General features: G+C 45.2%; 3 protein-coding genes, 1 long non-coding RNA gene and 1 other non-coding gene across 8 annotated transcripts; 2 read left to right on the top strand and 3 right to left on the bottom strand.

The window, feature by feature from the left end:
- Positions 1–17301: 17301 nt before the first annotated feature.
- HRK (harakiri, BCL2 interacting protein) lies at positions 17302–17577 on the bottom strand. Its single transcript, XM_036874224.1, has one exon. It carries the CDS (start codon positions 17575–17577, stop codon positions 17302–17304), a length of 276 nt encoding a protein of 91 aa, XP_036730119.1.
- Positions 17578–38059: 20482 nt separating this feature from the next.
- Positions 38060–168612, top strand: FBXW8 (F-box and WD repeat domain containing 8). The gene is made up of 11 exons (XM_036824077.1): positions 38060–38478; positions 53088–53192; positions 66704–66868; positions 70587–70675; positions 86634–86791; positions 108353–108549; positions 111493–111699; positions 148383–148510; positions 162008–162181; positions 164751–164861; positions 165600–168612. The coding sequence occupies exons 1-11, from the start codon at positions 38158–38160 to the stop codon at positions 165742–165744; spliced, it is 1800 nt and encodes a 599-aa protein (XP_036679972.1). The 5' UTR covers positions 38060–38157; the 3' UTR covers positions 165745–168612.
- On the bottom strand, positions 47839–47943 carry LOC118880431. The gene has a single exon (XR_005016302.1). It is a non-coding gene; the product is annotated as a U6 spliceosomal RNA (small nuclear RNA).
- A 4752-nt stretch (positions 168613–173364) lies between the features above and the next one.
- TESC (tescalcin) lies at positions 173365–237802 on the bottom strand. 3 transcript variants are annotated; one of them, XM_036824079.1, is made up of 8 exons: positions 237603–237802; positions 210456–210525; positions 187693–187773; positions 181724–181863; positions 180000–180061; positions 179781–179902; positions 175905–175952; positions 173365–173612 (listed from the first exon to the last, which is right to left on the bottom strand). In XM_036824079.1, the coding sequence occupies exons 1-7, from the start codon at positions 237658–237660 to the stop codon at positions 175907–175909; spliced, it is 579 nt and encodes a 192-aa protein (XP_036679974.1). In that variant the 5' UTR covers positions 237661–237802; the 3' UTR covers positions 173365–173612; positions 175905–175906. The 3 variants fall into 3 exon arrangements, with proteins under 3 accessions (XP_036679974.1, XP_036679973.1, XP_036679975.1); XM_036824078.1 differs by having other exon boundaries at positions 179795–179902; XM_036824080.1 differs by lacking the exons at positions 210456–210525; positions 237603–237802 and adding an exon at positions 189037–189074 and having other exon boundaries at positions 179795–179902.
- Positions 181887–186738, top strand: LOC118880386. 2 transcript variants are annotated; one of them, XR_005016270.1, is made up of 5 exons: positions 181887–182214; positions 183334–183406; positions 185098–185236; positions 186384–186465; positions 186680–186738. It is a non-coding gene; the product is annotated as an uncharacterized LOC118880386 (long non-coding RNA). The 2 variants fall into 2 exon arrangements; XR_005016269.1 differs by lacking the exon at positions 181887–182214 and having other exon boundaries at positions 182846–183406.
- Positions 237803–247888: the final 10086 nt, after the last annotated feature.

Here is a 247888-nt window from a genome sequence, read left to right as displayed (position 1 = left end):
CAAAAATCGGGGCATTTGAGAAATGCACTCAAATTAATGATGTGCAAGAAAAAGCTGGGGTTAGATAAATACACAGTTTCTAATAATATAAGAGAATATGTACAAGGGACTTGGCTGTAAAGCTCCATGAGGAGGGTCCTGGGTGCCCAGTTCTGTCAAGCGATGTGGCTTCATTGAAATCAAAATTGCCTGAAACCCCAGCATTTGGAGTTTGGATCCTCCAGCGGGAATGTCATAAGCTAGTCAGGGTCGAAAAAAGGATCCTCTGACCTTTAACCTGTGTCTAGGTGGTCAGCACATCCCCACCGTGGTCTTGAAGGTGCAGCCTTAAAAGCAGCAGAGAGCTATGATCGCGTACAACTACAGTAATGAAAACCCCCTCCCCAGAAAATGGGGTCAGCTGGAAAGTCTAGCGTCTGGCTAGGAAAGTGACTAAATAAAAGCAGAGACTGTATTTCGTATCATTCTAATGAATTTGCCTTCTCTGAGTTCACGGCTTGGCGGGGATGTCACCTGCTGCTCCCTGACGACCTTGCCTACACATTCATCCCCTGTAAACATAACTGCAGGAAGGGCTCCAGCCATGAAGGGAAACAAATTCTTTATAAACTAGCTTCCCTTTTGGCTTTGCCGAGTTCCAAGCTGTCGGGGGGGGGGGTGGCTGGGGGGAGGGGGTGGGTGGGAAGCTGCCCTCACATTCAGCAGTTCTGGGTTGCATTTTTCTTTAAAGGGCTATTTAGGAAAACATAAGGCATGGATTTTTTTTTCTTTTTAAACAAAGAGACAGCTCTCAGCTTGCAGCAGCCCTGAAAGCTCCTGCATTCTAAAGGACCTGGTAATTTTCAGCAACGCCCATGGGAAAGAATTGCCGTTTCAGAGCCATGTCAACCTGAAAACAGCTGGTCCCTCTGCTGATTTCTTAGAACTGGAAGAGTGTCTGCAAACCAGCCCAGCAGACCCCCTCTCCACAGGTACCGCGTGGTGACCTGCAAATCCAGCCTTGTAGAATGACTGTCTGAACCTGCAGCCTCGTGCCTCACCATCTCAGCTTTGAAAACGGCAGTGTGAGCCCTGCACAGAGGAATAATACCTGTTGTTGGATATTTTTTTAATGAAAGCAAAAAATAATCATCACTCCCTGAAGAGTCTTTGCAGCCAAGTCTCAGTCCAGCACACATCTTTTTTTAGCCCTTCTAGAAACTTCTGAAAATAGTAGCTTATCCTGGGGGGGAAAAAAAAAATCAGACCCTCAGAAAGTGAGATGCTGGTGCATTTCATTGAAATGACCCTCTCCCTCCCCCAACGTCCCTGGCTTATAAATCACCCTTGACCAGAAGGTAGCCATTTCTTGGCTCTTCAATCCTTAAAACCTAAGCCCTGAAATGCCCTTGGGGAGTCAGGGAGGCTGTGGTCTGAACTCGAAGGGTACTTGCGGGCGGAGGAGGCAGCAAACAAGTCACACGTGAGGTCAGTTTTCCACCCCGTAACCAGCAAGCCACTCAGTGCCATCACCCCCCCCTTCCTCCCTCCCAAAGCCCAAGGTTTGCTCCAAAACACCTCCGTATATTCATCCCCGTGTAGAGAAAGAGAAAAGACTCTCAAGTGGCACTTTTGTGACTGATTCCTTTAAAATAAGAATCTGAAACAGCAAAATAGAAACCTCTCTCGTCCCCTGGCCTTGCAGGTCTGGCAACAGCATACCATGACAGCACCAGCAAGAACACACTTAGCACCAGCAAAATTTAAGCGAAGCACCAGAGACACCAGATTGGTAGGGGGGGAAAAATGCCATTTGTCTTGATGACAGTGGGACTAGCCGTCTATCTAGGTAGGCAGAGAGAGAGAGGCTAGGACTTGTCAAGACTTAGAAATGGAGGTATCCCAGATTGCCCCTACAAAATTGGCCCCGAGTCCTCACTCTTTTTTCCTATTTTGCTTTTTGCACTTTCACCTCCTCCTCCACCGGCATCCCTTCCCAGGCAGTTGGTCGCCTCTGAGGCTAATTCCCACCGGTCTTTGCAAAATTTCTAGGTACACAGTAAGCATCTCTCTTCCAGTGCCCCAGACATGAAAGAGCATCAAAGTTCACATCGGAAGGTGCAGAAAAGGGAGGGGACCACGTCCTCGACAAGGCATGCACTGAAGAGTAATAATCATATTTTCTTTTTCTATATATATAGAGCTGTATGTAAATAGCGTTGGGGTGTCTGTTTCTGCAGCTGGATATCAAAGAGGGCTTCCCCAGTCCCATTCCGCGTTGCTACTATTGCCCCAGGCGCCGTCTTTATTCTCCACTTCCTTCTCGAAGTGCCGACTGCGGCCTTTCAAGCTCTGGGCTCCCCCCTCAGGAAAATGGGAACCGGCTTTCTCCAAGGACACAGGGTTTTCACCAACCTGCAGAAATAAAGATTTGTATTTCAGTCAGTAGGCACGTGCAGACAGCCACTGGGGATGACGTCAGCGCCTTGGGCCGCTGCACAGCCAGCTCCACTTGTCGGGAGGGGGAGGGGGATAGGCGAGAGCTGCTAGATACCAAAGCTCTGATTTGGAAGGAAAGGTTCCCCCAAAGCTAGTCTTGGTGCTGCCCCTCCCCCCCAAAGCTCTGTCCACATAGCAGCCTTCCTTAAACATATATGTGCACGTGCATAGGCATCTTCTGTGATTTAAAAAGACGACGTAGAGACACACTACTTTTTTGCTCCTCCATGTCAGGAACGGGACCATCATCTATTCATTTCATAGATCCATATTCAAGGCAGACTTGTAGGACAGTCTCTGCTGTCATCCATCCACCCACCCATCCATCCATTCACTCATTCATTGACGAACATGCCAAGCACCATACTAGGTGTTACAGATCCAATGACACAGTTCTTACCCTTAAGGGGCTCACAAGACAACAAAGGGAGATGAGATGAAATCAATAATGACAGTGTCATGGGAAGAGCCTGCAATCTGGGTAGACATGGGCTATGGGAGCCCACAGGAGAGGCAGCTCATGAGGGAGGAGGGGAAGTCAGAGAAAGAGGAAGACCCCTGCTGAGTACTGAAAGATGCCAGTGAATTAGCCAGGATAAGGTGAGGTATTCCGGGCAGAGCAGAGAAAAACAGTGCATACCCAAGAGAATGGAAACTATATATCCATGCAAAAGCTTGTACACAAATGTTCAGAGCAGCATTATCTATAATGGCCCCAAAGTGGAAACAACCCAAATGCCCATCACCTGATGAATGCATAAATAAGTAGGGTATTTCCATACAATGGAATATTATTTGGCCATAAAAAGGAATGAATCACTGACACATGCTACAACACGGATGAACCTTGAAGACATGCTGCTAAATGAAAAAAGCCAGACACGAAAGGGACAAATGTATGATTCCATTTACAGGAAATGTCTAGAAGAAGCAAATCTATAAAGAAAGCAAGCAGATTTGTGGTTGCCCAGGGCTGGGGAGGAATGTAAGCAATTGGGGACTAAATGCTAATGGGTACGAGGCTTCTGTTGGGGGACTGAAAATGCTCTAAAATTGATTGCGGGGATGGCTGCACAACTCTGGAAATATAATAAATACCATTGACTTGTGTGCTTTAAAAGGATGTGAAGTATATCAGGAGGAGGAGAGGAAGAGGGAGAGGAGGAGAGGGAGGGAGTACAGGAAGGGGATGAAGAGAGGAGGGGAGGAAGGGAGAAGAAACAGGACACAGAGGAAGGACATACCATGACTAGGTCAGGGAGCTCGATGAGCCTCAAGCAAAGAGGTTGGAGAGTCAGCAGAGGAGATAAACACAATTCGTACATTACTCTAAAGCAGGTGGTGGGAAAACTGCCGTGTGCGTGATACAAGCCACGTGGTGTAGGAGAGAGATGACTTTATGACCTTCAAGTGGACAAAAGTCCGGGATATTGACTTGTATGAACTGCACCAACAGACTCCCTTGGCCTCTGGCCTCCTCCGGGGTCTAGTTCACAGAAGGCAGCAATGGCATGGTGAGACAGGGCCACAGGTCGGCCGGAGTACCTGCCAGGAAGCTCTCTGGCGCAGCTCCGGGCCCCTCTCCAGGCTCTGGGTCCTGTCCCCTCGCCTCGCCTTTAGGCCAGGGGGGCTGCCAGCCTGGGGGGCGCTGCAGGATCCCTCACTGATTTCCTAAACCCTGCCCACACTTTGCCATCGAACCTTTACTAAATTCTCCTCTGATTACTGTTTGGGGGTGCTCTCTGCCTCTTACTGGGACCCTGACCAATACATACAACTGCGTCCATAATCACATGGACCCCACAATCTACATTAGCTGCTGGTCACAAGGATCTGAATCAGCAACTTCAAACCTTTTGCTTTTGACCTGCTCAGGTGGAGGGAGAAGACCCCTGCAGCCCACCAACCACCACCCCCCACCCCGTTCCCCTCCTGTCCCATCAGGGCACAAGCGCAGAAGGCATTCTGCTTTACTGTGTAGCTGCTGTATGTTTTCATGGAATACTGACTCAGAGTCACTGTCAACTCAACTGAGAAGCACACTCAATTTAGTTCATGGAAACCAGCTTCTGTAGCCCCTAAAAATCTCACTTCGTTGGTGTCTAGTCATACTGACCTATAGAGTGAAAGTCAGTGGAACCCTGCAGCATTAGCCTGAGGTGATTATGCTGCCTTAAGCATGGGTACAAAAAAGGAACGATGGAGGGAGAGAAAGGAACCACGTTTATTAAGCACCTACTGTGTGTTATGGAGTGTGCTGACTTCGTGCTAAGCATTGTTCTCTGCACAAGATAAAGCTCAGCGCCTGCCCTCAATTGGCCTCCAGTCTTACTGGGGAAGACATGAAATGCCAGAGGCCAGGACTATAAAAGACCATTGTCTGCAGACAATGTGTGTGCAGACACATTGGTCTGGGTGTGTTTAGAGCCCAGAAGTCGGGATGCGGTTACACTCACCAGGAAAGCTTCAGAGAGGAAGCAAGATTTGAACAGGGCCTTGAAGATACACAGACAATGTTTTTGCCATATTTGGAAGAAGGCAGGATCGTTTAGGTGGGGAAAGGGCCTAAGCAAGGCGCAAGAGCAGTGACAAGTATGGCTCAAACAGGGGACCCTGACAAGCAGGGAACTGCACCTGAAAGTTGTGACAGTTGAGGCTGTGTCGATACCTGAGTTGAACGGAGATGATGAAGGGAAAATAACAGTGGCATCAGGCGAGAAACTGTATTGTTTCCTTGCAAAACTAGGACTAGCAACTGATTTTCACTTTTCCTACCTGTAAATCATTGAGCCTCTAATGAGTCTTTCTAAGGGTTTCCCAGGGCTGCTAAATGGACAAATTCCTGTGCCCGTTTGTGTACTGATTACCGGTTGGCGTCCACAGTGAAGGATGAACATTAGAAGCACACCTCTGCACGGCATCAACCAGCCAGTGGACACACGTTCCACAATCAGAGGGTGGGCCCATGTATACACTTCTGGAGGATTTTGTTTGTTTGTTTTTTAGTTAGCATTTTTTTCACTTCAGGATATGTTATGTCAGTAAGTATAACTCTTTTTTTTTGTTTGTTTCTTCTGGGGGACTTTAAATTGGACACCCTCCACTAGCCCACAGAAGCAGTCAGATAAATGTGCTCAAGAATGTTCCCTCCAGCTTTATTTGTAATAAATTTGGAGTTATTACAAATCTGGAGTTTGGAAACAACCCATGTGTTTATTGATAGGAGACTGGATTAACAAATTAAGCCACCTGCCTATTAGAAAGAGGTAAATCTAAATGTACTGAGACAGAAGGATGGCTATGATTTTTAATTGAAAAGAGCAAATGCCCCAGATCTTTTTTTCCTTTAATGAATATGTGTGTGTGTGCATACACAGAGAGCTATATCTATCTATATATCCATATAAAAAGTATGGCAGAGAGGCAAAATAGTATAATGGTTAAGAGCCCAGACTCTGGAGCTTGACACCTGAGTTGGAATCCTGATTCAGACACTTAAAAGCTGTGTGACCTTGGGCCAGTTATTAACCTCTCTGGGTCTCAGTTTCCTTATATGGAAAAGGTGGGGGAGTATATCGAATTTTACCGTGTTGATGTAAGGACTGAAAGTATTAACATATGTGAGGACTTAGAAGTCCAGCACATAGTAAGGTCTGCATTTGTTGTTATTATTATTGTTATCGTTGTTATATACTCCAGACTGAAAGTTACCCCAGGGGATGGCTTTGGGGGTGGAGTAAAAGAACAATTACAGCGTTCTACTTTATCTACTTTACTTCTGTATTGTTTATGTTATTTTTTTCTTTTCTTTTTTTGAAAGGAGTAAGGAGTCATTGTACAATTTTAAACTAGTTTAAAAACATAAAGTCCACAGCTCCCTATGAATCACTTGAACTGCCCCTGGGATGTTTTTCCTCAAACTTGGCTCATAAAGCACTTTCTCAAATGCTGACTCACAACCAAAGCTCACAACTGAAGAGATTCATGAAACGCCTGTTCTTAAATGTCCCTATTTCCACTTTGCACCCACAGAGTGGAGGGGCGGAGGACAGAGGGGGAGAAAAGGAAGCCTCGAGAGACCGGCTGCCTGGGCTGGGGCGCTGCAGGTGGAGAGCTGTGAGCTGTGTGTGAATCCCGCTGCAGCGTTACAGCAGGAGCCTTACCCCCTCTTCCCTACATCTGAGAAGAGTTAGGACTCTTGGGTTCCCTCCTAAGAGGCCCCAATTTTTAATTTAAAAAAATACCTTTTTTGCTCTTGCCATTTGCACATGTGATAAGTTAGAAGTTCAAATAGCAGAGAAGGATATAGAAATAAAAGGAAAGCCGCCTTCACTCCACCCCTAAGCCTCCCAGAATACTTTCTGTGCATTTACACACACCTTGTCTCTCCCCTTGACCCACCATTTCATCCTCAGGGCTCAGCACCATGCCCTGCACAGAGCAGGTGTTCAATTCAACCTGTTGAGTGACAGTGGCTAAGTGAGCACCTGAATAATGGTGGTAACTTCCCCACTCTTCCATCTTTGTTTTTTTTTAATTAATTTTTATTGGAGTATAGTTGATTTACAATGCTGTGTTAGCTTCTGCTGTACAGCAAAGTGAATCAGTTACACATATACATATATCCACTCTTTTTTATTCTATTCCCATATAGGTCATTACAGAGTATTGAGTAGAGTTTCCTGTGCTATACAGTAGGTTCTTATTACCCACTCTTCCATCTTTGGTTTCAGCGGGTTGATTTTGACCATGGAGTTCAAATGGTACCAGTGGTCGGTCCTGATGTCTAAGAATCATGGGTACAAAGCTCTCCATGTGGAACCCTCCTAGAGGGAAGGTGCTCTGGGCCATGTTGTCATTTAAATCTCTGCCCATGTAGCTCATGCTGGCCAGTTAGGACACTGGGCTCTGAGGAGACGGTGGCTGAGGGGACTAAAAGAGCAGAAGACTAGGTGTGGGGTGTACGAGAAAGGAAGAGGCCATTTGGCAGCTCCTGGAAGATGTGTTTCCTTCTCTCTGCCTATCTATCTATTGCCCCTGTTATCTGTGAATAGTTATCAATGCTATCAGTGAAGTTATTGATTATATGAAGTCTGTGGAGAGAGCCCAGAGACCTCAAAGCTCTGCCCACTATGAAGTTCTGGCAGGTGGGCCTTGAATGCCAAACTAACTTGATGTCCAAAAGAATAAGCACTGAGAAGTTGGGGGTAGCACAGCACAGAATCGACACCAAACCAAACGGACAGACCCTTCTTAAAGCAACCTCGCCTTATGCATCACATGTTACAACACACACATTCTTTCACCCAACAAGTTCACCTCTAGGAACTTCAGTTTTTTGTGTTTTGATTTCAAAGTTGTCCAAACAAGAATGTTCACTAAACCTCACTTACGAACTGTCAGAAAATGGGGAACAGCGTAAATATCCCTGGGGATGTGACCAAATAAGGAAATCGTGGTCCATCCAAGCAACGGAACACCATGCAGCCATAAAAAAAGATGATGAAAACCTCTGTTGACATGGGAACATCTCAGCAACCTATTTTTATTGGGGAAAAAACAGATTACAAAACAGCATGAACAGTATGATCTCATTTCTTTAAAATAGGATACATGTGTGGGTGTGTCTACGCATCAAGGGAAGTCTGGCAGGGTGGTCTCCGAAACCAGAGATCATAAATTTAAATGCATTGGCCCCAGTAACGTGTGCCCAGGAGGGGCCAGGGTCACTGGAGAGTTTGTGTCCCATCTAAAGAGGTTTCTGACACTCATCTCCAGCCTTTTGCTGCCACATGGGACTTGGTTTTGTCAGATCTTTCCGTTTTTTCAATAAAAACTGGAAACCTGGGCTTCAATATGAAAGTGCCTGATTTTTAAGCGTGTGGGGGAAGACATGCAAGTCAAATAAAGCTAAATGGCAGGCCAATTACAGCCAGGAAACCACCAGGTTTCGACCTCTGCCTAGACGCTAAGACATTCTTCGACAGAGACAGCTGGCATGTAAGCCCACCTCATTTTCACCTTCAGAAGCCATCTCTGTGCCTTGGTTTCCCCATCTATAAGGTGAGGGAGTTACGTTAGGTGGTTTCTAAAGTCCTGTCTATTTCTGGCTGTGTTTCTAGAATGGTGATCTCTTTGGGTCACAGATCTTTTGAGATCAAAGCCATGATTTCTCTCTGAAGTTGGGGGGCGGGGGCGGCGAACAGAGGAGTATGAAGTCAGCCAATTTTATGTCTCATTTCTGGGGGGGTCCCCAATTCCCTGAGCCTCTCCCAAATTCATTCATTCATTTACTCATTCATCCATCCATTCATTCAGTAGTTAGTGAATGCCCATTCTGCACTGGTCACCATGCCAGGTGCTGGGATACAGTGATGGACAAAAAGCCAGGACTGGGGCCCTCACGGGACCTGGAGGCTAGTGTCCCCCAGGTTGGGGAGTCCTGTCCTGGAGGTTCCCCCAGCCCCGGTGCAGTGGCTTAAGAAGGCTGTTGCTGATCCGCAGAGCTGGGGGCGGGGGCAGGATGAGCAACTGCTTTGTGCAAAAAGCTCAGAAAATTCCCCTAAGAGTTCCCACCACACTCTGAATATGGGCCCGTGGACTGAAATTTACACTAAATAAGAACAACACATATCCTGCACTATCATTTACCCTTTTCTGAACATCAGTGATATGCCTTATACTGCTCAGAAGGTAGAGGGACATGCCTAAGGTCCCATAACTGGGAAATGGCAGATCAGGACCGGATCTGAAAGTCAGCCTGACTCCAAAGTTCATGTCACTTTCCATCAAGCTGTCCTACCTCGGCATAAAATCTGGGTGAATTAGATAAACAGTTACCAGCAGTTAAATTTTGTGAATCAAGAATGAGGCCCCGGGCTTCCCTGGTGGCGCAGTGGTTGAGAATCTGCCTGCCAATGCAGGGGACACGGGTTCGAGCCCTGGTCTGGGAAGATCCCACATGCCGCAGAGCGGCTGGGCCCGTGAGCCACAACTACTGAGCCTGCGCGTCTGGAGCCTGTGCTCTGCAGCAAGAGAGGCCCGCGCACCGCAATGAAGAGTGGCCCCCGCTTGCCACAACTAGAGAAAGCCCTCGCACAGAAACGAAGACCCAAGACAGCCATAAATAAATAAATAAATAATGTTAGCTGTTAAAAAAAAAAAAAAAAGATTTCAAAAAAAAAAAAAAAGAATGAGGCCCCATGGTGTGCCAACAGGCTGAAACATTATAAATCTAGACTGTCTTTGAAAATGCTACCTCTTCTTAAATCTATCCCATGGCCCTTGACACATTCCCACCCTCTGAAGACCCCTCCAAAATCACTTTGTCTAAGTTTCCCCACCATCAATATGTTAGCATCCTACAGTATTTATTAAGTACCATGCGCCAGAGATCCAAGTACAGCCAGGAAGGCAGAGAAGCTCTTCAAACTCTTAGTGACACTGCTATGACTTGCAGCCTTTCCCTGAAGTTGGAATGGGCATGTCAGCAGTCATCTCACTCATGCACTCCAACAATGGCTAGAGATGCGGTCCATGAAGAATATGCCATAAAAAGGTAACACAGATTTAGCTGGGGATGGTAACAGCCTGCTCCAGAGCCAAGCCGATAACCACATTATGGATAGTGGCCAGTGACGTAAACGAGAAAAGGGAACAAGTGGCAGAGTTCATCTAGAGGCTACAAGATTTTATACTCTTTTAGACAACCTTTATAATAAAAGAATGTTTACCTACACTTTTGATATCAAAGTTCCACTTGTGGGCATTCTTAAGAAAATCACCTGTGATGTACGCAAAGAGTTACACCCAAGGATGTTCTGCGTCACACTGGAAACTGTCTAAATGTCCAATAATAGCTGCATGAGAAGGTAAATGGTGGAAGAGCCAAACAGAGAAATACTAAGCAACCTCTAAGAAGCGTGTCGTAGAAAATACTATAAAGCATGGAGAAATGTCCATGATATAATGACAAAGTCAGATTACAGAGAATGTATTTAGAGGGATTCTATTTGTTAAAGTACCTCTCAGTGCATTTTTCTTAAAATGGAAAGAAACCTCTCAAAATGTTAACAACGGATAGTGAGATAAAAACAATCGATTAAATTTTTCTTTTATTCAGTATCTTCCAAGTATTTGATAACGTGCTTGTAATATTTTTTGTAATCAAGAAAAAGCTATTTTTTCTTAAAAAAAGGAATATTACATAAAGTTTCCCAAAACAATTTAATTCCATCTTGCCCAAGTCCATGGCCTGTGGAGCAAAAGTTCAAAGATGGCAACACTCTGTGGGGCAGCCAATTTTCTCTCCACAGGGCAGGGAAAGGAGCTTTCTCTTTTCCTGGGTATCCAGCAGTACTAAAAGGACACATCTCACTGATGTGGCCTAAAACAGAGATCCCTCACCCAACTGCAGGGGCACCAGTTTAAAGCAGGAAGGAGGGAGGGGAGACAATACGGAATTGAACGGAAATCCAGCCAGTATCCACAACCTTCTGAGGGCACTGAGGGTTGGGCATCAGTGAGCTGGCACAGGGACCAGAATCTCTCAGACCTTGGTGGGAGGTCTCCTCCAGGGACAGGAGGCTGGGGTGGGGGTCAGAGCCGGGGTCTCCTGCCCCTGAGGTCTAGGAGAATCTGAGGCCAGGTTCTGGGACTTACTACTCATCTCTGCATCCCTACGTCCTGGTGCCTAGCCCTGAGCTGGTGCTCAATTCATATCTGCAAATGCATGAGGATGAGTAGTTTATTGCATCACATCTAATTCTCGTCTTATAAAGAACCTCTTCATGTACTGTCAGCACTTGTGAATCCCTTGACAACAAAACTCAACCTCCCTACCATGGCCTGATCTAGCCCCTGCCTGCCCTCTGACTTCCTCTCCCCCCAAGTTCATGTGGTCTTAGCCCACTGCTCGTTTTCCTCTTCCTCAAACACACGGTGCAAAGTCTCACCTCCCCAGAACACCTTTCTTCCAGGTACTCACGTGGTTGGCTCCTTTTCGTCACTCATGTCATTGGTTCCTTGGTTCCTCCTCAAAGTGGCCATCTCCAACCACTGCAGGTTAGGAGTTACCCAGGCTCTCGCTATGAAAGGCATACCTCAGAGATATTTGCATTTTTTACAAATTGAAGGTTTGTGGCAACCCTGTGTCGAGCAAGTCTATTGATGCCATTTTTCCAACAGCATTTGCTCACTTCGTGTCTCTGTGTCACATTTGGATAATTCTCGCAATATTTCAAATCTTTCATCATTATTATATTTGTTATGGTGACCTGTGATCTGTGATCTTTGATGTGATAATTGCAAAAAGATTATGACTTATGGAAGGTTTAGATGATGGTTAGCATTTTTTAGCAATAAAGTATTTTTTAATTGAGGTGTGTACATTGTTTTTAAAGACATAATACTAGTGCACACTTAATAGACTACAGTATAATGTAAACATAACTTTTATATGCACTGGGAAACCAAAAAATTTGTGACTTGCCTTATTGCAGTGGTCTGGAAGCAAACCCACAATGTCTCTGAGGTATGCCTGTATGTTATCTTCGTGTGTTACCTTCAGAGCCCTGAACACTTTCTGAAATTCTGTGTTAGACCACATAATCCAAAGATGGCCACAATAATATCTTCTCTCCCATTTGCTATTCTAGAACCTTGCCACTCCCCCATGGGGTAGTGTCTAATTTCACTCCCCTTAAATCTGGGCTGGCTTGTGATTTGCTTTTAACCAAAGTGATTTCTGAAGCTGGGTCAAAAAAGGCAAAGCAGCTTCCATTTGACCCTCTGAGACATTTGCCTTTGGAGCTCTAAGATACCAGGTCAGAATCCATCTACCGTGAGGCTGCCATGTTGTGGGGAAGCCCAAGCCACAAGAGGAGACTGAGTGTAGATGCTCTGATTGGCAGTCCCAGCTGGCACCCAGCATCAACAGCCAGGCCTATAAATGAAGATCCCATCACCATGACTCCAGCCCCCAGTCAGCCTGGAACTGAGACAAGTCACCCCTGCTATGCTTTGTCTGAATTTCTAACCCACAGAATGTATGAGCCTAATTGAATAGTTGTTTTAAGCCACTAAGTTTTGGAGTAATTGGTTACAATTACAATTGTTGTAACCAGAACAATCTTTACTGATTTATCATCTGTCTCTTCCCACTAAAATGTAGGCTCCATGAGAGCAGGGGCTTCTATGTCTTGGTCCTTCCTGTGTCCACCATGCCCTGCACACAGTAGGAACTCAATAATTAATAGGTGAAAAAGTGAAAGAAGCCGAATTTAGGAAACACTAATGCTCATCGTGCACAGTTTCTGAATGATTCATGTATTCATCATAGTTATTTTGTATCTACTATGTGACAAGCAAGTTGCCATGGGCTAGGGACAGTGTGGGGCAGCTCACTGTTACCATGAAATCCTGTCACACACAGTGATGACCAGAAGGGAGACAGAAGCCCCCACTCCACTCCTCCCCACCCCCAATGTAGGTCTGAAAAGCTGACTTTTCAAAAACCAGAGGTGCGGTTGCCAAATCCACCCAGCCCGCATCTGGGGGTGTATTTAATTATTCCCGGGTGCGGCTGTTTTTACATCCACAGCTCAGTCACTTGTGTCCTGGCCTCTCAATAGGCAAGAGAGTGACTCCAGACAGCGACCATGTGGCAGGAAGGCTGCCACCGTCCTGCACATCTGGCCCCTTCCCCGGGGTGGGGCGGGGGTTTCCTCCCCATCAGCTGTCTCCTTCTCCTCCACTCACTCCTTTCCTTCCTTGCCTAGGCTTTCAAGCTCTAAAAGTAATCCTGGCAGGGGTGCAGCAGTCTGGGAGGGAGGCCTGAGGGATGGCCTCCAGGTTTAACCACTTAATCCCCAAAATACCTGCCAAGAACCAGTTAGCATGTCTGGGGGGCAGGCCAGACCATCATTAATTCATTAAAGCAGGCTCCTGCTGGCCCATTATCATCCTTGATGCTGACCAGTCGCCTCTTGGGTGCGCAGAGTCCCCCTTTCAACCCTCTCCTTCGTCCTAAGGCAAGGTTCTGCCCACCCCAGCCCAAATCCTCCTCCTTCTCTTTCCCTCTCCCCCACCCAAAGGCAAGTGACATTTCTCCTCCCTCCCACGCTTCCACCAACCAGCGCTCACCATAAAGCATCTTTTGTTCCCTCTCTTGTATCTCAGAGCAGTGACTGGTTAAATCACACCCATTCTCCTCCCGGCCTCCCCAGCCTCCAAGGAGCTTCCCCCGAGGCTCCCTCAGAAAGCGAATCTCTCTAGTGCAGGAATTCGAGGCTCACCACCCCTTCTGCTTGCCGCCCTGGTATCTTCTCCTCCCCTGCCTCCCTCAAGTCATCTGACGGGCTGCGTGCTGCAGGCCCTCAAAGGCAGAAACTCCAATGCCAGTTCTGACTTTGCCATTGATCGATCCTTTGGGACGACTCAGGTGGACTCTCTCTGCCTCAGTTTCCCCTTTGAAACAATAAGGATGGCACTAACCATCTCATAGCATCCTCTGACAACTGAACTAAGTGCCAGGCACTGCACGGGGCACTTGAAATAGATGCTCTCCTATCAACCTCCCAACAATCCTGATAGAGATACAGCTCCGGTTTACAGATAAAGGCTCAGAGAGGTTACGGTTCTTACCCAAGGTCACACTGCCAGAAAGTTCTTGGGCTGGGACTTAAATCCAGTTTCATCTGATCCCTAAACCCATGCTCTTAACCCCTATACTATCCTGGCCCATGTGGCCTTGATTCCCCCAAATGGCAAGTAAGAATAGTGTGGAATCACCAGCAATGACAATAGCAAAGTGTTGTCTACTTTCGGAAGGAAAGATATTAAATGCACAATCATAGTCATGATGGCTCACATTTATATTCACTTCTTATGTGCCAGGCACTGTTCTAGAGCTCTCTGTAAATGACTTCATTTTACCCTCTTGACAACAACCTGTGCATTTAAGTACTACTATTGTCCCCATTTTACATATGGGAAAACTGAGTCTCAGAGGGGAGGTTGGATTTTTGTTTGTTTGTTTAATGATGACTTCTGAGAAAACTATTGCTGGCTCACAGTAGAGGCTCAAAACAAGTTTGTTGAAACTGCCGTCGTGCATATAGCTAAGCTCACCTTTCACCTAAGAGAATGGTCTGCCCTAGATGGCTGATTCAGGCCTCCCTGAAACCAATAAGGCACCCTGTGAGCATTCCCATTTCTCTTCTGGGGTAGGAAATGTGGAGAGGACCACACACAGAACTCAACAAACTGTCTTTCTCCAGGGGATTTCCTTTCACGTCTTGCTAACTTACCGAAGGCTGGGGAAAGATGGGTTTCCCCCGGTTAAGCCAAAAGCACAAGAAAGGCCCGAGTTGGAGGTAGCAGCGAGAGAAGCCAAGTCCTTGTGATAGGGGCCGAGCCTGGGAGACCCAGCAAGGCGAACCCCGGGATGGTAGTGGTATACCTTCTGTTCAATACCATTCTACTGGCGATCCGAGGGAGTGAGGTGCAGCGCGGCAGGAAAGCCGTGCCGGGCATCCTGGGGTCCGGGCACCCGAGGCGGGAGGACCCTAGAGGGTGTGGCTGCTGGGGACGCCCGGACGGGACACAGCAGGATGGAGGAGAAGCCAGGGGTATGCTGAGGAGGTGGCCTGGAGTCGGGACGTAGCACGGGGCCCTGGGGCAGAAGCAGAGTCAGGAAGGGGAAATAAACTCTGCGACGACAATTATCCGCTGACGCCGCGGATAATTCCGAAAACTCCTCCCCGTCCCCCTTCCTTGTCGCGTGGGTCCTTCCCCGCGCCCGAGCTCAGAGAGGCGCGCTGCGTTCGCCCCGCGCGCCCTCGCGGAGGTTTCGGGCCACCTCCAGGGCGGCAGCCTCCTCCTGAGGGCCCCGGGAGCACCCCCGGCCCCGACGCGCGCCAGTCGGGCTCTGGCTGGGCGCTCTCCGCCCCCTGGGTGGGACGCCCAGCATCCTGCACCGTCTAGTCTTGAGAAGGCAGCGCTTCCCCAGCCTCGCCTGGTCTCCAAGACTGCAGGAAGCGGTGTCCTAGCCCTCCTCCCCATTTCTACTGGATTCCTCTCGCTTCCCATCTTTCTAATCCACGTTCCCACTATCTTGTTCTCCAAGAACTCTCTCTCTTTTTCTCCAGCTCCCCCGCCTTTCTTTCCTCGTCTCGCCGCCCGTTTTTTCTTTGCCTCCTTTCCTACCTTCATTCCGCCTTTCCCTAAATTACACACTTTGGGCTTCGCGTCTCTTGCTTGGCTCCCTTTTTCTGCCCCACATCCCCGTGCCCCATCCAAAATTTTGTTCCTGCCTCTAGGATCCGGCGGCCCCAGCCTGGGCTTCTGCGGCCGAGGGCAGCCCCGGGCCTCTCTTCCGGGAGGAGGAGAATCGGATGGGACCTCCGAGCTGGGCAGAGAGCGTCCCGAAGCGCGCACCTCTCTTCGCCAGCGCCCGGGCTGCACCGGCCCACGAGACATCTGTCGCCCGCGCTCCCGGCTCACACCCCGCGCACCCCCGCATCTCCCCGGGCGCTGCCACCCCCCACGCTCCGGCTGCCGCCTCTCCCTGCGGGCGCCGCGCCAGCTTCCCAGGGTGTTGGCGCACCGCGGGGCTCAGCCGCGACCCGAGCGCTCGGTTTCTGTGGGCCATGGCATCCCGGGGCTGGCTTTCTCACCTTCGACCTTCACCTTCCGGCCCTAGACCCACCTTTGGTGGGCTCAGCCTGACTCTCTCCACCGCCACTCACTGCAGCTCTCCTCTCTATTCCAGAATCTGAAAAGACGGTCCTTACACGTTTGCTCCCCTAAAGCGCCTAGCACAGTGCCAGGCGCACAGCTGGTGCTCAGTAATTCCCCAATCCCAAGGGCCTAGCGCACAGTAGGTGCTCAGTACCTTTCTCCTACTGGTACCAGACACACTAAGCGCTCCATACTCACCCCCCACCCCCGCCGCGCAGTGCCTAGCATACTGCAGGCTCTCAAACATCTCCTTCAACAAGGCCTAGCACCCAGAAAGAGCTCAATTGATGCTGTTTCATTAAGGCTTCCCCTTGGAGTTTCCCTGAGAGCCTCCGACCCCAGCTCACTTGGGGCATCTCCTTCATCTCAGTTTGGTGAAGAGGAGGCCAAGCTCCTCAAACGGGACACCTCGCTGGAGGGGAGAAGTTGCCAGAGCGGAGGAAAACTGCAAAGTTTTAGGTAGGGAGAAAGACGGAGCCGGCCAGAAACCAGGAGGTGGAGGAAGTCGCGAGAAGTGCTCGGGGCGCCGGGAGACGGGCAACAGAAACTGGAGAAGGGACACTTAAGGAGAAGGGGGTTTGGAGCGGCGGTGATGGAAACGGTGGCGACTCAGGAGTGGCAGGCGGCTGAAAGAGGACTCGTCTTGAAACCGCGATAGATTATATCTTTGGCTTGGCCTATAACTGTTCCCAGAGCAAGCCCAGTTTTCACTTGCACTGTGTGTTTGCTTGAGCGGCTGGTGGGGCTTACGGAGGCTGAAGTCCTCCCAAAGCCACCCCGATGGGGAGAGTGGCAAGATGCGCTTAAGGACTCGGAGAGAAGGGGCAGAAACGGTGGACCCGGTACTTGGAGGGAGAGCTGGGGACTGCCAGGAGGGGGACCGAGATCCTTGCGAGAGAAAGGAGCAGAGGAAGAAGGAGATGGGAAGAGAAGAACGCCAAACTTGAGGCTCTCCCGCTCCCAAGCCAGCCGCAAGTCTCCAGTCCCCAGACACCGCGCGCTGGCGCTCGCTCGCTTTCTCGCGTACCTGTTGCTCGCTCCGGCTGGGTCTCGGCTTCGGCCCCACCAAGAAGCCCCGCGTTCCTACAAGTTCCGCCTGCCGAGCAGCCAAGCCGCCAGCGCCGCCACCTGCGCGGCCGCGCACAGCCAGGGCCAGTAGGTGGGGAGCGCGCTGGGCGCCGGCGCCCTCCGGCTCCGCGCGCGGCGCCGCCACATGGTGCGCTGGTGCAGCTCGTCGCCGAGCGCCTTGAGCCGGGCGGCCGTGAGCTGCGCGGCGGACGAGCGCAGACCCAGGCGGCCCGCGCTGCAGGCGCACACCGCCGGCGGGCCGCGGCCGCGGTGCAGGGGGCACGGGCACATGACCGCTCGCCTCGCTCCCTCCCCGCGTCGGGCCGCCCCTCGCCTCCTCTGCCTCGGCCTCTGCGCCTGCCTCCGCCGCGCTCCAGTCGCCGGGGGCCTCCCCTGGACACCAAGTTTCTCCTTGTGTTGTGCGTTTGTTGTGCTGACGGCGCTATTATTAATTAAAGTGTCACATGGTGGAGGGGGCGGGGAGGGCGCGGGGAGGGGGGTTACATCATCCGGCCCCGGGGGGGGGTGCTGCAGGCAGAAGAAACCGAGAGGTAACTTTTAACCCTAGTGGCGCCGGCAGTGAGGGGGCGCGCGGGTTGGGAGAAGGGGAGCGTGGGGCGCTGGGACGCCTGAAGGCGACCGGCCGCTTGGGCCTCTGGCTTCAGGGGTCGCAGGAGACCCTCGCGGAGGCGTGGAGCGCCGGGGGAGGTTTTCTCCTTCTCTTTTTCCTGAATTCAGTTCCAATTCCGATTTGGCGAGGGGGGTCAGGCTTGTTTGCCGTTTTGGATGAAGCCGATATCGAATTCGGCTGCATTATTCAAAAAATGTTCCGAAGCTATTGTTTGGTATGGGGGAGGTGGGTCGATTCAAATTCTAATGAGAGGGCCGGATTCAACCCAACTTGCCTACTTTCAGGTCTGACTCCGCACCTGTAGGCTGCGAATAGGAGCACACCCGACGCACAACCCCACCCCCATCTGAGATAGGCCGCCAGACCCTTAAGCGCCCGCAGCGCCGCTAGAAACCTTGATGGAGGCGGGGAGAGGGTTAGGGGGTCGGCCCTTAGTCTCGGCTGTTCCCGGCACACCGCGCCTCCGCCCGAAAGACCCTCACAAGGGGTTTTCCAGAAGGAAACTTATTTTTGTCTGCTTCCTTTGTCACTATTACTTTCCTGCAGGGGTTAGTTTGTAGCAGTGATCCCGATTTAACGCGCAATGGCGACTCTAAGGGGTCGGCGGGGTCGGGGATGGGGGCCGCCGGCAGGGAATTTTAGCTCCTTTTTTTTTTTTTCCAATCCGAGAACTGCCCCTATGACCCTCCAGACTAGAAAATCTGGAACTGCCCATGCTGGTGAAGGTACAGATGGGTGAAGGGACTCTCAGGATTCTTTGGAGGAGAATGAGACCTTCACCCATCTTGAATCCATGGGGATTCAGAAAACAGGGGGAGCCTGGAGGTGGCTCCAAGCCAGCCTTCCAGGTCCTGATGAGGCAGCTCTGATCCTCTTCTTCCCACGGGCGGGGTGTTGCCAAGGCCTGAGGAGTCCTTTGGTCACTTGGAAAAGATTCTTCAAGACTATGAACTTAGTTTGGGTCTGGATTTATCATAGAGAGATTTCCCCTTGACCTGCAGCATGGTCAGGGCTCAGATCCCAGCTGTGCTCTGTGATCTTGGTGGCTCTCTAGATCCACCCAGCCCCAATTCTCCTATTTAATAATGGTCAACACTTACTGAGTGCCTTCTGTGTAGGTTACTGGGCTAAGGCCCCTGTCTACACTGCCTAAAGTGAGTTTCCACGTTCTAGGGTGGTGAGAGTGTGCTGTTACTATCCTGTTTTACAGATGAGGAAACTGAGGCACAGGGAGGTAAGGTCTCTTGCCGGGAGATCACAGAGTTAATGAGGAATAAACCTGGATCTAAATTAGGGCAGTCTGCCGCAGGCTTTAAACTCTTAACCATGGTTTTATACTGCCCCCTGTAATCTGGGAATACTAATACCTCCCTCCTAGGATCGGGGCAGAGATTAAATGAGAGAAATGTGTGCCAAGCACCTGGCAAGCAGCGAGCCCTGGATAAACCTTGGTTCCCTTTGCTTCTGGCCAGAACCACTTCCCCATTCTCCTGGGACTCACCTCCTTAATCCCCCCTAGTCTTTGCAGAGGGGACCTGATCCATTGCCCAGTATAGTGTTCCAAGAATGAAGATACAGTGTCTATTTAAAAAGCCCTTTGGATTTAAAATGAACAATTCCCTCACCCCCCCCCCCCCCTTTTAATCTGCACGCTTTTAACGGCTCACTTCATGGACATTAATTTTAATGGGACGATTATTACCCTGTTTGGAAGCCTGCCCCTCAAAATGCTGGGCTCGTGAGGTGCCGCTGGGTCGAGTCCCGGCAGCTTGGACGTTTTCTGTAGCAGAGAGAGCGCAGCCTTGGCCGTGGGGACTGGGGACGTGTCATTCAGCAGAGGGAGAGGAGGGGGTGATGGAAAAGTGGGGGAGAAGAGAAGACCTCCTTCTCTCCCCCCAACACTGCAGGTGACAGTCAGTCCCTAAATTGGCTCACCTTAGAGTGGGCCCACCAAGTTCCCCATTCACTAACTGGGGAACTTGGCCTTGAGATGAGGCTTTTTGGAGCCTCCATTTCCTCGACTGTAAATTGGGAATAATAGTACCTACTTCAATAGTACCTACCTCATAAATAAGATCATACCAGGAAGCCCTGAGCACGGTGCCCAGCACACCGTGAGCATTTAATAAACGTTGGCTACTGTTACTATTTTATAGTAGATCATGCACTCGCTAAACAGTGTGCTCTGAAGAATGTTGGAAGGCCCGCACCCTCAAATATATATGGTTCCCCTATTGTGAACTGGCGATTCTGTCACTGATGTTGAGTATTGTCTAGAAAAAGCAAATTCTTTGGGAGAGTGACATGTAACACTCTCCTAACACTTTAGTAAAAATTCATTTTTGATTTTCACGTTTAATAAACACTCAGTTGTGCTTACCCTGTGCCAGGCACTGTTCTAAGTGCCTTAGGTGTATCAACTCATTTAACAACCCTATGTAATAGGACAGGTATGATTATTAGTCCTTTATTTTGGATGAGCAAACTGAGGCAGAGCATTTCAATAATTTGACCAAGGTCATACAGCTGTCTGGCCCCGGAGTTAATGCTCTTTAGCATTATGTCACCACTGGGGACTTAGGAAGAGGGGGGGAGGGAGGCTGTTATGGGCTGAACTGTGTCCCCCTAAAATTCCTGTGCGGAAGTCCTAAGCCCCAGGACCTCAGAATGTGACTGTATTTGGAGACAAGGCCTTTAAGGAGGTAATTAAGTTAAAATTAGGTCATTAGAGCTGGGCCCAAATCCAATATGTCTGGTCTTAGAAGAAGAGGGAGAGACACCATGGGTACATGGCCATCTGCAAGCCAAGAAGAGAGGCCTCAGATAAAACCCACCCTGCTGACACCTTGATCTTGGACTTCTGGCCTCCAGAACTGTGAGAAAATAACTTTCTGATGTTTAGGTCCCCCAGTCTGTAGTGCTTTGTTATGGCAGCCCTAATACAGAGGGAGTGAGAGGGAAAAAAATGCCCTAAAAGGGAAGCTAGAAGCAGATATTCACCAGACTATGGCCACTTTTTTTTTTTTCTTTTCTTTTTCCTCCCCATCCCCCATTATTTTTTCTCTTTTAGCTTGCTTTATTTGCTTTTAGGCCTTACTGATTCTGAAACTGTGCACCTCAGATTGGGACTTGAACCCACGTGCCAGGACTCAAACCCGGCCAAAACCCACGGTTTTCCAACTGGGATCACACACCTGGTTTCAGGACTTAATGAAGCTCATGTTCTTGATGTCTCATCGCAGAAAGAATTCAGTGAGAAACAAAGTGATAGGTAAGAAGTGGATTTATTTAGAGAGAAACACGCTCCCCAGACAGAGTGTGGGCCATCTCAGAAGGTGAGAAAGGCCTATGGCCACTTTTACTGCCGAGCACGTGCCTGGATATTTTTCTAGGACTGTTCATCTGTTTCCCTTCCTCCTCCTTCATGTTCTGTTGGAGATCTTTAAGGGAGGAGGAGTTTAAGGGGATTATTTTGAGAAATAGTTCATGAAATCCAGTTGATACATTTATTCAGAGAAAACTTTCCATACCAATTGCAAGGATGTGCAGCCTCTCTCTTATAAAGAAATAAAATAGATTTTTCTAGTCCATGAAGACTTCCTATGGTACCCCAGTGCTTAAAACTGGGCTTAGCACATGGCAAGTGTTCGGTAAATATTTGTCAAAAGGAAGAAAGAAAGAAAGCAAGGAAGAAAGGAAGGGAGGAAGAAAGGAAGAAAGAAAGAGAGAGGGAAGGAAAGAAGGAAAGACTGAGTGAATGGTAAGCATCCTGATTTGTCTTTCCCACTTTCAGACATGCATGGTGATGTACATAGAATTGTTATCAATAACATTAAAAAAATTTTGCCGCAAATCATTCCTTTAGCTTCTACAGAAATCAAAACTCAAGTGTTTCTAGCAGGAAGTGTATGTGTATTGGGGGTGGATGGGTGGTATTTCTCTTCTTTAATTAAATCAATAATAACCTATCCTGGTGTTGGAGACCAACTGAGCCTTACCTTACGGTGTTTTAATTCGTGTGGCTTGGTGAAGTGATAAATGAATGAACAGCTGTTGCCTCCTCCAAACAGCTGTGTTTCCTGAAGCCATGTATTAATGCCAGGGCCAGATTTGATGCCAGGAGTTGGCCTGGTGAACAACAGAGTTCTTGAATCTAAATCAGAGTTATAGCACAGTGGTTTGACACCCTGTGCCAGAGAAACCTGGGTTGGAACTCTAGCCCCATCATGCAATGTTGGGCCCTGTCTTGGGCATAATTTTCATCTCTCTGAGCCCCCACTTTCCCATCTGTAAAATGGGAATAATAATCAAAACACCTACCTCATTGGGTTGTTGTGAGGATTAAAAGAAAGAATGTTGGGCTTCCCTGGTGGCGCAGTGGTTAAGAATCTGCCTGCCAGTGCAGGGGACATGGGTTCGAGCCCTGGTCTGGGAAGATCCCACATGCCACGGAGCAACTAAGCCCGTGAGCCACAACTACTGAGCCTGCACGTCTGGAGCCTGTGCTCCGCAACGGGAGAGGCCGCAACAGTAAGAGGCCCGCGCACCGCAATGAAGAGTGGCCCCCGCTCGCCGCAAGTGGAGAAAGCCGTCACACAGAAACGAAGACCCAACACAGCCAAAAATAAATAAATTAATTAATTTTAAAAAAAAAAAAGAAAGAATGTATCAAGCGTTCAGCAAAGTGCTTGGCACTCAATAAATATTTGTTATGGCCCTTGTTGATGTATCAGGATTATTAAGCATCCACTTAAGAAACAGAACAGGGACCATGACCCAAACCCACTGGGAAAACAAGAGGATTAATATTTCAGTGAGTCCAATATTCAATTACATCACAGTTATTCCTAGGAAAGTCCCTTGCATTCAATAGAGCCAGAGTAGCACGGTGCTCATCTCTCACATTTATCCTATTTAACCCTCTGATACCTGGAAAGACGGGGTAATTCCTCCAGGGCTCTCCTAATTATTTATTTGCTACTTCTCCCTTAAGGATATTTTTGTTGTAAGTAAAGAGAAAACAGCAGAGGAATGTCCACAGCAGGAGAGAAAAGATTAACCAGCCCATAATTATAGTCTCATCAATACTTTAAGTGTAAAGGGTAAAGCTCACTTAAATAAAACCTAATTCCTTGATTACTGGAGTCACAGGAGATAGGGCTGATTAAACGTGTACTCCCATGGGGCTTCCCTGGTGGCGCAGTAGTTAAGAATCTGCCTGCCAATGCAGGGGACACGGGTTCGAGCCCTGGTCCAGGAAGATCCCACATGCGGCGGAGCAGCTAAGCCCGTGCACCACAACCGCTGAGCCTGCGCTCTAGAACCCACGAGCCGCAACTGTTGAGCCTGCGGGCTACAGCTACTGAAGCCCACATGCCTAGAACCCATGCTCCGCAATAAAGAGAAGCCACCGCAATGAGAAGCCCGCGCACCGCAACGAAGAGTAGGCCCCGCTCGCCGCAACTAGAGAAAGCCCACGCGCAGCAACGAAGACCCAACGCAGGCAAAAAATAAATAAAATAAATAAATTTAAACTTGTACTCCTGCTGTGAAAATTCAGACATATTGTCCTTTGCTCAGGCAATAATCACTTTATTGTAGGCAACTGAGCTTAGTTTAAACAAGTGAATCACTAGACTTGAAATTATACTGATAAGAGGATATATACTAGAGAACAATTTGGCAGACCTGGAAAAATTGGAAATTCACATGCCCTATGACCTGGTGATTACATTTCTAGCTATTTACTCTAGATCAGTGGTTCTCAACTAAGGACAGTTTTGCTCCCCAGGAGATATTTGGCAAAGTCTGGAGATGTTTTCTGGTTGTCAAAACTGAAGGGTGCTACTAGCATCTAATGGGTAGAAGCTTGGGATGCCACTTAACAGTCTACAATGCACAGACAGCAAAGAATTATCTAGCCCAAAATGTCAATAGTGCCAAGTGTGGGAAACCCTGTCCTAGATATAGCAGGTGGTATACATTTGGTAGAGACTTAAATCATAAGAGTTTTTATTATTTACTTGACAATGAGTCCAGAGCAGAAATTGGCAAACTATGGTATGTGAGCCAGTCGGTCTGCTGCCTGTTTTTGTAATAATTTTATTGGAACACAGTCATGCTCATTCATTTACATATTATTTCTGGCTGCATTTCTGTTGCAACAGCAGAGTTGAATAGTTGCAACAGAAATCATATGGCCTGCAAATGGTAAAATATTACTATCTTGCCCTTTACAGAAAAAGTATGTCAACCCCTGGTCTGGAGGAAGACAAACTCAGGGTTGGGTTTGTGGTACAGTTATTTCATTAAGAATCAGGTCATGTCTTTGCTTCTGCTCCACAGTCCTCAGTATTTTGGTTTTGGTCCTCAGGCTTATTGCCTCATGGCTGCAAGATGGCTGCCACAGCTCCAGATATCACATGTGTACTGGGTTGAATAGTGTCCTCCAAAGTTTGTCTCCATCTGGAAGCTGTGAATGTGACCTTATTTGAAGATAGAGTCTTTGCACATGTAAACAAGTTAAGACAAGGTCACACAGGATTAGGGTGTGTCCAAATCCAATGACTGCTGTCCTCATAAGAGGAGGAAAATTTGGACACAGACATAAACAGAGGGAAAATGACTAAGGTACAGAGCTGTCTGTCATGGGGACCACATCATAGTTCAACTTCTCCCTGTGCACAGTCCTGCTTCTTTCTCCTCCCTTCCCTAGGTGGCAATCCCAAGGGTGTCCCTAACAAACCCCTGTATGCTAATCTCCATCTCAGATTGGCTTCCTGGGAAACCCTACAATAACCATGTTAAATCTTCCACCTTTGTTGAAATGAAAGTCCTGACACATAGTAAAGACAACTATACTATGGATGGCTGAATGGGTAAACAAAATGTGGTCTATCCATACAAGGAAATATCATTCAGCCTTGAAGAAGAAGGAAATTCTGATACACGCTACAAAGTGAATGAGTCTTGAAAACATGCTAAGTGAAATAAACCATACACAAAAGGACAAATACAGTATGATTCCACTTATATGAGGTTTCTAGAGTAGTCAAACCCACAGAGACAGACAGTAGAATGGTGGTTGCCAGGGGCTGGGGGGAGGGGAGGTGGGTGTTTAGTGTTTCATGGATACAGAGTTTCATTTGGGGGTTGATGAAAAAGTTGGTGGTCATGGTTACAACAGTGTGAATGTACTTAATGCCACTAAATTGTACACTTAAAAATGGTTAAGATGGGGGAATTCCCTAGCGGTCCAGTGGTTAGGACTCGGCACTCTCACTGCTGGGGCCTGGGGTCCCTGGTCAGGGAATTAAGGTCCCGCAAGCCACGTGGCTCAGCCAAAAAAAAATGGTTAAGATGGTAAATTTTATGTTATTTATATATATATATAAATATATATATATATTTATATATATAAATAAATATATAAATATATATATATATAATATAAATATATATATATATATATTTTTTTTTTTTGGCTGCTTTGGGTCTTTGTTGCTGCGCGCAGGCTTTATCTACTTGCCGCGAGCTGGGGCTATTCTTCATTGCGGTGCGTGGGCTTCTCATTGCGGTGGCTTCTCTTGTTGTGGAGCATGGGCTCTAGGCGCACAGACTTCAGTAGTTGCAGCATTCAGGCTCAGTAGTTGTGGCGCCCAGGCTTAGATGTTCCTCGGCATGTGGGATCTTCCCGGACCAGGGATCGAACCCGTGTCCCCTGCATTGGCAGGCGGATTCTTAACCACTGCACCACCAGGGAAGTCCCAATGTTATATATATTTTAGCACAGTAAAAAAAAAAATCAAATCAACAGCAACAAAACACCCTCATACAATCATGATTCCAAATCTAAAAACCTTTTATCGTTCTTAATCTTTTCCTTTGCTTATCCCCACAGCTTTTAGATCCATAGACTCTCAGATTTGAAAAGTCCCCAGAAATCATCTCAAAGTGTGTGTCCCTGGCCCAGCAGCAATAGGATCGTCTGAAAATTTATTGGCAGTGCAAATTCTCCAGCTTTAACCAGACCAGTCAGTCAGGCACTGTGGCGTAGGGTCCCACCCACTGTGTTTCTGATGCTCGTTAAAGTGTGAAAACTGATGGCCTGGGTTATTTTTTATATTTTGCTGATGAGGAAAGTGGGAATGATAGAGGTCAAGTGACTTGCCCAAGATCACAGAGCTAGCTCCTGGATGTGTTAGAACAGCAGCCAAAGTCTTTGGGCTTCCTCTTTCCTCAACACTCTGCCTACCAGTTGTCCCCAGATTCTGTACTAGATGGAGTGAGGGATTGTAGTACATGTGTTAAGTTAATTCTCTTTCCTTTATGCCACCTAATGTTCCAGGAATGCTTATCCCCAACTGCAGTAGAAGAAAGTGAGGCCAACAGAGAAAAAGAGGAGAGAGAAGGAGGAAGAGAGAGAGAGAAGGAGGAGGAGGAGGAGGAGGAGGAGGAGGAAGAGAGAGAGAGAAGGAGGAAGGCGGGGGAGAACCAACAGTAAGAGAGATCTGAAGCCTGAGTTTACTTTACCCTTGAACTTCCCAGAGCAAAAATAGATTCTCTTTTTACCTAAAGTCATTTTAAGTTGGGTTTCTGTTTCTGTCAACCTAAGAATCTTCCAGTATGATGAAAAGGAGTGGTAAGAGGGGATATCTTTTCCTTATTCCTAATCTTAGTTGGAAAGCTTCTAGTTTCTCACCATTAAGTATGATGTTAGCTATAGGGTTTTTTGGTAGATATTCTTTATCAACTTGAGGAAGTTCCCCTCTTTTCTTATTTTACTGAGAGGTTTTATCATGAATGGGTGCTAGATTTTGTCAAATGCTTTTTCTGCATCTATTGACATAATCATTAGATTTTTCTTTTTTAGCCTGCTGATGTGATGAATTGCCTTAATTGATTTTTGAGTATTGAACCAGCTTTGCATAGCTGGGATAAATCCTACTTGGTCATTCTTTTGGGTTCCTGGATCCAGTTCTAACATTGGTGGGTAGGGTTCCCCCCACCAACAAGTAATTATCCAGACACCAGCAGGGTGTCCTGCGATTCAAGTCAACTCTGATGCTCTCTACCTGGAGAGAGCATCGGAGTCTACAGGTTAAGGGTTCAGTCCTACAAGACTGCCCCCCACCTTAGTTCAGATGCCAGTCGAAAGCCTGGGTTGTTACCTGTACTTCTGACCCACTGGGCTTTAAATCAGAGGTTCCCACGACCTCCTCCTCAGGTTTGATTAATTTGCTAGAGTGGCTCACAGAACTCAGAAACGTGTTACTGGTTTATTACGAAAGGATATAACTCAGGACCAGCCAGATGGAAGAGATGCATAGGGCAAGGTATGAGGGGAGAGAGTGTGCCCTCTCCAGGCTCATCACTCTCCCCACATCTCCACATGTTCACCAATCCAGAAGCTCTCCAAACCCCATCCTTTTCGATTTTTATGGAGGCTTGATTGCATAGTCATGATTGGTGAAATCATTGGCCATTGGTGATAGAATCAAATCTCCAGACCGTCTCCCTAACCTAGAGGTCAGGGGGGTAGGACTGAAAGTTCCAACCCTCTAATCACATGGTTGGTTCTATGGGCAACCAGCCCATCCTTAGGTGCTTTCCAAAAGTCACCTCATTAGCATAACAAAAGATAACTTGACCATTCTCAAAACTTAGGAAATTCCAAAGGTTTTGGGAGCTGTGAGCCACGAACCAAAGAGAAAAACCAAATACGTGTGAGAAATATATTTGGTCATCCGAATGACCAATTATATTGATATGTCTTTCTTAAAAGTCACAATATCACAGTCATGGTATATAATTCTTTTTATTCATTGGTGGATTTGATTTGCTAATATTTTGCTGAGACTATTTGCATCTATGTTCATCTATCTTCATGAGCGATATTAGTCTGTAGTTTTCTGATAATGTCTTTGTTAGGGTATTAGGGTAATGCAGGCCTCATAGAATGAGTTAGGAAGTATTCCCTCTGCTTCTATCCTCTGAAATAGATTGTGGAGAAGTGTATAATTTATTCCTTAAATGCTTGATAGAAGTCACTAGTGAACCCATCTGGGCCTGGTGCTTTCCGTTTTAGAAGGTTATTAACTACTGATTCAATTTCTTCAGTAGATGTAAGCCTATTCAGATCATCTATTTCTTCTTGTGTGGGTTCTCATCCAAGTTATCAAATTTGTGGGCATAGAGTTGTTTATAATATTCTTTTATTATCCTTTTAATGTCCATGGGATCTGTAGTGCTATCCCCTCTTTCATTTCTGATATTAGTAATTTACATCCTTTCTCTTTTTTTTCCCTTCTCCCATGTGGAGGCTGGAGCTGACTGGATTTGGACATTTCCCTTCCTCCAAGTCAGTTAGGTTCTGAAAATACCCTAGCAGGTTACCCTCTGGTTAACTAGTTTCTCCTAAGGGCAGGCCTGGTTAAGAAGAACAGAATACTCTGGTATATTTCAAAATGGTTCATTTCCTGTCTCCCTGCTGGAACTATGAGGGGACTTTTCTCTGATATTTACTGTGAGAACTTGGTGGAGCTTCTGGAGGAAAACCTCAGAAAAGTGTGGAGCCCCACTGTGACTGGGTCCCCTGGAGCTTTTAACTCTCAGACTTGTGCACACTGAACCTCAGGCAATTCATCAACTACAGCTCCGATTTTCCTACCCCAGCACTGTTCTGCTTGTGAGCCTCTGCTTCAGTAAGCTGGACTCCCTGTATTCACCTGTTCCACCAATCTTGGGGGCAGTGGTTTGCTCCATCTTCACTTCTCTTATGGATCCGAGAAGAGTTGATGATTTTTCAGTCTGTTCAGCTTTTCACTTGTTGTTAGGACAGAGTGGAGACTTCAAAGCTTTTTACCTGCAGAATCAGAAGTCAACCTAAGAATCTTAACTAATACAGAATCTAACGCAGCCTGGAGAAGGAAAAGGGAAAGGAAGGTTTCTTGGAGGAGGTGACCTCTAAAATGAAACCTGGTAGGAGTTAGGCAGATGCAGGTGAGAGGGGATAGGAGCATGATGGGGCGCAAAGCTCTAAGAGATTGAGATGATTAGAGCTTAGAGACTGGGGGACAGTGTGGAGAAATCAGACTACAGAGGTGAGCTAGAGTCAGACTTCAGAAAGTCTTACGTGGCATTGACCTTGGAGAAATATTGTGAAAATGGACATTAAGATTCATAGCACTGACATGTCACCAAGGAACTCAGGCACATTTTAGACATTCTCGACTTCATTCTCACGACAGCTCCTGTGATGTCCATCTGCAAAGTGCTTTGAGGAAATTCTGAGTGGCTTAGGGCATTTTGCTGCTATTAAGTGCCCATATAAATTGCAACTTATTGGCTCAATTGTTTGATTTCCTATTTTTCTTTCCATTTGTGTGTCACCTGTAATTAGAGTTCCAAAGTGCTCAGAGTGATTTTTCTATAAAACAGAAAGGAGAGGAGATGCATGTCTTCAGCAGATTGCAAAGTGGAACAGACCAAGCAACCCTTTCTATCTCCTATATGAGCACTCGTGTTGAGATTTATGACTTTCAATGACATCCCTCACTTCTTTCTTAAAGGAGTGAATTCATCTTTCTCTTACGTTTTGTGTGTGTGTGTGTGTGTGCGTGTAGTTGTGCATATCTTTATTACTTGCAGCCTCATCAGTAACACAAATATTTATTGGGCATCTACTATGTGTGGTCACAAACCTCAGAAACACCTTCTGCCTTCTCTTAGCTTCATCACCCATGGATTCCTTCGTTTGGTCGTTCGTTCATTCATTCATTCATCCAACCAAACAACCAACCAACTAACTAACAATTATCTAGCACATCCTAGGAACCAAGCTGAGAACACAAGGATGAACAAGATAGAGATGGTCCCACCCTCAGGGAGGCTACATTCTAATGGGGGAGACACAGAAACAAGTAAATAATAATGAAAACAAGTTAACTGTTAAGGTAAGGGTCAGTTTCAGTGATGGAGAAAATTGTGTGTGGATGCATTACTTAGATGAGGCACTTAGGGATGGCTTGTCTGAGGAGGTCCCACGTAAGCTGAGAACTAAAGGGTGGATGGGGTCAGCTGCACTGAGGAGTGACGTAGGAAGAGTATTTTAGGACAACAGAAGTGTGTGCAAAGGCCCCCCAAGGTAGAAAACGGCTTGCTTCTTCAGACCACAGATAGGTTTGAATGGGAAGGTGTAAAAAATACATTGAACCCTCATACACTGCTGGTGGGGATGTAAAGTGACACAGCCAATTTGAAAAAATCGTGTGGCAGTTCCTCAAATGATTCAGCATGATTAAAAATGATGTAATCCAGCAATTCCACTCTTCAGTATATACCCCAGAGAAATAAAAGCACAACTACATAAAAACCTGTACATGAATGTTCATAACAGTGTTATTTGTAAGAGCCAAAAGGTGGAAACAACCCAGATGCCCATCAGTGGATGAATGGATAATCAAAATGTGTTCCATTCATACAATGGAATGTTATTCAGCCATAAAAACGAATGAGTACTGACACATGCTACAACATGAATGAACCTTGAAAACACTATGCTAAGTGAAAGAAGCCAGTCACATAAGACCATATATCATATGATTCCATTTCTATGAACTGTGCAGAATAGAGAAATCTATACAGAAAATAGAATTGTGGTTGCCCAGGAGAGGATTAGGGGTGATGGTTAAAGGGAGTGGGGTATTTTTTTTGGGTGGTGTTGTTCTAAAATGTGGTGATGGTTACGTGTATCTGTGAATATTCTAAAAGCCATTGAATTGTGCACTTTATTTTATTTTATTATTATTTTTTGGCCGTGCTGCTCAGCTTGTGGGATCTTAGTTCCCTGATCAGAGACTGAACATGGGCCCCATCAGTGAAAGCACCGAGTCCTAACCATTGGACCGCCAGGGAATTCCCGAATTGTGCATTTTAAATGGGTGAATTGTACAGTATGTGAATTTTATCTCAATAAAGCTGTTTTTAAAAATGTATTTGTTATTTCAAGAACAGGTGAGGCACCTTGAGGTGTTTTCAACAGGGGAGTGTGCTGATCTGATTCACTTTTTCTTTTTCGTTTTTTTTTTTGGCCTCGCTGCAGGGCATGGGGGATCTTAGTTCTCCAACCAGGTATCGAACCCACGCCCCCTGCATTGGAAGTACGGAGTCTTAAGCACTGGACCGCCAGGGAAGTCCATGATTCACCTTTTCAAAAGCTCTCTGTCGGTTTTTATTCATTGCCAGGAGCCAGAGTGGAGATAGAGAGACCAGTGAGGAGATACTCCAGGTGTGATGATGGTGCCTTGGACTTTGGGCTGTCAGATTTAACAAATAAAAACAAAGGGCACCTAGTTAAATTGGAATTTCAGATAAGCAAATAATTTTTTTTTAAATATAAGTATGTCCCACAGATTGCATAGGACATATTTATACTAAAAAGTTATTCTTTGCTTATCTGAAATTCAAATTTTGCATAGGCATACTTATACTAAAAAAAAAAATAAATCATTGTCTATCTGAAATTCCAGTTTAACTGGGCATCAGTAATTTTGGACCAGGATGGTGGCAGGGGAGGTGGAGAGAAGCAGTCAGACTCAAGATATATTGTGAAGGTAGAACTGTCAGGACTTGCTGATGTGAGAGGAGGGGGAGAGGGACAACCAGCTTCTTGGCTGCAGCGTCAGGGTAGTGGCGTCATTTGCTGAGATCGGAAACACTTGGTCGGGGTTGCAGAGAAACAAGTTGGGAGGGAGGATTCAGAATTGAAGAAACGATGTCAGCGTTCTTGTCTTAACGGAGTCAGGGTCAAAGTCATGCTAACAAGAATCTGTTCCTGTGAACCCAGACTGGAACGGCTCCAGGAAAAACCCAAGCTTGCCTTGGTGTGTTGCTTCTTAAGTAGGCAGGCAAGGAAATCAGCTCTTGGAGTCTCAGAGTCTAAGCTGGAGTGAGAGCCCCAAAACCATGGCCACCTCCGTTAACAGAGCGTCTCTGATGAGCCTCAGGTGGGGCTGAATTTTCAAGACAAATAAAAGGGACCCAGGAATAGAACCCTGGGGAGAGTAACACCTACGGAGGGAGGGGCTTTGGAACCGGGCTGGGGAGATGAAAGGGGTGAGGGCTTCAATAAAAACAAGAGGAGACTGAGGAGAGAGAAACAGATACGGGGACTGGTGTCCATATGGGACAACCTCCTTTTAAGTGATTAAGTCTGTAACTGGCAGCTGACACTGAATTCCGTCTGTGCAACATTTTAAAAATGGAATTATTGATGGGAGAATTCTCAAGAACAAGCAAATTGTTTCTGCTATAGATAGTTTTTCTTTAAGACCACAGTTGTTCCCAAGGAATTTTATATTTTGCTATTTATGAAGGCAATAAAACAGCAACAAAGGGCAATAATGCCTATAGCGATGAATATACCATATTCGTTGATATGCAAAATGGCTGCTTGTAAAATTCTGATGTTTTTGTTAATGTTTCTAAACACTATACTTTGTAGCACTTTTTTTTTTTTTTAATTTATTTATTTATGGCTGTGTTGGGTCTTCGTTTCTGTGCGAGGGCTTTCTCTAGTTCCGGCAAGTGGGGGCCACTCTTCATCGCGGTGCGCGGGCCTCTCACTATCGCGGCCTCTCTCTTTGCGGAGCACAGGCTCCAGACGCGCAGGCTCAGTAATTGTGGCTCACGGGCCCAGTTGCTCCGCGGCATGTGGGATCTTCCCAGACCAGGGCTGGAACCTGTGTCCCCTGCATTGGCAGACAGATTCCCAACCACTGCGCCACCAGGGAAGCCCTAAACACTATACCTTGAAGTCACAATTATTTCTATTAGTTTCATGTGAGTCTCCTGGTGTTCTTCACTCATTAGTGGCCCCAAATGAGGTGTCATTCCTCAAGCTGCTCACAAGAGCTAAAGAGGTATCTTAATGGTAAGTGGAAGGGAGCTTTGTCCTAATTGATGGATTGCTCAAGAATGAACTACCGTTGGGGTTTGGAGGCTACTGAATGCAATTTACACTTTTAATAAAAATCTTTATTCTTTAAAAATCAGAATTTGTTGCTAGTCATTAAAAATCAAGATACTGGGTTTTAGAAGATTTGGATTAAGATCCAACGGTGTCTAGAGCAGAGTTTCGGTTTCCCCTCTAGATGGGCGTCCACACTCCATTTGCCGCTGTCCATACCTGCTCTACTTGCCTCATTTTGATTTCATGGAGTCACCTGAAGGCATTTGAGTCTATGGTCACTGAAGGCCTTCTGTGGTAGGCTGAACAATGGCCCCCAAAGATAGCCAGGTCCTAATCTCTGGCACCTTGGAATGCTACCTTAGATGGCAAAAAGGTTTTTACTGATATGACTAAATTAAGGATCTTGAGGGACTTCCCTGGCGGGCCAATGGTTAAGACTCTTCGCTTCCACTGCAGGGGGCACAGGTTCCATCCCTGGTTGGGGAACTAAGATCCTGCATGCTGCGCAGTGGCCAAAAAAAAAAAAAAAAAAGAGTAAATTAAGGATCTTGAGATGGGGAGAGGAGCCTGGATTCCCCAGGTGGGCCTTATGTAATCACAGGAATCCTTACAAGAGGGAGGCAGAGGGAGATCTGAACACAGAGGCGGAAGGCAGTGCGACGGCGGAAGGAAGACGCTACCCTGCTGGCTTTGAAGATGGAGGAAGAAGCCACGAGCCAAGGAACGCAAGGAGTGCACGTTCTAGAAGCTGGAAAAGGTAAGAAAACAGATTCTCCTCTCAAGCCTCTGAGAAAGCAGGGCCCTGCCAGCACCTTGATTTCAGCCCCGTGCAATGGATCTTGGACGTCTGGCTTCTAGAACTGTAAAAGAATAATTGCGTGTTGTTTTTAAGTCACTTAGTTTGTTTGTGTGTTATTAATTTGTTACAGCAGCCATGGGAACTGATAAAACCTCTTACCTTGTACATGAGAGCAAGTTAATGATCTTTGCGCCTGTCCCCCACTGTAACTACTTTTTTGAGACCTCCCTGACTCTGCAGTGAAGAAGTTCTTGAACCCCTGTAGTCCAGCATATGAGTGGTCTGAGGAGGAGCAGTGAGGCAGGAGGTACTTGGGGAAGGGTGATGGCCATTTTTCAGCCATCTTTCTGGGGCTCCGGCAGAGCTGGGGTTTGGAGGGGAGCGTACAACATCTCGACCATGGGCAGAGGAGGTGTGCAGGCATGGGAAGCATTAAGACTGACTTCCCAGAGCCTCCTTCCTATGACAGCCTTGCAGATGTTTTAGCCGGGTCCAGTATCCCTTCCCCCTTCTGCTGTTTTGGGGAACTCTGCTGCCTCACTTCATACGGTCCTGGAAATCCAGCCCACTGTAGTCCCCGCTCCTTAGTCAGGGCCTGGAATGTGACCCAAACTAGGCCACTCCAGTGATCCTCTGGGATGGCGGTTCTCAAACTGGATTGTGCATCAGAGTCACCTGGAGGGACTGTTAAAGCACAGGTTGCTAGGGTTGCATCAGAGTATCTTATTCAGTAGTCTGGCCTGAGGGTTTGCATTCCTAAGGAGTCCCCAGGTGATGCTGGTCCAAGGGCCACACTCTGAGAGCTCCTGCTCTGGGATTTTGAATCCCAGAACACGGAAGACAGGTGGTGAGTGCAACCAAAACGGATGGTTCAGGATTTCCTATAATGACATCTCTGAATCTGATCTGGTTCTGGGCATTCCAAGGGTCTAGTCATTCCTCTTTTCCTTTATTTCTCCGAGTTCGATTACTTTACGCTTGAGGTATCAAGATTTGATATCTGTTGCTTGCAACCAAAGATCTCTAATGGATTGGACTTGCAAGGAACACTCTTGATAGGGGAAAAGGTGGGGCTCATAGAACACTAGACGTACAGAGGATAGGTTAGACATAACCTCTAACTGCCAAGACCATGTTAACGTGGATCATAACGCTCATTCATAGAATGCCTGCTATGTGCCTTACGGATGCTAGCATATGGCTCATCTCATGGCATCTTACCAGCCTTACTCTAAAGGGGAGATATCTTTACCTTTAGTTTTTAAATAAATTTATTTATTTTATTTATTTTTGGCTGCGTTGGGTCTTCGTTGCTGCGCGTGGGCTTTCTCTACTTGCGGCAAGCAGGGGCTACTCTTCGTTGCGGTGCGTGGGCTTCTCATTGTGGTGGATTCTCTTGTTGCGGAGCACGGGCTCTAGGCACGTGGGCTTCAGTAGTTGTGGCACGCGGGTTCAGTAGTTGTGGGTCGCGGGCTCTAGAGCGCAGGCTCAGTAGTTGTGGCGCACGGGCTTAGTTGCTCCGCGGCATGTGGGATCTTCCCGGACCAGGGCTCGAACCCGTGTCCCCTGCATTGGCAGGCGGATTCTTAACCACTGCACCACCAGGGAAGCCCTTTACCTTTATTTTTCATTTGAGGATACGGAGGCCCAGGAATTTCCTATTTTATTGGGAAGATATAAAATCAACATAATATTCTTAGTGAATGGTAGGCAATACTGAGAAAAGGACAGTATTTGCCTTCCTCTTAGCATTTTTCTCCCCTCTTTTTTCATTTTCCCTGGGTGACTAATGGCCCCATTAGCCTGCCCCCTCTGCCCCTTAAATTCTTTTAAGGGGCAAGAGGAAACTGACTTTTTGACCATCAAAATTAGGCATTTAAAACTTTTTCTAGTTTGCTTTTCAAGTATTAGATGCTCCATAAGTCCTAGAGATATAAAAAGAGCCTTATATGCCTTCTGACCCACAAGCAGATAAATAAAAACAAGTTTGATCTTTGGAATTCATATGGAAAGCATCTAGAATGAAGTAGGATGTTAGCTGAGTGTTTGGGGGGAAAATAGTTCATTTTATCTTTATAACTAAAAATACTTACTGGGCACTTCTAATGCCCTACACTACATCCTCTTGATTTGCAATTTACTTTAGCCCTGGCTGTAGCGACTGACTTGTGCCTGACAGTCCCTCCTGTTAGTTGTGTAGAGTATCTCTTGCTTTTTGCCCCAGCGTCTCTTCACTGCCTTGGTGTGGGACATCCATGGGAATCTGTTTACTTATCTTCAACCTGGAAGTGAAAGATTATGAAAAAACCCATTGTTCAACTTTCTCTAACGGAGGATGAGCCAATGGATAAATGTTCCCTTCCAGCTCTTATTTCTTGGGAGGACAATCTTCGAGGCTCCTTAGAAGGTCCCAGTGAGATTGAGTGTAAGTTGCCCAGAACGGGACCAACTCAAGAATGCTCTTTGGATTAGCTGTTCCTCCTTCCCTGTTTCAGTTTTCTCGGTCCCCCACGCTTCTTCTCTGGAATCACTCCTACAAATAACTAGCTGCCTGCAAGCCTAGGTCTCAGGCTCTGCTTTCTGGAGGAACTCAGGCTGGGACAACATTTATTGTAGCAAATTATAATATACAGATAAAGATAAAGAACACTAAATCACCCATAATTCTGTTCTCTCTAGAGATCTCTTTTGGTAAGATTTGGGTGTATATTCTTCTTAATGCATATACTCTCTTTAAGAGACATCACTGGGATCATGCCATACATACAGTTATGTATCCTGACTTTGCTATATTGTGAATAATTTTCACATAGTTAAGTTTTCTTCTCCAATGTAATTTAATAGCTGCACAGTTTTTCATTTACTCATTCATTATTTGTAGTACTATGTGCCAGACACTGTTTTGAGCACTGAAGACATAGCAAAGAACAAACAGATCAGGTCTCTGCTCTCATGAAGCTGACAAGCCAGTTAGGATCTTTCTTACATTCTAATGGAGCATAACTTAGTTAACCAATGCCCTATTGTCAACTACTTAGATTGCTTCTGATATTTAGCACTATAAACAATGCTTCAGTGAACCTCCTTGAAGGTATTCTTTGAACTCCTCAATTTTCTTCTCTTGGATAAATTCCTAGAAGCGGAATTGCTGGAAGAAAGAGGATGTGAGTAAATGAAGGTGCTGGGATTCCCACCTAGATCCAACTCTGGCACCCAGGCTGTCAACAACCATGCTGGTGATACCACTGAATTTGAAAACAGACACACACACACACGCACACACACACACACACACACACACACACACACTAACCAGAGGTGCCGCCAAATGGTTCCTAGCTGGTTTAGATGTGTGGGCTCTATGAAAGAGGATTGGAATCCTGGGTCTGCAAATTACCAGCTGTGTGATTTGTGGCTATTTATCGGTAAAGTGGAGACAGTAGTTCTCACTTTAAGGGTTGTTATTAAGTAAATATTTATTGAGCTCCTATTAATCACTGGCCTCCAAGCTAAAAACTGACAGTCCAGTAGGGAAGGGAGATGTTAGTAAGACATCACACAGATATAAAATTACAAATTGTGTTCTGTGCTATAAGTATGGGATGCAGTTAAGAATGAATAGCAGGGAGACCTGATTTGCGGGGGTGGGGTTTGGGAGGAGAACTGAGATATGAAAGATGTGTAAGAGTTAACCAGGTCAAGGTGGGGATAAAAGTCCCTGAGGAGCGAACAACAGATACAAAGCCCTTAGAAGTTGGTATGCTATTGTATGCCTCTTTCTTTCCAATCTCATAGCCCTCTCACTTGCAGTTCCTTCTGGAAAGATCTCTTCTGAGATCTGATCTTCCCATGGCTGGTTTCTCTCCTCATTTAGCTTTTAGTTCACATGACACATCATACAGTCCATTCTCTGACCATCCTTCTAAAAGTAATCCGCCCATCCCCATCCGTCGCCTTGTTTTATTACCTTATCTTGTTTTAGCTTCTTCATAACGCCTCCCACGGATTCAAACGTTCATATTCGTTTGTTGAACGCCTCCTCCTTCCCAACCCCTCACTTGAATGCAAACCCCAAGAGGAAAGAGATTATTTTTGTTGCTGCAGATTCAAATACTGAATTCTCAGCGCCTGACATAGTAGTTGCTCAATGCATGTTTGAATGAAAAAACAGGGCTTGGCGCACAGTCTGCGCTTGGCAAAAGCCACAAGCGGAAAGTTGAGAAGCTGGGGGCGGGGGCAGGGCACAGACCCCGGCCTGGGTTGCCGCAAGCCACAGTGCCAGGGACAGCCGGAGGGACGCACTGGGGTCGGGGCGGGGCGGGGCGGGGCGGGGCGGGGCGGGGCAGCCCACCCGGAACCAGAGCGCGGCAGCGGCGGCGGTTTCCGGCGGCGGCGGACACTTCCCGCGGAGGGACCGTCCCGTGGCACCTGGTGGGCCGAGGGGGACGCGGCGGGCCGGGAGCGGCGGCGATGGACGACCACAGTCTGGACGAGTTCCGCCGGCGCTGGCAGGAGGAGCTGGCGCAGGCCCAGGCGCTGAGGAAGCGGCGGCGGCCCGAGGCTACCGAGCGGCGGCCGCGGCGGCCCGAGGTGGTCCCTGGGCGCGGCGAGCAGCAGGCCTCGGGGTACCTGGCGCTGGCCCAGGGCCTTTTGGAGGGCGCAGGGCGGCCCCCGGCGGCGCGGGCGACCCGGGCCGAGAGGCAGGAGGCGGCGAGCCGTTCCCGCTCCCCTCCGGCCCGCGAGGCTGCCGGCGGCGGGGAGCAGCTGGTGGACCAGCTCATCCGGGACCTGGTGAGTGGCCGTCGCCTCCCGCCGAGGCACGGGCTGGCCGTCGCCCCGGTACAGACCGCCTAATGAGTTGGAAAGTAACTGTGTGCCGCCAGTGTGGGGGTGGGGAAATGAGTAGAGGTACACACCCCTGTGTGTGTGTGTGCATTGAGTATCTCTGGAAGGTGTGGTTCCCAGCTGGGGGCGATTTTGTCCCCCGTTTTGCCAGTGTCTGCAGACATTTTTGGATGCCACAATTGGGGCGGAGGTGTGTTCGCTGCAAGCGTCTAGTGGTTAGAGGCCAGGAATGCTCATGAACATTCTACAATGCACAGGACAGCACCCACAAAAAATTATTTGGCCTAAAATGTCAGCAAGTATGAGACCGAGAAATCCTGATCCAGAAGGGTTCCTAAACTTTTAACAAGGTTGCCTTTGGGGAGGAGAACTCACGACGTGGTTAGGAAGGAATTTTAACTTTTCTCTATATAGTGTTTGTACAATTCAAGTTTTTCTAACTGTTCATGTATTACTTCAGTTAAAGCAGAAAAAAAACTTTTGATAAGAACCTCCATGCTAATCATAGTGCCCATTTTGTGGGGTATGAATCCCTTCCAGAATCTGGAGGAAGCCAGGAACCCTCTCTCTTTAAAAAAAAAAAAAAAAAAAAAAGCCTCTTTCACAAAGTTGGCACAATCAAGATCACCTGAAACACATTCATGTTTAAGAGTTGGAAAAAGGCAGCAGGTTTTAATGACTTAAGTTGGGCTCAAAGGCAGCGTCTATGGCTTCTCAATTGGGAGTAATTCTGTAATTGCTAAGCTGTTTCCAGAAGAAATGGCTTATTCAACATAATATGTAGTTATATTCAAATAACATTAGTAGCTATAAGATTTCACAAAGTTTCTGGTTCTGTGCTCTGCCTATCTCTAAGGTTAGATATAACCTTTTTTTGTGTGTGTATGTGTGTGTTATAAGCATTCTCATTTAATGTGTTAATTCTTATATATGAAAATTCATATTGGCGTCATGCGTGCTTCTGTAAGAAGCGGGTCATCACTGAAGAAGTCTGACATGTAAAAATTAAATTTTTCAATGCCTTGGGAAGGTGACTTAGCACCTGATAAGCTGTTCAGGCCAGTCCAGATCTACACAGAAGTTATCCCCACAAAAGTAAACTTGTAGGCTGAGGCAAGACCAGCTCTGGGGGTAAAGAGAAACAGGAATGTGGATTATTAGGACAAAGGCACATTTGGGGCCTCGCACATCCTCCCCAGTGAAAGTGGCATTGTATTCAGGAGTCACAACAATCCTGGGAGGTAGGTATTATCAGTCTCATTTTACAAAGGAGGAAATGCAGGTTTTCTGTAATTTGCCCAGGGTTACCCAGCTGCAAGTTCTTGGGATTGAATTTGGATTCAGATCTGTTGGACTTTAAATTTCACCAGGTAGGAGTTCCCTAAACTTGACTTGCTGTAACAATCACATTAAGCCTTATTAAAATCTAGGTTCTGGCCCTTCCCAGCCCTGCTGCATCAGTTTCTAGAGGAGGGGCCCAGAAACCTGGTGATTGGGATGATCAGGTGAGTTTGAGACATTGTTCTCAGCTGTACAGCTTATTTTGGTTTGAGGTCTTGATTCCCTAGTCTTTCTTGTCCTAACATTCCTGAGGCACAGGCATTGATAACAAAAATAGTGGAGCCCTAACTGAAGTATCCTAAAAATGGAAACGGCCTGCCTGCTGGAGGATCCAAGGGACTTCAGAATCTGTTTCATTTATAGTTAGAAAAAACCTGCCCTGGAGTATATGCCCTTGATCCCTTCTGCTCCCTTTGGAATCAGCACATTCGGTTCTGCTAGGCTCTAAACTACCGTGAGGAGCATCCAAACTTTGGGGCACCGCTAGTGGTTTTGTTTTTTTGTTTGTTTTTTGTACTTAGCAACCATCAGTGACACTGCTATAAATAAAAAATAAAGTAATAATAATTCATTGCATGCTTACTTGTTTGTCTCCTTGGTATTGTCTTGTCAGGGTTTAGAGACGTTGTCTTCTTCAGTTCTCCCAATGACCCTCTGCAGTGGACAGCATTAGCCCCATATGACAGCTGAGGTTTAGGAAAGTAATTGTTTTAAGGGACCCACCCAGTATCTTCAGTCTGAGAAATGATGGCAGCCTTTATAGAAAAGGTATTTCAGGGGTTGTAAGTCCCAAAGCCCACAGAGGGCAGGGAGGAAATGCAAATGAGTGAAGCAGGCTACATGTCACTCATTTGATCCTTTTTTTCTTAGTTCATCAGGTGTTGTGTCTTCAGATTCCAGCCATACTTTTGTAATAATTTGTTTCATAACAGCTACCGTTCTTTTTGTCACATTTAGTAGTAAACATAATGGTGTAGATATTGTCTTCACAATACCCCTAAAGAAAAATACTTAACCATTTTTTCTTGAAGCACAGCCCTCCTCTTGGTCTTGTTTCCCCACTTTTTAAAAATTAAAAAAAAAAGGCAACCTCTCTATTGAAGTGTACCAACCATAAATGTACATCTTGATGTATTTCCAAGAGTGTACACATCAATGTAAACAGCACCCAGGTTACAGAACAGCATTACCAGCTTTTCAGAACCCCTATGTGTGCCATTCCACCCAAGGGTAACCACTCACCTGACTTCTAACATCTTATTTTAATTTTATCTGATTTTGAACTATATAAGTAGAATCATACAGCACATACTTTTGGGTTCTTGTGCATAGCATTATGTATGAGATTTATCCCTATGAATATGCCACATCTTACTAATTCTACTGTTGATAGGCATTGTTGATAACTAGTTTGTTGATAGCCAGTTTGGGGCTGTCAGGAATAGTGCTGCTGTGAACATTTTGTACATCTTTTGGAACGTATGTACACACTCTTCTTGGGTATTTGCTTAGGAGTGGAATTGCTGGGTTACAAGATATGTGTATGTTCAGCCTTAGTAGATAATGACCGTTTTCCAAAGTGGTTGTACTGGTTTTTTCTCTTTTCATAGTAACTGGAGTATGTGGAATATAGTATTTCACTTTCTTCTTTGCCATAAATATACCACCACCCAACTGAGACTACATATGGCAACTGAATGTGACCCTAGCATGGATGAGATGATAGTGATGAATTGGAAAATGTAAGCTGTGGCTGGGCTAAAAGCGAGAGCCTCTGCCCAGTTCAGCTGCTTGTTGCCGTGTAGGAATGTGGTCCTGGTGTTGCAGAGTCTTTAGGGTTTTTTCCCCCCAAATTGCAATTATGTATTTTTATGTGGGCTCTATCAGTTTTTGCTACAAAAAACCCCCAAAACTTTGGCTTAAGACAACCAAGATTTATTTAGCTCACCATCTTGCAGAGTGGCAGTTGGGCTGGGCATGAGTGGGCTCATGTACCTGTCTGAGGTTAACTCCTGTCAGCGAGGCAGCTCCGCTTCTGGTTGTGTGTGTGTGTCTGGATTATGTGTCTCATCTTCCAGCACGTTAGCCCTGGGTGGACCTTACCAGAGTTATGAGAGCAGCAAAAAGGCAAGTCCCAGCCCCCAAGGGCTTTTGAAGTCTCTGCCTAGGTCATGTTTGTTATTGTCTCATTGACCAAAGCAATTCATATGGCCACACCCAGAGTCAGATACCCAAATGCTTGAACACAGAGAGGCATAAACAAATTAGGGGACTAGTTAATATAACAATCTACCACAAAAACTCTTCCCACTTCTAGTTTTTGTTAATAGAAAACACCGCCTCTCCTTCGACTAGATTTGCCTTGGGCCATGAGTTTGTGGTCTTTGCCTTATGTCTTCCCAAGAACCCTTTGATCTGTGGGTGACTCCTGAGAAGGAAAATTTAGTTCCATTTGGGGCTCCCCAGAAACTCTGACAGGCTCATCCAGTTGACATGAAAGGGAAATAAAAAGCCGGTACCACCTCCTAACAACCCCTCTCCCCTTTTTCCCCACCTTTGGAGCACTCTGCTATACCAGCACATCCTGTTGTATTTTTGGTGCAGTCTCTCTCACTTCAGTTTTCAGTATCATCACTAGAGCAAGAACAACTAGTACGTTAGCAGTCAGGAGTGAAATTGCCTCTTGATGGGTACGTGAACAGCATCGCCTTGTAGTGTCACATGGCCGGGTACAGGCAAGACCTTTGATGGACAAGCCCAGCTGAAATGAAAACTTAGAAATGACGCCCATTGAGCCTCGTCTTCTCTTGTGAAGCTTTTAGTAATAGTGCTTAGAAACCATCTGTTTTAGGTGGTGAGTTAGGGACACCTAAATTGTCTTCTTGGTATATGGTTGAGTTAGTGAAAGAAATGATACAGCCCTGCATGGAATTTTAGAGGCAGTAGGCACTTTGTCCTTTTTGTTTTTTTTCCCTTTCTCAGTAAACTCAGGCTTCTCACAGTTAGTGAAGTATAATTGCAAGTATGCTGCTGCTTTCTTCACTGTGGTGGTTATGAAATCCAGTTGCTCGGTCCCGTCTCTATTTAGGTGATGTGTCAGGACTCTGGGCTGCAAGCAGTCAGCACCCAACTCAGACTGGCTTAAAAAAAACCAAACTGGAATCTGTTGATTCCTGTAACTGAAAATTCCAGGTGTGGTCCTTGTTCTGGGTGGTTTTATGATGTAACTAGAAGTCTCTCCATCTCTTTTTGTCCTCCCCCCACCCCAGTTTTACTGAGATATAATTGACATAGAACACTGACAGGTACAGCACGGTGACTTGACATATGTATATGTTACAAAATGATTACCACAGTAAGTTTAGTTAACATCAGTTACCTCAATAGTTACAAAATTTTTTTTCTCTGTAGAAATCTCTCCATCTCTCAGTCCTGCTTTCCTTTTGTTGGCTTTATTCATAGCCTTGGCTTTATTCATAGAATTGGCTTTATCCCAATTTGGGATAAAATGGCTGCCAGCAACTCCAGTCTTATATTCTGTCAGCTTAGCAACCCAGGGGAAAGAGAGCATCTGTTTTATGCAGCAGAAGTCATGAACTTAAATTCCCATTGATCCAGACTGGGTCATGGAGCCATCCTCAAACCAGTCACTGACGCAGATTGGCCAGGCCCATATCCACTGCCCACTCATGTTGACTAAGAGTGGGGTCAGCCCCACCTAAGCCATGTTGACTAAGAGTAGGGTGGTTTCCTAAAAGAAAAGCGGGGATGGAGGTTGGGCAGAAACAACAGATGACCACTTTAAGTGGGTAACTGTTTGAAGCAGCACTAACTGTAGCAATGTAAGTGGTTTCTGTTCATCCAACATATTTGTGGGTCAGCTGGGTGCCAGGGAATCAGTAGTAAGCAGAATGGACCCAGTCCCTGAGCTCAGAAGCCTAGTCTCGCTTCTTTTAACTGAAAGGGTAGCATTAATGGAACAGGATGGCTCTGGTTACAAGTCCAGGCTTGGAATCGGGCGGACCGGAGTTCAGATGCGGTCTCTGCCGCTGACTGGTTGTCTGACCTTGGGCAGGTCACTTAGCCTGCCTTACTTATCAAATGAGGACCAGGTTAGTATGATCTTGTGTAGAGGCTGGGACATTCTTAGCACCAAGCTGGCTTACAATAAGTAGACAGTAAATTAAAGCTGGTGCTATTATTATCATTAGTATTGCAGAAGAGTTCATTATACTGTCTCACTTCCTCTTTGCTAAAGCTTATCCCTGGTGAGCCTCTTGCTTCAAGCCGCCCCCTGGAATCCCTGGAGGGCAGGGTCTCTTGTCTTCCTCTTGTAACCCCACCTATGGTACTCAGTGCAGTGAGGGCCCCGTCGGCATGTGTGGAATTGAAATAACATGGGCAGAGCTGCTGCTTCCAACAGCAGCCTTATAAGGAGGCTCTATGATGGTTAGAACCCCTGTGAACATTCAGAGAGGTACGATTTGGGTTTTCAGGCCTGATGAAAGGTTTAATACTGTTGGCCAATATTTATTGCTCACTTTGTCAATATTTAATTTGTCAGAGCCTACATCTATGTTGTCAACAAGGTCAATTTGATGACTTGACTTTCCTCTTTTTTTAAAGTTAGAAACAAGTAAGGAAACTGACTAATACAAGATGAGAAGGCAACCGAGTCAAATGTGAACTCATGCATTGGCTTACCTGGAGTGACTTTCCTTCCTCTTTCTGTCCTTTGCCTTCCTTTTAAGGCTTAACTTGATTCTTGTTCCTATGTTAACTCTCCCCTGATCCCTCCAGCCCAAGGTTCTCTGCCTTTTCCTTTACTCCAACTAAAACGTTCTCTTGTCAGTGCCGTGCATTTTTTTCCTGTTATGAGTGAGCACATGTCTACTTGGGCACGTTTTGAAATGGTCTCTGTGTACACTAGAACAGCTTGTAACTTAGGACGTCTGTTTGTTGAAAGGTTCTGCTGCTTGAAGCAGCCTGGGCTCCATTCATTCACTCCTCAAGTACTCATTAGGTGGCTTCCTGGTACCAGGTACTCTTCTAGGCACTGAGGCTACAGCAGTGAACAAGTGAGAAAAAATTCATGCTCTTATAAAGCCCACATTCCAGGCAAGAGGGAGATGGACAATGACCAAATAATTGTCAGGTAATAGATGCCCTGGAGAAGAATAAAGCAGGTGGAAGGGTAGTGTGTATGTGTTGGGGATGGTGCTATCCAAGAGGGCCTTCCTGGGAAGGTCATGCTTATGGAAGAGGTGAGGGAGCAAGTGTGCAGAGATTTGGGGGAGGGCATTCTAGGCAGAGAATGGCAAGTGCAAAGGTTCTGTGGTGGCCAGGGCCAGCTGGCCTCATGGGCCCATGTGACCTGTGTGGTCACATGGGGCCCCAGGCTTAGAAGCACCCTGTGCTTGGTTTAATGCTCTGTTGTTGCCATCTTGACATTCTTAATATTAAACAAGGGGCCCCTCATTTCCGTTTTCCACTGGGCTCTACAAATTATATAGCCAATTCTGATGGTATGAATGTGCTTGGAGTATTTGGGACCCTTGATGTGAAAATCTTTCCACAAACAAACCATACCCACACAGGCCCTTCTGGGACCGGAAGCTTTTGATAAGGGAGCTCTCCCTCCCCCTCCTGACTTCTTTCTGGAGAGAAAAACTGTATCCCAGTTTAGACTAAAAGGGGGCTTTGAAAGCAGAGGTCGTGCCTCCTCTGCCTCCCTAGCTTTCTCCACTGCCCGGCTTCCTGGGGTCGCCGCAGCCCTCGCTGCCCAATCGTTTAGATTGCTCTCTTGTGTCCACCCCTTGCCAGAGTGCCCAGGGGAATTATACCAGTAGGTGGTGAATGATAATTGCTCTTGAAGTGGGAAAGCCCATTACAAAAAATCAAATCCCATGGACGATTAATGTGCATCTACTGTATGCAGTGCGATGTACCTGTTAGATATTGTAGTGTTAAAGTTCAGTTATATCATCCACGTATGCTGTCAACAAAAATTTATTGAATACCTTTTGCTCTTTCTCATAGCGAGGCAGGGGATTAGGTTAAATGTTAAAAGATAAGTTGGCTTTTTGTGGGCTGCTTGGGAGCTTAACCACTCTTTACAGCATTGTTGCTTCGGAGAAATGATTTCCAGGTTCTAAATAGCTGGCTTCCTGATGAACTTGGGAATACCTTGGGGGCCTATCTCTATTGCCTTTTGTAGACTCCAGTTTTTATTCCATTTTACGTGACAGTGATTTAGCTCTATAAAAGATTTTAGCTCTTTGAGTGTTGATATCATTTCTTATACATTTGCTAACAGTACCTCCCTCCGCCCAGCACCTGGCATGGACCTGAATTCAGATGGTGTTTTGAACATAAAACACCTTATCTTAAAAATGTATTGTTTTTCTTTGTGAAACTATCACATGGTTATTGTAAAAATATTGAGGAAATTCAGAAGAATAGAAAGACGAAAACAAAAATCTCTTGTAATGTCATTGCTCAGTGGCTACAGCTGTTAACATTTTGGTGGACTTCTGTCATTTTTTTTCTTTTGTATAAATAAGAACGTGTTTTGAGACACATTTGGGAATGTAAATGAATGGCTGTTTATCTTGACAGTGTTTCAGACCTTTTTTTCCCCTAATCAACTAATTTTATTTTTCTTAAAGAAAATGTGGGTGAAACTGGAACTCATCTATTCCTTCTGATTGAGATTGTGTGCGTCTACTCCTTAGCAGTATGTAGAAAGTTGAGATAAATTCATGTAGAAAACAGTCTCCTTTCAGTGACAGATTTAGCAGAAATGCTTTGTATCTATTGTTTGAACTCAGGTGCTTTTCTTAGTTTCTTAAAACACCATCTAGAGAGATCTTTCGTGTTGTTTGCCCTGGAGATTACACTGGGAACAAACTTTAAGTCAGTTTCTTCACTTTTTACTGATTTGGCTCTTAGTAATTATCCCTTCTTCTACTAAACAAGAGAAGACAGATTAAATTTCTAACAGTAAGGCACAAAACCAGTCCATTTACAGAATTAGTCTTACATTAGCACATAAGAGTACAAATCAGCCTCCCTGGGGATGGATCTATTTGCAATTTCTCTTAGCGTTTTTGGAGTAAGTCCAGTAGACTTTGGGAAAATCTAGTATTCACTGACTTTGAATTAACAAAGTAACATGACCTCTTTGTGGTGGGTTTTTTTTTTTTTTTTTTTTTTTGGCTTGATTGGGAAAGGATTGATTCTTACATCTTTTGGTAAGTTAGGGTTGTGGTTCTCAACTTTTGGTTTGTATGGGGATTCCTGAGGAAGAGTTGCTTGAGCCCCATCCCTGGGAATTTGGGACATTAGGTCTGAGTGAGACCCTGGGCTTTTGGTTTAAAAAGCACACACACACACACACGCACACGCGCGCGTGCACACACACACACACACACACACACACACACACACACCTCCACAGATGATTTTGATGTATAATACAGGACAAGAGTCACCAATACTGGAGAGAGAATCAATATCTCAACCATTAAAAAAAAAATTAAAACCCAAGTTGTATGTTGTCCAAAGGGTGTCCTTCTTTAAATTTGAAGGAATGTTAATACTTTAAATTTACTGGTCTTCTGTATGGTCTTCTGTAGCATAAATTTGTCCATTCTAAATTATTCTCTAAACATTGTAGTCATACTGACATGTTTATAGTATGACCAAGTTTCCTATATTTCAAGTGTCTCTTTTCTTCTTGGGATATCTTAGTTTCTGAACTGCCAACTTGTCCATTTCCATATTTAAGTTAGTATAGATATAGTTGGTTAATGTGGCCCATAACTTTTAGGGTGGCTGTATGCTTCAAAATAGCCTAGATGGAAGTCTGATAGCACCTTTAATTTTTTTTATTTTTAATTTTTTTTTCTATTTAGAGACTGCAGTTAAATTCTTTTTTAACATCTTTATTGGAGTATAATTGCTAAAAATAGGGGACGCTTCATGAATTTGCGTCATCCTTGCACAGGGGCCATGCTAATCTTCTCTGTATCGTTCCAATTTTAGTATATGTGCTGCCGAAGCAAGCGCTAATAGCACCTTTTAGATGGCAGGGTATTTCTCTGCACACTAGTAGCAAGTAGTAGTTTTTGGTTTTTTTTTTTACTTTGTGAACCAGGGTAGTACCAAATGAGAGTGCTTAGGACCTTCTTGCTGCTGCTATTAAGGTATATGTGGTTACTGGGCTGCAGCCTCTGTCCAGGATGTGGCTCCACATCCTTGTCAAATTATGCTGTACCTATAAAAGAATTAGATATTTAACCACAGGATCAAGCATGCTCGTAACTCTCAATCTTTTGTAAGGTGTTCCCCAAGTGATATGTTACTAATAATAAGAGAGAGAAGTTTATGAGTGATTTACTTAACCTTGAAGCTGCTCTAGTTTTTTCTTTTTTGGTATAATAACATCACTCTAACTTACCTGCATTCCACTGTTACCTCCTTAGTAGAAAGGGAAGTAGGTTACCTAGACTAATGTCTCTGGAGTTGTGCATAAGAGCCCTTGTGAATGTGCTGAACACAAGACTATTTGGGAATAAAGATTAGATTTTCCGTGAAACAGACTCTGAGATAGAGATTTGCATGCAGGTGGTTTCGTGGGTTGGCCTTTCTGAGGGGTCCCACATAGAGGTCTTTATAGTCAGCTGTTGAGTAGTCATTGGGTGCACACTGCCCTCGAGGAGGGAGTGTAACCTGGAATGAGGCAGCTTTTTGGCCAAGGGCAGTGCCTGGGAAGGGACACAACTATGAGCCAGTGGCAGGCAGCATTCTGGGCATCTGGGGGGAAAGTGTCATGGATCCAGAGGGGGAATCTGAGTGACCCACCACAGCCTCCACTACAAGAGCCAATGATAGAATGTCTTGCCAGAAAGATTCTAAGGGTGCAACATGAAACTTCAGCATTTGGTCTCTTGACCTTGTGGGTCTACATATTTCTTTTTTTTTTTTTAATAAATTTATTTATTTGTTTGTTTGTTTTTTTAATTTTTGGCTGTGTTGGGTCGTCATTGCTGTGGGCAGGCTTTCTCTCGTTGCGGTGAGCGGGGGTTACTCTTTGTTGCAGTGCGTGGGCTTCTCATTGCGGTGGCTTCTCTTGTTGTGGAGCACAGGCTCTAGGCACGCAGGCTTCAGTAGTTGTGGCACGTGGGCTCAGTAGTTGTGGCTTGCGGGCTCCTGAGCGCAGGCTCAGTAGTTGTGGTGCACGGGCTTAGTTGCTCCACGGCATGTGGGATCTTCCCAGGCCAGGTTTCGAACCCGTGTCCCTTGCATTGGCAGGCGGATTCTTAACCACTGCGCCACCAGGGAAGCCCCTACATATTTCTTAAGATGTGGAGATGTGGACCTTCCTTTAGTATGTTGGTTTCTTTTTTTTTTTTCCTGCCATTCCCAGCCAGTGGTAGCAACAGGGAAGGTCATTTACATAAGAGTTTGGGACTTGATCTGTTAGGGATTGACCATCATTTTGGAGTTTAGATGCAATTCTAAGAGCACAGTGATTTTTTTTCCCCACTCTTCACACCTTTTATTTTATTATTATTATTTTTAACGTATTTATTGGAGTATAATTGCTTTACATTGTTGTGTTAGTTGCTGCTGTATAACAAAGTGAATCACCTATATGTATACATATATCCCCATATCCCCTCCCTTTTGTGTCTCCCTCCCACCCTCCCTATCCCACCCCTCTAGGTGGTCACAAAGCACTGAGCTGATCTCCCTGTGCTATGCGGCTGCTTCCCACTAGCTAGCTATTTTACATTTGGTAGTGTATATATGTCCATGCCACTCTCTCACTTCGTCCCAGCTTACCCTTCCGCCTCCCCGTGTCCTTAAGTCCACTCTCTACGTCTGCGTCTTTATTCCTGTCCTGCCCCTAAGTTCTTCAGAACCTGTTTTTTTTTTTTTTTTTTTTTTTTAGATTCCATATATATGTGTTAGCATACGGTATTTGTTTTTCTCTTTCTCTTACTTCACTCTGTATGACAGATTCTAGGTCCATCCACCTCACTACAAATAACTCAATTTCGTTTCTTTTTATGGCTGAGTAATATTCCATTGTATATATGTGCCACATCTTCTTTATCCATTCATCTGTCGATGGACATTTAGGTTGCTTCCATGTCCTGGCTGTTGTAAATAGTGCTGCAATGAACATTGTGGTACATGACTCTTTTTGAATTATGGTTTTCTCAGGGTGTATGCCCAGTAGTGGGATTGCTGGGTCATATGGTAGTTCTATTTTTAGTTTTTTAAGGAACCTCCATACTGTTCTCCATAGTGGCTGTATCAATTTACATTCCCACCAACAGTGTAGGAGAGTTCCCTTTTCTAAGAGCACAGTGATTTAAAAAAAAGTTTGGCTTTGTGATGTTGGTGTTTACATAATTATAATTCAGTGCTTTGAAGCAGTTGTTGCTCTCCAGAACTTATAAATGATCAAGAACAATCACACCGTGTGTTAACAGTGAGACCAGCATGGCGTCTCTGACTTTGTTGGTGTGGGAGCCCTAATACCCCGGACTGGTCATTCACACCCTGCTGTCTACCTCCTTTTCATCCTCTGTGCACTAGAGCAGATCCGTCTGTAGTTATTACTGTGGTATAACCTTTTTAAATTGATGATTCTTTTTTAAAAGCCCTCTTGGAAAAGCCCTTGTTGTGTGGATACTTTCAGTATTCATATTTCTGAATGACAGCTTCTGCTGTACCATCCCCGTTCCACTGTCATCGACTGTCATGTGCTTATCTCGTGACAAAGGGAGACAACTTTCTGTGTAAACAACAAGCTGACGTGGGGGCTACGTGGAATGTGGACCTAATCAAAAGTATGTGTTGAAGGAAAAAAAGGGACCTGGAATGCCACTCAAGGAAAGAAAATAGTACTATTAACAATCAATTATTGCATGCTTTAGCCTGTATACTTGTGCCAGGCCCTTTCCATGTATTATTTCATTTTATTCTCATAACTACCCTATGAATAACACAATAGGTGTGTTAGTATCTGTTTCATAGATGAGGAAGCTAAGAATCAGATGCATTTAGCCTGGTCTCGTGGCTAGTCAGGTGGCAGAACTAGGATGATCAGTTGGAATCTGTGCTCTAAACCTCCATGCTCTGCTGCATCCCAGAGGCCATGGGGGCTGGGATGAAGGAGGATGGTGGCAGAGTTTGGAGTATGCTAAGGCAGAGGCGTTATTTTCTAGGATGAGAATAGAGAACTGGCCAACGAACAGGCAAAAGGGAGAAGGCACCTGCCACCAGAATTGTGACTTTTCTGCACCAGCAAAACTAAAAACAGACATGATTTCTCATGCTTCATCGCAGTAGTGTCAAGTACAGACATCAGTTTATAGGGAGTCCCGAAGGGACCGACTGAAGAAAGCAATGCTTCTGGCAGCGGGGAGGAAAAAAAAAAGCTAATTATGAGTTCAGTTTGCATGAGTGCAGACTTTTCTTTGCCTTTATTCTGCTTGTATGAGGACAGGGAACATTCTTCTCTTGTTTCTTTACTGAGTGGATAAGGTAGGCTTCTCCACCTCACCATAGTCAAAAAATCCAAAAGAGTAAGCAGAAGGAAGTCCAGGGCTGTGAATGATAGTCTTGTACTGTGTGCAGCTTTCCTCGATTCCCTCCATAGTTAAGATAAGGAGTCTCAAGTTGGATCTGGGCATAGAGAAAGTGATGCCTCTCTTTCTTGGTGAGTAAAGCTGATTAGCTGTAGGAGGGGACCTAGCATGACATTAGACAAATGACTTTCCATTATTTTTTTAGGCAAGGACCCCTTTGTCTTCCAGTTACACTTGCAGATTTTTTTCTGTTGTTTTCTGTACAGCCAACACTTCTGTCCTGATTTAACATTCCGTTCCTTCTTTACCCACCGAGAACTGTCAACTCTTCCTCTTTTTTCCTCTAGAGATCCTTCTTGGCCTTCATGCTTAGCCTTGCACTGTTTTTGCAATTGAATACATTACCTCCTTATGCCCTGGATTATCTTTTAGCCCTGAGACTCCTAGATGAATGGAAACATGATTCCAGAAAAATCTTCACCCTGAATCGTGGTAGGGTTTAAGTCAGTGCTCACACTCCCTTAAAAATGCTGATTCTTTTCATGCAGCCTTGCAATATACAACTGTTGTATTTGAGTGGTGAATTAATAATTTGCTTGCAACCAGTAAGTCACTGATGTCAGCCAAAGCTTATTAAAAATGAATTTTATTAAGCACGTTTTGTTGGGTTGAAGAGCGCTGCTTTCCCCAGCTTTACAGGAGCATACACCAAAGTGAGCTTTGGCAGGTGGATTCGGGAACAGGCAGAGGGATACATGTGCACACTTGGCCTTTTTTCTGTTTCACCCTCGTATTTCTTTGTGCTACCAGGATCGTCATGACAGCCTTATCTCTCAAATAAAGCCTGTTACCTCATCCCTAATTGCTTATCCAAAGGCAGGCGAGCTCTAATTTCTCCACATTAATAAATGACACCAAAGAAGAACTGCTCTGTTTGCACTGGCTCACTCAGGTTAAGCAGCACAAGCCCCCGGGTGCATTAGGAAACCTTGTGCTTCTCCTGTGGCCACGGGGAGCCGGACTCACCTTGCTCAAGAGCAGCACTTCATTTGTTTACTCTTTGCTCACATTCACAGGCCCGTCCCCCTCTTCCTGATGAAAACACTGCAGTGACCTAGGTCAGCCTTTCTTCGCTGTGGGCACTCACCCCCCTCCAAGTTGGGGGCTAGTAGCAGTTGTCCTGGAAGGACCAGTGGCCTCCCTGTTTCCAAGGCTCTTTCTTGACTGCCTACCACTCACCTTTCCTTAGAAGCTGAGAGGTTTTCCACAAACCTTTGCATTGATTCCTGTGGCACACCCCAGGTTGTGAGATGGCACCCCTGCTTCTCCTTTTTGAAGCATACGGGAAATGGTCTTGTGGAGCTTATAAGTGAATGTAAGGAGGGTGAGCTTGTGGGGGCCGGAGAATTGAGAGTAGCTGTCAGGCTCTGAATGAGTTCTGTGACTGTGCTCTGCGGAATAGTGAGAACGCTTTGCTCCTCCTGGGAATCAGCATTGTCCCTCTTGTCACCACTTAAGGCTATTGCTGGTCATTTAAAGGACCTGTAAATTTGAACATTTTCATATCTCAGAATCTTAAGCTTATTTCTTTTCTTTTTTCCTCCTCAGAATGAAATGGATGACGTGCCCTTCTTTGATATCCAACTGCCTTACGAGTTGGCAATCAATATATTTCAGTATCTGGACAGAAAAGAACTAGGAAGGTGCGCGCAGGTAAGCTGTCATTAACGGATGGTCAGGATTTACCTACATGTGTAATTCAAGTATGGGAAGCTCCTCCATAGCAGAAATTTACTTTACAGAATGACAAACTTTAAAGAATTTATGAGTTGGATAGCAGCTTTACTTGAAGGAAAGCAACCTTGAACTTAAACGATTATGTTCCACATCACCATGTCGTGTTTATCTTTTTGTGACCGTCTGTCCCAGAGCTGTGTTCCTCCTGCAGTCTGAGTTATGGCTGACCTGTGGCAGCGTGCTCAAGGCTGACAAGGTTGTACTTGCCTTTACTGAGATTGCCAGACCTGTTAATGTCCTCACCGTTTCTAATGCAAAGATGCAAGGCCTCGGTTCAGTCAAGCCAGTCGTTAGGTTGGGAGCTGAGGGTCAGCCTGGGGACAAAACAGTGAAGTCATGTTCCACTGTATAATCCAAATTACCCTTCAAACACCAGAATTCCACTCAGTGAGGTGAGAGGCATGTGAGAGCTGAGATCCACCGAGGGAGCTGCAGATCGGCGTCACCCATCTCATGCCTACTCTGGGGCACGTGCCCATGGCGTGGAATGGTGGGAGATACAGTCTAGGCTGGACTTTATTGTGTGCATGCATCGCAGGGGATCTTGATAAAATGCTAATTCGGATTCAGGAGGTCTGGGGTGTGGCCCAATGATCTGCATTTCTGCCAGGTGATGCCAGTGTGGCTTTGGCCATGCTTTAAGAGGCAAGCATTTATATCGTTAAAGTTAGTCTGTTATCCTCTTCCTTTTGGTAAAGAATGTCTAATTTCTCATAAGTTTAATGTGTATGTGATCGCTGACCATTTGGCTTTTCATGGACAACTGTGTTCCCCAGAAGGCACTGGGGTATCCGTTGCCAAAGAAGTAATTTGTTTAGTGGTTACTGTTTCCCATCCCTGGATCCTGTAATGCATTTGATACAAGTTGCTGTAACTTCAGGAGAAAGAGTTTGGTGAAATTGAGTGGTAGGAGAACTATACAATAAAAATCCGAAACACCACCATGAATATGAAGTTAAAAATATTAAGGCAGTTTGAGGGTGGTGAAAACTGTAGACAAACTTAGACTCTAGAGCTGTTTAACTCCATGGCAGTTCAGTGAAATGACACAAAATACAGGACAATTTAGAGAGTTTCTGGTTTTACTCTATTCCCCTGTTATGGTTTTACCCTATTATGAAGCATTTTGCTTAATCAAAATTATTTTTCTACTTAAATATGAATTTGAGAAAGTGTTCAGTATTTTTGATTGCCACAGCATCAGTTAAGGGGGGGGGGGTATTGGCAAATATTTTTTGATGCAGGGTGTGGAAATCTTTCGGAAGAAACTATTCAGAGGCTAAAATTTACAAAATAAAAATGTTTGAAGTGTAAACCATGCTCAGAGCCTACTGACTGCATTAAGTAAGAGTACCTACATTGTCTTCTTCTTTGCCTTGGAAATTGGATTTGTTATATTCTAACTTTACACATTGGCCCTGTTCCCAAGAGTTGAAAACAAGGGTGTAGCTAAACGAGTCTAGCTCCTGGATTTCAGCCTGATGCTGTTAGCCAAAGTCTTGGAATAGGGTCTAATAGCTAGCTTTCCACAAAGTCAGCCTGAGATGATAAAATCTTCATTCTTGATAGGGAGCTGCTGTTTAAGGAATCATTTCTTTTTACATTGCTTTTGCTCTCCTGCTTTGTAGAGGGCCATGTGGCTTTCACATCTGCTGCTGGTTTTCTCATCCAGAGAGTTTATCAGTGAAAGATAGGATCTGGTGGAAGAAGAAATCCCCCTTTTGGTACAGTGGGGCTGCATTCCAGGGTAGATTGGTTATGCTGGTGAGATTATTCTGCAGGTGTGAACAGTTTAATTTGCAACACAGTAGTCCAATTGTGCACCAGAATTCTTCCCTCTTGGGCCGGTTGGATTTGGGTTTTTGTGGTTGAACCTAATTTTTAGAGCACATGTATAAGAATAGAAAATATCCTTAAACAGAACCCCTGAGGTGGCTCTGATCTTCTAAGCCAGGATTTTTTTCGTAGAGCTTTTGCACAAAGATGACGATGGATGGCCAGTAGTTTGTGACTTGGCTTTGTTTTTCTCAAGCATTAAAAGAAAACCACAGAGTAATAAAAATAAGTAGCATTTTCATTTGTTTCTCATGGTGTTTTTATTTTTGAAACAGGAAAAGGGCCTTCTGTTGAATGGAATGTCCTGCTGCTTTATGATTTTATTTTAGAGGGGGCTTGCTCTCTCCGTCTCGCTCTTTCTCTCTGGTTCTCTTTTAATCTAGCCGCCTTGGGATTTCAGTGAAATTGGTTGGGCCAGTTATGTGGAATTGGCACCATAAACTATATGTGTGCCCTTGGAGAAAACCTGTTTGCTTAGATCCTTATGCCAAATTGGTAACTGACTAACAGTAAGGAACCCTGATTGGGGCGGACTTCTGAGATTTCATTATGCCACAGACTATACTGGAGAATTGATTTGGCTCTGACTTTGTCTCCTTTCTGCATCCCCTCTCTTTTCTGCTTTGTGAGGCTTTATGCTTCAAAACTAAAGTCCCCTTACGTTAGTTTGTGGTCCTGTGTACCCTGAATGCTGACCTTCCTAGCTCCTTGGTATCCACACTTGTCCCTTGAGGGATTTAGTATCTCTGTGGGAGAGTATCATGCTGGGATGTCTCAAAACAGTGTGGCTTTTAGTAAGCAGTTATGCTTGGGGCAGTTCATTGAGCAGTTTATCATTTTGCTACTTATAATTTTTTGTTCTTTTGTGTGTGTGTGTGTGTGTGTGTCCACAGGATTTCCGAACACTTTAATGGGTAATATTTTAAAATGGACAACAATGACAAAATTGTCGATTTCGAAATTACAAAATTGTTTGGTTTTTATGAGAAAAGTGAGTGTGCTGTTATATTACAACATGAGTAATTCTAAGGAGTAAAGGTTTTTAAGTATTTACCAATGTTCATTTAAAAAACTTTAAAAGTAATTATAAATTCATAAGAAGTCGCAAAAAATAGTGCAGAGAAGCTCTGTGTACCCTTCCCCCAGTTTCCTCCATTCGTAATGTCTTGCAGACTGTAGCCCAATATCAAAACCAGGAATTGACATTTGCAAAGTCCATGGAGCTTATTCAGATTTCACCAGTTTAATACACACTTATTTGTGTGTATTTAAGTCTACGCAGTTTTATCACGTGTGGAGATTTGAGTGACCACACAGTCAATATATAGAATTGTCATCACAAGAATCCTGCTACTCTTTTATAGCCATGCCCTTCCCTAACCCCTGGCAACCTCGAATTTGTTCTCCATCTCTATAACTTTATTTTTTCATTTTCAGTTTTAGCATATATTTTAGTCATGTGTATTTCACAATGTGTAATTTTAGAAATAGAGCTGCAAAGGCAACAGGGCCATGAGTTTCAAGTCAAAGGTAGAAAAATGTCCTTGAAGAATGTAATAAAGAACAAGAAGGAAGCTGGAGAGGTTAAAAACTTAAGATTTATGTTAAAGTTGGCAAGCAAGAAGTAGGTGTTACCAAAATAAGTAAGTAGTTCTGGAACTAAAGCCCAGTGTATTAGATTATGATATTTAAAGTTTCAAGGCAAATGTGATCTTATGATCTTCCCAGATGTCCAAATAGGAGAAACTAAAATTTGAGTTTTTCTAGCTACAGATCTTAATGACATTTTTAAAGGTTGGGAATTTAGAGCCAAGCGTGCCTGGTTGATTTTCAGAGGAGAAATTATTCTGAGGACCTGTAGCTGCTGGCAGGGTTCCCTTAATTCTTGATTTCCACCTTTGCCCCCAGACTTCTCTCAGGGAGATATGTGCATGCATGCCTGACACCCAAGCATCCGCAGGAGTTTCCTTTTAATTCCCCAGGTTGCAGTGGCTGCTCCCTCTAAAAGGGGTTAGGGAGAAGCAGAGCACCTCCGGAAAAAAGACGGGGAACTAGGTGAAACGAGAATGGCAGAATATTGATAATCATTTGAACAGAGTGGGGGTGACTTGGGGGTTTTTTACGCTGTTCACTTTACTTTTGTGTGGTTGAAATTTTTCATATTAAAATTTAAAAGAGAAAAAAATCAGAAAGCAAGAGATTATATTTGAATAAGAAAGTCAGAGCCTTCTGAGGGCAGCACATGCCAGGAGCTGACCTTTGAAAATAAAAACAATCCAGTTTTTTTTTTTTCGTAAGTTTTGAATTTTATTTTATTTATTTTTTACACAGCAGGTTCTTATTAGTTATCTATTTTATACATATTAGTGTATACATGTCAATCCCAATCTCCCAATTCATCACACCACCACCACCCCCCGCCACCGCTTTCCCCACTTGGTGTCCATACGTTTGTTCTCTACATCTGTGTCTCAGTTTCTGCCCTGCAGACCTGTTCATCTGTACCATTTTTCTAGGTTCCACATGTATGAGTTAATATGCGATATTTGTTTTTCTCTTTCTGACTTACTTCACTCTGTACGACAGTCTCTAGATCCATCCGTGTCTCTACAAATGATCCAATTTCGTTCCTTTTTATGGCTGAGTAATATTCCATTGTATATATTTACCACATCTTCTTTATCCATTTGTCTGTCGATGGGCATTTAGGTTGCGTCCATGACCTGGCTATTGTAAATAGTGCTGCAATGAACATTGGGGTGCATGTGTCTTTTTGAATTATGGTTTTCTCTGGGTATATGCCCAGCAATCCAGTTTTTTTAGGTGTTGAACTTAAAAAAAAAAAGTTGGACTTATTCTTCTCATTCAGTTATTTACAGAGGGCCTACTACATGCCGTGTACCATTCTAGACAGTGAACAAAACATAAAAACCCCTGCCTTTTGGAAAGCTTTACATTATGTGCAGTAAATATATCATTAAATATAGAATATATCTGATGGTGGTAAGTGCTATGGAGAAAAATGAGACAGCAGAGATGATGTTGGGGGTTGCATCATCTGGGGTGGCCAGGGAAGACTTCATAGAGAAGGTGACCTTTCAGCAGAGACCTGAAGGAGGGAAGAAGGAAGCTGGGCAGGTCTCTGGCAGAGGGGAATAGCAGGTGCAGAGGCCTTGAGGTGAGTGTGCCTGTTGTGTGAGGAACAGCAGGAAGGTCAGAGTGGCTAGGATGTGGCACCTGAGTAATGGCCTCCCTGAGATGTTCATGCCCTAATCCGCCTGAGGGCCTGTGACTACGTTATCTTTTATGGTAAAAAGACCTTTGCAGATGTAAGTTAAGGATCTTCACATGGAGTGATCTTGGATTATCCAGGTGGGTTCATTGTGACTACAGAGCTCCTTAGAGGGAGGCAGGAGGTCAGAGGGGAGAGGAGATGCTATGTTGCTGGCTTTGAAAATGGAGGAAGGGGCTGCAAGCCAAGGAATGTACGTGGCTCCTCAAAGCTGGAAAAGATAAAGAAACAGATCGTCCCCTGAAGCCTCCAGGAGGAATGCAGCCCTGCTGCCAACACCTTGATTTTATTTTATTTTATTTTATTTTTTGGCCACGCTGTGCGGCTTATGGGATCTTAGTTCCCCGACCTGGGATTGAACCTGTGCCTCCTGCAATGGGAACGTGGACCGCCAGGGAGTTCCCCCAACACCTTGATTTTAGACTTCTGGCCCCCAGAACTGTAAGAATAAATGTGTGTCATTTAAAGCCGTAAGTTTGTGATAAGTTGTTAGACTATCAATAGGAAACTAACACAGGGATGTAGTGAGCAGACAGGGCTAAGAGAAGGAGAGATGGTCCAAATTCAAAAGGCACTTAATCTGTTAACAGAACTTGAACTTTTATTCTGAATGAGATGGGAAGCCATTGAAGTGTTTTAATCAGAGGAGTGACAAGGTCTGACTAATATGTTAAAAGGGATCATTTTTGCTGCTATGTGAAAAATATGCCGGGGGACAAGGCCGGCAGCAAGGAGACCAGTTTGAAGGCTACATGGTGGTTTGGACCAGGACTGTGCTGGTAGAAGTGGGTGGAGTCAGGGTTGCTGATGGGTTGGGTGTGGGGAGAGGAGGAAGAGTCAACAGGACTCCAGGGTGTTTGGCCTGAGCAACTGGGTGGATGAGGTTGCCATTACTAATGAGGGGAAAATAGTGGGAGGAGCAAGTCTGGGGGGAAGATCAGTACTTGAATGTGAGGCTGCAGATGAGTTCTGGGTTGAACTCAGGGTTGAAGATGTAAATTTGGAAGCAGTCAGCACATGGATGGTATTTAAAGCCAGGAAACTGAACGAGATCATCAGGAAAGTGAGTGTAGATAGAGGAGGAGATTAGGGGTTGGGCCCTGGCACAGACAGTGAGTAGACGATAAGCAGACTGAGAAGGCGGTACCTGTGAGCTGGGAAGAAACCTAGCGAGCACAGTCCTCTGAACCAAGGGAGAGCAGTTTTCAAGGAGGTGAAGGTGATCAAAGGTAAGCGGTCAAGTGAGAGGAGGACTGAGAAGAGACTGCTGGGTTTAGCAATGGGAGGTCAGTGGTGTGTCCTCCCCAGGTAGACTTCATTATGTCATTGTGTGACTGGAACAGTGACACTTTTTCCCCTGTTGTGGGCCTCACTGGTAACCTTAATCCAGGCAGAGTTAATAAAGCTAGTTTTTGAGACAAGGGTTTTTTTTTTTTTCTTCTTCTTTTAATGCTGCAATTCATAGTGGTGCTATAAAGCAAAATGCTGGAGACACTTTTATTAGCAAATTCTTGCAGCTGAGGCTCACTCAGTGGGGCTTTTACTGGGCAGGGCCAGTCCAATCCTGGTGTATTAAAGAGAGACCATTAGGCCTTTGGAAAATTCACGCTTGTAAACTTTCTAGATTTAATGTAATTTAAGAAATCAAAACAATTAGATTTCCTTTTTTTTTTTTTTGTTGTTGTTGCAAATTTAACATTTATTTTAATATATTTTAAGATGTGGTAGGTAGGGTTGGTCCTCTCCATAATTCTTCTTTTTTAGAATTTTCTTGCCTTAGTATCATAAACTTTTAAGTTAGCATTTCTATTTCCAGAAAAAAAATAAAAACAACCCCAAAACCCATGTTTTCCTTTTTATATGGACCAAATTAAACTTAGAGTTTAGGGAAAACTGTCACCTTTACGACACTGAGAGGTCTTCCTATCCAAGACCAGATCCAGTTATTCAAGTCTTCTTTACATTCCTCGGTAGTTTAAACGTTTTCTTCAGATAGGCAACCTATATTTCTTGGAATGTATTCTTAAGCTTTTTTTTTGGCTATTGTAAAAGGGACCTTCAAATATTTGTTCTAATTGGTTGTTATTTATATATAGAAAGCTATTTTTTTTTTTTGAACTTTTTTTTTTTTTTATTCACACACACACACACTGTATTTTATTTTTACAAGACATAAATAGACTGACACCAAGCATTGTACATGGATGACCACAACAAAAGCAACAATGATTGCAATTACCAAACATGAAACACACTCATACTATGTCATAATATTGACATTCAGTCCAGTAATCCTCCACTGTAACAGCTCCTTTACTTTGCAGTGAAAATTGATTTGTATATTCTTTGCCTCTGAGTCCTTGTGGGATTTTTTTTTTTTTTTTAAATTCAGACAGAAAGTCACAAAAATTATACTCATCCTCATCAGTTCACTCAGTCCCATGTAATTAATTTTTTTTTTCATCTTGATCTTTTGTTAGCACTTTTATGAGTTCATCAGTTTTTCATTAGAGTTCTGAAAATGCTTATTCATTCAGTTCAGCAGTACAGTCAGTTACCAGAAACCTGTACTTGTCAGAGTCTTTTCCATGAATTTCTTGAAGATGAAACCCTTTTATAGGAACATATTTGCAAAATCATCAGAGTACACCCAGAACTGTCTGTAAATGACAAAAGACTTAAAAATGACCACGGTTAAAGATTTGATGAAAGTTCATAATAATGCAGTTGACAAGAAAATTAGTTATTTCTGAGATATACATTTTAAAGTAATAACTAGGATTATTACTTATAACATTATACCAGAACATATAAGATTTTTAGAAATTTCATGTAATGTCTGAAACATTTATATTAACATATTTCCATACATATTTCCATACAAATACAAATATAAGATTTTTAGAAATTTCATGTAATGTCTGAAACATTTATATTAACATATTTCCATACAAATAACCCAATGAAAGTTTAGTATTAGTTGTTTTGTTTGTTTTTTTATACTGCAGGTTCTTATTAGGCATCAGTTTTATACACATCAGTGTATACATGTCAATCCCAATTGCCCAATTCAGCACACCACCATCCCCACCTCACCGCAGTTTTCCCCCCTTGGTGTCCATATGACCATTCTCTACATTTGTGTCTCAACTTCTGCCCTGCAAACTGGCTCATCTGTACCATTTTTCTAGGTTCCGCATACATGCATTAATATACGATATTTGTTTTTCTCTTTCTGACTTACTTCACTCTGTATGACAGTCTCTAGATCCATCCATGTCTCAACAAATGACTCAATTTCGTTCCTTTTTATGGCTGAGTAATATTCCATTGTATATATGTACCACATCTTCTTTATCCATTCGTCTGTTGATGGGCATTTAGGTTGCTTCCATGACCTGGCTATTGTAAATAGTGCTGCAGTAGATTTCCTTTTGATGAGACTCTTTAAAATTTACTTGTGAAAGTTTAACTAGGTGTTTTTCTTGTTGATTTTTTTCCCCCTTCAGGATTAAAAGAAATTCTTAAAGCCTATCATTTTTGTTCTCCTTTAAAAGAAGAATAAAAAGGCAACCCTCTCTTTATCATTTGCTAAAGAAATTGTTGGCACGTTTCTGTGTTCAATACCTAATCGTAGATACAATCCTGATCCCTTTTTGGAAGTAATTCTCACCTCTAGCTTTTATAAATCCCTCAAAGAGCTTTATTGTTTGTTTTCCAGGATTAAACTTTATCCTGAATATTATTTTCTGCAGAAGAGGCCCTGTGGTCTAGGGGTTAGTGGTGGGGATGATGCACCGAAACATCAACTTTTTGTTCTCAGGTTTTTATCCCATAACCCTGTTGTACAAATTTCAGATTGTGTTATTTACGACAATTTGACATTTTCTTCGAAGCTGATATAAAAAAATGTTTTCGGCTTCCAAGATTTTTAAGGTCTGACATATATTTGAGAGTTCTTGGAAGTCTCTGAAAAGTTTCTCCGTTTTAAAGTGGCTGGAATTTGTACAGTTTAGTACTCATTAAAACTCATCCAGAATGTTTAATTGGGATATTCTAGTTTGTAGTCACTGAGCACTGAATTTGGATTCTCCTGAAATGATGACTCACTGGCTTCATCTAACAAAGTGCAGCCTTGTAGCTAATTTTTGGACTGCAGAATTACAAAGATGACCCACTGTTGGGGGCCAGTCTTGTGATCCAACTCGGCTGTAAGGGCAGAGACCACAACTTTTCCCTCTAGCTTCCCCAGCCATGGGCAGGCGGCCCCAATCTGGTCATGTCCGTGGGGTGTCACCCACCTGCAAAAGGTGTCAGTTTGGCAGGTTGAGGTGGAAAGTGGATAAGAATTGCTGGCCTTAGTGCCCGCATACAGTTGGTGCCCAACGTATGTTTTAATTGACTGACTGATACCCATATCAATGTTCTGTAAGGTGTCTTCTGGAGGACACTGGGCTTTTGAGACACTCCTTGTAAGAAGAGTTCAGGAGCCAGATAAGTTCGAGGAATGCAGCCTCTTATATTTCCTTCTTAGAGATATGCAACACGTGTCAGTCTGTTAAAAGCTCTGAGAAGTTCTGCAGTGAAGAGTCCTGCTTAGTTTTGTCTAAACCAGTGTTCTCCAAACTCATGTGACCATGGAATCCTTCTTTAAAGTAACTTAATACCCTAAGGAGCTGCTATTCTATTGAATATGCTTTGGGAAGTGCTGGTCTGTGTAGTGAAATAATGAGTCTGGGTCTTTCATCTAGTAGTTACATTTCATAAATTCTACAAAATTTTACATTTTATAATTTTTACAGAAAAGGGCTGATGTATCCCAGGGATCAGAGTAAACTGCCGTGTGGTTAGCTAGCACTTTGTGCCTTTGAGAACCCGTGAGGGTGTCTGTGTGTTCACCCTTATACTTTATTTAACCCTGAATTGCAGGGGCCTGTGGGAGAAATACTCTGCTCTGGGGCTATTTGAGCTGTAGCCTGGCTCTGTCACAGATTATGTTGGTCTGTCCCTATCTGTGCTTCATGATTGCCTAGTGCTGAGACTCACTTTGGCACAGACAGATGGACAGACACCACCCAGTGTCATGGACAGGCTCAGCTGTGGACCAAACATGCCAAAAATAAAACCATGGTGTTCTGTCTAGTCGAAACTGGAACTCCAGTGTTACTGAGCCATTATCCCATTCTTTATTGCCTGACCACTTGTGATCAGATGAGGGTTTGTTTCCCCGATGCCCTTATGGCTAAGATGGAGAAGTGTGGGATGACAGTGTGGTTAAGTGGATTTGTAACTGATGCTGTGGCCGTGCCTGGGGTGGGCTGCTTAATGGACCCATGTCAGCCTGGGGGGAGGGCTCTAGTGGTTTGACACGGGCTCCGTCCTCAGCCCCATCCTGGTTAATTTTTTTTTTTTTTTTTTTTTTTTTTTCTGGTTAATTTTTTAAAATAATTAAGACATGAAGCCCCACAGACTGTATTTTGCAGATGACTTATGTAAAGGAAAAGTAGCATACATACGATGGATGACAGAATTGAGATGCAAAGATATTAAATGCTGGGGGTGGGTATGTGCGATGATATGGGATTTAAAATGGATAGAAAGTTTAGAAAGTTAAGAATTTAAGTTTAAAACATAATAGTGTGAGAGTAAAAAATGGGGACTTTTTTTTCTTTAATTGCAACTTGTATTTAAAAAGACTCTGAAGATTGATAAATACCAAACTGAGGTTACTGTTGGCGAGAAAAGGATGTGGACACTGAGAGATGCATAGGAGTTTTAAACTTATTGGTAATACTTCTTAAGCAGGGTGCTGTATCCGTGGGTGTTTGTAATATATACCTTTTTGCCTTAAATATTTAATAAAATAAACGGACTCCAGAAGCTCTGGACCATACGTTCTGTAACCATGAGGATGTATCTTCAAGTGAAGTAGCAATTAGTATCTGATAAAAATCCTTCTGTTCATGGCACTTGACAGTCTATATCTGGGGTATTGTTTAGTCCTGAGTGTCACTTTTGAAGAGGGATACCAGAGATGCATAAATACTAGGGTACATTTCAGAGATAATGGGTAGGGGAGCTAGTCCTATGACAATTAATTGGAGAAAATGGGTGTGTTTAGACCAGTGAAGAAGTGACTAAGGGGAAATGTGATGACTGCCTTCAGACATTTAAGGAGCTGTCAGTATGTCTTTTTTGTTCCTCTTTTCCTATATTACTATCTTTTTTTTTTTTTAAAGAAATTTATTTATTTAAGTGTGTTGGGTCTTCGTTGCTGCACGTGGGCTTTCTCTAGTTGTGGCGGGCGGGGGCTACTCTTTGTCGTGGTGCACGGGCCTCTCATTGCGGTGGCTTCTCTTGTTGCGGAGCACGGGCTCTAGGCGTGCAGGCTTCAGTATTTGTGGCTCGCGGGCTCTAGAGCGCAGGCTCAGTAGTTGTGGCGCACGGGCTTAGTTGCTCCGTGGCGTGTAGGATTGTCCTGGACCAGGGCTCGAACCCGTGTCCCCTGCATTGGCAGGTGGATTCTTAACCACTGTGCCACCAGTGTTTGATTCTTTTTAAAAAAATAAAATATTGTCTCTTTGTCAATATTCTCTACTTCGTGAGACATTGTGCTCATAAGTTTATTTCTTTAGATATGCTTTCCTTTAGTATTTTGAATATATTTATAATGGGGTATCCCACTCCCCAGGTTTTCCTTTGAAGGCTTTCGATTAGCCTCCTTTTAGCCCTACTTGGTAGTGCCACGTCAGGCAACTGCACTGTTAAACAGTTGTCCCTTATTTTTTTCTGACAAATGCCCTGGATATAGGACAGAGTTAGATCTAAGTCAGATCAGATAAAGACAAGCCTCGAGAACAGAGCTTTCTAGCAAGCTGCCAGACAGGCCAAATAGTGACGGTTCTCTGGGGATGGTAATTTTGGAGAGCTATAAACCCATTTGGCCTCTCTGGGAGCTGCTAGACTGCTGGTTTTTACAGCTGCTATAGTTGGAGGCTGTTGGTTTTCAAGGCTACTGTGGAGCTAGAGGATGAGGATGGGATTAATGCAAGTGAAAACAATACAAAGGTTGCTATTCTTACCAAGATTCAGCCATTTTTCTTGAATAAATGCTTCTCAGAATGTTGCAAGCCTTTAGTTAATTTCTAGAGTTCTGAAAAAGTTGATTTTGACAATTTTTGGCAGTATTCTTGTTGGTTTTGTGGAGGAGCAGATTTTCGGAGATCTTCAACTCTGTAGTCCCGGAAGCTAACTCCCTATCGGTATTTCTCAAATGAGGCACCCTTGTGTCATGAGAGTCTGTCATGCACATGCTGTGTGCTCTCTCTTTGTCTCATGTTCTCTCTTCTTGTCTGAGTATTTGATGTCTTGGAGTGGCCCCAAGGGAGTGTTAAGGAGCACAAGTTACCATGAACCGCTGGTCGTGACTCTTAACTTTATTAGAAGTGAGGCTCAGCCTTTGGGTGGACGGCAAAGCAGCATGTGTTGCAGACCCCAGAGCATGTTGATCTGCTGGGTCAGTTTCTCATTTTGCGAGCATAGTCCATCTTTTGCAGTCTGCCCAGCTTTGTACATTATCCCATGATGAAGTGAATCCATCATTCCCCAAAGTTAGGGTTGGAAGACAAAGCACTAATAGCTAAAATGGCCATTTCCTCTGGATACTGTTGGGATTTGAAATTCAGTCCAGTCATAACATTAATTTCTCTATATCAGATCTTACCATCCTAGATAATTGCTTGAGTTTTCTGTTAAATAATTTTTTTAATCTACACATTTAAAATCTAAGTTTTTGCACATAGTATATAAATCTGCATTTCTCATATGACCAGAAGTTTTGGGTTATGGATATTTTATTACAGCTCTTTACTTCAGAGGTCATTGGTCTCTAGCTCTGTAAGATGGAAATACAAGTGCTTATTGGTAAAAAGTAAAGAGATTCTGTTCTGAAAAGCTGTGTATGATTTTATATCTATTAACGTGTTACAGTGTGTATTTTATGCCTTTAAGTATTTGTGTATTTTTTTCTCTTTATATTTTATACATATATATGTATAAAATAATTTAACCAAGTAGTTTAAAATGTGATATTAGGTGGTAGTACAACAATTTTGAAATCTTGAAAGATAAAACAGGAAACATTTGCTTGTATTTTTTTTCGCCTCAGAGTGTTTTGTTAATGAGACATTTTATACTGCCATAAACCCAGGGCAGTAATAAAGGTGTTGATTGATTTTTGGATGACAAGGGACTTCTCTAATTGCAGAATTTGACATTTGTGTCACTTCTGCTGTTTTAGGTGAGCAAGACGTGGAAGGTGATTGCAGAAGATGAAGTACTCTGGTACAGGCTGTGCCAGCAGGAAGGGCACCTTCCCGAGAGCAGCATCTCCGATTATTCTTGCTGGAAGCTCATCTTCCAAGAGTGCCGAGCCAAGGAACACATGTTAAGAACCAACTGGAAGGTAGGCAGTGGCCAATATCATTACCTGTAGGGGAATAGCCTGCAAGGACACAGGAATCCAAGCCTGGGATTAAACACCAAGTCCTTCCAATTTCATCCTGAGATTAACTGCCAAAAACAAAGAGAGGAGGAGTATGGTGAGCGTCCCTTTAGCTGTTGGTGACTTGTTGCCCAATAGAGTATCTGCCCTTGTCTTCAAGCACACTCTTTGGGAGCATCCCGTTGTCCTCTAGGAGAGGAGGGGCGAGACTGAGGAGCCAGTCGCCTCACCTCTGATGGTCGGGGTCTTTGCGGTAGTGCTCAGTGCAGCCCCTGTTCACTGTCACCATCTCCCTGGATGGACCAAGAAAGCACCACCTGAATACAAAAGAGGGGCTGAAAATGCTATTTCCAGTAAATGTAAGAGGGAGATTATTAAGCGTCTCTAAGTACTGTCTTCTCTTCCCTCACATAACCTATTGGCTTGCTTCCATAATATTTATCACTTCAAAATTTCTACAGAAATATTAGATCACAGCTATGAATTTGCACAGAACAGTGTTTCTGTAGAAAATAACTGTCAAGAACAGTGTTACATAAAGCTGTTTAAGGCGTGACGAGACAGCAGTGTGGTGCCCCTTTCTTCCCACCTGGGTAGCTGGATATTCAGTTGGAAGGAAGGGACAGAACTGTATTCTTTCCCCTCCTGTAAAGGTCAATCCTAATAGACTTTGAGATTAACAAGCTTTTGCTCATGACTGATAGTGACATATTGCCTATGTGCATGTCTGTCCCCAGTCACCTCATAACCTGATTAGTGACCGATACTCTTGATCTGGGCAGCATCACAGTTCCTAGCAAAGTTAATAAGAGTAGTGTTCCTCTAACTCGGGTTTCTCAACCCCAGCACTAGTACCATCTGGGACCGATACTTTGCGGTGAGGGCTGTCCTGGGCATTGCAGGATCTTCCGCAGCATGTCCAGCCTCTCCCCAGTATATGCCAGAAGCATTCTCTTCCTCCCCGCAGCTCTGACAACCAAAAAGTCTTCAGACCAGTCCGATGTCCCCTGAGGGCAAAATCAGCCCTGGTTGAGAACCATCCTTCTAAAGAGGATTAGCATAGCCATCCTTAGGCCATGAAGACCCACCACTAGGTACAAATCCCGCTGGCCCCGCTCTGTGTATCCACTCCAGGTAATAAACTCGCGTGGAGGGCCCCCCTCGCCCTCTTGCCCATTTGCTTGGTTATGTCTGTGTGAAGGACATAAGTGAGAGCAGGCATTGGGTTTGCCAAAGCTGCTTAGACAGGCTGGGGGCCGGAAAGCAGAGGGTCTGACCCTGGCAGGAGGGGCCATAATTTAAGGAAAGCTTGAGAGTGAGGCATTTGCTAGGGCCTTTCTGTCCAGGAAGGAGGGATACTTTTGAGATTTGTGAGCATGAGAGCTGGAGATACTCCATGTACCCTGGCTCGAATTCATAAATGTCAGATTCTAAGAGAGAAAGCAGCAGCTGAGTTCTTTGTTTCCTCTTTGGTATTAGAAAGCTAGGGAGGGAAGCAGGTACGCCCGCCTCATCCAGGCTGGAGGGGGCAGAAGTGAAGGTGTTTAGAGACCCGCCTCATAGCATCTGGCGCTTAATGCCAGTGTACAGATTACATACAATTCAACTGAACGTCTGTTTTGTTGTTTTTCTCCAACAAGCCCAAAGCCATGTGTTTGATAAGTGCTCAATAAGAGGTCGTTGCTTGAATGAACTGGAGTCAAACTGCAGGGAGACTGGAGGGAGGCTTCTCTTTGGAGTGTCTCGGGCCCATTTCCTGCACTGTTACCTATGAGGACTACAGAAGTAAAATGTCAAATGACACTCTTGCATTAACTGTAGTGATGGGATTCTCGTGATTCTAGAATGAATGGAATTCTTACAAAAACATGAAAGGTAGTGCAGAGCAAGATGCTTTCCCTTTGTGTGCCTCTGCTTTCTCATCTCTAATGTGGAGCTGAGAGTAGCTGCGCTCTTTGCGCCATCGTGAGGATGACTGTCTAATGATATATCTAACACTCCTCCCACAGGGCGTGGCCTGTGTCTGCTGCTCAGTTAGCACTGGCCTTGGCACGCAGATGCTGTGGTTTGGTGCTATTCATGGTCAACCTCAGGATGGGTTGGGAAGGTGATTTGGTTTGGCATCTCCTAGGTTGGTGTTTGAGGAAGCTGAGAAGGGACCCCAGGGTTCTCAGTACTTCCACACAGGGGATGACCTGTGAATGCAGGAACTTACCTGGACCTGCAGTTCAGAGCCAGCGTGCAAATGATGTTCCTTTCCCTGGTGTTTGCATACACTCATTTCACTGTGGCATTCTAGGATCTCTCTAATCCAGAATACCAGTGTGGGATTGGAGCCCTTGATGGGGAGGAAGCCACATGACGAAACTTAGTGGAGGACGTGAGCACACAGGCCCTCTCCTTTTCTTTCAATAGCTTGTCCCTCGAAAGAGCTTTGCTGTTCTTGTCATTTTGGCTGTGGCCCTCGAACAGATGATTCTCTAGTCCTTCCCTTCCATCCCCATGTCTCCACTAGCAGGACAGCCCCACTTGGATGTGTCCAGTTGTGTCCCTCAGCCTTGGACTTGGTCCTCGAGTTCAGTGAGATCACCATGCAGATCGTCTTGCAGAGTGCCTGGAGTACAGCTGCTTAATAAACGTTGGTTTTAATGGAACGGATGTCATCATCTGTCTCCTAATAATATAAATAGTAATAGTAACTACCATTTATTGAAAACCTGCTGTGTGCTAAGAACTGTGCTTGCCACTTACACACACTATTTCTAATCCTTGTGCTGGTACAGCAAAGTTGAAATTATGGATGGCTTGGTATTTTTTTTTAATTGAAGTATATAGTTGACTTACAATATTGTTTCAGGTGTACAGCAAAGGAATTCAGTTATGTGTATATATTTTTTGATGGCTTGGTATTCTTGAATACCTTTATTCATGCTTGCTTTTTGGCTTAACTGTCCTGCCCTGCCCTTCCCAACATCCCACATGTAAATACTTTCTATTCTTCAAGATTCCCTTTATTTTAAAAATAATTATTTTATTTATATATATTTTGAATCAATAAATAAACAGTCGTGATGCAGTAAATCAAAAGTCATAAAAGGGCACATACTGGAAAATACATCTCCCTCGCACCTCTCTCCACCTACCACCTAGTTCCCTCCTCAGGAGCAACTGTGTTACGGGTTTTAGGGTTTCCTTTAAATAACCGTTTCCATGAACCTCTGACCTCTCAATCAGAAACAATGTCTTTTCTGTTCCCCATCCTGATTTTTATCTTGTTGTATATACTTTTTCATTTTATTCTGAGAGCATTTATAAGGGGTGTTAACAGGTAAAATACCATTAGCTGCTTTCTCTCCTCTGAACTGAACTTTTTAAATACACTTTATGCATTTCTTCCCTAGCAGCCCACTGCGGAGTGGAGTGGTTACCATCCTGTACTCCCCTCGAGGACGGGGGCAGCGTCTCGCACCTCCCGTGCCCAGTAGTTTCATTCAGTGTGTTTGTAACTCATAAATACATAGCTTAACATGTTAGTTGTCTTTGTCCTTTCCAATGTCTTGATAACTATGGACACAGTCCATACCGTAAAAAAACTGCCATGAATGTAGTTGAGAGTGAAATGCTTTGTCTTCAGGCTATGCAGAGAATAGTATAAACTGCAGCCCCTTTTCTTATGCAGAATCGCAAAGGCGCCGTGAGTGAGCTGGAACACATTCCTGACGCAGTTTTATGTGATGTGCATTCTCACGATGGTGTTGTCATTGCTGGGTAAGCGAAAACAGTTTTTCAGTTAATATTCTTCATCCTAAGGTCTTTCACTTTTCATGGACCACCCTCTGCGTCCCAGCCACCTTATTCTCCCTTGGGAGTGCGTGCCTTCCCACTTACAGCCCTCGTGGAGATGGGTGGTCTCCATGACTCTATCCTCCAGTAGTTGAGAGCTCTGAAGCTAGTGGTGAGAAGCGAGTGGTGTGGAACGGCTCTGTAATCCGTTTGTGTCAATATATCTTTTGAGCTTTTAAATCACTCTTATGGCATGTTCTGTTAGATTTTCATTAAGGCAAACAGTTTGTATTTTATGAAGACATAAAAAAGTGAAGCAAGAATAATAAGTGTTGGCAGAAACAGGTGCTGTTCTTGATCTCTTGTTCTGAAGCCTTTATTATGAGGAAGGGCTGTGGCCACAGGTAATCTTCCTTCCCCACCACACAGTTTGTATTTGCAGTTAACTTGTCCTGAAATAGGCTTTTTGTTTGTCTCCATTGCCGAGAAATTTAATTTTAACTTCTGTAAATTCCTTTGGCTTCTGTTCCAAAAACCACTTCCATGAATTCTTCATATTTTATTACATTAGAGATGTTTTTATGTGTTTCTTTAAGGTATAATAAGACGATTACTTTCTTCTTGGATTAACAAGATGTCTTGAACTAGAGTCTCACATTGTGTACTTAATGCCATAGAGACCAGGACACTTAAACTTCTGAGTCTGGATTGACTTCGGAGTGAGACACCCAAAAGAGGTTTCTACCTGGAGGAGCAAACAAAAACAAACCTTGGACTTAACAGCTTAGTAGTAGGAGAGCCTTTTTCTTTAAAGAAAACTCTTTCCTTCAGAACCAGTCCTTAATTGAAATTTCCAAGAGTCAGATTATTTTAATATTTTGTGGTCCGTAGTGCCTGTGTAAAAGTATTTTGCTTCAAACAAGGTAAGCCTTAGGAGGAACACTTTCCATTAGCTTGTGTTTTACTGGCCATGATTTCGAGGCCAGTAAATACCCTTCTTGGGAGTGCTATAGAACTATTACTTGTAGAAAAGTTAATGGAACAGAAATCTAGAATTTTGTCCATTCAGTTATCAGTGTGGCTCTAGGCTTCTGCCCCTCATTTCTCAAGTATGGGCCTGAGAGCTTATGCTAGGTAAGATCCTTTTCACCTGCTAATTCTGAGATTCCTCAATAACTCCCAAAGGGACTGGGGTCATTCTAGCTTAAAGAGGTCTCCTGGTGTGTCAGAGGCCTTTGAGGACAGACTGTTGAGATGGAACTGAAAGAGTCATAAAAGGAACTAGAAATAAGGGAGACGATTCTGGAAAGCCAATTATGAATTTCTAATCTGGACGTGGACCTCGCAAAAGGCAGCCTGGCCACTAGTCCAGATGCCAGTCCTTCTTCTCCTGCCTCTCCGTCCCCTCGAGGCCTGCTCAGCGTTACCGATTATGCCAGCACGAAGCAAAGCGATGGCAGAGTTTAGTGGATCGATAAGATGAAACTTGATCTGTGGGTCAGAGAGGCTCCTCATGGCCCCTCTTTCTAAGAGAACCTTATGTTTATGGCCTAGCATCAGATACTTCAATCTTGCTTGTATATAGAGCATTTTGTGTTTATCATTAAAATTTTATCTGGTGGTTACGATGCTTGTTTTCTGGGTCAGGTCTTGAATCCCTTTTCATTTGAGACAGCGGTGTTTGTGGTTACCTCATTCCCAATCAATGTTGTATTCACCAGGCTCTCTGCAGTTATATATCTCCAAGGAACTTCTTAAAGAGACAGTGGCCATCTCACCATTTCCTTCTCTTTTACTTCTCTTGCATTTCTCCTATTTTCCTTCTTCCCTTCCTTTTTCTCTATTTTTTTTACACAAGTAGAATCTGTTCAGATGCTTAGTTTTTTTATATCTGCAGCTAACCGATGTGACATTTTTGCATTTAAACCTGTTAAATGTGTTTTATATAATTGATGAAGATTATGTTGCAGAATCTTGCCCCAGCTTCTTCTCAGCTTTTCAGTCCCTTTGTGTAAATGTTCCTGGTTTGGAGCTGCATTGCTTAGGCTTAGACTAATTTGTGTCACACTTAACCTTAGCGCGAACCCAATCTTGGTTCTGCCTTACTCTTCTGCGCATAGAACCAGGGCACCCTTCAAGTGCTCATTCACTCGGAAACTCTGAGACACTCGAGTCCCCGTCCAGTGAAAGGACCTGGACGCCTCTTACCTGAGGCTTGTTTTTCCAGCAGAGGAAACAGACATTATTCTCAAAGCTTTTGATCTTTCACTCTTGTCCATGAGTGTTTGCTTCCTTTCCTATCTTATGGGTGATAGTTTTCCAATTACCTTTTCCTGATGTTTGGAGCCTTTGAAATTTGTTTCCAACCTCCCTTTTTCCTCATTACTCTTCCCAGGGCACCTTTGGTTTTCCCCCCCCACGCTGTCCTAGTTACCTCTGACCATGTCTTTTTTTAACTTGAGATGCAATTTCCATACCATAAAATCCACCCTTTTAGATTGTGTAGGTCAGTGATTTTTAGTATATTCACAAGATTGTGTAACTGCCCACCATTATCTAATTCTAGAACGTTTTCATTACCCCCAAAAGAAACCCAGTCCCCGTTTTTTCACGCCGAGCTCAAGCCTTGCCTCCTCCCACAGGTTCCATGGGGCGCTAGCCTACTAACCCTCAAGGCCGCTCCGCCCCAGCATCTAGCCTCCTCACGCCTCCCGGAGGAGCGATTATCTGCAGCTTGTAGGGCAGCTAATCACGCGGCCTTGAGGCTTCACCTAAACATTTTTGTCTTAACTTTACAGCCATGTATTTTTTTTCAGTCAATTTGTAAGCATCTTTTAAAACTAGAGGTGATATATAATATTTCATTAAATGCTCTGTAGTACTAATACATTTTTTTTAGTCTGAAAAAAAGCATTAACATTTGATAGACTCCCTTCCCCCCACCTGTATACTACATGTTACTTGGGAAGCTGGAGGAATTCCTAATTTCTTTTGTCTGTTCTCCGATTTCTTAGTTTTTTTCAGCTTAGAATCATACAACTTGAAACCCGGAAGGAACTTAGAGATTCTCTTCAGAAACGCTCATTCTGGGTGAGGTAGCTGAGGCTCAGCAAGGTCTGGGGAGTGGGGCTGGCACCCGTGCCCTGCCTACCCCGCTGTGCTTCTGCAGGGGGCGTGCATAGAGCCGGTCCCCAGCGCTGCCTTCTCCAGCCCTTGCTCGCTACTCTGACGGCTTGGCTACTATAGCATCACTTTGGTTTCTTTTATGGCCTGTATGGACCTTTCCTTTCTGTTAAAAATGAAAACAGTAGTAAAACCACATTGTCTTTGCAAAACTATTAGAAAGTGGAGAAGAGAAATCCACCTAAATCCCAGCATGCTACCACAATTCCCGTTGTGGTTTTTGGTGTGTACTGTTTATTCTTCTGCCTGTTTTTTAATACATATTTTAATTACTGGATTTAGGCGGATGGATTTTTATTTTTTCCGGATTAAGAAATTATTTTAGGGACTTCCCTGGCAGTCCAGTGGTTAAGACTCTGCGCTTCCACTGCAGGGGGCACGGGTTCGATCCATGGGTGGGGAACTAGGATCCTGAATGCCGTGTGGCACAGCCAAAAAATTTTAAAAAAGAAATTATTTTAAAATGCCTTCATAATCCTCAACTTCTTTCCCATTGAACTTTTGCCTTGAAGTCTCTAAACCATCCCTCAAACCCAGTCTCCTGAGTGCACCTTCCTTTTTTTCGGTCAGTGCCACAAATAAAGATCAAGATCAAGAGTTTGATCTTGTTGACTGTAGTGTCTTAAAGTGGTGGGGGCCATGTATTAAGCATGTTTGTAACCTCAGAGCCTAACACCAGTCCCAGCACCGAGGAAACTTTGGGGAAGGTATGCATAGAAGGAAAACTCATTGCACTGCTGAGCCCCTGCACTCTCTGAGCCTCCTTACCGCATCTTTGACTTACCAAACTCTTACTCTGGCCCTTCCTCGTGCCTCTCTGTGGTGTCATGTGGCCACTTAGCAGTGACATGCAGCATCCCAGAAAATACCAGAAACAGTTGTTTTCTTTGCTGGTCAGGTAAGTGGAAGTTCCTTCAACGGTGACTAAGTATGTAATTCAAATACAACCTTTACTTTGATTTTCTCTGGCTAAAATTTCCCATTTCTTTAACCTGAGAATAACTTGTGCTGAGAAGCCACCAATCTCTGCGATAAGCCACCTGTCTCTTTCTCTCAGAGCTCAGCCTCTGTCTGTGTTTTCTTTGTGATCTGGTAGCGTTCCTGAAATGCGGTGAGGTTTAGTGTGTGCCTTCCTTGGATTTAGAAGAAGAGATGTTATCTAGAAAGTTGGTTGATAATAAGTGATTAGGAAGCATGGTGTTTGTTTCTTTGTTTTTGTTTGTGGTGAGAGCTCCGAGAATTTTAGAATGTCTCTCAAATTATACGTTTATCATTGAGGGAAAAGACTAGAAGGGACGAGGCTATGACGGTATCCCCGTCCTGTTTTGTGAGGCCTTGACTGTCCTCTTTCTCCACAGTTGCACTCTGGGAGTTAAGGGTGTTGAAAACAGATGACATCATGAGTTCAGAAGGTCACATTATAACCTGAGATGTAGGTCTAGGTATAATTTGCCAGGAATATATTCGCTTTACTGCCATCTAGTGAAGGAGAGCATCTCGGGGAAAACTTGCGGGAGAAAGTCAAGCGGGGGGCTCATTGGGAGCCTTGTGCCAGCTCTGCTAACCATTAAGCTATTAGCTCACGAGAAGCTTTTATCAGATGCCCAGGAGTATGGTGGTGCTTTGCAATAAAGTCCCTCCTCACTGTTACTTAAGATTCATAAGTCTGAAGCGTTTCAGTTTGCCTAAGAAAGCACACTATTCACATTAGAGGACCATTCCCCGCCCCCGCCCCCCACCCCCCGTTTTGGTTTTAAAAAACATCAAGCCCCCTCTTTGTGTCAAGGTTTTTTCAGCACTCCTAAATGCCTCTCCTTCCGTTTTCTACTGTGGTGATCTGCCTTTTTAGGGTGCAGCTCCTGCCTTGACTGGAAGGAACAGTGACTGTGTATCCATGTTTCTTCTCTGTCAAGTGTGGTTGGAGGGAAAACTGGATCGTCTAATGTCACCAAGTGCTAGCTGTCTTCCTTCCCTGAAAAGTACTCAGTTGTCCTACTTGGTCTCCTGCATTTCCTCCATCACCATTCCCTCTGAGGCAAGTGACACCAAGCAAAACCGCCCACACGTCTCTAGCAGCCAAGTGACCTCTGGCTGTTGTTCTGGCTTTTATCCTTACTAGAGCTCTGTCTGTCACAACCTGGACAGAGTCGAGAGGGTTGCCAGTCTTATGTAGACATGAAGCAAAATTTTGAGCTTCCAGTTTATATATGTAAAATTTGGTGTCTGAATCTCTGGTTGGTTCACTTTGCCTATTGACGCTTTATTGGAATGTTATCATTGTTTATAATTAAGAACTGTTGGAAAATAATAGTTCAGACATAGGCATGTGTCTAAGCTAACTTGAAATATCTTGCTTTTAGCCATTTTTTCTCCACTTTTCCCAGTAATTAAAAATGTGCCTTTGGGAGAAGACTCAAATCAATAGAATTAGAAATGAAAAAGGAGAAGTAACAACTGACACTGCAGAAATACAAACGATCATGAGAAATTACTACAAGCAACTCTATGCCAATAAAATGGACAACCTGGAAGAAATGGACAAATTCTTAGAAATGCACAACCTGCCGAGACTGAACCAGGAAGAAATAGAAAATATGAACAGACCAATCACAAACACTGAAATTGAAACTGTGATTAAAAATCTTCCAACAAACAAAAGCCCAGGACCGGATGGCTTCACAGGCGAATTCTATCAAACATTTAGAGAAGAGCTAACACCTATCCTTCTCAAACTCTTCCAAAATATTGCAGAGGGAGGAACACTCCCCAACTCATTCTACGAGGCCACCATCACCCTGATACCAAAACTAGACAAAGATGTCACAAAGAAAGAAAACTACAGGCCAATATCACTGATGAACATAGATGCAAAAATCCTCAACAAAATACTAGCAAACAGAATCCAACAGCACATTAAAAGGATCATACACCACGATCAAGTGGGGTTTATTCCAGGAATGCAAGGATTCTTCAATATACGCAAATCAATCAACATGATACACCATATTAACAAACTGAAGGAGAAAAACCATATGATCATCTCAGTAGATGCAGAGAAAGTTTCTGACAAAATTCAACACCCATTTATGATAAAAGCCCTGCAGAAAGCAGGCATAGAGGGAACTTTCCTCAACATAATAAAGGCCATATATGACAAACCCACAGCCAACATTGTCTTCAGTGGTAAAAAACTGAAACCATTTCCACTAAGATCAGGAACAAGACAAGGTTGCCCACTCTCACCACTGTTATTCAACATAGTTTTGGAAGTGTTAGCCACAGCAATCAGAGAAGAAAAAGAAATAAAAGGAATCCAAATCGGAAAAGAAGAAGTAAAGCTGTCACTGTTTGCAGATGACATGATACTATACATAGAGAATCCTAAAGATGCTACCAGAAAACTACTAGAGCTAATCAATGAATTTGGTAAAGTAGCAGGATACAAAATTAATGCACAGAAATCTCTTGCATTCCTATACACTAATGATGAAAAATCTGAAAGTGAAATTAAGAAAACACTCCCGTTTACCATTGCAACAAAAAGAATAAAATATCTAGGAATAAACCTACCTAAGGAGACAAAAGACCTGTATGCAGAAAATTATAAGACACTGATGAAAGAAACTAAAGATGATACAAATAGATGGAGAGATATACCATGTTCCTGGATTGGAAGAATCAACATTGTGAAAATGACTCTACTACCCAAAGCAATCTACAGATTCAATGCAATCCCTATCAAACTACCACTGGCATTTTTCACAGAACTAGAACAAAAAATTTCACAATTTGTATGGAAACACAAAAGACCCCGAATAGCCAAAGCAATCTTGAGAACGAAAAATGGAGCTGGAGGAATTAGGCTCCCTGACTTCAGACTATACTACAAAGCTACAGTAATCAAGACAGTTTGGTACTGGCACAGAAACAGAAACATAGATCAATGGAACAGGATAGAAAGCCCAGCGATAAACCCATGCACATATGGTCACCTTATCTTTGATAAAGGAGGCAAGCATATACAGTGGAGAAAAGACAGCCTCTTCAATAAGTGGTGCTGGGAAAACTGGACAGGTACATGTAAAAGTATGAAATTAGAACCCTCCCTAACACCATACACAAAAATAAACTCAAAATGGATTAAAGACCTAAGTGTAAGGCCAGACACTATCAAACTCTTAGAGGAAAACATAGGCAGAACACTCTATGACATAAATCACAGCAAGATCCTTTTTGACCCAGCTCCTAGAGAAATGGAAATAAAAACACAAATAAACAAATGGGACCTAATGAAAGTTAAAAGCTTTTGCACAGCAAAGGAAACCATAAACAAGACCAAAAGACAACCCTCAGAATGGGAGAAAATATTTGCAAATGAAGCAACTGACAAAGGATTAATCTCCAAGATTTACAAGCAGCTCATGCAGCTCAATAACAAAAAAACAAACAACCCAATCCAAAAATGGGCAGGAGACCTAAATAGACATTTCTCCACAGAAGATATACAGATTGCCAACAAACACATGAAAGAATGCTCAACATCATTAATCATTAGAGAAATGCAAATCAAAACTACAATGAGATATCATTTCACACCAGTCAGAATGGCCATCATCAAAAAATCTAGAAACAGTAAATGCTGGAGAGGGTGTGGAGAAAAGGGAACCCTCTTGCACTGTTGGTAGGAATGTAAATGGATACAGCCACTATGGAGGACAGTATGGAGGTTCCTTAAAAAACTAAGACTAGAACTACCATACAACCCAGCAATCCCACTACTGGGCATATACCCTGAGAAAACCGTAATTCAAAAAGAGACATGTACCACAATGTTCACTGCAGCACTATTTACAATAGCCAGGACATGGAAGCAACCTAAGTGCCCATCGACAGATGAATGTATAAAGAAGATGTGGCACATATATACAATGGAATATTACTCAGCCATAAAAAGAAACGAAATTGAGTTATTTGTAGTGAGGTGGATGGAGTTAGAGTCTGTCATACAGAGTGAAGTAAGTCAGAAAGAGAAAAACAAATACAGTATGCTAACACATATATATATATATATATGGAATCTAAGGGAAAAAAAAAAAAGGTCATGAAGAACCTAGGGGCAGGACAGGAATAAAGACACAGACCTACTAGAGAATGGACTTGAGGATATGGGGAGGGGGAAGGGTAAGATGTGACAAAGAGAGAGAGTGGCATGGACATATATACACTACCAAACGTAAAATAGATAGCTAGTGGGAAGCAACTGCATAGCACAGGGAGATCAGCTCTGCTTTGTGACCACCTAGAGGTGTGGGATAGGGAGGGCGGGAGGGAGGGAGATGCAAGAGGGAAGAGATATGGGAACGTATGTATATGTATAACTGATTTACTTTCTTATAAAGCAGAAACTAACACACCATTGTAAAGCAATTATACTCCAATAAAGATGTTTAAAAAAAAAAAATGTGCCTTTGTATTGACCATGTACCATGCCAAAATATGGCTTTGATCTGAAATAGTGTGTATTTGCCCTGAATTTTACAACACTTGCTATTCAGGAGCTAAGGACCTCAAGGATGGTGTTTATAATACTCTGCTAGCTTCATGTGAATGTATAAAAATGGATAATACCTAGGATTACTTTGAGGCTCTTGAGATGATAACAGATGCTTTGTAAATACAGATTGGTGATAAAAATTGCATTAGATAAATGTCACCCCATATTTATACTTACTAAGGACTTGCTTTCTGTCTTTCTCCTTTTTAAAAAACTTTTTCTCTTGGCAGTTCCTTTCAACCTTGCGTTATATAGATTTTGTGCTGCTGCTTATTATGACATTGGATTGTTTCCCATAAGGAATTCGATCATTACCCGTTAGGGACCTCTTTTTATAAATACTTTTATTTATTTATTTTCTGCTATGAGGTATACATGCTTTTCTGGTAAATAAGTCTGAGGTAAGATATTGATAAGAGACCAGAGGAGAGCTTTACATTTATTATATCCTTAATGAAGGAGCTCAGAATATCCTTAATAAATACTGGTGAACTCATGACTGCATTTATCCATCTCTGGTTCTCCAAGGAATAATGGGAAGGGCCACAGCTACAGTAACTCTGCATAATCATCATTGACTCTGACTCTATTGATTGTGATTAACCAAGATGTATGGAAAACAGTTTTAAGTGTGTAGTGCATGGATCTCGTAAGGTCCATTAAGATGTTCATTATTTTTCAATTGATGCATCTTAAGCTGCACTTGATGTTTGTAGTAGTGCATTTCCACAGAAAGACTGCACCGTGGGATTGAGTTCATTTTGTTAATTGCATAATACAACACAGTCATGTTTCACAGAAAACAGTAAATACTCTTGCTTTCATTGATTTGTAATCTTTGATATTACTAAAGAAAGTATGGAGTATGTGTGACTAGCTCCTAAAACCTCTGCATGTTAAGGGCATAAACGTTTCTTGAAATGTGGGCACTGCACTTCTAGGGGCCTCTGCCTAATTGCTTTGTAGGCTTTAAACCACTTCCATCTTCTGAGTTTAAGTCAGAATCGTTCATTCAGTATGTACTAAGCACAGATGAATACTGCAGACACAATCCTTGCTGAGGGGAGGGGTACACATCCCTTGCTCATAGGCCAAAGGGATACAGTTACAGGTGTTTACAGGACAGTGTGAGAGAGGTTAGGGTAGGGGAAGAGCAGGCAGCATAACACACTGACTGGGGAGAGGCACCTAGTGTAGACTCCAAGTCAGGCAGGGTTTCTCCTGAGAAGTGACTTCTCAGTTGGGTCTGGAAGGGATGATTAGGAGTTGGCCAGGCAGAGTTTTTATTTATTTATTTATTTATTTGGCTGCACCAGGTCTTAGTTGCGGCACGCAGGCTCCTTTAGTTGTGGCATTAGGGATCTAGTTCCCCGACCAGGGATCGAACCCGGGCCCCCTGCGTTGGGAGCATGGAGTCTTAACCACTGGACCACCAGGGAAGTCCCCAGGCAGAGTTTTGTATGGAGTAAGGATGCAAGTGACTTGCATAGATTCTGTGGCTCCTCACTCCCAAACCAACGATGGGCATGAAAAGTCCGTTCCAGCATTTATTTTTCTGGTGAGTTGGATGGAATACAGCTTCAGAATCCTTCTCAACACAGGGCGGTAGGCAGCCACTACTGATTTATTGGATTTGACACACAAAGGAAACCATTTGCTGTTCCTGGCCTGAGGCCTCATTAACAAGGCTCCTTTTGGCTGCTGTGAGTACTTGATCAGAATAGACTTGTGACTTTGGGGATGGCTGAGGATGGTATGAGGATGGTCCTGTAGAGGGTGAAGTTTTACCATCCATCCCGTATGTGCTCCCACATCTCCTGTGAAGCATGTGTAGGCGGCACCTTTGCATCTGCCCAGTCCCACGCCCCTTGCCAGCATACTGAGCTTTTATGTTGTTGGCTTCTTGCCTTCCAGTTGAGCTATAGTGGTAGAATTGATGAGTTAGGGTCAGGGGCTATGTCCCACAAGCCTGAGTCACAGTATTGAAAACAGTAAATTCCTTATATTGCACTTAAATGGGGATGGTTCTTAAAAGCCGTATGTGTTTAAAGACACTGATCGGAAGAGGCAGAGTGACTTGTTGGCTAAAGCAGCAGTTAGAGAAAAGCCTGGGGATCCGGTTTGACCCCAGCTGTGCCACTAAAATGTTTCTTGTGACCTTGGGTAAGTCACTTAACCTTACTTCCAGATTCTTAAAACAGTGCCCCAGGTTGTTGTGAAGAGCCTTGAAAAAAATTTTTTTAGCAAATCACTGGCAGCTGGAAGCAAAATGGAACCATCCCCCCACAGCTCCCACCTGCTTGGCTCCTTAGACGAGAAAGGTTCAGGGTTGTTTGCAGCTATACAACATTTCTTCCATTTTCTTCAGGTCTCCTAGTCCAAATAAGTAGTCTGCTTATTGGAAATGTACTAGTTAATGAAAGCTCTTCAGTGGTAAATCATTTTAAATTGGCAGTTGCTCTGGTGTGCCGAGCTTGAAAGAGGCTCTATTCCCATTCTTTCAACAAAAAATCAGCTGTGGTCTCTGACCTATTTATTTGGAGGTAAACTCAACCTTGCCAAGCATAAAAAATGACTGGGGAAAGCATACGCTTCACTGGTCCGTGCCGTGGGCCGGGGCATCCTTACTCCTCTGGAGAAGGCTTCTTTCTTCCTCAGTTTTTCTTTAGTGTTCTTACATCAGCTAATATATTAGTCGCAGTTGTACTTTGCACAGACACTAATTAGAGAGCCATCAACATTGGGGTCCAAAAGGCTCACTGACAATGCAACTGTCATACTGGTGTCTTAATTGGTTGAGTGTAATTGTCATTAGGCAGCCATAAAGACATCTGGAGCTCTGGAGAAAAATCAGCCCTTTTCCCTACCTCCCTTTCCTATCTGTTCTTGCTTCTCCTGGCCAACGTTATTAAGCGCTTTTAGATCACATTTAGAGTTTGGTCCAGGTCCCTCTGCCCCAACCAATGTTTTACCCTCATGAAAATGTCTGTTTCTTTAGCACGAGTTCATTAACACAGTCTGAGCACCACTGCTATGGTTGCTTTCATGTGTTAGATTTTAGAGCCTATTGCTGAGTCATCATGTAGTACCTGCTGAAATAGGATATTTATTCTCTTTTCCCATCATAAAGGAGACACCGAGTCTTTTATATTTGTCTCGTGAGTTGTTTTGCAGCATTTATGCTATTATCATGCTCTCTGGCCATGAAGAATGGAGTTGATTTAAACGGATATATATGGAAAATTTCATGTTTACCAAAATAATTTAGCTTATTCCGTGTTTTATAGAGAGGTTTTAATCACTTTGGAAGTAAATGCAAGAAGTCTGACGCATCTCGACGTGTGCGTTCCGGGTGTTTCACTGATCATTAGCACTAGAAGGTGGGCAGCAGAAAGAAAAGGAGATGCCACTCAAACCAGCTGGGGACCCCCTTCTTTCAGTTGTGTGTAAGGCACTGTGATGGAGGCTGTGGCATTGAGGTAGGGCGTTCACGAGGACTTCACGGTCAGGGTGAGGAGACGTGGGATGTAGCAGTGAACGCCATTTCTTCAGGTCCAAGGGCACAGTAGTTGAGTCAGAGAGGCTTCATGGAGGTGGAGGGCCTGGGCTAGGCCTTGAGATGTTGGTGGGCTTGAGTGAGGTAGGTGGTTCTCAATCTTGGTGGCACTTTGGGAAACACTGTTGTCTGGTTCCACCCCCAGAGAGTCAGATTTCATTGATCTGGTGTGCCCTTGGGTATTGGGAGTTTTAAAAGCATCCCAGGTGACTCTAATGGGTAGCCAAGGTTGACCCACCCAGCTGGGTCATGGGGAGGGAAGGGGCCCCAGAAAGGTGGAGCCAAGGTGCAGAGGCACCTGTGGTGTGGAAGCCAGTGAATGGCAGGCCTGGCTAGAGGCCAGCTCATGCTAAGGAAGAGGAGAAAACGAGGCTGGAAGATGGGTGGAGGCCAGGTTACGGAGAGTTCTCAGTGCCTGGCCGGTGGTTAAAGCTTCATTCAAGTGTGGTGTTGAGGCCTCAAGATTTACAGAGGGCTTCCTAGGTGTCAAGTACTACTCTGGTTCTACTGTTCTGGTCACTGGATCAACATCAGTGAGCAAGACCCAACCCCTGACCTTAGAAGCTTGTGAGTTCGTAGGGGAGATGAACAGTCAGATGAATACACATGTACACACACAACTTGCCACGAGAGGAAAGTCTAGGCCGCTGTCACGGTAGATGATAAGGCTCGGGGTCTAGTGTGGAGGGCGAGGGAGGAAGGGAGAGAGATCCACGTAGTCAGGTATTTTTGAGGGCTGGCTGCAGGTGGGCGAGGCTCAGGAGTGAGGAGGCTGCCGTGGGGCGGCTGGGAGGTGATGAGGGAGCTGCAGCCGGTGGCAGCCTGGGAACGAGAAGAGCAGGAAGGGCGTGGTGGCTGCATGTGTAGCAGTGTGGGTGGCGGGGGAAGGAGGTATTGGGGAGCCCCCCGGTTCTGTACCAGTGACCTGGGATGGATGCTGTCACTGACAGAATCAGGAACTTGCAACAGGCCAGTCTGGTTGTGGGCTGAGGCTTTTTGAGGAGAGCACGTGTTTAATTTTAGGTGGGTGGAATTGCAGTGGGAAGGGGACAACCTCATGGAAGAAAAGGCTGGTCGGGAGCCTTTTAGATGTTAAAAGATGCTCCTCTCTGTGTGACCTCTGCCCTCCGTCTCTCCTCTTCCCCCAAAAGAGAGAGACAAATTGTATTTCATAGCTCACGGTTGTGTGGTTCAGCAGTTTTTCAAGTTTTGGTTTGGTTGTTGTTGCTTTACTTTGGAACTCCTTGTGTAAAGGGAGCTTGCGGATGGTGGAGCTCAGGCCACCCAAATCCTGTCCTCTCTACCCACTAAGGGGGCACCTCAAAGGACCACGTGAAGATGGCTGGTGTGGTCCCATATACAGGTCATAAGAAATGGAATGACCAAGACTGATGGAAAGGAAATACATTTTCCTGGTTTGTGTACTTCTTTCTCTCAAAGTTCCTGAGTCCTCTGATCTCCTGAGTTCCCTCTGTCTTTCACTTACCTTCTCTGTATTTCTGAAAGATGTTGCCATCCTTCTTACCCTTCTTTTCTGAATTGGCTGGTTCCTTTCACATAGAATTTAACCTTAAGAATCTAATAATCATACACAGCCTAGAAATTCAACCATGTTATCTTTGTTGAGTGTCTCTGTTGCTAAGCATGTGGCCTTATTGCAGGGAATGCTCGAGTCATTTTTAGGGTGTCAGGGTGAGCCTGGTAGTTTTGGTGCAGTGCAGTGTGTGTTCTTATGGAGGTTTCCTCATTGAAGGTGATCTGGAGCACTGCCTGGAGGGTCTGGGAGCCAGCGGCCGTGCTTTGGCCATGGCGATATCAATATCTGCCTTTGCTTGTGCATCGCCAGGTGTAATGACACTCATGGAGTGAGCGTTTCTATTTACTGGAGGATCAGTGGTCACACAGAGGCCCATCAGTCCAGTTTTAGAAAGCACGTCTCTCCTATTTGCCTCTTTACACTACGCATACCTCTCCAGGCACTGTCCTACAGGGAGAGTCCAGTGCTCCCACCTAGAGAATGTGTGTGACAGAATGGCCTTTGAATTCATAATGTATGTATTTGCTGTCAACTAATAGTTTGAGGGAAACACTGCTACATTTAGTAAATGAAGCATTCCTGAATCAGAATATTCCCAGTTTCTTTATTAAGGAACCTCACATGAGAAATTCATCTATAACTACTTCATAGGTGCATCATGTCATAGACTTCAGTAATTAAATAAATCTTGGAGTTATCTTGTTCGATTCTACGCTTGTAATGTGAGATCAAAGAAGGAACTATGGCTTGGCCTCAGGAAGACTGAACACCTTTACAGTTGTCTGCCTGTCTCTGTGTTTGTGTGGGTTCATCATGAGCCTCTTACCCCGTTTCTTTTTTTTTTTTTTTTTAATCTTTATTGGAGTATAATTGCTTCACAATGCTCTGTTAGTTTCTGTTGTACAACAAAGTGAATCAGCCATATGCATACATATATCCCCATATCCCCTCCCTCCTGAGCCTCCCTCTAGGTCGTCACAAAGCACCGAGCTGATCTCCCTGTACTCAGCCATAAAAAGAAACGAAATTGAGTTATTTGTAGTGAGGTGGGTAGACCTAGAGTCTGTCATGCAGAGTGAAGTAAGAGAAAGAGAAAAACAAATACCGTATGCTAACGCATATATATGGAATCTTAAAAAAAAAAAAAAAAGGTACTGATGAACCTAGTGGCAGGGCGGGAATAAAGACGTAGACATAGAGAATGGACTTGAGGACACGGGGCCAGAGGGGAGAGGTGGAAGCTGGGGTGAAGTGAGAGTAGCATCGATATACATACGTTACCCTGTTTCTAACATGCTTTCCCACAGTTGCTTTACATGTTGAATCAAACCCCCTGTAGCAGATGTGAGGAACTTAGCATAGATACCTCAATGGCAGCCAGCGCACCACCTCATCATCTGGCCATTCCATTATCGTCGGGGCCTGGTGTCTGAGCAGGTTCTGGCCCTGCCTTGGCTTTGATGGAGTGAGGCATTTGCTGGAGTGGCAGGAGTAATCGGAGAGAGTGAGTGCTTCTGTCCTCTAAGCGGGCAAAACCGGGGGGTGTCATACGTTTCGGCAGGAGCTTTTTATGAGAAGGCAGCGCTGTCTGGCTGCTAAACGCAAGATTTAATTGTTTCAGCAAATCAATTAGTCTTTAGGGACTTTCATCAGTCAAATCTGATGCATGGATGAAGTATTAGAAAGCTTGTGCCTGGAAGACCATTAGTCCTTAGCAGTTCCCTCTGTCTTGCGTGTGTGCATCTGTGTGTAAATAGTGTGGCTTCTACACATTTCTGCTAGTGATCCCTTTACTGAGAGGACTTGAGGTAGCAGATTGGTTATAATAGTCAAAAAGGAAAAACAAGGAGATCTTGCTACCCAATTTTTTATTACAGTATTCTCATTTGAAATTGCCCCCATTGTGTTATGAGAACAGGAAACGTGCTCTCGGCCTTTCTGTTACGGAGTTGCCATTTCCTCTTGTTGGAGTGACTCATGTAAACAGTGTTGCCACAGTGGCTCCACACCGTCCAGATCTGACTCCTGTGTCATTTTAAGGCTCCCCCATTCTCTCCACGGTGGCCCTGCTCTTCACTCCCCATTTGGAACCAGGCGTGTCCTTCTTTTCCAGATATACATCAGGGGACGTGAGGGTGTGGGACACCCGCACCTGGGACTACACAGCCCCCTTCCTGGAATCGGACTATGAGGAGGATGAGCCTGGAATGCAGCCATATGTCTCCTTTGTGAGGATAAACAGCTCGCTGGCGGTAGCAGCTTATGAGGATGGTAAGTAACCACAACCCTCCTCCCTGTTAAGAGAAAAAAAAAAAAAAGCTTGACAAAAATTAAGCAGCTGTGGCCGGCTCCACCCATAATCCCTCCATACATACATGTGGGCACACACATGTTCACACACACACCTTTATTCTTGCCTTTATGTGAAGAAGTTGGCCAACAACCCTCAATGCATTAGTAGGCACTGGAACACAGCGCCCTTTCAAACTGGTGTTTAATTCCTACTGGAACTGTAGGGCTGGGTTTTAGAGCCAGACACAAGGCTGGCCAAGCCATCTTAAGCAAATAACTTGTTTGGTGTTAAATATACTTGGCCTACTTTTCCTTTAGTCTCTGCTTGATCCAGAGCGAACAGTGAGAAGAGGATAGACATAGATAATCTGTTGACAAATATGGAAATAGAAAAATAAAAGCAGGGCCGACCCTACCTTTTCCTGGCACTTACATACCATACGAGATAATTGATGGTAATATGTTGTCTCTCTGGGACCAACAGAATTCTTTTTGTGTGTGGGCAACTGTGGATTTACAGAACTAGGTAAGAAGAGTGTAATAATTTTGATGGCCGTGATATTGTATACTACCTCTCATGCTCCTAACTTCCATTACGTTGTAAAGTTTGAGTCTCCAAAAGCTTTGTCTCCCCACTTGCCTGAAAGTTGGATCACATGATATTTCAGAATGTTAGCGTTCCTGTCATGGCATGGTTGCAGATCTTCAGAGGTAGCTCAGAGGGACAAAACTGTAGTAAAGGAGCTGACAGGGAATTTTATATCCATATGCCATTTAAGAAATAAAAATTAGAGCTGAAATATTAAATATTTCCATTTTATTACTTTAACAACATGAACTCTGTTTTTTTGGTTTGACATTAGTCGGGCACCATTGATGGATTTTCCTTTCAGCCTCTAGAAATTCAGCTAAGCTGTCTCTGGGGTATGTCATAGTTCGTGTATGTTTGTTAACATCCTGGATAGATAACATAAGAGCAGCTTGAGTGTGATTCCTGTGTGCCAAATTATCAATGAGGTTTTTTTCAAACAACTCTGCAGAGGTTGTAATACGTTTAAGTTAGAATCATATACAGTTTTAGAACCATCCAGTAGCCTCTTCCTGCCACACACACATTCTTCTTCAGATCGGGAAACTGAGGTCCAAAGAAGCCGACTAAGTTATTTCATTGAGGTTGAATCATTCATCAGTAGCTAATCCAGAACTTTGGTTGTGTCTTCTAGGCCGTGCCAGGGATGTAGTGCTGTTTATGTAATAACTCCACAGAGACACTTATAAAGAGGTGCGTCTCATATTTTTGCACCCTCACATCTCATATCTTGTGAGCTTGAAAATACAGCTTTTGGTGATGTGCAAGTGTGCTGCTGGTTTTAGTTTGTTGGTTAGAATTGTAGTTGTCACCCTTATCCCTGTCGTTGCACAGAAATATTAGGAAACCTTGTAGATAGGCTAGGGAAACTTCTTTTTTTCAGTAAATACTTGGCAAATAATTGTCATAACGTATTTTAAATACTTGGTTTAAAAAAATTTCGTAGTTAAAATTCAAACAAAGCACAAAAGGATAATATATAAAAGAAAACGTGTACAAAAGAAGTTGAAGTGTTCCCTCCTGTTCCCCTACTCCTAGTTCCTCTCACGTTTCACACATGTGTCCCACTCTTTGTACTCTTCTGCATGTTGCTTTTTCACCTAATGACACATCTTGGGATCTTTCCATATTAGCACTTATAGGTAAACCCTGTTCTTTTTCAGCTTGTATAGTATTGCATTATGTGGCTGTACTATAATTTATTTATTAGGGCCCTTAGCGATGCACATTTGGATTGGTTTTTGTTGTTGTTGTTGTTATTAAAAGCAGTGCTGCAAAACAATATCCTTGAACAAGTATCATGATGGACTTGTGCAAGTATAGTCACAGGGTAAATTACCAGTAATTACCGGATTGGAGGCTACAGATGCTTTACATTTTCATAAATACTGCCAGATTGCCCTCCAAAAAGGTTTCACTAGTTTATAGTCTCACTAAAAGTATATGAGAATGACTGCTTCCTCATGCTTGTCTGATAGGTGGACATGGTATTTCACTGTTGTTTTTGTTTACCTTTCTTTATATAAGTATATATATGAACTTCTTTTCATTGTGTTTTTAGGTGTTTGTATTTCTTTCTCTGCAAATTGTTTCCCCATTTTCTTTGGGTTGTTATCTTCTGCAGTTGAAAATAAAGGGCTAAGGAAATAACCCTTGTCATTGATTTTATATATTTTTTCAGTTTGTCACTTATTCTGCAATGGACTTTGTTTATGGTTTATTTTTCTAGACAGTAGTTATGTGTGTATGTGTATATGTGATTTTAATTTTTTAATCCATAAATGAGTGGGTTTTATTTTGTAATTTAATGCATTTGACTAAGTAATACATTTTAAGGGATGTAAGGTCAAGCTAATATATAAAGTTATGCATTGCGAAGTCTTGCTTCTACCCATTTTTGTCCACTCCATTCTAAAGCAACCATATTTTTTAGTTTGTTTTTTATCCTTCCAGTATTTCCTTATTGTAAATACAAGTAAGTATTAGTATCTATTCATATTCTCTCCTCACCCCCCTTTTTAAACAAAAGATAGCATACTACTTTATATCATTTCATACCTTGGTTTTTTTCATTTAATGGCTTATTTTTTTTTTTTTTTTTTTTTTTTTTTTTTTTTTTTTTTTTTTTTTTTTTTTAAGAAGGCAGCACTTCATTTTTTTTTTTTTTTAGAAGGAGGGAGCTAGTATTTTTTTTTTTTAATAATGTCTCTTTATTCTTTTTTTTAAAATTAATTAATTAATTAATTTATGGCTGTGTTGGGTCTTCGTTTCTGTGCGAGGGCTTCCTCCAGTTGTGGCAAGTGGGGTCCACTCTTCATCGCGGTGCGCGGGCCTCTCACCATCGCGGCCTCTCTTGTTGCGGAGCACAGGCTCCAGACGCGCAGGCTCAGCAATCGTGGCTCACGGGCCCAGTCGCTCCACGGCATGTGGGATCTTCCCAGACCAGGGCTCGAACCCATGTCCCCCGCATTGGCAGGCAGATTCCCAACCACTGCGCCACCAGGGAAGCCCGTATCTTTTTTTTAATTGGATAAATTTGACATGTAACATTGTGTAAGTTTAAGATGTATAGTGTGTTACTTTGATACATTTATATACTGTAATATGACTGCCATTATAGTGATATTATCACATTACATAATTATAGTACAATATTGTTATCTGTATTCATTATACTATACATTAGAACCCTGTGGTTTATTCACCACTTGTCACAAGTTTGTACCTTGAAACACCATCAATCTTATCCCGCCTACCCCCCCACCCCCTGGTAACCACCGTTTTACTCCGTTTTTTTTTTTTTTTTAAACAGGTTTGACTTTTTTAGATTTCACATGTAGGTGATACCATACAGTACTTGTCTTTCTCTGTCTGACTTATCTCACTTAGCATAATAAGCTCAACGTCCATCCACCTTGTTGAAAATGGCAGGATTTCCTTCTTTCTCATGGCTGAATAATATTTTATTGTGTATGTATATCACGTCTTTTTAATCCATTCATCCATTGATGGGCATTTGGCTTGTATCCATACCTTGGCTATTGTAAATAATGCTGTAATAAACCTGGGAATGCTTACATCTCGTTAATGACATAGCTTGAAACGTTGTCCACGTCAGTGTATGGAGAAGATGCTCCTTTTTCATGGTATTCCATTGTGTACAAGCACTGTGGTTTATTTACACAGTCCTTTATTGAGGAACAGTTGTGTTATGCTTTTGCTATTACAGTGTGGTAGTGAAAAGCCTCGTACATATGACATTTCATGTGAATGCAGGAAGGATTATTTCCTACAAAAATGTCTGGGTCAAAAGGTGGATGCAAATGGGCTTATATTATTTTGCACTCGAACCAGCAGGGTATGAAGTTGTGCCCATTTTCTCAGCAAAGTATGTTTCAGACTGTTCAGTATTTGTCACTTTGATAGATAAGAAATGGTTTCCAAATGTTTCAACTTACATTTCTCTTAGTGTGAGAGAGGTTGAATTTTTTCACATGTGTACCTGCTACTTGTAATTCTTTTTTCTTCTGTTACTGTTAGGGCTTAAAAAATTTTTTTTTATTGAGATGATACTATATAAATTTCAGGTGTACAACATAGTGATTCACAATTTTTAAAGGTTGTACTCCATTTATAGTTATTATAAAATATTGACTATATTCCCTATGCTGTACAATATATCCTGGTAGCTTATTTATTTTATACGTAGTAGTTTGTCCCTCTTAAACCCCTATCCCATCTTGCCCCAGCTGTCCCTCCCCCTTTCCCTCTCCCAGTAGTAACCACTAGTTTATTCTCTGTATCTGTGAGTCTGTTTCCTTTTTGTTGTATTTGCTAGTTTGTTTTATTTTTAAGATTCCACATATAAGTGAGATCATACAGTATCTGTCTTTCTCTGTCTGACTTATTTCACTTAGCATAATGCCCTCTAAGTCCATCCATGTTGTTGCAAATGGCAAAATTCCATTCTTTTTTTATGGCTGAGTAGTATTCCATTGTGTGTGTGTGTGTGTGTGTGTGTGTGTGTGTGTGTACACACCACATCTTTACCCATTCATCTATTGATGGACAATTAGGTTGCTTCCATATCTTGGCTATTGTAAATAATGCTGCTGTGAAGATTGGGGTGCATGTATCTTTTCAAATTAATATTTTCATTTTTTTCAAATATATACCCGGGAGTGGAATTGCTTAGTCATATGGTAGTTATATTTTTAGTTTTTTGAGGAACCTCCATACTGTTTTCCACAGTGGCTGCACCAATTTACATTCCCACCAGCAGTGTATAAGGGTTCCCTTTTCTCCACATCCTCGCCAACATTTGTTACTTGTGTTCTTTTGGATGATAGTGTTATGGCTTATCTTTATATTTGAATCTTGACCAGTATAGAGTTCATCCTAGAATAGTATATGAATCTGATTATATCTTTCCAGCATCTCTTATTAGAAAGCCCATCTCTCCCTCACTGGTTTGAGGTGCTGCCTTTACAAGTTGCATATGAAACTTTTAGTATTTCCGTCTGTTTCTGGATGTTACATTCTGTTCAGTTGATCTGTCTAGTTGTTTACACTTACATCATCACGTTTGTCTGTCTTATTATTTTGGGTTTCATTTTACCCTTCTGTGGGTAAAATCTATAGTACTTCCTTGGCTGCATCGTTTACATTGAAATCTTTGCTTTGTCTTGAATTCCTTTTGGTATTAGGATTGTTTCTTTGATAAAAGCTCTTGTGTTTTCTTGCTCCTCTCTCACTCAGCTTGTTTTGCCAGTCTGATGGGAATTGTTACTTTCTGAGATAAGCAACAACTTCTCATTCCCCCCTCCAACCTCACCCCAGACCTCAGGTGGCATTGTCTTTGGTCTTACTTCAGTTTAACAGATTGTCACTATGGTATTTGTACCAACATACTCCTGAGTAACTACTGGGCAAAGACAGGTTGAAATAATCAAACACACATTTTGTATTGTTGCTTTCTAGGAGCAGGGAACATGCGCTTCTTAGGCAGTGCCATAGCACAAAGGAAATTCACCTCGTGAGGTCTGAAATTCGTGACTGTGCCCCACAGAAAAGAAGAATAAGATAATAAAATGAGTCAGTGAACTTCAGCTCCCTGTTTGTGCCAAAGGGAAGCTCTGTAGCCATTGAGACCCCCTTGATGGTCTGTCTGTACACATATTCTCCGCAGAAGGAGTCAGGTCCAGAGGGAGAGATGGAAACTGCTTTGGGAAAAAGTTAGTCATCCCCACGTCCTTTTTAGCCTCCTGGCCCTGCAGGAACACTGTACACCCACCTGGGGTGTTGAGATTTGGCAAGATGATCCACAGTTGTGATTTTTTGAATTCCAACCCACTGGCCTCATATTTCTTCTGCCTTGTTTCCGATTGTCAGCACTGGCCGTCCTCCAGTTTGATTTTACCACTAATTGTGTTGCACGTTACCGTACCGAAATGAATCAAATCAAAATGCTTTTCCTGGAGCATTAGATAAAGCAGGCGAAGGTTCTGAGTAATGAGCAGATGCTACTAATGCAGGGACAGTGCAGACCTTGCCAGGACTCCATCTGCTCCATGCTTGCCTGCCTTTGGCCTCGAGCCACAGCATTAGGGAATGGCAGAATACTCGAAACCCGCTCCCTGTTCAGAGTTTGTCACGAAAACTCACTCTTTGGTGAGAAATGAGATTACACAGTTCTTAGGTGCAAAGAAGTTCTTATTTGTCCCCGTCAGTGGAGAGAGGAGAGACAAGACCCAGTGCACATTAGCATGTGGAAGCCTAGATAGGACAGCCAACAGTCGTCTTTCTGTGGTGCCATCAAGCAAGGCAAAGTGGCTTATCCACTCCTGCAGCACTCCTAGTGCAATTGTCTGAATACACGCATGCTCCATTGTCCAGGGCTGTGCCTGACCTGGGCCGAAGTGACTATGATTTCTCATTTACTGTTGTACACACAATGGATGGGAGTGGGTCTCTCCAAGCTTCTTTTTAGCAGTGAACAGTAGGACCATATTTTAGACGGCTATAGAGACTAGGTGCTTCTAAAGTTTTATTTGTAATTTTATGTTTAATAAAAAATCAGTTCTTCAGTAGTTTTGTTTGTCTCTCGTTTGTATGTTGATGATGACATTTCAATTTAATAACATAACCTTTTAATGTAATATTCAATCTCCTCCTCTCCCCTGGTGTTTCAGAAGTGGATTATTAACATACTAATGCATTGCTTGGGAGATGGCTAGGACACCTGACTGGATTGTGGAGAATTTTGTGTTTTTTCAAGGCCTGCCTTTTCTGGACATTTTTCTCTTAAAAGTTTCAATAAGTAATTCTTGCCTGAAACCTTTGCCTACCTTTAGGTCTTAGGAGTCTTATTCAGACACTCGGTGGACAAAACAATATGAAACAACTTTCTGATAAAAACCAAAAAAATACCAGATGGAGTCCTTTTTTCTTAACAGTAAGAGTGCTCACATTTTAAAGATATTCAGAGTGGATTTAAAAATTGAAATGCAGAGTTTTGAACTGAGGTGGTTCTTTCAGTACTGAGGAAGTATTTCTTAGGGCATTGAACTTTAAAATTGACTGCCACCTGGAATGGTCCAGGGTGTTAGATTTTGTTTCATAGACAAGCCATATAGACTATGTTTATGTGATGGAGGAAGTTGCTGAATAAAAATGCTTTTTTAAAGTTTTTCTATTCTTCAGTGAGGGGAGTTTGAAGTTATATTTGTTTTACACTTGCTTATATGTGCTTTGGACTGAATATGCATTGTAACTAAATAATAGTTCGGAGTTCCTTAAGTAGCGTTCCACAGATAAAATCGTGGGTGGGAGTTGTGAGATCTCTAGGAAATTTTTAAAAATCTGTGTATTTTTATGGTAATTTTAAAAAGGAATCTGGATCTTTTGACCTTGTAACTAAACTATACTGTGAGATCTCATTATTTGAATTTGCATTTTGTAGTCACAGGCTGTTGGCACCAAGTGATCACCTGTGTGCCTTGTAATGCTTTGTTTTTCACACTGATTCATAGATGAATTCTTAGAGGTCTGCAAGCTCTCAAATTTAAGAAACACTGGAGAGGGAAGTTCTCATGCTTTAGGCACACATTAACAGATGACCAATTTCTAGGATAACTACAAAATTTTGAAGTTACTAGTGAAAATAATTTGAAATAGTTTTATCATGCAGAAAACAGTGGCCATTGCATTTATGATACAAGGTTTGGTGTTAATCCTTTGGTTAATCGGGGGGTGGTTTTACTGAACACTGATTTTTTTTTTTAATACATCTTTATTGGAGTATGATCGCTTTACAATGTTGTGTTAGTTTCTGCTGTACAAGAAAGTGAATCAGCTGTATGCATACATATATCCCCATATCCCCTCCCTCTTGAGCCTCCCTCCCACCCGCCCTATCCCACCCCTCTAGGTCATCACAAAGCACCGAGCTGATCTCCCTGTGCTATGCAGCAGCTTCCCACTAGCTATCTATTTTACATTTGGTAGTGTATATATGTCAGTGCTACTCTCTCACTGTGTCCCAGCCTCCCCTTCCCCCACTGTATCCTCAAGTCTGTTCTCAGCGTCTGTATCTTTATTCCTGCCCTACCACTAGGTTCATCAGTACCAGTTTTCTAAATTCCATATATATGCGTTAGCATATGGTATTTGTTTTTCTCTTCCTGACTTAATTCACTCTGTATGACAGACTCTAGGTCCATCCACCTCACTAAAAATAACTCATTTTCGTTCCTTTTTATGGCTAATATTCCATAGTGTATATTGAATGCTGATTTTTTTTTTTAACATCTTTACTGGAGTATAATCACTTTACAATGTTGTGTTAGTTTCTGCGGTATAACAAAGTGAATCAGCTATATGTATACATATATCCCCATATCCCCTCCCTCTTGCATCTCCCTCCCACCCTCCTTATCCTACCCCTCTTGGTGGTCACAGAGCACCGAGCTGATCTCCCTGTATGATGCAGCTGCTTCCCACTAGCTATATATTTTACATTTGGTAGTATATATATATGTCAGTGCTACTCTCTCACTTCGTCCCAGCTTACCCTTCCCCCTTCGTATCCTCAAGTCCATTCTCTACGTCTGCATCTTTATTACTGTCCTGCCCCTAGGTTCATTAGAACCATTTTTTTAGATTCCGTATATATTGAGCACTGATTTTTTTTTTTTTTTTTAAATTTGTGTCATGCTTTATTTATTTATTTATTTATTTATTTATGGTTGTGTTGGGTCTTTGTTTCTGTGCGAGGGCTTTCTCCAGTTGTGGCAAGTGGGGGCCACTCTTCATCGCGGTGCGCGGGCCTCTCACTATCGCGGCCTCCCCTGTTGCGGAGCACAGGCTCCAGACGCGCAGGCTCAGCAATTGTGGCTCAAGGGCCCAGCTGCTCCGCGGTACGTGGGATCTTCCCAGACCAGGGCTCGAACCCGTGTCCCCTGCATTGGCAGGCAGACTCCCAACCACTGCGCCACCAGGGAAGCCCCTGAGCACTGATTTTTAATAAATTTTTAAACATAGCATGATGCATAAATTTTGAACTGAATGAAAATTAGAAACAGTATATCAGTATATGGGATGTAGCTAAGGCAATGCTTAGAGGGAAATTTATAGCATTAAGTGCTTATACTAGAAAAGAGAAAGTCTCAAATCAACAGTATAGCTTTTCACCTTAAACTAGAAAAAGAAGAGAAAGTTAAACAAAATAAGCAGAAGGAATAAAGTAATAAAGATAAGGGCAGAAATCAATGAAGTAGAATAGAGAAAAAAACAATAGAGGAAAATCAATGAAATGGACAACTGTTCCTTTGAAAATTTTGATCGAATTGACAAACCCTAACCAGATTAATCAGGAAAAAAAAGAGAAAAGAAATGAATTACCCACATCAGGAAGGTAAGAGGGGACATCACTACAGATCCTATAGATATTAAAAAGTTACAGTGGACTATTATGAACAACTTTATGCCAATAAATTCAACCAGTTAGATAAAATGGATAAATTGATTTTTTGAAAAACAAACTACCTAAGTTCACTTAATAAGAACTGTAAAACATGAATAGCTGTATTTCCATTAAAGAAATTGAATTTGTAATTTAAAAGTTTCCACAAAGAAGACTGCAAGCCAAATGGCTTTACTGGTGAATTCTACCAGACACTTAAGGAAGAAATAATACCAATTCTACACACTTCCATAAAATAGACTAAGAGGAACACTTCTCAACTCAGCTTGTGAGGCCAGCATTACCTATCAAGACTAAAGAAGAAAAAATAATAACTAATATATGATAACAAGTATACTACAGATTGATAGTCCTCATGAACATAGATGTAAAAATCCTCTAGTGTTATCATTAGAACTTTCATTGTAAATCCATCCTAATTGAGAAGTCACTTAGTTTTCAGGGCAGCTACTGAAAACATTTGTAAGATACAAGTTAAAATGTTTTTACTTTTGTTAGGGATAGCCTTTCAAATTATTTTTTAAAACCATTTTATTATGGAAAATTCAAAATATGCAGAAGTGGAGAGAATAGTATGATGAGCCCCCATATCTTTGTCCCTCAGCTTCAGTAGTTACCAGCATTGCTTTTAAATTACGCAGGTTTCTAAATATTATACAGTTATATCACTCAACATATGAGTGGAGCTATTTTTGAAGACAGACATATTTTCCTGTTAGCAGTAAACAGTAGTTTTAAAAAGAAAAAGAACAAGGAGGCTAAGACTTACTGAATGCCAGTCCTGGCCCAGGCCCTGTGCCAGCCTGATCCAGGAGAAGTGGTGGTGATGTTACCGATTGGATTCCTTTGGAGTTTTGTTTTTTTTTTTTAATTTATTTTATTTATTCATTTTTGGCTGCATTGGGTCTTCCCTGCTGCGCGCAGGTTCCCTTTAGTTGCGGCGAGCAGGGGCCACTCCTTGCAGCGGTGTGTGGGCTTCTCATTGTGGTGGCCTCTCCTGTTGCGGAACACGGGCTCTAGGCACGCGGGCTTCAGTAGTTGTGGCATGCGGGCTCAGCAGTTGTGGCTCGCGGGCTCTAGAGAGCAGGCTCAGTAGTTGTGGCGCACGGGCCTAGATGCTCTGTGGCATGTGGAATCTTCCAGGACCAGGGCTCGAACCTATGTCCCCTGCATTGGCAGGCGGACTCCTAACCACTGTGCCACAAGGGAAGCCCTTTCCTTTGGAGTTTAATTCACTTTAACCCATCAATGAATCGGAAGTAGAATTTGAGTTTTTAATTTAATTTTGTATATCCGTGTTAAATATTAATTATAAAATTATGTGGATTGTGATTGGGAAAAATAATAAAGATTTCTCATCACTGATAAAATTAATATTTATAAAGATATGTGTGCAAATTATAACAAATTGTTTGATGTAGTATTACATGTAGAAAAAACATGTAGTAAAAAAGTGTTCTTTCTCTCCCTACCACTACCAGGTCCTGGTTCCCCCCAGTCACCCCCTCTCTTCTCTAGAGACGTTGACCACTCCCAGCGTCTGATATAGTTTTCCAGATATACTCTATATTGTTTACATCACTTAGTACTTATAGTGCAGGAGAAAATTGGCTGGAGTTAGTGGCTGTGTGCACAATGATGTCTTCCTTGCACTATCTGCCTTCTCTGCACTTCCCCTTATAGAAGAGCTGGTCCAAATTCTTCCCCATCGATCTGTTTTTCCTTTGACTTTGCTAACTGTAAATGCTTCTATTTAGTCACATTGTCGTATTCCTACACTATATCAGTTGCCTCCTTTTCAATTTACTGTCTCTTTGTTTTTGATTTTCCTTTTTAGAATGTTCTTTCTTTCTGCTTTGAACTTGAGACTACTAAATATATTCATCTTTCCTCCTTCTTGACTCAGTTTCGGCTTTGGTGATCTTATGTCTGGTCGTTCCTTTGCTTATGCACTAACCAGTCACTTCATTGGTCCACAAGCCCATTCACATTCCCTTGTCAGTCTGGAACGCAGCTTCCAGAATACTTCATATGTATTGTTTTTCTGCCATAAGCAACAGAGTTCAGCTTTAGAGCTCTGTTCAGCTGGGATGTTGAGGTTGACATGCACAGTGGATGCAGCATCTAGGTGAGAGATAAATTTCATTTAGTTTCTTCTTTTTCAAGACCCTCCATGATTTAGCCCTTCTTTTTATGTCCCTTGTTTATGCTGATTTTAATGTCCTACTGGCCTCTTCTCCCATGAAAGCAGAACTTGTTTTGTCCTCTCAGACTTTACGCCGCTTACATCTCTGGCTTACATTTCATAGTGATGTTGTGTAGACTTAATGAGTGAAGAGGTACACGTTTAGTGAGAGCTATGGGTATATTTATTTATTTATTTATTTTTTTCTAAACGCCCGATTTAATACATGAATCAGACATGAAGAAGCCCAAAGAAATAACCCTTGAAGCATCCTTGAAAATCTCTTAACAATTGGTTTCTTCAGCACACGTCTCTTTAACACACAGATTCTTTAACACGTGCCCGTGATGCAGATATTTTACGCAACTGGTTACAAGGAGCGCCTTACGCTTAGACATGAGACATGCAAGAGGGAAAGCAGTCATTCAGCTGTGGGTTTATGAGAAGCTTCTATATCAGTGAACCCCAGTCCCACCAAAAATGTTACTACTGGGACTTGCGCTTGGCTGCCTCCTGACTCTCCCCTCTCCCAGCTCTTCCCACTTTCCCAGCCTGGTCCAAGCTTCGTCAAAGCTGTTTTTGGTTACTGCATCACACACACACACACACACCCCAGGCCCCCCACAGTCATCACTCCCATGGCTGCCGTGGGCCAAGGAGAAACTCAGCAGGCGAACCTCTAAATATTTGGGCTGAGAGCAGTGCCTGAAGGGCAAATATCAGGGCCCCTGGACTGGGTGGGGCCCAAGTCCCTCCTCACCCCGTCCTGGGTCAGAAGCATCCCCCCCACCCCACACACACAGATGCACTTGGCCAGCCTCCTCAGGGCTGGGAGGTGGCCTGCCCTGGGCCCCTGTTTGCCCCAGGTTTACACTGTAGTAAAAATATGCCTATTTTCTGTCGGCCAGAGATCTGCAGGATTGGCTTTCTTGCATGGCTCCTCCTGTGACATACAGGGAAGAGCAGGGAACACTTACTGATCACCTACGACCTGTATGGGTGTATTTTAAATTTCTGTTAAGATGCTTTTTCTCATGGTAGAATTTCCTTTGACTCCTCGTTAATTTCTTATAGGCAAGTGTTTATTTACATGGTGGACACTGAGATTGCCAGCTGTCTTTATGAATAGTCAGCTTCACTCAGTGTCTCTGAACTGCAGTTAGTTGATCCTGTCTACTTAATTATTATGAAGCTGAGACCAAGCCTCAGGTGTTTATTGTGCGAGCTCAAGTGAACAGGAGCTCATGGCTAAAATAAGTTCTTTTTTTTTTTTTATAATTTTTTTTAATAGCTACATTATTTATTTATTTATTTATTTATTTATTTTAGCTGTGTTGGGTCTTCGTTTCGTGTGAGGGCTTTCTCTAGTTGCGGCAAGCGGGGGCCACTCTTCATCGTGGTGCAGGGACCACTCTTCATCGCGGTGCGCGGGCCTCTCACTATCGCGGCCCCTCCCGTTGCGGGGCACAGGCTCCAGACGCGCAGGCTCAGCAGTTGTGGCTCACGGGCCCAGTTGCTCCGCGGCATGTGGGATCTTCCCAGACCAGGGCTCGAACCCGTGTCCCCTGCATTAGCAGGCAGATTCTCAACCACTGCGCCACCAGGGAAGCCCTAAAATAAGTTCTGATCAAGAAAGCGCGATGGGACTTCCCTGGTTGGGCAGTGGTTAAGAATCTGCCTGCCAATGCAGGGGACATGGGTTCGAGCCCTGGTCTGGGAAGATCCCACATGCTGCAGAGCAACTAAGCCCGTGTGCCACAACTACTGAAGCCCATGCAAATAGAGCCCGAGCTCCGCAACAAGAGAAGCCACCTCAATGAGAAGCCTGCGCACCGCAAGAAAGAGTAGCCCCCGCTCGCCACAACTAGGGAAAGCCTGCGCGCAGCAGGGAAGACCCAACTCAGCCAAAAATAAATAAATTAATTAATTAAAAAAAAAAAAAGTGCGAAAGACCACAAGACAAACTCTGCAGTTCAATAAGTGACCAGTCTATGACTTTCTAAACTGTTGACCTGTTTTAAATTTAATGGTGCATGAAAAAGATCAGAGGGGAGGGATAATACCAATTGTCTTTTTCCAAAACCAGTTCAGCAGTTATTTACCTTTCAAGCAATTAACATAATTACCATTATGCTAAAAAGCAATTTTGGGAAGTTCTGCCCTGAGCTCTTATGATTCCACTGGGACAGTTTTAGTTGGGACTTATCTTTTTGATGGAAGCCTAATTGCAGTTTTGGCTTTGTGCATGCAAACAGAAGCAGCTAATTGTTTAGGCAAATAGCAGATTAATTTAAATATGCATCCCTAATAAAACAAAAATGGTATCCATTGTGGTCCTTGTTCCTATGACGAGGAATATAAATATTCTGTGCAAGTACCATTAGGTGGAGGTCTTAAGGATTGTCGACATTATTTCACAGTGGTAGCACTTTCCTGATATTGAATAATCTTTACAATAGCTAACATAAATCAGTTTAAACTCATTTAGATCCCATTTCCACTATGTGCAGTTTCATTACCACACTCTGGCTGGCCTCCTTTGGGAGGTGGAAGGGGCATGCTGCAAACTGGCATGGGTGCCCATCCACAGCTGCTGAGCAGACTTTATGTCTCCTCCAAAGACTGGCCATCGTTACTCATCTCCCCCTTAATGACTGTTCCTAGGCTAGAGTGAACTCAGAGTTCCTGCAGCCCTGGTGCTGCTTGTCAAGGTGGAGGGCCCTGAGCCCAGAGAGCAGTGGGACTGCCAAGCCCTACTCCTGTCTACTTTATTGGGCCGATGGCCCTCACTCATTGTGGTCTTCCGCCTTTTTTGAGAGACCCTTTTTTTTTTGCCTGTGTCCTTTTCATTTTTCTCATGAATGGAACAGTATTGTGATCCCAGCACTAGCTCAGAGATAAACATCTTTTATGCAGCCATTGAGGTTTTGTCATGGAGAAAGACAGACATCTGGTTTCCTTTCAGCTTTCCCGGTGTGGGCATCAGCTGAGGGTTATTTATGCCTGGTTCAGGGAATGATGGCAATGACCTGTTTACTAAGTCACTACTGAGGAACCACACAGAAGCTCCCTTTGCATTTGCTGAGAAGTTTTCTCTTGTTTCTCCTTGGCCTAGCATACAGGATAAAGGTGGTAGACACCTTTTGGGGTGTCTCCTTGCTCTGAAGCCCCTCTAGAAGTGGACATATTCATAGAATTTGAGTTGGTCTTTTGACATCAGCTGAGTAGACAAGGATGGGGACCTCAGGCCTGGGGGCAGCTGATTCATGTTCTTGGCTGAACCATTTGGGCTGCAGACTTTCAGTCTCAATTGTGTGCTTGGAGTAGAAGACCTTGTGAAGTGGGGAATAGAGAAAGCTGCTTTGTGTAGAGAGAGAGGGACGCACAGTTACAGAGAGAAGCAGAGGCAAGATGTATGGTGCAGCAAGAGATGTACTACCTTGAGCTGAATGTTTTCCTACTTCCGGTTCTGATCCCTTTTACTGTCCAGCTATATTTCCTGCCCTTGGGTTCCATGAAATAACCTTGTTCCTTTTCAGTCTGTTTCCTTTTGTATTTAAACCAGTTTCAGTGGATTTGTTTCTTACAACCAAATGTTCCATTGCTAAAACATAAGACAAACATTCAGCAAACCTTTATTGATGTTCAGCCACTTTCAGTACTGTGAAGTCACTCTGTAGGAAATGTAGCAGAAAAAGGACACAATCCTGCCACTTCAGAAATCCACCCAGTACTAGGAGCCAAATCCGTATTAGTGCTGTGTCTGCAATATGATAAAACTTGGCCTTTCAAATGAATTTACATCAAATTTTTAAAATCATCACCTGTTTAGGAAGGAAATTTATTTGGCTCTGATAGGTATTGACTAATATTGTGCAATGTATGTGAACCCAGTTCAACTTGAAATGTCTGCATAAGTTAGCTGCTCCTTTTTGGGAATCTTAAAATAGTTTGACAATAGGACTTATCCATTGTTAAGCTTAGCCATTGTCCCATTGCAGTTTGTATATATACCTTTTATATTTTTGTTATATTTTCATGACTATAACATGTCTTTCTGCAGTGAGAATTTTGTGAGAACAGAGGTCATATCCCTCCTGTATGCCCGCAAACAGGATGCCACTAGAATGTCAGCTCCATGCGGTCAGGGACTTTTTTGTTTTATTTTGTTTTATTCACTGCAGTTTCCCCAGTGCTTAGAAAGGCAGGGGCTCAAATACCTGTTAAATGTATTGTTGAATAACTTTTTGGCTAAATATTGGTTAACATGGATAATAATCCACTACAATATTATAAAATATTCTTATAATTCAAGTATTCACTGTTCAAGCCCCTGCAGTTCTGAGGTTGTAAAAGTAACATGATATAACTATATTAAATAATAAAATGACCTTTTATAAAATTAGCTTTCACTCAAGCATCTGTCCTGTTAGCTGCTGTGTCTGTTCCTGCTCACCTTGCTCATGTGTCTTGGGGTCAAATATCCAGCAACACAGTTGCAAAGTGAAATTGCACATCTTGCAAAAGCTGCAGGATTTAATAATGTTAAAAGTGGTAAGCGGAAGAGCAGTAGAAGTGGTAATTACATGGGTAAATATAAATGGCTTTTTTTGTTATTTCTCTTTAAAAGACAATTGCCTGCTTATGCAAAAATAATAACAATGTATGTGGGGTTTATAACATACAGTAGAAATAAAAAGTGTGGCAACAATAGCAGAGAGGCTGGGAGGGAGGAAATGGAAGTACGCTGCTTCACTGTATGTGAAGTGGTGTAATATCGCTTGAAGGTAGACTGGTAGTTACAGATGGTTGCTAAAAACCTAAAGCAACAACTAAAATAAACACAAAGAGTTTTGGCTAATAAACCAACAAAGGAATTAAAATGAAATAAACACATAATTAATCCAAATACTCAGTCCAAAAGAAGGCAGAAAAAGAGGGGGAAAGGGAGCAAAGAACAAATGGGACAAATAGAAAACAAGCAGCAAAATGGTAGATTAAACCCATCCTTACCAAGAATCACATTAAAGGTAAGTAGTCTAAATACCCCAGTTAAAAGCAAGATCAGTTAAATGCCGTCTACAAGAAACCCACTTTAGATATAAAGACACAACGCAAAGTGAAAGGACAGAAAAACACATAGCATGCTAACACTAACCAAAAGAAAGTTGGAGTGACTATATCAATATCAAAGTGGATTTCAGAGCAAAGAACATAACACAAAGAGGGACATTTCATGTAATACAGGGTCACTTCATCAAGAGGACACAACAATCCTAAATGTTAATGCACCTAAAAGTGATCTTGGAGGACTGTGCAAACGATAGTGGCACTGATGACAAGTGGGGATCTGGCCGAGTTATACACTTAATAGCTGCAGTAGAGAAGACGGACAAAGATGATGACACAACAGGCATTCAGAAGAGAAGGATGTGACCATTAAATGGATGGCACCTAGAAGATATTTTCTAAAAAGACCCTTCTTAGAATAGCTCTGCAACCTTGTGGTAAAGGGTATTTTGTTGCATACAATTCTGTTGGGGAAACGATGCCAACAAAACTAGTGCTTGATTAGTAATGAAAAATGTGTTTATAGATAAACTCCATGTGTGCTTCGAGTGAGCTGTGGTTGAATAACTTCCACACTTGGCAGAACACAGGTTAAGTTTATGTCGATTACTCATGGAGCTCATGGTTACTTTATGCACTTGTAAATGCAGCCGCTCATCCTGCACTTCCTAGCTAACTTCCAGCCCAGCCGCCTCACGTACCAAGTGGCTTTGGACCAGTTGTTGAACCACTCAGAGCTTCTGTTTCTTCTGTTTTGTCAAACGAAGATAATGATGCTCTTCCCAAGATGGAAGTTAGCGCTGAAGGAGAGGAGACAAGTGATTGAACACTCAGAGGCTTCATGCAATAGTGGTTGCTTTACTGTTTTATTGTAATGTCTGCAAACAAATGCAGTGCAGGCCTATTTGGAAGAGGCACATCCTGGAATGTGCCGGTCTCCTATTTAATGTGTAGAGTCATTGGCATTTTTTGCAGTGTATCTGCTTCTTCTGAGTCGAAATGGAAAGAATTAGCTAAAATATTTGCCAGAGGAATGTGTTGTGGAGCCTTTTGCAATCTGCTTATCCCCCAAGTTTATCATAATTCTTAGAAGAGTGCACTGTGTTTTACATCTGAAGCAACATTTAACTTGAAGAAAGCTCTGCTTTTGTTTGTAATCACCTACTTAGTCTACTGACAGTTTGAAAGGCTTGCAAAGCAACCCACAAGTATTGTTTTCTTCTGACTCGCTGTATTTATTTAGTGATGAATGATACCTTATAGTAAGATCCTAAGTTCAAAGCATTTACTGTTAAGGACAAAGTACAAGACAAGAAAAATGGGAAGAGGGATTGCAAAAAGATGAGAAGTGAAAGCTTTATTTTAGAAAGTTATAGGAAATAGGACTGGATTTATGGATGGGCAATAGAGAGGAAATTAGTGTTATTAATAGATTAAATATGCTCTATAACATGGCAGGCACTATAGAATACATAAAAATATAGAAATGCTTGGTCTGTCTCCAATAGTTTGTGTGGTTTATCTCCTTTAATCTGCCCAACAGTCCTGTGTAATGGGTAATGTTCCCTTCAGTTTTACAGATGAAAAAACAGGCTCTCAGCTTTAAGTAACTTGCCCAAGGCCTTCAGCTAGCAAGCAGCGGAGCTGAATTTGAACTCAAACAACCACAGACTGTGTTATCTGCACACAATTATTTTCAGTGATTTTTGAAAATAAAATCAGTTGGAATTGGAACAGGACATTATCCCGCATGATGCAGAAAGTCATTATTTTCTTGAATAAATCTTTGTGGGTAAAAAGGTAGCTTAGTGGATGGGAGTGGTAAAAAGAAATTATTTGGCAAGAAAAGAATAAGTGGCCTTCCAAATACAGAAAAGTTTATATTTCTGATAGAAAAGTGTAAGTTCCTGCAGACAACTGGTTCTCAAACTTGGGCATGCATCCCAGAGTTTGCTGCCCGAGAACCTGCGTTTCTAATAAGCCCCCAGGTGTGGCTGATGCTGCTTGTCCGGGGGCTGCACTTGGATATCATTGCTGTAGACAGTTTGAGAAGGGTGGAGACACAGCCAGTGTGTGTGAGAGGAATTCATCTGGGGAGCGGCATTCAAGGGGCTGGGGAGAAGGGTGTATAGTATATGGGTAAATCGTGGTGTTTTTTTTGTTTTTTTTTTAAACATCTTTATTGAAGTATAATTGCTTTACAATGGTGTGTTAGTTTCTGCTTTATAACAAAGTGAATCAGTTATACATATACATATGTTCCCATATCTCTTCCCTCTTGCGTCTCCCTCCCTCCCACCCTCCCTATCCCACCCCTCTAGGTGGTCACAAAGCACCGAGCTGATCTCCCTGTGCTATGCGGCTGCTTCCCACTAGCTATCTATTTTACATTTGGTAGGGTATATATGTCCATGACACTCTCTCACCCTGTCACATCTCACCCCTCCCCCGTGGTGGTTTTGTTTTTTGTTTTTTGTTTTTGGCTGCTCCATCCATGCATCTTGCAGGATCTTAGTTACTCCCCGACCAGGGATTGAACCCGGGCCCCCGGCAATGGAAGCGTGGAGTCCTAACTACTGGACTGCCAGGGAATTCCCTAAATCGTGGTTTTTTAACAAGTCTGGGATAGTCAAGCTCGTGTTTTAGACTATGCAAAATAAAACACCTCTGCTAACTGTGGCTGAAAGAAGGTGGTGGTGAGGAGGGATGTAAAATACTTATAAGAACCTCTTAGAATGTAGGTTAATGGCTGTTTTCAGATGTTGCTAGTGACTAGGTCAGTGCCTGGCATATAAAAAGTGCTCAATAATAATTTCTTGCATGTTACTTCACCTCTTAGAATGGCTATCATCAAAGACAAGAGATAGCAAATGGTGAGGATGTGGAGAAAATGGAACCCTCATGCAGTGTTAGTGGGCATGTAAATTGGTGCAGCCACTATGGAAAACAGTATGGAGTTTCCTCAAAAAATTAACAATAGAACTACCATGTGATCCAGCAATTTGACTTCTGGGTATATATCTGAAAGAAATGAAATCACTATGTTGAAGAGATATCTGCACCCTCGTGTTCACTCACAATAGCCAAGACATGGAAACAGCCTAAGTGTCCATTGACAGATGAGTGGATAAAGAAGATGTGGTGTATGTATACAGTGGAACACTACTCAGCCACAACAAAGGAGGAAATCCTGCTATTTGCAACAACATAGATGGATCTTGAGGGCATTATGCTCAGTGAGATAAGAGAAAAAAAACAAATGCTGTATGATCTCACTTATATGTGGAATCTTAAAAAAAAGAAAAACCTCATAGAAACAGAGATCAAATTTGTGGTTGCCAGGGGTAGAGGAATTGGTTGAAGGTGTTCAAAAGGTACAAACTTCCAGTTATAAAATAAATAAGTTCTGGGGATGTAATGTACAGCATGACAACTATAGTTAATAATACTGTATTGTATATTTGAAAGTTGCTGAGAGAATAGATCTTAAAAGTTCTCATAAGGAAAAGGACATTTGTAACTATGTGAGGTGATGTTAACTAAACTTATTATGGTAATCATTTCACAGTATATACATATATCAAATCATTCTGTTGTACACCTTAAGCTTATATAATGTTCTGTGTCAATTATATTTTAACAAAACTAGAAAAAATTATTTGTTGCATAAGTGGACAAATAAGAGAATGAATTAAGAACTCCATATGTTAAAACTACTCAGCAATTATGTCCTCCCATTCTTCTTAGATCTCTCTCATAAAAGCATTTTTTAAAAATTTATCTTTTTGGCAAGGATAATTTTGGGGAAATTTTTCAGAATATACAAGGGGATGTTACAGTAAATTTCTTTCCTACTCTTGTCCCTTTTCCCTGGTTTCTTTCCTTAGAGGCCTTAACAATTCTTAACAATTTCTTTTTCATTGTTAAGTTTCTTAAGTATCCTTCCAGGATAGTCTGTGTATACATTTGTGTGTATGTGTGTGTGTACATTTTTTAAAATGCAAAAGTAACATAGCATACTATACCACTATTCTGTCCTTCCTTTTTTCATTTAACAGTATATTTTATTGATCATTTTATATAGCTCATGTGTAAGGCTGACTCTTTTAATTGCTCATTTTATTTAAATTCCAAACTATGGAGATACCATTATTTAAGTATTTCTCTATTGGTGGACATTTAGATAGCTTCCAATCTTTTGACATAGTTAAAAACGTAGTAACTATCCTATATACATTTGTGATTTGGTAGATATTATCAAATTGCCTCCAGAGTTAGGTGAAATAGTTCACACTCCTATGAACAATTTAAGAGAAAGCCTGTTTCCCCATATCCTCAAAAACAAAATGTTTATGAAATTTTTTGTCTTTGTCAATTTGGTGAAAAATAGTATCCTATTTTAGTTTTTATTTGTATTTTTCTAATTGTGAGTGAATTTTTGTATTTTTTAAATGTTTATATGTCAACTGCGTTTCTTTTTCTGTGAACACCATAGCATGCTCATGTCCTTTGCTCACTTTTCAGTTGCTTTTTTCTTATTGAATCTTAGAAGCTCTTTATATATTAAGGAAATAGGCTCTTTGTTGTATGTGATGCAGAATTTTACCAATTTATTATTTATCTTTTAAATTTTCTTTATGTTGCATGATTATTTTATAATTATGCATACTAAATGAATTTAAAATTGTTACCTGAATTTTTTTTTCTACATAGGATTTCTTAATATTTGGGATCTAAGGACTGGAAGGTATCCTATTCATCGTTTTGAGCATGATGCAAGAATACAAGCACTAGCCCTCAGCCAGGAAGATGCAACTGTTGCCACAGCTTCTGCTTTTGATGTCGTAATGTTATGCCCCAATGAGGAGGGATATTGGCAAATAGCTGCAGAATTTGAAGTTCAGAAACTGGTGAGCTTTTAGTCTGGTCATTTTATTTTTCATTCTTAGAATCTCTGGGTCTGATATAAACAGATAGTAATGATGTTGGCAGTGCCCATTCACTCAGGGCTTTCTGTGGGCCTTATGTCCATAAATCTCACAACAGCCTTGCAAAATAAGTAGTTTTATTTTCCTCATTTACCAAGAAGCCAATAAAGTCTTGGAGCAGTGAATTGACTTGCCCCTGATAAGAAGTTGTGATTCTGACCTCAAGGCTGACATCGGGGCTGCAGTTTCTCATCACTGTGGTCCTCAGCCTCCTTCACATTAACAGGACGTTCACCCCTGGAAATCTGAGATCAGGATCTGGCCTGATAACGTAAGTGCAGATGAGCTCAGTGGTACCATCGCAGGCTATGTGGGAAAGAAAGTTTCCATCCTACACTTTCTCCATCCGAAGATTTTCTCACTTGGCATTAAGGGTAACTCTTGAGTGAGTATAGATTCAAGTCAGTGTTAATCGGGTAGCCGTGTTCCATGACATCATGTGTGAAGCTCAGTTAACCTTACTAGTTCATTAAATAGAGCCTGTTTCTGAGTTCACTTGTACATGAGCCTCAACATTTGCACGGTGGGAGATGATTTGGTGGTAAGAAGGAAGAGCTGAAATCTGTCTGTGCTGAATTTGGATTTAATTTAAAGCAAACTTGATTTTGGCACTGGTGGGGGAGTGAACAGAAAAGCCAACGCTGAATAATGAATTGATGGCCTGACCTGGAACAAATCCTGTTCCTCTCCCTTTTCCCCTGGTGAAAATCTTGTTAGACATGAATAACTAAAAAGCCATGGCATCACCGCTTCACCTCTGTAAGCTGCTTGTCCCTTTAATGCTCAGCCTCTGCGGTTCTAGTGTAGTGTTCTCAAAACTGCCTGATGCTGTCTTCTTCTCTTGGGGTTTTATTAGAAAAATGTGAAAGTACCATATTCCTGTCTGTTCTCAAAGCTACATAGTGCTTGTTATTTGGTTTCTGCCTAAAGAACACTGTAGATCAACAATAGCTTTATGAACTCAGACAATTACTTGAGACGTGAGTCCCTTCAGAAAGTGCAAATCCGGCCTTGGCAATAAGGTGGCATCCTGGCACCGACCAGAAGCTTTCTGAAGTAGTTTACAGTTCCCAGAAAATGGCACAACCGCAGTCAGTCTGAGCCTCTTGGTCTATCACACATCCAGCATGAAGGTGAATTAAATGGCTAGACTGAGGATGTTGATTTTAGGAAAGCAAGAAGTGATTTTTAGGATGGGGAGAGAGGAATGAAGCAGCCGTTGCTGGAGGCCTGTGTTATGGCGCCCTTTATGTATTATTTCTCACCCTGGGGGAGGGCTGGCCACAGAAAGTACTCTCTGGAAAAGGCAGCTCCTGGCCTGGGTAGCTGGGCCATCTTTGTCTTCCTCAGACAGGCTCCCTGAATCACAGCGGCAGTGTTCCCAGGTTTGTAATACTGGCCTGGAACAGCCGTCCTTCGCGATGGGCCCTCGGCTGGGGATGTGGGACCACCACTCACACTGTGGGTCCTTAGGGTTAGCAGAGCCACCCAGATGTTTACTGTCTCAAGCGCTTCTGGACAGTTCTCAGGATTCAGGCCTTTGAACTCGTTTGGCTTCTTGTCAGGAACCATGGATTTTCATAATTACATAGGTGGCTTGCCTTCTGCTTTTGTACTCTCAGAATTTACTCAGGGAGGTGAAAACCCGATGTAAACTGCACTCGGGGGAAGCATGCCACTTACGAACGTAGGAAAGCAAATTATTCTTAAAGGCAGCTCCTCATACCCATGCAGATTAGAGAAAGTAGTAGCAGTAATGGAGCCGGAGGACTGTGGCATAAAAATGCTTGCAGTGCCCTTCCTACCCTAGGATGGCATTGAAAGCAGGAGAAAGTAGGTAACTCGGGTGCTTTTAACCTTTTAGCAACACATTTTTGCTATTTGCACAAATGTTAAAATGTGATTTTGGCTAATTTGGAACTGAGTGAGTTTTATTTATTCAGTTTCTTGTGAAAAAAAGAAAAACTAACTTTTATTTTTGAATAGTTATTCTAGCCTCGTGGTTCAGAATTTAAAAGACACAATAAGGTTTACAGTGAGAATCTCCCTTCCACTCTGTCCCACAACTCATTTCCCTCCCTGAAGGCAGCCGTTGTTAGTTAGATTTGTGCACGTACAAGACAAGCGTGTCACAGGCTTCCTCTGCCCCACCTTTACACGCAGTAGCACGCTGTGAATCCTGTTACCTTGCTTTTTTCCCCCAAATTTATCTTAGAGGTGACTCCGTTTGTTTGAGTTTATAAAGGATGTCTTCCTGCTTTTTTCTGTGACCACATGGTATTCCAATACATGGATGTACTGTAAGTTATTTAATTAGTCCCTTAGTAAGGCATGTTTAGGGTTTTCTAGTTTTTAGCTATGACCAAATAGTGCTACAGCAAATAACGTTGTACACAGTCGTTTTGCATAAATGTGAGTTTATTTGTAAATAAATTCCTAGAAGTGACTTGCTGTGTCAGAGCATATGCACATCTGACATTGTGTTAAGTGTTCCCAGATTTTGGACCAGATTACATCCCACCAACCTTAATGGGATCCATAAATGTGGTTGTCCCCCCTCCACTTCCAGCCCAATGTCTTATCAGACTAATTGATCTTTACTGATATGACAGATGAAAATGCTATCTTGGTGAATTTTCACCTTTTCTCTTGTTAGGAGTGTGTTGTGTTTCTTTTACGATGAGCATCTTTTCATTTGTGTAGCAACTGTGTTTCACTTCCTGTGAACTGGCCCTTGGCCCGTCTTTTTCTCTTGGGTTGCTGGTCTTCTCATTGATGTGTAGGAGGAATTGTGTATTTTTGAGCAAGTCAGGATGAATTGTAGGCGAGACCTGAAGGACTAAAATGACTCTTACTCTTTAACAGGTTGACTACCTTGAAATAGTTCCAGATACTGGAAGGTATCCTGTGGCAGTAGCCACTGCTGGAGATCTGGTATACCTGCTAAAAGCCGAAGACTCTGCCAGAACCCTCCATTATGTCTACGGGCAGCCTGTCACATGTCTGGATGTCTCCGCCAACCAGGCTGCTTTTGGTGTGAAGAGTCTGGGATGGGTGTACGAAGGAAACAAGGTACAAAAATAGCAAGATGTGCAATTAACGAAAAAGAACATGGATTTTATTTTTTAAAAGGCAATTTAAAAATTAAAGATCTCTAATATATTTTTAAAAGATGTGTTCAGGCAATATATATCAGCCTGGTTAAAAAAAATTCAGGTATTTCTAAATGATATAATACGATAAGTAATTGTTTTCTTTCTCTTCCCTTCCCCCAGCCCTATTCCACAGAAGAAACTATTAACACTTTTTAGGTATCCATCTAGAAAATTTTAATGCATATATAGGTACATTTATATACTAAAAAACATACCTTTGTTGAAATGAGATCATAGTATACATACTGCTCTGTGCCCAACGTTTTTATTCAGTAATGTACCCTGGGGAGCATTCCATGTGAGCTCCCTCTCCCTAGAATTCCAGCGATGCTTACAACCCGTAGTCTGCTTAACCAGTCTCCTCACTAGTGGGCATTTAGGTTGCTTTCTCTGTTTGGGCTGTTATAGACAGTGCTGCAGTGCATGTTGCAACTTGTAAATCTCTAGGATAAATTGCTAGCAATTATGTTGCTTGGTCAGAGGGTTGATGGACATTGCCAAGTTGCCGTCTAAAAAGGTTGCATCAAAATTTACATTCATTCTTATCCACAGTTTGTAAAAGTGCCTCTGATACTCTCTGAGCCAGAAACAGGGAGACAAGTTTTTAATCGAAATTCTTTGCATGATGACTCAATTTTATCACTACTTAGTATTTTACCATCCTGACTGCAGGCCAAGTACTTAGTCTTAAAGCTGACTTACAGAACTCTTTCTCTTCCCGTGGAATCGGGGGAGAGGGATAAAGGTTTGTTTTGTTTTGCTTTTCCTCCAATTTGCTGGGTCTTGACCTTGCTGGCAGTGGTTGTAATCCCGGGAAGGAACTTCTCTGAGCCAGCAGCTCCTCTGACGACGTCCTTCTCCTAAGGAAGGGGGCCCTTTTCAGGTAGCAGAGTTGTGACCTGGAAAAGAGCCAGTCTCTGGATGCACACCGTCTGTGTTCCAGCTCCAGCCCTACCACCTGCTACCCTGTGTGACCTTAAACAGGTTGCTTAACCCTCATTATGCCTCAGTTCCCTCATTTGTAAAAGGGAGTTCATAATGGTACCTACTTCATAGAATTGTAGGATTAAATGAAAACATACGTGTAAAGCTTTAAGCATAGTACCTGGCATTGGAGAGTTAGCGATCACTGTGTGCTTCCTGTTCTTTCTAGCACTCATAGTTTGAGTCTAGCCTCTGGTTGTGATTTTTACATCTTGTTTCTCCTATGTAGTCACCTGTAAGATCAAATCTCACCTATCTAGGTGTTCACTGGCTTTGCAACATGGATTCCAATTATATATTCTTCAACCAGGAAGATACATAAAGCTGTAGAAAATACATGTGGCTTAGTTTAGTCTCACTGTGAGAAGGGATCCCTTTGTGCTCAAGTTGGCCTGCTTTGCTGGAGTATATTCAGCATATCTTAGCTGGAAAGTCTGTGATGATATAATTCCTGTGTTTTGTCTTCCCAGGAAGTGGGGGGAAAGGGACAGCAATTGGTTTCCTAAGGCAGTTTCCTTTCTTAGCCTTTGAAAACACTTTCTTTTCTGATCCCTGGTGAGCTCATTTGATGAGAGGAGAGAGACTGTTTGCTTTCTAATTTTTCATCCATCATGCTTTCAAGTTTCAGTTATCTCACTTATTTCTCGAGTTCTCAGTGTAGTGAGGTGATAGTTTATTTAATCCTAGCCTGGTTTAAATTTTTCATATTTTTAATAAACTTTTCATCTAACAGGTCCTATTTCTCTTTGACTTACCTGAGTGGATCTATTTCTGTAGTGATACAATTGCAGTGGATATATTTGAGAAACCAGTTAAAGGGATAGCTCAGCACAAAATTAGACTGGGAGCATCCTTTAGGTGTTGATGTAAGTAGGCACTTTTTTGGATGCCTCTCAATATTTCCAACCCAATTAAAAAGCATTAATTATAATAATTAGCTGATTCTTATGTTAATTTGATGAAAATTCATTTTTAAAAGTTTATAGTCCCTCTAATAACTTGTTAACGGGTAGTTTTCATTGGTGTTTTAAAATTAAGAGTGGAAGTAAATTTGCTACAAGAATGTGTTTAAGTGCCTCTTTGAAATCTGACAGTAGCATTTAGTCATCCAAATATTTTGTGAGTACACCACCAAACCTTCAAACACTTGTGTGGGTGGGTGGGTTGTTGTTAGTAGTGCTGGTGATAACTCTGCATTGAGATGCTTTTCCAGCATGAACGCCACCCTCTTGAACGTGAGGGAAGCCAAGCTTTAACTGTGAAACTTCCCTTATTTTTGCAGAGGTAGGACTTTCTATCTGATTACGTTTAATGGATTTTCTGCTTCCTCAGAAAAACCAGCATTTCTGTGTGAATTAAGCCATGTAATGGGTGGCTCTGTGAGATTTTAGTAGCATCCTGCCATCCCATAATGTACTGTCATAATTCTTAAGTCTCATGTGCAGGCTCTGTGTCACCTTGCTTGTGAGCTCCACGCTTTGGTCCTGTCAGTCTCCGTCCGGCCTGGCAGCACGTTTTACTAGGTTGGTATGAGACTGAGAGCAGTAGAGTTTGCCTGGAGCTGTGTCCACGTGAGGGTTTGTGTCTGTGCCTCTGGGCCTGTATGTTTAGGGTTCAGATGAAGGCTTAATGAGAACAGAGAGTCTGGTTTATCTTCTTTTGTACCTGATACAGAACTGGGGGTTAGCTAGAGTCCACTGTTGATTAACTGTGATAAAAGCAGACATGGGGACTTCCCTGGTGGCGCAGTGGTTAAGAGTCCGCCTGCCAATGCAGGGGACACAGGTTCGAGCCCTGGTCAGGGAACTAGATCCCACATACATGCCACAAGCCACAACTAAGGAACCCTCGAGCCACAACTAAGGAGTCCGCCTGCCGCAACTGAGACCTGGTGCAACCAAATAAATAAATATTAAAAAAAAAAAAAAAAAAAAGCAGACATGAAGTTCAAATGTTGGTAATAGAATTTTAGTCAGGAACTGAAATTTCCCTGACCTGTAGGAGTATTTCAGCAGTGTTACTTTTGTTTACTTGGAGAATGTCTTTACACCATATGATGATCACATTAGCATTTTATAGGCACCACAGCTGTCTGAGCATCAGTAATAATGGTTCAGACTCATCCATTCACATATCTACTAGTCAACCTGTCATGTATTTATCACAGAGAGTTACAGAGCACCAGTCGTGTCCTGGCATCGGAACATTAAAACAACATTGTGCACAGATTTCAGCAGATGGGTATTTGTCAAGTAACTTAGCTCTGTTAGTAAACATACATAGTTTTCTAAGGAAATGAAACCAAGTAACTTAGCAGAAATTTATCCATTTAATCTTAAGAAAAAGCTTGTGAATACAGCTGGTTCAGTCATTTCCAGCTCTGGTAGGAAGGCTCAGAGAAAGTGTTAGTGCTCGGGTACATTAGGGGCCATGCTTGGGTTTGCCAGCATGTTCTTTGGCCAAGTAAAGTTGTAGGCAAAAAAAAAGCTATTATCTGTTTGCACTCTTTCTTAAAAGAGCAGATCTTTAAACATCTTAAAAAAAAAAAAAAAAAAAGAAAGTATTTTTTGACTAGGTAATGCATTCACCTGCTTCAGAAATCAAAAGACGTGAAAGGGAGGGTGTGCAGTGGGATGACTCCTTCCCACTCTTTTCAACCCGCCACCCAGTTTCTCTTCCCAGAGCAGCTAAATCAGTGTTGCCAGTGTCTTGCACATCCTTCCAGAGATGTTTTATGCATATGTAAGCAAATTGTCCATACATGCCCTCAATCCCCTCTTTCTAAAAAATAGAAATAGTAAAATTTTTAGTAATATTTTTGTCCTGCATCTTGCTTTTTTGTGCAACAGAATCTCTTGGAGATCATTTCATCATTTCTTATAACATAATAAAGAACTTCCTGATAGGTTTTTTTATTTTTTGCGATTTTGTGATATTGCACCTTGTAGTTGTACCTTAAGTAATTCTGTGACCCTACCCCCTATTGATGGATGTTAGCTTGCTCCCAGTCTTTTGCTATTGTGAACAACACTTGGTCCACATGAACGTATTTGTAGGATTAGTTCCTCAAAGTAAAGACTTGCTGGGTCAGAGGGGGCTGTGCCTTCATGATTTTGATAGCTGTTGCCCTCTATAGTAGGTGTTCCTTGGAAAGTGGAGGATGGCAGTGCATCCCATTCTCCTAGCAGTTCCTTAACATCTTTCCTCTCACAGGCTTTACAGAAGGGTCACAACAAAATGAGGCCAGAAGGAATAAACAGAGCTCTGTTTGGTCCTGCCTTCATTTATTTTGTAGCTCTCTGCTTTGAGGATGAATGACCTCATCTAGAATCCCATGCTTCATCTAGAATCCCATGCTTCACCTAGAATCAGTGCAGTGGGACTGACAGCCTTATCAGACCACCATTAGGGTGGACAGAGCTACAACACACACTGATATGTGCCCCTTCTCAGCTTGTTTGCTACCATTTGAGGGAGAGCCCATGGTTCTTTAAAGACAGTAGGCTCACCTGCCTCTTTTTTGTAAAATGAGGAGGGTTGGACATGTGACTTTTGGTCTCCTGTCCAGCACCCACGTTCCTTGATTCTTTAAGCAGTTAGGTGGTTTAAGCTTTTTCCTTTACCTGTGGAGTCGTGTTGAGCTGGTCTATCCTTGGAGGCTACTGGGGAGCTGAGAGTTTCTGAAATGGGTTGAGGAACCCATTGCTCTCCTGTTACTTCTCTAATGGGATCTCCTAAGGGCCATGCTTATTGCTGGCAGGAATGATTGGGCAGGAAGTTGTTTGGTACTTTTTCATCAATTCCTGTGTCTTTGTGGGCAAGGGGTATGTGGTGAGAAGGGCTGCTTGAAGGTCTTTTAGATGAAAATGGACTCTTAAGTGTTGACGTTGCATTCTTGGGTTCTCATACTTCAGTGGCATAAATGATCTTAAAGGTAGTCATTGCTAAGTGGCATATGATTGTAAAAGAAAACAAATGGAACAGCAGTTGCTCTGGCCTCATCTCTTCATCATGTTGCAGGGCAAAGATCAGTGTCAACTCTGTTAATATGGCCCTTTGTGCCCAAATAGCCCTTTAAAATTTGTTTTTAGTCTCATACTTCCTGAATCTGTCAAAAATACTTCCACCCATGAAAACGTTTTTATGATGCTAATCATCTTTATTCTTTCTTTTGCTGCCTGAATTAAATTTTGCTCTCAGAGGTGGAGGGTTAGGAGATAGAATTGCCTCATTTAAGAGCATTATGTTGACGATGAGTCTCATGCCTCATAAAGGAAGAGAGAGACCCACTTACAGCTCTCAGCATCATTCTGTGTATTTGGACATATTTCCTAATTTAGTTCTGAAGTGCTTGGCATTCGGTGGCAGATTGTATTTAGCAGCACACGGCGCGCATCCTAATCAGGGTGACGTGAGTGAAGTAATCCAGGAGGCTGGGGTGTGTTTGACAAGGACACTGGCTTGGCGCTGCTGCCTCAGCTTACATCACACTGGAAAATAATTGCTAACGTCTCCTAGGATAATCATTCCCTGTTCGCGGACGTGAAAAGACTCTGGATTGGTTATTGCACTCATCACAAGTTGAAATACCTATCTGGAAGAGCCTTTGGGATCAAAGGCTCGTGGATTCTGGCACCATTCTCCATACCTACACCAGAATATGAAATCCATCTTTCCTTTTGTTCAAGGTTCCATTCCAGAGGAGAACTAAAAACTGTATTTTACAAGCAGGATGAATAATTTGAAGTTGAAAGTTCACAAAGTAAATAAGTGTCTCATTTCCTCTTCACTTTCACCTTAAACCTTTAACATTTTTCATATTTATTTACTTTCTGCTTGGAAAAGTTTCAGAAAATAGCTCTTGGAGACCAGTTTTCTGGGTTGTTGAGTGATGTTGACTACCAAAGGGTCCACTTTTGTTGCTAACGTTGCTGTCATTGTGAACGACTGCTCACTGAACACACACTATTTGCTGGATATCTGACCGTGCTGCAAACAGGGATGTCTCAAACGTGACATCCACGTCAGGGCTTACCTCCTCGTGGGCTTTAACAGCAGCTTAGTGATACAGAGGTGGTTTTCTCCATGTTGAGATGGACATGAGGTCGTAGGGAGACCTTCACGGTTAATTTGCTGAATTCCAAAGTACTGAAAAGTTATACAGGTAAATACGTAGATGAGGATTGAATATTCATGTGCACTTTGTACATGTTTTAATATTAAAATGTATCAGTGGTAAGAGATTGGTTCAAGGTGGCGTAGTAGAAGGACATGCGCTTACTCCCTCTTGCGAGAGCACCGGAATCACAACTAACTGCTGAAGAGTCATCGACAGGAAGACACTGGAACTCACCAAAAAGATACCCCACATCCAAAGACAAAGGAGAAGCTGCAGTGAGAAGGTAGGAGGGGCGCAATCACAATAAAATCAAGTCCCATAACTGCTAGGTGAGTGACTCACAAACTGGAGAACACTTATACCACAGAAGCCCACCCACTGGAGTGAAGGTTCTGAGGCCCACGTCAGGCTTCCCAACCTGGGGGTCCAGCAACGGGAGGAGGAATTCCCAGAGAATCAGACTTTGAAGGCTAGCAGGATTTGATTGCAGGACTTCGACATGACTGGAGGAAAAAGAGACTGCACTCTTGGAGAGCACACACAAAATAGCATGTGTGTCAGGACCCAGGGGGAAGGAGCAGTGACCCCCATAGGAGACTGAACCAGACGCACCTGCTGGTGTTGGAGGGTCTCCTGCAGAGGTGGGGGGCGGCTGTGGCTCACCATGGGGACAAGGACACTGGCAGCAGAAGTTCTGGGAAGTACTCCTTGGCATGAGCCCTCCTGGAGTCTGCCATTAACCCCACCAAAGAGCCTGTAGGCTCCAGTGCTGGGTCATCTCAGGCCAAACAACCAGCAGGGAGGGAACTCAGCCCCACCCATCCGCAAACAATCAGATTAAAGTTTTACTGAGAGCTCTGCCCACCAGAGCAACACCCAGCTCTACCCACCACCACTCCCCCCCATCAGGAAGCTTGCACAAGGTCTTAGATGGCCTCATCCACCAGACGGCAGACAGCAGGAGCAAGAAGAACTACAATCCTGCAGCCTGTGGAACGAAAACTGCATTCACAGAAAGACAGACAAAATGAAAAGGCAGATGACTATGTATCAGATGAAGGAACAAGATAAAACCCCAGAAAAACAACTAAATGAAGTGGAGATAGGCAACCTTCCAGAAAAAGAAGTGAGGATAATGATAGTGAAGATGATCCAGGACCTCGGGAAAAGAATGGAGGCAAAGATCAACAAGATGCAAGAAATGTTTAACAAAGACCTAGAAGAATTAAAGAACAAACAGAGATGACCAATACAATAACTGAAATGAAAACTACACTAGAAGGAATCAATAGCAGAATAACTGAGGCAGAAGAACGGATAAGTGACCTGGAAGACAGAATGGTGGAATTCACTGCTGCGGAACAGACTAAAGAAAAAAGAATGAAAAGAAATGAAGACAGCTTAAGAGACCTCTGGGACAACATTAAACGCAACAACATTCGCATTATAGGGGTCCCAGAAGGAGAAGAGAGAGAGAAAGGACCCGAGAAAATATTTGAAGAGATTATAGTTGAAAACTTCCCTAACATGGGAAAGGAAATAGCCACCCAAGTCCAGGAAGCGCAGAGAGTCCCATACAGGATAAACCCAAGGAGAAACACGCCGAGACACATAGTAATCAAAGTGGCAAAAATTAAAGACAAAGAAAAATTATTGAAAGCAGCAAGGGAAAAACGACAAATAACATACAAGGGAACTCCCATAAGGTTAACAGCTGATTTCTCAGCAGAAACTCTGCAAGCCAGAAGGGAGTGGCATGATATACTTAAAGTGATGAAAGGGAAGAACCTACAACCAAGATTACTCTACCCAGCAAGGATCTCATTTAGATTTGATGGAGAAATCAAAAGCTTTACAGACAAGCAAAAGCTAAGAGAATTCAGCACCACCAAACCAGCTCTACAACAAATGCTAAAGGAACTTCTCTAAGTGGGAAACACAAGAGAAGTAAAGGACCTACAAAAACAAACCCAAAACAATTAAGAAAATGGTCATAGGAACATACATATCGATAATTACCTTAAACGTGAATGGATTAAATGCCCCAACCAAAAGACATAGACTGGCTGAATGGATACAAAAACAAGACCTGTATATATGCTGTCTACAAGAGACCCACTTTAGACCTAGGGACACATACAGACTGAAAGTGAGGGGATGGAAAAAGATATTCCATGCAAATGGAAATCAAAAGAAAGCTGGAGTAGCTATACTCATATCAGATAAAATAGACTTTAAAATAAAGAATGTTACAAGAGACAAGGAAGGACACTACATAATGATCAAGGGATCAATCCAAGAAGAAGATATAACAATTATAAATATATATGCACCCAACATAGGAGCACCTCAATACATAAGGCAACTGCTAACAGCTATAAAAGAGGAAATCGACAGTAACACAATCATAGTGGGGGACTTTAACACCTCACTTACACCAATGGACAGATCATCCAAAATGAAAATAAATAAGGAAACAGAAGCTTTAAATGACACAATAGACCAGATAGATTTAATTGATATATATAGGACATTCCATCCAAAAACAGCAGATTACACGTTCTTCTCAAGTGCGTACGGAACATTCTCCAGGATAGATCACATCTTGGGTCACAAATCAAGCCTCAGTAAATTTAAGAAAATTGAAATCATATCAGGCATCTTTTCTGACCACAACGCTATGAGATTAGAAATGAATTACAGGGAAAAAAACGTAAAAAAGACAAACACATGGAGGCTAAACAATACGTTACTAAATAACCAAGAGATCACTGAAGAAATCAAAGAGGAAATAACAAAATACCTAGAGACAAATGACAATGAAAACACGACGACCCAAAACCTATGGGATGCAGCGAAAGCAGTTCTAAGAGGGAAGTTTATAGCTATACAAGCCTACCTAAAGAAACGAGAAAAATCTCAAGTAAACAATCTAACCTTACACCTAAAGAAACTAGAGAAAGAAGAACAAACAAAACCCAAAGTTAGTAGAAGGAAAGAAATCATAAAGATCAGAGCAGAAATAAATGAAATAGAAACAAAGAAAACAATAGCAAAGATCAATAAAACTAAAAGTTGGTTCTTTGAGAAGATAAACAAAATTGATAAGCCATTAGCCAGACTCATCAAGAAAAAGAGGGAGAGGACTCAAATCAATGAAATCAGAAATGAAAAAGGAGAAGTTACAACAGACACTGCAGAAATACAAAGCATCCTAAGAGACTACTACAAGCAACTTTATGCCAATAAAATGGACAACCTGGAAGAAATGGACAAATTTTTAGAAAGGTATAACCTTCCAAGACTGAACCAGGAAGAAACAGAAAATATGAACAGACCAATCACAAGTAATGAAATTGAAACTGTGATTAAAAATCTTCCAACAAACAAAAGTCCAGGACCAGATGGCTTCACAGGTGAATTCTATCAAACATTTAGAGAAGAGCTAACACCTATCCTTCTCAAACTCTTCCAAAAAGTTGCAGAGGAAGGAACACTCCCAAACTCATTCTATGAGGCCACCATCACCCTGATACCAAAACCAGACAAAGACACTACAAAAAAAAAAAATTACAGACCAATATCACTGATGAATATAGATGCAAAAATCCTCAACAAAATACTAGCAAACAGAATCCAACAACACATCAAAAGGATCATACACCACGATCAAGTGGGATTTATCCCAGGGATGCAAGGATTCTTCAATATACGCAAATCAATCAATGTGATACACCATATTAACAAATTGAAGAAGAAAAACCATATGAACATCTCAATAGATGCAGAAAAAGCTTTCGACAAAATTCAACACCCATTTCTGATAAAAACTCTCCAGAAAGTGGGCATAGAGGGAACCTACCTCAACATAATAAAGGCCATATATGACAAACCCACAGCAAACATCATTCTCAATGGTGAAAAACTGAAAGCATTTCCTCTAAGATCAGGAACGAGACAAGGATGTCCACTCTCACCACTATTATTCAACATAGTTCTGGAAGTCCTAGCCACGGCAATCAGAGAAGAAAAAGAAATAAAAAGAATACAAATTGGAAAAGAAGAAGTAAAACTGTCACTGTTTGTGGATGACATGATACTATACATAGAGAATCCTAAAACTGCCACCAGAAAACTGCTAGAGCTAATCAATGAATATGGTAAAGTTACAGGATACAAAATTAATGCACAGAAATCTCTTGCATTCCTATACACTAATGATGAAAAATCTGAAAGAGAAATTATGGAAACATTCCCATTTACCATTGCAACAAAAAGAATAAAATACCTAGGAATAAACCTACCTAGGGAGACAAAAGACCTGTATGCAGAAAACTATAAGACAGTGATGAAAGAAATTAAAGATGATGCCAACAGATGGAGAGATATACCATGTTCTTGGATTGGAAGAATCAACATGGTGAAAATGAGTATACTACCCAAAGCAATCTACAGATTCAATGCAATCCCTATCAAATTACCAATGGCATTTTTTACGGAGCTAGAACAAATCATCTTAAAATTTGTATGGAGACACAAAAGACCCCGAATAGCCAAAGCAGTCTTGAGGGAAAAAAATGGAGCTGGAGGAATCAGACTCCCTGACTTAAGACTCTACTACAAAGCTACAGTAATCAAGACAATATGGTACTGGCACAAAAACAGAAACATAGATCAATGGAACAAGATAGAAAGCCCAGAGATTAACCCACGCACCTATGGTCAACTAACCTATGACAAAGGAGGCAAAGATATACAATGGAGAAAAGACAGTCTCTTCAATAAGTGGTGCTGGGAAAACTGGATAGCTACATGTAAAAGGATGAAATTAGAATACTCTCTAACAGCATACACAAAAATAAACTCAAAATGGATTAGAGACCTAAATATAAGACTGGACACTATAAAACTCTTAGAGGAAAACATAGGAAGAACACTCTTTGACATAAATCACAGCAAGATCTTTTTTGATCCACCTCCTAGAGTAATGGAAATAAAAACAAAAATAAACAAATGGGACCTAATGAAACTTCAAAGCTTTTGCACAGCAAAGGAAACCATAAACAAGACGAAAAGACAACCCTCAGAATGGGAGAAAATATTTGCAAACGAATCAACGGACAAAGGATTAATCTCCAAAATATATAAACAGCTCATTCAGCTCAATATTAAAGAAACAAACACCCCAATCCAAAAATGGGCAGAAGACCTAAATAGACATTTCTCCAAAGAAGACATACAGGCGGCCACGAAGCACATGAAGAGATGCTCAACATCACTAATTATCAGAGAAATGCAAATCAAAACTACAATGAGGTATCACCTCCCTCCTGTTAGAATGGGCATCATCAGAAAATCAACAAACAACAAATGCTGGAGAGGGTGTGGAGAAAAGGGAACCCTCTTGCACTGTTGGTGGGAATGTAAATTGATACAGCCACTATGGAGAACAATATGGAGGTTCCTTAAAAAACTAAAAATAGAATTACCATATGACCCAGCAATCCCACTACTGGGCATATACCCAGAGAAAACCGTAATTCAAAAAGACACATGCACCCGAATGTTCATTGCAGCACTATTTACAATAGCCAGGTCATGGAAGCAACCTAAATGCCCATCAACAGACGAATGGATAAAGAAGTTGTGGTACATATATACAATGGAATATTACTCAGCCATAAAAAGGAACGAAATTGAGTCATTTGTTGAGACGTGGATGGATCTAGAGACTGTCATACAGAGTGAAGTAAGTCAGAAAGAGAAAAACAAATATCGTATATTAATGCATGTATGTGGAACCTAGAAAAATGGTACAGATGAGCCAGTTTGCAGGGCAGAAGTTGAGACACAGATGTAGAGAATGGACATATGGACACCAAGGGGGGAAAACTGCGGTGGGGTGGGGATGGTGGTGTGCTGAATTGGGCGATTGGGATTGACATGTATACACTGATGTGTATAAAATTGATGCCTAATAAGAACCTGCAGTATAAAACAACAAACAAAACAACTAATACTAAACTTTCATTGGGTTATTTGTATGGAAATATGTTAATATAAATGTTTCAGACATTACATGAAATTTCTAAAAATCTTATATTTGTATTTGTATGGAGATATGTATGGAAATATGTTAATATAAAGGTTTCAGACATTATATGAAATTTCTAAAAATCTTAAAAAAAAAATACACTGGAAGGAATCAGTAGCAGAATAACTGAGGCAGAAGAATGGATAAGTGATCTGGAAGACAGAATGGTGAAATTCACTGCCGTGAAACAGAATAAAGAGAAAAGAATGAAAAGACAGCCTAAGAGGCCTCTGGGACAAAATAAAATACACCAACATTCGCATTATAGGGGTTCCAGAAGGAGAAGAGAGAGAGAAAGGACTCAAGAAAGTATTTGAAGAGATTATAGTTGAAAACTTCCCTAACATGGGAAAGGAAATAGCCACCCAAGTCCAGGAAGCAAAACCCAAGGAGAAACACACCAAGACACATAGTAATCAAATTGACAAAAATTAAAGCCAAAGAAAAATTATTAAAAGCAACAAGGGAAAAACGACAAGTAACATACAAGGGAACTCCCATAAGGTTAATAGCTGATTTCTCAGCAGAAACTCTACAAGCCAGAAGGGAGTTGCATGACATATTTAAAGTGATGAAAGGGAAGAACCTACAACCAAGATTACTCTACCCGGCAAGGATCTCATTCAGATTCGACGGAGAAATCAAAAGCTTTACAGACAAGCAAAAGCTAAGAGAATTCAGCACCACCGAACCAGCTCTACAGCAAATGCTAAAGGAACTTCTCTAAGTGGGAAACACAAGAGAAGAAAAAGACCTACAAAAACAAACCCAAAACAATTAAGAAAATGGTCATGGGAACATACATATCGATAATTACCTTAAACGTGAATGGATTAAATGCTCCAACCAAAAGACACAGGCTTGCTGAATGGATACAAAAACAAGACCCATATATATGCTGTCTACAAGAGACCCACTTCAGACCTAGGGACACATACATACTGAAAGTGAGGGGATGGAAAAACATATTCCATGCAAATGGAAATCAAAAGAAAGCTGGAGTAGCTATACTCATATCAGATAAAATAGACTTTAAAATAAAGAATGTTACAAGAGACAAGGCAGAACACTACATAATGATGAAGGGATCAATCCAAGAAGAAGATATAACAATTATAAATATATATGCACCCAATATAGGTGCACCTCAATGCATAAGGCAATTGCTAACAGCTATAAAAGAGGAAATTGACAGTAACACAATCATAGTGGGGGACTTTAACACCTCACACCAATGGACAGTTCATCCAAACAGAAAATTAATAAGGAAACACAAGCTTTAAATGACACAATAGACCAGATAGATTTAATTGGTATTTATAGGACATTCCATCCGAAAACAGCAGATTACACTTTCTTCTCAAGTGCACACGGAACATTCTGCAGGATAGGTCACATCTTGGGTCACAAATCAAGCCTTGGTAAACTTAGGAAGATTTAAATCATATCAAGCATCTTTTCTAACTACAATGCTATGAGATTAAAAATCAATTACGGGGGAAAAAAAACGTAAAAAACACAAACACATGGAGGCTAAACAATATGTTACTAAATAACCAAGAGATCACTGAAGAAATCAAAGAGGAAATCAAAAAATACCTAGAGGCAAATGACAACAAAAACACAACGATCCAAAACCTATGGGATGCAGCAAAAGCAGTTCTAAGAGGGAAGTTTATAGCAATACAATCCAACCTCAAGAAAGAAGAAAAATCTCTAACAATCTCCACTTACACCTAAAGGAACTAGAGATAGAAGAACACACAAAACCCAAAGTTAGTAGGAGGAAAGAAGTCATAAAGATCAGAGCAGAAATAAATGAAATAGAAACAAAGAAAACAGTAGCAAAGATCAATAAAACTAAAAGCTGGTTCTTTGAGAAGATAAACAAAATTGATAAAGCATTAGCCAGACTCATCAAGAAAAAGAGGGAGAGGACTCAAATCAATAAAATTAGAAATGAAAAAGAAGTTACAACAGACACCGCAGAAATACAAAGCATCCTAAGAGACTACTACAAGCAACTCTATGACAATAAAATGGACAACCTGGAAGAAATGGACAAATTCTTAGAAAGGTATAACCTTCCAAGACTGAACCAGGAAGAAACAGAAAATATGAACAGACCAATCACAAGTAATGAAATTGAAACTGTGATTAAAAATCTTCCAGCAAACAAAAGTCCAGGACCAGCTGGCTTCACAGGTGAATTCTATCAAACATTTAGAGAAGAGCTAACACCCATCCTTCTCAAACTCTTCCAAAAAATTGCAGAGGAAGGAACACTCCCAAACTCATTCTATGAGGCCACCATCACCCTGATACCAAAACCAGACAGAGATACTACAAAAAGAGATAATTACAGACCAATATCACTGATGAATATAGATGCAAAAATCCTCAACAAAATCCTAGCAAACAGAATCCAACAACACATTAAGAGGATCATACACCATGATTAAGTGGGATTTATCCCAGGGTTGCAAGGATTCTTCAATATACACAAATCAATGTGATACACCATATAAACAAATTGAAGAAGAAAAACCATATGAACATCTCAGTAGATGCAGAAAAAGCTTTTGACAAAATTCAACACCCATTTATGATAAAAACTCTACAGAAAGTGGGTGTAGAGGGAACCTACCTCAACATAATAAAGGCCATATATGACAAACCCACAGCAGACATCCTTCTCAATGGTGAAAAACTGAAAGCATTTCCTCTAAGATGAGGAATAAGACAAGGATGTGCACTCTGGCCACTGTTATTCAACATAGTTTTGGAAGTCCTAGCCACGGCAATCAGAGAAGAAGAAGAAATAAGAGGAATACAAATTGGAAAAGAAGAAGTAAAACTGTCACTGTTTGCAGATGACATGATACTATACATAGAGAATCCTAAAGATGCCACCAGAAAACTACTAGAGCTAATCAATGAATTTGGTAAAATAACAGGATACAAAATAAATCCACAGAAATCTCTTGCATTCCTATATACTAACAACGAAAGATCAGAAAGAGAAATTAAGGAAACAATCCCATTCACCATTGCAACAAAAAGAATAAAATACCTAGGAATAAACCCACCTAAGGAGGTAAAAGACCTGTACTCAGAAAACCATAAGACACTGATGAAGGAAATCAAAGATGACACAAACAGATGGAGAGATGTACCATGTTCTTGGATTGGAAGAATCAACATTGTGAAAATGACTATACTACCCAAAGCAATCTACAGATTCAATGCAATCCCTATCAAATTACCAATGGCACTTTTTACAGAACTAGAACAAAAAAATCTTAAAATTTGTATGGAGATACAAGACCCCAAATAGCCAAAGCAGTATTGAGGGAAAAAAACGGAGCTGGAGGAATCAGACTCCCTTACTTCAGACTACACTACAAAGCTACAGTAATCAAGACAATATGGCCCTGGCACAAAAACAGAAATATAGATCAGTGGAACAGGATAGAAAGCCCAGAGATAAACCTACACACCTATAGTCAACAAATCTATGACACAAAGGAGGCAAGGATATACAATGGAGAAAAGACAGTGTCTTCAATAAGTGGTGCTGGGAAAACTGGACAGCTACATGTAAAAGAATTAAATTAGAACACTCCCTAACACCATACACAAAAATAAACTCAGAATGTTTTAAAGACCTAAATGTAAGGCCAGACACTATCAAACTCTTATAGGAAAACATAGGCAGAACACTTTATGACATAAATCACAGCAAGATCCTTTTTGACCCACCTCCTAGAGAAATGGAAATAAAAACAAAAATAAACAAATGGGACCTAATGAAACTTAAAAGCTTTTGCACAGCAAAGGAAACTATAAACAAGATGAAAAGAGAACCCTCAGAATGGGAGAAAATGTTTGCAAGCGAATCAATGGACAAAGGACTAATCTCCAAAATATACAAACAGCTCATGCAGCTCAATAGTAAAAAAAGAAACAACCCAATGAGAAAATGGGCAGAAGACCTAAATAGACATTTCTCCAAAGAAGACATACAGATGGCCAAGAGGCACATTGAAAGCTGCTCAACATCACTAACTATTAGAGAAATGCAAATCAAAACTACAATGAAGTATCACCTCACACCAGTTAGAATGGGCATCATCAGAAAATCTACAAACAAATGCTGGAGAGGGTGTGGAGAAAGGGAACCCTCTTGCACTGTTAGTCGGAATGTAAATCGATAACAGCCACTATGGAGAACAGTATGGAGGTTCCTTAAAAAAGTAAAAATAGAAGTACCATATGACCCAGCAGTCTCACTACTGGGCACATACCCAGAGAAAACCATAATTCAAAAAGACACATGCACCCCAATGTTCACTGCTGCACTATTTACAATAGCTAGGTCATGGAAGCAACCTAAATGCCCATTAACAGACAAATGGATAAAGAAGATGTGGTACATATATACAATGCAATATTACTCAGCCATTAAAAGGAACGAAATTGGGTCATTTGTAGAGACATGGATGGACCTAGAGACTGTCATACAGACTGAACTAAGTCAGAAAGAGAAACACACATATCGTATGTTAACGCGTATATGTGGAATCTGGAAAAATGGTACAGATGAACCAGTTTGCAGGGCAGAAATAGAGACACAGATGTAGAGAACAAACGTACGGACACCAAGGGGGGAAAGTGGAGGGGTGGTGGTGGTGGGATGATTTGGGAAATTGGGATTGACATGTATACACTGATGTGTATAAAATGGATGACTAATAAGAACCTGCTGTATAAAAAAAATAAATAGAATGTATCAATAATTGATATAATTGTTAGTATATTGTTGATAATAGTTTTCACATGTTGTGAAAACCCTGAAATGCCTCCATAGAGCCCCAAGGGCTTCTCAAGACAACGTCTCTGACTTAGAGACCTTTGAGGACCTGACCACCTCTGATATTCTCTACAACCATGATGGGTGATTCTGCAAAAACTATTTCTTAGAACGCTGCCACTTCTTGTAGAAGCTAAGAGTGCTTCAGGATCTCCAGCGATCCTGAGCTACTCCTGGGAGGGAGTGATGGAAGTTATAGAAAGTGAATATAGGGAAAAGTATTTTAAGCTAAGTCGGGTAGTGGTATAACCATTGGGGACTTGGAGTCAGATAATCCTTAGGCAAGTTGCTTACATGCCTTAGGCTTCCCGTTTGGAAATGGGAGAATACCTGGGGAAAGGAGGTAATGTGCTTATGGCTGGTGCTCAGGACTTGTTAGGTGCCTCCTTCACCTCCCCATCCCCACCAGCTTTGGAGTCAGGTCAGAGTTCATCAGGAAAGCCTGGGCAAGGGGGCAGTCCAGGCAGAGGCACCAGGCCTGGAGGAGGGTTTCTGGGGGGCCAGGAAGCAGTGCTGGGGTGGTCCAGGCGGGCTGGAGCATAGGTGCCGTGGGCTGGTGTGGGAGCTGTGCTAAAGCCATACCTGCTAGGATTCATTTTCCTGAGAGTTGTTTTACAAGAATGCATTTAGAACAGGAAGGGCTGGGGGAATTCAACTTCTTGCAGGATGAATGCAGTTAAGTTAATGTGAATGCTGAGTCACTTTGTGTATGGTCACTTTGAGATGTGGAGCCTCATTGGAGAGGGCTGGCACTGTGTCTTAAGTATCTTTTGTCTTGGCTCACACTGGCGTAGTTTTTGTATATCATGACACTCGTATCATTTTCTAATTTCTAAAAACATTGATCAGAATTCTAGAAGCACTGAGCAAGTTTTTACAAGACCATTACATTGACATATATGATGATCATTTCCTTTTTTCTCATGTGCCTTTTTTAAAAAAAAAAAAATTAATTAATTAATTTTTGACTGCATTGGGTCTTCGTTGCTGCACGCGGGCTTTCTCTAGTTGCAGCGAGCGGGGGCTACTCTTTGTTGCGGTGTGCAGGCTTCTCACTGCGGTGGCTTCTCTTGTTGCGGAGCACGGGCTCTAGGTGCGTGGGCTTCAGTAGTTGTGGCGCTACGGCTCAGTAGTTGTGGCTCATGGGCTCTAGAGCGCAGGCTCAGTAGCCATGGCGCCCGGGCTTAGTTGCTCCGCGGCATGTGGGATCTTCTCGGACCAGGGCTTGAACCCGTATTCCCTGCGTTGGCAGGCGGATTCTTAACCACCGTGCCACCAGGGAAGCCCTCATTTGTCTTTTGAATTAAGCTTAGAATTTTATATAGGGCCTAATTTTTCTAATGGCTTTCCTGATTATTTATGTGGGATTTCCATCCGGGTTTACCGTTCCATACCCATGGGAGATTGTGAACTTGGAGTTGATCTTGGCGTTTATTTCACTCTTTGAATACGGTGGCTTTGGTTTCTTTGTGCCAGATGAGCAGCAACTAGTTTGTTAGGGTTAAAAATCAGCTCGTTTTTCAGTTAATGAAGATCACCGGGGCCTATTGGAAATGTTTACCTTTGCTCTATAATCAGAACAGTAACACTGTAGAATAGGCTGCAGGCTTTCCATGTGTATATATCCAGACAGTTGAGACAGATGGTGTTGGTTTGATAGAGGGTAGGAGAAGAGGGCACACAGAAAATGGCCTGAGTGAGTTTGAATTTCACAATATTTAAGACATTTTATTGTTTTCAAGTACACATAGCAGCTTAAACTAACAGTATTACAAAGTAGAGGGCTTTTGCTTTTTATTCAATACGTAGATGAATATGATTTTTTAATTTACCCAGCACTTCAGTCTATAAGGCACTGTGTTAGAGAGTGGGTTTATAATAAACTTATCAATTATTGAGTTGCAGATGAGTTCTTCTAATGGACGCAGAGTTACTCTCTTAAGCATCCTCTCAGTGTGTTATTAATTTACAGGGTAAATCCAGTTTTGTAGGTGGTCAAAGAAAAACCCCAGCTCAGTCCACATTTGAACAATCACATTCCAGATTAAGGGACTCAGGAGGTTTTCAGTGGGTCACAGTGAGGCCAGGAATCGTCTGAACTGTGCCACGTGAAGGAAGCAGCTCTGCCGTGACCTGGGTTCCGACCGTCTCTTGCTGCAGGTGGTCCATTGATATGGGACTGACCGACTGGACCAGGACCGAATTCAATACCCAGATTTCTTTGGATCTTTCTAGGTTAGGACCTCTGGCCCAGGCTCTGCCTATTCCCCTGGGTGGCCTCTCTGGACTGCGGAGTTTCCTTAGGGTGTGAACTCTTATCTCATGTTCCACAATAAGTTTTAAAGCATATGTTGAAAATGACATGAGAATACTTCTTCCCCAGCCCCACCCCCTTCACCTGCCCCTGCCCTTACCCCACCTTTGGGCTCTTGTACCACCTGTCAGTGTCCCTCCTCATGGTCCCTTTCCGATTTTGTCAGAGCAGTGGCTGCGTGCCGAGGACTGTGGGTGACTCGCTGGTGCGCACCTTCTGCCTGGCCTTCCAGACCCTGGAGAGTCAGCCTCCCACCCTCTACCCTGCGCCTCCAAAAGGAGCCTGGGCAGTCCAGAATATGCCATGTTTATTCCAGGCTAGCAACAGCATTCCCTCTTCCCCTCCTGTCTCTCCATGTCCTTTCAGGAAAGGTCCATCCAGGGTCCCACTTATCAGAAGCAGCCTTCCCAACTGTTCCGGCTCTCAGTGAACACCTCCCTTCCCTCACGCTTACAGTACACAGGGTCTGCATCTCACATTGCCTCACTGTTAACTGCCCAGCGCTAGTCTTAACCAGATTGCTGTCAGCTGGGAGGCAGCAAGTGAGCATTTAGAGCCGAGTACCACTGCTTTGATGTTTCCGATTCTTTCTTGGCTTGGGAGGCAGTCAGTGTCGGTGTAGTGCGGGGGTTCTCAGGCGCCAGGGGGTATCAGAAAACTACAGATCTTGGGCCTCCACCCCGAAGGCCTCTGACTCAGTGAGTCTGGGTTGGGGCCTGAGGGTCTGTTTTGCCCAGTGCCGCCGACGCTGCTAGCCCAGAGCCGCGCTTTGAGCGTCCTGGGGTGGTTGGAGGCCCACCCGCCCGGCTGCAAATTCTGGCTCCAAACCTTCATTTCTGTGCAAGTGATTTGGCCTCTCTACACCTCTGCTTCCTCATGTATAAAGGGAGTAAAATCATGATAGCCACTGTATGGCATGGTGGGGATCAGGTGAGAGAGCGCATAGTCGCAGTGTTTTGCACGTAAGAGGACACTATAAGTATTAGGCATTACTAACCATTTTTGCCAGGACTCAGGAAAAGGCTTGTCAAAAGGTGGCAGACACTGACCTAGAAATGAGATCAGCTGGGCTCTGCCTAGTGCATCCTCAGCTGCTGTTGTTACCTGTGTAATTTGGGGCAAGTTATTTAAATTATTTTAAGCCTCAGTTTCTTTATGCATAAAATGTGTACGGTAGTGCTTGTCTTCCTTTGCTGGTTGTGAGAATCAGATGGAATGATATTCTGAAAGGATTTGTGTGCAAGGAATATCATGATGATTATTAACAGCTGATATTTACAGTGTTCTTCGTGTGCAAGACGCTGCTGATCACGTTTGTGCCGGCACTGTCGTGTGCCACGTAGTACCATATAGTGAAAGGTTGTTATGCCCTTCAGCGTGTGAAGGGGACTGGGGTGGACTGTGCCCTACACCAAAGGCCCCAGTAGTTCACTGCAATTTTTCACGCTCCTGCATCAGCTGTCATTTGTCTCGGTGATCTGATTGTAGCCACATTCTGCCTGTCTACCCACTTCGAAGCCTTTGTCCAGTCTAACTTGGGGCCAAATGAGAAGTTGCCAGGCCGGTTGCAAACTGACGCGCAAGCACCGTAATATCCTGAATTGCGTATACACTGTGAAGTCTACAGGCTCACGAGTGTTGTTACACGACCAGCTCTCACTTGCAATCTTCCCATTTAAAAAATCATGTCCAGGTTGTCTTTCATTTTGAAGAATTCATTTCATAGTTTGCAGCCTCAGTTTTCCTCCCTATATAACATAGATTTAATGATAACTTTCTTTCCCATGGGGACTTTGGTTAGTTACATGTAGTTACTATTTGTGAAGTGCTCCGAAACTGTCCGTGCTCTTTATTATGATGAGGCCTGTTCGGAACCTGAAAGGAGTATGTGAGGATTTTCAGCTTTGAGTTATATATTTGCATAATAATTATAATCTCTTCATTGCCCTAAATGCTCTGACAGTGAACGTTTCCTATTCATTTTATGTACCCCATCAACCCGTTCTTTGTTACTCGTACCTCTCATCCTTCTTCTAGCACTAGGACAGAGACTGTCTAAAGAGATCCCTGAAGCAAAGCAGAGAACCATATTCTGGTCACTACCTTCCTTTATTATTTCCAGCACCTATGGATGTGGGGGGAGAGAGAGATTGGATCATATTGGCCTGCATTTTCACCCAAGTGCACTCTTGCTCTGTGGGTTCTTTTCAGGCTTAGGTCACAATAGGTGTTGGTTTGGCCTCGCTCTGGTCCTTTGTAGACATCTGCCCACATCACAAAGCCCCATGTTTGGCACAGTCTGCGGTGATTGGCAGTGCCTTCCCGGGCAGAGTCCAGTCCTGGAACAGCAGGGGTTGCAGGTGCATTGGCACGTGGTGGTGGGGAGTGCACACGGGCCTGCCTACCCGGTGCCTGGCGAGGCTCAGCAACACTGTCCCATCCCTGAAATATCCTGGCCTCGTGGGCTTGTCACTCTCATTAAAACTTAAACATGAAAGCAGCCCAGGCTGCTTCTCCCTTTGTGCCGCGTCTGAGGGTGGACTGTGCCAGAAGCATGTCATGGAAACTGTTGAGGGGCTGCTGTGTTTCAGGGAGCTGTGCTCATGTCAGGGATCCATTTCTTCGGCTCTGCATCTTGCTGTTTGCTGCTGCTAAAAGCACCTGAGAGGCAAGTTTTTGTTTGCCAGCAGAGTCACCTTTGGGATGGTGGTGAAAGTCATTTTCCACATGTTCACAGATAGGCTGCGTTACCAAGCCTCTTGCGCTGACTTATCTCTGGCAAAAGGACTTACAAAATAGTCTCTCTGGCTGGTTGTCAAAAATTACATCGTATCAGAGTGAGCTGCTTTTAAATCAGACATCCATTATTCATGTATATTAACTGCTTTTTTATTTTTTTATTGGCTGTTTTTTGTATGATTTACTCTTTTCTCACTAGCTCGCCTTCCCTCCCCAACTGTCTTTCTCATCGTTTTTTACAATCTTAGCTCATCTGTGAATTTATAGAGACTGTTCACTTAGCTTTGTATGTGAACATCGATATGCAGACCCTGCATTTTTTGTAGTAAAAATTTTGAGCACGTTTTTGTGGGTCATATTTATGTTGGGTCAAAAGAGCAATTTGGGTCATTTACATGAGTAAATTGTACCCCAAAGACTGAGAGGTCTTTTTCTTTTGTATCTTTTATTTTTTTTAAATTGAGCATTACTAGTCTTGTACTTTAAGTTCTGTATGGAATAAAACTGTACCTCCCACTTATGAACCAGCTAAATACGCTGATGTTGGTGGAAAGCAAATTGACTTAATGTGTTCATCTGTAGGGGGGCATATCTTTAATGTAAGGCTGGTGTGTCGTTCACCTGTAATCGACACAGGCAGAGGTGTGCAGCACTTATTCATTCTTTCAGCAAATAGATACTGAGTCCTTCCTTTGTGCCATACACGGTACAGTTATCCAAGAAAGTATCTGTTCACTCCAAACCATGATGCTGGAGGTCCCCCGTGCACCTGGCACCTTTGTGCTCCTGGTACTTTGCCCTGATGCATGGCAGTTGACTGTTTGGAATAATAAGGACTAGATAGAGTTTATTCTATTTATTTAACCCCAAATCAGCATTGTTGTTGTATATAGTCAACATTTGCAGATATTCGTGCACATTTACCTGAATCTTCTCTCACTGTTCTTGCCAGCATTTCAGACCTTTTATTCTGGAATGATTTTATATCTTCCAAAAGTATATTCTGTAGTGAGGGTCTCTTGGCCACAAGTGCTCTCTGCTCTTGGTATTTTTATCCCAAAACATCCTTATTTCATACTCATTCTTGAAAGGTGGTTTTACTAGTCCTTTATCATTCCAGGATGACAGGTATTTTCTCTCAGACCTTTGAAGAGATGATTGGTTTGATTCCACTGTTATTACTGAGAAGTTGTTTGTCATTCCCATTTAGGACTTTTTCTCTTCTTTTGGCTGGTTTTTCCTTGTCTTTAATTTTCTGTGGTTTCACTCTGCTGTCTCTAGGTGTGGATTTAGTTTTATTTTCCTTGTTTGGGATTCTCTTGCACTTCTTTCCTTTCAGTTGCAGAAAGCTCTCAGCCATTGCCTTGTTGAAATTTCCCCTCATTCTCTCTGTTCTTGCTGTCTAGAACTCAGGTTAGATGTGTGTTAGACCAACTTGTTCTCCCTTCTGTGCTCTTCCTCACTCACTCATCTTTTCCATCTCCATCTCTCTGTGTTGCATCCTGAATAATTTCTTCATCTTTGTCTTCCAGTTCACAAATTCTCTCTTGGATTCCATTTAACTCATCCATTGATTTTTTTTTTCTTTGGTTGTGCTGGGTCTTAGTTGCAGCACGTGGGCTCCTTAGTTGCGGGACATGGGCTCCTTAGTTGTGGCATGCGGGCTCCTTAGTTGCAGCATGCATGTGGGATCTAGTTCCCTGACCAGGGATCGAACCAGGGCCCCCTGCATTGGGAGTGCAGAGTCTTATCCACTGCACCACCAGGGAAGTCCCCTGATTTTTTTTTTTTAATTTCTAGAAATTCTATTTGTTTTGTTTTTCAAAGCTACTTAATCAGTTTTGCTGCTTTTGACCCCTCACCCTCTTTTATTTCTGTAAAGATTTCCAGCATGCATATTTTTCTTCATCTGATAAACATCTGATATCCTTGGAAGCCTAATTCTTCTGTTTTCTGTCTCTCACTTATGATGATGAGCTGTTTCTGTGTTGGGAAAAAAATTTTTTTAAATTGTGAGCTCATATGTGGCTGATCTTGATTTGTAGATCTCCTGTGGGCCTGGGTTGGGAGGGTCTTCCTCCTGAGAAGATTCTGCCAGGTACCAGGAAGCATGTTACCAACATGAAAGGACTTTTATTACTAGACCTGGGGTCTTTTGGCCTTGCAGGTAGTATAACTTCAAACTCCGAACCTGCGTGAGGCTTGCAGGCCGAGGGCAAACATTTTCCATCCTGAGCTGAACCTGAGACAGGCAAGTTGCCACGTAGGCTCTCTTCACCAGTGGATAGATTTTTGTTCCTATCTTGCTTTTTGCTGAGTGTACATAGCTGTCCAGGGGGCCCAGCTTTAGGCAGACTTATCAGTTCTGGTTCCACCTGGCACTGGCTGGAAACCTTGCCTCCTGTTCCCCGAGTTCTCCAGGCTCCTGACACTGGCGCATGTCCCCAGAGCAGCCCCTGATGGGAGCGCCACTTCCCTTTCTGGGTGTACTGCTGTCTTCATTTTTGGCTCCTCGGACTTTCTCGGATTTCTTAGGAGTTAAACAGAATGTTTACAGGAATGTTTACTACACTGAATCTTCAGTGTTTTAAACAGGATGGTTTTCCAGACATTCCAGACATTCATAGTGTGCTGTGTTGTCAGAGGTGGAACCTTGGGCCTGGATACAGTTTGGGAGTTCTGGAATCTGGAGACTGTGGAGAGAGATCTGTGGAACCTTCTGTTTTGAGTACAAGGAAGTGGTTCCTTTGTACAAGCCAGCAGCAAGGTTAGGCATCCAGAAATGGGGGAATGTGTTGAGCAAAACAAGGACTATCTGAGTACTTATTATGTACCAGACCATGGTAAGCCCTGGGTTTGCCTGATAAATGTGTAACAGTCAGTTAATCTACAAGCACTTACTGAGTACCCGGCACGTGCTGGCCCTTAGTCAGTGCTGCAGGAATGAATGATAGGATTGCTGCCCTAAGGAACTTACAGTCTAAGTCTAGGACAGTGTTTTACAATATGTGGCATGGCGCTTGGTAACAGTGCCTCAGCTGGCCTGCTAAAATCACAGTCTCCTCGGTGACCCTCCTGCCCTCTAGTGTTTGAGAACCATGGGTCTGGGGAAAAGTTGGAGGAAGCAAATGTACAGTTCAAGGTGGCACCCTGGGGACACCAGATGGGGTGCGTAGATGGTGAATACCTTCAGCACTGACAAGAGGGAATAAACTCTGCTAAGAGCTCAAAGAGAACACAGAATAAGCTTAATTGGGATGGAAGAGGAGAGAACATGAGGATTATTTTCTTTACTCTCTAGAATTTGGCTTATCATGACTTTACCCCCTCAGAAGGGCAAAATATATGTGGTAGTGATGGAGGTGGGTTGTTAGAGATCAGAAAAGAAAGTAGGTAGACTTTGTCATCTCCAGGAATTTCAGTCAAATCTTCCTCCCCATTCCTTGTTTTATCTTCTACTTCGCTGCAGTCCAGCACGGCATCTCCTAACCTTTTCTCTCTCTGTCGCTTCCCTTTTCTAAGATGGTGGCAGACAAATTATCTTTAATTCACAACGCCTTTTAAAAAGCTATAGTCTTGTAAGGAAGCCTTCTGACCACTCCTCACCCCTTTGGAAGGCAGTGCCTGGGGCCCTGAGGAGGTGAGCCCGTGGCTCAGGTTGACGCTGGTGGTGGTGGAATGCCTTTGGCAGATGACACGTAGGAGTGTGAGGAAGACTCACTATTTTGGTAAACTTAAAGAAAACACAAATGGAATTCCTTTTTTCAGTCATTAGCACACGGCCAAAAGTCTGGGACTGCAAGGCTCTGTAATCTCTTCATAGCTATTTCTGTATACAGTGGTTCCTGTTTCATTATGAGGCTAATAGCAGTCCCAGATTTAGGAAATGTTTGTATTGCTAAATCCAGTTCTTACTGGGTGAAGGAGGAAGTTGGCCTGCCTTGAGCTCACCCCACTGTAGGGGCAATAGCCATTTCTTTTTTTTTTTTTTTCACACACACACACACTGTATTTTATTTTTACAAGAGATAAATAGACTGACACCAAGCATTGTACATGGATGACCACAACAAAAGCAACAATGATTGCAATTACCAAACATGAAACACACTCATACTATGTCATAATATTGACATTCAGTCCAGTAATCCTCCACTGTAACAGCTCCTTTACTTTGCAGTGAAAATTGATTTGTATATTCTTTGCCTCTGCGTCCTTGTGGGATTTTTTTTTTTTTTTTCAGACAGAAAGTCACAAAAATTATACTCATCCTCATCAGTTCACTCAGTCCCATGTAATTAATTTTTTTTTCATCTTGATCTTTTGTTAGCACTTTTATGAGTTCATCAGTTTTTCATTAGAGTTCTGAAAATGCTTATTCATTCAGTTCAGCAGTACAGTCAGTTACCAGAAACCTGTACTTGTCAGAGTCTTTTCCATGAATTTCTTGAAGATGAAACCCTTTTATAGGAACATATTTGCAAAATCATCAGAGTACACCCAGAACTGTATGTAAATGACAAAAGACTTAAAAATGACCACGGTTAAAGTTTTGATGAAAGTTCATAATAATGCAGTTGACAAGAAAATTAGTTATTTCTGAGATATACATTTTAAAGTAATAACTAGGATTATTACTTATAACATTATACCAGAACATATAAGATTTTTAGAAATTTCATGTAATGTCTGAAACATTTATATTAACATATTTCCATACATATTTCCATACACATACAAATATAAGATTTTTAGAAATTTCATGTAATGTCTGAAACATTTATATTAACATATTTCCATACAAATAACTCAATGAAAGTTTAGTATTAGTTGTTTTGTTTGTTGTTTTATACTGCAGGTTCTTATTAGGCATCAGTTTTATACACATCAGTGTATACATGTCAATCCCAATCGCCCAATTCAGCACACCACCATCCCCACCCCACCGCAGTTTTCCCCCCTTGGTGTCCATATGTCCATTCTCTACATCTGTGTCTCAACTTCTGCCCTGCAAACTGGCTCATCTGTACCATTTTTCTAGGTTCCACATACATGCATTAATATACGATATTTGTTTTTCTCTTTCTGACTTACTTCACTCTGTATGACAGTCTCTAGATCCATCCACGTCTCAACAAATGACTCAATTTCGTTCCTTTTTATGGCTGAGTAATATTCCATTGTATATATGTACCACAACTTCTTTATCCATTCGTCTGTTGATGGGCATTTAGGTTGCTTCCATGACCTGGCTATTGTAAATAGTGCTGCAATGAACATTCGGGTGCATGTGTCTTTTTGAATTACGGTTTTCTCTGGGTATATGCCCAGTAGTGGGATTGCTGGTAATTCTATTTTTAGTTTTTTAAGGAACCTCCATATTGTTCTCCATAGTGGCTGTATCAATTTACATTCCCACCAACAGTGCAAGAGGTTTCCCTTTTCTCCACACCCTCTCCAGCATTTGTTGTTTGTAGATTTTCTGATGATGCCCATTCTAACAGGAGGGAGGTGATACCTCATTGTAGTTTTGATTTGCATTTCTCTAATAATTAGTGATGTTGAGCATCTTTTCATGTGCTTCGTGGCCGCCTGTATGTCTTCTTTGGAGAAATGTCTATTTAGGTCTTCTGCCCATTTTTGGATTGGGGTGTTTGTTTCTTTAATATTGAGCTGAATGAGCTGTTTATATATTTTGGAGATTAATCCTTTGTCCGTTGATTCGTTTGCAAATATTTTCTCCCATTCTGAGGGTTGTCTTTTCGTCTTGTTTATGGTTTCCTTTGCTGTGCAAAAGCTTTGAAGTTTCATTAGGTCCCATTTGTTTATTTTTGTTTTTATTTCCATTACTCTAGGAGGTGGATCAAAAAAGATCTTGCTGTGATTTATGTCAAAGAGTGTTCTTCCTATGTTTTCCTCTAAGAGTTTTATAGTGTCCAGTCTTATATTTAGGTCTCTAATCCATTTTGAGTTTATTTTTGTGTATGGTGTTAGGGAGTATTCTAATTTCATTCTTTTACATGTAGCTGTCCAGTTTTCCCAGCACCACTTATTGAAGAGACTGTCTTTTCTCCATTGTATATCTTTGCCTCCTTTGTCATAGGTTAGTTGACCATAGGTGCGTGGGTTAATCTCTGGGCTTTCTATCTTGTTCCATTGATCTATGTTTCTGTTTTTGTGCCAGTACCATATTGTCTTGATTACTGTAGCTTTGTAGTTGAGTCCTAAGTCAGGGAGTCTGATTCCTCCAGCTCCATTTTTTTCCCTCAAGACTGCTTTGGCTATTCGGGGTCTTTTGTGTCTCCATACAAATTTTAAGATGATTTGTTCTAGCTCCGTAAAAAATGCCATTGGTAATTTGATAGGGATTGCATTGAATCTGTAGATTGCTTTGGGTAGTATACTCATTTTCACCATGTTGATTCTTCCAATCCAAGAACATGGTATATCTCTCCACCTGTTGGTATCATCTTTAATTTCTTTCATCAGTGTCTTATAGTTTTCTGCATACAGGTCTTTTGTCTCCCTAGGTAGGTTTATTCCTAGGTATTTTATTCTTTTTGTTGCAATGGTAAATGGGAGTGTTTCCTTAATTTCTCTTTCAGATTTTTCATCATTAGTGTATAGGAATGCAAGAGATTTCTGTGCATTAATTTTGTATCCTGCAACTTTACCATATTCATTGATTAGCTCTAGCAGTTTTCTGGTGGCAGTTTTAGGATTCTCTATGTATAGTATCATGTCATCCGCAAACAGTGACAGTTTTACTTCTTCTTTTCCAATTTGTATTCCTTTTATTTCTTTTTCTTCTCTGATTGCCGTGGCTAGGACTTCCAGAACTATGTTGAATAATAGTGGTGAGAGTGGACATCCTTGTCTCGTTCCTGATCTTAGAGGAAATGCTTTCAGTTTTTCACCATTGAGAATGATGTTTGCTGTGGGTTTGTCATATATGGCCTTTATTATGTTGAGGTAGGTTCCCTCTATGCCCACTTTCTGGAGAGTTTTTATCAGAAATGGGTGTTGAATTTTGTCAAAAGCTTTTTCTGCATCTATTGAGATGATCATATGGTTTTTATTCTTCAATTTGTTAATATGGTGTATCACATTGATTGATTTGCGTATATTGAAGAATCCTTGCATCCCTGGGATAAATCGCACTTGATCGTGGTGTATGATCCTTTTGATGTGTTGTTGGATTCTGTTTGCTAGTATTTTGTTGAGGATTTTTGCATCTATATTCATCAGTGATATTGGTCTGTAATTTTCTTTTTTTGTAGTGTCTTTTTCTGGTTTTGGTATCAGGGTGATGGTGGCCTCATAGAATGAGTTTGGGAGTGTTCCTTCCTCTGCAATTTTTTGGAAGAGTTTGAGAAGGATGGGTGTTAGCTCTTCTCTAAATGTTTGATAGAATTCACCTGTGAAGCCATCTGGTCCTGGACTTTTGTTTGTTGGAAGATTTTTAATCAGTTTCAGTTTCATTACTTGTGATTGGTCTGTTCATATTTTCTGTTTCTTCCTGGTTCAGTCTTGGAAGGTTATACCTTTCTAAGAATTTGTCCATTTCTTCCAGGTTGTCCATTTTATTGGCATAAAGTTGCTTGTAGTAGTCTCTTAGGATGCTTTGTATTTCTGCGGTGTCTGTTGTAACTTATCCTTTTTCATTTCTGATTTTATTGATTTGAGTCCTCTCCCTCTTTTTCTTGATGAGTCTGGCTAATGGCTTATCAATTTTGTTTATCTTTTCAAAGAACCAACTTTTAGTTTTATTGATCTTTGCTATTGTTTTCTTTGTTTCTATTTCATTTATTTCTGCTCTGATCTTTATGATTTCTTTCCTTCTGCTAACTTTGGGTTTTGTTTGTTCTTCTTTCTCTATTTTCTTTGGGTGTAAGGTTAGATTGTTTACTTGAGATTTTTCTTGTTTCTTTAGGTAGGCTTGTATAGCTATAAACTTCCCTCTTAGAACTGCTTTTGCTGCATCCCATAGGTTTTGGGTCGTCGTGTTTTCATTGTCATTTGTCTCTAGGTATTTTGTTATTTCCTCTTTGATTTCTTCAGTGATCTCTTGGTTATTTAGTAACGTATTGTTTAGCCTCCATGTGTTTGTCTTTTTTACGTTTTTTTCCCTGTAATTCATTTCTAATCTCATAGCGTTGTGGTCAGAAAAGATGCTTGATACGATTTCAATTTTCTTAAATTTACTGAGGCTTGATTTGTGACCCAAGATGTGATCTATCCTGGAGAATGTTCCGTACGCACTTGAGAAGAACGTGTAATCTGCTGTTTTTGGATGGAATGTCCTATATATTATCAATTAAATCTATCTGGTCTATTGTGTCATTTAAAGCTTCTGTTTCCTTATTTATTTTCATTTTGGATGATCTGTCCATTGGTGTAAGTGAGGTGTTAAAGTCCCCCACTATTACTGTGTTACTGTCGATTTCCTCTTTTATAGCTGTTAGCAGTTGCCTTATGTATTGAGGTGCTCCTATGTTGGGTGCATATATATTTATAATTGTTATATCTTCCTCTTGGATTGATCCCTTGATCATTATGTAGTGTCCTTCCTTGTCTCTTGTAACATTCTTTATTTTAAAGTCTATTTTATCTGATATGAGTATAGCTACTCCAGCTTTCTTTTGATTTCCATTTGCATGGAATATCTTTTTCCATCCCCTCACTTTCAGTCTGTATGTGTCCCTAGGTCTAAAGTGGGTCTCTTGTAGACAGCATATATACGGGTCTTGTTTTTGTACCCATTCAGCCAGTCTATGTCTTTTGGTTGGGGCATTTAATCCATTCACGTTTAAGGTAATTATCGATAATGTATGTTCCTATGACCATTTTCTTAATTGTTTTGGGTTTGTTTTTGTAGGTCCTTTTCTTCTCTTGTGTTTCCCACTTAGAGAAGTTCCTTTAGCATTTGTTGTAGAGCTGGTTTGGTGGTGCTGAATTCTCTTAGCTTTTGCTTGTCTGTAAAGCTTTTGATTTCTCCATCAAATCTAAATGAGATCCTTGCCGGGTAGAGTAATCTTGGTTGTAGGTTCTTCCCTTTCATCACTTTAAGTATATCATGCCACTCCCTTCTGGCTTGCAGAGTTTCTGCTGAGAAATCAGCTGTTAACCTTATGGGAGTTCCCTTGTATGTTATTTGTCGTTTTTCCCTTGCTGCTTTCAATAATTTTTCTTTGTCTTTAATTTTTGCCACTTTGATTACTATGTGTCTCGGCGTGTTTCTCCTTGGGTTTATCCTGTATGGGACTCTCTGCGCTTCCTGGACTTGGGTGGCTATTTCCTTTCCCATGTTAGGGAAGTTTTCGACTATAATCTCTTCAAATATTTTCTCGGGTCCTTTCTCTCTCTCTTCTCCTTCTGGGACCCCTATAATGCGAATGTTGTTGCGTTTAATGTTGTCCCAGAGGTCTCTTAGGCTGTCTTCATTTCTTTTCATTCTTTTTTCTTTAGTCTGTTCCGCAGCAGTGAATTCCACCATTCTGTCTTCCAGGTCACTTATCCGTTCTTATGCCTCAGTTATTCTGCTATTGATTCCTTCTAGTGTAGTTTTCATTTCAGTTATTGTATTGGTCATCTCTGTTTGTTTGTTCTTTAATTCTTCTAGGTCTTTGTTAATCATTTCTTGCATCTTCTCAATCTTTGCCTCCATTCTTATTCCGAGGTCCTGGATCATCTTCACTATCATTATTCTGAATTCTTTTTCTGGAAGGTTGCGTATCTCCACTTCATTTAGTTGTTTTTCTGGGGTTTTTTCTTGTTCCTTCATCTGGTACATAGCCCTCTGCCTTTTCATCTTCTCTATCTTTCTGTAACTGTGGTTTTTGGTCCACAGGCTGCAGGATTGTAGTTTTTCTTGCTTCTGCTGTCTGCCCTCTGGTGGTTGAGGCTATCTAAGAGGCTCGATGGGAGGCTCTGGTGGTGGGTAGAGCTGACTGTTGCTGTGGCGGTCAGAGCTCAGTAAAACCTTAATCCACTTGACTGTTGATGGGTGGGGCTGGGTTCCCTCCCTGTTGCTGTGGCGGTCAGAGCTCAGTAAAACCTTAATCCACTTGACTGTTGATGGGTGGGGCTGGGTTCCCTCCCTGTTGGTTGTTTTGCCTGAGGCAACCCAACACTGGAGCCTACCCGTGCTCTTTGGTGGGGTTAATGGCAGACTCTGGGAGGGCTCACGCCAAGAAGAACTTCCCAGAACCTCTACTGCCAGTGTCCTTATCCCCACGGTGAAACAGAGCCACCACCCACCTCTGCAGGAGACCCCCCAACACCAGCAGGTAGGTCTGGTTCAGTCTCCCCCAGGGTCACTGCTCCTTCCCCTGGGTCCCGATGCACACATTACTTTGTGTGTGCCCTCCAAGAGTGGGGTCTCTGTTTCCCCCGTCCTGTCAAAGTCCTGCAATCAATTCCCACTAGGCTTCAAAGTCTGATTCTCTAGGAATTCCTCCTCCCGTAGCCGGACCCCCAGGTTGGGAAGCCTGACATGGGGCTCAGAACCTTCACTCCAGTGGGTGGATTTCTGTGGTATAAGTGTTCACCAGTCTGTGAGTCACCCACCCAGCAGTTATGGGATTTGATTTTACTCTGATTGCGCCCCTCCTACCGTCTCACTGTGGCTTCTCCTCTGTCCTTGGACGTGGGGTATCCTCCTTGGTGAAGTCCAGGGTCTTCCTGTCAATGATTGTCCAGCAGCCAGTTGTGATTCTGGTGCTCTCGCAAGAGGAAGTGAGAGCATGTCCTTCTACTCCGCCATCTTGGTTAATCCCAGTAGTAGCCATTTCTTATCCCTTTCCTCATGGTTTGGTTGGAAAGCCAGTCCTAGGCACACTAAATGGTCTGGGTCACACCTGGAAGGGGCGGGGCCTGCCTGCACCAGGTCGTTGCCAGTGTTTCCCAGATGTCAGGCGTGTGGCCACCACCTCCATCCTGACTCTACACTGCTGCCCCTACTGTTACACCACCACCTGCTAGGACATGACTGTAAGGTGGGTCTCCTTAGAGAGGCGAGTCCCACAAATGGCGGACCAGGACAGTTGGTGGCCGTGCACCAGCTGGTGAAGAGGGAGCTTGTTGCAGCTGGCAGCCGGCCGAGGCTCCTGCACACCGTCCACCCTCCCTGTTCATTCCAGCGCCTGCTGCAGAGAAGAAGAGGCATAAACAGTTGTTCACTGGCTGTTGAAAGAATTACAGCATTATATATTTTGTCTAAAAAGTTAGAAACAACCCAAATATCCATCAATATGGAATCATATATCCATAGACAAGTTCTATGCAGCCTTTAAAAAGAACAAGATCTATGTATAGGTACTGACGAGGAAAGAACTCTCATGTTATTTAGTAGGAAAAACAAGTTGTAGAACAACAGTCCCATCGAGAGAAAAAAATTTTTATACACACAGAGAGAGAAAGAGAGTGCGCGCACAACAGACAAGACAGACATGTGTATAGAAAAAGTCTAGCAGTACACAGCCCTCCACATCCACAGGTTGCGAATCCACGGATTCAGCCAACCTCGGATCGAAAATATTCCCCCCAAAATTCTAGAAAGTTCCAAAAAGCAAAACTTGAATTTGCTGAGCACCAGCAACTATTTACATAGCATTTACATCGTATTAGGTGTTGTAAGTAATCTAGAAATGATTTAAAGTAGATGAGAAGATGTAGGTTATATGCAAGTAGTACATCATTTTATATAAGGGAGCATGGGCAGATTTTGGTATCCGAGGGGTCCCGGCACTAAACCCCCATGGATATCGAGGGACAACTGTATACACTAAACTGTTAAAGTGGTTATTTCTGAGAGATGGCTATCCAGAAGATTACACAAGATACATTATGTTTGAAATCAGAAAAAAAGATTCTTTAGAAATTTCAGAAAAATCTGAATAATTGACAAAAATGAAAGTTAGGATTCTAAGACTAGGATTTGTGAAAATACCTTAACATCTCTAAGAAGGAAAAAACAGAAAGTTCTTTTTAAACAGTGCTTGCTTCCACCAGGTGCCCTCTAGATCTACCTGGAAGCCAAAGAGAAAGGAGTAGACCCTGCAGTGTCCGGGACTACACACTGCATCTCCTTCAGTTACCTTTGTGAAATACACAACATGGTTCAGTCATTTTAGATAATTCTTAAAGAAACATCCAACTTCTATACAAATTTGCTCCTTAATCACTATTTAAACCCTTTTGTAGTATACATGTGGTACTTAACAAAAAAAATCCCCAGCAACGTCTATTGATTTGGTGGTCACATTAGTGCAGAACATTTTCTCCACGATTTTAGGTACGGGTCGTTTTTTCCTTCTTTCCAGCATATCCATACACTTCTGAGAGTGAGTCAAGTGGCCATGGGTTGAGACTCACCCAACTAGGGCAATAAAGAGAAAAATTAGTCTAATGCATGGTCTTAACAAGAGGGAGAGTGTGAGCATGAATAATTAATCTCACTAGTCTGTGGCAATCAGATAAAATGAAGTCCCATTTGCTCAACCTTATTAAAAGAGAGAGAGCGCAGAGGGGAGAGAGAGATGGTAAAGGTCGTTGAGGGACTCGTAACGTGGGAAGAACCGCCTCTGAGATGGGTAATGTGTTTTCTAATCTCTGCGGTCTTTAACTAAACATAATGGTCAAGGTACTCTTTGGATAGTTCTGATTCATTGAATTATTAAACATTTTAGAAAATACTTGACTCCTGACTACTAACTTATACGATGAATTTGCAGTCTTTTTGGAGAGGGATTAGATCCCACTGTTTCATTCAGAAATGATCTATCCTCTTGTCAAAAAAGAACTTCTAGAAGAAGTAAAGACATAGGAACAGACTCAATATCAGATTTTAATTCTTATATTTACCATGAACATTTCTTCCTGCTATAGATGTTGAAGTATTTTAAAAACAAGAAGAGATTGAGTCCAAAAGCCCTGTTGAAAGCTGTGTAATGATATGTAAGTGCAGAATGTTACTTTCAGGGTAGACCATGAGATTGCTGGTGTTTTTTTTTTTCTCCCTCCAGGAACCGATTTTTATGTACTTTTTAGGATATTCACTGTAGACAGAAGATTTGATTTATTTCTGCGTCTATACTTGGAAGAAGAATCTTATTTTGGATATTTTACAGTTGAAATTTTCTCAAACTTTTATTTTCAACTGCATGAAAATAAAAATAAAATTTAGCTTGTTCTCTATGGTCTTCAGGGATTAAGAAGGCATTTTACATTTTGAAATTGCCCTCTTTCCTTTCAGATACTGTGAGCAATTTTACTTAATATTATAGTGTTGTTTTGACTATTAGGAATTTCCAAAGATTCAATTGTTAGAAATATGTGTCAACGATGAGATCAATGGTTTTCAAGGTGGAGTCAATTTATTAACCTCTTAGTACTAAAATAGGAATCTGTACACTGATAATTGATAAATGTATAGGTTAACAAGAAAAAATAGCACATCATTTTCATGTGTGGGCTAAGAGACGAGACTCTACAAAATATTAACATTAAAACTTTTGAGTTCAGTGATTAATTTTAACCACATGATCAACAGAATATAATGTATGCTCACGTGTGTGTGTGTGTGTGTGTAAATGAGGAGGCTTTTGAACAGTGAATTTGGGTGCAAGGACTATGTCTTCAGTACTTACAGCAATTACTGACCCATGGCAAGCACTTAATGTTAATTGAATTACTAAGATTTTTTTAGTAAAAGACTTAAATAATCTTCAGAAAGATTCCTTATGAATCATCCTTGTTTCCCCATTTGCTGGAGAAAAGGCAGTGTTCAAATGTAATGAATACATTGTCTAGAGATCAAGGATACTTTCTTACTTGCCTCCATACCTTATGGAACAGAGCTTACTATAATTAGCTAGTGGAGAGTGACTGAAGAGAGAAATGTTGGGGAATATCGGTTGTACCTCAATTAAAAAAAATTTTTTTTTAACGTTTGGGAATAAGACTTTATGTTTTGGTTTGTAGTTTAAAGGAATCATCTAGTGGTTAACTGTGCAAGCTTCCTCATCCTGGATGCTTACACTGTTTGTTCTTTTTACCTTCTGTGGTATAAATACAGAGGGGAAAAGAGAGAGAACCCTGTACACAGACTTCTCATTAGCCTCCCCCATTAAGTCATCAGAAGCAGTCAGTGACCCCTAGTTTCCATGCTTCTTTTTCTGTGTTAAGAAATTGGGATACCGAATTTCCCCATTTGGCATTTTTTGTGTGTCCTATGAGTTTGTTTGCACCTTGGCCTGGAATTCTTTAGATTTTTTCTCTTGCGTTTCCTTTTGTCGTTCTAAGAGCCACATCCTTATACTGTCATTACCTGGAAGGGGTCAGGAAATGAAGTATTAGAGCCTCTTCTCTAATGGGAGCTGGTGCCGTGACCGTGCCCCGGGGCGACGCTGGGTGGAAATTGTTCGTGCGGGCCTGCTGCCCCTGACGCCCACCCACGTGTTTTTCCTCCTCCCCAGATCCTGGTGTACAGCCTGGAAGCAGAACGCTGCCTCTCGAAGCTGGGCAACGCGCTTGGCGACTTCACCTGCGTCAACCTCCGGGACAGCCCTCCCAATCTCATGGTCAGTGGCAACATGGACAGGAGGTAGGTGTCAGGAGAGTCGCATCTTAGAGCCGCAGGCAGCTTCTCTTGAGGACTGGCCGCTCGGCCTCCTCTGAGCTCACTGATTTCCTCCACGGCTCACCCTCCTCACTTCTCACTCACATCTCTGCCCACCTGAGTTCAGCCCTGATCCCATAAATACCATCCCTGTGAACTTGGAGAACAAAGTCTTGTATTAGGTAATAGTTGGATGGATCTGCGTCTCTGCCTCATTTTTGAGACACCATGGGAAGGTTGTCTTTTAGGCCATTTGGTGGACGCAGTTGGTGGAAGGTCCAGTGAGACCACTTGGAATATCTTTTGTCCCCCTGCTGTAAAATTTGTTTGGCATTTAAAAGCTCACTTTCTAATATTAAAAACAATAACCTAAGGGATGAATCATGTTCAGCAAAATAGGTTTGCCTGCCAAATGATGTCAAGAGTGTGTTTCAGACCACTGTGGTGTCCCTCCGGTGATGGGGGAAAAAAGAGACTTCATGTGAACAGATTCCAGTTTCTATTTAGCTGATTAGCAGTCTTCCCTTTAACGTATTGGCTTAGGGAGTCGGATTTTCCCGGTACAGGGTCCAGTGCCAGCCCTGGCCGCTCCAGGACCCATCAGCATGGAAGGATTAAAGTGTTTGCAAAGACTGTCTGAGTCCAAATTTTAGGCTTTTTTCCTTTCTCTTCCCTCTCCCCCTTGTCTTTTCCTTTTCTTTCTTCTTCTTCCTTTTTTTTTTTCTTCTTTTTTTGACTGGTTATCTGTCATGTCTGATCCAGTGCCCTGAAGAGAGGTAGCATGGCTGGAGGCCAGGTTCAGCTGGCGCCCCCTCCCCTGGCCAGCCCCGGGCTGCAGGTGGCGGGCCACTTGGTGGGGTATCAGATCGTGAGGCGGGTCCTCCTTTGTGCCAAATCCCAGACCCCTGTCGCACCAGTGCAGCAGCTTGCAAAAATAATTATTTTGTCAGATAATATTTTCAACTTCTGACCTTCACTACTACTGTCTCCCTCCCATAGAGCAAAAAGATGTGAGTATGCTTTATTGAAAGAAAATACTTGATCTTTTTTTCCTCGAGCCCTCCTGAAACAGCTGATACTTCTCATGGTTGAGAATTGAACTCCTCAGTGTATGTCCAGGCGGTTTTTCTCTTTAAAAAAAAAAACCAAAAAACTAGGCTTGATAAGTGGCCGCACTTGTGGCACAGCAAGTGAAACGCATCAGTTTATAGTTTTACTCTCCCATGTTCATTTCTGACTGAGCTGCGCAAAGGCTCCAAGCTTACCTACAGGATCTACCCGCAGGGACCTAACAGCTCCTCGCTTTCCAGGAGAGCAAATGCAGAGGGCTCTGTGGGGCATCCAGATGGAAGGGTTTGGGATTGTAGGCTATGCTTCAGAGTTTGCTGACAGCATGACCATTTAGGTGTTCAACCACAGCTAGGCTCCCAGGAAACCAAAATGGTGTTCCAGAGAAGAGACCTCTGCTTTCTGCATAACGTAGCCTAATTAGCTCTAGAAGCACAGTTACAGCCAGATTGTCATGACCATTGTCAGCTGCACATCCTGCTGTCAGTGAGGAGACCTGTACATACTCGGTAAAGCTGATGTTTTCCTCTGGAGCAGGGCTGCCTGACCACGCTCCCCATTGCCAGAGGAGAAGCCAAATGCGCAGTGTATAAGGGCTCTCTGGTCCCAAATCTGACCATGTTAAAATCCATTTTATTAGTAAACCAAAGTTACGGTTTTTTGTTTTTTTTTTTACACCCTTTGTCTTTTTGGATGAAAAGAATAGACTTGGGACTTGGAGTTGGAGAGGGGGCTGTCCAAAATGGCATTTAATCAGGGCCACTTCTAGATCTGTGCCAGCTATTTGACTACTACTGGTACCGCAGAGGCTTGCCATCATATGTAAGATTGTTCTTTATGAGTCACATTAACAGTGTTAGCAATACGAATTTGAAACACGGGGCTTAAAAATATACATCTGGAAAAAGGAAGGAATAAGGACTCTAGACTTTTAAGTGCATAGAGGCATGTCTTGTGGGGTTTTTCCCAAAAACTTAATAGTTTATGAGTGGGAACTCATCAGAGATGCACACCCAGGCTTGTACAGCTTATGTTTTATTTCAGAAGTGGGACGGAGGGGGCAAATACTATGAAGAGAGCTAGGTGGCTATCACTTCATGACAGATGCAACTTAAAAACCTTGGAACCTCCTTTTTTATTTAAAAAAACTGAACTTCTATTGCATTCTCTTAGTACTTTATAAATAACTTGAGAATGAAATGGACTCTAAAGGTACATAAAACTGTCCAAGGTTAAAACAAAAATAATGTTTCTTTAAAGTAAGGAAATCAGCTTGAGTAACTTTGCTAATAACATGGGTGGAATTTTCTAAGGAGTTGGTTTTTTTTGTGGAGGTGCGTATAGGCTGAAATTAAAAATGAAAAAATAGTTCACCTAGCTTGTCACTAGAGGTTAAGTAGAGTCTGATAAAGATTAAGAGAATGGTCAGGGTGGGAACTGAGTTATGGTTGGATTGTACTTTTCCCTCGCTGGGAGGGAAGGGTTATAAAGTGGGGTTATATAGGTGGGGCTCTGCACAAGAGTTTTAACACTACAGATCAATGAGGTTTTTTTAATGCATATTTTGTCCTTTCCTGCTAAGCCAAGAAGAGTGGTAAGTAACGTTAGAGGAGGGGAGGGAGGGGTGTGCATCCGGTGTTAGGACTGGATGCTTGTGTCTTACCACAGTGTCTGTCTAGTGCTCAGAGAGGGCTTAACTCTGTATGTTTTGCATTTATTCCAAGATGCACTTTTTTTTACATTTTCACATCCTTGAAATCAAGATGTGTCTTTTATAATAACATCTTACAAATGGCAGCATGTTAAAATATTACATAAAGTAATGGTGCTTCTTGCATTGGATGGTGTTTTCAATTAAATAGAAGTCTGTATTTGTTCAATGAGGGCAAAAATAAATCTTAGGAATTAGAATAGTTATGAGAAACTTGAGTGGGTTACCAAGATAAAGTCTGCAGGAAATAGACCGCTGTGAGTTTTTTTGTTTTGTTTCTTTAGTTTAACCTTTGGGGTTCACTGAACATTTAGAATCTGTAAATTTATGTCTTCCACCAAATTTGGGATTTTTTGGCCATTATTTCTTCAGATTTTTTTTCCACACTGATCCCTTTCCCCTCTCCTCTGGGACTTCAGTGATGTGAAGAACAGACTTTTTGATATTATCCCACAGGTCACTGAAGCTGTATTCATTTTCTTTCCTAAGCCTTACATTCTTCAAGTTGCAAATATCTACTGATTTAACTTTGGGTTCACGAACTGTTTCCTCTGTCATCTCCATTCTGCTATTGAACCCATCTAGTGAATTTTTTATTTCAGATTTTATACTTTTTTGGTTCAAAATTGCCATTGTTTCTGTTTCTGTTCTGCTCAGAATTTCATTCTTTCTTATCATTGTACCTTTACCTCATGGAATATAGTTACAATAGCTGCTTTAAAGTCACTGATGATTCCAAAAGTCTGGGTTATTGTAGGGTTGACATTTTCCCTTGAGAATGGGTCACATTTTCCTGGGGCTTTTGGGGTGGGGGCATGTCAAGTAATTTTGGATATATCCTGGACGTTTTGTGTCCACTTTGGATCCTGTTACATAATCCTCTGGAGGATGTTGTTTTGTTTTTGTTTTAAACAGGCAGTCCCCCTGGTTAGGTTCAGACTGCAAGTTGTGTCTTGCCTTCCATGGGTGGTGATTCCAGTGTCAGTTCAATTTCCAAAACCTTTGCTGTGCTTCTCTGACTGCCCTGCACATGTGCCACCCAGAGGTTAGTCTGAGCTGGCAGTGGTTGAAATCTTATCTGAGCCTTTGCTGTACTGCTTTGGATCTGCGCCTGGGCCGTGCGCGGGGTCGCACACAGTATCCCGGGCTCCCCGTCTCCAGTTCCGCCCTCTCTTCATCCCTGTGATTCCTAGCTTTCAGGGCCCCTGTCTCCTGGGCCTCTGACGAGAAGATGGGGTTTCTCTCAGGGTTTCACCTGCTGGCATCCCTACCACCATGCAGCTCTGTGAATAGGGACTGCCTTGGGGCAAAACCACAGAGAAACGAGATGGGGGAATCCTCAAAGATGCCACCCCCCCCCCCACGTTCTTTGTACTTAGGGGCTTCTCTCCTTGGTTCTTCAGAAAGAGGGTGTTTCTGTTAGCATTATAGCTCCCACACCACTACACAGCTGTGCTACAGGAGCTCACACTCGGGGTGAGGCTGTGAGAGAGAAACTCCTCTCCCCACGGCCCCTTCCTCCGCGGCCACTTCCTCCACAATCCACTGTAGTGAGTCAACTCCCCAGGGTCCTCAGGTGTTTGCTTTTTGTGTTTTGTCCAGAGGTTTGGGTTGTAGCAGCAGAAGACAGAGGCAGTAGTGGGCTTACTTTAGGTCAGACGCAGAACTCCTCCTCTCTTTAAATTATTTAAATTAACTGTGTAGAGGGCTGTATTAAATGGGGTCCCTTCCCATTCTGTTGCTCTCAGTCTTCTCATCTGGGATCTGCTCATTTCTAACGAATGAAATCAGGGATCTAGACCAGAGAATGCTCTGCTGGGGAGAATCAAAATAAGAGTTGGTGATAAGGGTGGGACTTCCCTGGCGGTCCAGTGGTTAGGACTCTGCGCTTTCACTGCCGTGGCCCAGGTTCAATCCCTGGTCAGGGAACTAAGATGCCGCAGGTGGCACGGCGGGGCCAAAAAGAAGAGTTGGTGGTAAGGGCGTACATCAGGTTGTTAGTGGGCTGCCAGAGCAACATGCACTGAGCCAACAAGTCCCACTGCTTTTCCTCCTGTAATCTTAAATTGATTTTAAAAATTTTTAGCTTTACTGAGATAGAATTCACATACCTACCATTCACCAATTTAAATTATACAATCCAGTGTAAAGTACACAACGTTGTGCAGTCATCACCAAGTCAGGTTTAGAACATTTTCATCACCCCAAACAGAAACCTTGTGCCCCTTAGCAGTCACTCCCCATGTCCCCCCAACTTCTCTAGCTCTAGGCAACCACTAATCACTTCCTGCCTCTACGGATCTGTCTGTTTTAGACATTTCATATAAATGGAATCATAGAACATGTGACTTTTTGTGACTGGCTTCTTCCACTTAGCATAATGTTTCCAAGGTAAACCTGCGTTGTAGCTTGAATCACCACTTAATTCCTTTTTATGGCCAAGTAATATTCCATTGTATGAGTATACCACATTTACTTATTCATTCATCAGTTAACATTTGGGTTGTTTCCATTTTTTGGTTATTATGAATAATGCCGCTGTTACCATTAAACTACAGATTTTTGTGTAGACCTATGTTTTCACTTCTCTTGGATATATACCTAGGAGTGGCATTGCTGACTTATATAACCCTGCGTTTAACTATTTGAGGAACTGCTAGACTCTTTTCCAAAGTCACTGTACCATCTTACATTCCCACCAGCAGTGTATGGGGGTTCCAATTTCTCCACATCCTTACCTGTACTTGCTATGGTCTCTGATTATAGCTGTCCTAAAGGTATGATGTTGAACATCCTTTCATGTGCTTTTTGGCCTCTTTGGATAAATGTCTATTCAAATCCTTGGCCCATTTTTTAATTAGGTTGTCTTTTTATTTATTGAGTTGCAAGAGTTCTTTATATAGTCTGGATACCAACCTTTTATCAGACATGATTTGTAAATATTTCTCCCTGTTCTGTGGGTTGTCTTTTCACACTTTTTTTTTTTAATTATTTATTTTTTATTTATTTATTTTTGGCTGCGTTGGGTCTTCATTGCTGCGTGCGGGCGTTCTCTAGTTGTGGTGAGCGGGGGCTACTCTTCATTGCGGTGCGTGGGCCTCTCACTGCAGTGACCTCTCGTTGCGGAGCACGGGCTCCAGGTGCGTGGGCTTCAGTAGTTGCGGCATGCAGGCTCAGCAGTTGTGGCACACAGGCTCAGCTGCCCCGCGGCATGTGGGATCTTCCCAGACCAGGGCTCAAACCCATGTCCCCTGCATTGGCAGGCGGATTCTTAACCACTGCACCACCAGGGAAGCCCCCCACAATTTTGATAATGTCCTTTGAAGCACAGAAGTTTTTAATTTTCATGAAATTCCATTTATCCATTTTTTCTTTGTCGTTTGTGCTATTGGTATCATATTGAAGAAGCCATTTCCTAGCCCAAAGTCACAAAGATTTACTCCTATGTTTACTTAAAAGAATTTTTATGATTTTGGCTCCTACACTGAGGTCTATGATGTATTTGGAGTTAATTTTTGTATATGGTGTGAGGTGGGAGTCCAACCTCATTCTTTTTTGCATGTGGATTTCCATTGTCCTAGCATCATCTGTTGAAAAGACTATTCTTTCCCCATTGAATTGTCTCGGCACCACTGTTGAAAATCAGTTGACCATAAAATAGGTTATTCTAGGTATACTCATCTGATTAAAATTTAAAAGGATTTATTAAAGTAAGCTAAATGTTTCTATGTTTCCAGCGTGCCTTGTTATTTTGGTGTTACATACATCATCATTTTTGTCCACAGGTGGTGTTATGGGCTGGCTTGTAAGGGTTGCAGAATGTTCGGTCTAGCAGAGCTCTTTAAGACCATCTAATGCTGGCCCAGCTAAGGGAACAGGTCCAGAAAGGTCGAGTGATCAGTCCAAGGGGCTTATTACTCTTTATGGGCAATAAACAAAGAACTCTAAACTTTAGAGATACAGCTTTACAATACATAGAGCTCTAACCATAGCCTAGTTGGATTAAACTGGGCAGTTCTACCTGAAAATACATGTTTTTCTAGTTGCTATTAAAAATGAATCATTCACCAAAGGCCACCATTGGTGCTATATGTATGTTATAGCTACTGATTTTGGCATATAAGGTTGTATTTAAAAATCCTCTTTAATATAGGTTCGATGAGACAAAACAGAATCATGTTATTGATTTCTTTAAAAAAAATAGTGAGTTTTCTTGATTAATTTGGTCATTAAAAAAAAAAAAGAGACTGTTTTAATGCCGTCTTGCTTGTTCCCTTTATTTTCTGGATAGAAATATAGCTGAAGGTCAGGTCCTTCTTAATGAAACTGCTGAGCCAGAGTCTGAACAGGCTTCATCTTTGCCATCAAATACAGTTTGCCTTATTATTTTATGGGACTATTTTATCCAAACCAGTGGGAAGCAAGCTCTGAGTTGTGACCCCTAATTAGAGAGTGTCGGAGCTTTCTTCTCGCCTTGACAAATACAAACTTGTGGTGGCTTCTGGTGCTGCTGCTGGCTGTTAGGGAGAGTGAGTGGGGCGTAAATGTTACATTTGCTCCATCTGCAAGTGTTGTAATAAGTTATTCAAAGCTCTTAGCACAGGACCAGCCAGAGCGTGCCTCCCTCTCAGTTCCAGCACGTTTTCCTGCCCGTCAGATGGATTCTCCTCTGTTGGAGTCTTTGGAAGGTTCTGGTGTCTTTTGTTTTAATTGGCGGGCTCGAGCTGACTCCTGTGGTGTGATTTTCATTAGAGAGGGGCTGGAGAGAGGGAGTGTTGGAACAGCCCTCCAAACCCAACCATGAATATTAAACATAATACAATTACAGCTTTCAGACCAATTATTTTTTTCTTTTCAACGGGCAAAGTTGATGAAACACGCGCTGGATAGGGATTCACAGTGTCTACCATTGGCTTTTTTGTCCCTGGAATCAGTTGTCTTGGCATGTTTGTGCCCATTTGCCGTGCTACCTGTTTCCCCACGTTGGGAATTTGATTTGAGCGCTGAGGGTACGGGCTCTGCCAGGGAACGCTGCTGTGCACGCTGGGGCCGCGCCGTCAGGCGTGTGAAGCAGAGATGCATTTCGTAATGTGAACTCCAGTGGTTCGCGTGGACTTCGCACCCCGTGCTGTGTGCTACCTCTTTCTGTCAGCCAGAAACCAGAGCAGTGCCTCTTTGAGGAGATGTCTTCTAAATGCTTCTCCTTTTTCCCTGTGGGGAGAAGTTCGAGTCTGTTTTTGGCCCATTTTTGTTTTCCTTAGTGATAAAATACACTAATGCTGTATCTTTTGGTGTATCTGTGTATTTTGTTTGGAGCCATCCTTGCCGGTATCTAAATACAATAGGAAAACAGATGGCAAACTTTGAACTTCTGGACCAAATTTGTGTTTGCCTTTGTCTCCTTAACAGCCAAACTGTAAATTATGGAGTATAAATATTCAACAGAGGAGCTCTTTATGAAAATCACTAGAGCAAAATAGACCCTTATTAACCAAATATGCACTGAAAAGTACTCAAGCTAAAAATTCCCCCCCCCTTTCCTTTCCAAGTTCCCATTAGTAAGCAGTGCAGCTGTAGCCTCCAGGCAGAGTTCCTTTCACAGCAACTTTACCTTTTCTCCCTTCTCTAACCCACAAATGCCTAAAGATTAGTGTCTGTAAATGCCGACTGAGGGAGCTCTTTGTCTTCTGTGTGTTTCCTGCTCGCTCTGCATCTCTCTGGTCACAGACCCTCCCTGGGAAGAGGGGAGGCGGGGCGAGGGGGGTGCTGATTGGCCTGCTGTACTAACGGGGCTCTCAGTCATCCTCGCCGCCAGCAGGGAAGAACCATGGACCTCACCATGGACCTCACCCCTGTGTCATAAGACTATAGATTTTTAAAACCCTGTTTTATTTGAAACAAAACATCCACATGGGAGTGTATACAAGGTACGTTGTGTACAATTTAAAGAACAATGGAACGCCTGAGCATTCCCACCACCCACCCACTTAAGAAACAGAGTGTGACCAGTACTTGTGAAGGCCTCTGGGTGCCCCTCCCAGTCATGAACGAGTTCTTGTTCCTTAAGCAACATGGCAGTGTCTAGAAAAAGCCGCATTTATTCCCCTCATTCTTCCATTGAGACTCTTCCCCAAGGTAACTGCTGTTACCAACTCCAGTATGTCCTTCCAGAATTTTATCTTTAAATTATTTTAACTTAAGCAGGTAACCTACACCTTCAACATTGAATTCAAAAGCACAAAAAATTATACATAGGGAGAAGTTGTCTCCTGGGAGCTTCTGTTTCCTCAGCGGAGGCTGTGCGACGGCGGTCTCCAGAGGGCGCCTGCACACACACATGCGTGCCTCCCTCCCCCGCCCCCCAGCTGCCGCCACGCAGCGGGGCCTGGTGCGCTGGCTGTGTGGCTGTTGGGCGACGGCTGTCCTCAGTATGTGTAGCTCTGCCTCCTTCTCTGATGCCCGTGCAGGTCTCCACTGTACCGGATGTGCCGTCACGGCTTTAGCTGGCATCCGCTGATGGAGCTAGGTTACGTGCCTTCCCCATTGAGTCACTCAAATTCATGACAACGTAAAGACTGTTTCTTATTTTTCCTGTTGGTCTGATTATCAGAAGTCTTTTTGTCTCGGGTTGCTTTTGAGACCCCTTGTGTCTTTTGTGGTTTCCCACTTTATTATGATACTCTGTAATATGTATTTCTTTTCATTTATTCTGATTAGTGCTCATGAGTGTGAGTATGCCTATCTTTCATTTTGGAAAAACATCAGCCATTAACACTTTGAATATCGCTTCTTTGCCACACACTGGATTTTTTTCCTTCTGGGATTTCTTTTGGGTGTAAGCTGAACCATCATCCCCTTCCATCCTTCCTGTCTCTTAACGCTTCATTCACATGTTTCATCTGTTTCTCTCTTTGTGCTCCATTCTAGGTAACTTTTCAGATTTATTTTCTAATTTACAAATGCTTTGTCTAATCTGTTTCTAGCCTATCTAATGAGTTTAATTGCAGGGATTATGTTTTTGTGTCTAGAAGTTCTATACTGCTTTTTTATAAAGGAAGGTCTCAATACTCCCCTTTGAGTGGACCCCAGTCTTACAGCCTTGCCCCGTGGTACAGTAAGAGCCAGTCCCGTTGCTTCCTGAGATTGGCACCTGCCAGTAGCCTCACCCCCACCGCACATGCATAGAGGCGACCAAAATTGCAACTCAAGCTCTCCAACCTGGTTTTCTGCATGGGCCCTAGGGAGGTCGCTTACTCTGTGAGCTCAGCAGTGCACTTAAAAGGATGTAGTTACGTCTTATCCAGCAGTATGAAGTGATTTTCAGTGGGAGGGTCAACAGGGTGCCTGAAACAGAAGCCTCATCTTTGCTACTGAAAAAGTACTGTGGCTAATGGCCTTGTATGTATATATGTGGATGTACACGTATGTTAGATATTGCCTATATAAAATCCTAGAAGTAGAAGCAGAATTGCTAGGTCAAAGTGAAGTACATTTTTTATTTTGTTGGATATTGCCAAGTCACTTTCTTTGGGCTTGTGCTCACATCAGCCGTACAGAAGTACCTCTGTATCCAGGGCTCACCAGCGTGGAAGGGGTCTTGGAGTACTACCAGACTTTACCTTTGCTGGGCAGGCAGGTTGAGTGGTATTACTGCATTGTAGTTTTAGTGCATAATTTCTCTCCTTACCAGTGACCTTGAACATCTTACACGTGTTTAAAAGCCATTAGTATTTCTTTTCCTGTGAACTATTTTTTCTTTTCTTAAACTTTACTGGGTTATCAAGCTTTATTATCAATTTGAAGGAATTTTTTTTTATAAGAAATTAGTCGTCTGGTGCGAACATTTTTCCCAGTTTACCATTTGCCTTGACTTTTTTTTTTTTTTTTGGTAATGTTTAGAAAGGCCTTCCTATCTTGAATATTTGTAATTGTTTTAACTCTCTGAGCCCTCTGTAATTAATGTTGGTGTAATACATATGGTAGAGCTCCAAGTTGAGAAAGTTGTTGTAGGGTATTTTGCTTATAATTGCGAATTTAAGTGGGATCTTTTCTTCAATTACATTTTTAAAACTAGTGGTTGTACAAAGGATAGTTATTGATTTTGACATATTAGAATACATTTGATTCTGAATTATTACTGAATTACCTTGGATTGTCAACCCTAATGATAAATTTGTCCACTTCTCATTTTCTTCTTTTATCTAATTTTTTTAAAACAATGTGAAATAATATTGGTAAAAGTAGATTACTATTTTTTAAAGACTTTTCATTAGGAATAAGTGTTCTGTGTCATCAGATCTCTCTTCAGTGTCCATGGAAGTGACCCTCTCTGTGGGTTTCTTGTTGTCAGAGAGGCATGGTGGACCACAGGAATGGACATCCTAGATAGAGTCCACTTGCTGGTTAACATGTTGCTGTGAGTTCTATTAGTTGATCCTTTATTCAGGTCTTAGCACTGGTGCAGACCTGTCATCTTCTGTCATGCTTGCAGTGTCAGGTTTTGGGTAATAACAGAATGCTGGCTCCATGTAGAGAGTCAGAGCTTTCCTCCCTTTGCTGTGCTGTGGAACAGTAGATGTAGCCCGGGGTTTGGGAATGCGGGGGGCGGGGTGTGCTCCTTCCAGGTTGGACCCATTTTGCTGTTCTTGTTTTGCAGGGACAGCTTGCTCCTCCGACAGCTTTCCCAGCTTGCTCTGTGTTCCTTGATCTATTTGGATTTTCTATCTCCTGGGGGTTAGTTTTTGATAATTCTTATTTTCCTACAATGTCATTTATTCATCTAGGTCTTCAAATAAGGAGATTCAAAAAATGAACTCAAGAAATAGAAAACCTGAATAGATTATAATGATGAAAGAAACTGAATTACTAAAAAGGGGGGAAAAATCGACCTACAGACATTAGGTCCATGTGTGGTTTTTTAATTGAAATATAGTTGATTTACAGTTTTATATTAGTTTCGGGTATCATGTGGGGTTTTTTGTTTCTTTCCTGGCAAGTTTTCTCAAACATTTAGTAAACTGTATTCCTTCTCATCATTTTGAAGTACTCTCAGGCTAATGCTTTTTGCTCTGAAGTCTACCTTTTCAGGTATTAAAATTGTCACATGCAAATGTGCCTTTCTAATCTTTTTTTTTTTTTTAAGTACTATTTGGTTCTTTTTCAAACCTTTTTAAAATTATTATTTAATTTATTTATTTGGTTGTGCTGCGTCTTAGTTGTGGCAGGCGGGCTCCTTAGTTGTGGCATGCACGTGGGATCTAGTTCCCTGACCAGGGATTGAACCTGGGCCCCCTGCACTGGGAGCACGAGTTTTAACCACTGTGCCACCAGGGAAGTCCCTATATTGAGTTTTGCTTTGTGACTTGAGGCTCTTCCTCATAAGAGGTGGGTTTTTTCCTGTGTGTGTCTGTCCACCCAGCTGATACATCAGGTCTTTCTAAGCTGTCTGCTAACATTCAGTGTTTGTTTCATACATCACTCCGTGGTCCTTCTGATATTTTTGCTACATCACTTTCTTTCAGAGAGTATCCATGGGTAGCTCACTTTGAGTCCTTTTCTGTTTAAAAAAAAGGTCTTCATTATGCCCTCAAACTTGGTAGGTAAGCAAGGTATAGAATTTCCAGTTCAAATAATTTCCCCTCAGAACTCTGAAGATACTTTGTGTCTGTGCGTGCTCATGTACCTGTAAGAGTTTAGGACCTAGAACATCTTTTGAGATGATCCCTTCTCCCCACATTATTTGTGTCAGACATGTTTGTCCAGCTCCCCTGCTAGCTAGCTGGTGGCATCTCTTCAGAGCAGCGATTGTCTTTTCCTTTGTGACTTGCAGCATAGGGGCTGTTAAATTCACCTGTACTGAAATGTTGCCACATTCAGTTTTTAGCTCTTGTAGCTTATTTCAGGAACTGTGTTGGTACTTCTAGTGGATAAGAGATTTCTGGCTCATCTGATTTATCCTTATGTGGAAATTCAGCATATACTTGTATAGAAAGTAGTTTTTAAAGATGTTCTTAAATTCAGATTATTACAAGGTAAGTAATTATCTCACTTTAGATAAGTGACTGCCAAGTGTCCACATACTCTTATCACGATTCTGTTATGCTTAGTCAACTGTAGATGCATCGCCTTTCCAAATTTCAACAAGATGGTGATGAACTTAAAAGTTGAGTTAAATTGCCTGAGAAGTGTTATTTTTCCAACCAGGTAAGGGTTCAGGTTGCAGACAAATGTAGCTGTTTTGCAGCTTGCTCTTCACAGACTTTTATATGAACAGCAAAACTGCCATGCTGGGCGGTGTACTTACCCGCTGGACAGCCTTCTCAGGCCGGCGTCCCCATGGAGGCACCGTGGCAGTCGGGTCAGCCCCATCGCGATGGGCTTGTGCCCAGGGCAGGCGTCTCGCCTGTGGAGCACATAGAAGTGAGCAGCAGAGCAGCTGGTGTATTTGTTCTGAGTCCTCCTTATTCTGTGCTTTGAGCGGTTGGGGGTGCTCTACACTAGTTCATTTCTAGTGCCTCTTGGCCTCCTCCGAGAGTACACTAAGGAGGCGGTGAAAGTTTAGTATCAGTATTTAGATGTTCGTAACTGAAGGGGTTTCGTACTCTGTTTTCACAGGGTTGCTGTACATAGACCAGCATGGCTGAGGAGGAATTCGTCATCTCAGGCTCTAATGCTAACCTCTGCGCTCGTCTCTGGCCCTGCAGGGTGAGGATCCACGACCTCCGCACTGACACGATCGCCCTGTCCATCTCTGCCCACCAGCTCGGAGTCTCTTCAGTCCAGATGGACGACTGGAAGATTGTCAGTGGGGGCGAGGAGGGCCTGGTCTCCGTGTGGGATTATCGGATGAACCAGAAGCTGTGGGAGGTGCACTCCAGGTAAGGTGGGTCCTCAGCTGCTTCTAGTAACCACAGTCGCAGCAGTGATGGCCTCAGTCAGCCACTGAGCCAGGTACCGTGCGAAGTGCTGTCCACAGGTTACCACGTGGTCCTCACTGGAGCCCTGCAAGTCAGCTGCAGTGAAATGGGCTCAGAAATGGCGCTGGTCACTGTCACACTGTTCAGACTGCCACAGCTGCCCGCTCGGGTAGAGACCACAGTGGGGCAGGCCAGACAGCAGGCGGGGGCACTGCAGGCAGCCCATCTGCCCCCAGGTGGGGCGGGCCCGGGCCCCCCTCCTCTCCTCCACTCCAGGAAGTCTTGATCTTCCTTACTGTTTACAAGGGCGCTTCAGACTGAAAGTATTCAGGCTTCAACTAAGGAGGAATTTGTAACTTTAACCTTTAGCTCTAAAATTCAAGAGAGAGCTATTCTCCCAAGCGCAGCAGAGGTAAACGGATGAAGGTAAATGGATACTAAGGGGGCCCAGCCGGTTAAACGTTGTGCACTGGCGTCTGACCTTTAAAGCAGAGGCGGCCTCGCCTGGCGCAGGGGTCGGCGGGAGCGGACCCGAGGCTCCCCCCGTTGCCCACATCCATCCAGCCCCCGTGCCTCTGTGAGACGGGCACCGAGCTCCCCCGGCTGTCCCTCAGCACCTCTGGGACGAGACATGTCCCCACTAACTGCAGAGCGTGATGAAATGAAGACTGCTCACAAGTCTAGCTTAAGTACGAGGTCAAAAGAGGAACTGGTTTCTTCCTTGGAGGGCAGCGTTAGCCGGTGCTTGGGCCTGCATCTTTCTCAGACCATGGTGCCCTCCCCGCTGCTTGGTTGGCTCTGTCCAGCCCTGCCTGCTGTGGTGATGCACTGAGTTGCCACCAGGTGGTGCCAAAAGGCAACTAAAACTCTCAGGCCTTGGAAGCCCAGAACTATCTGCCTTTAAGGACACCCTTTTGGCTCAACCTGGCCTCTAGGACAGCCTCCTCAGCAGTCCAGGCCCCCAGGGACCGCCACCAGCAGCTCTGTTTAGTTCACTGGGCCTGCACTCCAGCAGATCTCATTTTTCTCTCCCTGAAAAGCTGCACTCCCTCAGATGGGTCATTCAGGTGAAGCCAGGCTAAGCGAGGTCGTGCCCAGAACTGTCGTCCTGTCCCAGCCTTCCTAACTCATTTGTAAGTGCACATCCAGTTCTCACCAGTGCTTAGTGGCTTGTCCCAGAGAAGGTCACCAAAGCATTGTTTACCAAAGCAAGGCTGATGCCTCGTCCGTCTCCTGCCCGGGATTCTCGTCCTCACTCACGTCCTCGCGGCAGTGCTTGCTGCTGTGGATCCCGATTCCCTCTCACGCTCTGCTCCCGCTGTTGCTCAGTCTCCTGCCCCACTGCCCGCTTCAGCCTCTTCGGCCGCACTCCCCAGGTCCTCCCGCCCCTCCTCGGCCAGCTCTCCCTTGACCTCCCCTTTCTGCCTCTGGTACCAGCAGTCAGTCAGCCAGCTGCAAGCCTGGGACTGAGCTCCGACCTCTCCCTTCTCCATCCTCCTCGCGGCTTTGTCGCGGCTTTGTTTTCCATTCCTCCTGCCTCACTGGGCCCTGAGCGAAGTCCTTCCAGCCACACTTTCTCCAGTTGGTGCCGCAAACCCTGGACTCTGGCACCCCTCTTGAGAGAATCCTCTGCTGTGGCCAAGACGCCTGTCCCTGCCTCTGGCACAGCCGTAACCCAGCCTGAAGGGACTCACCCTCATCCCCTCCATGCCACCCTCTGCCCTTCTGAAGGGGCCTGGCTGACCCCTTTCAGTCTGTGCTGCAGTCTCCTGTTCCTCCTCCCAAGTGCTGAATTCTGTGTCTCATCTTGTGGCTTATAAGAGCTCTTGTGCTCTAGAAACACTGGTTATTTTTTTTGTGGGAATGGATCTCACCTTCTTAACAGTTGGGAATCCCTCTGAGGGCAGGCATCTGCTTGCATTAGACATCTTTCTTCTCCTGTGTCTCCTGGCTCAGTGCTCCACTGGAAAAAAAGTGTTTAGAATGAACAAAAGCCTTTGCTACGTAAGTTTCAAGCCATTTTGTTCCAAAACTTTCTGAATGTGCTTTCACAACCCAGAGTACACGTATCATTTGTAGCCCTCTGACTTCAGGACTGGCGGGCCTTTGTAGGGCACCACTCAACACACCCTGCTGCTGGGGAAGCTGGCTCAGAGAGCTGGAGTGACTTGCCGGGGGGCAGAAATGGGGCTGTTCTCCATCGCGTGTGTCCGAGTTGGCTCCGGTTGTGTGTCCCCTGTGTCCCGGTGCACCGCGGTGCTAAGGGCATCAGCCAGCGAGCCCAGGGACGCTGAGACGTGTTCACCTCCGCAGGCTTGGCGCGTGGCCTTGCTCGAGCTAGCTTTGGGAACTGAGGCCAGACACTGCCCCTCTGGGCGCCCGGTTTCCTCCTCTGTAAAGGAAGAGCCTGGCTTAGATGGTTCTAGAGTCCCTTGCAGCTCCAGACTTTCGAGACCACAGCAGCAAAGGTGGGACGTGCTGAGTTCCAGTGGACTTAACCTTGACGAGCGTTCTCTCCCATCTGTTCCAGGCACCCCGTGCGGCACATCTCCTTCAACTGCCACAGCCTCATCACGGCCCACGTGCCCTACGAGAGGGTGGTGCGCAATGCCGACCTGGACAACTTCGTCACCCACCGGAGGTCAGTGCTTGGGCTGGGTTGGTCCAGGTGTGTAGGAGTTTGGAAGAGACACTCTTAGCTTGATTTTATTGATAGAGCATCCCAGGCCACATTGGTCCCTACAGGATGGTACTCTCAGGCATAGCCGTTCTTTTCATAGAAGTCAGGAACATACATGTAGATGCGGCAGGGTGGTATTAGCCAACAACACGTGCTGAGTGCCTGTTTTAGGCGCTTCAGCAGGACGCTGCAGGGGGGTGGGATGGGAGCGGTAGGGACACGGAGGGGGAAGGTGGCCACACGTGCCAAGAGCCCAAGACAAAAGGCTGAGGGACCTGTGGTGTTGAATCCCAGTGACAGTGGCAAAGCCCAGTCCTCATGCTCAGCCTGCTGGGTGACGGCTGCCAGAGGAGAGAGGCCCATGCCGGAGGCTCAGGACCCTTTTCTGATTACTGTTGGCCTGGCTTCCAAGCAGCCTCTTGTGAGGCCTTCCCTGAGGCGGACCCTTCCTGCCTCCCTGTTCAGCCAGGTGCCGCCCAGCACTCAGTTCCCTCCATCGAACTTGTCTGCTCACCTGTTTGTCTCTAGTCCCGGGATGTGGAGCGTCCAACACACTGTGGGGCCGAAGCAGACATGTGTCGCGATGAATCGCTCTCATCTCCAGCACGTGCCTGCTGCAAAGACAGAAATCAGTGTGGGGGTGGGGGGCGGGGCTGGGTACCAGGACTGACCCCGCCGCTGTCTCTGTGCTTTCTCTAGACACCGGGGGCTGATCCAGGCCTACGAGTTTGCAGTGGACCGGCTGGCCTTTCAGAGCACTGTGCCCATCTGCCGTTCGTCCTGTGACACCATACCCGGTTACAACTATGACCTGGCGCTTGCCTTTCCCTGTGACAACATTTAGGGAATTGTCTCATTTGGGAGCTGTGAGAAACATGGGAAGAACCAATTCTGTGTATTTTAGAACTACAGAGGAGTACCTCACCAGGCTTTAAGTGTTGGGGGAAGAAAGCAACTGCAGGGTGCGCTTACGTGACCCCACATACTCCTCTACTGCCTTTGCTTTTTCTCCTTTGCCAATTCATTTTTCTCCAGCTGCGTTTGTCAGGGCTCGTTTCATCTTACTCTGTTCTCACTCTCTCTCTCATGGCTTTGAGTACCACACACTGATGGCTCAGATTTATACCTCCTTACCCCATGCAGCCCTGCATCTGCTCCCCACCTGTCTCAGGAGTGTCCCCCCGGCCCAAGCTGGGACCTCCCCACATCACTCTGTACACGGCACACAGCCCCTGCTCCAGCTCTCAGAGACGGCCCTTCTGCACCCCTGCGCCAGCCTGCTCATCCTCTTGCCAGTTGCCGCACCCTTTCTTCTTCGGGGGCCTCTGGACATCCTAGTCCCTGAGCCCTTGGATCTGAGACCAAGAATTCAACTCTGGGTCGTCTTCTCTCACACCACCACCCAACCTGCGAGAGCAGCCCTTTTTCCTGGTAGATTTTAACACGGTTATAATTATATATTTATACAACTACTTCATTAATAACTGTTTTGCTTACTATTGTGTCTGCGATGCACGATACCAAGTAGACACTTTCTACGTACCGTAAACACCCATCCTCCGCGTGGGGTTGAAGGTGATGGGTTCTGGAGCAGAGAGTGAGAAGGAAGGGGAGAGAGCGGAGGGACCATCACGTTCAACCACCGTGGGGCAGCACGAGAGACCCCTTCAGTGCGATAACTAGCTTCCATTTCCAAGGATTAAGAGGGCAAACCCTGGCATGACTCGTGATTTAGCCTGTCGTGAGCAGCACCCGCCATCTAATGCACCTTCCAAATAGCAACGCAAAGAGCTGATGGATGGATGGAGCTACTCAGCGAAACAAAGGCCACGCCCCTGGTGCATGATTCAGAGGACTCACTTGATACAATTTATAAGCGTGACACACACAGTGGGTGTAGATAGATAGATAGGATTCTGTCCCTTTTCAAATACCCACAAAACATGCATAAAAAACGACCATGTATGAAAGCCACAAGGAAAATCTCAGATTACACAAGAGCAATACGAGACAGGTCCAATCCAGTGCCCCAGTCCCAATGCGGTACGATTAGAAATCCACAAAAAGCTAAACAAAAACATACACCTGGAAGCCCCAGGCACTCCTGAATTAACTCGGTTTTAAACAGGGAAAGAAAGAAAAATGGAAAATAGAAACTCTCTAGACCAGGGTGATAGTGGAAGCACTGAACACCAAGACCCAGGAGACGAGGCCCGAATGGGCGGGGAGACGTCATGACTTTATAGAAAATAAGACAGAAAATCAATGTGCTAAGCTGTCACCCCAGAAAGCTTAAAAAAGGTCACAGTGATCCCAAACAAAGTAGAAAGAAAGAGTTAAATCCTTCTTTAAAGGAGTTAGTTAAAGAAGGATAAAAATACACATGAATGAACTAGAAAACCAACAAATAGTGAAGTTGATCATAAAGCCGAAAGCAGGTGTTTGGAAAGACAAAATATACAACTCTTGATAAAGGAAAAAAAGGCACAAGGGACTATCAAACCGAGTATTTTCAGCATGGGGATAACTTCTCACTGATCCAAGAGCAACGTGAAGCTTTCCTGCTGTTCACAAGCGTGCACGGTTGGGAAATGCACCACTACGCGGAGTCCTAGAACTTTTTGAGTCGTGAGGGTTTTGGAAGGCTTTTCAAATTAAGATCCTCAGTCATAAAAAAATCCACATCCAACTAGACAGAGCCACATAGAGAGCCGCGACTGGGCACCATCTCCCCAGTCCCGAGAGCACTGCTTTCCTTCAGGCTGCCTTCCCGGGAAGGCAGCTGTGTCAGGAGGGTTTTCTGCTTCCTTTCAGAAAACCCAGTTACTTCGTAAATGAAGCCAATCTGCAGTTGGCGAATGAAGTATGTACTTTATTTACGCTCGCTGCCTTGTGGTGCTCTGACCCCCTAGTGACCTCGCTTTAAACGGTTTTTCACCTCTCACAGTCTTAATGCAGCTGGACCACTGCGGAAAGTTTATTTTTCCTTTTAAGAAGCAGCCCCTTCCAGTCTCATTTCACAGTTCATTTTGCAGATACATTCTCCCTCCTAGCTTTGCAGGAATTATGGGTAATGGAAGAGTTCAAAAGAAATTAGACCCAGAAAATTTTACTGAAAGTAAAAACAGTTTTAAACTACTTTCATTCACTGCCAACTGCTGGTCCAGTGTAAATGTTACAAGCATAGGGTTTTTCCTCCCAGCCTGTTGATAACATCTCCCATTCATGAAAACCACCTGGGTTTTGTGAAGGACTTTATTGGACCCAAATAATCTCCAAGCACACCAAGTTCAGTCAGTGTTTTTTGCTGTAAACCTTACATTCTGGAAGAAATAGCCTGATGGGGAAAGGATCAAAGTTCCTTTATGAACCAACATTTACCAGTGGCTTAAAAAAAATCTTGGCCCATGCCCACCCCCGTCTGCTCATCTCATCTTACCTTTGTCCCCGTTGGCTATTTTGTGGGAGCTTCTTTGCAAGTTCTGAGTGAGTTCTTAGTTGATTTATCGTCTCCTTTTCTTCTGTATCTCTTCTGCTTTTCAAACTCGGGTCCCACTTCTCCCCTAAAGACAGAAGAGACTCTGATATGCCGCTGGGGGAGCCAGAGGGCCAAACACCAGAAATCTCTGTCCTATCTTAAAACATTGTATGACTTTGCTTTCTGCTTTATAACATGTCCACGTTGGTTCTAGTATTAAATTTTTAAAATGTATTTATTGCTGAAATTACTTGTCACCGTGGCAAGGTGCATGGTGACAGTCCCCTGGCGTACCACTTCACCAGCTTTCCCCCACCCTGGAAATCTCACCTGACATGTTGAATAGTTTTTCCCAGAACCACTATTACAGGGGTTCCTAGCCCAGGATCCAAGAAACCCACACAACCGTAAGTGAAAATGTGCATAAGGGCATTTTCTGGGAGGAAGTATGGCTCTTTCATCAGATTCTCCAAGGGAACTATAGCCCTGAGAGTTTTATCTGCAGCCGCTAGGCTGTGCTTTGCGGTCTCAGCCCTGTGCTGCCACTGCCGCTGCCCAGGCAATAGTCCATTTGCAGAGACACCCCAGGGCCAGCATCACCTCCCCTACCAAGGCTGACCAGATTCAGCTGATTCGAGGAAAAACTGAATGTCCCCAAGAGTGGAGTTTTGGTCCTTTCTGTGCAGGAGAGCTGACCACACCAGGATGAAGTCCTCCGTACCCCTCCCCAGAACCAGAGGCCCCACGTTTGAGGGGATAGCGTGTCCCACTCTGCATTCAAATGACAAACACCGGTCACCGCAAACCAACTTCGCTCATCCTCAGAGAAAAACGTCTTCCTGGTAGGGGCACAGCTTTCTCGTTAAGGCCGTCCACTGCCTGTCAGGACGGGCAGGTCTACGACAATGGCTGAGGCGGGGGCCGGCTGGCTCTCCTGACTGGGACCTTTGCTCTGGGCAGCAGCTGTGGCAGCCGGGAGCGTGTGGTGCTGGCCGCCTGTCCGCGGCGCCGAGCCTCGCAGACCTGCCCACCTCACCGGCGGCCAGGCCAGATGGCTCCCTGGCTGCTGCAGTGGGCCATGCAGCGATTTGGACGGAGGCTGCCTGGGATGGGCGATGGCACAGCCCCTCTCACTGGGCTCCGGCCCCTGCCATGCGGGTGCCAGCCTGCTCTCTGCCTCTGATGGTGGGCAGGGGCTTCCAGGCAGAAGCTCTGTGCCGGGGACCTTTTCATCCCCTAGGGAGGGAGGGCAGGCTCCCCCGCCCCACCACTGTATCTTTTCTCCCCTCGCCCAGTGCTAGCACTAACGCTGCCGCCTCGTTTCTCTAAGATGGAGGCGGCCATAAACTGCTTCTCGGTACATCCTCCAGCCTTACTGCTGCCCCTTGGACCACTCCTGGGGTAAAGACCAGAAACCTAGCCCCTTGCTGACTTGGTCAACATGCAGATTAGAAGGAAGAGGAGTCACCGTGTGCCCGTCGGAGTCCTCAGTCCTCCTGGGGCCAAGTTCATCCACCACCGAATCCCTGCTGGCACTTGTTCACTGATTCCAGAAGAGCCTGGAGACAAAGGCAACACTGACACCCTGGGAAGTCGTGGTGAAAACCCCGGCTCCTCCCACTCAACTGTCCAAGGCCTTCCCAAGGTCACTGTGTGGGAGGACAGCTTGCAAAGCAGGTGTTTGCAGAACACTTGCCAAGGCAACTTGTATCTTTAACTCTCCATCAGCCTGCGTAAGTCACTGTGCCGTCTGCAGTTCAGCTCCGGCCTGGTGAACCACAGGCAGTGGAGACAGGTTCAACTGTTCAGCGACAAGGATCCGATCCGTACATGACGCACATCGAGAACTTGCCAGTGCCCGGGATCAGAAAAAAATGTAATGGTTTTGTTAAAGTCTAGCAATAATTCGCTCCCTCAGAGGGTGCTTGGCCAAAATTGGAAGCTGTTGTCATCTTACTGCATTCCCTTATCCATAATTCATGTTTAACGTGGCTGCAGAAGTTTTCCCCTGAGCTTCTCATATTAGATTTCCATTACACAGCCCTTTTGTAAACCTACCAAATTGGCGTGTTTGTGTCAAATTGCCGTATTCTTTTAATGGCCAAAAGCCGAGTTCTGGTAACTTTTCCCCTTGGTACTATGCTTTCAACCCAATTCCTGGGAAATGGGTGGAGAACATGGAGAGAGGTGACCTCACCCTCATCCTGCAGGCTGCCGACACTGTCCCTGCTCCGTCTCCTCCACCCACAGCCTGAGGCCCTCGCAGCACTGACTTCAAATATTTGACTTAGCACTGATTAGTCACAGGGGTATAATTCCTAATGAAAGGAAAGCTGTAAAACAAGTGCATTTGGTAATTTCTCAACTTGCCTATTTTAGAACAAACATCACCTGCTTCAGGCTGCTTCAGATGGGGGGAGGGTGCTACACTCCCTCAGGGTCTCGGCAGCCAGAAAGCCCCTCCTGGGCACGCCCACCAGTCCAGCCCGTAAGGGGCCGTTTCCCAGCCTCCAGCCTCTGCAGACCGCACTGCCCAGACAGCCGTCCTGAGATGCGTACCCAGAGCAGTGACCCTCGTTCTTTCTAATCAAAGGCCAGCAGACTGGGGGGAATAACCACCCTTCCTAGGAGCAGGTCCGCACCAACCAATAGAAGACCCCGATCACTCCCGGAACAACCAAATGAGTGAAAACACATCACGCACACAGTGCCCTGGGAGCCGGTGGGGGAGCCCGAGGCGGACTCTGGCCGGCCCTCTGGTGGAAATGAGCACCAACCCTGCCGATCAGACGACATCCTCAGTGACGGTGAACAAACAGCTTGGGTTTGAGCAGTATGGACTGGGCTCAGGGTGGATAAATCTCATTTTAATTAGCGGTTTAGGTAAGCTGAGGCTTCAAAGACACGAGGCCGGCCCTCGGTGGGCTGAACAAGGGCAAACGCTTGCCTGTGCCCACACTGGCCATGTCTCCCAAACGCAGGCTCTGCAGGGGGGCTGATGGAAGATCTACTATTTATAAAAACACTTTACATTAATGAACTGCCTTTGTTGAGAAGAACAAAATGGAAGCAAATTGGGAGAATCCCAGAAAATCCAGCCTACAGTGGCCACACCAGCAGTCCTGCTGCTCTGTAACTCCACGGGTCCCTGGCAGTAGTGCGGGGCAGGGAAGGGCACGGGGAGGGCAGGGGGATGCACGCTTCTGCCAGGCTGCAGGGGTCTCACTGGAGACCCGTCCTGGACGATAGCTAACTAGCACCTAAATAGGACCAGATCTCCCCACACCAGGCCTTTCTAGATTCCCTCTGTGGGCTGCCAGGCACCCAGGGGTGTGAGCAACTGATCCCAGCAGCAGGAGAAGCGGGGGTGGGGAGGGAGATCACATCCCACTTTCCCACCCCATTGCCGGCACCTGGAGGGTAAGAAGCACAGCCTTGGCCCTGACCTACTGCTTTGAAAATGTCAAAATATTTGTGGAATTAAGCACAAGTCTAAATAAGAAGCAGATTCTACTGTGTAGCACAGGGAACTACATCCAATCTCCTGGGATAAACCATAATGGAAAATATTAAAAAAGGAATATATATATATATATATATATATGTATAACTGAGTCACTTTGCTGTACAGCAGAAATTAGCACAACATTGTAAATCAACTATACTTCGATTTAAAAAAGTTAAAAAAAGCAGCAGAGCTCTGGAAGTGACTTCAGACCTCTACTTACCAGAGATGTGGCCGCGCTGCCCCTGGCCGCCTGCCTGTCAGGCGCCATCGTGGAGACTGGTGTTCCTCAGGCACAGCTGGGGTCGGAGGCTCAGTCCGGTCCACCGCACGCTCACCGGGGTGGGATGCCCGCGCCAGCTCTGTCTAAATGATGAGGGTTTCCCAGCTCCACTGCCGCCCTCAGGACACCTGCTGGCTTTTAAATACTGACATTAATCTCGTCCTAAGCAACGTGTGCACAACACAGCTTTGGGGGGCGGATGTCAGAGGAAGGACCATCATGACTGCCTCAGGGAAGGGAAGACCAGGTGCTGGGCGTCGGATGAAGACTCCAGGGGGCGCCTGTTACATTCTGAACCCCAACATGTGGGTATAAGATAGATAAAGCACACTTAATATCAAAACTGAATTACAAATTCAAGAATGCAAACAATAGCAATAGCCAATTATCAGGGGAACTTTCCTGGAAGGCTAGGAAGGTGCCTCCCGGCGAGTGTGGATGAAGCAACTACCAGGAGGAGGCCTGGAATGTCAACAGTGACCAGTGACCACGGTGATGGCAGCTCTCCCGAGCGAGTCAGCAGGTCACCAGGGCACCACCGGCTGCCAGCCCTCTGCTGACTCATGGGCCACTGCCACCAACCGAGATGAATGACCTTTGTTTCTTCCTCCCCTCAGACCCCACTGCCGGAAGGTGACAGCCGGAGTTGTGGGAGATGCCACCTGGGGCAGTCACCTCCCCTGCTGCTGCTGCGCTGGGGACAGTGGAGTGCTGACTATGCAGCCGGCCCCCATCCTGAGGAAGGGCCGCAGGGCACACCCAGCCCATTCCCCGCCGGTCCCTGACTGCTGGCGGCCCCAACACCGCCGGGCGAGCTCGGGCACTCACTGCGGCTGGCTCAGGCTCAGCTCCTCTTGTCTCCTCCTTGGGTCTGAATATCCGGTCACGGCACCAAGGAAGCCCCACCACCCAAGTCCCTGCCCCCATGGAGTGAGGGGCTGCTTCTCCTTACTTCCCTGCCGGGGCCTGAGAAGGCGGGCAAGTTCCCAGCACTCAGCAGGGAAAAGAGCAAATACTTAACCCAAAATAAACCAGAAAGGAAGGAGACAATAAATCCCCTTGCAGACCAGCCTCTGCAGACTTGCTGCTGCGGCTTGCTCCTCGCTCCGCTTGCTCCTCGCTCCCCACCGTCAGCCAGCCTCGGGCCACCAAGTGGCCAGGCCACGTGCATGGACGTGGGGAACAGACAGGAGCCACGTTCATTAACAAACCCTTTTTCTTTTTTATTGGAGATAAAAACAGCAAAGCCCCGTGTACCATACCCTGCGGGAAAAAGAGGTGAGCGAGGGATGTTGACTGTTTACAAGAGCTGCAGCAAAAGGGCCCCCGGGGGCCTCGCTGCCCGGGCTCTCCGTGGGGGAGGGGCAGTCAGTGGCACAGGGCGATGGTTTCCATGTTAAGGAAGCGGACGTGCATCTTCGTCTCGATGTCTATCCCCTGCCAGATCTGGAACAGACGGAGCAGTGTGAGCGGGCATCCCCACCGGGGTCCTCGGCCACCTTCCCACCCGCCCTCCTCCGCCACCCGCTGAGGAGCTCCCGCAGGTGGAATCCAGTGCGAAGCGTGGAAGAGAAACTTCCATCTGCCTTTCTGCTGGTTAATTGGGCTCTGACATTTGGATTCTTTCTGGATTGTCACAGCAAGTTGTTATTAAGTACTGAATCCAAGCTCTTAGCTGAAGTCACTTGAATCCCACCCACCACTTCAGGCTCTGTGATTTTCATGCAAATTCCTTAACCCCACACTAAACCTCCTTTTCACCAGAAAAATGTCGAGACCACCACCTGTGCTGCCCATTCACGGAATGTTCTGGGGGCTCCAGGGGAATCATGCACGGAAGCGGTTTATAAACTGTTAAGGGCTGTGCAATTATAAGGTTTCATTAAGCCATCATCATTAATTAAAAGGTCACAACAGTTAGGTCTTTACAACGTCCCAGGGATAGGAGGTCACCATGTTCCAGACAGACAAGCTCATGCCCAGGAAAGGTACTTTCTGCCAAAGACCACATCCATCACCACATACCTGCTATTGGCACTGCCGTCACGGTCCATCCTGGCTAGGGCCCTAGCGGACACTCAGGCCACCAGACCCTGTATCTGCCACACTAGGAAGCCCCAGAGCGGGCAGGACTGTGCGCTCGCCAGCTCCTTGGCCACTCGGGGCCCAAGAGGACCACGGATGGAGAAGTGGCGGGCAGGATGCGAACAGGAACGGAGGGACGTGGTGGGCAGTGACTTGTCACTGTCTCCCTGCTTATGTAAGAACTTCAAACTGTCAAGCTGTCACCCTCAACATCTCCAGGGACAGCCTTGAGGCTGGGGAAAGCAGAGCCCTGTGGGCACCCAAGTGGCAGGGAGGCCTCAGCACATTTCCTGCCACTGTCACATGCCTACGGTCCCCCAAGTGCTTTCCTTGTTAGGTGAACAAGACGTTCCCAGGAGAAGATACCTGGATGCCAGGGTGGTTTCTGCCAAAGGCCGGGTGATGCCAGGTGGCAAGAGGCTAGTTGTGGGGCTCAGAGAATGGGATGGGCCGGCTGGTCAGGAAAAACTCCCACGGTGCAGAGGCAACGGGCTTGGGAACACTAGAGGCGGGGCAGCGGCGGGGGCGGCCTTCTGGGGAAGAAGCTTGGTTTCTGAGGCCAAAATTGGATTTCATCCTATCTTCTGGCTTAAAGCAGCCGTCCCTCCTCCCTAAGCTTCCCTGGCCTCCCTGATCTTCTAACTCCTTATTCTGGTTCTTGCTTGAGTGTCATCACTTTTCTGGAGCGCAGACCTCAGAACAAGCCAAGGTGACCTGTGGCACAAACGCCAACTCAGCCTCTCCCAGTCTGCCTGCCCTGCCCAGCCCTGGGGGCGGCGGAGGGTGGCGCCTGTCCTCCTCCGGCCCAGCAGGCCCTTCGGGTCTCTCCCTCAGGCCCAGGTCTGTGCCGCCCGCCCCCTTCCTCTTGCCATGACTAGCCAGGTTGGCGGCGCAGACTTTGGGGGAGCGCCCGGCCGAGCTGCCCCTCAGCTCACCAGAGTCCCCGGCCCCAACCCAGGCACAGGCCTGCTTCCCTCGGGCCACCCGGAGAGTTGGCGGCCGGCCCGGGAGCCACGCTGGGTATCGTTCCCCTGACTTCCTATCTTCCTCGCCTCCTGGAAGGGGCTCGGGGACACCGCTGTTGGGATGCTCAGGGCCAAAGCACGGGCAGAGCACGGGGGGCTCGACTCCTTGCCACGGGGATCTGCCTGCCAGAGCAGCGAAGGGCCCTAGTTCCCAGCCTGCGAGCAGGCTTGTAGCAGTGAAGGCTGGGCGAGGCCTGAACGTCCACTAACAGGGGTGGAAGGTGGGCAGCCAGACAAACAGCACGGACTGCGAGGCCCAGGGCAGAACCACACGCGGTCAGCACCAGTGTGTGCTTCTGTGAAGAGCAGGTCTCGTACAGGCACAGAACATTCCAGAACCCTGGTTCCAACTGTCAACAGGGTGCTTCTGAGAAGGGGGACCAGGGACTCGCGGGGGCAGAAAAATGGAGTTTTCCTCACAGGCCCTTTTGCACTTGCTTAGTTGTTCTGACTGTATACCTATCATCACCTTTCCAATAAAAATAAGTAAAACCAGTTTAAACTATTTTAAAGGCCACACCCAGGCTTGACCCCTTTCCACAGAGACGCCCATCTCCTCCTGACCAGCAGGGTCCCCCTCAAGCCCCCAGCACAGCCCCCGTGCCCACCCCCACCCCCAGGTACCCACCTTCAGGAAGTCATCGAAAGTGATGCCCTCGTACACCTGATCAGGCTCCTGGGGACAGAGCACAGGGTGCAGTGAGGGGCTTCTGCCTGGAGACTCTCCATCTTCCCCCCACCCTGCAACACAGAAGGCTGGGGCCATTTAGGGAGAATCATGAGAATGGGGAGAACATTCTGGATTGTTTGCCTCCAGCTCGAGGCTGTTGGCCCTGAACTCCAGCGTCCCCTTCACTGGCTCGATGGTGGGACGGAAGGTGGTGCAGGCTCACCAGGGCCCCACCCACGCCCCCCAGGGAGGACAGAGCAGGCGAGGGTGGGCAAGGAAGAGGTGGGCACAGAGGCAGGGCTCGCTCCACCCGGCACAGCCGCCTCCTGCCACTTCCCAACAGTACGCCCACCGGCAGACACCTCCTGCCATCTCTTAGTCCTGCCTCCTCAAACCAGCCTTGGTAAGACCAGTTCTGGGCCGACCTGCACTCCAGACACTGGGGAAAGGGCCAAGTGAGTCACCCTGATAACATCTGGCCCAGGGGCCTCCCACCTGCCAAGTCACTGGCAGTGCCAGTCTCCGCACACACACGAGATGATAAATGGAGCTCCTGCCCCTGATGCTGCTAAGACCAAGTCCCCACGGCGCCCTTTGTGACAGTGAAAGCTGGGCTGACACCCCACTGCCCGTCAATACAAGACCAGCCAAATAAATCGTGGTCGCCCTGGCTATTGGTTACCACGAAAAAGGGGTCAATCTAGACCTGCTGATATGGAAAAGGCTCCAAGATACACACACGGCGGAAAAAAACACACAAGGAGCAGAAAGACACCTGCAGATTCTGTCCCCCATCACGAAGCAGACGGCCGCCACCTGCCCCGTGGACCTGTGGGGTCAGCATGGGGGAGAGGGAGCCGTGGCAGTTCAGCGCCATTCTGTGTGAATCGGAACCGAAAGACACACGTGTACACGTCGGCCTGTGTCAGGAAAAACACCATCAAGGGCAGTTCCCTTTAGGGAAAAGGACCAGGGCCGATGGGAGGAGGGCCAGGAAAGACGCACTTCTCTTTCCGCACCGCTCGGAAACTTGTTCCTACGTGTATTTAAGAAAACATCGGCAGGCGCTCTCTGAGCGTTGGCCGCGTGCACTTTACAAACGTTATTACCATGAACTGATGCAGACCTCACAACAGCTCCCAGAGGTGGGTTCTGTTCTTAATCTAATTTTGGATATACTTTTTTTTTTAGATTTTTTTTTTTTTTTGAATGTGGACCATTTTTAAAGTCTTTATTGAATTTGTTACAATATTCCTTCTGTTTTATGTTTTAGTTTTTTGGCCGAGAGGCATATGGGATCTTACCTCCCCGACCAGGGATCGAACCCGCACCCCCTGCATTGGAAGGCAAAGTCTTAACCACTGGACCGCCAGGGAAGTCCCCTGGATATACTATTTAATTTTATGAAAAACACCAATTTTTTAGAAGGCCTGGGCCAGCCCTGTCCCTAGGGCTGTCCACTCTTCCTGCCCAGGGGCACAGACAGAAGTGGTCGCCCACTCCCTGCCAGAGACCCCGGATTCCTAGGGCGGCGAGGGGAGCTAATTATAGATAAGGCCCCGCTGGCCCAAGACCCGGGCTGGACGGCGGGCACCGGGTGGAGGGGCTGCAGGGTCAGGGCAGCGCCCTAGGCTGAGACCCCAGCACAGCTGCCCCAGCCTCCAGCCACAACAAGGCTTTCCAGGGAAACACCCCGGAAAGAGCTCACTGCCGCAGTCGACAGCCGGCTTCGGAGGTCCGTTACAGTGGGGCGATGCGTCATTTGTCTTTGGCGAGAGGTGCTGGCAGAAATGTTAAGCGTCCTTGGAGGCCACAGGTATGAACTGACTCGGCCATCCCTCACCCTGCGCCTCTGTGTTTATCTGGTAGACGATCACACGAGAAAATATTCTAAGAGCACAGAGAGAATCCGTAAGTAAAGAAAGATGCACACGGTGAGCGGGACACACACCCGGGAAGCCAGCACAGACTCCCGGAATGCCCCGGCTTCTAAGGTTGTGCAGCTTTTATGCAGAGCAGCAGCTGCCAACAATTTTACTACAGCAAATTAAGAAAACTGTCGCCAGTTGAAACTGGAGTGGGACAGGGAGCAGTTTAACGAAGGAGAGTGTCATTAAATCAAATGGGAATTTGGCTCGGGCAACCCGGCAGCGGAATCCCCGCGCTCCCCACCGAGGTCACCGGCCCTTTTCCGCGGCAGTTAATTGGCTGAGAGGGGTGGCTTCGCCAAAGCCAGAAGCCTCCCCCTGGGCCCCCGAAGCAGACAAATGAAATACAGGCCAAGAAAGTGACCTCAGACCCCGCCCCTGGGGGCAGGCCCGGGCCCGCCATCTCCTGATGACAGGCCTGGGCACAAACAGCAGGTTCCAGCAGGAAAACACCCCTCCATCTGGGCTGGGGTCACCCCAAAGCCATGATGGTGTCTGGGGCTGCAGCCACTATAAATACACAGGAGCCAGAGGGGACGGCCCCAGGGGGACCACCCGAAACCCTCAGGGAACAAAGTCCACGGAGATGGTCACGTGCCTGCCCGCACGGCTCCCGCGGGGCTCCGAGCCCCTCCGTCAGGGGCTGTCTGGACTGGACTGGACCCGGCCCTGCAAGAGCGAGTCCACCGAGCGCAGCAAAAAGGTCGCTGCCCCCAAAGTCCAGAAAATTCTTTATGTCCCCACCAGTGAAGCAAGGTTACAAATCTATGAAGTGATGCACGTGAAGAAGCCAGCACGGTGCCTGCACATGCTGTGTGGTCACCCTACAGGTGACCCTGGGGGCACCTGGCTGCCTGGAGCCTCCAGGGGGCGCCTGCCAGAGTCCGTGCCTCCCCACCCTGACGACAGCGCCATCTGAGCACAGAAAAACCGGCAGTGACCGCTCATACGACGTGCCAGTCACCACTGCCCTGACCATTCGCTCCTGTGCCCCTCTGAGCCAACGGTTCTGCACTGGGGGTGACTTCGCCCCCCCCGCCCTAGGGACATGTTGGTTGTCACGACTTGGAGGGTGTGACTGGCATCCAGTGGGTGGAAGCCAGGGAGGCTGCTGAACCCCCTGCAACCCCAGGACAACCCCACGTGTCAACAAGGCCGGGCAGAGAAACCCTGCTCTAACTCACCGACGTCACCCCAGGCCCGACAGCACGGTTCCAAGAAATGACCCAGCCACTTCTACGCCAGTCGGACCCTGACAAGCCTCAGCTGTGTCCAGCTGTGGTCCAGCTCCTGCTCACGTGGTCCCACCCGCCTTCCTCCCTATCACAGCTCGAGCCCGGCCCTCCGCCTGGGCCACCGTAGCAGCCTTGCAAGTGCCTCTGGTCGAATCCTCTCGTCTCTGTCAGCAGGGGGCCTCCCGTCCTGTCAGCACACAAGCCCTGATGGCCCAGCCCCTCTCCTCTGTCTCATCTACACGTCACCCCCCGCTGCTCTCAGCTCCTCGCTGGACCCCGGATCGTGGGCCCTCAAGAGAGCTCCCTGCTGACGCCTGCCCTCCAGGCCACAAATCCCCTCATTAATAATTAAATGAGAGCAAGCCCGGGCTGTGCCAGGCGCTGCCCGTGAGCCCGAGGAAGCTACATAGTGGGGTCTACAGCCCCCAAAGCCCAGACTCCCCTGCTTGGCCCGACCCCCCGGGGGTTGGGACGTCGGGCCGGTCTTCTGGGGGGACAGGAAAGCAGCGAGAGGCCTCTGAGCAGTGGTCGGCGCCAGGCCCGGTTAGAGCGGCGAGCAGGACACGCACAGTCTCTGCCCGCTGGGGCCTTCCAGAAACACAGACTAGTGCCAGGGCACGGCACGGCGGGGTCAGCAGGGGCAGGGGGAGGGGGGATCTGGGGGCCCGGACCCGGCAGCTCTCACCATCCGCCCCACGCAGACGCTGGCCGCCTCCATCATGGCCCCGTCGGCGATGGAGCGCGCAGACTCCTTCTCGATGTGGGGGTTTCCGGAGAGCAGCTCCTCGACCACCTGCCGGTGGAGCAGAGACGCCGTGACCTCGGGCCTCCATCCCGGCTACAGGGCAGGGGAGGCGCTGGGGCCCCGCCGGCGCGGGAGCATACTTTACATTTCGATACTCTTCCAGGGTGATGCGGCCGTCGCTGTCTGAGTCATACATGTGGAACAGAACTGGGGGCGGCAGGGGGGAGAGAGCGGCTGAGTCAGGCAAGGCGGAGGGGAGCCCGGGTCCCCCTGCCCCCCAACCTTTCCCTACCTCAAACTGAGCAAAAGACCCCAGTAACGGAAACCTAACTGCCAAAGCCATAGGGGGCAAGGGCAAAGGCCATGGGGCCAGACCGACCACTTCCTGGTGGGTGACCTTGGGTGAGTGACCTAACTTTTCTGAGCCTCAGCTTCCCCATCTGTAAAATGGGAGTAACCACACATCTGCCTCATGGTGCTGCCAGGTGAGCTAAGGCTGGTGGACCAGGGCCAGCGACCGCCTGGCACACTGTGAGTGCAGATGATGTGATAGTCTCATTAACAGGAAGCCAGATCAGTGTTATTTCAAAGTGTCGTTCCTGACAGACCCAAGAGGGTGGCTGTCATCCCAGGCCTGTGGCAGATCATGGACCCGGCTGCCTACATCCTGCCCCTGGCTGATCCGAGCCGGCCCCTGATGGTACGAGGGGCATTCACACCTGCTCTGGTTATTTCACTCTCAGTGACATCACGTGGTCCCTTTACTGACATAACTCAGCATCCCGCAGCCCAACAGAGCCAGGAGCTGAAGGGGAGGTGACCTCTCTGCCCCCTGGCTCAGCCTCAGGGAGCCTCAGGCACACAAAGTCCTCAGCCCTGGCACTTATCCAGCCTGGCGCTGTGCAAACATCTCCTCCCCTCATCCTCACATGACCCCGTGAGGCCAGGGCTGCCCTGAGCCCATTTCACAGACAGGGCTGCCAAGCTCACAGAAGCTAAGGCATTTGCCCGCAGCCACCCCATTAAGGGAGGGGCAGCTGGGGGGTTGAACCAGAGTCCATCCCATCCCACAGCCCTCACACCCCTTGACCTGGCCCTTGGAACAGTGTGGAAGCCGGGCGGACACCAGGCATCACTACCCTGCCCCCAACAGCCCTCAGTACACATCCAGTCCTGAGCTAAGTATAGCCCAAGCCCCGTGTTTACATGTCCCTGAAGACGCTGCTGCCTCGGGTGGGATGGAGAGGGATGCTGGAGTCGTGGGAAAGTGCACGGGGAAGGGAGGTGTGACGCAAGCCACCCTGGGACTCTGTGCCATCCCCCACCAAGGCCGATCCCAGCTAAACTTGCTCAGAGCCCAGGGCCAGCAGAGGCTCCTCCAGGACGGACGAGCCCCACAGAGGCTGCCCCGTGAAGCTGCGTATGGTGGCTGGTCATGGGCCAGGGAAGGGAAGAAAGGAACTTTCAGGAAGCACCCGAGATCTCACCCAGCCTCAGCATCACCCCTACGTTCAGTCCTCATCCCCACCGTCAGGTTCAGGGTCAGACAGCTGCTTAGTGAAGGGGCTGGATTGAACCAGGTCTGTCCAAACCAAGGGCCTTATTAACCTTTTCCAATCAATGACACCTTCTTCTGTTCCCAGAAAACCACCAGCTGCTGAGAAGTGTCAACAAGGAGGCGGCCATGGAGCAGCCTCGGAGGAGAGGGAGGTGCAAATGCCACCCTCTGTGTGTGAAAATCGGGACCAACCTCCCCAAGGCCTGGGCTGGTGCTCCCTGACCCTCCCCACCCCGCCCTGGGGGCGCAGCAGGACTCAGGGACACACAGGCGGCCAGGTGCGCACTGGGGAGGGGCCCTGCGACACCCACATCTTAGCTTCTCTTTCCGGCACAGCTGCACCTGCTCCTCATCCATGGTGGTGTCGATGGGCCGGAAGTAGGACATGATGGTCAGAAAGTCCTCGAAGTTGATCTCGTCAGCCAGGCCGCTGGGCCCCTTGCGCAGGTTCCTACGGGAGCAACGAGCGGGTGTCGGAAATGCGTTAGAAACAGAATCTCGTCCTTCTGCTACCAACAGCCCTCGAGAACCCGGCCCTTCTGGGCACACACTTCAGCTACGATGGCTGCCCAGCCTTGGGTTCTGTTTCCCAACAACCTGCTCGCGGGGGCCCCGGGCCCCAGGGCAGTTTAGTCCAGCCCCTCCCCGGCGCCCCCCCCACTCCCAAGAAATCACCGTCTGAGGGCCTGGGGGGAGACACGGTCAACTGCACAGCTGCTGGGATGGAGGGCTGCCCGGGCATGCTGCGGTGCACAGAGCTGGACACTTAAACACGGGGAAACCGAGGCAGTAATTCACCCAGGTACGTCTCCTGACCCTTGCCTTTAGATCGGGGGTCAGCGAACTGCAGCCTGGGGGCCAAATCCCACCTGCTGTCTATTTTTATAGAGCCCATAAACTAAGAAGGGTTTTTATGTTTTAACATGGTTGAAAAAAATGTTGGGAAAGAAAAGAATAGCATCTCATGACAAGTGAAAATTCCATGAAATTCAAATTTTGGCGTCCATGAATAAAGTTTTACTGGCACACGGCCAGGTCCATTGATTTACATAGTATCCGTGGCCGCTTACAAGCTACAGAGGCAGAGTTGAGCAGCTGTGACAGAGACCATGTGGCCCGCAAAACATAAAATATTTACTCTCTGGCTTTTTAGAGAAAGTTTGCCAATTCCTGCTATAAGCTGTTTAAAACTTGAGTACAATGATCAGTTGCAGGCAGCTCTGAGTCATGTTTCCTACCAAAGTGCAAAACTTGCCAATGACTGCAGGTTTTCTAATAGATCAGGGCAGGTTTTCTAATAGATCAGGGCACAGAATCCCAGTGTGGCCTGCATCACACACCTCCCTTCCCCGTGCACTTTCCCACCACTCCAACATCCCTATGGATGTGCTTTTCTGCAGGGGCAAGAAAAGGGCTCACGTTCCAGGCGGGGCTCAGGGAGCGAACCCAAGGCTGGGTCTGCCCTGTGCCTAGCACACGGCGGGTACCCAGCAAATGCGTGAGTGCACTGAAAAGCCACTGGGTGAGGGTCCTGGCAGAGAAGAAGAGTTGAGAAAACAGCTTGGAGATGACTCCAACCAAACACGGGCTCCTGACCCACTGCTGCCAAACCCTCATCACTAACCAACTTCCGCTGGTGCAGATGGCCATTGGGCTGATGGGCTGAGGGTCCCTCTGCCCTCACTGTGCATCCTTGCAAAGAGACAGTTCTCAGCTGGCCCGGGATAACTAACAGTCAAGGGCTAGTGCTTGTCAAATGCATTTGGGTCCCACCTGGGGTTAGGACCATATCTCGGTTTAAAGGAATACATTTGAGGTTTTCTCTCTAGGGGCCCATCCACTCCTTTTCAAATACTGCCCCTGAAGTGTGCACCACACTTCACAGTTTAGAGACCTCGCTATTCCCAATCTTCCATTCCAGGACATTTTCCAGACAGAGGTGGCTCCCAAGCCTGGAACAGGGAAGGTGGATCATGAAACAACAAATCTGAGAGGTAAGGCGAGATCTTCTCCTGGACCCAGGAAGCCTAGTCTTTGAGTGTTTTTTCTCAATCTTCCCGGAAATCTTCTATCTTACAAAGTTTTTCCACTGCTCCTCCAGGCAGATTTTTAATAATCTCAGAGTTCTTGCTGTCAGAGGCACAGTCCAAATTTACAGGGCGTAAAAATATCCCCAGGATTTAGCGGGCTCCTCGGAGGTACTTTTCGCTGTGTTTGGGTTGCACGTCCTTCTCAAGGGGTTCAGGCTGCAGCGAGAGGGATGACAGTGAGCTCGGGGGACACGTGATAAACCCCGGGGCAGGCTGGCCACGAACGTGTCCTTCTCAGGGAAGGTCGAGACCTGGCTGCCTCAGCATCAGGACCTGATTCAGGGGCTAGGCATCCCTTCTCCTCCGAGTGTCCCCGGGAGGTCCACATGGGCCAGCATCACGGTCTCTAAAGGTGAGCACAATGCAGAGACCGAGGAAACCCAGACACGGCACCTAGAGCCAGACCCACGTGCACTCCAGACCACTTCCACAACGGAGCACCCAAGACCTGGGTCGGGGGACAGAAGAACAGGGGCTACATCCAAATCTGCAGCCCAGCACGAGAGCATTCGTTCTGCAAGGATGCCTGATTCAGAGCAGTCTTCTCGCTTCCTTAACTCTCCGATGACCCTGTAAGGATCAGAGCCCTTGGAGGTGGGGACAGACCCAGCTCAAACTGCCCTCCAAGACCAGCTTCTTGGTTCAAAACGTCTTAGGAAGCAAGGTGGACGCTGGTATTTCTTGAAAGGAAAATCCCGTCTCCAGCCCCTCCTCTGAGTCCTCCCCCACCTCCTTGCTGGAACTTACAGGACGAGATGTGAAGGATGCACAGGCGCCGAGCTGTTCTGGGTCCAGGCTAGGGAAGCCTTTCCTTCATCCTCCCCTATTTGGTGACTTCTGGGCTGCTCACCGACTCACCCGGGGCCTCCCTTTCTCCACACCATGTCTCTAAGCAGCCGCCCCAGGCTGAGGCCCCAGGACCCCCAGGGGAGGCTCTCGCCATCCCCTACTGGCCACTGCCCTCCCTCTCCGGCTCACTGTCACGCGTCATCTTCCGATAGCAATTCCCTAGAGCAGGTGCCTCGTGAGCTGCCCGCACTGCAGGCCCGGGAATCCCTCGACTCCGTCCCCATCCTATCCAGTCAATCTCCAGCTTCACTCCTCTGATCTCTCTGGGATCCCTCCTCGTCTCTCCTGGGACAGCCTGGTCCAGCCTCCTCCGTCTCAGTGGGCACACCACATGCAGACAGAATGAGCTTTGCAAAAAGCAAATCAGACTCTGTCGCTCCCCTGCTCGATGCCCTCTGGGAAGCTCCTCCAGCTCTTGGGGTCACCCCCAAGCCCCCAACCTGGTCTCCCAGGCCCAGGAGATTTGGTCCCAGCCGCCCAGCTCTCACCACCCCTTCCCACCACACTCCCCTCCCCAGGGGCCCAAAAGTTTGTTTCAATGTCCACCTTCTGGGCACTCAGCGTTCCCTGATCGACTAAGGCCCCTTCCTCCATCCTTTAGGTGCCACTGCACCTGCGCCGCCCTTAAGAGCTCTGTCCTAACCTCAGATGCTCCAAGTACAGTAGGGGGTCTCTCCTGCCTCTGACTATGGACTCAGGGCACGCCTTCTTGTCCTCTGGCCCCTGCCCACGCACTGTCCCCTCAGCAGAGGCAGCACTCATGGACAGTGGCCTGGCAACGCCTGAATTCCACCCTAAGAGCTGAAAACGCAACTCCTGGATCTGTTCTAGTTTCCACAGGGGACAGCTGAGTGCCAAGCCACCTCAGGCCAGATTTGTTTTTTGGTTTGTTTGTTTTATAAATTTATTTATTTTTATTTACTTTTTGTTTATTTTTGGCTGCATTGGGTCTTCGTTGCTGCACGCAGGCTTTCTCTAGTTGTGGCGAGTGGGGGCTACTCTTCGTTGCAGTGTGCGGGCTTCTCATTGCGGTGGTTTCTCTTGTTGTGGTGCACGGGCTCTAGGCGTGCGGGCTTCAGTAGTTATAGCACGCGGGCTCAGTAGTTGTGGCACACGGGCTTGGTTGCTCCGCGGCATGTGGGATCTTCCTGGACCAGGGCTCGAACCCATGTCCCCTGCATTGGCAGGCGGATTCTTAACCACTGCACCACCAGCAAAGTCCCCAGATTTGTTTTAAGGAATAATTACATACAGTAAAAGGCACATATCTAACGTTTGGACCAATGTGTTCACCTGAGAAACCCACCCCCCGAGTCAGGATACCAGAGGTTTCCCTCGGGCCCCTCTCCAGCCCAACCTGTCTCCTCCTGGGCTGGTGGTGAGGACGGAAGAACCAAGCCCTTGGCCCTAGGTGGGCCCCACAGGCCCGGGGGAAGCAGGGTTTGCCAGGACCTCTGGGTGTCTTCCTCTCCTCACCTTAGCACACCTAGTACTGCAGGAGACACCAGCCCCTCTAGCTCCAACCCACAGAAGGCAGGGTCCCCGGGGCCCGGCCAACTTCACAACTGGCCCAGTCTCGTCCAGCCGTTTGGAAACAAGCCTCACAGACACATACATGCAGGCATGTGTATATACAGACACATGTTAGGCATCACTAGGCTCTGGTCACCCTGTACCATCTTCTTGTGACGCCTCCAACTCCAGGCCCCGACAACCACGTCGTCTCCACGTTTGGGGGCCGCATCACCGCTCCCCCTGCCACCTCCCCTCTCCACCACCTGCCAGCGCCCCCAATCCTGCTCTGCCTCACTGCCCACCCAGGCCTCCCTCTGGGATTCCGCAGGCAGAACCAGGATTAAAAAGGAGCTGAGGGCCCTGCCCACCCCACACCTCTCACCATGCTTGGCCTCTCTGTGCTCCAGCCAGGCCCCCTCTGCCACTCGCACCACTCCCTGTGCCACAGGGTCTTTGCACGTGCAGTTCTGGTCTCTCTCTGCTTTGCCTAGTTAACTCCTGGGCACTCTCTCCTCAGGTCTCACCCCACAGGTCCGGGAGGAAGGCCTCTGCATTTTCTGGGGCAGCCTGAGGACCCCGTAGCCCCAACCCGTGAACAGGTGAGGCCCGGAGTCTTGCTCAGGGCCCTGCAGCCCTGGCAGAACCAGAGCTGGGCGGTTCAGGCTCGTACAACTTGAAACCCATCCGGCAGTCCCCACCCATGATATGACCTCAAGGAAGGGACATGCCTATTTCTGCCAGTTCTCCCTGCTTCTCAGAGATCTCTGCAGACACAGGGTGTCAGGCCTGGGCCCCTGGTGTGTTTGTCCACAGGTTCTGGCAGCCTGGAGAGGGCACGACCCCCTCCCCCCTCCCCCCTGCACCTCTCCACCAAGCCTCAGACACAGTGATCTCCATGCGGATATGTGAGTCTTTCAACTCCGACGACACTAAACGTTTGGGGACGTGAGCTCTGGTGTCAGCCTCAGCTTTGGGATACTGTCCATGGTGCCTCTCTCTGTCTCAGTCTGTAAGCCAGGGTGCTGAGCATAACGACAGCTACCCTGGCTCTTTAACATACCTCAGCTCAGCACAGCCTCACAGCAACCCTGAGAGGCAGGTGCTATTATTACCTCCGTTCTCTATGTGAGAAAACCGAGGCAGCCTCCAAGAGGGGCCCCAGTGATCCTGCCTCCTGGTATTCATGCCCCATGTAGTCCCCTTTCCAAGTGCGAGGTGACCCAGTGACTTCTGATGAGGACAATATAACAAAAGTCATGGCATGTTATCTGCAAGATGAAGTTACCAAAAGATGGTGTTTTCCATCTCAGGTGCCCAATCTCTCTCTCTCTCATTGGAACATCTTACTCTGGGGGAAGCCAGCTGCCAGGTGTGGTAGCCCTGGTGACTGGTCCATGAGATGCCTCCAGCCAACAGCCAGGAGAGTGAGCTCGGAAGCACAGCCTCCCCCAGTCGAGCCTTCGGGTGAATGTAGCCCCAACTGACCCACCCTGAGCCTGAGAACCCAGATCCCTGACTCTCAAAAATGGTTAGCCAATAAATATATATTGTTTCAAACTTCTAAGTTTGGGGGTAATTTGTTACACAGCCATAGCTAACTAATACAGAGGCCTAGAGAGATTGAGTGAGCTGTCCCAAGTCACCCAGCCATGAATCCAGGACTGCCAGACCCCGGACCTGTGCTTGTAGCTCCTACCTGACAAAGCCCCCTCTTCTCTGCGTCAGCTTAAGGGGCTGTTCCGAGCACACGAGTCATGCAAGCAGTTACAAGGGCAAATGCTCCCCCAAAGTCACCCACCATCGGCAGTTCCAGGAGAAAGGCCCACCTGTTGTCGAAGAAGGCACGGACGATTTTGGATCGGATCGGGTTGAGCTCCAGGTCAGGGATGTTGTTGAAGTTCTCCTTGCTGGGTACCAAGGAGGGGGCACACCGGGAAAAGAGTGAGAAAAGAAAGCAGACGTCAGAGAGCATGTTCATCACTTCTCAAGCTGTGTTTTTTTATCCTGAGCAGACTCCACGAGAACAGTCCAGAATGAGACAGGACTGGAATATGCTGCACCGGTCTGTCTCCTCCTCTAACCTCTGGACTGGCAGGACCACAGAGGGTCTGGAGGCTCAGAGATGCCCCTGTGAATCTGATAAACGTCCTAGACATCCACCCCCAGGAAGATGCAGCGACACAAGATCTGCACCCCATTCCAAGGGGTCAGAGAACCCAGGTAGGGAAACCCTCAGTTGGCCCTTCTGGAATCAGAGAAGCAGGATGCTGGCTTGGAGCTTTGGAAGACAGTGTGGCAGGTCCTCAACAAGTGAGAAACATGGAGTTACCATGTGACCCAGGGATTCCACTCCTAGGTATATAGCTGGGTATGTCCCTAGAGAAATGAAAACATTCATCCACATAAAAATTTGCCCATGAATATTCACAGAAGCATTCTTCCCAACAGCCATAAAGTAGAAACACCCCAAATGTCTGCCAACAGATAACTGGATAAATATGGTCTATCCATATAAGAGAATATTATTCAGCCACAGAAAGGAATGAAATACAGATACAGGCTACAACATGGACGGACCTTAAAGACACAGTGCTAAGTGAAAGAAGCCAGACACAGAAGACCACATAGCGTATGATTTCATTCATATGAAATGTTCAGAACAGATCAATCCATAGAGACAGAAAGTAGCTTAGTGGTTGCCAGGGGCTGGGGGATTGGGAGTGATGGGGAATGGGAATGGTGTCTAAAAGGTATGGGGATTCTTTTGCGGATGATGAAAATGTTGTAAAATTGACTGTGGTGATGGATGCATAACTCTGTAAACATACTAAAAGCCATTGCATTGCACATCTTAGTGGGTGAATTGTAGGATATGTGAACTGTATTTCAGTAAAGCTGTTTAAAAAAAGAGAGAGAGAGAGAGGGACCTCCCTGGTCGTCCAGTGGTTAAGACTCCACGCTTCCACTGCAGGGGGCGTGGGTTCCATCCCTGGTCTCCCTGCTCGGGGAACAAGATCCTGCATGCCAAACAGCAGCACGGCCAAAAAAAAAGAGAGAGAGAGAGGAGAGACGCTTGCAGGAGAGGGTGAATTTCAAACACAGCCACTCTGTTGCTGGGTCCTAGAGGCTGTGAGTTTGCAGGCGTGGAGGCAGATAAGTCCCTCACCTACCTGACCTTCCCGCATAAGGCCATCCTTTGTTCTCGGAATCTGCTTCCAGCTCCCTGGACTTCAACGGGCAGTGGCCTTGGAAGGGACCCAGGGCACAGGCTGGTAATTCCGGAGAATAAGGGGGCACGCCCAGTGGGGAGGAGGAGGAAGGATATTAGCCACTTAAAACGAGGATGTCCAGGGGCCCTCAGATTCAGAACTCGAAACTAGCACCAACCCATGCTGGGAAGGAGGAAGTGCCACATATACGGAGAATTCAGCACTGTCAGAGTTGGAAGGTTCTGTAATCACACAGCTGACCCCTGTCCTGCCCCCACCTTACAGATGGGGAGGCTGCGGCTCAGGGAGGAGAAGCAGGACCTGCCTGGGGCCCGGACGCCTCCGTGTTCTCTCCATCTCTGTGTGTTTCAGCCTCTCCCCATCCCCGTTCTCCCAGCTTGGCCCGCTTGCAGCACTTGGCCAAACTCAGGAGCCGGCATCAGTGGACGCCAACATTTTAGATTCCTGACGGCCCAGTTCTAAAGGGGGCGACACAGAGCAGCTGGCCTGCAGCAATGGAGTATTTATTTGGCCATAAAAAAGGAATGAAGTACTGACCCATCCTACAACACAGATGAACCTCAAAAGCATGAACCTTATTTCACCACTTAGCAGTGAAAGAAGACACACAAAAGGCCACATAGTGTATGATTCCATTTATATGAAATGTCCAGAAGGAGCAAATCCATAGAGACAGAAAGCAGACTGGTGGGTGCCAGGGGCTGGGGGATAGTTAATGGCTCGTAGGCACAGGGCCTCTTTTGGGCGTGATGAAAATATTCTAAAATTGATTGTAGACTTTAAGTGGGCGAACTGTGTCGCATGTGAATTATATCTCAATGAGGCTGTTTTAAAATATCCCTAAACTATTTTTAAAAACCAAAAAGCAAAGAACCACTGCACTACGGCTCCATCGATATAAAGAACAAAAAGTGAGGTGCTAACCTGTGCAGGTTCACGGTCAGCTGTCTCCGGGAATGGTGACTAGGAGGGAGCATGTGGGGGCTCTTGGGGCTGAGGATGTTGTGCTCTTGCTCTGGGTTTGGGGCCACGGGTGTGTTCAGTCTGTGAAAGATCATCTCACTGCCCCCGTCACTTTTCTCCATGCACATGACAGTCGCCCCACACTGGCACAGGCCCCCATCCTCCCCTTCTTCCTGGTGAGTGGGAAGCAGCCACAGGAGGAAACAGACAGAAACCCCAGAGCCCCCAGGATGGGAACAGGTCAAGTCAAAGGGGCCACGTGGAGCTTGAGAGGGGATCTGGGGAGAAGGGAAAGGAAGCGAGCAGCTGCTAGTTAGCACGAGACCCCCAAGCCCTCTTTGGCTTTCACTGGCCAGGGGTCTTGGCTACTGCTAACTCTTCCTCAGCCTCAGTCTCCTCATCTGTGAAGTGGGCACAGCCTCTGGAGTCAGACTTGGGTTCTACCAGCTCTGCTACCTGGGACAAGTGACTTAGCCTCTCTGAGCCTCCGTTCGCTCCTCTACACACAGGAGCCTCAGGCGGCTGTCGCTCTCAGCACAGTGCCTGGTGAAGAGCAAGGGCTCCATGGATGGAGGTCTTCAGGCATCCGAGAGCACGGGGACAGGACTCTCGTCTCCACAGCACCACATCCCAGCACCACATCCTCAAGGCCGTGCACAACTGAGGGTTGCACAGGGACTCAAAACACGGCGTGTGGACCGAACAGCTGAGCAGAAGGGACGGCGGGTGTGGGCAGGGCACCTGGCCCCCAGGCTCTGCTCCTTCCCCAGGCATCCACACCCTTTGGTGCCCCCAGGAGTCCTCAGTCTGCAGATCCTTGGAGAGCATCGCAACCCCGCTCTGCCTTGCCGAGTCCTGGAAGGGGCTCTCAGAGGAGTTTTGTCCCAGGGCTACTGGAAGGACCACATCTGGGGACACGCCTGGGAAGTAGGCTGGTTAATTCCCCAGGAGGGAACAGAGGCCAAAAATGGGGAAGCTGCAGGTTCTAGGGGGACTGGGAGACACCCGGTCCCCATGCTTGTGAAGGTGGCAGGAAGGGCCCCCCTGGCACCATGACATCCCACAAAGGGCCAGAGGGACCCTGGCTGACTTGGGTGGGAGAGCAGACAGCAAGGTCCCAGGAGGAGGATAGAGGCAGAAGGACCTCGAAGAGCCCGACTGTGTGTCTGGAGGAGAAAATTAACAACAAAAAAGAAGTCTGACCTCCCACTGACAGAGGTGAGGCAGATGCCAGGAATCGAACTGGGGACAGTGTCTTTGGGTCCTGGCCGCACAGCCCCTGGCAGGTCTGTGCAGGTGTCTTTGAAGCCTAGCTGCCTTTCTCCATAAGCTAGAACCACACTGTCCCTCCCCACGGCACCTTACTGACTCTCCAAGCCTCAGTTTCCTCATCTATGAATTGCGTACAGACCAAGCACCACCCCCCAATATCAAAGGGGAAGTGAAGTCAAGTACACCTGGGGGCCGGTCCAGGCTCCACTCCTGACCAGGCATGTGGTCCTGGGTGAGCTGCTGCATGTCCCAGAGCCTTGATTTCTCATCTGTAAAATGGGGATTGTGGGAATATCCCAGCAGGATCATGGGGTTAATGAAATGATTAAATGAGATAAACACAGGTAAAGTGCTTAGCATAATGCCTGACACGCAGTGAGATTGTCATTTTAAAATGATGATGATGATGATGGTGATAATTTTAACAGCAGCTGCAGCTAACCTTCTACGTACTCCCAAGGTGTCAGGTACTGTTCTGAGAGCTCTACACTATTATCCTACAAGGTAAGAACATATTTCCACCTTACAGATGACGAAACCGAGGAAGAGAGGTGAAGAAATGTCTTACTGCTAAGAACGACACCCCTGACTTAGGTGGCACATGGAAGCTACAGCCCGGGAGCAGCTTCTCCTAAGGGGCACGGGGAGGGGGACCAGGACTTTCCTGCCAGGATATTTTGTGCAAAGGCATGTGGATGGGAGAACCACCTGGTGCAAGCAGGGAATTCTTGGGAATTCCCTGGCCGTCCAGTGGTTAGGACTTGGTGCTTTCACTGCCATGGCCCGGGTTCAATCCCTGGTTGAGGAACTAAGATCCTGCAAGCCATGTGGTGCAGCCAAAAAAAAAAAAAAAAAAAAAAGCAGGGAGTGAGGGCAGACAGCAGAAGCAAGAAGAACTGCAACCCTGCAGTCTATGGAACAAAAACCACATCCACAGAAAGACAGACAAGATGAAAAAGCAGAGGGCTATGTACCAGATGAAGGAACAAGATAAAACCCCAGAAAAACAACTAAATGAAGTGGAGATAGGCAACCTTCCAAAAAAGAACTCAGAATAATGATAGCGCAGATGATCCAGGACCTCAGAAAAAGAATGGAGGCAAAGATTGAGAAGATGCAAGAAATGTTTAACAAAGACCTAGAAGAATTAAAGAACAAACAGAGATGAACAAAACAATAACTGAAATGAAAAACACACTAGAAGGAATCAATAGCAAAATAACTGAGTCAGAAGAACAGATAAGTGACCTGGAAGACAGAATGGTGGAATTCACTGCTGCGCAACAGAATAAAGAAAAAAAGAATGAAAAGAAATGAAGACAGCCTAAGAGACCTCTGGCACAACATTAAATGCAACAACATTCGCATTATAGGGGTCCCAGAAGGAGAAGAGAGAGAGAAAGGACCCGAGAAAATATTTGAAGAGATTATAGTTGAAAACTTCCCTAACATGGGAAAGGAAATAGCCACCCAAGTCCAGGAAGCGCAGAGAGTCCCATACAGGATTAACCCTAAGCAGAAATATGCCAAGACACACAGTAATCAAATTTGCAAAAATTAAAGACAAAGAAAAATTATTGAAAGCAGCAAGGGAAAAATGACAAATAACATACAAGGGAACTCCCATAAGGTTAACAGCTGATTTCTCAGTAGAAACTCTACAAGCCAGAAGGGAGTGGCATGATATACTTAAAGTGATGATAGGGAAGAACCTATGACCAAGATTACTCTACCCGGCAAGGATTTCATTCAGATTCAACGAAGAAATCAAAAGCTTTACAGACAAGCAAAAGCTAAGAGAATTCAGCACCACCAAACCAGCTCTACAAAAAATGCTAAAGGAACTTCTCTAAGTGGGAAACACAAGAGAAGAAAAGGACCTACAAAAACAAACCTAAAACAATTAAGAAAATGGTAATGGGGGGCTTCCCTGGTGGCGCAGTGGTTGAGAATCTGCCTGCCAATGCAGGGCACACGGGTTCGAGCCCTGGTCTGGGAAGATCCCACATGCCGCGGAGCAGCTGGGCCCGTGAGCCACAATTACTGAGCCTGCGCGTCTGGAGCCTGTGCTCCTCAACAAGAGAGGCCGCGATAGTGAGAAGCCTGCGCACCGCGATGAAGAGTGGCCCCCGCTTGCCACAACTAGAGAAAGCCCTCGCACAGAAACAAAGACCCAACACAGCCAAAAAAATAAATAATAAATAAATTAAAAAAAAAAAAAAAAAAAATGGTAATAGGAACATACATATCAATAATTACCTTAAACCTGAATGGATTAAATGCTCCAACCAAAAGACACAGGCTTGCTGAATGGATACAAAAACAAGACCCATATATATGCTGTCTACAAGAGATCCATTTCAGACCTAGGGACACATACAGACTGAAAGTGAGGGGATGGAAAACATATTCCATGCAAATGGAAATCACAAGAAAGCTGGAGTAGTAATACTCATATCAGATAAAACAGACTTTAAAATAAAGAATGTTGCAAGAGACAAGGAAGGACACTATATAATGATCCAGGGACCAACCCAAGAAGAAGATATAACAATTATAAATATATATGCACCCAACATAGGATCACCTCAATACATAAGGCAACTGCTAACAGCTATAAAAGAGGAAATTGACAGTAACACAATAATAGTGGGGGACTTTAACACCTCACTTACACCAATGGACAGATCATCCAAAATGAAAATTAATAAGGAAACACAAGCTTTAAATGACACAACAGACCAGATAGATTTAATTGGTATTTATAGGACATTCCATCCAAAAACAGCAGATTACACTTTCTTCTCAAGTGCGCATGGAACATTTTCCAGGATAGAGCACATCTTTGGTCACAAATCAAGCCTCAGTAAATTTAAGAAAATTGAAATTATATCAAGCATCTTTTCTGACCACAACACTATGAGATTAGAAATCAATTACAGGGGGCTTCCCTGGTGGCGCAGTGGTTGAGAATCTGCCTGCCAATGCAGGGGACACGGGTTCATGCCCTGGTCTGGGAAGATCCCACATGCCGCAGAGCGGCTAGGCCCGTGAGCCACAACTACTGAGCCTGCGTGTCTGGAGCCTGTGCTCCCGCAACGAGAGGCCGCGATAGTGAGAGGCCCACGCACCGCGATGAAGAGTGGCCCCCGCTTGCCGCAACTAGAGAAAGCCCTCGCACAGAAACGAAGACCCAACACAGCCATAAATAAATAAATAAGTAAATAAAAAAAAAAAAAAAAAGAAATCAATTACAGGGAAAAAAATGTAAAAAACACAAACACATGGAGGCTAAACAATACGTTACTAAATAACGAAGAGATCACTGAAGAAATCAAAGAGGAAATCTAAAAATACCTAGAGACAAATGACAATGAAAACACGACGATCCAAAACCAATGGGATGCAGCAAAAGCAGTTCTAAGAGGGAAGTTTATAGCTATACAAGCCTACCTCAAGAAACAAGAAAAATCTCAAATAAACAATCTAACCTTACACCTAAAGGAACGAGAGAAAGAAGAACACACAAAACCCAAAGTTAGCAGAAGGAAAGAAATCATAAATATCAGAGCAGAAATAAATGAAATACTAACAAAGAAAACAATAGCAAAGATCAATAAAACTAAACGCTGGTTGTTTGAGAAGATAAACAAAATTGATAAACCATTAGCCAGACTCATCAAGAATGAGGGAGAGGACTCAAATCAATAAAATTAGAAATGAAAAAGGAGAAGTTACAACAGACACCACAGAAATACAAAGCATCCTAAGAGACTACTACAAGCAACTCTATGCCAATAAAATGGACAACCTGGAAGAAATGGACAAATTCTTAGAAAGGGATAACCTTCCAAGACTGAACCAGGAAGAAATAGAAAATATGAACAGACCAATCACAAGTAATGAAATTGAAACTGTGATTAAAAATCTTGAAAAAAAAAATCTTGCAACAAACAAAAGTCCAAGACCAGATGGCTTCACAGGTGAATTCTATCAAACATTTAGAGACGAGCTAACACCCATCCTTCTCAAACTCTTCCAAAAAATTGCAGAGGAAGGAACACTCCCAAACTCATTCTATGAGGCCACCATCACCCTAATACCAAAACCAGACAGATACTACAAAAAAAGAAAATTACAGACCAATATCACTGATGACTATAAATGTAAAAATCCTCAACAAAATACTAGCAAACAGAATCCAACAACACATTAAAAGGATCATACACCATGATCAAGTGGGATTTATCCCAGGAATGCAAGGATTCTTCAATATACGCAAATCAATCAATGTGATACACCGTATTAACAAACTGAAGGAGAAAAACCATATGATCATCTCAATAGATGCAGAAAAAGCTTTTGGTAAAATTCAACACCCATTTATGACAAAAACTCTCCAGAAAGTGGGCATAGAGGGAACCTACCTCAACATAATAAAGGCCATATATGACAAACCCAGAGCAAACATCATTCTCAATGGTGAAAAACTGAAAGCATTTCCTCTAAGATCAGGAACAAGACAAGGATGTCCACTCTCACCACTATTACTCAACACCGTTTTGGAAGTCCTAGCCACGGCAATCAGAGAAGAAAAAGAAATAAAAGGAATACAAATTGGAAAACAAGAAGGAAAACTGTCACTGTTTGCAGATGACATGATACTACACATAGAGAATCCTAAAGATGCCACCAGAAAACTACTAGAGCTAATCAATGAATTTGGTAAAATTGCCAGACACAAAATTAATGCACAGAAATCTCTTGCATTCTTATACACTAATCATGAAAAATCTGAAAGCGAAATTAAGGAAACACTACCATTTACCATTGCAACAACAAGAATAAAATACCTAGGAATAAACCTACCTAGGGAGACAAAAGACCTGTATGCAGAAAACTATAAGACACTGATGAAAGAAATGAAAGATGATACCAACAGATGGAGAGATATACCATGTTCTTGGATTGGAAGAATCAATATTGTGAAAATGACTATACTACCCAGAGCAATCTACAGAGTCAATGTAATCCCTATCAAATTACCAATGGCATTTTTTACAGAACTAGAACAAAAAATCTTAAAATTTGTATGGAGACACAAAAGACCCTGAAAAGCCAAAGCAGTCTTGAGGGGGAAAAACGGAGCTGGAGGAATCAGACTCCCTCACTTCAGACTATACTACAAAGCTACAGTAATCAAGACAATATGGTCCTGGCACAAAAAACAGAAATATAGATCAATGGAACAAGATAGAAAGCTCAGAGATAAACCCACGAACCTATGGTCAACTAATCTATGACAAAGGAGGCAAGGATATACAATGGAGAAAAGACAGTCTCTTCAGTAAGTGGTGCTGGGAAAACTGGACAGCTACATCTAAAAGAATGAAATTAGAACACTCCCTAACACCATACACAAAAATAAACTCAAAATGGATTAGAGACCTAAATGTAAGACCGGACACTATAAAACTCTTAGAGGAAAACACAGGAAGAACACTCTTTGACAAAAATCACAGCAAGATCTTTTTTGATCCACCTCCTAGAGTAATGGAAATAAAAACAAAAATAAACAAATGGGACCTAATGAAACTTAAAAGCTTTTGCACAGCAAAGGAAACCATAAACAAGATGAAAAGACAACACTCAGAATGGGAGAAAATATTTGCAAACAAATCAACGGACAAAGGATTAATCTCCAAAATATATAAACAGTTCATGCAGCTCAATATTAAAAAAAACGAACAACCCAATCCAAAAATGGGCAGAAGACCTAAATAGACATGTCTCCAAAGAAGACACACAGATGGCCATGAAGCACATGAAAAGCTGCTCAACATCACTAATTATTAGAGAAATGCAAATCAAAACTACAATGAAGTATCACCTCACACCAGTTAGAATGGGCATCATCAGAAAATCTACAAACAACAAAGGCTGGAGAGGGTGTGGAGAAAAGGGAACCCTCTTGCACTGTTGGTGGGAATGTAAATTGATACAGCCACTATGGAGAACAGTATGGAGGTTCCTTAAAAAACTAAAAATAGAATTACCATATGACCCAGCAATCCCACTACTGGGCATATACCCAGAGAAAACCGTAATTCAAAAAGACACATGCACCCGAATGTTCATTGCAGCACTATTTACAATAGCCAGGTCATGGAAGCAACCTAAATGCCCATCAACAGACGAATGGATAAAGAAGTTGTGGTACATATATACAATAGAATATTACTCAGCCATAAAAAGGAACGAAATTGAGTCATTTGTTGAGACATGGATGGATCTAGAGACTGTCATACAGAGTGAAGTAAGTCAGAAAGAGAAAAACAAATATCGCATATTAATGCATGTATGCGGAACCTAGAAAAATGGTACAGATGAGCCAGTTTGCAGGGCAGAAGTTGAGACACAGATGTGGAGAATGGTCATATGGACACCAAGGGGGGAAAACTGCGGTGAGGTGGGGATGGTGGTGTGCTGAATTGGGCAACTGGGATTGACATGTATACACTGATGTGTATAAAACTGATGCCTAATAAGAACGTGGAGTATAAAAAAAAACAAACAAAACAACTAAAAAAAAAAAAAAAAAAAAGACACATGCACCCCAATATTTATTGCAGCACTATTTACAATAACCAGGTCATGGAAGCAACCTAAATGCCCATCGACAGATGAATGGATAAAGAAGATGTGGTACATATATACAATGGAATATTACTCAGCCATAAAAAGGAACGAAAATTGGGTCATTTGTAGAGACGTGGATGGATCTAGAGACTGTCATACAGAGTGAAGTAAGTCAGAAAGAGAAAAACAAATATCGTATATTAACGCATATATGTGGAACCTAGAAAATGGTACAGATGAACCAGTTTGCAGAGCAGAAATTGAGACACAGATATAGAGAACAAACGTATGGACACCAAGGGGGGAAAGCGGCAGGGGCTTGGGGGGTGGTGGTGTGATGAATTGGGCGATTGGGATTGACATGTATACACTGATCTGTATAAAATTGATGACTAATAAGAACCTGCTGTATAAAAAAATAAATAAAAGAATAAAAAAAAAAAGCAGGGAACTCTTGGCGCTTCTCAAACATGAACTTGCACACGAATCCTGGGGATCGTGGTAAAATGCAGGTTCTGATTCAATAGTCCTGTAAAGGCCAGTTTCAGTCTCATTTTCCTTCTTCCCCTCCCGCCCCCAGGTGCCCATGGGGCTGGTTGAACCAGCTCAGCCAAAGGCCTCCCTGCCACCCGTGGGAACAGCTCTGCTTCACCCTGAGCCCAGGGCTGGGGCCGGAGCTGACACACGGTGGCCAGTGGTCCAGCGATGTTGCCCCAGTGACCAGCAGACCGGGGTCTACCCAGGAGGGGTCCAGGGGCACACAGCTTCTGTGGGTTTACAACTTTCTCCCTCGAGTCCCCCTCATGTTTCCTGTGCCAGGCTGAGTACTCTGTGAGCTCAGCCATGTTTAATCACCCTCACATCCCAACAATGGGCGATGCCAATGACCCCACTATTTTACAGGCAAGAAAATGAGGCCCAGAGAGGGGAAGTGACTAAGCCATCGTCACACAGCTAGTAGAAGAGCTTTGAAGCTGGCTCTCACCACCCCATGCACTTCCTCACACTTGCTATTTCCTTCGAGTTGTAGTTTTTAATTTAAAGAGAGAGAACGAGAGAGATCTTCATGGGGCATCTGATCCCACCCAGCCCCGAGAGGCCCCATCCGGGACCCAGAAAGAGGGCAAGACAAGTGTCCAGCCCACAAAGGAAGGAAAGACTGAAAAACCACGAAGGAGGGTGGGCCGGGCACTTCCTCCTGCCTTGTGGTGTGGGTTGGTTTCCGGCGGCTCTGAGGCTCAGCTCAACTGCAAAGTTCTCTCTGCAAGTTTGGGGCGGATTCTCAGCCTGGAGCCCCGGCCTCCCTGCTCTCTGCTGGTCCAGGGCTTCCCACATCAAGGAAAGCCACGGGGCTCTCTCCTCTGCAGGCCGCATGCCCTACACTCCCGGACCCCCTCCCTGCACTCAGTGTTGAGCTTGTGATGGTTAAACAGCGGGGAAACTGGGGGCCCACAGGGGCTCAGGAAGGAAGGAGCACGTCTCACCTAGCACGTGTCTTGCCAGGCAGTGCCGAGCCGCTCAAAGTGCAGTGTCTGGACCAGTAGTGGCAGCGGCACCCGGGAGCTTGCGAGAAATGGAGGGTCTTGGCTGGGCCCAACCAGCTGACTCAGAACCTGCATTTCACCTCGATCCCCAGGAGCTGTACGCGAGTTTGTGTTTGAGAAGCTCTGAGAATTCCCTACTTGCACCAGGCGGTTCTGCCATCCACATGCCTTTGCACAACAGATTCCGGCAGGAAAGCCCCGGTCCCCCCGCCCCCGGACAAATGTCTCTTCCAGAAGCTGAAGCAGCATCAGCGATGTGATTCCTCCCTGCACGCGCTTCCCGCCCTGCCCCCCACCGCTGCTCCATGCTCGGCCTGGCCGCACCCCAATACCGGTCACGTATTCAGTACAGGGGGAGCGACAGGTATTGCAGCACCTTCCAGGTGGCAGACCCTGTCCTGCGTGCTGGCTTCAGCAGCGATGGGACAGACATGATCCCTCCTGGGGTTCCAGTGGGGGAAATGATAGAGACAGAAAATGGAGGGACTTCCCCGGCGGTCCAGGGGTTAAGACTCTGCCTTCCAGTACAGGAGGCGTGGGTTCCGTCCCCGGTTGGGGAACTCAGATCCCACATGCCGTGGGGTGCGGCCAAAAACTTAAAAAAGAAAAAGAAAATGACACTTAAGAGTTAATGGTATCAAAGTCACATTGGCTAAAGAAGGAAAACAACACACTTTTGAAAAAAAAAGAAAACAGAAAAGAAAACGGAGCATCTCAGGCAGTGAGAAGCGCTTCGCAGACACACCGAGCACACTGGGGATGGATGAGACCGCAGGCAGCTGGTGCAAGTCTCCGTGGGCTGGTCCGGGAAAGGCCTCACGGTGAAGGTGACATGTTAGCACAGACCCGCAGGAGGCGAGTGCTCAACCCCAGGGGACACCTGGCAACGTCTGGAGACATTTCTGGCTGTCACACTGGGAAAAGGTGCTACAGGCAGCCAGGGATGTGGCTCAACATCCTACAACATACATGACAGCCCCCCCCCCGACAAGAATGATCCAGCTCCAAGCGCCAGTGGAAAGCCTACTCTGGGGAAAAGCATTTTAGAAAGAAGGACCGGTGCGTGTTAGAGCCCTGAGGCAGGGACAGTAAGAACGTCCACGCGGCTGGAACAGAAGGAGTAAAAGGCAGATGGTCAGGAGATCGGAGGGGTGGTGGGCACAGGGATCTGCAGGACACGCACTGACCAGGCGGCTCTGACTTTATTCTCCTCGGTGAGATGGAACATTCTTAGCAGAGAAGTGCCATTTTCGGAGTCCACCCCCACCATGCATCACTGTGGGTCTATATGAGGGCGGGGCAGGGAGAACAGGAGCAGGAGGTCTTGGGGGGGGTGTGGCTGCTACGATAACCCAGGTGAGAGAGGATGGCAGCCTGGATGGGAGGTCTGGGGTGAGGGGCGACAGGGGGCTTTGCCCTGGGACGCGTTAAGCGTGAGATGCCTTCGGGACATCAAGGGGACGGGCAGGGGCTAGGCGAGTCTGGAATTCAGAGGAGATGGCCCAGCCGGAGATACAAATTAGGCAGTTAATATCCAGGTGGTATTCTGAGCCAGCACTGAGTCTTTTATTTCGAGTCCTTCCTACGGCCAAGACGGGCCTCCGTGATCTGCCCCCAACTCTCCAGTCCCCTCCTCACTCGGGCTGACGGAGCTCGGTCCCACCTCCGCCCGCAGCATCCTTCCCTCTTCCCTCCACACACCGGCCCCTTCTCTCCATGCTGCTCTCAGCCTCAGGGTGGCCACCTCAGAGGGGCCTTCACCGACCACCTGTCCCAAGGTCCTTCTCCACATGGTGGTCCCAAGGGATGCACCCTCTCTGCCCCGTTTCCCTCGTCACTGTATATAATGAGCTGGCTTATACGCTAGTTACCTCGCTCACACTCACACGCACACACCTGAACAGAAGCCCCCCCCCCCGCCGAGGGGCAGAGGGAGCCTCACTTCTCATTCGGTCTCCTCGGCACTGGAACCCGCCAAGGAAGGTCCTAACACCCGCTTTTGTAAAAGGACTGAGTCAAGTATTAATCGTCCTGGGAAAAGAATCTGTTAAAAAAAATTTTTTTATGTGAGTCCCCTAAATCTAGGACCATTTAGGAAGCTTCTTCCTGCTCTGGGGGACACCTGGGCACCCTTTCACACCAAACTGGTGCCTTCATGGGTCCCCTTCTCACATCTGACCTCACACGGTCACCTGAGCAGGTGTGAGAGCCCCGGGGCCACTCATACCTGCTGTTTCCTGGGCAGTTTTACAAGTAACTGCGGGTTTTTCTTTTTAAGTGAATGTGTATCATGCTAGCTGAGGCTTTAAAGGGAATCCTGGTAAACTCCTGGAATACGTTAAATACTGACAGTGAAATAGCCTCAGCATCTAGGTGGGGCCTCAATTCTTTCACTGTTGTGAGTACTTCTTAAAAAAAGAAAAAGTAAATCCTTAGTTATTTGACAGGTTAAAAAACAAAGCGACTGGGTTAAAAAGTGACTTCATTTGGGGAAAAGCGATGTGATCACAGTGGTTCAGGGCTCTGGCTATTCCAACAGCCGGCCCTGCTGTGGGACCTTAACCTTCTTAGCCTCAGTTTCTTGATCTGACAAATGGGGTAATGGTGTGAACTTCAGAGGGTCCCCGAGACCCTCAAGACCACACAGCTAACAGCTAACCTCTCACTGGATAAAGCCATGAGAGGCACGGCCGAGGGATGCAAAACAAGCCCTGGAGTTAGGACTTTTGCTAACGTCTGGCCCATCAGAATGCTGCTTGGCGCTTTGGTGGCGCTGGACAGTGGGCAACTGCATCCTTTTTCTTCCCTGTGTACATCTGTGGTTGCGTTCATCCTGGGAATCACTCCACATGTGGTGGCTTGATGCAGCTAAAAATATTTTTGTAATGCAGCTCTATCTAATCAGGCACCCTCCTGGCCCCCATCACTAGATTTGAAGGATTCCATCGCATCTATTTCTGGGGGTTGGTGAGCCTGCCAGAGCACTATCAGGAAGTCAAAGGCTGCTGTTTAAAACATTTGATGCTTAAGGGACCCCACTAAAGAAAGAAAAAGTTCAAGAAGCCATTATTGTATTTTCTTCACTGTCTAAAATCAGCATTGTTTAACGAGCTTATTTATGGAAGGTCTTCCCTGTTAGAAGAAAAGCTTTTGAGGACAGAAGTCTCTGCATATTAGGCGCTCAATTAATGAGTCAGATGAACATTTTCTATCCAAGCATTTTTCATCAAGAGGCCTCAGAACAGAGTGCTTTGTGATCAGGGTGGATTCAGGTTTGGGGGGTCCAGAAACACATATAATCTGCGGGGGCCCTCTTAAAGAAAAAGAATTCAGCATTAGGAATTCTTTAAAAAGTCAGTTGCTGGGCCTTGTAAGGAACCCATACAGAGTGGGGCCCTGAGCGCTGGCTTTGAAAGCCTCAGGGTAAACTCACCTCTGGATGTCCTTACATGATTTTTCAGAAAAAGAGGGGACATGACCAGATATGGGTAGGAAGTGGTGGGTTAAAATTAAAAACAATTTTCGCAATTTTTACCCCATAGGATTTTTTTAAAAGCTATATTCAACTTATTAAAGTCATACATTCAGAAACCTGGGCTTCCCTGGTGGCACAGTAGTTGAGAATCCGCCTGCCAATCCAGGGGACACAGGTTCGAGCCCTGGTCCGGGAAGATCCAACATGCCACGGAGCAACTAAGTCCGTGCGCCACAACTACTGAGCCTGTGCTCTAGAGCCCGTGAGCCACAACTACTGAGCCCGCGTGCCACAACTACTGAAGCCCATGTGCCTAGAGCCCATGCTCCGCAACAAGAGAGGCCACTGCAGTGAGAAGCCCGCATACTGCAACGAAGAGTAGCCCCCACTCGCCGCAAATGGAGAAAGCCCAAGCGCAGCAACGAAGACCCAATGCAGCCAAAAATAAATAAATTTATAAAAAATAAACAAATAAATTCAGAAACCCAATTCTTCATTAAGCTTTTAAACGCAACGTACAAGTCCTACTAGCCTATGTATAAATGCTGCAGGTGTCAATGGTCACTTTTTTTTTTTTTTTTTTCCAATGGTCACTTTTAAGGAGCTTTCTGCACTGGAAGTATTCCGAAGTCCCCCCATGGGTCCCTAGTAAGCTCTCAGGCACCTTTGTTCTCTGAGAGGGAGGGGGCAGAGGGGCCACATCCCACACCCCTCCCAGACTGGGGTACTGGGGGCCTTGCTCAGGGGACCCCAGTCAACGACTTTCACAAATCTTGACACTAAAGAAACAAAGCTCTTTTCTATGCTCCAAAACCCCAGCGTGGCCCAGGGCCTCCTGGATGTTCCCCTGGACATGCCCAGGGATCAGAGAGGTTGAAGGCCCAGCCTGGGGTCACACAGGAATCCCTTTGCAGAATGGGGACCATATCACAGTCCAGGGCCGCTCATCCCTTCTGCCCGGGGAGAACATGCAGGAAAGCCTAGGAGGACTGGAAAAACTGCCCCATCGCCCTTCTCCAGGCCCTGGAGGGTGGATTAGGATTAGGCAAAGCAGTTCCAGGGGACTGGGAAGAGGTCCTTCCTGCAGGCCTGTTTGCATAAGCGCTGCAGTCGAGTGGTGTTACCTCCTTCCTGCACGCTGGGCCGGGCTATCACTGTGTATAGCTGACACTACCCACCCAGCAGAGACTGCAGACACTGCAGCAGGCGCTGTGGTGTTGGGAATGATACCCCCCCATCCCAGGATGGTAAGGGCGGAGGGTCCTCAGAGAGCAGAGCAGGGAGACGGAGGCCCTCACGGGACACTCGCAAGTCAAAGCCATGCCCCCAGCTTCCTTACAGAGGGATTTCAGCACCGGGTTCAAATCAGCTCCTCCACTTACGAGCTGTGTGACCAGGAGCCAGGTACGTGACCTGCCCGAGCCTTACTTTCACATGTGTCAAACGGGGAGAATAGGTGTTCCTACCACTAACTGTGGGGTTGTATAAGGCGGAAGTAGCAGGCTGTGCAGCACAAAACATGCTGAAACAATAGCTTCTACCTGTGAACAGTCCCCATGTGCCAGGCCCCCAGATAAATTATTTTACCAGGAATATATAAACCCTGTGAGGGAAAGACTACTAGTAACAACAGGTCTCATCTATACCATGCTCGATGGATTATAGAGAACTCTTCTAGTCAATATGCTCACACTCACTTGTTCCTCACTTCTTTGCTCTCTCATTCATTCATTCATTCAATCAATCGATCAACTACTCCCAGAGCATCCACCCTGTTACAAGCCCTGGACTCAGCACCAGAGCCAGGGGAAGAGACCCAGTTCCTGCCCCGCAAGGGGCCGATAGTCTGTTGCAGGGGATGGGTGGCAGGAAGGGGGGCAGTTACAACCCTGTGCTGTAAATGTTGGGCTGGGGCACCCCCAGGAGGAATCTGTGGGGGTTAGGCGGTAGGAGGGTGTCTTGGAGGAGGTGGTGTCCACACTGAGACCTCAGCAAAGCAAAACCCAGCAGCTGAAGACCCTGGTGGACCCCAGCTAAAGAGCATGGACATGACGTTGACTGGGGAGCCCCCGAGGGCTCGGGAGCAGGGGCTGCTCACTGGGTCCAGGTAGATATAATCAGGGCTTGCTTGAGGGCAGGGGTGGAAAGGGCAATGCATATGGTGCTCCCAGGGGTGGGTGTGCAGGAGATACGTAAGTGGGATGCAGGGTGGCGGGCAGAGTCACCAGCTCAAACCTTCCCAAGTCCTGGCTTGACCTACGAGGCATGGGAAATAGGAGGCTGCACATGGACCACTCAGCACCTGGGGTGGATAGCACCACCTATCCAAGCCTGGAGGGCAAACAGGGTGCCATCCCCAGATTCTAGGCACCTCACCAAGACTGCCCATGACAGTTAAAAATTCAGAGTCCCAGGCACCACTACGGTCCTGTGAGTCAAAACCTGTGTTTTAGCAAGATACCCGGGTGATTTGCATGTACACTCATGCTGGGAAAGAACCAGTGTTGACTATTCACAATAGCAAGACATGGAAACAGCCTAAATGTCCATCAACAGATGAATGGATAAGGAAGATGTAGAACATATACACAATGGAATACTACTCAACCATAAAAATGAATGAAATAATGCCATTTGCAGCAGCATGGGTGGACCTAGAGATTATCATATTAAGTGAAGTAAGTCAGAAAAAGTCAAATACCATATGATATCACTTATATGTGGAATCTAAAACATGACACAAATATACTTATCTATGAAACAGAAACAGACACACAGACATAGAGCGCAGACTCGTGGTTGCCAAGGGGGAGGGGGTTGGGAGAGGGAGGGATTGGGAGTTTGGGGTTAGCACATGCAAACTATTATATACAGAATGATTGGAAGGGAAGAGGTAAAGTTGTCACTATATGCAGATGACATGATACTATACATAGAAAACCCTAAGGACTCCACACAAAAACTAGTAGATCTGATAAATGAATTCAGCAAACTAGCAGGATACAAGATTAACATTCAGAAATCAGTTGCATTTCTTTACACTAACAATGAACTATCATTAGAAAGGGAATGTAAAAAAATAATACCTTTTAAAATCACACCAAAAACAACAAACAAACAAAAAAAACCTAGGAATAAACCTGACCAAGGAGGTGGAAAGACTTATACGCTGAGAACTATAAAACATTAATAAAAGAAATTAAAGAAGATTCAAAGAAATGGAAAGATAGTCCATGCTCTTGGAGTGGAAGGATTAATATTGTTAAAACACCAATACTACCCAAAACAATCTACAAGTTTAATGTAATCCCTATCAAATTACCCATGACATTTTTCACAGAACTAGAATAATCCAAAAATTTACTTGGAACCATAAAAGACACAGAATTGCCAAAGCAATCCTGAGAGGAAAAAAAAAAAACAAAAACAGGAGGCATAACTCTCCCAGACTTCAGACAATACTACAAAGCTACAGTAATCAAAACAGTGTGATATTGATACAAAAACAGACAAAAGGATCAACAGAACAGAATAGAGAATCAGAAATAAACCCACACGCTTATGGTCAATTAATCTTCAACAAAGGAGGCAAGAATATAAAATGGGAAAAAGTCTCTTCAGCAAGTGGTGCTGGGAAAGTTGGACAGCTGCATGTAAATCAATGAAGTTAGAACACACCCTCACACCATGCACAAAAATAAACTAAAAAATGGCCTGAAGACTTAAACATAAGACATGACACCATAAGACTAGAAGAGAGCATAGGCAAAACATTCTCTGACATAAATCATACCAATGTTTTCTTAGGTCAGTCTCCCAATGCAATAGAAATAAAACAAAAATAAACAAATAGGAACTAATCAAACTTACAAGCTTTTGCACAGCAAAGAAAACCATTTTAAAAAAATGAAAAGACAACCTACGGAATGGGAGAAAATACTTGCAAATGATGTGACCGACAAGGGCTTAATCTCCAAAATATACAAACAGCTCAAACAACTCAACAACAAAAAACCAAACAACCCAATCCAAAAATGGGCAGAAGACCTAAATAGACATTTCCCCAAAGAAGACATACACATGGCTAGTAGTTACATGAAAAGCTGCTCAACATCACTAATTATTAGAGAATGCAAATCAAAACTACAATGAGGTATCACCTCACACCAGTTAGAATGGGCATCATCAGAAAATCTACAGACAACAAATGCTAGAGAGGGTGTGGAGAAAAGGAAACCCTCCTACACTGTTGGCAGGAATGTAAGTTGGTGCAGCCACTATGGAAAACAGTATGGAGGTTCCTCAGAAAACTAAAAACAATTACGATATGATCCAGCAATCCCACTACTGGGCATATACCTGGACAAAACTATAATTCAAAAAGATACATACACCCCTATGTTCATAGCAGCACTGTTCACAATAGCCAAGACATGGAAACAACCGAAATGTCCATCAACAGATGAATGGATAAAGAAGATGTGGTACATATATACACTGGGATATTACTCAGCCATAAAAAAGAATGAAATGATGCCATTTGCAGCAACATGGATGGACCTAGAGATTACCATACTAAGTGAAGTCAGTCAGAAAGAGAAAGACAAATACCATACGATATCACTTATATGTGGAATCTAAAATATGGCACAAATGAACCTATCTACAAAACAGAAACTGACTCACAGACATAGAGAACAGACTTGTGGTTGCCAAGGGAGACGGAAGGATTGGGAGTTTGGGGTTAGCAGATGCAAACTAGCATATACAGGATGGATAAACAACAAGATCCTACTGTATAGCACAGGGAACTATATCCAATCTCCTGGGATAAACCATAATGGAAAAGAATATGAAAAAGAATGTAGGGACTTTCCTGGTGGCGCAGTGGTTAAGACTCCGCAATCCCAATGCAGTGGGCCGGGTTTGATCCTGGTCAGGGAACTAGATCCCACATATATGCCTCAACTAGGAGTTCGCATGCCACAGCTAAGGAGCCCATGGGCCGCAACTACGGAGCCCTTCTGTGCAACCAAATAATAAAATAAAATTTAAAAAAAGATTAATCAGAAAATAACTTAAAAAAAAACTGTATATATGTGTATAATTGAGTCACTTTGCCATACAGCAGAAATTAACACAACTTTGTAAACCAACTATACTTCAATTAAAAAAATAATGGATAAACAATAAGGTCCTACTGTATAGCACAGGGAACTATATTCAGTACCCTGTAATAAACCATAATGAAAAAGAATATATATATGTACAGCTGAATCACTTTGCTGTACAGCAGAAATTAACAGAACATTGTAAAACAACTATACTTCAATAAAATTAAGAAAAAGAAAAAAAAAGAACCAGTGTAGAGCTCAACGTTTCCGTACATCCTTGCAAAGGCCCATGAGGGGCCCCCTGGACAACACAGTCAGGGCTCCAATGCTGGAATCTCAAAGTGGGAGGGGCCTCCACCAGCACTGCCACCTCCTGCTCACACAGCACCTGTGCTCCCCACCTCCACTCCAGCCCTATAATCAACGGCCGCTGCTTGGACATCTCAAGGTGGGTCCTCATGACCTCACCAACAGTCGAGTGATGACAGTCCTGTTTGCCAAATGCCAAGGAACCCAGCTCAGAGCAGAAGCATCCTGCGTCTGCTCATCTTTAATGCTCAAATCAAATCCCAAATGACCACATTCACTTTATGGAGGAGACAGTCTCAGAGAAACAGAACAATTAACCCAAAGTCACGCAGCCAGGGATATGGATGATCCAAATATGATACGTTTCCCAAGTCTGGGTTTTGCCTCTGCTTCCCCCAAGTCTGAAAACACATGTGGAATTTGAACCTGAGACCTCTCACCAAGCCAAGACCCATGGACCCCAGACCCATAACAATGTGAAGCCCAAGGCAGCTTATGATAGGGCTGGGGGCACAGCTTGGTGGAAAATTATCTTGAGAAATGGGGCCCCGCCTTCACACACCCCCAATTGTGAGCTGCATGGTGGTCCCGCCTGCCAGCACAGATATTGCCCACCTGGCACAGAGCATGTGCCCATGAATTTCTAAAGGAATGAAGGCTGCCCTTGACATCTCCATGTTCCAAAATCTAGGTGCACATGTGTCACCTCCCCTGAGACCTGCACCCATTCCTCAGCCCCTGGTCCAAGGAAGCCCTGGGAAATCACTCCACCCTCCGCCCCTGCCCTTGGCAGATGACCCAGCCCTGCTCACTCACAGCTCTGGGAAAAAACAATTCGCATTTCCAACCCCTGGCTATGATGATTGGCTCAGCGCTGGGCATGTGACCCCATCAGAGCCAATGAGAAGCCAGAGGAACTTTTGCTGGGCTCTTCACTGGGCTTAGTGAGTGAGATGTGTAGAATTCAAGAAGTCAGTCCTGATTTAATTTACTCCCGCCCTGGATATAATCAAACTGAGACCAGAGGCCATCAGAACCTTGAGACCACCAGACTCTGAGCTCTGGAAATGGATGCTCTGAGAATATAATGCACTGGATTAACAACATGCCTTTGTTTAGACAGACGAGAGAAAGTGGATAGTATTTACATGCTGCTTTCCATAAAAACTTAAATTTTAAGTCCATTTACTAAGAAAAAAACATGTTTTCCTGGACTATTTAAAGGTTTATTTTAAAGTTCCAAAGACTGTAACCTTGCGACTCTGAATGTCTATTTTAGGAAACTACATCTGTTAGAAAGTTTGTGGTAGAACGGTATTCATTTGACGTTGGAAACTGCTTGCTTTAGTTCAACTCGAAGCTTCCTCACCAACTTTGTGCTCAACTCATTGACTAGGTCTTCTCACTAACTTAGTTCTAAATAACAACCACCACCTAAGACTGAACACACTCTCGTAGAAGAAGGCAAACAGTCCAAGGCGTTCCTCCTCACAAAGAAGTAACCCGCCCAGCTTCTACAAGATTCACATTAAATAACGCAATGTGAAATGGTGATTTTCCCTGACAGAAATCTGAGGCTGCCGCCCACCATCTTGCCTGAGGCTGGAACTACCAACCAGAGGAAGCAGAGTCAAGAGCCGGGGCCTCGTGACAGCATTCAAGCCCCTGAATTGAGCCGCACCACAACCGACTCATCTTTGGGGTGCCCAGCGCTGGGTATGATCCTGGCACTCAACAGGCCCGTCACGTGTGTCTGGGGTTCCAGGGTAGGGGTGGCTGACCAGCTCTTTGTCCCCGCCCCTTGTTTTCACTCCAGTTATAACTTTCTGATCCCAGTAGAAACAGATGAGATTCTTTTCCTCCCGGCTGAGGACATCTTGTCTATAAGGAACCGAAAGCATTATGACAACTACAGCTTTGTCTCAGGAAATGGGGCTACCCAGGGGCTCTGGCAGAGCCAGCCAGCACTCGGGAATAAACGGAAAGGGACATCCCCAAGGGTCACGGCCCTGTCCGACACCCAAACCCAGCTGCTGATCTTACCGAATGGTGGGCTGGTCTCCACTCAGGTGCTTAAATCTCCGGTGGAGCTGCTCGATCTGGTCAGATGAGACTAAGAAGTAGGAGAGAAAAAAGAAAAAAGAAAAGTGAGAAAGGCATCATTGACCTCTGAACTCGGAGCTACAGGAGGGGGGCTGGAGCCTCACTCTCACCCTCACCCTCCTGTTCCATTCATTCTCTCGCCACCTCCTACCAAGGCAAGACGAAGCTCAGGATGAAGAAGCAGAGAACGGGTTTGCCATTCCTCCTGGTAACACAGCTCTGGGGTTATTATCATTAGCTCTGCCCCCTTAGCAATAAGACAATTACTACTAATAACAGCTCCTGGGACAGGACAAACGTGAACCAGGTCACCCTCTCTTTCCTCAGCTCATTAAAGAGATGGTATCTGCTTCTCTGACTTCCTCCCCTCCCACTCCTAGAGATGGGCATTTTCCCCACTGAAAAAGGGGCTTCGTGTGTCACATTAAAAGAGACAGAGGAGGAGGGAAGGGGGAACGTGGTTCAGGCTGGTGCCAAAAGTGATTTGGGAGACCCGTAGTAAGAAGTGTACAGAGAATCTGGTAAAGCAAGAGAAGTGGAAGGAAAAGAAATAGAATTTTGATCATTGCTGTTGTGGGCAATGTATTTAGATAACCTCAATTGTTTCATTTTCTTCCTTCCAGTTTGATTGAGATATAATTGATGTACAGCACTGTATAAGTTTAAGGTATACTGCATAATGATTTGAGTCACATACATCGTGAAACGATGACCACAGTAAGTTTAGTGAATGTCCATCATCTCATATGGAAAATTTAATAAATCACTGAAGAAATCAAAGAGGAACCAAAAAAATACCCAGAGGCAAATGACAATGAAAACACAATGATCCAAAACCTATGGGATGCAACAAAAGCAGCTCTAAGAGGGAAGTTTATAGCAATACAATCTTACCTCAGGAAACAAGAAAAATCTCAAATAAACAACCTAACCTTACACCTAAAGCAACAAGAGAAAGAAAAACAAATAGAATCCAATGTTAGTAGAACGAAAAAAGTCATAAAGATCAGAGCAGAAATAAATGAAATACAGACGAAGAAAACAACAGAAAAGATCAATGAAACTAAAAGCTGGTTCTTTGAAAAGATAAACAGAATTGATAAACCTTTAGCCAAACTCATCAAGAAAAAAAGGGAGAAGACTCTAATGAATCAAATTCGAAATGAAAAAAGGAAAAGTTACAACAGTCACCACAGAAATATAAAGGATCATAAGAGACTACTACAAACAACTATACGTCAATAAAATGGACAACCTAGGAGAAATGGACAAATTCTTAGAAAGGTACAACCTTCCAAGACTGAACCAGGAAGAAACAGAAAATATGAACAGACCAATCACAAGTACTGAAATTGAAACAGTGATTAAAAAACTTCCAACAAACAAAAGTCCAGGACCAGATGGCTTCACAGGTGAATTCTATCAAACATTTAGAGAAGAGTTAACACCTATCCTTCTTAAACTCTTCCAAAAAATTGCAGAGGAAGGAACACTTTCAAACTCATTCTATGAGGCCACCATCACCCTGATATGAAAACCAGACAAAGATACCACACAAAAGAAGAAAATTACAGACCAATAAAACTGATCAACACAGATGCAAAAATCCTCAACAAAATACTAGCAAACCGAATCCAACAATACATTAAAAGGATCATACACCATGATCAAGTGGGATTTATCCCAGGGATGCAAGGATTCTTCAGTATCTGCAAATCAATCGGTGTGATAAACCACAGTAACAAACTGAAGAATAGAAACCATATAATCATCTCAATAGACGCAGGAAAAGCTTTTGATAAAATTCAACACCCCTTTATGATAAAAACTCTCCAGAAAGTGGGTATAGAGAGAACTTACCTCAAAATAATAAACGCCATATATGACAAACCCACAGCTAACATTATTCTCAATGGTGAAAAGCTGAAAGTATTCCCTCTAAGATCAGGAACAAGACAAGGATGTCCAATGTCACCACTTATATGCAACACAGTTTTGGAAGTTCTAGCCATGGCAAACAGAGAAGAAGAAGAAACAAAAGGAACCCAAACTGGAAAAGAAGTAAAACTGTCACTGTTTGCAGATAACATGATACTATACATAGAAAATCCTAAAGATGCTACCAGGAGACTACTAGAGCTCATCAATGAATTCAGTAAAGTTGCAGGATACAAAATTAATACACAGAAATCTCTTCATTTCTATACACTAACAACGAAAGATCAGAAAGAGAAATCAAGGAAATAATCCCATTTACCATCGCAGCAAAAAGAATAAAACACCTAGGAATAAACCTACCTAAGGAGGCAAAAGACTTGTACTCAGGAAACTATAAGATATGATGAAAGAAATAAAAGATACAAACAGGTGGAGACATATACCACGTTACTGAATTGGAAGAATCAATATCGTCAAAAAGACTATACTACCCAAGGCAATCTACAGATTCAATGCAATCCCTATCAAGTTACCAATGGCGTTTTTCACAGAACTAGAAAAAAAAATTTTTTTAATTTGTATGGAAATACAAAAGACCCCGAATAGCCAAAGCAATCCTGAAAAAGAAAAATGGAGCTGGAGGAATCAGGCTTCCTGACTTCAGACTATATTACAAAGCTATAGTAATTGACACAGTATGGTACTGGCACAAAAACAGAACTATAGATCAATGGAACAGGATAGAAAGCCCAGAAATAAACCCACAAAGCTATGGTCAATAAATCTATCACAAAGGAGGCAAGAATATACAATGGAGAAAAGACAGTCTCTTCAATAAGTGGTGCTGGGGAAAACTGGACAGCTACATGTAAAAGAATGAAATTAGAACATTATCTAACATCACACACAAAAATAAACAAAATGGATTAATGGGGACTACCCTGGTGATGCAGTGGTTAAGAATCTGCCTGCTAATGAGGATTTGAGCCCTGGTCCAGGAAGATCCCACACGCCGTGGAGCAACTAAGCCCGTGCGCCACAACTACTGAGCCTGCGTGCCTAGAGCCCGTGCTCTGCAACAAGAGAAGCCACTGCAATGAGAAGCCCGTGCCCCACAACAAACAGTAGCCCCCGCTCGTTGCAACTAGAGAAAGCCCGTGCGCAGCAACGAAGACCCAATGCAGCCAAATAAATAAATAAATTTTAAAAAATGGATTAATGACCTAAATGTAAGGCCAGACCTATAAAACTCTTAGAGGAAAACATAGGCAGAACACTCTCTGACATAAATCACGGCAATATCTTCTTTGATTCACCTCCTAGAGTAATAAAAATAAAAACAAAAATAAACAAATGAGACCAAATTAAACTTAAAAGCTTCTGCACAGCAAAGAAAACCATAAACAAAACAAAAAGACAACCCACAGAATGGCAGAAAATGTTTGCAGATGAAGCAATCAACAAGGGATTGATTAATCTCCAAAATATACAAACAGCTCATGCAGCTCTTATATCAAAAAACAAACAACCCAATCAAAAAATGGGCAGAAGATCTAAGTAGACATTTCTCCGAAGAAGACATACAGTTGGCCTAAAGCACATGAAAACATGCTCAACATCACTAATTATCAGGAATGCAAATCAAAACTACAGTGAGGTATCACCTCACACCAGTCAGAATGGCCATCATCAAAAAGTCTACAAACAATAAATAAATGCTGGAGAGGGTGTGGAGAAAAGGGAACTCTCCTACACTGTCAGTGGGAATGTAAATTGGTACAGCCGCTATAGAGAACAGTATGGAGGTTCCTTAAAAAGCTAAAAACAGAACTACCATATGATCTAGCAATCCCACTCCTGGGCACATATCTGGAGAAAACTATAATTTAAAAAGATACATGCACCTCAATGTTCACTGCAGCACTATTACAATAGCCAGGACATGGAAGCAACCTAAATGTCCACTGACAGAGGAATGGATAAAGAAAATGTGGCACATATATACAATGGAATATTACTTAGCCATAAAAAAGAAGAAAATCATGCCATTTGCAGCAACATGGATGCAACCAGAAATTATCATACTAAGTGAAGTCAGACAAAGACAAATATCATATCACTCATATGCGGAATCTAATTTTTAAAAATGATACAAATGGGGGCTTCCCTGGTGGCGCAGTGGTTGAGAATCTGCCTGCTAATGCAGGGGACACGGGTTCGAGCCCTGGTCTGGGAAGATCCCACATGCCACGGAGCAACTAGGCCCGTGAGCCACAACTACTGAGCCTGCGCGTCTGGAGCCTGTGCTCCACAACAAGAGAGGCCGCGATAGTGAGAGGCCCGCGCACTGCGATGAAGAGTGGCCCCCGCTTGCCACAACTAGAGAAAGCCCTCGCACAGAAACGAAGACCCAACACAGCCAAAAATAAATAAATAAATAAAATTAAAAAAAAAAAAAAAGATACAAATGAACTTATTTACAAAACGGAAACAGACTTACAGATATCAAAAACAAACTTATGGTTACCAAAGGGGAAAAGCCAGGGGGAGAGATAAATCAGGAGTTTGGGATTGTCACACACACCCTACTGTATATAAGATAGATAACAAGCAAGGACCTACTATACAGCTCAGGGAACTCTACTCAATACTCTGTGATAACCTATATGAGAAAAGGATCTGAAAACGAATGAAAATATGTATATGCATAACTGAATCTCTTTGCTGTACACCTGAAATGAACACTACATTGGAAATCAACTGTACTCCAATAAAAGTTAAATAAAAAAAAAGAAAAAACTATTTTTTTCCGTGTGATGAGAACTGTTAGGATTTACTTTCCTAACAACTTTCATGTATAACATACGGCAACGTTCATTGTATTTATCACGTGGTACATCACATCCCTAGTACTGATTTATCTTATAACTGCAAGATCGTACCCTCTGACTGCCTTCATCCAATTCCCCCTCTCCCCACCCTCAATTGTTTTAGAAAACCTACGTACAGTTTTTTTTTTTTTAATTACCATTTTTGGTGGGTAGGCCCTGTTTATTCCACAGCTAAGACTGGGCCTGGTGGGTTCCAGGCTTTAGAAGGCTTCCACCCACGTGTCGGTGCTTATTTTATGAAACGCACAATATTAAACCCGTATGTGTACCTTCTCACTTCCTCCTCAAAACAACCCTGTGAATAGATACTTTTTCCTTCTGTTGTATCATTGGAAAAGTGCAGCTCAGAGGGTGCTATGATCACACAACTGTGAGTGGTAGAACTGGGATTCAACCTCAAATCTCCCCAGCTCCACAGCCCACCCTTAACCGCTATACAACATCACCTCTTTTCCCAGAATATCCTAGTGTTTGAGGCCCTTAGGCCTGGCACATGGGGACTATGGACAGTTCAGGCAAAAGTTTCTGTAATGGGGCTTCCCTGGTGGCACAATGGTTAAGAATCCGCCTGCCAATGCAGGAGACACGGGTTCGAGCCCTGGTCAGGGAAGATCCCACACGCCGCAGAGCAACTAAGCCCGTGCGTCACAACTACTGAACCTGCGCTCTAGAGCCCGCGAGCCACAACTACTGAAGCCCGCACGGCTAAGGCCCATGCTCCGCAACAAGAGAAGCCACCGCAATGAGAAGCCTGCGCACCACAACAAAGAGTAGCCCCTGCTCACCACAACTAGAGAAAGTCTGCACGCAGCAACGAAGACCCAATGCACCCAAAAAAAAAAAAATTAACATAAAATAAATAAATTTAAAAAAACAAAACAAAACTTTCCGATATGGTGGCTGGGCTGGGGAAGGGCTCTCTCCCCGCACCATCCTCTTGGCATTTCTCATCCCTTAAGCATCTTTTCGCTTCCTGTTCCAGAGGTAGCTAATTTCTTGGGCCAACTGGTCACCATACTTTACTTCATGTTTTTTTTAGCCTCAGGCTTGAGCTGTGATCTCTTCAAGAATCTGCAACTCAGGGGACTTCCCTCGTGGTCCAGTGGGTAAGACTCCACGCTACCAATGCAGGGGGCCTAGGTTTGATCCCTGGTCAGAGAACTAGATCCCGCATGTACGCCGCAACTAAGAAGTCCACATGCCACAACTAAAAGATCGTGCATGCCAGCAACTAAAAAAAACAAAACAAAACAAAAGATACCGCACACCGCAATGAAGATCCCAGGTGCAGCAACTAAGACCCGGCACAGCCAAAATAAATAAATATTTAAAATAAAAAAGAATATGCAACTCAGAATTCTCAAGCCTTTCTAGAAGCTGCTGTTGGCCAGAAAATACTCTTTACAATGACCAACCCATCCCGAAGGCCTGCTATGTGCTGGGGGAATGGGGCTCATCTCCACATGTTAGCTCATCTGTTCCTCATGACGCCCTGGGAGGAGGTTGCATCTCATGTTTCAGATGTAGAAACTGACACTCGGAAAGGTCAGGTAACCCCTGGGGACAGTTATCACCTTTCTGGAGGAAAATACAGCCATTTACATCACATGTATGTTAGCACGGACAATCGTGTATTCCATGGTCTGGCCATTCCACTCTTAAGTACATACCCAACAGAAATGCATATTTGCACACATCAGAAGATGTGTAGAAGGATTTCGTGGCAGTACGATTTGAAGAGCCCTGAAATGGAAATTATCCAAATGCCCTGCAATGGCAGAATAGATAAAGTGTGTGGTATATGCAAGTAATGGAATAGGATACAGCGTGAAAATGAACAAATAGTATGGACAATAGCTTGGGTGAGTTCCAAAACACAATAACAAGCAGAGCCAGACGTGGAAGAGTACATACTTCATGATTCCACTTACATAAAGCTCAAAAACGGGCACAACTCATCTGCAGTGTTAAGTCAGTATAGAAAGGCTACGTACGGTTATGATTCCAACTACATGACATTCTGGAAGAGGCAAAACTACCGAGACGGCAACGAGGTCAGCGGTTACCAGGGGAGCAATGAGTTGGCGAAGCACAGAGAATTTTTAAGGCAGTGAACCTACTCTGTATGATACTATAATTATGGATACATGTCATTATACATTTGTCCAAACCCATAGGACGTAGGACGCCAAGAGAGAACCCTCATGTAAACCGTGGACTCTGGGTGATGATGTATCAATGGAGGTGCATCAATTGTAACAAATGTCCCCTCTGGTGGGGGACGCTGACAGTGGGCGAGGCTGTGCGTGTGTGGGGGGGAGGGGGCCATGAGTAATCTCTGTACCTTCGCCTGAATTTTGCTGTTAACCTAAAATGGCTCATAATAACGTCTTAATTTTTTTAAAAGTTAGGATAGAAGTTGCCCTTGTGGGGCAGTAATTTGAATGGGGCATGAGAGGGTTTTTGGGAACTGGAAGCGTTTAATTCTTGATCCAGCTGCAGGTTACACAGATGTGTTCTCAGAAAGTTTTGGGATCTGCATGCTCACTAGTGATGCACTTTTCTCACTAGTGATGTGATATCACAATAAAACATTTACTTAAGAAGATCAGCAATTCTACTTAGCGGGGATTTATCCTGAAAGAATAAATCCAACGGGTACAACAACATGAGTACACAACTGTTCACCGTTGCATTCTCTACAATAGTGTAAAAACCGGACTCAGCCTCAGGGCCCACCAAGAGCAGATCAGTTAAATACTTTATGGTAGGTTTAGCCAATTTTTTAAAAAAGATGCTGCCTTTAAAAGTGACAGTTGTGTACTGAATGTGAACATACATTCCAACATAATGTTGTCTAAAAACAACTGCTATGAAAACAGCATGAACCCCCATTGGGAAAACATCTAAATATATACAAATGTATGTAAGTAAGGAAAGAAAATTGACCTGTTTTCCCCAAATAATAATAGCAATTATCTCTCAATGCTGGGATTAAAGACTATGTTTGTTTTGCTTTGATTCATCTGCATTTTCCAAACCTTCTCTAATATACAATATATATTTATTAATCATGTAACAAATATTTTAAGCACACAATATGGTCCCATATGGGACAGCCGAGGGATCTCAAAAATATTGTTAGTGGTGAATCATTCATTGGCAAGTACTGCATCCTGGGCACATGTGTGCTTATTTAATCCTCTCCATGACCCAATGACCAACAGACAGACGATTCCCATTTTACAGACACACAGAGGCTCTGAGGAGATTAGTAACCTGCTCAAGGTCACTAAACTTGAAAGAGGCAGACCCAGGATTTGAACTTAGTTTGTCTGGCAGAACATGTGTGGTTTAGTTTAGGTTTTTTTTTTAACTGACACCCCACACTGCCTCGCTTTGGGTGATCAGATTACATTGGCCAATTAGAGTTCTCAGCTCTAACCCACAGATCAAAAAAAATACACTGATGCCATTTGCAGCAACGTGGATGGACCTAGAGATTATCATACTAAGTGAAGTAAGTCGGAGAAAGACAAATTATCATATGATATTGCTTATATGTGGAATCTTAAAAAATGATACAAATGAACTTATTTACAAAGCAGAAATAGACTTACAGAGATAGAAAACAAACTTATGGTTACCAAAGGGGAAAGGCGGGAGGGAGGGATAAATGAGGAGTTTGGGATTAACATACACACACTACTATATATAAAATAGATGAACAACAAGGTGTTACTGTATAGCAGAGAACTATACTCAATATCTTATAATGACCTATAATGGAAAAGAATCTAAAAAAGAATATATATATGTATAACTGAGTCATTTTGCTATATATCTGAAACTAACACATCGTAAATCAACTATATTTCAATAATTTTTTTTTAAGTACACTGATCTGTTGAGAAATAATGATCAGAAATTAACGCCAACCACATGCTCCTACACCACCTCCATGAAAAATAAGTGAGAGAGGCCTGTCATAAAGCCACGCCTGGCGGGTTTCCATTTATACAAAACACTCAGAGAGGCAAAGCCATAGAGACAGAAAGTAGACCAGTGGTTGCCTGGGGCTGTGGAAAGAGAGAGGGAATCACTGCTAATAGCAAAGGAGTTTCTTTGATGGGGGATGAAAATGTTCCAAAATTAGATTGTTACACAACCCTGTGATTATACTACAAACTGAGGACACTTTAAATGGGTGAAATGCAGGGGATGTGAGTTATATCTCAATAAAGACATTAAAAAAGAAGTTAGTGCATCATCATGACAACAATAGCCATTAATTAACAATAGGCATTCATCAAGCTGTGTCCTGGGCACTGTGTTCGATTCTACTCTTGACAAGCCTTGGCTCACATAACCCTCAATCAATCCTATCAGATAGGGACAGTTCTCTCCCCAACCTAAAGATGGGAACACTGAGACCTGCCCAAGGTCACACAGACAGGAAGCGCTGTGTAAACAATAAACCATCTCAGACCAGATTTCTCTAATGAAGAGTTTCCAGCTAACTGCATCCAAAGTGCATGCACACATGACACACGCACCTTTCTGTCCTGCTTGACTGAAAGCAGAGGAATTAGGAGGACAAACTCCCCAATTCTGGTCCCCTCTTTTTGGCACTCAAATCCTCAGAGCCAAGAGCTCAGCCCTCAGCTAAGCTCCTGTGCCCTCAACTCTGGCCCCCCAGGCTGACCCTGGGCCCCCTATAAGGTCTGTCCCGTGAGTGCCTGATACACATGTGCCCATGTCACACCCTGGAAGGCCCTGTCTGTTGTCCCCTCAAGGGTTCCCGGGACGGAAGCTTTTCCAGTTTCCCCGCTCCTCACTCTGAGCCCTCTCTCCAGGCCCCTGTGAGGTCACAGTTGCCATGGGAACGAGAGGCAGAGACACCTTGGAGCCTGGCATCTCGACCTCGTTATTTTGGGTATTAGATTTCAACCTGAGGGAAATGTACACCCTTCCATGGGGCTGGTGGGAGTTTCATCTGCCCAATTTGGCGGGGGGGGGGGGGGGGGGGGGGGGGGGGGGGGGGGGGGCGGGGGGGGCGGGGTGACTTGACATTTTGTATCAAAAGCTTAAACAAAAAAGTATACACCTGGACTGCCCAATACAGAGCCACATGTGGCTGCTGAAATGTGCTCAAGTGTAAAAAAACATACCACCTTTCAAAGACTTAGTATGAAAAAAACGTAACCTGTCTTAATAATTTTTATATTAATTATATTTGAAATAATATTTTAGTTATAATGGGTTAAATAAAATATATTATTAAACTAACTTCACCTGTTTCTTTACTTTTTTTTTTAATGTGGCTACTAGAAAATCGGGAATTACATTCCATCTATAGCTCGTTGGAAATTTAGAATTATTCCACCTCGCATTATATTTGTGCTGGACAGTGCTTGGTATACGCGCTCTGAAGCAGCAACTTGATCCCTAGGAATGAATTCTGAGGAACCGAGACATATGTACAAAGATAAACAGATAAGAGTAATCATCGTTGCCTGTTTCAAACAGTAAAAAATTGGGGCAATGCCGGGCCATGGGAAACGGGTTAAATAAATCCTGGTGCATCCTACACAGCCTGAGAAAATATGTTTAAAATATCGTGGGACATCAGAAAATGTTCCTGGAATATCATTACATGGAAAAACCAACAGGCAACAAAGATCTCATTTACATGAAAGTTCATATTGTTATACAAGTGTGTGCACAAGAAAAATTACGAAAGGGTCACAACAAAATAGTAAATTGCTCCAGATGGTAGAATGACAGGACATTTCCCTCCTCTAGCTCCTTATCTTTGATTATCTGTCCTTTAACTTTTCTGCAATTAATAGGGATTACTTGTGTAATCTTACTTAAATTAAAAAAATTTTAACTTCAACGGCTATAATGAAAACTAAAACAGAAAATACCTAGCATTGGTGACACTGTGGAGAAACTGGACCCCTCAGACATTGCTGGTGGGAATGGAAAATTGCGCAGCTGCTGTGGAAAACAGTTCGGTGATTCCTCAATAAATTAAACATAGATTTACCACACAATCCAGAAATTCTGCTCCTAAGTATATAACCAAGATAAGTGAAAACATACGCCCACAGAAAAAAACATAAATGAATGTTCACAGCACTACAATGCACAACAGCCAAAAGGTAGAAACAACCCAGATGTCCATCAACAGCTGAATGGATTAAGAAAGCAGCTCATGCAGCTCAATATCAAAAAAACAACCCAATCAAAAAATGGGTGGAAGATCTAAATAGACACTTCTCCAAAGAAGACATACAGATGGTCAAAAGGCACATGAAAAGACACTCAACATCACTAATTATCAGAGAAATGCAAATCAAAACTACAACTCATACTGGTCAGAATGGCCATCATCAAAAAGTCTACAAACAGAGCTGCAATGAACATTTTGGTACATGACTCTTTTTGAATTATGGTCTTCTCAGGGTATATATGCCCAGTAGTGGGATTGCTGGGTCATATGGTAGTTCTATTTTCAGTTTTTTAAGGAACCTCCATACTGTTCTCCATAGTGGCTGTATCAATTTACATTCCCACCAACAGTGCAAGAGGGTTCCCTTTTCTCCACACCCTCTCCAGCATTTATTGTTTGTAGATTTTTTGATGATGACCATTCTGACCGGTGTGAGATGATATCTCACTGCAGTTTTGATTTGCATTTCTCTAATGATTAATGATGTTGAGCATTCTTACATGGAAGCAACCTAAGTGTCCATCAACAGATGAATGGATAAAGAAGATGTGGCACATATATACAATGGAATATTACTCAGCCATAAAAAGGAACGAAAATGAGTTATTTGTAGTGAGGTGGATGGACCTAGAGACTGTCATACAGAGTGAAGTAAGTCAGAAAGAGAAAAACAAATACCGTATGCTAACACATATATATGGAATCTAAAAAAAGAAAGAAAAAAAAAAAGGTCAGAAGAACCTAGGGGCAAGATGGGAATAAAGATGCAGACCTACTAGGAATGGACTTGAGGATACGGGGAGGGGGAAGGGTAAGCTGGGACGACGTGAGAGAGTGACATGGACATATATACACTACCAAACGTAAAATAGATAGCTAGTGGGAAGCAGCCACATAGCACAGGGAGATCAGCTCGGTGCTTTGTGACCACCTAGAGGGGTGGGATAGGGAGGGTGGGAGGGAGGGAGACGCAAGAGGGAAGAGATATGGGGACATATGTATAACTGATTCACTTTGTTATAAAGCAGAAACTAACACACCATTGTAAAGCAATTATACTCTAATAAAGATGTTAAAAAAAAAAGTCTACAAACAAATGCTGGGGAGGGTGTGGAGAAAAGGGAACCCTCTTGCACTGTTGGTGGGAATGTAAATGGATACAGCCACTATGGAGAACCGTATGGAGGTTCCTTAAAAAACTAAAAACAGCACTACCATATGATCCAGCAATCCCACTACTGGGCATATATCTGGAGAAAACTAATTTGAAAGATACATGCACCCCAATGTTCACTGCAGCACTCTTACAATAGCCAGGACATGGAAGCAACCTAAATGTCCACCAACAGAGGTATGGATAAAGAAGATGTGGTACATATATACAATGGAATATTGCTCAGCCATAAAAAAGAATGAAATAATGCCATTTGCAGCAACATGGATGGACCTAGAGATTGTCATACTGAGTGAAGTAAGTCAGAAAGAGAAAGACAAGTATCATATGATATCACTTATAAGTGGAATTTTTAAAAATGATACAAATGGACTTATTTACAAAACAGAAACAGACTCACAGACTTCAAAAACAAACTTACGGTTACCAAAGGGGAGAGATGGAGGGGAGGGATAAATCAGGAGTTAGGGATGAACATAAACAAACTACTACATATAAAACAGATAATCAACAAGGACCTACTGTATAGCACAGGGAATTCTACTCAGTGTTCTGTAATAACCTATATGGGAAAAGAATCTGAAAAAAAATGGATATATGTATATGTATAACTGAATCACTTTGCTGTACACCTGAAACTAACACAACATTGTAAATCAACTATACTCCAACAGAAATTTAAAATTAAATTTAAAAAATAAGTACTAGGGGTGTAACGTACATGGTAAATATAACTAACACTGCCGTATGTTATATATGAAAGTTACTGAGAGAAAATCCTAAGAGCTCTCATCACAAGAAAAGTTTTTTTCTATTTCTTTAATTTTGTATCTATATGAAATGATGGATGTTCACTAAACTTATTGTGATCATCACTTCGTGATGTACGTAAATCAAATCATTATGCTGCACACCTTAAACTTATATAGTGCTGTATGTCAATTATATCTCAGTAAAACTGGAAGAAGAAAAAAGGCAGCGCAAATAGTTTTTTCCTCCCATATTCAGTTTGCTTGTTTACTAAAAACTACATATTTAAGGAAACAAAGAACAATATTTGATTAAAAACTGATTTAATAAAAAAGTGTTCTATCCATACAATGGAATATTATTGGGCCATAAAAAAGGATGGAGTACTGATACCTGCTACCACGTGGATGAACCTGGAACACATTCTGCTGCGGCAAAGAAACCAGACACAAAAGGCCACATAGTGTGTGATTCCATTGATGTGAAATGCCCAGAATAGGCAAATCTACGGACACAGAAAGTGGATGAGTAGGGTGCTAACGGATATGGGGTCTTGGCCTGGCCCCGGCCCCAACGGTCAGGCTGCCGCCCTGGTATGCTAAGCAAGGAGCCACCGGGGAAGGAGAGTCGTACAGACCAGGGGTCAGAGACAACATTCAGGAAGGAGGGCGGGAGGAGACTAGGTGCCGAGAAACAGGCCCGAAATCTCCCACAAGGTCCAGCCTCCCTCACGTGACTTGCGAGGAAACCGAAGATCCCCATTTACCCACGTCTGCTACGGGGTGGTCAGGACTATTTGAGCCTGGCGGTGAGGGGCATATAGAATACCACTTGCTTCTTCCTCCCAGAATCTGGGCTGCCCTCAGGGGTGTGAGGGCCTGACGGACTGCTCCGTGGCACACCTGTATCTGCTCAACACTCTGACAGGTGCCCCCACCACTCATTAAGAGATATTTACTGAGTGCCTCTGGTTTGCTGGGCACCTGCCAGATGCCAAGGATACAGACACAGAAGGCAGAGCCCTCACCTCGCTGGGATCCAGGGTGCTAAGTGCAGTGTCCGCTTGCCAAGGAACACCAAAGGAGCTTCCAACCCACGGGGTTGGGGTGGGAGGTGATGCCCGATGGGATCCCAGGGGCTGAGGGCTGGCGCAGGCAGAGTGGGAAGAACTCGGGGAGCTCCAAGCCCTTTAGCACGGGTGGAAGGCGGACTAGGAACGGGGGCACAGGAGTGGGGGGGCACACACGTCAGACTAAGGCACTGAGACTTCACCCTGAGTTTCCGGAGGATGCTAAGCCACAGAACAAGATCCCATGTGCCCGGCAACCGAATGGAGGGCAGATGCAGATGCTGGGGCTGGGTACCCACTGAGAGGTGGGCAGCTGTAGCCGTCCAGGTAGGGAAGGGCGCTCAAGACACAGCTGAGAGAAGCAAGGGCGGTTGAGAGCATGCTGGCTGCTTTCTCCAGGGGCGCCCCAGAGCCACCCTGCCTCCCTCCCTTTCCCCCGGCAGTGCCAGCCTGGATGCAGGCTCTGGGACTCCAAGTGGCATCACTGGGAAGGGCTTGGTGGCTTCCAGGACCCCCAAAGCTCTCCTGCTGGCTGTGCCCCGAGAGACTGGCCAGTACTCAACCCAGGCATTGGCCGAGGTCCTGCAACACAGAGATGCGCCCGGCCAGACAGAAAGGTGAGCTAACCCCATCGCTGCCAAGAGCTGCAGGTTCAAGCCCCAGCTTCTCGTCCTACTAAACCTTCTCCCCAAGACTGTTACTTCCTCCTCCGTAACTCAGAGATAATAATAGCACTGCCTACATGAGGCTGTTCATACCACGAAAAACAATCAAATCACATAAACAATATGCATAATCGTCAAAACGTGGGAACCCAAATGGCCATCTACTTGTGAACAGATGAACAAACTGCGGCATCTCCATCCAACGGAACATTATTCCACCATGAGACAGAATGAAGCAGTGACACTTGATACAACCTGGATGAACCTTGAAAACACGACATTAAGAAGCCAGACACGCAAGGCCACTACTGTATGCTTCCTTTTATATGAATCTCCCAAAGTAAGCAAATCCATAGAGACCGAAAGTAGGTTAGTGGTTGCCAGGGGCTACAAGTTGGGAGATTAGAGTGACTGCTGAAGCTTCTTTTTGGGGTGATGAAGATGGTCGGGAAATACAGTGGCGATGGTGGCACAGCACTGTGAATGTGCTTAATGCCACTGAATTGTATGCTTTAAGATGGTTAAGATGTGGGACTTCCCTGTTGGTCCAGTGGTTAGGACTCCACACTTCCACTGTTGGAGGCCCAGGTTCAATCCCTGGTTGGGAAACTAAGATCCTGCAAGCTGCACGGTGCGGCCAAAATAAATAAATAAATAATAAAAATAAAATAAAATGGTTAGGATGGTAAATTTTATGTTATGTGAATTTTGCCCCCATTGAAAAGAAATCATGTACACACTCAGCACTGGACCTGGCAGGAGAAGCATAAGATGCTTGCTATTATTATGTCCCCAAAGCAATAATCTCACGGTACCTATGCAGCTCTTCGGCTGCCTCCAGGATCCCAGGGGAGAGAGAAGTTGTGTACCTCCTGGAATTACAGCCCAAGCAATGCCTAAGCCGGGGCCTGGGGAGGGAGAGCGAGGGACCGGCCTCCACAGCCTGGAAGGGACCCTCCCTCACATGCCTGGCACGCACAAGATGCTTCACGGTGCCGTTTGCCCTGCTTCTCTCCTCCACCTGCCTGCCCCTTGGAAGCCATGTGCTGGGCGTGTACACGTTCCAGACCACACTTCACTGCTGGGAATTTAAAGTAATCCAAAGATGCACCTGGGTGCGCTCGGTCTTGAGAACGAAGTTATCAAACTCACTCTATTCCAAAGCAGAAGCAACGACAAGAAGATTAATTGCTGGCCTTCCTCCAGCAGCTTTCAACCCTTTGCTCGAAAACTTCAACCCGCTTTGTAAGTGCAAAAGCTGAGGGGTTCCCAGGAAGAGCTGCCCCAGGCCCATGCCAGCCTGAGGACGGCATTTATTTTAGGTACCGAGGGTCTTGTTAGGATATTTCGTTTTGTTTTGTTTTCTGCACAGAATGAATCCTCCAAATCTCAGGACTGGAGGGGACCCTGGGACAGACTGAAGGGACATGATTTTAGAAAACATTCTCCCCTCATGAGCAACAAGACAACTCAGAAAGCTGTCAGAGTGGGTGAGCATGACTCTCAAAATCACACAGACCATGCTCTGCTCATCCACGCTCACCTTCCTACGGCTAGCTTCTGTTCTTTCCCATTTGCCTTAGAGCAGAAATAATAACCACCAAGTGTCAGCATTTACTCAGAGGCAGGAACTAAGCCAAACACTTGACACACATGATCTTATTTAGTCCTCATCACAGTGCCTGCCTCTCCTGGGGGTTGTCACACCCATTTTACAGATACGGAAACTGACTCTCAGAGAGGGTAAGTCACTCGCTGAAGGTCACACAGATATGAGTGGCAGAACCGGGATTTGAACCCAGGTCTGTGACTCCAGAATCTCTTCCCATGACCATCTGCTGTGCTGTCTGCCAAAACTAAGAAGTGACTGGGACAATGAATACATACCATTTACATCACTAAACAAAGAGAGATGTCTCCATTTTAATAAAAAGACTAAAGATGAGGAAGGGAGAAAAGCAACAGTTAATCAGCGGAGATTTGGGCACTTTTCAGAGCCTCCAGGGAACTGGTTTTCACATTCTTCCAGAACTATCTTCAGCTCCAGATTTACCAAAAGCACGAGGGCTTATTATGGTAGGACATTTAGGTAAAGAACTCCAGTTTCAGGACTTCCCTGGTGGTCCAGTGGTAAGACTCCACGCTTCCAAAGCAGGGGGCACGGGGTAGATTCCTGACTGGGCAACTAAGATCCCACATGCCACGCAGCATGGCCAAAAAATAAAAAAATATTAAAAATATATAAAAAGGAAAAAAAAAAACTCAGTTCCTTCTACAAGGAGCTAACACAGACTTTGCATTCCACTATGAACCCATGAAGCACTGGATAAAATTAGAAAAAAATTTAAGACATCACTAAGCTTGAAAGAAAGGAAAATCCCCAGGTGCCAGAAGCAAGGAGGGGACTCAGACCCAGCAAGTGAGGTGGCCCAGGGGTACCAGAATATTTCCAGGCTCTCACAGCAAAGGGTGTGGCTTCTAGCCCACTGAGTGACAGCAGTGGCCTTGGGTCCATATGAGTTAGAAGTGAGACTCCTATCAAAAGCTAGAGCACAAAGGGCTGCCTCTCCACATAAGGTGGGACAGAAAAATGTTCCCTGCTGGCCCAGAGAATCAACAAGGAAGCTGACTCTGCAGAAGAGGTGGCAGGGTGCAGAGGAGAGGAGGGGGACCCTGTGATGAATCAAAACTCCAGGCCTGTGTCATTCACGAGAGAAAAATCCAAACCTCTGTGGTGCAGGAAAGCCAAATTGAGGAATTAATGTAAAAAGTGTTTCCAGACCAGTGAAAGCCCTAAGGTACCCAGAACAACAAATGCAAAGCACTGTGTGAGGTACTTCTATAGCCCAGGGCACAGGGTACTCTCATGGGGGAGGTACTTCAGCTAAACCCATCTCCACTTGGTTTGGCCTCAGCATGAATCTGGAGATGAGTGAAAACCAGGGGGGAGCCAGCCCAAAGATGAGCTCAGAATCAAAAACCAAACTACACAGCAAATGACCACCATATGGGAGAATCAGCGGACACAATTAATAAATGGAATGGACCCCCAAGAAGATGAGACAGCAGAAACTATACAATAAGCTTTAAATTATTATGAATAATATAAGAACAGTGCCCTATGACACAAGCAGTGAATCTGAAAACCTTATAGAACTTACAAAATTTTTTTTTTTTAAGTCTATGGAATTTAAAAAACTAAGTTGGGTTAAGGCAGCAAAGCTGTAATAGCTAAAGAGAGAATTAGTGAATGGGAAGACAGACCTAAGGAAACAAATCAAAATACAGCACAGAGCAACAAAAAGATACGAAATATGCAAGAAAAGTAAAGAGGCATTCAGGACAGAATGACACGGTTCATCACCTTTCAAAAGTAATTACTGAGGAAAAAGATTAGGAGAAAGGGGAGAGATAATACCTTCATTATGGAAAATATCAGTCATTTTTAGAATAATACAGCATAAACCATTCCCAGGCAGGATAAATTAAATCCACACCTACACAAAGCACCTAAAAAAACACCACCAACAAATATTTTTAAATAAAGGGGAAAAAGCAGATTTCTACAAAGAAATATCAATCAGACAAAAGAGCTGACTTTTCAACAGCAAAAAGAGACCAAAACATCAGTGCCATGCAGCAACCTCAAATTTTATACCCAGCCAAATGATCATTCCTATAGCCTGGCAAAATAAAGACATTTTCAGACAAAGCTGACAATTCACAGAGAGTCATTGCAAACCATGGAAAGGTGTGTTACATAAGAAGAAACTGAATTTGGGGACTTCCCTGGTGGTCCAGTGGATAGGACTCTGTGCTCCCAAGGCAGGGGGCCCAGGTTCGATCCCTGGTTGGGGAACTAGATCCCGTATGCATGCTGCGACTAAGAGTTCGCATGCCACAACTAAGAAGCCCTCCTGCCCCAACTAAAAAAGGATCCTGCATGCCGCAGCAACAAAGATCCTGCATGCCACAACTAAGACCCTGTACAGCCAAAATAAATAAATACTAAAAAAAAAAAAAAAAAGAAACTGAATCTGTAAGGAAGAATGGTTGCAAAAATTAATAGAGTCTGCATACAACAAAAACCAATACGTAGGTTTTTAAATCAAAGAAAAAATACTACAGAGTGATACAAATTAAAGCATGCTAAGGTCCCCAATCATTAGCACAACATGAAGAAAAGGACAAACTTGAGGCATGTCAAAGATGGCAGATGTGTCACAAGTGATATGAATTACTGAAGGAAGTTACAGAATACCCTTAAAAAGGAGATATATGGCCAGCTTCTGAAAGGTTTACAATCGAAATGATCTGTACCTGCCAACAACTATTGAACACTTCTGACGTGTGAAGAGCTTTACGCAAATTCTCATTCAATCCCCACAGCAGCCCTGGGACACATTCCCATCACACAGATGAGGAAACTAAGACTCAGGGAGGCGAAGTTTCTTGCTTAGACAGTAAACAGCAGCGTCGTGATTCAAATCCACTTCTACCTGCTGGTAAAGGTCAAGGTGGTGGAAGGCTAGTCTGTGTCCACATGGGACTCTGGCTGAGGCCTTGGAGATGCAGGAGAGGACAAGATAAGGGAACCCCTGAGGACTACCAGGTGGGTGAGGCCTGTGAAGTGCTGGGCGCTCAGCTGGGGTTCTCTGATCACTGAGACCCTGGCATGGGTGCTCAGGAGCTGGGAAGGGCCCCCCCCCCCTTCTCTTGCCATCGCTGTATAACTCAGCCACACCAACCGTGCTGCTGTCTCCTGCCTGGCCACCGGCCCCCCCCTCCCAGAGGTACCTGGGCCCTGAGACCTAACTGCTCCCTTTCACCTCCCAGGGAGCTGTGCTGGGAACAGAAGGCCCACTTCTGACAGCCTGCCCGTCCACAAAGGTCACACTGTTGGGACAACAAAGGCCCTTTCTGTCCTTGCGCTTAAGGTGATTTCCACCACTGGCAGAAATCACCCACTTGACCTTCTGGTTTTATGAATTAATAATAAAGATGGAGCTGGTGACAGGATGGCTGGCAGAACCAAGGTGCCAGGCTCCTCCTCGTCACCTTGCCCAGCCTCTCCAGGCTGGGAAAAGGTGCCCTGCCTTATCTTCTCAAAGCAGTGGGCACTCCTGAGCCAAGAACGCCTTGTTCCCCGGGCTTGAGATAGCAGATACTAAAGTGCTTTGCAAAAGTAGAAGCATCTTATCGAGGCATTTTGTCTGTTGGATTGGGCCGTATGGCATATCTGAGCAGTGATTAAATTCCAGGCTGCATTCTGGGGACCATTAACTCACAGAAAAATTATCCTGCCAGCGTGGGGATGGGGGAGGTGAGAAAGAAAGATGCATAAGGGATCTAATTACTACTAATCCGTGGAGCTGGGAAGTCTTGGAGTGGATTGCCAGTTGCTTTCACGCAGAGAAAACACTACTTCTGAAACAGACGTGAGCCACACAGTCAGACCCAGGAAATGGAGGGGGTTTCTTCTTCTTAGCCCTCCCCATACCCCTCACACTGCTCATCACCAAGCTTGCCCTCCCCGGGGGTTTGTGGGGGAGGGGGGCGTAGCCCACACTTCTAGAACTTTCCACATCACCCAGAGCTAATACTATCTGCCTTGAAGTCCGATTCTTCCCTTGCCAACTGGGTAAACAAGTGTGTGGAACACTGTTAATAAGGTCATGGGGCGCCTCTCACAGATAATACGACCTGGGGTCACTCACACTCTCCACCTATGTTATATCACATGGGAGAGGCAGTTTCTCCTTGCACCCGAAAAAGATAGCTTTTTGTTTTTTGTTTTTTTACAGTGTATTCCTAAATTTATTTTTATTTATTTTTTATTGAGTATGGTTGCTTTACAATGTTGTGTTAGCCTCCACTGCACAACAGAATGAATCTGCCATACACACACAGATATCCCCTCCCTTTTGGACTTCCCTCCCATTTAGGCTACCACAGTGCACTAGGTGAGTTCCGTCCTATACAGCACGTTCCCATCAGTTGTTCATTTTATAAATAGTATCAATAATATATACGTGTCAATCCTAGTCTCCCAATTCCTCCCACCCCACCCCTTTCCCCCTTGGTATCCATACATTTGTTCTCTACCCCTGTCTCTACTTCTGCTTTGCAAGTAAGATCATCTATACCATTAAAGAGGCCTTGTTTTGAATTTGGGTTCCACACACAGCATCTAAGTGACCTTTTTTTAAATTATATTTTCTTTGTTTTTATTGAAGTATAATTGATTTATAATATCAAAATCGTGTTAGTTGCAGGTGTATAGCACAGTGATTCAGTTATACGTATGCATCTAAGTGACCGTGAGCAGTCACCTGCATGTCTGAGCCTCAGTTTCCTCATCTGTAAACGGTAACAAAAGTCCCACTGGGGGGGCTTCCCTGGTGGCGCAGTGGTTGAGAGTCTGCCTGCCAACGCAGGGGACGTGGGTTCCAGCCCTGGTCTGGGAGGATCCCACATGCCGCGGAGCAACTGGGCCCGTGAGCCACAATTACTGAGCCTGCGTGTCTGGAGCCTGTGCTCCGCAACAAGAGAGGCCGCGATGGTGAGAGGCCCGCGCATCGCGATGAAGAGTGGCCCCCGCTTGCCGCAACTAGAGAAAGCCCTCGCACAGAAACGAAGATCCAACACAGCCCTAAATAAATAAATAAACAAACAAACAAACAAACAAATAAATAAATAAAGGAAAGAAAAAAAAAAAGTCCCACCGGGCTCTTAGGCGGATGAGATGATGGATGGAAAAGGCCCAAGAAAGAGCAGCTGTTACCTCATCCACAGCTCTAGACCATCTCGTTGACCGCCACATCTTCAAAGGGGTGGAACTGGCGGCTCAGAGAGGGCTGCGGCCTGGACCAGGCGTCTCAGCACTGCCGCATGGGGCAAGCCCGACGATCGCCGGCCTCCTGGCCCCACTCTGCAGCTACTGCTAACACGGGATGACCGGATCCAGGTGCACAGAGTGCAAAATGGGCCAGAGCAAGGGGCGCTTTTGGGTGCCCAGGAATGAGTTCACTTGCTACCCAGCCCTTTCCTGCACGTTTCCACACTGTGAGCACCCAGGGAGTGGGCAGAGGTCTGGACAACCCGCCCGACCAAGGTAGTAAAGGTTCCAGAGGGCTGGGGTCACTTGGCCCTCCCTGCTGTGGTCTTGACCACTGCGCCCAGGGCCCCCGAGAGCTCAGCCTTTGGGGACCAGTCCTCCCAGATATGTTTGTTCCTCCCTCAGCAGGGAGCCACCATTTTTCATTCTTCTAAAAAAATTTAAGTGCTCTTATTATTACTTTCTTATTGGGGTCTGATTTACATACTGTGGAATGTATCTCCACTGTTTTAAGAATCTCAGGAAAGCTGAGGGCCCACATCTCCCAGAGCCCCACGGACACAATTCTGCACCCCACTTTATGGGTTTCAGAGACTCCCCAAGGATCCCAAGTTAAAACCACAGTCCACCCCAGAGGAAACGGAAAGGGATCCAATAGGTCTTGTTGGCCATTTAGCTCCACAAGCCTTGGTGACAACAGGATGAACACAGTGGTACCGGCCGGTCCGCCCTTACCCCTCAAGGTCCCGAGCTTCAGGAAGGCAGGGGAGGTGTCTGGTGCACCAGGGAATGTGCCATGGGGTGAAGGGGCTGAGGCTGTGGTCTGGGGCTGCTTGAAGACTTTATAACCCAGGAGTACTGCCCAGCCGGGAGATTCCAGTGGAAAATGCAGTGCCACCCCTAGAAGCCAGCCCAGGCCACACAGGCCTCCCACGTCTCTGGTTCCCTCCCCAAAGGATGGGGTCCGGGGGTCAGACCAGGACTTGAATCCCGCCTCTGCTTCTCAGCGGCCTGTGGCAGTCACGTCCTCTCTTCAACCTTGACTTCCCCATCTCTGGAATGGGAAGGCCACAGCGTTCCTGGGAGGATTCCATGAGCCACTGCGGGGAAACTTCATAGCTCAGCACAGTGTTCGGCAGATGACAGGCGCCCGATAAACATTAGCTCTAACCATCATGAGGTCTGAACTCTAGATCTGGGAGATTGATTTTTCTTCTTTCTTCTGGCAGCTTCTTGGCATCTACACAGACATGCCTGTGGAGCTGTTCTGGAGCCTGAAGGAAAAATAGACCCCTCCACCTTTCCCAGATTCCTCCTCGTATTCTTTCCTTTCCAATTCCAGGAGCAGACACGGGGTTGGGGGGACAGGAAGGGGGGGCCACCTCCGGGCCAGCTCAAGGTGGTGACAGGGAACATGCCACGGTGAGTGATTCCTTTCTTCCTGTCCAGCGTCCACGTCACACCTTGGGACACACACTGGGCTTGACACCACGCCTGCCACGGAGAAAGGCCAGCTCACCACTAGGACGCACAACCAGAATGCCTTCGCTCGGGTTTTTAATATGAATTTTAACAGTCTAGGTAGTCAGCTTTCCTGGCGCAGAAAAGATGTTTGGGAGTACTTGTCTATGCTTTAAATCAGTCGATGAGACTCTGACAGGCAAGGAGAGGTGGGCGTGCGGACCCAAGGAAGCCCTGCGTGAGCGAGCTTGCGCTCAGGCCTATTTTTGGCGGGGCTGACGTGGCCAAGGCCAGCTGCTGGTGTGGCACTAGATTTTATACCGGACACTGGCTCCTGGGCAATACTCCCTGGGTTATAAAGTCCCCAGGGCCTTCACCCCTTCAACGTGAACCTCTTGTGTTCTCACTGAGTACAAAGGCGAGTACACTGCCCACTCTCAGGGAGCTCCAAGTTTCAAGGGGGTAGCAGGTGACAAAGCTGACAATTATAACAGGGTGTGATGTGAGCTATTATGGGAGGGAATGCAGGGGCTGCGGGCGTGCCGAGAACGGGCATTTAACACACAAAGGTTGGAAGGAGGGCAGCCGGGGACGGCTTTCTGGAAGGAAACAATAGCTAAGCTGAGCTCTGAACGAGGAAGAGCATGAGTTTCATAAAGAGGGGGGCAAAGAGGAAACGTGTGCGATCTTCACCTGGGTGGTGGTCACAGAAGTACGGCCATATGCAAATGCCGAATTATGTGAGATGGAAAGAGTGCTCCAGGCACAGGGAACAGATTGTGCAAAGGCCGGGTGGTGAGAAAAATATACGGGCAGGCTGTTCCTACCCCTTCTGGGTTCCTAGAAATCTGAGGGGCAACGAAACACAGTGAAAGCACAGCAGTGGCAGGACAGTGAACCTGGGGATCCTGAGATCCCCTGCTCCTCCGCGTATGAGCTGTGGGATGGGAGGCAAGTTGCTTTACTCCTCTGAGCCTCTGTAAAATGGCCACAGTACCACCTTCCCTGGAGGATTACCATGAGGATTCCAAGAGAGCGCATGCAAAGGGACCAGGCTGATTCTTCAAATCAGGGACCACCCTGGTCCTCAGAGAGGCGGGGGAAGCCTAGCAACCCTGTGGGCACAGCCTGTTCTCTGGCTGCCCTGGACCTAGGCTCTTCCCCCTTCTCAGGGATGCTTCCCAAGGGTTCTTACAGGGACACTCCACCCAGCCTGCAGGATGCTGGGAGCCGACGTTCCCATACCAAGTCAAGCACTGCCACACATAACATACACCCTCTTGTTGAATCTATACCGCCACCTCACGATCCAGGTGGGAGCACTAACGCTCAGAGAGGTAAAACGACTTGCTTAAGGTCATGCAGCTGTGAAGAAGTGGCACCAAGACTTAACTCTTACTTGTGGCTCAGATCAACCAGGACCTATCAATGTATTTAAAGCATGGCTGATAATACTAAACACTTGTGCTTGCTCTAAATACTTCACGTGAATTCACTCACTTAATCCTTCCCAACAACTCAGAGGAAGGTACCACTTTTATCCTGATTTTATAGTGCATGAAACTGAGGCACTCAGGGCATAAATGACTTGCCCAAGGCTACATATCTATCAAGACCCCTTAAATCAGGTTCCCATCCCAACCTGAGCCCTATGTCCACGTCCTCATCTCATACCACCCTCATTCATTGTCCTCAGCTTGTTCCTGTCAAAGGACCTTTGCATTTGCTGTGCCCTCTGCTCCAAATGCACTTCCGACTGGTCTTCACGCAGCTGGCTCCTTCTTACTTGGGTCCATCCCATTATCACCTCCCCCACGAAGCCCTCCTGGTCCCCTTGAAAGAAATGTTTCCTTGCCCCTCCCCCAACTCTCATGCCGTCGGATTGTATCTTCTTCACGGAACTTGACACCAATGGGTTGATCTGTTTATACTGTGCATCTCCCCTCAGGAAATCAACCTCTCTGGGTCTGAATGGATACACGTGCTCAGACTGTGCCAACGCCTTTCACAGAACTAGGGGGAAGTTTCCACCTACTTGAAGTTCAGATAACGGAAGGCATTATCCTCCCCTCTAGTCTGACCTCAGAACTCCTTCCCTGACCGCCTCTGTCTCCCCTCCCTCTTCGGGGTGTGAAATCTGAGTTCTGAGCAGCAAAAAGGGAAGTCACATCAGCCACCTCTAGGAAAGCAACAAAGCACGGAACCCTCAGCTTCTATCATCCGGGTAGGAGGCTGGGCCCAAGAAACTGACAAGATTCCCAGCATGCTCTGCAGCCCCATCACCTGTCAAACCCACAACCAGATGGAATTCCCCCAGACTGCCTGCCACGGGGGCTGCCTGAGAGACTGAGGCCAGCCCTCCCTTCCTGCAGAGATCCCAGCCTCAGAGAACCCCCATTTCTAACCAGCCAGATTCAAGGCAGCCAGAGGGCACTCAAGAAATAATAAAAACAGGGGAAATCCAAGAAAGTCAGGTGACAGGAATCCTATCTCCTCTCTCACGTGCGCCTTGGGGTTGAACTAGACTTTATAAAACTTTTTGAGTAAGTGAAATAGTCACACATGGTTCAAAATGAAAACATAAAAAAGTTAACAGTGAAAAGCTCACTCCCCCTTCATCTTTTCTACCAAATCCCCCAATAAGTATTCATTATTCTTAATTCCTTGATGCAAATAAAAGTTACAAAAATATACTCTTACTCCCTCTCTTTAAAAAAAAAAGGGGGTTCCATATGATATATATGCACCACAACTCTTTTTTTCTCCAGTTGAAGATAGCTCTGTATTTGTACACAGGAAGGTGTCCGCATACATGTCTGTGTATGTATGCATGTGTAGACGCAGACACCAATTATTAAGGGCTTTCTGTAATTTTCGCCCAATTCTCCTGGGAAGAGGTGTTTAGATTGGGAGTCAGGAGGGGTCATTTTTCAGCCCACGCACAAATGGCGGGGCCGCTCCCTCCAGCTGATCAACCATGGACGCAGACTGTCTGCACTGAACTCGAAGCAGGCACCAGGAGCCAGCTCCTGACTGGAAATAACAGCTGCAGCTCCCGTTTTCTTGAGCATTTCTCTACAAGATACTAGCAGAAACCCCATTCTAGAAAGAAGGAAACAGAGACATAGAGAGGTAAAGTGACTAGCCCAAAGACACACAGCCAGGAAGTAGCGCTGGCGGGGTTGACACCCGGTCTGCCCATTGCCAAAGCCAGTCTGCCCACTCACCTGGCCTCTCTCGGTCTTCAGTCCACACCCCCCTTCACAGTCCGTAATAGAACCGGGTGCCCCGAAGTCAGGGCCCAGGGTCAAGTTCCCAGCCCGGCTGGACTTGGGCGGTCAGGCGCTTCCGCCATCACTCCCCTGCGGTCAGCTCGGCCCGCCGCCCGGCCTCCCGGTGCGCCCTGCCCCGGGCGGATACGGGGCGCACAGCCTCTGCGGGCCCGGGAGTCCGGGCGAGCTCCACGAAGGTCGCCGGGCTCCAGCAAAGTACTCTTCGGGCGCTGCCTCGCTTAATCCTCCCAGTTACCCATGGTGGGTAGGGGGGGAACCGCCTGAACCCATTTTACAGACGGGAAGCTCAGAGACCCGCTCACCCGCGCTAAGGTCGCGGGGCCGGGCTCCCACCCAGCTCCCGCCGACTGAAAAACTTTCCTCCCCCTGCGTAATCCTGAAGCCAAACGACTTTCAGGTGCGGGTCGCGTACAACAGCTGAGCGTCCATGGACGCTAGCTCTCCCGGGCCCGGGAGCCCGGACACTGCTCCCTCCCGGGTCCGCAGTCCCAGGTTCAGGGGTTCCCAGCCAACTCCGAGAGCACCGAGGCACAGCTGCCGCGACACTTACTCAGCATCACCGCAGCCTGCAAAGTGGCCGGCGGGGACCCATTTGAAGGAGGGGGAGACTGAGGCGGAGGGGGAGACTGAGGCGCAGAGAGAGCCAGCTACTAGCCCAAGGTCACACAGCGCGGTGGCCCGAAGCCGAGCGGGTGGCCGTGGGCTGGGAGCCCCAGTGCCAGCCGGCCGGCGGTCGCGGTCCCCGCCCCCGTCCCCTGCGGGATACTCACAGCCCGTCTTGCCCTCGAGCTCCCGCACCTCCTCGGACGCGGAGTGGGTAGCGCCCATGGTGCCCGCGGCAGGGGCCCGGGTGCGCTCGTTCCTCCCAGGCCCTGGGCTGGCGTCGGCTGCGCAGCGGCAGGTCCGGCCTCGGGTCCGACACAGGTCGGGACGCCAGGAACCGGTCTGAGCCGCGGGTTCCGCGTGGGGTGCGAGCGCGGCCTCTTATAGCGGCGGCGGGCGGAGCGCCACGGTCCTAGTGCGCTCCGGCTTCGCGCATTGCCGGGAGTGGGGAGCGCCCCGCCCCGGGCCGGAAACGTCGGGGAGAGGGGTGGGGAGAGGAGGGGGACCCAGGTTCCCCATTCCCCGCAACCGCGGCCGTGCTCGTCGCGCCTCACCTCTTCCGCACCCCTGCCGGCTCTGGGAAGAAGGTATGAGCAGAGTTGGGGGTATAGGTAGGAGGGATCAGACCCCACGGAGGTTCCATGCCCTCCCCCACCCCTGTTCCACTACACATCCTCCCAGATGTCGGGAGGGAAACTCCCTGGGAACAATGGAGAAGGACAGCGTTAATTATCTCTATGGTGAACAGCAATAAAGATAATAATAATCCAACCTGAATGCGCAAGTGGGGGGGCTTTCTTTGGCTTATTCCAGGAAAGCCCACCCTGATGAAGTGGGCACACCCACGTACAAGACTGGCCTGTCCTAGCTGCTCAGCCTAGTTGCTTAGGGTGGGGACGTTCTCAGTCTTTAGGTTCAGGCATTCTGACTCAGGCAGGGCCCAGGAGGCTGCATTTCAAACTACCAGAGAGGATGCCATCCTTCTGGGAGAAGTTTTGCCTGAAGCTGGCTGAAGGAGTTGGGTTCCGTAACTAGGCTGGGTGACCCCAGCCAATCCTGCCACCTACCTAACCATGATTCCTTCTCCTGAAGATGGGGATAATAATAGTTAATGAGACATACATCAGAAAGGCCTGGCCTGGGACACAGCGCAAGAGAGCCGCTGTGGAATCATGTCCACTTTACAACAGAGGAACTGGTTCTCAGAAGGGTCACAAAGCCAGGGCATTAATTCAAAGTCAACACTTTCCCTGCCTCAAGCCCAGACCATTGTGCTACACAGTGCCTGGTGACATGGCCATCAAGGATTGGCATGTATTCAGGGTCTGTCCTGGGTGCCAGGCTCTGTTGATAGTGCTGGGGGGTGGCGGTCATGGAGACTTGAGCCGGCTCACCTACATCCGCGTCACAGAGCGCTGGGGAGGGAGGGCTGAGAACCAGGTACCCGTACCTCCAAGCTGAGGGTTATAGCCCCTTCCAGGGACAAGGATGCTGTTCAGAGTCACCAGGGGGCTCCTGAAACCTGCCAGAGCAGCAGAATCAGCCCCCTCCTGATTGAAAATCCAGCTCCCCTTTACACTCTGTCAGGACACTCACAGAGCTGGGGCGGCACCTGGAATGTGCATTTGCAAAGCTCGCACGCACGGGCAGTGCTGAGACCTAGCCAAGCTGGGGAAATGTTGGCTGTGGGACATCAGCTGGTCCAAGCAAACTGGAAGGCCGCCTGGGAGACTGCATGTCAGGTCAGAAGAAATCTAGAAACCCAAAGTGGCCTCTGGATCAAGAAATGGGGCCCTGGACCCCTTGGGAATTACCCACAACTGCTGGACACAATTTTGTTCCGACTTAAAATATCTGTTCCTGGAATTTTATTAAATTATCCAAGGATTAAATGCTGGGGCTTTTTGCTGGGGAGATAGAAAATGACATTCTCATGGCTGTATCTCCTCCCCCTTGGCATGGTTGCTCTCAGAGCTGGTACAGTACAGGTGGGTGGGGGTAAAAGCCCTGGGACAGTGCCCTGGGGCAGGGAGGGGGCACGTGGCCTTGCTCTGCCCCTCAGGTGATCGCGGAGAGACTCCCAGTGTATGGGGTGAAGGGAGGTGGTCTTTACTCCATCATCTGTCTACACAGTCAACTTCATCTCAAGCTCCGCTGGCCACGGTCAGTTTCTAGACAAGCATTTGTGCTGGTCCCTTCTGCCAGGAACTCCGCTGCTCTCCCTTTTCCCATGATCGGGGCTCCTCAGATCTCAGCATAAACATCACCTCCTTGGAGAGTCCTTCTCAGGGCCCCCATCCGCTCTCCTGGGTCTGCTGCCATACAAGCCGCCTTCACCAGCCAGTGGGAGCTGGAAGGCTGGGTGTGATGACCACAGGGAATTTGTTCCTGACGGCAGGGCTTGGAGAAATAAATCAGGAGCTCCTTGTGGCAGCAGGAAGGCACAGTGTGCAGGCTTGCTTGTTCATTCATTGATTCATCGCGCATTTATCGAAGGCCTGCTGTGTACAGGGGACTGCCTGGGGCCTGGAGCCACATTTCTGCTCCTAAGAGAGTCCTGGAGGAGTGGGAGACAGATACACAGGAGGTGACAACGCAGCGGGGTAAACAAGGCCCCGCAGAGATATGGAATGTTCGAGCTGGAATGGCCGCTGGAGAGACTCTGTTAATCCCTAAGCTGAGCTTTGGGGAGTCCATGACTGTCCCAAACTGTGGTCCCAAAGGGACATGCCAGAGGCAAATACTGGCTGGACAGAAGTACCTGTGAGGTTTGGGGGCCCTGCGGTCACCCACCCTCTGCCTGGGCTTTGCCTCCTTCTCTGGCAATGACGCACACACACGGCAGGGCTCTCTGCACACAAAGCCTGCTGCCACTGTTCCAGGGCGTCAGGCCTTTAATTCAATCCTGCTAATGGCGTCAGAGCACCAAGGAGGTCTGGAGCGCTGCGTGGGGTCTGGCTGGGCTGATTGGATCAGTTGTCTGGAGCCCTGGAAGAGGGGGCACCCTGTGTGGTGATCTTTATCCTCCCCCTCACTCAGTGTGACCTTCGGAGAGCTAGGGAACACTTTGGTCACCAGGCAACTGCCTCTCTTCTCCCAGAGGAGCTGATTACAAACAGTGGCTGTGGTGAGAATGGCTGGTACCTGTGAGGCCACCAAGGGCAGCTGAGCCCAGAGATGGTGAGGATGGTCTTCATTCGTCTAAGGGAAACAGACTACCGAACCACACTTGGGCAAGTGGCTTTGCCTCCCTGGGCCTCAGTTTCCCATCTGTAAAGTGGGAATAACAATGGTGCTTTCTTCATGATGTTTATGAGGGTTAAATGTGGATTCATATATCTAAAGGGCTTAAAACAGTGCCTGACACAGGAAGTGCTATCCAGTGGGGTGCAGGTAAGCAGGCCCTGAGAAAACAGACGGGAAGCTCTACTTTGCAACATTGCCAATTTCCCTGTTGTAAATACTCCCACCATGATCAATTTCAAGCTACCAATAATTGAACAATGGGCTTGCTAAATTCCTGAATGTTTAATAATTTGTTCTTGCAAGCTGGTCTGAGACAATTCAGCACACCACTACACAGTAGGCTGTTATTATGATTCATATGTTCATTTGTCCATTCATTCATCTATTCACTCATTCACTACTGAGTGCCAGGAATTCAGATACTACAGTGAGGTAGTCAGTCTCTGACCTCAGAGTCTGGAAGGAAAAAGATAGGAACAGACCATCATCACTAGTGCGTACACTACTGGGTACCCAATACATGCCCATTTTATTTTTTTTTAATTTTTAAAATAAATTTATTTATTTATTTTTGGCTGCGTTGGGTCTTCGTTGCTGCACGCGGGCTTTCTCTAGTTGCAGTGAGCAGGGGCTACTCTTCGTTGCGGTGTGCAGCCTTCTCATTGCGGTGGCTTCTCCGGCCGCGGAGCATGGGCTCCGGGCACGCGGGCTTCAGTAGTTGTGGCTCGCAGGCTCCAGAGCGCAGGCTCAGTAGGTGTGGCGCACGGGCCCAGCTGCTCTGCAGCATGTGGGATCCTCCAGGACCAGGGTTCGAACCTGTGTCCCCCGCACTAGCAGGCGGACTCCTAACCACTGTGCCACGAGGGAAGTCCTGCCCATTTTATTGATGGGAAAACCAAGGTGTTCAGAATGGATGGTAAACCAGAATCAGAGTACACATATGCAGTTGTGTAAATGGCAGTTCACCCGTATTGCTCCCCTGGCCCTCTGATCACTTAGCTTGGGGGGTCTCCAAAGGGTTGGCAATGTTCTGGGAGCAACAAAAACACTTTGCTTAATTTGGGGACCACTGACCCTATGAAAGTTACAGGGATTCCAAGTGCCATCTTGCTTGGCCTTTGACTTAGAGCAGACCACACCTAACCACTTCAAACAAGTAAGTATTAGTGCAGCTCTTGTAAATTACGTCCAGGGAGGGAAACCCCAGAAACGGCTACATCAGTGTCTGTGTCTTGACTCTGAAACAGCTTTTCCCTTAAGCTCATTTAAGCTCCTTATGCCGGTCTCATATGTCTTGGTCTCTTGGTTTCAGCATGAATGGAATCAGAGAAGAATCATCCCCAATTTGAATTTTGAATTAAACGTGTCCTTTTGTTTAAAAAATCTTTTATTTGTTTTATTTATTTATTTTTTTGTTGATAATATATTTTTTAACATCTTTATTGGAGTATAATTGCTTTACAATGTTGTGTTAGTTTCTGCTGTATAACAAACGGAATCAGCTATACGTATATCCCCATATCCCCTTCCTCTTGAGTCTCCCTCCCACCCTCCCTATCCCACCCCTCTAGGTGGTCACAAAGCACTGAGCTGATCTCCCTGTGCTATATTCGGCTGCTTCCCACTAGCTATCTATTTTACCTTTGGTAGTGTATATATGTCCATGCCACTCTCTCACTTCATCCCAGCTTACCCTTCCCCCTCCCTGTGTCCTCAAGTCCATTCTCTCTGTCTGTGTCTTTATTCCTGTCCTGCCCCCAGGTTCTTCAAAACCATTTTTTTTTTTTTTTACATTTCATATATATATGCGTTAGCATACAGTATTTGTTGTTCTCTTTCTGACTTACTTCACTCTGTATGACAGACTCTAGGTCCATCCACCTCACTACAAATAACTCAATTTCGTTTCTTTTTATGGCTGAGTAATATTCCATTGTATATATGTGCCACATCTTCTTTATCCATTCATCTGTCGATGGACACTTAGGTTGCTTCCATGTCCTGGCTATTGTAAATAGTGCTGCAGTGAACATTGTGGTACATGTCTCTTTTTGAATTATGGTTTTCTCAGGGTATATGCCCAGTAGTGGGATTGCTGGGTTGTATGGTAGTTCTATTTTTAGTTTTTTAAGGAACCTCCATACTGTTCTCCATAGTGGCTGTATCAATTTACATTCCCACCAACAGTGCAAGAGGGTTCCCTTTTCTCCGCACCCTCTCCAGCATTTATTGTTTGTAGATTTTTTGATGATGGCCATTCTGACCGGTGTCAGATGATATCTCATTGTAGTTTTGATTTGCATTTCTCTAATGATTAATGATGGTGAGCATTCTTTCATGTGTTTGTTGGCAATCTGTATGTCTTCTTTGGAAAAATGTCTATTTAGGTCTTCTGCCCATTTTTGGATTGGGTTGTTTGTTTTTTTGATATGGAGCTGCATGAGCTGCTTCTATGTTTTGGAGATTAATCCTTTGTCAGCTGCTTTATTTGCAAATATTTTCTCCCATTCTGAGGGTTGTCTTTTCGTCTTGTTCATGGTTTCCTTTGCTGTGCAAAAGCTTTTAGGTTTCATTAGGTCCCATTTGTTTATTTTTGTTTTTATTTCCATTTCTCTAGGAGGTGGGTCAGAAAGGATCTTGCTGTGATTTATGTCATAGAGTGTTCTGCCTATGTTTTCCTCTAAGAGTTTTATAGTGTCTGGCCTTACATTTAGGTCTTTAGTCCATTTTGAGTTTATTTTTGTGTATGGTGTTAGGGAGTGTTCTAATTTCATTCTTTTACGTGTAGCTGTCCAGTTTTCCAGCACCACTTACTGAAGAGACTGTCTTTTCTCCATTGTATATTCTTGCCTCCTTTATCAAAGATAAGGTGACCACATGTGCGTGGGTTTATCTCTGGGTTTTCTGTCCTGCTTTTGGTTATCTTTTAAACAATCCTTTCTCACCTGAGGCACCCTGATCTTTGAAGCTAACCTTGGGTGATGGTGTGCTGCAGGAGACGGATTCAGATCTGAGTTGCATCCCAGCTCTGCCACTCCCTGGGTGGTGTGGCCTTGGGCTGGTTCCTTTGAAGCTCTGAACCTTGATGTCCTCATCTGTATAATGGGTCCACAATCCCATCTTTATAGAGAGGATTCAGCAAGGGTGACATGGCTAGGAGGTGACAGGGCTGGGACTGGATGCTGAGCCGGCCACCTGCGGGACCATGAACTAACCAGCAGGGCAGTACCACTGGCTGGGATCCTGCCACCTGGTTCATCTTAGCACCTCCCCAGCCAGGGGGTGGGAGTGGGGGCAGGCACAGCCACCTCTTCCCTCCCTCCCTCCCTGCCTCCCCTCCCTCCTGGGATGGCTGCAAGTACCTGTGGGACCCGGCTGAAGGCCTGGGAGGCAGGGTGATAAATATATGCTGGGGTTCAGAGTCAGCACAGCTGACAATTTGGGGCTTATTTGGGACAGGATGCAGCAGGCACCTACCATCTGGGCCAGCAGGGGCAGATGGAGGGCAAAGGCAGGCCGGGGCGGGGTGGGGGTGAGGGTGGAGGTAAGAGGTGGGCCCAGGTGCCCCGCCGCACGCCCCCCTCCCCAGGCTGTGCTGACTTGGCAGTGCCCGGGCCGCTCCCGCTGACTGGGCACGCTTCCCAGATGTCCACCCTCAGCTGTCTCCGCAGCCCTCCCAGGGCTGGCTGTGGACAGCCGGGATGGGAACCAGATCCAGTTCTACCCTTCATGGAGAAAGATGTGGATGTGAAGGAACGACAGGTTCCCAGCTGCTCTTTCAAGGCTCTTTACACAGAGGAAGGATCTCCTCTGCCCAAGAGACTCCAGCGTGGGGTGGGGGGAGAGAAAGGTGCTTTGGGGGCTTCTGGGTCCCCCACTGCATATAGAGGCAGGTGAGACTCCTGGACAGGGTTTAGTGTTTTGACCTGGCAGAGGGGCTGCTGGGGGGAGAAACCGGGGAAGAGGAGCCCCCCTCCCTCCCCACATTGCAGTGGGCGGGAGCCAAGTTGGGGGGCTCCAGTGGGGGGATTAAAGAGCCCCTTGGAATTGGCAGGCTCGACCCTTTCATTTTCACCAGGGAGGAAGCTCAGAGGGTCAAGGTCACATAGGTCTAAACCCCAAAGAGGGAGGGAGCATAGACAGGGCCCTGGACCTCAAGCCCAGCCACCAGCTGTCACAGGGTGAGGGGAGGCCTGTGGACTTCTGGGGAGAGGGAGGCAGGTGGGGACAGGAGTGAACTCACCACCATGGGGCCCCTGGGCTTGCCGGTCAGCAGGAACAGGAGAGTCCGTGCTGGTGGGGGGCTCAGGAGCAGGGTCTGCCAGAAGGAGGCATCCATCCCAGGGGACCCGGGAGGCCAGGGCAGAAGGTGAGGGCACAAGTGAGACAGCACTGGGACTGCCCTGAAATCCACGGGGAGCCGCGTGGGCTCAGCTCCTGCGCTGCGCACTCCAGGGCTGAGGAGCCAGGACCCTCCGGAGGTGCTGGGTGAGGCCTGAGGGTTGCCTGACAGCAGAGGCCCCTCCCCTCTTGGGGGGCTGTTTTGTGGAGCCAGGGTGCAAGGTCAACATCACGTGCAGCCACAGTCATCCTCAAAAATCCTCTAGTGACCATAAAGTCTGGTCCTTATAGGTTTATGCACACAACCCTGTGCAGGAAATACGCATAACATCTAAACATGCAAACGTCCAGTAACATACCGCGCACGAGCGTCTGAGTATGGCAAGACATAATTTTAAAGATATTTTAAGTTTAAACTGTTCCCTTTTCCTTTTCTTTCTCCTCCCCTCGCCCCAATCCCTCTAATACTTCCACTAAAAGCTCACAGCTCCTGGCGGGGAACCATAATTTAACCTTAGGTTGACCTAATCTTTGTACTTAATCTCTCCCCAGAATTTATTAACTTAAGAAAAAGTCAGCAGTTACCTGCCGGGACTTTGAGCAAGTTCTGGACTGGAGTTCTGCGTCCCTTAAACGGCAGGAGTTCCCACACTCCGGTGTGTATAAGAATCCCCCAGAGCGTCTGGTGCAGTGGGCTGGGGTGGGGGGCTGGGGTCTGCACGTGTCAGAGGCCCCTCAGGTGCCGGTGAGGCCGGGGCCAGCAGGACGGAGGCACCTGTGCCCTCTCACTGCCCGGTAAGCATCTAAACCCAGAGCTGGCCAGGGACCGCGCCGCCCTCTCCCCTGCTGACCCCTGCTCTCTATCCCCATCTTACTGGTCCGGTGGCCAGCGTCCAGAAAACGGTGGGGGTGGTGAGGAGGTGGAGAAGTGACAGATCAGAAACCCCATCTTAGGGGTCACCCGGCCCCGTTGCTACACCTTCAACGAATTCCTTCGGCTCAGTGCATCCCTCTGAGGGGGAAAGGCGGTGACGCTGTACCGGCAGCTGTTACCAAGCTGGAGAAAACCCACATCCCCCCAGGCTGCTCTGCTCTTATGTCACCAGAAAGCTTCTCCCGTCAGGCCTCAGCTGCTATTCTTAGTCTGGAGAACACACCTCCGCCTGTTAGAAGTCTCTAGACTTCAGCAGGCTTTTTATAAATCACTTAGAAACTCGCAGCCTGCCGGGCGCTGGTTAAATACTTCTTTCTTGTAGGCAGAATGTTCGAAGCGTCTCTGGGGTGGGCGCACCTTCCGCCCCGGGGAAACTTGTAGATAATGTCGTAATATCAGCAATGATCACTTCCATTGATTGAACCTGCGCGCAGCCCTTCAGTACTAACAGCAAACAGGGGCATGCATTGTGTGTGTTGAGCTGCGTGTGAGTGATTTCGGAGGCAGGTACAGTGCCGTGGTCACAGTGCAGCTGAAAGACCTGGGTTCAAATCCTGCCTCTGCCGCTTACAGGTCACGTGACGACGAGGAAGTCACTCTGCTTCTCTTCGCCTCTGGGTAACCAGGATACCCACAGCTTCGAGGACGCTGCGCTGCTGTGAAGGTGACTAGACCTTAGTCACTGAGTCTTGGAGCAGCGCAGGTGAGCCCTGCAGGGTCTGTGCTGCTCCTGACGTAGTGATGAGCAAGCACGCTCCGCGGAGGTCCTCGTCCCTCCGTCCACCCACAGGAGACGGAGGCCCCCGCCTCCAGGCTAAATGACCAGCCCACGCTGGTTAGTAACAGAAGCTTAGCTTGAACCTGAGTCTGGTCCACTGCAAAGCGCGGGCAGTTACGACGCTCTGCTGCCCCCTAGGGCATGCGGGGGTGGAATCAGACGCCATCCAGGCCCGTGGGGCTCCCAGCCTCTCTGAACCTGTGACCCAACGAAAATCGGCCCGCTCCATCCCCCCCGGGGGAGCCATCTTCCTCCGCCATCTGTTTCTTTCCCCCTTGAGACCTGGAGTGCCCCGTCGCTGAGCCTCAGTTTCTTCATCTGTAAAGTGGGTTGATAATAACAGCATCCACTCTGAAGAGTAGCATGAGGATTAAACGACATGGCTTTTCTGAAGGCACGGTCCCTCACCTCCTACTGGCCCCACCAGCGTGGGGGGCCATCTTCAGCCCCCTGGATGAGGCAGCCCCCTCGAAGACCAACTGATGTCCAAGATGTGCCAAGGCTGGGAACGCTCACATCTTTTCCTGGGTCTCCCCACCGACCTCTTGGGGTATCATCTTCGGCACAGATCCTCTGGGGACTCATGCTGGTTGTTTGGTTGCATGAATGTCTCCCTCGGACGCTGAGGCTCGGCTGATGTCCTCGCCAGGAGGAGGTGTCCCGGAGAATCAGAATGACGCTGATCTCTACCTACTCCCCTAGCCCCCAACCCCATAAACATTATGGAATAACCCACCCAGCGTGGTGAAGCACCATCTGGGGACTTGATCCAGGCGTTTCCCACATTTTTTTCACATCTGCGAGGGGAGACCACACTTGGTTGAACTCACTGCAGGGCCAGTGCCTATTGCTGGCTCCAGGAGGGAGTAAGGACCAGAGAAAGCACAGTGACACGACCCCCAGGGTGCAGCCTCTTCCCGGCCCCTCCGGTCTGGCGGTTCCCAGTTATCAAGGGGGCTCCTCACTCCATTTCAGGCCTCATCACACCCTGCAAAGATGATGGAAGCAGAGCATCTCAAATGTGATGCTCCCACTAGGGGTTGAAGCTGCTCAGGGGGTTGGGGGAGAGGAAACAGTGTGCCCAGCTGCTAGTTTACTTACTGGGCTAGAATGAATTCCCCTCACCTCAAAAGTTTTCCCATCTCCTGTTGGTG

Source organism: Balaenoptera musculus, chromosome 14 (assembly GCF_009873245.2).
Source record: "Balaenoptera musculus isolate JJ_BM4_2016_0621 chromosome 14, mBalMus1.pri.v3, whole genome shotgun sequence".
Lineage (NCBI taxonomy): Eukaryota > Metazoa > Chordata > Mammalia > Artiodactyla > Balaenopteridae > Balaenoptera > Balaenoptera musculus.
The sequence above is the reverse complement of the archived record's forward strand: the minus strand, read 5'-3'. Positions and strand labels throughout refer to the sequence as shown.

Coding starts and splice junctions, on each gene's coding strand:
- TESC (XM_036824078.1), bottom strand. CDS start 237,660: ATGGGCGCTACCCACTCCGCGTCCGAGGAGGTGCGGGAGCTCGAGGGC. Junction 210,526..237,602: donor GCTCGAGGGCAAGACGGGCT/GTGAGTATCCCG, acceptor CCTACTTCTTAG/TCTCATCTGACCAGATCGAG. Junction 187,774..210,455: donor GGAGACCAGCCCACCATTCG/GTAAGATCAGCA, acceptor CTTGGTACCCAG/CAAGGAGAACTTCAACAACA.
- FBXW8 (XM_036824077.1), top strand. CDS start 38,158: ATGGACGACCACAGTCTGGACGAGTTCCGCCGGCGCTGGCAGGAGGAG. Junction 38,479..53,087: donor ACCAGCTCATCCGGGACCTG/GTGAGTGGCCGT, acceptor TTTCCTCCTCAG/AATGAAATGGATGACGTGCC. Junction 86,792..108,352: donor GGTAGCAGCTTATGAGGATG/GTAAGTAACCAC, acceptor TTTTCTACATAG/GATTTCTTAATATTTGGGAT.
- HRK (XM_036874224.1), bottom strand. CDS start 17,577: ATGTGCCCGTGCCCCCTGCACCGCGGCCGCGGCCCGCCGGCGGTGTGC.